The 214,229-nt window shown below is 44.8% G+C and overlaps 5 protein-coding genes and 1 pseudogene across 12 annotated transcripts; 3 read left to right on the plus strand and 3 right to left on the minus strand.

Moving 5' to 3' along the window:
• Window positions 1–19,512: 19,512 nt before the first annotated feature.
• On the minus strand, window positions 19,513–22,359 carry LCMT2 (leucine carboxyl methyltransferase 2). The gene has a single exon (XM_062205761.1). It carries the CDS (start codon window positions 22,231–22,233, stop codon window positions 20,176–20,178), a length of 2,058 nt encoding a protein of 685 aa, XP_062061745.1. The 5' UTR covers window positions 22,234–22,359; the 3' UTR covers window positions 19,513–20,175.
• Window positions 22,163–53,130, plus strand: ADAL (adenosine deaminase like). The gene is given in 12 exon segments (XM_062205762.1): window positions 22,163–22,610; window positions 29,747–29,977; window positions 30,197–30,327; window positions 31,139–31,199; window positions 35,298–35,385; window positions 38,694–38,775; window positions 41,421–41,547; window positions 42,844–42,924; window positions 46,400–46,538; window positions 48,273–48,373; window positions 48,908–49,090; window positions 49,093–53,130. Coding segments are annotated over 11 exon segments (1,095 nt in total). The 5' UTR covers window positions 22,163–22,610; window positions 29,747–29,911; the 3' UTR covers window positions 49,129–53,130.
• A 3,680-nt stretch (window positions 53,131–56,810) lies between these two features.
• Window positions 56,811–70,285, minus strand: ZSCAN29 (zinc finger and SCAN domain containing 29). Of its 3 annotated transcripts, none has more exons than XM_062205765.1 (6): window positions 69,936–70,285; window positions 68,926–69,361; window positions 68,326–68,530; window positions 65,821–66,519; window positions 63,016–63,486; window positions 56,811–59,905 (listed from the first exon to the last, which is right to left on the minus strand). In XM_062205765.1, exons 2-6 carry the CDS (start codon window positions 69,241–69,243, stop codon window positions 59,037–59,039), a joined length of 2,562 nt encoding a protein of 853 aa, XP_062061749.1. In that variant the 5' UTR covers window positions 69,244–69,361; window positions 69,936–70,285; the 3' UTR covers window positions 56,811–59,036. The 3 variants fall into 3 exon arrangements, with proteins under 3 accessions (XP_062061749.1, XP_062061748.1, XP_062061750.1); XM_062205764.1 differs by having other exon boundaries at window positions 69,853–70,285; XM_062205766.1 differs by lacking the exon at window positions 63,016–63,486 and having other exon boundaries at window positions 69,853–70,285.
• A 113-nt stretch (window positions 70,286–70,398) lies between these two features.
• Window positions 70,399–119,900, plus strand: TUBGCP4 (tubulin gamma complex component 4). Of its 3 annotated transcripts, XR_009867309.1 has the most exons (19): window positions 70,399–70,696; window positions 77,087–77,215; window positions 80,803–80,925; window positions 81,299–81,352; window positions 81,749–81,805; window positions 86,286–86,365; window positions 88,857–89,058; window positions 90,861–91,026; window positions 91,227–91,351; window positions 99,609–99,659; window positions 100,063–100,168; window positions 101,291–101,398; window positions 101,856–101,997; window positions 105,179–105,356; window positions 105,808–105,942; window positions 107,568–107,684; window positions 108,288–108,427; window positions 108,924–109,076; window positions 119,341–119,900. XR_009867309.1 is itself a non-coding variant. In XM_062205774.1 (18 exons), exons 1-18 carry the CDS (start codon window positions 70,619–70,621, stop codon window positions 108,934–108,936), a joined length of 2,004 nt encoding a protein of 667 aa, XP_062061758.1. In that variant the 5' UTR covers window positions 70,399–70,618; the 3' UTR covers window positions 108,937–110,254. The 3 variants fall into 3 exon arrangements, 2 of the variants coding, with proteins under 2 accessions (XP_062061758.1, XP_062061759.1); XM_062205774.1 differs by lacking the exon at window positions 119,341–119,900 and having other exon boundaries at window positions 108,924–110,254; XM_062205775.1 differs by lacking the exon at window positions 119,341–119,900 and having other exon boundaries at window positions 70,400–70,696; window positions 101,859–101,997; window positions 108,924–110,254.
• Window positions 110,453–205,177, minus strand: TP53BP1 (tumor protein p53 binding protein 1). Of its 4 annotated transcripts, XM_062205770.1 has the most exons (28): window positions 205,059–205,177; window positions 204,319–204,503; window positions 204,013–204,106; window positions 203,683–203,767; window positions 189,531–189,652; window positions 188,737–188,892; window positions 188,184–188,313; window positions 185,112–185,278; window positions 183,711–183,837; window positions 181,849–181,943; window positions 178,796–179,004; window positions 164,976–166,302; window positions 151,968–152,087; window positions 151,021–151,224; window positions 144,918–144,975; window positions 141,472–141,564; window positions 134,673–135,156; window positions 129,929–130,081; window positions 122,830–123,101; window positions 122,023–122,172; window positions 121,289–121,719; window positions 118,357–118,548; window positions 117,426–117,641; window positions 115,538–115,753; window positions 112,285–112,379; window positions 111,626–111,825; window positions 111,005–111,150; window positions 110,453–110,649 (listed from the first exon to the last, which is right to left on the minus strand). In XM_062205770.1, the coding sequence occupies exons 1-28, from the start codon at window positions 205,063–205,065 to the stop codon at window positions 110,462–110,464; spliced, it is 5,922 nt and encodes a 1,973-aa protein (XP_062061754.1). In that variant the 5' UTR covers window positions 205,066–205,177; the 3' UTR covers window positions 110,453–110,461. The 4 variants fall into 4 exon arrangements, with proteins under 4 accessions (XP_062061754.1, XP_062061756.1, XP_062061755.1 ...); XM_062205772.1 differs by lacking the exon at window positions 151,968–152,087; XM_062205771.1 differs by lacking the exon at window positions 141,472–141,564.
• Window positions 139,655–140,082, plus strand: LOC133769721 (ubiquitin-ribosomal protein eL40 fusion protein-like; annotated as a pseudogene).
• Window positions 205,178–214,229: the final 9,052 nt, after the last annotated feature.

Below are 214,229 nucleotides of genomic sequence, written 5' to 3' on the forward strand. Positions count from 1 at the left end.
CTACACACATCTGATGCCCGCATCTCGGTTTCCCTTGGCCCATCATTAACTCCAGCTGTTTCTGCAGCAGCTGGTGGGACCGACGCCACACCACCCCACAGGTGTGCCATGAAGGCCTGGGGCCCAGCTTGGTCAGGAATCTCTTGTGTTCTATCTCCTGGCATCTCTAACCTGCTGGACATTTACACACGTGCAAAGCTGGAAGGAGGGAAGGAAATTAATAGCACAAGGAAAAAACTTTGACAATTGGGGACCAGGATCTGGTAAGGAAGTCCTACCTTCTGCCCTTGCTCAGAGGAGACAATTTGGAGGTATTCTCCCCCTGGCTCCCAAGAAGGTCTTCTAAGTAGGACTGAGTCCAAGGAGCCCATGGCAATGACCAATGTGATAAATTTTTTTTCTAGTGTGCTAATATGTAGCATAAAACTTACTGTTTTAGCACCTTTATGTTTACATCAGTGGTATCTAGTACATTCACATTGTTGTATAACTCTCACCAATATCAAGTTCCAGAACATTTTCTTCACTCCCCATACCCATTAAGATGTCACTTCCTGGCCAGCGCTGTGGTGCAATGGGTTAACGCCCTTGCCTGAAGTGCCAGCATCCCATATGGGCGTCAGTTCTAGTCCTGGCTGCTCCTCTTCCAATCCAGCTCTCTGCTATGGCCTGGGAAAGCAGCAGAAGATGGCCCAAGTCCTTGAGCCCCTGCACCCACGTAGGAAACCCGGAAGAAGCTCCTGACTCCGGGCTTCAGATCGGCACACTCCGGTCATTGCAGCCAATTGAGAAGTGAACCAGCCGATGAAAGACCTCTCTCTCTCTCTCTCTCTGCCTCTCCTTCTCTCTCTGTGTAACTCTGACTTTCAAATAAATAAATCTTTAAAAAAAAAAAAAAAAGATGTCACTTCCCATCCTCCCTTCCTCAAACCACTGGAAACCACTAATCTCTCTTCTATGTCTATGAATTGACCTATCCTGGATATTACATATAAATGAAAAAATATAATATGTGCTCTTTTGTGACTGGATTATTTATTTATTTATTTGAGAAGCAGAGTTACAGGCAAAGAGAATGAGAGACAGAGAGAGGTCTTCCAACTGCTGGTTTACTCCCCAAATGGCCACAATGGCTGGAGTTGGGCTAAGCCAAAGCCAGGAACCATGAGTTTCTTCCCAGTCTCCCAGGTAGGTGCAGGGGCCCAAGCACTTGAGCCATCTTCCCCTACTTTCCCAGACCATTAGCAGGGAGCTAGATTAGAAGTGGAGCAGCTGGGACTTGAACCGGCATCCATAGGGGATGTCAGTGCCACAGGCAGAGGCTTAATCTACCACACCACAGCACTGGCTCCATGACAGGATTCTTTTACTTAGCATGATGTTTTCAAAGTTCATCCATGATGTAGTATGTCTCAGTACTCCATTCTTCTCCACGGCTGAATGATAGTCCATTGTATGGGCATGCCACATTTAGTTTGTTTATTCATTGGTTGAAGGATATTTGGATTGTCTCCACCTTTTGGCTATTGCAAATAGTTGTGCTATGAGTGCTGACATGTTGTTATATTGGCTTTTCCTTCTTCCCTGTCAGCATGGGAGATAGAATGGTGTGGGGAGAATGTGGAAGCTGCGTGGCCACTGCAGTAGTCTGAGTGAGAGGCTCCTTGGAGAGCTGCAAACTGAGGCAACAGATAGAAAGAAGATACTAGATTTGACAGACACGCAGAGTTTGAACCAACAGATTTGGTGACCATGAGAGAAACAGGAGCTGATGGCCAGGGCAGGGAAACGGGGATGATATTGGAATTTTAACTGAAAGACAATGTTTTTAATTTATTGCCATTTTGAAATTACAAATATTTGATCATTTTGACAGCTAGTATGGTAATAATGACTATGATAAAAAATAAAGCCCACATAAATCTAGCTAACTTTCCAGAAGCAGAACCACTCTTAGAGTTTGTAGGATCCCTACCTTGTAGGAGGGTCTTGCCTTTCCTAACCCCATGGAAACAGCACATACCATTTCTCCACAGTAGCGTGGCACCCTTTCTTTCTTTTAAGATTGATTGATTTATTTGAAAGGCAGAGTTACGGGGCGGGGGGTGGGGGGGGTGTCTTCCATTCTGCTGGTTCACTCTCCAAATAGCCGCGACAGCCAAGGCTGGGCAAGGCCAAAGGCAGGAGCCAGGAGCTTCTTCCTGGTCTCCCACATGGGTGCAGGGGCCCCAAGCACTTAGGCTATCTCCTGCTTGCTTTTCCAGGCGTGTTAGCAGGGAGTTGGATCAGAAGTGGAGCAGCTGGGACTTGAACCGGAGCCCGTATGAGATGCCAGCACTGCAGGCGGCAGCTTACCCTATGAAACAGTGCCAGCCCAACACACGGAATTTCTGAGGTGAGTTTTGCCCATGGCCCTGTGCCCCCTCTGGTCTCTTGACAGACAGAGGTAGGAAGCACCCTTCCCTGAGCTGCCTTCCAGGGTTCTATGTCCCCTGATTCCGTGTCACAGACTGTGAGACTCCACCTGAGCCCGATAGTTCCCTGCCTGTTGTTTCGGGAAGGTTCAGCAAGCAGGAGGAATGAACCCGAGCAACTCCCTGCACAACCTTTAGACAAGAGGAAAAGCCATTGAGCCAGGTGATGGAAAGTTTACTCAGAACTTGACCAAAAATCAGGTTGAGATCATTCTGCGTCAGCCTGTGGTGTTGTTAACGATTATTCTGGCATGGATTCTCTTCAGTTGGGACAGGCTTGGGGCAAAAATCATTAAAGTAAGGTGTGGCTGCTCTTCAACCTTGGCTGACAAAACCCTGCATCCAGGCAAGGAGCCAGGCTGGAGCTTCAGGACGGGCACAGGGCTAAGCCATGGCTTCAGCACTCTCACCAGAAGCCCTGAGTGAGGGCAATGGCTTCGTATCCTGAAAGGTGTTGGTTTGGAGTCAGGGAGTAGCTTCACAGCTTCACAGAGGTCTTGGTCTCCTTCCCTGGAGTCTCCTTGTCCCCTGACCCAGTGTCTATGACCCCGTAAATGACTACAGGTGAATCCATGGAATGGAGCTTCTGGGAAGGCAGAAAGCCAGGGTCTGCAACAGGGGAAGGGGATGGGAAGCCCCTTCCCTTGGAATCGCAGCATCCTGAAAGGGAACATCTGGACCATGGTTAGGAATGAGACAAGGCGTCCAGTGAGCCCTGTGGTTTCTGCAGCATCAAGGCTGGGGAGGCTGAGGTGCTGAGTGTAAGTGATACAGTGTAACTATGTAGCTAGTTTAGGTCTGAGTGACTTGGAAGTCCCTGCAAGCCCCAAAGTAATGTCATCCGCTTGTTAGTCAATCAAAATGCCCCCTTTCCCAGGATGCACCTGTTTTAGACAGGACCTAGAAGCGGCAGACACCATGAAACTATCATCACATTTAGGTAGCGTCACGTATGTAATGGCACCACCTCCTACCTCATAAAAGACCAGAGACAGGGGAGAGTCCTCTCTCGTGAAGCACCACAGTTGGGCTGCTACACAGGTTTGTCTCTCCTTCCTTTCCCCTACCCTGGCAACTATCTGGTCTGCTCATGATGGGTATTTCTCCTTATGGGGAGACCTGCACTCATGTGAACATATGTTTTCTCTCTCACCTTTAAATAAACTTTGGTCCTATTTGTGCACCTATGTAAATGTTTTCACTTAGAAATCTTATCTCTGGGGCCAGTGCTGTGGTGTAGTAGGTTAAGCTGCCACCTGCAGTGCCGGCATCCCATGTGGGCACCAGTTCAAGACCCGGCTGCTCCACTTCTGACCCAGCTCTCTGCTGTGGCCTGGGAAAGCAGTAGAAGATGCCCCAAGTTCTTGTGCCCCTGCACCCACGTGGGAGACCTGGAAGAAGCTCCTAGCTCGTGGCTTCGGATCGGCATAGCTCCAGCCGTTGCAGCCCACTGGGGAGTGAACCAGTGGATGGAAGACCTCTTTCTCTGTAACTCTAACTTTCAAATAAATAAATAAATCTTAAAAAAAAAAATCTTATCTCAGTGAGAGAAAAGAACCTGGAATAGAGATTACAATATACCCATGCACACAATATAACCCACCAAGCAGAGAGCTGAGATTCAAAACAGAATCTTGGCCGGTGCCGCAGCTCACTTGGCTAATGCTCCGCCTGCGGTGCCGGCACCCCGAGTTCAAGTCCCGGTTGCTCCTCTTCCAGTCTAACTCTCTGCTGTGGCCTGGGAGGGCAGTGGAGGCAGCATCCGCATGGGAGACCAGGAGGAAGCACCTGACTCCTGGCTTTGGCGCATAGCAGCCGTTTGGGGGGTGAACCAATGGAAGGAAGACCTTTCTGTCTCTCTCTCTCTCTCTCACTGTCTAACTCTGCCTGTCAAACAAACAAACAAACAAACAAAAACAGAATCAGTTTCCTCTTAACTCTAAGCTAGAGATTCACTCAATCTCCTTTGAAATGACACTTTCCCGTGGACTTGAGAAAGCCTCAGGACAGACGACACTTCTGCCAGGATCTGGAAGTTAGTGCTCACTCTTAACTTCTGACTCAATAGCCAGTGAGGTTATGGACAGGAAACTAGGAACTAAATGGAGTCTGGTTTCTTTCTTTCTTTTCTTTTTTTTCCAGATTTTACTTATCTATTTGAGAGAATTATGGACAGGGAGGGAGAGAGACAGAGAGAAAGGTCTTCCATCCTCTGATTCACTCCCCAAATGGCTGCAACAGCAGGAGCTGGGTCTATAAGAAGCAGGAGCCAGGAGCTTCTTCTGGGTCTCTCAACGTGGGTACAGGGGTCCAAGGACTTGGGCCATCTTTTACTGCTTTCCCAGGCCACAGCAGAGAGCTGGATCGGAAGAGGAGCAGCCTGGACATGAACCAGGATGCCAACACTGCAGGCAGAGGCTTAGCCTACTATGCCATAATACCTGGGCTCTGAAATCTGGCTTGTAAGCCGCTTGGAAGAGCAGTAGCAAAATTTCTGGATGAGAGAATGATTTCCAGGCCAACTCCCTCCCCAGCAGTTGTCCCAAAACTGTATTATCCCAGTTAGTTTTCAGGGTAATATAAGGACTGGGCACCTGCGGCAGTCACCCACAGTGCACCAGTCCCAGGAAATAGCATTCATTTCTGACATAGTTTCAAGCTTGGTTGGTTGTTCTGAATAAAAGGACAATGCTTCCCCTTAATGGCTTGTGTTCAGCTACCGTGACAGAAACCAGGGCCTTGATGATTGGATTTCAGTGTGGCGTGAAATCATGGGCTTGTAAAAGAAGCAGAGACACTCAAGGGTTATGTAAGGTTTAGTTCTCAAAGTCGACAGGAAGGAGTTTCAGGTTTCTGGGTAGGCAGCGTAGAGAAGGGAGTTTTGCCATTTCAGGGGCAGGGCTGCCGCCGCCTGCATGGCCAGTCTGACCAGCAGCGTGTTCCCAGAGGTAGTTCCCTCAAGTTCCAGCTTGATGCTCCCAGCTCGGACCTGGGAGATGTGGTGGTAGCTCTTCTTACACGGAAGATTAGTGTGTTTGGATTCTGCCCACACCTGGGAACTCAACGTTGAGTTACTACAGGATTCTCCATCCTGGGTTTGAATCCTGTCTGTCTGATTGGCCTGAGTCCATGAACACATGGCTTCCCTTCTCTAAGCCTCAGTTTCCTCGTCTTCGAAGGGGGCACAGGAGTAGGGCCTCTTTACAGGCCTGTGAGCGTCACAGGAGGCTGTACAAAAATGTACTTGGCTCGGTTCTGGGCAGCGTCAACTCTCAGTAAATACCAGTGATTTTGCCTATTTAAAAATCTATTATTTTGTAAGATGTATTTATTTATTTGAAAGTCTGAGTTACAGAAAGAGAGTGAGAGAGAGAATGATCTTCCATCCACTGATTCACTTCCCAGATCACTGCAGCAGCCAGGAGCTTTCTCAGGGTACCCCACATGGGTGGCAGGGGCCCAAATGCTTGGACTTTCCTCTGCTGCTTTCCCCAGGCACATTAGGAGGGAGTTGGATTGGAAGTGGAGCAGCCGGGACTCAAACCAGCACCCATATGGCATGCTGGCATCACAGGTGGCAGCTTTACTGCTATGTCACAACGCTGGCCCCATATTTAAAAAAAAAAAAAATTCTTATATCTGTCCTTCTCTGCTTGCCCTTCCTTATTTTCACCCAAGGAGCCCCTGGCTAGGACCACAGAAGTTGGCCAGTGGTAACATACTTCATTCTCCATTGTCCTATTCCAGTTCTGGAGAGTTCACCTCTGCCCTCAGGTAGTTACCTGTGGGCTTTTTGATAAGGAAGAAGACAGGAGTATGGCTTGTTTGCTTTGATAAGTTAGGTCTCATGAAGGTATTTGTTGTAATCACAAGCCTGGAAGCAGCATCTAGAAATAGTTGAGCTTTTCAAAAGATTCAAGTCACTAAGCAAGTTTCCTGCTACGGTAGGAAATTGGCCTAGTGGTTAAGGTGCCTGCATCCCATATCAGATTACCTGGGCTTGAGTCCTGACGCTGGCTTCCAATTCCATTTTCCCACTCATGCAGACCCTGGGAGACAGCACGTGATGGCTCAAGTTATTCAGTTCCTGGCCCAAATGAGAGACCTGCATTGAGTTCCTGGCTTCAGCCTGGCCCAGCCATAGCCTCTGCAAGCACTGGGGGAAAGAACAAACAAATGGGACCTCTCTGTCTGTCTGTCTGTCTCTCAGTCTCTCATTCTCTCTCAAATTTAAAAAAAGATAAAGTTCTCTGATGAATACAGAATAATAGTGATAGCTTACATACTGCTAAAGATTTCTAAATTTCCTTCTCACCTAAGTGTCCTTAATTTCATGGATAGAGTCTATATTACTTTTTTTTCTTATTTATAATTGTATTAATGCAATAGGGAAAATTCAGATTACCAAAAGTAATGCATGTCTTTAGATTTGAGGGTTGACTTTACTATTACCTCTGCATTAACTAATGGCTTAAATTTATAGACTGGGTTTAAAAAACTCACTGTGTCCTATTACATCCCATCTCAGTGCTCAGGAAATTGATCTGTGTTGGGATACTCAACATATTCCAAACTAAATTTGTTTTCTGTGCATGCATTTCCCTCTTAAACTACTGTGTGTGTTTTTTAAAGATTTATTTATTTATTTGAGAGGTAGAGTTACAGACAGTGAGAGGAAGAAACAGAGAAAGGTCTTCCATCCGTTGGTTCACTCCCCAAATGGCCACGGCAGCTGGAGCTGCACCGATCTGAAGCCAGGAGCCAGGTGCTTCTTCTCTGTCTCCCATGTGGGTGCAGGGGCCCAAGGACCTGGACCATATTCTAATGCTTTCCCAGGCCACAGCAGAGCGCTGGACTGGAAGAGGAGCAGCCGGGACTAGAACCAGCGCCCACACGGGATGTCAGTGCTGCAGCTGGAGGATTAACCTACTGCGCCATGGCATAGGCCCCTAAACTACCTGTTTTTCAACTACCCATTTCTTTTTTTTGCCAGGCAGAGTGGACAGTGAGAGAGAGACAGAGAGAAAGGTCTTCCTTTTACTGTTGGTTCACCCTCCAATGGCCACCGTGGCCGGTGCGCTGCAGCCGGCGCACCGTGCTGATCTGAAGCCAGGAGCCAGGTGCCTCTCCTGGTCTCCCATGCGGGTGCAGGGCCCATCCAGGTGCAGTGTAGTGGCTAAGGGCACAGGTTCTGGAGCTGCACTATCCACTACTTGTGTAACCTGAGGTAACTGTGTTCCTTTGAACCAACCAACCTCCCTCCCTCCCTCCCTCCCTTTCTCCTTCCTTTCTCTCTCCTTCCTTCCTTCCTTCCTTCCTTCCTTCCTTCCTTCCTTCCTTCCTTCCTTCCTTCCTTTCTTTCTTTCTTTCTAAGGCTTTATTTGAAAGCAAAATGACAGAGATGTGGTGAGACAGAAAGATTATCTTCCATCTACTGGTTCACTCCTCATATAGCCTCAATGGCTAGAGCTAGGCCAGGCCAAAGCCAGAAGCTCAGAACTCTGGGTCTCCCATGTAGGTGACAAGAGTCCAAGTACTTGGGCCATCTGCTGCTTTCCCAGGCACATTAGTAGGGAGTTGGATCAGAAGTGGAGCAGCTGGGATTCGAACCAGCACTCCTATATGGTATCCCAGCATTGCAGGTAGAGTCTTAATACACGGTGCCACAACACTGGCCCCTGCTTTTGATCATTTCAAAATTTAACTCCCTCTTCATGGTGTTTCTCCAGTCTCAAGACATTTCTCACCCTCTGCCTTCTTCCTAGAGTGGCTTCTGAGTGTAGAAGGAGTTTATGTGTCCTCAGGGGAGCAAAAACATAGACCTCTGGCTCCTTCCTGATCTGGGATGTCCTGTGGTCTGGTCTGGTCCTGCCATATTCTATGCTGGTCTCTGCCAAGGCCAGGTGGCCCCACCTTGTATCCTGGAGCTCATGTTCCGCCCTCTTTCCCCTGCTGAAGTCAGTGGTCCCACTTGCTGCTTCCCTCAGCCTGACTCCAGACCTCTGCTGGTCCACTGAGTGAGTCTGTATTTTTTGTTGTCTGATTAGATGTCACACACCGGCTATGGAACAATGTGGTGTTATTTCAGATCCTTACATCCTTACCAGTTCTAAATTTCCTCTGGGCTGGGATTCTGTCTCCCTGAAGTCAACTTTCTCTGGGCTTGTAAAAAATAATTATTTTTGGCCGGCGCCGCGGCTCACTAGGCTAATCCTCCGCCTGCGGCGCCGGCACACCGGGTTCTAGTCCCAGTTGGGGCGCCGGATGCTGTCCCGGTTGCCCCTCTTCCAGGCCAGCTCTCTGCTGTGGCCAGGGAGTGCAGTGGAGGATGGCCCAAGTGCTTGGGCCCTGCACCCCATGGGAGACCAGAAGAAGCACCTGGCTCCTGCCATCGGATCAGCGCGGTGCGCCGGCAGCAACACGCCTACCGCGGCGGCCATTGGAGGGTGAACCAACGGCAAAAAGGAAGACCTTTCTCTCTATCTCTCTCTCTCACTGTCCACTCTGCCTGTCAAAAAAAAATTTTAAAAAAATAATTATTTTATTCAGAGCTCATAAAAAGGCAAATGATGGGACCCCAAGATGGTCAGAAAGTCCTTGGAAATGTTTAAAAACAGTTGATCTTGCTTTTTATAATATGTCTACAATTGGAACAAGCAACTTACACAATAAATAGCAACAATAAATATTTTTTAAAAATTTTAAGACTTATTTATTTATTTGAAAATCAGGGTTATACACAGAGAGAAGAAGAGGCAGAGAGAGAGAGAATCTTCCATCTGCTGGTTCACTCCCCAGATGGCCACAGCGGCCAGAGCTGCGCTGATCTGAAGCCAGGAGCCAGGAGCTTCTATCTGGTCTCCAAAGTGGATGCAGGGGCCCAGGGATTTGGGCCGTCCTCCACTGCTTTCCCAGGCCATAGCAGAGAGCTGGATCAGAAGTGTAGCAGCCGGGATGTGAACCGGCGCCCATATGGGATGCTGGCCCTGCCGACCAGGGTTTTAACCTGCTGTGCCACAGCACCAGCAATAAATGTTTTTAAATGAACAATTGGTTAATACAGAGCAAGAGACAGAACTTTGAGCTGCTGTATGTTCTAGCTAAATCCATGTGGTTGAATTGACATCGGTATGAATCTAGGTGGTCAACTCAAATCAAAAGGAGCTACAGGGATAGGTCACCCAAGCTGCATAAAATCAAAGAAAACTGGGCTGGAAGCTAATTCGTAGATTCAAGCTACAATGAGGTGGATCTTCTTAGTAGCTGGAATGTGATGGATATACTGGTCTTCTACTAAAACAATGCAAAACTGTCTGCAGTTACTTATCTCTGTCACTACCCACCAGATGTCTGAGCAGGAAACAAAGGAAGTAGCAGAGCTAACAATGGGGCTCCTAAAAGCAGATGTGTGTGGTCACAGCTGTGTTCTAAAGGGCCTGACTCATTCTCTCTTAGTTTGTGACCAATGAACAGGCCTGCACAACAAAACCTTGTGTCATTTTTCTGTGGAGGGTGTCACTGTTGTTATTCTTCTCTGGCCTTCCCCAGGAAGCCAGTGACTTGAAATTTATCACAATAAAATGGTATGAGAGCCATCTGACTTAAGGAAATTAAGCATTCACAATGAGAGACCCTTGTTCAGTTCAAGTGTTTATGGAGTGACGAGAGTTACAGAGATAGGTAAGACAGTATCCTCATCCTCAAGGAACTGCAGTCCGAGTGAGAAGACAGAATAAAAAATAAATAAATAAATTGCAGGGCCAGAGCTATGGCACAGCGGGTTAAGGCCCTGGTCTGCAGTGCCGGCATCCCATATGGGCGCCAGTTCATGTCCTGGCTGCCCCACTTCTGATCCATTCTCTGTTGTGGCCTGGGAAAGCAGTAGAAGATGGCCCAAGTCCTTGGGCCCCTGCACCTGTGTGGAAGACCTGGAGGAGGCTCCTGGCTCCTGCCTTTGGATTGGCACTGCTCCGGCTGTTGCAGCCAACTGCGGAGTGAACCAGCGGAGGGAAGACTCCCCTTCCCCCGCCCACTTTCTGCCCTCTCCTCTCACTGTGTAACTCTGACTTTTGAGTAGATAAATACATCTTTAAAAAAAATAAATTGCAACACAATATAAGTTAAATATGAATGATATTTACAAGGTGCTATGGCAAGACAGAAGAAGGGTAACTTAGAATCAGGAAGCACCTTCCAAAAACATGCTTTGCAAACCAAGTAGGAGTTGTGTGAACAAGGTTGGGATGGCTGGGGTTTGGTAAGGAAAGAGAGGACTGAACATTCAGACAGGAAGATTCTAAAAAGGAAAGGAAAGGAAAGGGTATGAAGCAGCATTGCATGCCTTGGGAACTAGGTATGCTTCCATATAACTGGGATGCCCAGTGAAGCAAGGTGGTATGAGAAGGTGTCACAGGGGATAGCTCGTGAGAGGGAATATTCAACTCTGTCTTTCTGAAAATGCTGATAGTAAGGAATCATACAGTATGTCTGATAACCATTAGTACAAGAAGAAATGAAAATTAGAAATAACCAAGATGATGGTCTGAATGGAGCAGCCAGGCTCAGGCCATCACAAGAGGGTTTGCTCCTTCTGTTCCAAGGTTACAATTTGTATTTCCAATTCGGCCATTTTTATTTGCTAGTCCCATTCTGGTGTTTGCTATGGATATTTATAGAAGAAGGAAAAGGAAAAGGGGGGTGAACATGAAGGATGAGGATAGAAGCTAAAAAATAGCTGAGTGAGCAAGTGGATCTTCATTTGGACGTCACAAACGGCACCACATCCAATCTGGACTCCTCGTCTCCCCTCGCAAATCTGCACCTCAGGCAGCCTCCTCTGCCTCAGTTGACAGAAGTTCCAGCTTTCCAGTGGCTTAGGCTTGCAGTCTTGCAGCCCAGCCTCACTCCTCTCTATCATTCCCAACTCCAGTCCATTAGGAAATTGTTGGCTCTACCCCCAGAACATACTCCAAATCCCATCATTTCTCCCAACTCCAGCGAAATCCACACATCATTTCTCATCTTGATTACTGCGGTGATCTTCCAAAAGCCTCCTTACCTTTACTCCCACCGTCTGTTCTCACCAGAGGGGTCCTTTAAAAATGTTAACTTGAAGCAAAAGAAACCAATCTGAAAACGCTGTGTGATTCCAACTGTATAGCATCTTGGAAAAGTCAAAAGACAGTTTAAAAAACAAACCAGTGGTTTACAGGTGGCAGGGAAGGAGGAAGGAGGAATAGGAAGAGAGGATTTTTGGACATTGAAGCTATTCTATATGATACTATGATGGTGGATAGATTCCATTATGTATTTGTTCAAGTCCATACACTACACCACACCGAAAGTGAATCCTAAAGTAAACTACAGTCTTTGGTGTTAATATTGTATTAGTGTAGATGCCTCAGTTGTAACAAAGGTACTAGTGGGGGCAGGAGGTATATGGAAAATCTAAGTATCTTCCTCTCAAAACCTAAAACTTCCCTAAAATCATGATGTCAAATAGTCAAATATCACCCAAAACCCTGAACAACTCTATTCTTCATTCAACTTTTCTTTTTTTAAAGATTTATTTATTTATTTGAAAGTCAGAGTTGCAGAGAGAGAAGCAGTCAGAGAGGGATCTTTCACCTGCTGATTCATTCCCCAAATAGCCACAGTGGCCAGAGCTGGGCCAGGCTGAAGCCAGGGACCAGGAGCTTCCTCTGGGTCTCCCACATGGGTACAGGGGCCCAAGCACTTGAGCCATCCTCCACTGAATTCCCAGGTGCATTAGCAGGGAGCTAGATTGGAAGTGGAGCATCCAGGACTGGATCCAGTGCCCAATAAGTGATGCTAGTGTCACAGATGGTAACTTAAGCCACTGTGCCACAGGGCCAGCCCCTTCATTCAACTTTTAAAAGCAAAGTTCTTCTCATTTTTTAAAAAAGATTTTATTGGGGCTGGCATTGTGGCATAGCTGGTAAAACCACTGCCTGTGACTCTGGCATCCCATATGTGTGCTGGTTCATGTCCCAGCTACTCCATTTCTGATCAAGCTCCCTGCTAATGGCCTGGGGAAAAGCAGCAGCCCATGGCCAGTGCTTGGGCCACTGCATGCATGTGGGAGACCCAGATGAATCTCCTGGCTCCTGGCTTCAATCTGGCCCAGACCTGACCGTTGTAGCCATTTTGGGTGTGAATCAGTGGATGAAATAGCTCATGCTCTGTATCTCTCCCTCTCTCTGTGTGTAACTTGGACTTTCAAATAAATTAGCTTTAAAACAAAAAGCTTTTCTTTACTTGATAAAACAGAAGGAGTTTACTTACTTGAAAGGCAGAGTTACAGAGAGAAAAGGAGAAACCACAGAGTACTAGATCTCCCATTCACTGGTTCACTCCCCAGATGGCAACAGTGGCAACTCAGGTCTCCCACATGAGTGTCAGGGGCCCAAGCGCTTGGGCCATCTGCTGCTGTTTTACCAGGCACATAAGCAGGGAACTGGATAGAAAGTGGAGCAGCCAGGACTTGAACTGGTACCCATATGAGATGCTAGTGTTTCAGGTACCTTAACCTGCTATGCCACAACACCAGCCCCTTACTCAACTTTTTTTTTTTCTTTTAATTTTATTTTTGACAGGCAGAGTAGACAGTGAGAGAGAGAGAGACAGAGAGAAAGGTCTTCCTTTTGCCGTTGGTTCACCCTCCAATGGCCGCCACAGTAGGCGCGCTGCGGCCGGCGCACCGCGCTGATCCGATGGCAGGAGCCAGGTGCTTCTCCTGGTCTCCCATGGGGTGCAGGGCCCAAGCACTTGGGCCATCCTCCACTGCACTCCCTGGCCACAGCAGAGAGCTGGCCTGGAAGAGGGGCAACCGGGACAGGATCGGTGCCCCGACCGGGACTAGAACCCGGTGTGCTGGCGCCGCAAGGCTGAGGATTAGCCTAGTGAGCCGCGGCGCCGGCCCTTACTCAACTTTTAAAAGCCAAAGTTTGTAATGAAAAACTTTAGGAGCTTTGCTCTGATTATTCGGATGTCTGAAACTCTCTGTCCCAGTAATTTACTTATCTAAGACTCTCGCCTCAGGTCTTGCTAATAATTTACCCCTACCCTAGTCAGTATGATAACTCACTATCCCTTCCCCTATATATTCCAGATCTCCCTTACCCTACTTTACATTTTCTAAATCCTTATCAAATTTTTTTTTTTGACAGGCAGAGTGAACAGTGAGAGAGAGAGACAGAGAGAAAGATCTTCCTTTTTTCCGTTGGTTCACCCCGCAACGGCTGCTGCGGCCGGCATACCGTGCTGATCCGAAGCCAGGAGCCAGGTGCTTCTCCTGGCCTCCCATGCGGGTGCAGGGCCCAACCACTTGGGCCATCCTCCACTGCCCTCCTGGGCCATAGCAGAGAGCTGGACAGGAAGAGGGGCAACCCAGATAGAATCTGGTGCCCCGACCGGGACTGGAACCCGGTGTGCCAGCGCCGCAGGTGGAGAATTAGCCTATTAAGCCATGGCGCTGACCTAAATCCTTATCAATTCTAATATAAAATGTGTTTTTAAAATTTCTTGTCTTCCTACTAGGTTGAAATTCCATAAGGGATTATTTGGCTCACTGACAAATCTATTTAAAACATTTAGATGTTGAATGGATGAATGAATGAGTGAAGATCTTCAATTGAAAGCTCTACTTTCCATCATTCAAATTTCCCACTCTTCACAGGCATTTGGCCTCAGGGTTAAGATGCACCTGGCTCCTGGCTTCAGATCAGCGCAGTTCGGGCAGTTGGGGCCGTTGGGGCCGTTTGGGGAGTGAGCTAGCAGAAGGAAGACCTTTCCCTCTGTATCTCCTTCTCACTATCTGTAAGTCTACCTCTCAAATAAATAAAATAAAAAATCTAAAAAAAAGAAAAAAAGAAAAAATAAAAGAAAGCAAAAATCTCTCTAGGATCTGACCCTAGAGAGAGAAGAGATGCATTGCTGTGAGATATTCCTCTAAAGAAAAAAGCAATTCCAATCTAAAAGATTAATTGGCCACTAACATTTTAACATGTGAGTGCATTTTCTTGTTGTTCAAAAGTTTTAAATAGATATTTAAAGGTGTCAGGATTTTCTCTATGGATTTTGTATTTGTGTTCTTTAAGGTCTTTTCTACCCCTAAGATTGTAACCTTATTGTAACCTTATTCCTTTACACTGTTTTAATGCTCACTTAGAGCACTTAGAGTGTGTGTGTGAGTTTGATCTTTTTTTCTGCACTATTAACTTTATTGTTTATGTCACATATTCCAATGAATATAATAAGCTCTTCTTTAAAAAGTAAGGCACATGAAAAAGCTTCTGTGCTAGTTCTGGATCATTTTAAAGACCCGTTGGCTGATTCTTTCACTATAGAACTGGAGAATCTGGAAGTGTTCATGATGTGTTTTTGACACGTGGAATTCCTGATACATTATTAGAGTTGTATATTTTTACCTTTTGGTACAATTAAACAGTCAGCAAACCACATGTTTTGCATCATAATGATTATGTTAAAACTGCAAAAACATGAATCAGCTATCCACATACATACAACCAGGTCCCAGATGTTTATTATGTAAAATCTAACATCTGTGTTCCATTCCATTAAAGGCAAGAGACTTGGCATTTTCAGTCTTTCTTCTGTAGTCGCGTTGCTCTTCACAAATCTGATATTGCAGGATTCTGAAGAGCAGGAAAAGGTACTCTTCATGAGAGACAGGATCCAGCCACCCTGATCTGAGTCCAGCCATCAGTCTCTCAGGACCACGCGGCCCTGGCTGAAGGCTGCAATGAGATCTGTCCCTGTCCTTGTCCTGTCTGTCAGGCTTCCCAACGAGGTGTCACTGGAACTAGTCAGAGAGCTGGCGGCCAGAACCTGCGAGGGCCTGCTTGAGCTGGCTCTGGCGATCACCCTGGAGTTGCCGCTGTCCACAGGTGCGGAAGACGTGTGCCAGTCAGTGCTGTTACTTCCACACGCCAGCCTCGCTCTCCCCGTCATACTCAGGTATGAGTGCCCTGACAGTCTCCCGGTCACCCACCCCGACAGTCACCCAACAGAGCTGGGTACCGCTGGACGGCGCCCACTGCAGCCTGTTGTCCGACATCACCGGCTCCTGTCTTTGTCCACGTTCTGGAAGATGTTCCACAGGAAGCTCTGGTCCCGCAGCATGGCGTAGGAGTAGGTGGCTAGGGGCAGAAGAGCGACTGGGCTGAGGCGCTGGCGGCGACTGAGTCTAGTCTTTAATCTGTTTGGAATTTATACTTGTGATTGGTGAGAACTACGGAGCTAACATCATTTTTTCATCAGGCAAGGGATCCCAAACCATATACTATGTAGCCCAGTCTTTCCTCCCTGATTTGAACACCACTTCTCCACCAGCCTATTCCTGAACCCATTTGTCTATTCTGGCACCAATACTAACTTATTTTTAATTATCATGACTGTGTTTTGATTTTTCTGGTGGAGATCTGTGACCTTAACATTACAATTCAGTACTAATTTATTACTAATTTTAGCCTAACTCAACCATGTATTCATGAGGTGAATATTTTGGGGGCATCTATTATATATTATGCACTGGTAAGAAAAATATTGCTGACTGGACTCGATTGTCATTGCCATTACTGCTCTTTTAGTTGATATTTTTTGGTGGACAAGAAACGGAAGTGGTGGCTGAGAAAAGGAAATGGCGATCTTTTTTCTTAAATATTGTTTTGGTTAAGTTGCTGATGTAGCCATAAACAAGAAAGATCAGCTTAGCTCTTTCTGAAGTAATGTCTAAATATGAGGTTGGAGCTCCAATGGAAAGCCTAAAAATGTGACCAAAGCCTAAGGAATTAGCAAAAACAGAATATCATGTAAAATCCTGAGAATCATTCTTATTACAATTTATTTCCTAGCCTTAGCCTGCCAATTAGTTGGTGAATGACTTTTCACATAAAAATTAGGGCAAGGTCTTTTCTCTTCCTTTATGAAACTTACTTTGAGAGTTATACACCAGGTCATAACCAGGGAAGCATCACACCACCACAGGAAGATCCTATGTGTATGTGCTCAGAGGATATTTAATAGAATGTTCTTAGTCCCTCAGATTAGCCCTTTGGCAAAGTTAACTCATTTCATTTCCAAAGGATATGAGGTAACCAGGGAGCAAAAGAGAATGAGAATCAGCTAGAATTTGCAATCAGGGAGAAGGTTCAGGTTTATTCTGTAAAGCTAGGAACAACGCCAGGAAGTCTGTCATCTTTACTGAGGTCAAGGAAATTGATTTAAAAGGCTCTACAATAAGGCAGGTGTTTGGCCTGTTAAGACACTGGTTGGGATACCTGAATTCCATATCAGAGTCCTTGGGTTCATTTAAATAAGTGTAGAAAATTTTTAAAAACTCTTAAGCAGAGAGTCTTTGAAACTTTTTTTTAAAAGATTTATTTATTTACTTGAAAGTCTGAGTTACACACAGAGAGAAGGAGAGGCAGAGAGCATGAGAGGTCTCCCATCTGCTGGTTCACTCCCCAGTTGGCTGCAATGGCTGGAGCTGCGCCGATCCAAAGCCAGGAGCCAGGAGCCTCCCCCAGGTCCCTCACATGGGAGCAGGGGCCCAAGGACCTGGGCCGTCCTCCACTGCTTTCCCAGGTCATAGCAGAGAGCTGGATCAGAAGTGGAGCAGCCAGGACTTGAACTGGCGCCCATATGGAATCCAGCACTGCAGGTGGGGACTTTACCTGCTACGCCACAGTGCCGGCCCCAAGTCTTTGAAACTTTAATGGTTACCTACACATACAAGTAAGTATAGGAATTTTTGACATCTATTTGTGCATGGTAGGCATTATAGTCATATTCAGAGATAATCTATTTGAGTGCCAGTGTGAAATTCCACCCAGGAACTATTTAAGCAGCTACCATGCTTGAGATAGAGAAGTGAATCAGGCAGACACAATTCCTTCCCTCAGCCAAGGAACTTCCCCTTCCCGACCAAGTGTTCTCCATCAATGTCCAAAACAGTGATCCAGCACCAGTCAGTATTCAGAAAATATTCTCCAAAAGCACAGTATAAATGTTCCTGACACGACTTCTAAGGCTTTGGGCCGGTATTGTGGTGCATCGGGGTAAGCTGCTGTTTATGACACTGCTGTTGGTTCAAGGCCCACTGATCCACTTCCAACTCAGCTCCCTGCTAATGTGCCTGGGAAAGCAGCAAAAGATGGCCTACTCGGGCCATGAATACTTGGGCTCCTGCCACCCATGTAGGAGACCCAGATGGAGTTTCAGGCTTCTGCCTTCTGTCTGGCCCAGTCCTGGCTATTGCGGCCATTAGAGGGGTGAACCAGCAGAAGGAAAATCTCTGTCTCTGTCTCCTTCTCTTTGTAACTCTGCTTTTCAAATAAATAAAATAAGTCTCAGAACAGACAAAAACCTTCTAAGGCAGGGGTGGGGAAAATCATTTGGTCTGGCCCCGCCAAGGCAACAACTGGCAGGACTTGAAATTCAATACATCTATAGCAGGCTAATTTTTAAGTTGATAATTTTGTATGACCTGAGAATGATGTTATAAATGGCCCCGGGCAGAAAAAAAAGTTTCCCCACCCCTGCCTAATGAATAGAACTTGAAAGATGAATAATTCCTTAACTGAGCGTGATGCAAATCTAGAAAGGTAAAGGGCATACTTAATCTGGTAGTCACTCACAGAAAATGTGGGTTATATCTGTAGGGAGAACAAGCCCAGTTACTCATAAGATGCCATACTGGGCAGTGCTCAAGAGAACAGACACCACCATACGACTCATTTAGGTCTGGCACACATCCACATTCTCCTGATGCTCCCACTTTTCTCCTCACTTTTTTCCCCATTTCGCTGATCACACAAAGCTCACCAGGAAACAAACTGTTGAAAGGGGATAACTGAGGAGAACTTAAAGAAGACACCAATTTTAATGGGACAAGATAGGTGACAGGAAACCAAGTCAAGGTGCTCATGTACCTCAGCAGTGTCCAGTAAATCTGCAATAATGGAAATGTTACACATCTATGTCTATTTACAGTAGTCATAACCAACATTTGGCTATTGAGCACTTAAAATGTGGAATGACTAAATCACTTAATTCCAATTCCTAATTTTACTTAATTTTAATTATGTTGTTTCAACTTGTTGCGAATAGCTCCTATATTGGGCAGTGCAGCTCAGACCTAGCAAACAGCCATTACAACTCCTATACATGAAGAGGTTAAGGAAAAAGAACAATTAATTACAGACATCTGGAGTGACACAGAACTAGAGCTTTGTCTTATAGAAGGGGACTACATTGACAGGAGATGTAGCATTGGGTGGAATGTAGCCATTGCCAACCTGCAGTCTGGCAGAATATCCTGGCTCACTCTTCTTGCCCACACTCCTCTCTTGTGCCTGACTGGTGGACTCAACTAGAAACTAGAGGACACAGTACACTAATGTGGTCCATAAAAGTCAGCTTGTCGGGACAGAGTGTAATGAAGGGTGGAGAGTGGATCCAGAGTAAAACATACTATGAACGTAACACATCAAATGCTTGGTACACTGGCACAAATAATAAATATGGAACCAGCAGCAAAAAAAAAAAAAAAAAAAAAAAAGGTTTTGGTTTTTCACTGAGTCCTACAAATGTTTCTGGTAGTTAAAGCTATTGCAGACTTCTCTGTTGCACTAAAGAGCATGATGCTTTAACCAAACTCCAACTGTACTCATTCCAGGGTTCACATATGAAGAAAATTAGGTCAATACCATGTCCATTCAACTATATTCAACACTACACACACACACACACACACACTACCATGTCCATTCAACTATATTCAACACTATACACACACACACACACACACTACCATGTCCATTCAACTATATTCAACACTACACACACACACACACACACACACACTACCATGTCCATTCAACTATATTCAACACTACACACACACACACACACACACTACCATGTCTATTCAACTATATTCAACACTATACACACACACACACATCTTGTTTTTTTTTTTTTTCTTTTAGTTTTCCTTATTTTATTTGACAGGCAAAGACAATCTTCCATCTGCTGGTTCACTCGCCCAATACCTGCACCAGCCAGGCCTACGTAAGGCTGAAGCCAGGAGCCTGGTACACCACCGAGGTCTCCTATGTCAATTGCAGGGACCCAGGTATTTGAGCCATCTGCTGCCTTCCAGGGTGTTCATTAGCAGGATGCTACATCAGAAGCAGATTACATGGAACTCAAAAAAGGTACTCTGATATGGATGCCCCGAGTGACAACCACACACCTGTCTCAACTCTGTTCACATCAAATATCTGTATGAAGCTTTTTCCAAGGCACCTTCTCAAATCACAAGGCTCAGGCTTGGCACATTTTTTTCTTGACTTAGGTAAAAGGCCATTTTAACTCAATAAATGCTTTAACTTAGATTACCTAATTGGAGGAAGACCAACAAACAGAACATATGAATACAAAGGCCTGTATGGCCTCTGTATTCTAGCTAGATTTTACTTTTTTTACTATCCTAATGATTGTTATGTATTTTATAATCTTTTATGCTTTCTGTGCTGAATATAGTTAAGGAAAAAAAAAGGGGGGGGGATAGCAATACTTATAGCCAGAGTCAAGTCCTATTTATGGAAACCTTTATTATCTACTTTAGTGGGTCCTGAATATACCAGTCCAGTCCTTACTGCTCAGTGCTTAGAGATGACAGGTCTAATGTTACTGCATGGGGGTTGAAGTAAGTGCCAAAGGAAAAGCAGTTCCCACCGCCTCCAAGGAGCAAGAGCTGTTGCTCTTCAGGAAGGAGGATACTAGTATGGTTGTGTACCATTAAAGGCCAGGGCACAGATGTTGTGTCAATCTGGTACTCAGAGCTCAATCCTGTAGTCAAATTGATTACAGTCACTCCAGGAAACGAGGAGGAATTAATCCACACTCCTCCAACCAACAACAGCTTTCCATTGAGCACGTGAGCTGTGTGGGAATATCTTGGGGTAATGGGAGGCTGAATGTCTACTGATTCCCAGAGGAATCCGCAAGCAACTGGTTTCAGAAAGAATACAGAGTTCAATGGCTGCTCAGAAGCCCCCAGGCCTCCAGCAATAAGGGCTCCCCCTTGCCAACCGCAGGCGCTGTGGGAATGTCGAGCTTCAGGTGCAGCCCCCTCCACAGGGATCCTGACCCAGGCCATAGTCTCTAAATGGAGGAAATGCCAGTCACTTAATACGGGCTCCACCACGCTTCGACCCCCATACACAAACACGTATTTCTGATTCTGACAGGACACTTCTGTCGTTGAATGCCGCCAACATGACAAAGAGAAATCTTCTGGGTCAGTCTTCGTTATGGTCACGTTCACACCCTCACTGCTTTTATCTTCACTCTTAGGAAAATGAAGTTTGAGAACCTTCCAGGCTGGGTTTACTGGGGAAAGTCTCCCTCCCAGGATGAGAACCTGAGTATCCGAAAGTCTCGTCATTGTGTGATAAAGGCGTCCATCCCACTGAGCCCCCGTCTCCCAACTGCATATCTGGCTGCCTTTCCATTCAAAGGGGCAGTCTCTTGAGAGCAGGTGGAACTCGCTCACGCGGCAGTGCCGCCCATCCTGCTCTCCAAATCCTCCCGCAGTGAGAATGGTGCTTGGGCTCAAGAGGACGGAGGCATGGCCGTATCTCTTAAGGCCCGGACCCTGGATGTCCCTTGTGGCTACACTGGCAGGGAAGACTCCTGAAGGGGAAGCAGGATCTATCCGGGGAAACTGCTCTGAGGGTGGGAACACCAGAGTTTGGGAGAAAGCGTCTCCCCGAGAAGCTGCCAGAATGAAGTAGTGGGCGCACTTCAGATGCCACTCCTCAAACTCGTCAAAGGGTTCCAGATTTTCCATTCTCTGGCGTTCTTGTGCGGGGAGAAAGCGCTGGTAGAATTCATTCATGTCCACGGCACTGCAGGCAGTCCAGCCAGCGCGAAGGAAGCGGTCCCTCTGGGCCTCCACGTCAGGAAAGCGGTCCAGGCCATGGAGCGGCGAATTCAGCTGCCGAAAATGGTGCAGCATGAACTGGCCAAAGGCGTCTCCCGGCCTCATCTGCTCGTAGATCACGAAGAGGGCATCAGAGAACCGCTGGGCTGCCCAGGCGATGAGGGCCGCGGCATTATCTGGCTCGAGGTAGGTCAGCACGGCCTCTGCCAGGAGCAGAGTGGGCGAGTCCGCACCAAGGCCCGCTCCGGCCAGGGCCTCGTCCAGTCGCTGCAGCTGCCGCAGGTCCAGGCCCAGGATGCGGTAGTCCAAGCTCTCAAAGCACAGCGCCGACGCCAGGTCCCCCTTCCGGAAAGGGCCGGTTAACGCGCACAGTTCTGGCGTCTCTCCAATTCTCTCGGCTTTGCGCCGCGCCACCTCCGGGAAGTCCACCTCCCAGACAGCAGCCCCGGCGAGGCGGCCTGCAGTTTTGAGGCGGAAATACAGCGAGTCGGAGCCTGCACCCAAAGACAGGATCTGGGAACGACGCCCTGCGGGGTGCGCGCAAGCCCGCTCCAGGAAGGCGCGCACGCAGTGCCCCACGGCGCGTGCGCGGACGTAGTAGCCGCGGTGGATGAGCGGCGCGCGGCGCGCGGCTCCCGGGACCAGCAGCGCGGCGAAGGCGTCCTGCACGTACCCGCGCGCGGCCAGGGAGCTCTTGCTGAGGGCGCTGCTGTCGTTGGTGCTCTGCACTGCTCCCGCCCGACGCGCGCTGCTCCGCGGGCCCATGGCCAGGAGAGACTCAGGAACGGCGGCCCGCCACGGTCACGAGCCGCTCTTTGGGGCCTGTACTGCACACCTCACAGATTTCCGTACGGGGGTGGGGGGGGATTAAAAAAAGAAACCTTTCCTCTGGACTTCCTCTTCCGCGCACGCATGTGCGTCACTTCCGGGGAGAGCGCGCGGCGCCAATGAGCTCTGAGGCAGGGGTAGCTTGCGCTAAAATACGACGGCGATTGACCTTTTTTTTGGTTCTGCCGGGAAGACAGCCTGCTACCCCTGTGACACGTGTGTTAGCGGGGCGCCGCTTGTCATTTTTCTGTACCAGCTTTTCAGTCTGAGGAGAAAACATGTCTAGAGCCTCATAGTTGAGAAATCGCCAGGAGGTGAGTCTCTGGGGACTGAAGACCTGAGTCCTTGAATGGCGAAGGGTCAGCACCACGGACCTCTTGTGGGTGCTGATTAATAATGGTTGCTAATTGCGTTTTTGTTGTAGAAGGGGATACATTTAAACCTGAAGACAAGCCAGTGAGGCCAAGTGCAAAGTGAAGAAACCGACCTTAACAGCTAATTTACAGGCATTTACGGCCTCCCTCAGGCAACTTGATTCCCTTGTACCCCCAGCTCTGTGCTGGGCTGTTGCCCGTCTATAAAGCGACACTCCCCCTCCACTTCCAAAATGGTGTGATTCCGAGGCGATGTTGAAGGCATGCGAGGCAGGGGAGGTCCTGGGAGCGAGGTCGTTATTCCCTGTGATGTGTCTGAGCCTTGTTTTTCAGGAAGGAACCCAGGTTGGAGTCCGAAATAACCATAGGTTGGATGGCTGGGAGTCGTCAGTAGGAAACTGCTTCCAGAGATATTTAGGACATTTACAATTTATTGGTTAGGATTTGGTGACTTGACTGCAATGGAGAATGAAATCAGCTTGACTCTATGTTGTGGTTAACTGGAATTAGTATCACATAGTGGTTAAGAGCAGTTTGGGAATCCAGCCAGGACTTAGAACACTGGAGTCAAGAAAAAGTTGGGGTCAGGATAAAGATTTGTTCATTGAAAGATGTCATTTGGCTTTGGTGTTGAAGAGCTCGATAGGGAAAGCAGTTTGTGTGTAACATTCAGGACAGATCCATTTTTCAGTGAATGGGAGATTAGCTAATGGAGACATTCACTCTAAATTCCACTTTCCAGGTGCTTACTTAGCTCAAGAAGGAAAAGAGGACAATAGCTAATGAAGAATGTGGGATAAAGAAGAGTGTTTCCTTTGTTTTGTTTTCAGATGGAAGCAAATAAAGCATGTACCTGTTTGTCCCCGAGGGAAATCAGCCAGTGGGAAGGGAGGGGCTGAACTCACTGGAGGAGTAAGGACTTGTAGTAAGGTAATAGGCCTGGGGACAGAAGAGTGAACCTTTTTCCCCTTGATTCATGAGGGGAAAAAAGTGTGGGTAAAGATAAGGTTCATGTGAGATGAAGACAGAAATAGAAGGAAGTTGTGCCTGATGGCTCTGTTTCCTCTGTGAAGTTGGTGGCAGGGTTGTCAGTTTCAAGTAAAGCAGTTGGATGCAATGGAACACTGGAAGAGTTTGGAATTACCTCTGAGGGGCCTGGCTGGAGGGCTCCCCTGAGCTTCCTGGGTCTTTGGATCTTCTGTAAAGTGAGAGGACTAGTGCTGCTCTGTGAAGTGTCTCAGAATTGATTGAGAGCCAAATGGGGGAAAAGGAGTTGAAACACTTTGAAAAAAACAGAGCTCTGTAGAAATGGCTTTATTTAATAACAAGTTAGTAGGCTGAAGATGTTACGTTTAAAATATGAATGTCTTTTTTTTTTTTTTTTTTTTTTGCAAAGAGACTAAGAAAAGTGATTCAAGAGGAAAGAGAATAGGACAAAATGTATTTTGTGTCCTAGGATTTTGGTGTCCTAGGATCGTTTTTTTCCTTGTATTAAATATTTTTAAATATTTATTTTTTAAATATTTTCATTTGAAAGGCAGATTTTGGCTAGTATTGTTGTGCAGCAGATTAAACTGCTACCTGCAATGTTGGCATCCCATATGAACACTGGTTCAAGTCCTGGATGCTCCACTTTCGATTGAGCTCCCTGTCAATGTGCCTTGGAAAGGCCTGAGTGCTTGGATCCCTGCCACCCATGTGGGATACCAGTATGGAGTTCCTGGCTCCTGCTCAGCCCCTGCCATTGCAACAGCTTCGGGAATGAACTAGCAGATAGAAGATCTCTTTCTGTCTTCCCCTCTCTCTGTAACTCTGCCTTTCAAATAAATCAAGCAATAAAAAAAAAAAAAAAAAAAAAAAAAAAAAAGGAAAGAAAGGCAGAGACAGAGATGTTCCATCTGGTGATTCACTCCTCAAATATCCTCAACAGCCAAGGCTGGTCCAGGCTAAAACCAGCAGCAGGGAACTCTGTCCAGATCTCTCATATAAGTGGCAGGAACCCAACTACTTGGGGTATCACCTTTAGCCTCCCACAGTATGCGTTAGCAGGACGCTGCATCCCAAGCAGAGAAACTCCAAAATGGGGCACCTGTGTCTAAGTGGCATCTTAACACCTGTGTCAAAGACCCTTCCTGCCCACCCTGTTTTTTCCTTTTGTAATCTCAGTTTATTCTTATATAAAATGGGAGTAATAATACCTCATGAGTTGTAAGAATTTAATTAATCACTGAGGTTTAACTCAGTGTCTGGTTTATACTGTACAATAAGTAGTAGCAAATATTTTTATTATTTTGAGTGGTCAAAGAAGCATGAAAAAAGTTTCCTGGGAGACTGGAGACTTGGTTTGGGCCTTGTTGTAGCTTGTTGAAATATTATTAATGTAGAAAGATCTGAACCCAGTGTTTTTACCTTTCAGTCCCTTCCATCTCAGCTGCTTCTGATCCAGGCCAAAGTAGCTCAGGAAGGTTGGATTTGTCAGGGCATGCTTTCATGGGAAGCAACATCTTCTGCAAGGAATGGCATCTTTTTAAAAACGTGTAAAGATGATGCTTGTTTTGGTGGCTTTCAGATCTCCATAGGTTAACATAGTAGCCAGGGGGTCCATACATTTACTCCAGGGTAGTGAAAGATCAGTCTAGAGGATGGCTAAGCGAGGCACAAATTAGGTGAGGAGTCAGGAATAGAATCAAAAATGTATATGAAAAGCTAGCCACCCATGTCTTTTTTTTTTTTTAAGAATTATTTATTCATTTATTTGAAAGGCAGAGTTACAGAGAGGCAGAGGCCCAGAGAGAGAGAGAGAGAGAGAGAGAGAATCTATCTTCTGTCCGCTGGTTCACTCCCCAAACAGCTGCAACGGCCAGAGCTGAGCCAATCCTAAGCCAGGAACTGGAAGCCTCTTCTGGGCCTTCCACAGGGGTGCAGGGCCCAAGGGCCCGGGCCATCTTCTGCTGCTTCCCAGGCCACAGCAGAAAGCTGGATTGCAGGCGGCAGTCTTACCTGCTATGCCACAGTGCTGGCCCCACCACCCACCTTTTTTTTTTGACAGGCGAAGTGGACAGTGAGAGAGAGAGACAGAGAGAAAGGAGAAAGGTCTTCCTTTTTTTTTTTTTTTTCCGATTGTTCACCCCTCAATGGCCGCTGCGGCCGGCGCACTGTGCTGATCAGAAAGCCAGGAGCCAGGTGCTTTTCCTGGTCTCCCATGCAGGTGCAGGGCCCAAGCACTTGGGCCATCCTCCACGGCTTTCCCGGGCCACAGCAGAGAGCTGGACAGGAAGAGGGACAACCGGGATAGAATCCGGCGCCCCGACTGGGACTAGAACCTGGTGTGCCGGTGCTGCAGGTGGAGGATTAGCCTATTGAGCTGTGGCGCCGGCCCCCACCATCCATCTTAAATGCCATTGTAGGCTGTTAACTCTTTGTCTAAACATAAAATTTCTTCACCTTTTCTGTTTGTGATAATAAAGGTGTATTGTAAGCACCAGTTTTTAAATTTATCTTTAAGCATTTTTTTAAGTTATAAAAATAGTTTCAAATTGCAGTATAACTTTCAGACAGCAGAAAAGTATATAAGGTACCCAAAAGTAAAATTCTCTCTCCTAACCTTTCTTTCTTTTTTCTTTTTTAAGATTTATTTTATTGGAGCCGGCGCTGTGGCGCAATAGGTTAATCCTCAGCTGGTGGTGCCAGCATCCCATATGGGCACCAGTTCTAGTCCTGGCTGCTCCTATTCCCATCCAGCTCTCTGCTATGGCCTGGGAAAGCAATAGAAGATGGCCCTTGTCCTTGGGCCCTTGAACCCACATGGGAAACTCGGAGGAAGCTGCTGGCTCCTGGCTTCGGAACGGCACAGCTCCGGCCGTTGCAGCCATTTGAGAAGTGAACCAGCGGATGGAAGACCTCTCTCTGTATCTCCCTCTCACTGTCTGTAACTCTACCTCTCAAATAAATAAATAAAAAATCTTTTAAAAAAAGATTTATTTATTTGAAAAAGTTACAAAGACAGAAAGAGAGAGGTCTTCCATCTGCTAGTTCATGCCCCAAGTGGCCACAATGGCCAGAGCTGAGCTGCTCCAAAGTCAGGAGCCAGGAGCTTCTTCCAGGTCTCCCACGTGGGTGCAGGGGCCCAAGAAGTTGGGTCATCTTCAGTTGCTTTCCGAAGCACATTAGCAGGGAACTGGATTGGAAGTGGAGCAGCCGAGGCTCAAACTGGCACTTGTATGGGATGCCAGTACTGCAGGCTGGGGCTTTAATTCGCTGTGTGACAGCTCTGGTTGTCCCCTAACCTTTCCTACTTCTGACCCACTTTCTAATGTAACAGTTTTCTCTGTATCATTTCATATGTATTTTAGGCACAACAATATAAGTATATATGATATTTGTTTATGAGTCTATGCATAAATATACATACACATACATATATATTTTTGTTCAGGAATGCCATCTCTCTAAAGATACTACTTTTTGAAAGTGATGTAAGATCATAGAAATCTTTCCATATTGGCATAGATATTCAGTTGCACAGATATATAATTGATTAGTTACCCTATTGATTTGTATGTATCTTAAGAGATATAGGACATTGGCCGGCACCGTGGCTTAACAGGCTAATCCTCCGCCTTGCGGCGCCGGCACACCGGGTTCTAGTCCCGGTTGGGGAGCCGGATTCTATCCCGGTTGCCCCTCTTCCAGGCCAGCTCTCTGCTATGGCCCGGGAAGGCAGTGGAGGATGGCCCAAGTGCTTGGGCCCTGCACTCCATGGGAGACCAGGAGAAGCACCTGGCTCCTGGCTTCAGATCAGCACAATGCACCGGCCGCAGCGGCCACTGGAGGGTGAACCAACGGCAAAAAGGAAGACCTTTGTCTCTGTCTCTCTCTCTCTCTCACTATCCACTCTGCCTGTCAAAAAAAAAAAAGAGAGAGAGATAGGACAAATTTATGAAAGTATAATTATTAGGTCAAAAATATTTTCTTTTTTTAAAAATTGATAGATTTTTTAAAAATTTACTTTGTTTATTTGAAAGGCAGAGATAGAGAGATTGTCTATCCACTGGTTCACTCCCCAAATGGCTGCAATAGTTGGGGGTGGACCAGGTCAAAGCAAGGAACATGGAATTCTGTCCACGTCTCCCATATGGGTTCAGGGCCCAATAACTTGAGCTGTCTTCCACTGCTTTCCCAGGCACATCAGCAGGGAGCTGGTTTGGAAGTGGAACAGCCGGAATCAGAACCAGCACTCATGTGGAATGCTGATATCCTAAATGGTGGCTAAATCCATGGCACCACAACGCTGACCTTAAATTGATAGATATTGCCAAATTGTTTTCCAAAAATACCGTTTTCCAAAAAGACGGTTCCAAGTTCTACTCTCACCAGATCTTTTATTTATATTTTTGCCAATATATGATGTTCTACTGGGCTTTGGATTTTTTCCCCTGGATTTTTTTTTTAAAGATTTATTTATTTATTTGGAAGAGTTACAGAGAGAGAGAGAGAGAGAGGTCTTCCATCCACTGGTTCACTCCCCAATTGGCCGCAATGGCCAGAGCTGCACCAATCCGAAGCCAGGAGCCAGGAGCTTCTTCTAGGTCTCCCACATGGGTGCAAGGGCCAAAGCACTTGGGCCATCTTCCACTGCTTTCCCAGGCCATAGCAGAGAGCTGGATTGGAAGTGGAGCAGCCGGATCTCGAACCAACGCCCACACGGGATGCTGGCACTGCAGGCGGCGGCTTAACCTGTGATGCCACAGTGCTGGTCCCTTTCCTGGATATTTTTATAAGTCATCTAGGTGAACATTAAAATTTTAAGAAATAATTTTGGGAATATTTTGATTAACATTTACTTTATAAGTCAGTTTATGACAAATTGGCATTACCCATGGAAGAATGAAGTTTTAGAAAATTTTTATGAAGTCTTTCAGCAGATATTAAACACCATCAATTTAATAACCCATCAATTTTATTTGTCACTGCTAAGCACTTTCTAAGGCATTACAGTGAAATGCCACTTTTATCTAACCCTGAGTTTGCCTTTCTATAGATTACTGTGGTTCTGTTTAGTCTTATACAAACTACTTTCAGAAGTGAAGAATAATAAGGATTTATTTATTACTCACAATGTGCTAAACCCTGTGGTAGGTACTAGGGTGGTAAAATAAAAAATAATCCCCATTGAGATGCAGTCTAGTAAGAGAGAAGGACAAGAAGTCAGTGATTGAGATGTAAGGTGAGGTGATAAAGGTTCTGAGTTAAAAGTTGTCACCAGAGGGCCTGACACTGTGGTGTAGCAGCTAAAGCTACTGCCTGTAGTCCCAGCATCCCATATGGGTGCTAGTTTGAGTCCCGGCTGCTCCACTCCCAATCCAGCTCTCTGCTAATGGCCTGGGAAAGCAGTCGAAGATGGCTCAAGTGCTTGGGCCCCTGCACCTGTGTGGGAGACCCAGAAGTTCCAGGCTCCAGCTATTGCGGCCTTTTGGGCAGTGAACCAGTGGATGGAAGACCTCCATTTCTCTCTCTCTCCTTCTTTCTCCCTCTCTCCCTCTCTGCCTCTGTCTCTCTGTAACTCTGCCTTTCCAATAAATAAATAAATCTTTAAAAAAGAAAAGGTTGTCACCAGATTGTAGGTAACATAGAGGGAAATTTAAATTACCCTTCTAACCCTCACAACTACCCTGTGTCTTTACTCCATTTCTACAAATAAGGAAGTTGAAACTATGAGGATAAATGAGTTTAGGCCACTTCACTACTAAGCTGCAGACCTGGTAAAAAGATAAACCTAGGTCCATCTGACTCTTGATACTGCTGCTCTTCCTTTGTATATTAACAACTCAAAAATGTAAATTTTGGTTTTACACAAAATAGGCCTTTTAAAGTTTTTAACTTTTAAAGTAGGTTTATAGAAAGCATCAACAGGTAAGTAAGCCATTTCTGTTTCTAGTTCAGATTGTTTAGTGATCATTTCTCCACCCCAGACTTAAGTTAGCTGTGGAGAAGCTTTTGCCTTTGAAGAATTAATTGACAGAATTTCATTTGTTTGCTTTTATATCACCATCTGAAAGCACATTTGTTAAAAATAGGTGAAGCTGAGCCCAGACCTACCTAGTCAGCTCATCTCATCAAAATATGTGGAAGTAAAATAATCTGAAGAAAATTCAGGACCACAGAATTTACTGATTGACATACACTGTATTCTGCACACCAAGAGTAAGAGTGGAGAGGAACCATTTTTCCCTACTGAAATCATGGTGGAGGTGGAGGAACAGCAACAGTCATGGAAGAGAGACTTTTACTTGGAACTACCAAAAGTGGTGAGCATTCAACTGTGGAATTCTTGAGTGATTGCTAATTATAATGACTTTTACATTGTTTCTTTTCACAAAAAAAAAAAAAAAAGTAAATCTTAGGTAGATAAATCTAATATGTGATTTGCCTAGTATGGACTACAGATATCCAGTACTTGGGATAATGATATGAATTTGGGTGATACTTAATGATAAGTTTTCCCTGATTGTTTTCCCTTTTCTTAGGAACTTCATGCCCACTTGAATGGATCCATTAGTTCTAATACCATGAAGAAGTTAATAGCCAAGAAGCCAGACTTTAAAATCCACGATGAGATGACTATGATTGATAAAGGAAAGAAAAGAACTCTTGAAGAGTGAGTTTGGGGAGATTGTTGACATAGTTTTTTTCTGTAACAGTAATTTGAGATTATAAGTGAAATATAAGAATTTAGATTTTAGTAGTTAAATAATGTAGGCATCTGGCTCAGAGAATATAACCTTGATATACAGTATTTTTTCAGCTGTTAGAGTGTAAACAGTATTTTCAATGATTTGTGTTGTTTATGAAGTCATATAATAATGGAGTATTCTGTAGCCTTGAAAATATGGACATATTGATGTTTTCCCCCAGTTTGCAGCTACTAGGGACTAGGGTAGGGTTGGAGAGGGTAAACTAGTGTTTCTTTTTTAAAAGTATCAGTAAGGGCACTATGGCATAGCAGCTGAAGCCACCGGCCTGCAGTGCCAGCATTCCGTATGGGTGCTGGTTAGAGTCCCGGCTGCTCCACTTCCGATCCCACCCTCTCCTATGGCCTGGGAAAGCAGTAGAAGATGGCCCAAGTCTTTGGGCCCCTGCATCTGGATGGGAGACCCAGAAGAAGCTCCTGGCTTCTGGCTTTGGATTGGCACAGCTCTGGCCATTGCGGCCAATTGGGGAGTGAACCAGCGGATGGAAGTCCTCTCTCTCTCTCTACCTCTCCTCTCTCTCTGTAACTCTGACTTTCAAATAAATAAATAGATCTTTCAAGGTTAATATAATGTTTAAAAATTTTTTTCTGTAGTTCTGTGTAAGTATAAATATATATACTTACTATTAGCCTATAATCAATTAATTCAGATTACTGAGTTTCTCTTGAGAAGTTTTTGATGACTAGAATATGTTAAAATTTTTCATTCATGTTGCAGATGTTTCCAGATGTTTCAGATAATTCATCAGCTTACTACTAGTCCTGAAGATATTCTAATGGTAAGATATGAGGGAATTTTTAGAATAGTTTAAAATTTGTGTATTAAATTTATGTCCATCTGTTGTTTCATATGACCTTTTGCTCTTAAGGGTCTGATAAAAAATATTTTCTTCTTTATTCTGACAATTCTTCTCAAAACCAGTATAAGACAATTGTATAAGTTACAGTTAATGTAAAGAGACTGTGTTCATTATAAAAAAAATAGAAGAATCAAGTTCAGCATCTTCTATTGGAGAGGACAGAATGGAGGAGAAAATCTGATCCAGTTTTCTGCATAGAGTGTATCATATGAAGTACTTGACAACAGATGGGCATGTTCTTAATAAAGGTTTATCTGTACTACATAGGTGACCTTTTAACTGCTTGGATGGACATACTAGAGAATGAAGGCATTCATGAGGTGCTTAGAGATTGAGTGATGAATCCCTAGGGAAATCATGCCTTCCAGGTAGGGATGACGGACTAGAGGATACCACTGGGTTCTCTTATCTGAAGCTTTAACAGACTGGCTTTTGTATCATTGAACTGACCAGGATGGCATTTTAGTTGTTTTTTTAAAAAGATGTATTTATTTTATTTGAAAGATGGTATATCATAGGAAGAGAGAGGAAGAAACAGCAAGGGGAAGAGGGGAGAGATCTTCCATTTGCTGGTTCAGTCTCCAAATGCCTCCAAACAGATAGGGCTAAGCAACACTGAAGCCAGGAATCAAGAACTCTAACCAGGTCTTCCATTGTGGCAGGAACTTCCATTGTGGCGGCACTTAGGCCATCACCCTTTGCCTTCCAGGCACATTTCAGGAAGCTGGATTTGAAGTGCAGAGTAGCCCGGACTCGAACCAGGCACTCCAGTATAGGATGTGGGCATCCCAAGTGGTGGCTTAACCCATTGGGCCACAACACCCACCTTTAAGATGGCTTTTTAAATACTGTGTTCATAAATGGAAAGAAGCAAAATCTTGCCAGTGTTCTTAACCATTAGGGAAAATGCAAAGTAAGAAGCATAACCAGGGGCTAGTGCTGTGGCGTAGTGGGTGAGACCGCTGCCTGTGATGCCGGCATCCATATGGGCGCCAGTTCAAGTCCCAGCTGCTCCACTTCCAATCCAGCTCTCTGCTATAGCCTGGGAGAACAGTAGAGGATGGCCCAAGTCTGTGGGAGACTGGAAGGAGGCTCCTGGCTTTGGATCAGCACCCAGCTCTGTCTGTTGCAGCCATTAGGGAGTGAATTTCTCTCTCTCTCTGCCTCTACCTCTCTGTAACTCTTTCAAATAAATAAATAAAATCTTTTTTTAAAAAAAAAAAGCATAGCCTATGTTTCTGGAGAACTAACTTGACTGGTCAAGAAAAAGTTTCCTCCTCAGGGGCTCCCGGTGCCGTGGCTCACTTGGTTAATCCTCCGCCTGTGGCACAGGCATCCCATATGGGCACTGGTTCTAGTCCCAGTTGCTCCTCTTCCAGTCCAGCTCTCTGCTGTGGCCTGGGAAGGCACTGGAGGATGGCCCAGGTGCTTGGGCCCCTGCACCCGCATGGGAGACCAGGGGGAAGCACCTGGCTCCTGACTTTGGATTGGCGTAGCTTTGAATTGGCGTAGCTCCGGCTGTAGTGGCCATTTGGGGGGTGAAGTAATGGAAGGAAGACCTTTCTCTTTGTCTCTCTCACTGTCTAACTCTATCTGTCAAATAAATTTTTAAAAAAGTGAAAAAGTTTCCTCCTTTGTGGAGACTGATCATAGTGATAAGTAGTGAGTAAATTAATCACCTTTTAGAGGAGAGTTAACTCTGTAATAATTTAGTTCAACAAAAGTTGATCCAGTGCCCAAAATGTTCTGGGTACCGGGCCTTCTTGATCTAAAGAGCAAGAGACAATCCCTGCTTCTGAGGAATTTATAATCATGTTGCAGGGACAGCCCCATAAGCAGATAAATTCAACATAATGTGGTAAGTTCTATGTTAGAGACTTGCACAGGGATTTATGGGCACCCCAAGGGTGTTCTCTTACAGCCACTCTAACAGATCCATTGAGCCCTGCTAGGAATATCCACAACAGGGGCTTTGTTCTCACTATGTTGCTGGGTATTACCAAGGAAAATGATACAATTTTAGATTCTGAGAACTTAACTCCATGAGTATATAGAACCATATTCATCATTTCAAAATGAAAGTTAGTAAAAAGTTGTATTAGATGAGAAAGATTCTGTACATTTTTTTTAAGATTTATTTTTTATTTATTTGAAAGAGTTACAGAGAGGAGAGGTGGGGGGCGGGGTGTCTTCCTTCCGCTGGTTCACTCCCCAATTAGCCACAACGGCTGGAGCTGCACCGATCTGAAGCCAGGAGCTTCTCCTGGGTCTCCCATGCAGGTGCAGGGGCCCAAGGATTTGGGCCATCTTCTACTGCTTTCCCAGGCCATAGCAGAGAGCTGAATCGGAAGTGGTGCAGCCAGGACTTTAACCAGTGCCCATGTGGGATGCTGGCACTGCAGGCAGTGACTTTACCCACTATGCCACAGTGCCGGCCCTGGTTCTGTACATTTGATTTAGTACTGCTAAGATGACACTGAGATGTCCAATTTAACAAATGAAACATCTGTGAGACAAAGCTAAGAGATTTTTTAAAATTTTTTTAAGTATTCTTTTTTTTTTTTTTTTGACAGGCAGAGTGGATAGTGAGAGAGAGAGAGAGAGAGACAGAGACAAAGGTCTTCCTTTTTGCCGTTGGTTCACCCTTCAATGGCCGCTGTGGCCGGCGCATCACGCTGATCCGAAGCCAGGAGCCAGTTACTTCTCCTGGTATCCAATGCGGGTGCAGGGCCCAAGCACTTGGGCCATCCTCCACTGCCTTCCCGGGCCATAGCAGAGAGCTGGCCTGGAAGAGGGGCAACCGGGATAGAATCCGGCTCCCCAACCGGGACTAGAACCCAGTGTGCCAGCGCCACAAGGTAGAGGATTAGCCTGTTGAGCCACGGCGACGGCCTTCTTTCTTTTTTTTTAAAGATTTATTTATTTGAAAGAGTTACACAGAGAGAGGAGAGGCAGAGAGAGAGAGAGAGAGAGAGAGATATCTTCCATCCGCTGGTTCACTCCTCAGTTGGCCTCAATGGCAGGAGCTGTGCCGATCTGAAGCTAGGAGCCAGGAGCTTCTTCCAGGTCTGCCATGTGTGTGCAGGGGCCCAAGCACTTGGGTCATCTTCTGCTGCTTTCTCAGGCGGTAGCAGAGAGCTGGATCAGAAGTAGAGCAGCTGGGACTCGAACCAGCACCCATATGGGATGGTACTACAGGTACTGCTGGTACTGCAGGCGGCAGCTTTACCCACCACACCACAATAACGACCCCTGCTCCACTTCTGATCAAGCTCCTTGCTAATGTGCCTGGGGAAGCAACAAAGGATGGCCCAAGTACTTGGATACCTGCTGCCCACTTGGGAGACCTGGAAGAAGCTTCTGGCTCCTGGCTTTGGCTTGGCCCAGCTGCAGCTGTTGGGCAATGAACCAGAGGATGGATGATCTCTCTCTCTCTCTCTCTCTTTCTCTGTCTCTCTTTCTCTCCCTCTCTCTCTGTAACTTTGCCTTTCAAATAAATAAATATTTTAAAAAAATATATGAGAGGCAGGGAAAGCTCCCATCTGCAGGTTCATTCCCCATATGCCCACAATAGTTGAGGCTAAGCCCAGCTAAAACCAGTATCCAGGAACTCAATCTAGGTCTCCCACATGGGTGGGAGGGATCCAATTACTTGTGCTAACATTTCCTGCTTCCCACAGTGCACATTATTAGAAGTTGGATCAGGAGTGGAGCCAGGACTTAAACTCATGCACTCCAGTATGGAATACTGGCATCCCAGGTGGAGGCTTAACTGCTAGGCCAGATACTGCCCCCCAGATGTATGGGAATGAGGGGATGGGAGCTGTTAGGAAATGTGACAGGTTTGTTATAGAATGTGATCCATCATCAGGAATATGCTAGCTCATCACACCACCTGGGGAATTTCCAGTATCCCTTGAAAATTAAATTTTAGCGAGTAAAATAAAACTATAGAACTTGTGACTTTCATTGGGACCCTTACACTAACAATATTGTGTACATTGCCTTTATTGTCAGATCACAAAAGATGTCATTAAAGAATTTGCAGATGATGGTGTCAAATACCTGGAACTAAGGAGCACTCCCAGAAGAGAAAATGCTACTGGTAAAATTTAATTAGCTTCTCAGTGACAGTCCAGTTCTCTCCCATGTGCTTTGGTCACTGACATGTTTGTGAGCTGTAAATGTGAGGCTGTGCTGTTGTAATGCCCTCTGTTTTCTTAGGGACCTTCAGTCAACAGAGTTCAAATCACATGGTGAATGTTGTTAATGATCCTGAAGTAAAAATTGAACAGTTCTGTTTAAGAGAGGGAGAAATGCCTGTACAAATCTTTTGTTCTTCCTTGTTTAGTTTTTTTTTCATTGTGAGAAAAGGACACATGCTCCTTGCGTTGTCTCAAGCATAGGCTAATTCTTGGTCTCTGCATTGCTGGCAGTCTTGACACAATGCCACTGAATGGATGCAGAATCACATTTTGTGGCAGGCACTGAAATGTAGGTTATTCACTCACTGTTCAAGGACTGATAGTTCCTTAGGCTAGGAATACACTGTGATGTGGTAAAACTTTCCTGAGTTGAGGTGAGGGATCTTGTGGACTGAGGGAATTTTTGCATCCTATTCCATTCCAGCAATGTCAGGAGAGATTAGGTAATGTCATTGGGTCCCTCTTAGCACTTGTCTAAAACCTAAAGACACTTAGGTGTGTGTAACATTGTGCTGCGTGTGTGTAACCTGTGTTGTGGTGTGTGTAACCTTGCAGTCATTTAGAGATAAACTCTTTGGAACTATTATAATGAAGTAAATGTTAAGATATAGCAAGGAAGTATCTTTTTTTTTTTTTTTTGAAGATTTATTTGTTTATTTGAAAGGCAGAGTTAGAAGAAAAAGAGAGAGAGAGATCTTGCATCCGCTGGTTCACTCTCAGATGGTTGCAATGGCTTGGGCTGAGCTGTGGCTGGGGCAGGTCGAAACCAGGAGCCAGAACTTCTGGGTTTCCCATGTAGGTGCAGGGGCCTAAGCACTTGGGCCATCTTGCACTACTTTCCTAGACACGTTAGCAGGGAGCTGGATTAGAAGTGGAGCATCTCGGACTTGAACCAGCGCCCACAGGGGATGCCAGCACTGCAAGTGGAGGCTTAACCTTCCATGCCATAGTGCTGGCCCCTTGAGGGAGATTCTTACTTCACGTTTTGAAACTATAGAATCAGTTCCAAGCTGGTAAGGGTAGCAAAGGGAAAAAGAAAACTTGCCGATTGGTAGAGATTGCTCTTTAAAGGAGATTCAAAGGGAGGATTTTTTAAAAAGATTTATTTTATTTATTTAAAACAGGACACAGAGAAAGATCTTCAATCTACTGATTCATTGCTGAAATAGCTACAACAGCCTCTGCTAGGTTAGGCTGAAGCTAGGAGCCAGAAACTCCGTGTGGGTCTTGCTCGTGGTTGGCAGGACCCAAGCATTTGGGCCCTCTTCCACTGCCTTCCCAGGTGCTTGAGCAGGGAGCTTGATTGGAAGCAGAGCAGCCAGGACTCAAACTGTTGCTCTGATGTGGGATGGTGATGTCACAAGTGGTAGCTTAATCCACTTCACCACAATGCTGGCCCTGAAAGGGAGGATATTACCCTAAGTATGCAACAGTAGGAGAATGGCTAAATGAAACTTAATGGAATATTAAGCAGCCATTGAAAATATTTGCAAAGACACTCGAATGATGTAGGAAAGTACTCAGAGTACAATGTTTTTTGTTTTGTTTTGTTTGACAAGCAGAGTGGATAGTGAGAGAGAGACAGAGAGAAAGGTCTTCCTTTTTGCCGTTGGTTCACCCTCCAATGGCCGCTGCGGCCAGCGCATCTTGCTGATCCGAAGCCAGGAGCCAGGTGCTTCTCCTGGTCTCCCATGGGGTGCAGGGCCCAAGCACTTGGGCCATCCTCCACTGCCTTCCCGGGTCATAGCAGAGAGCTGGCCTGGAAGAGGGGCAACCGGGATAGAATCCGGCGCCCCAACCGGGACTAGAACCCGGTGTGCCGGCGCCACAAGGTGGAGGATTAGCCTGTTAAGCCACGGCGCCGGCCACAATGTTAAATGATTAACTGAGGTACATGGATGCCTACGAGTGACTAACCTATTTAAAACTGTATATGTGGGCTGGCGCCGTGGCTTAACAGGCTAATCCTCCGCCTTGCGGCGCCAGCACACCGGGTTCTAGTCCCGGTTGGGGCACCGATCCTGTCCCAGTTGCCCCTCTTCCAGGCCAGCTCTCTGCTGTGGCCAGGGAGTGCAGTGGAGGATGGCCCAGGTCCTTGGGTCCTGCACCCCATGGGAGACCAGGAGAAGTACCTGGCTCCTGCCATCGGAACAGCGCGGTGCGCCGGCCGCAGCGCGCCTACTGCGGCGGCCATTGGAGGGTGAACCAACGGCCAAAAGGAAGACCTTTCTCTCTGTCTCCCTCTACTGTCCACTCTGCCTGTCCAAAAAAAAAAAAAAAAAAAAAAAAAACTGTATATGTGTATATTTACACAAATACATTAATTATCTCTGGGTGGTGGGATTACAGGTGATTTTTTTTCTCCCTTACAATTTTCTGTATTTTACTAGATAGAGATCCTTCACTAACAGAAAGCATTTAATAGTCAAGGTAAGGGCATCTTAAAGGATGCCTTTCTGGGGAACAGTCTTGTAGAGCACACCAGAAGAGGACTTAAGCCTTCAGCTTTGGGAGAACATCTCTGTGGCCTGATGAGAAATGCTGAGCCTGAGCCGGACTGAGAGAAAAAGGACCCAAGTCAGGATTTTGCTTCTGGAACAGCAGAAAAAATGTCCTGCTGATAGAGAAAAATGTTCCTTCCTCCCTCCCTCCCTCCCTCTCTTCCTCCTTCCCTCCCTCCCTCTCTTCCTCCCCCCTCCCTCCATCCCTCCTTCCCTCCCTCCCTCCCTCCCTCTCTTCCTCCCTCCCTCCCTCTCTTCCTCCCTCCCTCCCTCTCTTCCTCCCTCCCTTCCTCTCCTCCTCCCCCCTCCCTCCATCCCTTTCCTTCCTTCCTTCCTTTCTTTTTTAAAGACAAGTCTTAGAAAAGGTCATATTGTTGTTTTGTTAGAATGAGCAGTTCAGATTGTTATAGCAATTTGTGAGATTAATTTCATGCTAACTGAATCTAACAATTTTTAAATAGGTTTGTATTTTATATATCCTTTTCACTTCATTTTCCTGGTACTTTTTTTGTTACTTTTTAAATTTTGTTAAAAGTACAGTGATTACTTACTAAAATGTGCCAAAAAGTACCACATTTTCACTAATCTTTAACTGCACCCTTGTCACAGCATAAAATGAAAATGTACCTGTTCATATAGGGATGCTAAAGTTGAGGATGAAATAGTTGATGATTTCTTTACATATGTTTTCTATGTGTCCATTCCAGGAATGACTAAAAAAAGTTATGTGGAATCTATACTTGAGGGTATAAAACAGTCCAAACAAGAAAACTTAGACATCGATGTTAGGTAAGAAGATTGTACTTTAGTAGTTACCTTTTAAAAACTAGAATGTGAAATTTTATTGTTTTGTTTATAGAAGTAATGGGTTTTTAAAAATCAACCATTACAGCCGGCGCTGCTGCTCACTAGGCTAATCCTCCACCTGTGGCACTGGCACACCGGGTTCTAGTCCCAGTCGGGGTGCTGGATTCTGTCCTGGTTGCTCCTCTTCCAGGCCAGCTCTCTGCTGTGGCCCGGGAAGGCAGTAGAGGATGGCCCAAGTGCTTGGGCTCTGCACCCTCATGGGAGACCAGGAGGAAGCACCTGGCTCCTAGCTTCTGATCGGTGCAGCACGCCAGCTGTAGCAGCCATTTGGGGGGTGAACCAAGAGAAGAAAGACCTTTCTCTCTGTCTCTCTCTCTCTCACTGTCTTAACTCTGCCTGTCAAAAAAAAAAAAAAAAAAAATCAACCATTACCTGACTTCTGACTGCAATAAAAACAAAAATAGAAGCAAGAGTCCTGTTGCTTAAAGTAAGAATACAGTTCTGAATTTATTCCCATGGCAATATAACTCTGGATGCTTTTGCTCAAGTGAAGTATGGCTCTCCGTTCTTGTTAGCTAAAGTGGACTTCTGTCAGATTGCTTTCTTCAGCAGCTCATCTAACTGTTCCTCATTTATTGTGCACTGCCTTGCTTTCTGTTCCAACAGTAGATAAAGTCTGTCCCACCTCAGCACTGTCGTACTTCCTGTTACTTTTACCTAAAACATACTTCCACCAACCATATCCTTGCACAGCTGGCTTCTTCTCATTCCTTATTCCAGTCTCAATGTAGCCATCATTTCCTCAGATGGCCCTTTGAGCCCTCTGTCTAAAGTATTCACCCCTTAGGGCAGGCATTCTCTGCCTATCTCTGCCTCTGCTGCTGCCCCTCTGCCTTTCAAATAAATAAGTCAATAAATCTTTACAAAAACAAAGTGCTCACCTCTAGGCCCAGCGTTGAAGCCTACAATGCTTGGGTTCTAGACCTTGCTCTGCTCCCAATTCTTGCTTCCTGTCAGTGCACTCCCTGGGAGGTAGCAGGTGATAGATCAAGTGGTTGTGTCCCTGCCACCGACATAGGAGACCTGAACTTCATTCCTGGCTTCTAACTTTGACTCAGCCCTGGCCATTATGGTCATTTGGGCAGTGAACTAGCAGATGGAAACTCTGTCTCTTCTTCTCAAATTAAAAAAAAAAAAAAAAAGTAGAACCCTCTACTGAAATCTTCCAATGAGTCATTTCTTTTATGACATTCATTTATGACAACAAGATAAAGAATCATCTTGTTATTTTTATGTACATGGAGTCTTCAGAAAATTCATGGGAAAATTACAAAAAATTGCATAGATTACAAAAAAACTTGTAACAAATTTTTTTTTACTGTTTATATACTCATTTTTATTTATTTGAAAGAGTGACAGAGAGAGAATGAGTTCTTCTGTCCACCAATTCACTCCCTGAAGGTCCACAACAGTCAGGACTGGGCCAGGCCAAAGCTGGGAGCCATCCATATCTCCCATGTGAGTGGCAAGAGCCCAAGCACTTGGACCATCACTTGGTGCCTCATAGGCACATTAACAGAAAGCTGGATCAGAAGATGGAGGTGGGATTTGGTTGGTTCCAAGTATTCCAATATGGGATGCAGGTATCCCAAGTGTAGCTTAACCTGCCATGCCACAACACCCTCTCTAGCTTATTTTTTGAATTCCATTTTTCCACAAACTTTTTGAAGTACCCATGTATATACCCACACTAGAGTGTTAGTTAAGGGAGGCCAGGGGCCTTGCCATTTGATTCACCACTGTTTCTGTAGTACTTAGAACAAAGCTGGCACAGAGTAGGTGCTCAGAAAGGCCTTGAATGAAGAAAGAAAGAAAACTTGCTGTATAGTTCAGGCTGTAAGAATCTCTAAAAATTAAACTTAACTAGACTAACACCCCAATTAAAAACAAAGTAAAGAGATATAGAAATGACTTATAAATGTATAGAAAACTATTAACCTCATTAATCAGATAATTTTAAAATGAGACATGAGTGCTATATTGTCTTCGTCTGCTGGTTCACACTCCAAATGGCCACAATGGCCATGGCTGAGCCAGACCAAAGCAAGGAGCCAGGAGCCCCAGCCCGGTCTTCCATGTGGGTGCAGGGTCCCAAGCACTTTGGCTGTCTTCTGCTGCTTTCCCAGCCACATAAGCAGGGAGCTGGATTGGAAGTGGAACAACCTCATTTCTTCAGCAAATAAATTGCAAGAAAAGAGGTGGAGTGAGGAAAGTAGGGAGGAAGTCATGGCTATGGATTAAAAGAGACTTAAGAGACACATTGACTAACACAAAGTGTGGACCTTATTTGGATCCTGAATCAAGCAAACTGTGAGAAAAACCAAACACATGAACAAAAAAATGAGACACTTGGAATCTTAAGCACTGACTAGATATTTGACTTTCTGTGGGAATTCAAGTCTCATTCTGTCTGGCAGAGTGAAATGTCATGTCTAGGTTGAGACAGGCTCTACTTTTCCTAGTAAACTGTGTTACATGCAGCCTGCTGTGCTTCTCTGACCACAGTCAGAGGTGTCTTTTTCATCTCCACTATACTAGTTTTCAACTTTGTTGTTCTTACATTAAAGGTATTTGATAGCAATCGACAGAAGAGGAGGCCCTTCAGTTGCCAAGGAGACTGTGAAACTTGCGGAGGAGTTCTTCCTTTCTACTGAGGATGTAGTTCTTGGCCTTGACCTTAGTGGAGACCCTACTGTAAGCTATTTTTCTGAAATACGTTTAGTGGGCGTAGGAATTATCTTGGAGCACCCTGCATTCTTCAGAGGGTCCAGCAGGCACCATGAAGGAAGCCCTGTCCTGCAGTGGAGGACTGGGGTGTCTGCAGCAACTGTTCTCACTCAGGGTTCTGTGAAATAATTAGGCACCACTTAAAAAACAAAAAATTTGCTAGATTCTATGACTAGCTTCTCCATTCTTCTAGAGGTAGTACAAGCTAATACCAATATGTATACACAGAGGAAAAGTTAGTTCATTACTCACAGTGGATGGATGGATGTGTAAAGGCATTGGGGCTTAATTATCTCATAGTGCTCCCAGTTAAGAAAGGTTGGCCTGAGGTTTGTGAATGTCAGATTCAAGCAGAAATGCTGACATTTTGGGACAGATAATTCTTTGTTGTGGGAGCTTCCCTGTTCACTGTGGTATGCCTGACTACATCCCTGGCTAGACAATCAGTAGCAACATCCTGATTGTGACTATCAAAAATTTCTCTAGACATTGCCAGATGTCTGTTTGGAGGGCAGGATTGCCCTGGTTGCAAACCACTGAATAAGAGAGTCCCATGAAACTTGTTTTTTTTTTTTTTCTTTTTTTCTTTTTTTAAGATTTATTTTACTTATTTGAAAGGCAGAGTTACGCAGAGAGAGGTAAAGATAGAGATCTTCTATCTGCTGGTTCACTTCCCAAATGGCCGCAATGGCCAGGGCTGAGCCAGACCAAAGCTAGGAGCCAGGAGCTTCTTCTGGGTTTCTCAGGCGCTTGTTCCATCCTCTGCTGCTTTTCCAGGCACATTATGAGGGTGGTGGATTGGAGGTGGAGCAGCTGGGACTCGAACCAGCGCCCACGTGAGATGCCGGTGCTACAGAAAATGGCTTGACCTGCTGACCCTGAGAAAGTCCCATGAAACTAGTTCTTATAGCTGTGTCTAAGCTTGGACTATTCTGCTTTTTTCATCTGTCCATTTCAGGAAAGTTACAGCACTGTATATCTAGGTATCCTTCGAGAAATAAAATTTGGTGACTGCTATATCCAACTTAGTTGATTGACCTCAGATTCACTGATAGGGATACTAGACTTCTCATGTGCAGAGACAGGGCCTTTGCCAGCTTAGTATTCCCCAGTGTGTCTAGCACGTTCTAGGTGCTTTGTAAACAAAAACTGCAAATAAATTCATCTGCCAGTATTTTTTTCCTTAGTTGATTGGGGCAGAGTATCCAATTCCTGTTTGCCCAGAATTTTCATGCATGCTCATTTTTAATTTTTGTCTTCAAGATAGGACGAGCAGAAGACTTCTTGGAACCTCTTTTAGAAGCTAAAAATGCAGGTCTGAAGTTGGCGTTGCATCTTTCAGAGGTAAATAATGTCTTAGGTTCAACAGAGTCGCTTAAAATAGAAAATAACAAAATCATTTATGAAAAAAAAAAACAAACCTTGTTTAGCAAAACATTTTTTAAAAAAGGAGAGTAAAAATACTTTAAAATGTAAGTTGAAATGATAAAGGCATGACTTCTTTTAGTCTTTTTTTTTTAAGATTTTGTTTATTTATTTGAGAGGTAGAGTCACGGACAGAAAGAGGGAAAGACAGAGAGAAAGTTCTTCCATCTGCTGTTTTACTCTCCAAATGGCTGCAATGGCTGGAGCTGGGCCATTCTGAAGCCAGGAGTCAAGAGCTTCTTCCTAGTCTCCCGTGTGGGTACAGGAGCCAAAGCACTTGGGTCATCTTCCACTGCTTTCTGAGGCCATTAGCAGTGAGCCGGATTGGAAGAGGGGCAGCCAGGACACAAACCAGTGCCTATTTGGGATGCCAGCGCTGCAGGCAGAAGCTCAGCCTACTACACTACAGCGCTGGCCCCTCTTTTAGTCTTCAGTGTTATTGTTTTTCTCTTTTTGTGGTTCCTGGCACGGTTGTTGACTCACATTGTGTTTGGGAAAATGCATGAATTTCCATCATTGACCCTGTCATTGGCAAGCTGAGCCTAAGGAAAGCACCAACCAGTTCATCTCACCTGCCCTCACAGTGGAAGGGACCTGAGTGTATTACATGCACTGGCAGTGGCTCATCATTTCCAGAGCTCCCTCACTGGCCCCCAACACCCTGGCAATGTTGGCGTAGAGATGGATTATGTACAAATAACATCAATTTTTTTTTTTTTTTGACAGGCAGAGTTAGACAGTGAGAGAGAGAGAGACAGAGAGAAAGGTCTTCCTTTTCCATTGGTTCACCCCCCAAGTGGCTGCTACGGCTGGTGTGTTGCAGCCGGCGCACTGCGCCGATCCAAAGCCAGGTACCAGGTGCTTCCTCCTGGTCTCCCATGCGGGTGCAGGACCCAAGGACCTGGGCCATCCTCCACTGCACTCCTGGGCCACAACAGAGAGCTGGACTGGAAGAGGAGCAACTGGGACAGAATCCGGTGCCCCAACCAGGACTATAACCCGGGGTGTCTGCGCTGCAGGTGGAGGATTAGCCTAGTGCACCAGCCCATCTTTTTCTTAAAACATGTCTCTGTGAACCAAACAAGGGAATCTGCTGCACTTCCCACCTGCCCCCATTTTGCTATGGATTTATTTTATTTTATTATTATTATTATTATTATTATTGACAGGCAGAGTGGATAGTGAAAGAAAGAGAGACAGAGAGAAAGGTCTTCCTTTTTGCCGTTGGTTCACCCTCCAATGGCCGCTGCGGCCGGCGCATCTCGCTGATCCGAAGCCAGGAGCCAGGTGCTTCTCCTGGTCTCCCATGCGGGTGCAGGGCCCAAGCACTTGGGCCATCCTCCACTGCCTTCCCGGGCCATAGCAGAGAGCTGGACTGGAAGAAGAGCAACCGGGACAGAATGCAGCGCCCCGACCAGGACTAGAACCCAGGGTGCCGGCGCCGCAAGCAGAGGATTAGCCTGTTAAGCCACGGCGCCAGCCCTATGGATTTATTTTCTATCTTATCACCTATTTATGTGTTTTTTTTTTTTTTAAACATAATGGTTTTTTCTTTTTTTTTTTTTTAAGATTTATTTATTTATTTATTTGAGAGGTTGAGTTACAGACAGTGAGAGGGAAAGACAGAGAGAAAGGTCTTCCTTCCATTGGTTCACTCCCCAAATGGCTTGCAATGGCTGGAGCTGCGCCAATCCAGAGCCAGGAGTCAGGTGCTTCTTCCTGGTCTCCCATGTGGGTGCAGGGGCCCAAGCACTTGGGCCATCTACTGCTTTCCCAGGCCACAGCAGAGGGCTGGATTGGAAGAGGAGCAGCCGGGACTAGAACCAGTGCCCATATGGGATTCCTGTGCCACAGGTGGAGGCCCCTATTTGTTTCTTTCATGCAGGAAATAATACTTAAGGAATCTGTAAAGATTGAATAACATCATAATTCAGAAATTAAAGAAAAAAATAGAACTTGTCACTGGTACTTCTTTTTTTTTTTTTATTTTTTTTTTTTATTTTTGACAGGCAGAGTGGACAGTGAGAGAGAGACAGAGAGAAAGGTCTTCCTTTTGCCGTTGGTTCACCCTCCAATGGCCGCCGCGGTAGGTGCGCTGCGGCCGGCGCACCGCGCTGTTCCGATGGCAGGAGCCAGGTGCTTCTCCTGGTCTCCCATGGGGTGCAGAGCCCAAACACTTGGGCCATCCTCCACTGCACTCCCTGGCCACAGCAGAGAGCTGGCCTGGAAGAGGGGCAACCGGGACAGGATCGGTGCCCCAACCGGGACTGCCGGCGCCGCAAGGCAGAGGATTAGCCTGTTGAGCCACGGCGCCGGCCTGTCACTGGTACTTCTGTCTCTGACTTCTACAGACCTCAGAGGGTCAGTAATCTGGTGGCAGAACTTAAAATCTAGAATCCTTGTTTCACTCCTAGGACTCCCTGTAACTGAACTGAGGCCCAGCAGAAGCCATTGATAAATACAATGGAACACCATGGGTTACTGGGACCCAGTATCTCTGGCCTGTGCATAACATCAGAACCTGCTCTTTAGTTACTGTGGCTCTTATTGGAGCCTTTGGATATAAAACTTTTCATGTCAAAATGTTCTGATTATTTGCTTTTTGGGCTATCTAGGAAATAAAAAGCAAAGCTAGACCTTTTTATGGTGACTGTGAGATATATGTAATTAGCCTGGTCAAAATAAAACCTAGGCATACTGAATGGTAGATCTAAGGGTGAATCCTGTCTAACTCCAGGGCCCACACACTTTTCATACATAGTATGAAGCTTTCTGGGCCAAGCCTGGTAGCAGGAACATGACTGCTGTCCACACTCAGTCATCCAGAGGCAAAGGGGCCCAGGAGAAGTAACTTATATGTACCTGAAGAAAATACAAGTGTGGGGAGTACAATGCAGAAGGAAAAAAATTAAAAATGAAAAGTCCCCTTCCTATTTCAGTTTGCTTTCCAAAGTTAAAACTGTTAATAGTTTTGTGTTTCTATTTTTCTGGGCCTTTTATTAATATATATGAACACACATATTCATATATAACACACATGTACAGAGTTAGAGTTTTATTTTTTGAAAATTATTTAATTTTTTGTTTTAATTTATCTTAACATTTTATAAGGTTTTTGTGAGGCCTTCCTTAAAGAATTTATGTAAAAAGGCACAAACTAGAACCAGTGGCACAAACTAGGCCTTATTAAGTGTATATTATCATTGAAATGAATCTAGGAAAATATTGAGGTATGAATGAGAAGATAAAAGGCAAAGAAGAGAGCTGGGAAGGTATAAGTAATTCAGCTTCCCGAATGTTTGCATTAATACTGGGACAGAATACCCAGTATAGAAAAAAAAAAATCCCTCAAGAACCACTGAACCTTGGCCCTCCTCTCTCCACTTTTCTTAAGATCCCAAATCAAGGAAAAGAAACCCAAATGCTCCTGGATCTACTTCCTGACAGAATTGGGCATGGAACTTTCCTCAACTCTTCTGAGGGAGGATCCCTGGATCTGGTGGACTTCGTGAGGCAACATCGGATACCTCTGGGTAAGGTTTAGGGTTTCAGGCTCCTCTCTGGCCCTTCTTCCCCCAGTTTCTAGGTTGCAACCTATAGGTGAAGGACTGTTCTAAAAATGCAAACATCATTTAGACATTAAAAGATGCACAATATGTGTACTTTCTGAGCTTTGTTTAAGTAACAAAGTTTCAATTCCCTTTAGAATATAAACTCTGTGAGCATGAGGCACTTGTCTTGTTCATTGCATCATTCTCTAGTGCTTAGAACTCACTAATTTTTCAAACATATGAATTTTCAAATGATTTTAACAAAATTAACCTGTGTTATGAAACTATAACACTTACTTAAAAAAATAAGAATTATGGAAAATTCCAAGTATATTTTACATATCTGCCATTGCACACTTGATTGTTAACTTGCTTATGAAGTATCTATTTTGTTGCAGTCACTGCTGTAATTACTGGTAATATAACTGTAAGCAAAGTAGATACAAAGGTTCTTTTTCAAGGAATTCATATTTTTTAGCAAAGGAAAGACAGTAAACAAATATGCAAGAAAATGTCACTTGTTAAGTTCTGTGAAGAAAACTAAGTGGCTGAAATTTAGTGATCAGCTGACCACTTTCATTTGGATGGTCAGGGAAGGCCTTTCAGCAGATGGAAAGAAGCAGTTGGCTGTAAACCATTTTATGGAATGATCAATTTGATAGATTTACCATTTAGAAAATGTGTGAGTGTTTTAACTATTTAGAATTGTCAGCAATTGATAATTTTTTTGTCTTTTTGCTGAAATTTTTAAACATGCACAAAAATAGAGAAAATGGAAGCCATTTGCATAGTTTTACTTGCTGGATTGGCCCAGCTCTGCTGCTAGCAGAGAGAGGGGCAGGTTGGGATTTGTGTTGAGGCTGCCTAATGCAAGGGAACAGATGCCATCAGTGACATCAGTGAAGTATTTTACTCTGGAAGGCAAGTACAGTGTTTCAAAGCAAGAATTTGTTTTTTGTTTTTTTTTAAAGATTTATTTATTTTTTACTTGAGAGTCAGAGTTACAGAGAGAGGAGAGGCAGAGAAAAAGAAAGAGAGGTCTTCCATCCGATGGTTCACTCTCCAATTGGCTGCAACGGCCGGAACTGGACCGATCCAAAGCCAGGAGCCAGGAATTTCTTCTGGGTCTTCCACACAGGTGCAGGGGCCCAAGTCCTTGGGCCATCTTCTACTGCTTTCCCAGGCCATAGCAGAGAGCTGGATGGGAAGTGGAGCAGCTGGGACTAGAACCAGCACCCATATGGGATGCGGGCACTTCAGGCCAAGGCGTTAACCCACTGTGCCACAGCGCCGGCCCCCATGCCTACTCTTAGCTCAGCACTAAGAGCTAAGTTTTCTTACCTATGTTTTGGCCTTTGTAAGAGTAGCAAGAATTGCAACAACCTTTCCAAAAATCCCTTGCCTTGTTCATCGTGACTGGTTTATACTATGCCTCTTGCCTCTCTCTTTCATGCAAGAAAGAATCACATAGCATTGAAAGGAATATTAATTCCTTGCCTGCTACATTAATGTCATAGTTGCAGTACATATTTTCTGCATAAATACACTAATTGAATTATAACTTCACATCACACATAAGGAAAGGCCAGTTTTTTAGAACAATAAACTATTGCAAATTAGCATAATTTGTAAAGATTTTTCATTGTCTACTTGGTAAACACAGGATGAATTCATGTACCTTCTTTTACTAAAAGCATTCTTTCTCCTTTGATCTAGAACTGTGTTTGACCTCAAACATCAAAAGTCAGACAGTTCCATCTTATGACCAGCATCATTTTGGATTCTGGTACAGCATTGCACATCCTTCTGTGATCTGTGTAAGGTGTTTTGTGTAAAGTATTTTCCGAGTTTCATTTGCATAATGTAATAGCTGAGTTTGATTAATTCCGATGAGCACAACCTAGATGACTGCCTTGCATGTCTGAGGAGTTAGAGGGACTGGTGCATGGGAAGCTGTAAAGGGTTGGGGGTGACTCTGGTCTGGCTCCATGACAAGTCCTGATTGGTACCTTGGGGAACTTAAACAAAGAAACAAAACAAAGCTGATGCCCAGCACCTATCCCATGAAATTCTGCTAATTTGATCTGGGATGAGTTCTGGCCATAGACGTGTTTTAAAAGCTCTCCCAGTGATTTAATATACAGCCGGGGTTGAAATACTCCTCTGTAATTTTTTTCCAAGTATCAACATACCTGTTTTGTTACAGGTATGCATAGGTGCATTTATAGGCCTTTTTTTAAACTCTTAAAAGAAGCATATGGTAAATATGAAAATAGACTCTCAACAAAAAAGTTGTGTTTTTTTAAAGCAATTCTTTGTTCATTTAAAAATGTTCTTGTTTATATTGGCAGACCGATGATAAAGGGGTTTTTGCAACATACCTTTCTCAAGAGTACCGGCTGGCAGCTGAAACATTTAATTTGACCCAGTCTCGGGTGTGGGATTTATCATACGAATCCATCAACTACATCTTTGCTTCTGATAGCACCAGATCTGAACTGAGGAAGAAGTGGAATCATCTGAAGCCCAGAGTGCTACAATTTTAAGCTATAATGAAGTCAACTACCTTTAGGTTAGTGATGCAACCAATCTTCTTGTTGTATCCCAGAAGCTGTCCACCACTGCCTTTGGGAAGCACAGCAGCCAAGTACCATGGGCTCCATTACTGAACCATGCCCATGACTGGTGCTCAGTTAATATGTCTTGAACTGACTAAGGCCTTGAGATGTAGCTTACTTCCCTGCTGCTTACTTGGAAAGACTTTAAGTGCTGTTGCTACCTAAGCTCCCTCTTCCACTAGTGATTTCTTTGATTTAGCAGTCCCTCCCCAGTAGCCACCATAAAACCAGAGGATTCAAAGTAATTTCTTATCAAGAAAAGTTTTGGAATGATAGCCTAAGGTAAATGAGAAAGGGGAAAACAAATTACCACCAAGACCCTTAATAAGCCTCCTAGATTGTGACAATATAGCCCTGTATTTTGTTGTGCTTACTTTAATCAGACTCCTTTCACTCGAACTCTATCACTGTAGTTTTTTTCTTTTTCTTTTTTTCACTGGAGCTGACAAGATTTCTACTACACTACTCATTTTCTTCATTTGCAAAGATCTCTCTAGTAGTGGCAAAACTGGAGTTAGTGGGGATCTGTGCATGACCAGTAACCACAGTACTGGTCACACTACCAGACTACTGGAGCAGGCCTACATAAACTCATACTTGTAACATGTCTACTTCAGATGAAGACAAGGGACAAACCAAGATCAGTTCTGAATGGTAAGAAAAAGAATTTATTATATAACAAAGTATACTTGAATTGCTTTGCTCCTTAGAATATATATCCTTGATATCAGAAAGTTGGGCTAATACTAATTTCAATTGCTAAGGGTTTCGGAAAAGCATTTGTTCTCTTTGGGAACAGGGTGAAGGAAGCTCTGAGGTTTCTGAAGTACTTAGATGTATGTTTGTAACCTTGTATAACATTATATTATTCTCTACTCCCATGAACTCATATAGAAATCACAAAGTAAAAAAGTAATGGTTTATCCATAAAACATGGATATTTTGCAGCCACTTAAAGTGTTTATGTATATATAGAAATTTAGTGATATGAGTGATTCTAGTTTATTAGCTTTATCATGAAATTCTTTTCACAATATGAAAGTCATACTAGTTTTAATTGGGAGTGGGAAGGTGAGGAGGGCATAGGTTTTCCTGTTTGAGGTTCCAGAATTCAAAATATGTGGACTGACTAATAAAGAACATTTATGAAGCTATGGCTAACATCAAAAACATTTGTTTGGAGATTTTTTTCTTTATTTGAAAGACAGAGAGAGGGAGAGACAGGGAAAAAGAGAGATCTTCCATCTGCTGGTTCACTCCCAAATGGCCACAACAGCCGGGGCTAGGTTAGGCCAAAGCCAGCAGCCAGGAATCCCATCTGGATTTCCCACGTGGGAAACAGGGACACAAGTCCTTGAGCCATCATCTGCTACTTCTCAGGAGCATTAGCAAGGAGCTGGATCAGAAGTGGAGTAGCCAGGACTCCAGCTGGCACTCCGACATGGGATACAGGCATCCCAATGCTAACTAAACTCATTAAGCCACAATGCCTGCCTGGTAACATCAAATTTAATGGTGAAATATTTAATGTTTTCACTTAAGATCAGTAACAAGTAAAGGACAGCTGCTCTAACCACTGCTCTGTGATACTGATCTAGAGGTCCTAGCCAATATAATAAGGCAAGCAAAAGAAATAAAAAGTAGAAGGATTAGAGAAAGAAAGAAGTAAAAAACCATTTCTATTTACAGATAACATGATTATTTACTTAGAAAATCCAAAGGAATCTACAAACAACTAAATGAATTCTACAAAATGAAGTAGCAGTCACAGGAAGAAATCAATATTCAAAAATCAGTTGAAGAAAAAGGTGAATGATTACAGTAGAAAAACACACAGTGGAAACACCTTACTGCACTAGAAAATAAGGGAGTGCAAAATGAACACAAGAGCTAATTTGAAGAGACTCCTATAGTCCACTCTGAGATCATTTTAGCATTAAAATATAGGATAGTAAGAGATTTAAAAAAAAATATTTATTTATTTATTTGAAAGTTAGAGACATCCTCCATCTGACAGTTCACTTTCCAGATGGCTAGAATGGCCAGGGATGGGCCAGGCCAAAACTAGGAGCCAGGAGCTTCAAATGGGTTTCCCATGTAGGTAGCAGGGGCCCAAACACTTGGATCATCTTCCACTGCTTTTTTCCAGGACATTACCGGGAAGTTGGATCAGAAGTGGAGCAACCAGGACAGGAACTGGCATCCAAATTATATGCTGGCATTGCAGGTGGTGGCTTCACCTGCAGTGCCACAGTGCTGACCTCAGGATAGTAATAGATTTTTAACTCATCAAAATAAAAAATTTGAGTTCATAGTAATAATAATATATGGAGGAAAAGGGAAAGTTTTTCCTTAAAGTAGCATGTCAGCTAATATACAGTCAGTCCTCTGTATCCATGGGCTCTGTATCTGTGAGTTCTGCATCCGTGGATTCAGCTAACTGCAGATTGAAAATATTCAGAAAAACAGTTGTGCCTACACAAGAATGTGTACAAACTTACTTACCATCATTTCCTAAACAGTAGTGTGACAACCATGTATATAGTGATTACATTGTAGTGATCTTGAGATGATTTAAAGTATGTGAAAGGATGTACATGGACTTGAGCATCTTTGGGAGGTCCTAGAATCAATTCTGCATGGATACTAGAGAGGACTATATAGGGAAAGAATGATGGAGTTAGAAAATGTAGTGAATGGAGGCCAGCATTTTGATGTAACGGGTTGAGCTGTCCCTGCCATGCCAGCATCCAATATGGGTGCCGGTTTGAGTCCTTGCTGCTCCACTTCCAATCCAGCCCCCTGCAAATGAGCCTGGGAAAGCAGTGGAAGATGATCCCAGTGCTGCGGCCCCTGAACCCACGTGGGAGACCTAGGTGAAGCTTCTGGCTTAGGCCTGGCCCAGCCCCAGCTGTTGCGGCTATTTGGATATGAACAAGCAGATGGAAGTTCTTTCTTTCCTCTCTTTCTGTAACTTTGCCTTTCAAATAAATAAATCTTTAAAAAAAAAAATAGTGAATGCTAAAACTGGTGGATGAAACAAAGTATTTAATGAGAAACATGGTCTCAAAGTATTCCTACATATTACTAATAACAATGGGGAAAATAGTAACTACAGTGAAGAAACCTAATAAACACACCATAGCCAAGGAACAAAGTTAATACCACCAGTATTGGGAGAAACTAAATCATGTGTTTCCTGATATAATGCACTCAAAAAGACATAACATTTCTTTTATGGTATTCTTTCCAAAAATGCACACTGTGAACCTAACCATGAGGAACCATCAATTAAACCTAAACTGAAGGTCATTCTAAAAAATAACTGACCTAATACTCTTCAAAAAGTGTGAAGGTCAAGAAAAATGAAGGGTGAGATTTAAAAGAGACTAAAAAGAAATGTCAGATGTAAAATATGATTCTGGAGATGGGCACACATCCTATATTGGAGTGCCAGTTTCAATAGTGGCTACTCCATTTGTGATCCAGCTCCCGCTAATGTGACTTTTGGGAAACAGCAGATGATGGCTCCAGTATTTGAGTCCCTGCCACCCATGTGGGAGAGCTGGATGGAATTTCTGGCTCCTGGCTTCAGCCAGGCCTAGCCCTGGCTGATAGCATTTGAGGAATGAACCAGCCACACATGGAAGATCTCTCCCTGTCTCTATTCTTCTCTGTCATTCTGTCTTTCAAATAAAGAAATCCTTACATAAAAACATGACACTGGATTGCATATTGGTTGAAGAAAAAAACCATTATAAGGAACACTCTAGTGGAGTGATTTTAAAAATGTGACTGAACAGTATTAATTTTAAATGTCCTGATGTTGATAATTATTCTGTGGTTATTTCAGAGAATGTCCTTGTTCTTAAGAAATACACAATATGAAATGTTTAGGGGTAAAGAGCCCTGTGTCTCCTAATTGCTATCAAGTGACTTTTTTTTTTTTTTTTTTTTTTTTTTTTTTTTTTTTTTTTGGTAAGACAGAGTTACAGAGAGGCAGAGGCAGAGAGAGAGAGGTCTTCCATCCACTGGTTCATTCCCCACATGGCCACAATGGCCAGAGCTGTGCTGATCTGAAGCCAGGAGCCAGGAGCTTCCTCTGGGTTTCCTACTAGGTGCAGGGGCCCAAGGACTTGGGCCATCTTCTGCTGCTTTCCCAGGCCACAGCAAAGAGCTGGATCGGAAGTAGAGCAGCTAGGACTTGAACCAGTGCCCATATAGGATGCCGACACTGCAGGCAGCGGCTTTACCCGCTACGTCACAGTGCCGGCCCCAATCAAGTGACTTTTAAAATGTGTACATAGGGGCCGGCGCCGCGGCTCAATAGGTTAATCCTCCGCCTGCGGCACCGGCACACCAGGTTCTAGTCCCGGTCAGGGCGCTGGATTCTGTCCCGGTTGCTCCTCTTCCAGTTCAGCTCTCTGCTGTGGCCCAGGAGTACAGTGGAGAATGGCCCAAGTCCTTGGGCCCTGCATCCACATGGGAGACCAGGAGGAAGCACCTGGCTCCGGGCTTCCGATCAGTGCGGTGTGCCGGCCACAGCGGCCATTGGGCGGTGAACCAATGGAAAAGGAAGACCTTTATCTCTGTCTCTGTCTCTCTCTCACTGTCCACTCTGTAAAAAAAAAAAAAAAAAAAGTACAAACAAACGTGTACCTAGGTATATGTCTATATATACAGAAAGAGAATCTAAAGCAAATTTGCAAAAAATTTAATTTGGTGAAATTAGATATACAGGAGTTTTTTTGAACTTTTTCTGTTAAGTTTGAAATTATGTCAAGAAAAAAATAACAAAAGTTACAAAAAAACTACATATATATAGATATGGAACAGGCCCTCTGGAACTTTATTTCCTTGACTTCTTTCGTGATCTGCTATTTTGAAAAACATGCCCAGTTTCTACTGATAATACCAATTCATCCTATGAGTACATTCTATTTTCATTTTCAGAGTTCCTTCCCAGACCTACCTGATCATCACAGTAGCTGCTGCTTCTGCCCTATTGCTAAAAACATACATTTTTGAAAAAGATTTATTTTACTTATTTGAAAGGCAGAGTTACAGAGAGAGAGAGAGGATAGAGACACACAGAGAGAGATCGTCCATCCATTGGTTCACTCCCCAGATGGCCACAACTACTGGGACTGGACCAGGCCAAAGCCAGGAGCCTGGAATTTCATTCAGGTCTCCTATGTGGGTGGCAGGGAACCAAGCACTTGGACTATCTTCTGTTGCCTTCCAAGAAGCATTAACAGGGAGCCAGATTGGAAGTGGAACAGCTAGGACTCAAACCTAGCACTCATATGGGATGCCAGTGTCACAGGCAGCAGCTTAATCCACTGTGCCAAAACAGTGGCCCCTTTAAGGGCGTATTCAGCTCATGGTTTATTATTCTGCTTACATGAGATCCACATCAAGACCAATACTAGAACTTGGCCCAGTCTCTTAAATGGTTGCTTCCTCGTTTATCTGTTAAAAATTGACAAATGCCAACTTTGGACAAACAGGGATTTGTGAAGCCTAAGAAATGTTCAGGTGCTTGGTGGCCACAGCATGAGGTATTGGAATATAGACCTCACTGTGTAAAATGACATAGTGTCCTTTGGTTTCTCTGCTGTTCAGGGAGGATGTCAATAAAATACTATTTTTAAACTGAATTCTGCTGAACTTGATGAGCTCATTATTTGTGGAAAGTTTTAAAATTGTTTTCCTAATTTATCTTTTAGATTTTTATGGATTGAATAGATCCCCTGGGAAGCCAGATTTTTTTTTTTTTTAAATGTACCTACCTTACCCTTTTCTACTTTGACCATAGTGGTACTATGCTAGCCAGGCACTTCTTGAGCTCTAGGATACTTCGGTTTCTATTTCTACGGTTTCTGTTTCTAGTCTAACCTGACTTCCAGTTGTTCCAAAGTTTTATTTCTGAAAGAGCCTTAATGGTGTGTATAACAGGAATGGCAGACTTTAAAATCCTAAAATTTATATATTTATACATTTATAATAAATTTTAATAATTATACAAACTTCATAAAAACATGTTACTTTAAGCATCATGGTTTCAGAGTGTAGTGGGTAACATTTTGTATGTCAAAACTTTGAGACATGCATGTCAGTAAGATCACTATTCGAGTATTATACATTTTTCACTTTAGGTTTTAAATTAAATAATGGAGAACCAACTGGCCCACCTTTATACTCCTCTTACTCCATCCTCCCTTCTGGAACTGGTCTTGATAAAACCCCAGTGCTTGGGGTCAGTGTTGTAGTGTAGCAGGTAAAGCCACCACCTGTGATACCTACTCCGGCATCCTGTATGCATGCCAGTTCAAGTCCCAGCTGCTCCACTTTCCATCCAGCTCCCTGCTAATGTGCTGGGAAAACAGTGGGAAATGGCCCAAGTGCATAGGCCCCTGCATCCACATTGGAGGCCAGAAAGAAGCTCCTGGCTTCAGTCTGACCCAGCCTTGGCCACTGAGGCCATTTGGGGAGTGAACCAGCAGATGGAGGATCTCTCTCTGTAACTCTACCTTTCAAATAAATAAATAAATCTTTTAAAAATATTTATTTATTTATTTATTTATTTGAAAGGTTGAGTTACAGGAGCAGAGGCAGAAATATCTTCCATCCACTGGTTTACTCCCCAAATGGCCACAATGGCTGGAGCTGGGGCGATCCGAAGCCAGGAACCAGGAGCTTCTTCTGCATCTCCCACATGGGTGCAGAGGCCCAAAGTCTTGGGCCTTCCTCCCCTGTTTTCCCAGGCACATTAGCAGGGAGCTGGATCAGAAGTGGAGCAGTCAGGACTCAAACTGGCACCCACATGGTATGCTGGCACTGCAGGTGGTGGCTCCTACCCACTACACCATAGCACTAGCCCCTAAATAAATCTTGAAAAACAAAAACAAAAAGTGATATAAAATTAACATATTCAGCCTCTACACTCAGTTTACAAGGGAAAAATGGCAGCAACACAGAGACTAAGTTCTATGGCACTGGCCATAGAGAACAAGCAATAAAATAAGCATGATGGAGAAAATAAAGAAAAAGCAGTAATTGTACTCAAAAACAACTGACAAGAACAGATGTAACCATTTTGCTTCCATTAATGCTCCTGTTTCTGTCTTCCTTTGCTGCACAAAGTGTCTCCTCCCAAAAGGGCTTTATGGATATTAAAAAGCTAGGGGTGAACAGATACTTTTGGTTTCCCAACACTGGCCTTGGTTTCTCTTTTTCAGAACGGTTGAAGACTTTTATTTCTTCTTCCATTCTCAGGAATGGCAGATTGGGTGGCATTTAATGGTTGTTAGGAATAAAGTGGGTCTTTACATGGTAAGGAGTTACTCTTTGCCCTATTCCTTCTGCAAGGGTGTTCCTTGTGGGTCTCTTAAAATAAGACTCACTCTCCATGCCCAGTTATCATGGGTTGCAATAGATTGTGGATACTGATACCAAGAAAGGATTTTCTTTCTAATTTTTTTTTTAACCATAGTCTCATTTGTCTCTCTGCCTGGCACAAATATTCAGACATTTCTAGTAACCCCATGCAGGGAGCCAAGAAAAGCAGATAAAGATTTATCAAAAAGTTGTTCATAATTTGCATATAGGCATAGAAACACCTGCAGACACCAGGTACTTTATAGATGTAATTTTTATTGACATGGTATCCCTGAGAGGCAGATTAGGTGTAAACATTATCCTGCTCTACAGAAAGGGAAATGGAGGCAGGATGACTTACAGGACATCTGGAACCACAATTCATATCTGTTGAAAGCCCAACCGATGCTTTTTCCACACAACTATACATTAATATACTAAAGACAATAATCTCTTTTAACATGATAGCATGCTTCCTAAACCATGCAGATCCTGAGTTATTGCTTTATACTGGTGTTTCCTGAACCTTCCTGTCTGTTTAGGCAGCAAAACTGAGATACCATCTTCCCTTAATTCTTAATAAATGTTGGGAGATTCTTTTTCCTCAGCAGTAGAACCCTAAGTAATCTCTCATCTAACACAGTAAGCTACGAATTACAGAATATCCTATCTCCCTACAGCTGTCCCAGATCTCACCCTAACCACAGAACTTTAATTTACTATGAATGTGAAACAGCTGCTTATCCTAGGCATGGCCATCTGGCTGTGTTCATCTTTCTTCTGACCTCCCCAACTGGCCTTTGTCTCCCATAGAAGCTAGTCCCCCAAAACTGCTCTCTCTCCCTGATGTCAGCCACTCTTTCCTTAGCAGTAAGTGTAGCATCGCACCTGTGATGATGAGTGTACCACCTTGTGGCTGCCTCTGACACGTCATATTTTGGCTAAGGTGATTCTTTTTCTTCCGCTGCACAACCCATGTTATACTCTTCCCAAGCTTTGAACTGCTCTAAACTTTAGCTAACCTTCCTTACAGTCTCTGTTCTACCAACCACTCCCCCATCTTTCCTATTCCTCACCCATCCAGCACTCAGTTTTGCAACTAGTTTTAGAAAGTTCATCCTACCCTAATTTACCCAATAACCTTCCCTGCTCTGGACACTTTCTGCTTCATTAAGGCTTCCTGAATAAAAGAGAATACCTTTTAAAATTTTATTGTAGCAAATTCTAATGATTAGCCATTAACATTTTTGCATAGAGGTACTACTTAGCTTTCTAGATTTCTCTGAAACTGTTGCCAGCTACACACGTGCTTATTGTGTCATTTGTTTTAGACTGTGTCTAACATGTTTTACAGTGCTTGTCATAGTACTGTGAACATATGGCCAACTCAGTTCTGATTATAAAGATTAGTAATTACACCTGTGTTTGAAGAGCTGCTTTTAACTGTACACAGTTGAGTGTGTTTGTGTGGACTGGTAGCTCCACTGACCAAAGATGATCCATCTTCCCTGCCATGAAACAGTTGTTGGCACAGAGTGGTCTGTTTTCCCAATACATGGGAATGTGGCAGTGGCTTCTGTTCTTTGCAGGTTAGTATTTAGTGCTGATGGGGTGCTAACTCTATACTAGGTGTTTGGAGTGTGTGGATATAGATGATTCCCTATTAGCAGCTTTAACTGCCTTCCCCAACACAACTAGCTAGCTTGCTCTTTGGGCCTCTGGACCACAAAGGGCAGATTAAATTCAGTTGATAGGACTGAAAGAAAATCAAACTAGATGCTGTGAATGTAGTAGTAGTCTATTCCAACCCTGCTAGGATTTGGAAAAAACTAAGAAATTCAGGGTTCACATTTTAATATTTATATAAAATTTATATTGTTTCCCCATAGAGAACACCTGGTTCTTGACAAGATGATTCTTACAGCAGAACCAAGAGGGACATTAAACTCTTCTTTGAGGTAAATGAAGAATATGCCTGACAGATATGTCATTCTGAGCCCTGGCTTACGTGAATAGGAAGATTCATTCTTTTTAGCATTTCCATTATTGTGTAAAGAAGACCTAGACCCACCTAATGAAGAATGTCTCACAACTTTTCCCGGAAATGCAGATGTGATGGGTTTTTAAATTTGAACTGCAGTTGAATGACAGGATGAGTAAAGATGCATATATCAAATTCACAGGCTCTGCTATCATGTCCTCTATTAAAGGAACAACATAGGCACTCAGAGGCAAAAGTTGTTACCTGTCTGTTCAAATGTAGGCAAGGAGAGGGACTGAAATATTCCTTTGGTTCTTAAAATGACTGCCTTGGGAATTTGACACTAGAACCAGGAGAAATATAAGGAACAAACAGTGGCATAAATCCTGGAGAGTCTTAAGCCAACTGGGCAAATAAATAGATGGATCTCACTCCTGGAAGACTTTCCAAACAATACTTATTGAGGCTCTTTCTTCTATATATATCCACATCCTCAGGGGCTTACTTAGGTGCTGACTGTGTCAGAAGCTTTTCTCGTGTATGGATTTCTCGGTGCTTGTTAAGGGCAGAGCTTTTACTAAAACACTTGCCGCAATCATGACACCCATAGGGCTTCTCTCCCGTGTGGGTTCTGTGATGCGCACGTAAGTCAGAACTCTTACTGAAACTCTTTCCACAGTCAGAACACACATGTGGTCTCTCTCCTGTGTGTATTCTTCGATGTGCACTAAAATGAGAACTGTTATTGAAGCTTTTTCCACACTCTTCACATTGATAGGGCTTTTCTCCTGTGTGAGTTCTCTGATGAATTATAAGGCTTGAGCTCTGATTAAAGCGTTTTCCACACTCACCACACTGATAAGGTTTCTCTCCTGTGTGGATTCTCCTATGGGTGATGAAATTTGAACTGTCTCGGAAACTTTTACCACAGTCAAGACACTTATACGGTTTCTCTCCAGTGTGGATTCGCCGATGTCTAATGAGGCGTGCACTTCTACTGAAGCTTTTCCCACAGTCAGCACATTTATATGGATTTTCTACCTGCTGAGATATCTGATGCATGAAAGAGGAGTTTGGGCTAAAGCTTTTGCCGTATCTGAGATACTTGGAGGGTTTCTCTCCCAAGCAAGGCCTCTGATGACTTATGACTTTACCTAAACTCTTCTCTGGAAGTTTCAGTTTTCCTGTTTTCTCCCCTGGGATTTTTTCCCACTCTCTTCCTGATCTACATTCATTCTCACTACCTTTACCTTGATTAAGATGATGGGCAATTTTCCTTTCAGACCTCGCAAGTAATGTCCTATGCAGTTGCACTTCCTCAGATATATCCCGTTTTGCATTCTCTTCATTCTCAAATCCAGCCTCAAAACCTGATATAAGAAAAGAATTAATGTTAGCCATTTCTTCAGTATATGTGCCAAGGCAAAGCAAACCTGGGAGGAACAAATGATACATTAAGTGATTAAAGAGGAAAATTAGAGTGCTTCTGATCCCAAATAAGTATTATTATTAAATTCCCAGTATTTTACTTCTCTATTTGGTCACCTATCACATACTTCTCATCTACCTACAGGTTAATTAATACATTTTTTTTTAAAACTCTTCTTGGATATTTAGGATCTTCAGAAAATCCTCTCTGGAGAGCAAGGAGAACTCACTGGATCTTGGGGAGATTATCACTATGAATGTATAGGAAAGATACTTTTTTTAAAAAAAAATTTATTTTATCTATTTGAAAAAGTTACAGAGATAGGCAGACACAGAGAGAGAGGTCTTCCATTTGCTGGTTCACTCCCCAGATGGCCGCAGTGGCCGGAGCTGTGCCGATCCGAAGCCAGGAACCAGGAGCTTCCTCTGGGTCTCCCACGTGGCTGCAGGGGCCCAAGGACTTTGGCCATCCTTCACTGCTTTCCCAGGCCATAGCAGAGAGCTGGATTGGAAGAGGAGCAGCCGGGACTAGAAGCAGCGCCCATATGGGATGCCAGTACTGCAGGTCAGGGCTTTAACACACTGCACTACAGGGCTGGCCCAGGGAAAGATACTTTCTTACAATGTTACTTTTGGTATATTTCAGGCCTGAAATTCCCAGGAGAACTTTCAGGGAAATATCTGTATCTAGACAGAGCTTCATGATTCCCCTTCTCCTTGTATTCCTATATAAATTGGAAATAAAAACAGGGTAGAGGGGCTGGCGCCATGGTTCACGGGGTTAATCCTCTGCCTATGGCACCGGCAATCCCATATGGGTACTGGTTCTAGTCCCGGCTGCTCCTCTTCCAGTCCAGCTCTCTGCTGTGGCCTGGGAAGGCAGTGGAGGATGGCCCAAGTGCTTGGGCCCTGCACCCGCATGGGAGACCAGGAAGAAGCACTTGGCTCCTGGCTTCAGATCGGCGCAGTTCTGGCCTTAACGGTCATTTGGGGGGTGAACCAACGGAAGGAAGACCTTTCTCTCTGTCTCTCTCTCACTGTCTATAACTCTGTCAAATTAAAAAAAAAAAAAAAATTTTTTTTAAAGAAAAAAACAGGGTAGAAAAATATTTATTGTAATCTTTCCTTGGAAATGTGTCTTTAAAACATTCTCTTTGCTCATGGAAAAATAATCACTAAATGCTCCAAAAGCATCTATTCTAATGCCCAAGTGTTCTGCTAAAGCAAGTTTTTAAATATTCTAAGAACCAATTCCAGGCTTCTTAGAGCACAGGTTGTGAGAATTAGCACTGTCAGATGTTTCAGGTAAACTCTGGATCCAAATTCCATGGACTAAATCTAAAAGCAAAACAATGTTTAGTGTAAGCCCATGCATGTACCCTGTAAAACATTATTCCCACCCACGAGCTTGTCTGATGAGGTTCTTCATAAAATAGACATTCATCGGGTTAAATGAAATCTTGGAACCTTAAATACAGAAATATGTATTGTGAGGGAATATTTAGCATTTCCAGAGCCATTTTTTCAGTAGAACATATTTGTATCTCATAGAATTATTGCTCCATGGACCATCAGCCTAAAGAATGCTTTTCTAAAGGACGTATAGAAATGGAAAATAATATTAATTAAATACCTACTTGTGGCCAGTCTGTAAAAGGTACTTTGCCGCAGTACCTCATTTACATCAATTCTATGCTGGTCTTAATATATAAGCAAACTTGGGAACCAAGTAACTTGCTGTAAGTCACTCAGCTATTAAACAATAGAGTCTAGATTCATATAAATATACATGAATGACTCCAAAATCAGAATTTTTTTTTGCCACAGGGAGAGAAGCCATATTAAAGTACTGCTTTCTCGCCGTGGCTCACTAGGCTAATCCTCCGCCTGCAGCGCCGGCACACTGGTTTCTAGTCCCGGTCGGGGTGCCGGATTCTGTCCCGGTTGTTCCTCTTCCAGTTCAGCTCTCTACTGTGGCCCAGGAAGGCAGTGGAGGATGGCCCAAGTGCTTGGGCCCTGCACCCGCATGGGAGACCAGGAGGAGAAGCACCTGGCTCCTGGCTTCAGATCAACGCAGTATGCCGGCCGCAGCAGCCACTTGGGGGGTGAACCAGCGGAAAAGGAAGACCTTTCTCTCTGTCTCTCTTTTTCTCTCACTGTCCACTCTGCCTGTCCAAAAAAAAAAAAAAATTTAAAGTACTGCTTTCTTAATTCTGACAGCAGCTAAGATTCAAAGGATTAGTTCCCTTAGAAATCTCTCACTTTGGCAAGAAGCACGTATTAAGAAAAGTGTTGGCTGGCGCTGCGGCTCAATAGGCTAATCCTCTGCCTGCGGCGCCGGCACACCGGGTTCTAGTCCCGGTCAGGGTGCCGGGATTCTGTCCCGGTTGCTCCTCTTCCTGTCCAGCTCTCTGCTGTGGCCTGGGAGTGCAGTGGAGGATGGCCCAAATCCTTGGGCCCAGCGCCCACATGGGAGACCAGGAGAAGCACCTGGCCCCTGGCTTTGGATCAGTGCATTGTGCTGGCCACAGCGGCCATTGTGGGGTGAACCAATGGAAAAAGGAAGACCTTTCTCTCTGTCTCTCTGTCTCACTGTCCACTCTGCCTGTCAAAAAAAAAAAAAAAAAGTGTTACTAGGTTTTCATATATGTAAATAAATAAGATATATAGGTGGCGTAAAAGCTGAAACTAGAAGAAAAACATGAGAATGAACTTATAAAATCAAGTTCATATCCTATAGGTAAATGACATGCTACTTGGGAAATACTAGCTTTTGGATTCTGCTAGCTAGACTGGCTGGAAATCTGCAGCTTAAACAGATGACAACAAATTTACAAAGTTTGCAATTATCTGTGATGCCACAATGTGAGGAGGCAAGTCACAAGAAAAATTTATATCCTCTAAGCTGCTTAATGGACAAGAAATAAAGAAGATAAGGTAGACAAAAAAAATCTTTGAAAGCTGGTGTAGAGACCATCTCAATATGATCTTTCTCCTGGATCTCATTGCCTCCCCTTTTCTATGTATACTGTAAGAAGTTAAAGAGTCTTACCACTGGGGCTTTGAAATAAGACTGGAGCACGGGTTCTGACAGCCTCTGGGGGAATCTCAATATCCTCCTCTTCCTCATCAGAATCTTCCTCTGTTGCCTCTTCTGCCTCTTCAGTTTGCTTCTCAGCTTGAGCCTCACTGGTCCCCTGGATGGGGCAAGAAGCTGGCTCCTCTTCCTGGCCATTGCTGGGAGGGGCAGCAACCCGTGCACTCACCAGAGCATCCATCTCTTCAAAGAAGGGACAAGTCTCTGGTGCCTGTCCATTCTTGACTTTGCGATAACTGGTCTGTAGGCTTTTAAACTTTGTCCGACACTGCTCTGGGGTCCTAAGGAAGCCATATTCCCATAACCTCTCAGCCACTGCTCCGTACAACTGGCTGTTGCGGTGACAGTTCTGAAGGGCTTCATAAAACTGAGTCTCACTAAGAATTGCAAGGTAAGTCTTGGTCTCTTCATAGCCCCAGTGTACACCTGCCACCAGAAGAGAAATTTGAGCACCACTTAATCCAGAGCTTTCAGCCTCATTTCCTCACTCCTACCATCTGCATCATGAAAAATCACCTAAGCTTGAGCTCCTAGATAAAGTAAAAATACTTCATGTTTCCAAAATTGATAAACTTATTATAGAATATTTTGCTTCTCTGTACCCGTTAGCAAGTTAGGACTTTATCCATAAATTCTGTTTAGCCATACAAAATAAGAGGCCTTTCATCAGGTAATCATTGTGTGCACAAGGAAGAGTACAGAATACATTTCCCCATCCTTCTACTAGTTTTTCTGGAATCTGATCCTAATTAGAAAATCACTGGCCAGGAGAAGACCCACAATTAACTGGTGTCAATCACAATTTGCCATCCCTAACCTCTCTAGACATTTTGTACCACTCCTATTTCCTAAGGCCTATTATGGCCCTTCTCCACTTGCCACAATCTCAACTAAGCAAGCCCAGCAATAGCAAGGACCTGAAGTATGCAAGATAAGGATTTATAGTCATGCACCTTACAAGGGTGAAGGACTGGCAGAAACCAAGATGAGAAAGGAAACAAGAGCAAACAGGATTTCCTGGACTGAACACATGCTAGTATGGTGGGCAGATCCCCCACTCAGGCAGTGTTTATAGGAAAGTTAACATCAGGGTGAGCGTAGCCTGCACCCTGACGGTTCTCAAAGTGGAGGGAAGACAGTTTTGGAGTCTTTCTCCCACCTGAGAACAAGCTGGAGGTTACATTTCTTCTGTTATCCTCCACCTGCTGTGAGTAGAGAAAAGAATCAGAAGACCACAAATGTAGTGAAAAGAGATGAACAGATAAGAATACAGCATTTAGCACGTGCCATGTTTGTGACTGAACTGCATTTATTTATGTCAGTGATAAGGACAAATAAGAAGAGAAAGGAAAAAAGAGGACAGGAGGGGTACAACAGAACTAAAGTAACAGCTTAAGAGATGCAGCCCTGCTGCCTTGCCCCACGTTACAGCTAGGAAGTGTTCGGGTAACAGTCTGAGGTTAGAATTCAAGCCTCCTGAATCATACTTTGCTGCTCTTCCATGACAACAGATTTGTATAAATTACATCAACAGCAACAGGCAATACTTTAAAAACAATTTCACAGGCAAAAAAAATTTCAACATAAAGTGTCAATGCAGGACGTCTTGGTCCTGTGAAAATGCCAATGTATGGTGCACATCTCAAAGGAGACATAAAAGGGCCGGTGCTGTGCTGCAGCCGGTTAATGCCCTGGCCTGAAGTGCTGGCATCCCGTATGGGCGCTGGGCTAGTCCTGGCTGCTCCTTTTCCAGTCCAGCTCTCTGCTATGGCCTGGGAAAGCAGTAGGAGATGGCCCAAGTCCTTGGGCCCCTGCACCCATGTGGGAGACCCTGGCTCCTGGCTTTGGATCGGCGCAGCTCCGGCCTTTGTGGCCTTTGTGGCCCTCTGGGGAGTGAACCATCAGACGGAAGACCGACCTCTCTCTCTCTCTCTTTCTCTCTGTCTCCTCTCTCTGTGTAACTCTGACTTTCAAATAAATAAATAAATCTTTAAAAAAAGAGACAAAATGTTGCCCAACTTTGAACAGTCCTTTGCTGTGCTACTCTAAGTAAAAATAAACAGAATAAACTTACACTGAGATTAGGGAGATTAAAAGATAAGACATGTAAAACACTTAGCTTATAGGCTGGCGCCCTGGCTTAACAGGCTTATCCTCCGCCTTGCGGCGCCGGCACACCGGGTTCTAGTCCCAGTTGGGGCACCGGATTCTATCCCGGTTGCCCCTCTTCCAGGCCAGCTCTCTGCTATGGCCCGGGAAGGCAGTGGAGGATGGCCCAAGTGCTTGGGCCCTGCACCCGCATGGGAGACCAGGAGAAGCACCTGGCTCCTGGCTTCGGATCAGCACGATGTGCCGGCCATAGTGGCCATTGGAGGGTAAACCAATAGCGAAAGGAAGACCTTCCTCTCTGTTTCTCACACTATCCACTCTGCCTGTCCAAAAAAAAAAAAAAAACCACTGAGCTTATATAAGGTGCTCAGTAAATACCTGTTCTTAAATATAGTGCCAGAGTTTTTGTCAGTGAGGTGGAAATCAGGAGAAAAAAAAAAATAAACGGAGGGAGTCCTATTCCTTTTCAGGGTCTCCTGAATATTCTGAGTATATTTATTTCAAATTTATTATCCAACAAGAGAATGAAATACAGAAATGCCTATTTGTTCCCTATTTAAGTGGCAAAGCTGGCAGGTGACAATAAATCAATCTACATGTAGTCTCATGCTCCCCAACTCTAATCCCAAAACTCCAAGAAAAGCTTCTTACCACTTGGGCTCCGGAACAGGACAGGTGCGGTTGTGTTGTTGGGGTCCTGAGGTGTGGCCTCCAAGTCTGCTTCATCACTATCAGACTCCTCTGCCATGGCTTCTTCTGCTCCCTTCTCTTGCTGCCAGCCCCCCTGCTGTGGCTCTTCAGTCTCAGTATCACTGCCCATTTGACCAGAAAGAGATACTGCTGCTTCTAGGCTATTACAGGGTAGGGCAATGACCTGGGCACTCATCAAGGCTTCCATCTCTTCAAAGAAGGGACAGGTCTCAGGTGGGTGGCCACTCTTGACTTTTCGATAGCTCTTCTGAAGACCCTTGAACTTCGTCCGACACTGCTCAAGGGTTCGAAGGAAGCCATACTCTCGGAGCCGCTCGGCCACGGCCCCATACACTTGGCTATTTCGATGACAGTTTCGGAGAGCCTCATAGAACTCGGTTTGGCTGAGAATTGCAAGTAGAGTTCTGGTCTCTTCATAGCCCCAGTGCACACCTGCTACCTTCTCATCCTCAAAACTCCAGTGGTCCTGCTCCACGTAGCTTCTCTCTCTCTTGGATAGCAACAGATCAGCATGTACTCTTCTATCTCCTGCGTGGCTGTCTCTTGGGAGTTCTTTATCTTTGGAGCCCAACGAAGCTAGGATCCATGGCTCTGCCTGCTCCAACCTGGAGGCCATGTCAGATTTAGGAAAAGGAAATCCTGCTTGCAGGGAAGCAAACAAAGGGTGTCACAGTTTGGACTGATCATAAAAAATATCTCTGAATTCAGTCCCACCTTTTTAATCCAAGGTATTCTAAAGTAAGTATCTAGGGAAATCTTTCAGAAAGTTCAGTAGTTTGAAGAAAGTGTGAAAAATATGGGAAACCTAAAAGATGGGAAATACCGTATTTTCCAAAGTAGGTTGCCAAGAGAGGTAAAGGTTTAGTTGTGTGTTCAGAGCAGATAATGTTACCCCAAGTTACTCCCTAGCCTTCCTGATGACTTGTTTGCAGGTCCTAGCACTGCAGGGAACAGTTACCTCTTTCACTAGGGGCTACAGAATTAAACAGTGATTTCAAGGAGGAAAGGGAGGGAGGGGAGACTGTCTTCAACTTGTCCGTTTCCTTCACACTTACTCACTGCATTCTAAAGATGTGCCCCTTAAATACCTTTCCTCTTCATTCCTACTGCCACCATCTAAATCCAAGCTGCTCATCTTCTCACACCTGGAAAACTGCAGCACTCCCCGTCCTAACTCCAGGCTTGCTCTTCCTCAGCCTGCATACTGTCCTGCTGAGCCTCACCTTAGTTTCTAGCATACACTGTCCATTCCCGTTGGACTTATGTACCACTCTGTGCCATTTCTTTAACTCTCTCCTTCTATGCAAATGCAAGAAACTGTGTTACCAGTGCCCCCAAGAGGCCTTTCTACAGCCTCCATCTTCAACTTTGCCAAATCTCTATAATATTAACACAGTAATACACAATTAAGCAACAAATTATTGACACTTTCAATACAGTTCAGTGCATACTTATAATTTGCTGTTGTGTTCTCAATCTCAGTAAGTTCTTTGGGGATAGGCACCTTTTCTTATTGCGGAGTTCCCTGCAAGGTGTTAAGACATAATAGGTGTCCAGAAACAATAATTCTGTAAGTGTGTGTGAGGTTGGGGGATTTCCTGTGGATGACTAAACAGAGACCATTACTAAATGGAGAAGGCTCTCTTCTTAGATGACAAACAGAATCTAAAATAACTACAACATGTTTAAATGAAATAAATCAAGAAAAAAAGCATAGAAAGTAGAATTCAATAGAAGAAAGAGAAGATAAATTATGTTCTATAAAATCAGGACCAAGTAAAAAAGCAAGGCAGTTGGCAAAGCTGAAAGTTCTGAGAGTTACTGGGTGAAAAAATGATATAATTCTAAACTGGACTGCACTGAAACAAGATATAGGAATACTTTGAAGTAAAATCCGTAGCCTCTAACATAACCTCACTAGGAATATGTAGGTAGGTATACGTGTGTGTGCGTGTGTGTGGAGAGAGAGAGAGACAGAGAGAGGTAGATAATAGATATAATTTAGTTCTCCACAATTAACCTATTTGGAAAACTTAAGGTTTTAAAGGAGAATAACAGAAACTAAGATCTAAAGAATGAAGCTTCTGGGAAGAAACTTTAAAAAAAGTTTAATTTGGAGAAGGAAAACAAAGAAAGATGTGCCTTCAAGTATGGAAAATAATTTTTACCTAGAAAATAGTGACATACTATCATCCTTACCAAGAAATAAAATAGTTCCAAATTCTGCTAAAAACTAGGGAGCCATTCTCTAGGAGAATTATCGAAAGAGGAAATGTAAGAGCACTCACTGCATCAGAGGCCTAACCTACGCGTCTTCAGGAGGGCCCCAAGAACCACGTATTCTACAATTTCCACTCATTCCTAAAATCCCTTTCCCACTCACTCTTCCCGACCCTGCTTCCCGATTAGAATGGCACTGTCTTCCCATATGAAGCTACTCCTCACCGCTCCTTTGAAAACGTCTGAGCTTCTCCTTTGGATTCATCTGCTCCTGTGGTCCCAGGTCTGGGCTTCTTGCCCTCTCTTTCTTGGGTACACCCCTGGGCTGGGGTGCCACTGACTCCTGCCGAACACTTAATAACTCTTGTGATGATTTCAGGGGTGTCATCTTCTCCAAGCGCACATCCTGCCCCTTCACAGAGACTGTGACCTAGAAACAACCCCCATTAATTGTCACTGCAGAGTCATAAGGAGGGGCATTCCCGGAGGATATAACAATATCCCAAAGAGATCATCCTTCTGGGACACAGCTAGGGTTGTAGGGGTGGGGAAAGTTATGGCAAACAAGAGCCTTCTTTCATAACCCTTAGCTTAGAGCAGTTGGAACTCCAGAGGAAAAGATCAAAATAGAAAACCCAACTACAGGCTGAAAAAAATAAATTAAAAACAGGAGACGCAACGGTACACCCAAGTAGCACCTCCAACAAGTGCTCTCTGTTCCAGAGCAGAAGTACAGGCATCACCGTGGGAGGCTGTGCCCCTCTTTAAGCCTGTCTGCCCCTCCCCAATCACTTCTGCACACGCCTCCCGCACCCCTCCTCTCACCGAACGTCCAGGTCTTCCAGGCTGGCTTTCTAGATCTTCCACCATTGTCACTGCCTCCTCTCCATTTTCTGGACACCGCTCCTGTACCCAGTTCTGGATCTCCCCAGGCAGGACAGTCAGGAATTGCTCTAGCACCAGCAATTCTACGATCTGCTCCTTGGTGCGCACTTCCGGCCTTAGCCACCGGCAGCAAAGTTCCCAGAGCTGGCTGAAAGCCTCCCGGGGCCCAGCCACCTCCTGGTAGTGGAATCTCCTGAAGCGCTGCCGAAAGGTCTCCGAGTTAGTGCCATTCCCTCTCGGGGCGGGGTTGGCCATCATTCCAGCAGAAAGCAGCGGCCCTCCACTTAGGGCGTGGGTTCCAGGGCTTACTCCTATCTTCCCATGTCCTTGGAGAATCACCTGCAGATAAGTCTCTGTCTGTGAGAGGAGTTTCTTTCTAGGGTAGAGAGAGAGAGAGGACACTATCAGAAGGAATATATTCATCTATCTAAAGCCTTGTTAGAGCTGGCCTGACTAAGTAAGTGCTCCAAGTAGCCGCGTGAGGCAGCGCCTTCAGGGCGATAAGCCGACACAGAGCATGAACGAGAAAGACCTTTCAAAAGCTGTATTTCTGGACAGCCCCAGGAGACAGAAAACAGCACTGCCTTGCTCCTTTCCCACCTCCCCCAGATCTGCTCCCATTTCATTCCCCCGATCGGTGTTGCACAGTGAGTTCCAGCCATATGGGAAGACAGGATCTAGAAGCGAGTCACACGGCTGAAGGCAACAACAAGCCTCTCTGTCCAGCGGGTAGCAGCTGATCTCCCCCAGGGCCTCCGCCCCGCCCCTCACACTCCACAACTACCAGTTCCCAGCGCCGACAGAAGCCAAGTCGGGAATATCGGGTCTTTGTTTTCCCTCCCCAGCAAGGGGTCGGGGGCTACTGACGGGAAACCTCGTGCATCGGGAGCAGCTGCTGTGGGTGGCTCCTGAAGCAGGCACCGGGTGGGCTGGGGGAGCGTCTCACTGACTTGGTGAGGAGCGGGGGTCCGAGGGGCAGCAGGAATGGGTCTCCTGAGGACGAGCTGGGTGCTGACTAGGGGCTCCAGGTGCTGCGGACTCGAACGCCGCTCAAGGATCAGCGGGTGCGCGGCTCCGGCCTCTTTGTCTTCGCTCCCTCCGGCCGGGTCACTCCTGCAGTTCCTCCTGAGGCCCCGGATAGGGTCAAGGCGCCCTGAGCGCACCCTGCGGTCCACGTCGAGGAGCGGCTGCCTCCGGGACTGTCTCTCCAGTCACTCGCATAGCTGACCCCCGCTCAGCCTCTCCCACTCCGAGATCGGCCCCCGCCAGGACTCTCGCACCACCCAGACCAGCTCCCAAACCGGAAGTCCGAGCGGGCACCTCGGGGGCGCCGAGGGCGCATGCGCCGGGGCCGCTGCGCAGACCGCGAGTCGGCGGCAGCGGGGCTGGAGCCGGCGGGAGCTGAGCGGAGGGCCGCGCGGAGGCCGGCGCACTTCCGGGGCCCGGCGCGCGGTCGCTCTCGCCGCCTCGCCTCCGCTCCTCCCGCGGCAGTGGTCGGGCGGGTGCAGTCAGAACGAGCCGCCGGAGCTAGGGGCGTGCGTGCACGTGGAAGGAGGTCCTCGCCCCCGTGGTCTCCGGAAAGGACGCCGGAGGAGAGGGTCACATCTCCAGAGACTCGACGTCCGCCGTGGGCATGATCCACGAGCTGCTCTTGGCTCTGAGCGGGTACCCGGGCTCCATTTTCACCTGGAACAAGCGGAGTGGCCTGCAGGTACCGTGCGGCTGAGAGCGCGGGAACGAGGGAGCAGACCTGAGCCACTGAGGGACCCGGAGGGCGGGACCTGCGGGGGCTGGGGCGGCATAGAGGGCAGCCCCCCACGGGCCTAAGGGTGAGGTAAATGCCAGCGTGAGAAACCGAGGACAGACACACACACACCCCCAACAGCCCTGCCTTGCCGCGGGGTGTGGGACAGGGCGCCAGGTGGCGGTGTCTGAATGACAGGTACAGGGGACCTGGTTATAAGTGAGGGAGGCACTTAATCCTATTCACTTCCACGCCAGCATTCTGGGCTTTGCATTCTGGTTCAGAAACACAGCGCCCAGCAAACTTGACTGAATGGAAGAAATTATTTCAAGAGCGTGTGGAGCGTTTCCCTCCTGACTCTCTTCCCAAAACATACCTGCACCAGGTGGAGAACTTGCTTGGGGGTCTTCGTGTTACCAGGAATGAGAAATGGATGAGGAGGAAGAGTCATGTGATATCCATAGATAGTTAGGGCGCAGGTGTGCTCCTTTAATCCACACGACCACTTGTACCCATTTTACAGATTAATTGAGGCACAGATCCATAAATATTCCCCTGTGTCACATACCTAATAATTATCTTAGTGGGTTTTTAAGATTTATTTATTTGAGAGGTAGAGTTACAGACAGTGAGAGGGAGAGACTGAGAGAAAGTCTTCCTTCTGCTAGTTCACTCCCCAAATGGCTGCAACGGCCGGAGCTGCACCAGACCGAATCCAGGAGCCAGGAGCTTCTTCCCGGTCTCCCCTGCAGGTGCAGGAGCCCTAGCACTTGGGCCATCTTCCACTGCTTTCCCAGACCATAGCAGGGAGTTGGATCGGAAGTGGAGCAGCGGGGACTCGAACCGGCATCCACATGGGATGCCGATGCCGCCAGTGGAGGCTTAGCCCAGTATGCCACAGCGCCAGCCCCTGAGCTAAGTTTTAAAGGCAAATCTGCCAGACCCCAGTATCTCAACTACTCTCTGACATTATTCAGTGCTGTCAAAAATTTACTCAGGTGTTGGTAGCCCAAGTCCACAGGTGAGCAAACTAAAGCTGAGAGCAGCTTAAGCTGGCGAGGCCTGGGAGTGGCCAGGCAAGAATCCAGGTTAGGTCTGTCTGACCTGTTCCTGGGAGAATGGGCAGTGGGCCGTGAAGAGCAGAAAATGTATATTCTGAACCTGTAGAATCTAGAAATCAGATTCCTCGTGTTATTTAAGAATGTGATTTTGTGGTTCAGAGTTTAGGTGAGTTTTTTGGGAAAAGAAATTGTATGATGGAGTTTGAATTGTTTCTCCGAAGACAGTCTTGAAGAATTTTACCGGTACGAGGCTTTGAAGACTGAGTTGGTGTCTCAGCTTTTCCTCTGCAGAATTTTACAAAATGCCAGGCATATAGGAGGAGAAAGTTCAGGAAGTCTTTGTGGGGGCTTGGCTGAAGGACAAAGAGATAACTACGTATTGGAAAGATAACTGGAGAAACTGAAGAGAGCCACAAGCAACTTATCTTCCCCATCCCTTATTTTAAAAAGCCTCAATTAGATATTTTTCTCCTTTCTACTGTAGCATTTTGGCTTTAATGTCACTTCCTCTGAAAAACTTCCTCTGACCACATCTTTGAGTATTCTTCCCTCATGCCATCATTCTCTGTCACGGCCACTTGTTTATTTCCCTTAAAGGACCTACTGCAATTCATAATTATTTATTGTAGTTACCTGTTCATAGTCTTCTCCCACATAGATTGTCCAGATAAGTGTGTTGTATAAAATGGTATTGGTAACTTTAAGGAATTGTTTGCTGTTCCTGCTCCAGTAATGTTACTCATAATTTTTTTTTTAACTTTTCTAAAACTCTGTCAACAGGAAATCTTATTGGCAGAGCTATCTTGGTGATCAAAAATTGCTTGTATGTTTTGAGCATCCAGGTCTCCCACATGGGTGCAGGGGTCCAAGCACTTGGGCCATTCTCTGCTGCTTTCCCAAGCACATTTTTCCCAAGCATATTTCTCCAATATGGGATGCCAGCATTGCACTCAGTGGCGCACCCTGCCACACCACACTGCTGGAATATGTATTATTCTGTTTTTTAATTAAACATTTATTTATCTTGAAGAGTGACAGAGAGGGAGAGACAGAACAAGGGATCTTCCATCCGTTGGGTCACTCTCCAAAATGCCGCCGGACACCAGGGCTGGGCCAGGCTGAAGTTCGGAGCTTGGAACTTCATCTGGGTCTCCCACAAGGTTAGCAAGAGCCCAAGTACTTAGACCATTTTCCACTGCTTTTGCAGGCACATTAACAATTCAATACTCACAATTATTGTCTCTATAAGAATCAAAACTGAGCACAGAGAGGTACAGTAACTTGGCTTAGCTGTGAAGCAAGTAGGAGGCAACTCACGGATTCAGACTAAAGTAGTCTTATTCCAGGGATCAGCTTCTTAAGCATTGTGTTACACCACTTCATAAACTATTGACTTGAAGATATAATTAGTAGTATGTCATTAAGATCTACATTAAATGAATTCCTAATTAGGTTATTGTGGACTCAGTAACAGAAAAATTGTCCTTTGCCTATTTATGACCACATTTACGGGCATATAAAGATGCATCAGGGGCCAGCACTATGGCGTAGCGGGTAAAGCTGCCACCTGCAGTGTGCACATCCCATATGGGCCCCAGTTCTAGTCCTGGCTGTTGCACTTCCAATCCAGCTCTTTGCTATGGTCTGGGAAAGCAGTGGAAGATGGCCCAAGTCCTTGTGCCCCTACACCCACGTGGGATACCCGGAGGAAGCTCCTGGCTTTGGATCAGCGCATTTCCGGCCATTGGAGCAAATTAGGGAGTGAGCCAGCGGATGGAAGACTTTCTCTCTCTCTCTCTCTCTCTCTCTCTCTCTCTCTCTCTCTCTGCCTTTCCTTCTCTCTCTGTGTAACTCTGACTTTCAAATAAATAAAATCTTAAAAAGAAAAAGATGGCATCAATCAAAGACAATAGTTACAATGTGAATATGTGATGTGTTATAAGTTGCTTTGGAATGGTAGCTTTATCTGATTTTGTATACTTTTTAAATCTCAGAATGTTAGCACAGTACTTGGGGTATAGTAGGTGTTCATTAAAAGTTAATTGATTTGGGGCTGGCGCTGTGGCAGAGCAGGTAAAGCTGCCACCTGCAGTGCCACCATCCTATATGGGCATGGGTTCTAGTCCAGGCTGCTTCGCTTCCAATCCAGCTCTCTGTTATGGCCTGGGGAAACAGAAGGAAGATGTCCCAAGTGCTTGGACCCTGGCACCCATGTGGGAGATCCAGAAGACACTCCAGGCTCTGGCTTCAGATAGGCCCAGCTCTGGCCACTGTAGCCATTTGGGGAGTGAACCAGGGGATGGAAGACCGACTCTCACTCTGTCTATATCTGTCTGTCTGTCTGTCTTTCTGTCTGTCCATCCATCCATCTCTGCCTCTCTGGGCCTATCTGCTGATTTTCCCAGGCCATTAGCAGGGAACTGGATCAGAACTGAAGAAGCCAGGGCCAGCACTGTGGTGCAGTGTGTTAAAGCCAGCCTGCAATGTTGGCATCCCATATGAGCGCCGGTGCAGGTCTCAGCTGCTCCTCTTCCAATCCAGCTCTCTGCTGTGGCCTGGGAAAGCAGTGGAAGGTGGCTCAACTCCTTAGCCCAACTGGACCCCTACATCTATGTGGGAGACCTGGAGGGGGCTCTTGGCTCCTGGCTTTGGATCAGCTCAGGTCTGGCCATTGTGGTCATTTGGGGAGTGAACCAGTAGAATGGAAGACCTCTCTCTGGCTCTGCCTCTCTCTGTAATTCTGTCTTTCAAATAAATAAAATAAATCTAAAAAAAAAAAAACCTGGAGCAGCTAGGACAGCAACCAGTGCCCATATGGGATGCCACAGGTGGCAGCTTTACCTGCTATGCCAGTGCTGGCACTGAATTTAATATTCTTGTGCATTGTTCATGGCACTATGAAATAATATCACAATTCCTCTAAAAATCGGACAAATAACATATGATCCAGCAATTCCAGCTTCTGGGTATATACCAAAAAGAAGTAAAGCAAGGACTCAAATGATATTTTTACATACTTTTTTTTCCCAAGATTTATTTATTTGAAAGGCAAAGTTGCAGAAGGAGAGAAAGAGAGAGGGAGGGAGGGAGAGAAAGGGAGGAAGATCTTCCATTCATTGATTGATTCCCCAAATGGCCACAATGGCCAGAGCTTGGATGATCTGAAGCTAGGAGCGAGGAACTTCTTCCGGGTCTCCCATGTTGGCACAGGAGTCAAGCACTTGGACCATCTTCTACTGCTTCCCAGGCCGTAGCAGTGAGCTGGATCAGAAGTGGAGCAACCAGGACTAGAACTGGCACCCATATGGGATGCCAGCACTACAGGTGGTAGCTTTACCTGCTACACCACAGTGCCAGCCCCTAAGCACATGTTTATAGAACATTATTCATAATAACCCAAAGGCAGTAGCAGGGCTGGAGCTATGGTATAGTAGGCTAAGCCTCTCTGCCTGCGGTGCAGGCATCCCATGTGGGCACTGGTCCAAGTCCTGGCTGCTCCACTTCCAATCCAGCTTTCTGCTGATGGCCTGGATGCTTGGGCCCCTGCACTCATGTGGGAGACCTGGAGGAGGCTTCTGGCTCCTGGATTTGGATTGGCCCAGCTCCAGCTGTTGCAGTGATTTGTGAACCAGTGGAGGGAAGACCCCTCCCTTCCTCCCTCCCTCCCTCCCTCTCTCTCTCCACTCCCCTCCCATAACTCTGCCTCTCAAATAAATCTTAAAAAAAAAGAAAAAGAGGCCGGCGCCGTGGCTCAACAGGCTAATCCTCCGCCTTGCGGCGCCAGCACCCCGGGTTCTAGTCCCGGTCGGGGCACCGATCCTGTCCCGGTTGCCCCTCTTCCAGGCCAGCTCTCTGCTGTGGCCAGGGAGTGCAGTGGAGGATGGCCCAAGTCCTTGGGCCCTGCACCCCATGGGAGACCAGGAGAAGCACCTGGCTCCTGCCATCGGATCAGCGCGGTGCGCCGGACGCAGCACGCCTACCGCGGCGGCCATTGGAGGGTGAACCAACGGCAAAAGGAAGACCTTTCTCTCTGTCTCTCTCTCACTGTCCACTCTGCCTGTCAAAAATAAAAATAAATAAATAAATAAAAAATAAAAATAAAAAAAAAAAGAAAAAAGAAAAAGAAACAAATGGTAGTAGCGACCAAAATGTCCACCTAGGGATAAAAGGATAAACAAAATGTGGAATATACAAATAATGGAATATTATTAACCTTAAAAAGGAAGGAAATTCTGGTACATGCTGTTAAAGTTGGCTGAACTTGAATACATTGTCCCAGACATTTTTTTCTAGTTGAGCTGCTATAAAACTTCTATGTAGCATATTAGGCTATCATTTCACCTTCATTTAAATTAAAAATAACAAATATAAATGAACTTATGGACAGTTATATAGTGATTTTTACAGATTGTAGACTGCTTATATTAATTTTAGATTTTTATTTAGATTTTTTTTATAAATCTTTTTTTTTTCTTTTTTTAAATTTTTTTGACAGGCAGTATTTAGATTTTTATTCTTATTGGGAGGGGGAAAATTTCTTATAAATCCTAAGGATATGTCTGAGAAACTACTGGAGTTTGCAGACCCCAATTTGAGCAGTATACTTAAAGTTTTTTGTAATCAAACAGATACCCTCATATGGTCCTAGGCCATCCCAGAAGATTGCATAAGAAGCAGGTAACAGTGGCTGTCTCTGGGAACGTGGACTTATTTTTAATGTATACCACTTAGTATTGTTTGAATTCTTTACCTGTGTCACCTATTTTAGTAATAAAATAACCAGTAATAAGGTTGGGGATGGAGAATGACACCTTTATAGTGGTTTGAAAATACCTTTGCCACCTAGAACTTGGCAACCTTAAGGAAAAGATAGGCCGGCACCGCGGCTCACTAGGCTAATCTTCCGTCTGTGGCACCAGCACCCCAGTTTCTAGTCCCGGGTGGGGAGCCGGTTCTGTCCCAGTTGCTCCTCTTCCAGTCTAGCTCTCTGCTGTGGCCCGGGAAGGCAGTGGAAGATGGCCCAAGTGCTTGGACCCTGCACCCCATGGGAGACCAGGAGGAAGCACCTGGCTCCTAGCTTCAGATTGGTGCAGCGCACTGGCCATAGAGGCTATTTGGGGGGTGAACCAACAGAAGGAAGACCTTTCTCTCTGTCTGTCTGTCTCTCTCTCTCTCTCACTGTCTAACTACTCTGCCTGTCAAAAAAAAAAAAAAAAAAAAGGAAAAGATAAATATTGTGAAGCAGCTGAGATGAGGAACAGTGCCTCAGTGTTTCTGCCCGTACCCTCCTCTGCAGGTGTCACAGGACTTCCCATTTCTCCACCCCAGTGAGACGAGCGTCCTGAATCGACTCTGCCGGCTTGGCACAGACTATATTCGCTTCACGGAGTTCATTGAACAGTACACCGGCCATGTGCAGCAGCAGGTAGGTTCCTGTTCTCTGGAAAATGGATGAGAGTACTTCAAAAAGTTCGTGGAAAATGCACATTATGAGAAAGTTTCATGGATGCACCAAAATGAACTTACCTTGTAATGCCATTCATTTCCCACAGATTGTTCAGAATTACGTATTTTTTAAAAAGATTTACTGGAGCTGGCGCTATGGTGTAGTGGGTTAAAGCCTCGGCCTGAAGTGCCAGCATCCCATTTGGGTGCTGTTCTAGTCCTGGCTGCTCTACTTCCGATCCAGCTCTGCTATGGCCTGGGATAGCAGTAGAAGATGGCCCAAGTGTTTGGGCCCCTGTACCCACATTGGAGACCTGGAAGAAGCTCCTGGCTCATGACTTCGGATTGGCACAGCTCTAGCCGTTGCAGCCATTTGGGGAGTGAACCAGCGGATGGAAGACCTCTCTCTCTGTCTACCTCTCTCTCTAACTTTGTCTTTCAAGTAAATAAATAAATAAAAAGATGTATTTATTTTACTAGAGAGGCAGAGGCAGAGAGAGATCTTCCATCTGCTGATTCATTCATTCCCCTAAATGGCTGCAACAGCCAGACCTGGGCCAGTTCGAAGCCAGGAGCTTCCTCTAGGTCTCCCATATGGGTGCAAGGGCCCAAGGACTTGGACTGCCTTCTCCTGCTTTCTCAGGCACATTAGCAAGCAGCTGGATTGGAAGTAGAGCAGCCAGGACTTGAACTGGCATCCATATGGGATGCTGGCACTGCAGGCAGCAGCTACGCCACAGCACTCACCCCTATTTATTTATTTATGTATTTATTGAGAGGCTAATAGAGCACTCCTTTCTGCTGGTTGACTCTCCAAATGCCTACAGTGGATAGGGCTGGACTGGGGCCCAAGCCAGGAGCTGGGAACTCAATCCAGGTGTCCCATGTGGATCACAGGGACCCAGTTATTAGAGCCATCACTACTGCCTCCCATGGTCTGCACCAGCAGGAAGCTGGAATCAGGAGCAGAGCTAGGACTTGACCCCAGGCACTCCAATGTGGGATGTGGATGTCTTGTTTTTTAGGATTTATTTGCTTATTTGAAAGCCAAAGTTACAGAGATAGAGGGAAAGGCAGAGATCTGATGTCTCACTGCCCAGACGGCCGTGATTGCCAGGGCTGGGCCAGGTTTAAGTCAGAAGCTTCATCTGGGTCTCCCCCATGGTGGCAGGAGCCCAAACAAGGGGGTCATCTTCTGCTAATTTCCCAGGCCATTAGTAGGAGCTGGATCAGAAGTGGAACAGCTGGGAAACCAACCAGCGCCCATATGGGACGCCAGCATCACAGATGCAGCTGTGCTCACTACGCCGCAGTACTGGTCCATAGTTGCAGTTGTCTTAACCCTTGTTGTGACTGTTAGGCCAGAAATGTGTCCCTCCATGAACTTCTTTGAAGTGTGCTTGTACACCTCTAGAGGGCATGAGCTGTGTCAAATTTTCAGTGAATTCCCTGGTAATTCATATGAAATAAGTTATGCATTTTGTGTCACTGGAAATATTCAAGTGATGGCAAGAGTCTAATTTTTTTAAATTTGTATTTTCATTTTATCTGAAAGAGACACAGAGAAAGATCTTCCATCTACTGGTTCACTCCCCAGATGCCTGCAATAGCCAAGGCTGGACCAGGTCAAAGCCAATAGCCCAGAACTCAGTCTGAGACTCCCATGTAAGGGATAGTACTTGAGTCACCTGCTGCTTTTTTTTTTTTTTTTTTTTTTTTTAAGATTTATTTGAAAGTCAGAGTTACACAGAGAGAAGAGACACACACAGAGAGAGAGAGAGAGAGAGAGAGAGAGGTCTTCCATCCAATGGTTCACTCCCCAATTGGCCGCAGTGGCTGGAGCTGTGCCAATCTGGAGCCAGGATCTTCTTCCGGGTCTCCCATGTGGGTGCAGGGGCCCAGGGACTTGGGCCATCTCGTACTGCTTTCCCAGGCCATAGCAAAGAGCTGGATGGGAAATGGAGTAGCTGGGTCTCGAACCGGCGCCAATATGGGATGCTGGCGCTTCAGGCAAGGGCATTAACCCACTGCACCACAGCGCTGGCCCACCTGCTGCTTTCTAAAATGTTCATTAATATGAAGCTGGAATTAGAGACTTAGCCAGAACTTGAACCCAGGCACTCTGATGTGGGATGTGAGCGTTCCAAGCAGTATCTTAACCAGTGTACCAAATGCTTGCCCTCTGTAATTACTTTTTATATGTAATACTTTAAAAGGGCATGTCCCCTATTCATATAACTGTGGATTTTTTTCTCACATGTGAATTCCTGCTTCCCCCAGTTCTAAAGATACCTATAGTACCTCTCTCTCTCTTTTTTTTTTTTTTTTAAGTTAAAAAAATACTCATTTTCTCTTTGATTTGATGATAAATTAAGGCATTCATTTCTCTGGCTGGTTGTAGCCCGTCTGTTCTGTCTGTTTCCCCTCCGTGTCACACAGTTTCTGAAGCTGTAAACGTTTATCTTCAGGAACTCCTAGTATCCCTTGCTTCAGAGTGCTTACTAACTCCTCACCCCAGGCTTCCTGCCACGTCTGTGGCTTAATTCTGCTGTTCTATCTATGACCACCAGAGCCTCTTCTCCCAAACCAGGTCATAGCCAGAGATACTAGTCGTCAGAGCCTCAAGTCCGCTGTTAACCACGTTACCCATACACAGCTACGTAAGAAGCTCCCACAGAAGCTTTCAGATATCCTGAAAGACGAGCTGTTGTGTAAAACCTCTTGCTGAGAGTCTCTTAGCTCCCCATGCTGCTGTCAGATTCAAGTTCTTGATGGATTCCCAAGCCACGCCTAGAAGGGGCATTAGAAGAATTGAGATCATTTTATTTGTTGAGTAAATAAGTAAAGGTTCCTCTGAGGGACTGTGCAGGAAGCTGAGCTATAGAGACGAGTGAAGTGTGGTTCATGCCTTCTGGAAGCTCTCGGTCTAGTGAGGGGCACATTTGAATAGAGGAACAACGCAAGCCCTAAGTGGAGCTGTTATGTAGGACAGCAAGGTGGAACTGTTCCCTTGGGAGAGTCAGAAGGGACTTTGTAGAGAAGCTGTGCTTGAGCTGGGTCCTTTGTTTGTTGCAAAGATGCGGTGCAGAGTTATAAGAACACAAGTCTAAATTCACAGGGGTTAGAGACAGAAGCAAGATGCATCTAATGAACTATGTGTATTCCAAAAGCAGTGAAAGATAATTTTTGAGAAATGAGTAAGGGCCAAAATGAGAAAGTCGTTATATGCCATGTCAAGGAGTAGAGATAGTTTTCTGGGGTGACAGGCATTAAAAGGTTTTTAGCTGAGAGTGTGAGGTTGGATTGGAGTTGTAGAAAAACCTCCACTGACATTAGAAAGTATCGCTTGGATGTTTTTAACAACATTTGGGTCTGCTTGGTAAATTAAAATACTATCACATTGGAAAACATCAGAGCTTGAAATCTTCCGTCAAATTTTCATCTCATTAAAGCACTGCTTTGATATGGAATTATCTAAGCAGAAATAGTACCACTAATAAAAAATAATGTCTTTATCAGGTTTCAGGACCTGAGCTGAAAAGTCAACTTCCTTGTGTTTGATTTCAGGATCACCACCCATCTCAACAAGGCCAAGGTGGGTTACATGGGATCTACCTGAGGGCCTTCTGCACAGGGCTGGATTCGGTTTTGCAGCCTTATCGCCAAGCACTGCTTGATTTGGAACAAGAGGTGAGAAAGAGGAGATACAGGAAACAGTACCTCTGGGGCAACAAATTAAGGCCAGTTCTTGAATGTGAAATGCCCTCTGATGAGTTCAGGTAGTTAAAAATGTGCAATTCTGTAAGGTATTCTTCTCTCTCTGATTGTAGCCGAAGCCATGATCAAAATGGTTTACAGATTGTACCCAAGGCTCCTGAATGAGTTTATAGGGGTCCTGGCTTTGGTTTCTTTATCACCGACAAGTAAGAATTAATAATCTATAAATTACCAATTCTCTGTAGCTTAAAACTAATAATAAACCCATTCTCAGGTTCTCTCCTAGCTGCATAGATCAAGTTGATTTATTTTGTGTGTCACCCTAATTACATGTTTCTTATTGCAGTTCCTGGCCGACCCTCATCTTTCCATATCACATGTCAATTATTCCTTGGATCAGGTATGCTGCCCAAATAATGCCCAAAAGGTCTTGGAATCTGTTGATACTTCTAGAATAACCTAACTTATAACTGTTAAAGGACTTTTTTCCTTCTGGATTCAGAGTCCAACATTTTATATTTTGTGCATTTTATATGCTTTACTAGATCAGAATTATTCAAACAATTCCAAATTTAGTTGACACTTAACGTCATGTGTAAATGCTCCACACTGACATCAGTATTGGTAGTGATGCCGGTCTCAGAGAGAGAAACTGCTTCCATCTGCCATCTAGTTCCTGTTCGCAGCCAAACCCCACGTCCACTTGCCTTAGATACTGGACCTTGACTGTGGTATTGGTGAGTTGATTTTTCCCCTTGCATTCGATTACACACCCTCCTCATTCTCTGTTTTGCAGTTCCAGCTCCTATTCCCCTCTGTGATGGTTGTAGTAGAGCAGATTAAAAGTCAAAAGGTGAGAATTTCCTCTTACTTTCGTAAGCACTGAGGAGTTGTCAGTAAAATTAATTTTGCTTAAATTCTTTTCAGAGAACCCTAGTTCTCAGTGGTTTTTACGTGTTAGTTCATTCATCTGAGATCTGCTTACAGATCATGCAGAGTGTCAGAAATATAAAAATAGCATATGACCCTGTTCTTAAGAAGTTCCTAGTTGAGAAGGCAGAGTGAGTGTTAATAGGTGCACCCAAAGATGTTGTTGGATAAGGAAAAAATGTTAGGAATATTTGGAGATGAGAACAAAGGGTTTTACAGAGGGTTTAGAAGTGTTGAGTAGGGACAGGCTTTGTGGCTTAGTGGGTAAAGCTGCTATCTGCAATACTGGCATCCCATATGGGTGCTGGTTCCAGTCCTGGCTGCTCCACTTCCAACCCAGCTCCCTACTAATGAGCCTGGGAAAAGAACAGAAGGTGGCCCAAGTACTTGAGTACCTGCATCCACATGGGAGACCCACATGAAGCTCCTGGCTCCTCTCTTCATCCAGACCCAGCCCTGGCTGTTGCAGCCGTTTAGAGAGTGAACCAGAAGATGGAAGTCTTCTCTCTGTAACTCTGCCTTTCAAATAAATAAAATCTTTAAGAATAAATAAGTATATGGAGCTGGCACTGTGGCATGGTGGATAAAGTCACTGCCTGCAGCACCAGAATCCATATGGGCTCCAGTTCGAGTCCCAGCTGCTCCACTTTTGATCCAACTCCCTGCTAATATCCTAGGAAAGCAGCAGAGAATGGCCCAAGTGCTTGGGCCTCTGCCACCCGTGTGGGAGACCCAGCGGAAACTCCTGGCTTTGGTCTGGCCCACGTGCTGACTGTTGTGGCCATCTGGGGAGTGAAACAGCAAATAGAAGATCTTTTTCACTGTCTCCCCCTCTCTCTTTTTTTGTTTTTTTTGTTTTTAAGATTTATTTATTTATTTGAAAAGCAGAGGCAGAGAGAAGGATCTTTTTTAAGTTTTTTTAATTATTATTATTTTGAAAGGCAGAGTTACACAGAGAGTGGAGAGGCAGAGAAAGAGAGGGAGAGGTCTTCCATACGATGGTTCACTCCCCAGTGACTGCGACAACCAGAGCTGTGCCGATCTGAAGCCAGGAGCTTCTTCCAGGTCACCCATGCGGGGGCAGGTTCCCGAGAACTTAGGCCATCTTCTGTTGCTTTCCCAAACCATAGCAGAGAGCTGGATGAGAAAGTGAGCAGATGGGACTCGAACTGGCGCCCATATGGGATGCCAGCACTGCAGGTGGCGGCTTTACCCGCTATGCCACAGTGCTGGCCCTCCCCTCTCTTTCTATAACTCTGACTTTCAAAAAAAAAAAAATCATAAAAAAAGTGTAGGGTATGGATCATGAGAAGCAGAATGTTAATTCTTAGAAAGTAATAGGTTTATATGGTTCATGGTAGTTTTCTGCGAATAATGACATCACTGGGTGAAACCCAGATGTTTATTGGTTAAATATGGCTATTTTTTAAAAAAGATTTATTTTATTTATTTGAAAGGCAGAGTTACAGAGAGTGAGGGAGAGACAGAAATCTTCCACTTGCTGGTTCACTCCCCCAAATGGCTGTAATGTCAGGGCTGGGCCAGGCTGAAGCCAGGAGCCAGGAGCTTCTTCTGGGTCTCCCACATGGGATTAGGGGCCCAACCACTTGGGCCATCCTCCGCTGCTTTCCTAGGCACATTGGCAGGAGGCTGGATTGGAAATGGAGCAGCCAGGACTTGAACTGTCACCCATATGGGATGCGGACATCAAAGGCAGCAGCTTTACTGCTATGCCACAACACCAGCCTCCCCTCCCCCCCCCCACTTTTTTTTTTTAAGTAAATATTCCTATTTTTAAAAGGATTTATTTATTTGAAAGACAGAGTGTGGCCGGCACCGCGGCTCAATAGGCTAATCCTCCACCTGCAGCGCCGACACACCGGGTTCTAGTCCCGGTCTGGGTGCTGGATTCTGTCCTGGTTGCCCCTCTTCCAGGCCAGCTCTCTGCTGTGGCCAGGAGTGCAGTGGAGGATGGCCCCCATGGGAGACCAGGAGAAGCACCTGGCTCCTGGCTTTGGATCAGTGCGGTGTGCCGGCCGCAGCGCACCAGCCGCGGCGGCCATTGGAGGGTGAACTAACGGCAAAGGAAGACCTTTCTCTCTGTCTCTCTCTCACTGTCCACTCTGCCTGTCAAAAAAAAAAAAAAAAAAGAGTGACAGGGAGACACAGAGAGATCTTCTTTATAGTTTACTCCCCAAATGGCTACAACAGCTAGGGCTGTGCCAAGCTGAAGCCAGGAGATCCATTCTAGTCTCCTTTGTGGGTGCCAGTGATGCAAGCACTTGGGCCTTGGACCATCATCCATTTCCTTCCCAGACACATTAGCAGGAAGCTGGATCTGAAGCAGTGCAGCTGGCACTTTGATATATAGGATGCAGGCATTTCCCACAATGCCTTCCACAAATGCACCTTTTTTTTTTTTTTTTTAAGATTTATTTATTTATTTGAAAGAGTTACATAGAGAGAGAAGGCGAGGCAGAGGGGGAGAGAGAGAGAGAGGTCTTCTATCCGCTGGTTCACTTCACAGCTGGCCGCAACGGCCAGAGCTGCACCAATCCAAAGCCAGGAACCACGAGCTGCTTCCAGGTTTCCCACATGGGGGCAGAGTCCCAAGGACTTTTTTGGGCCATCTTCTACTGCTTTCCCAGGCCATGACAGAAAGATGGATCAGAAGTGGAGCAGCTGGGACTCGAACCAGCACCCATATGAGCTGCCGACACTGTAGGCTGTGGCTTTACCCACTATGCCACAGCACCAGTATGTCTGTTCTTGTAACACGTTTTATCATAGTCATTGAAAAGTTACTCAGGATCAGGAAAATATCTTTTCTGGATTGAGTTAACAGGAATAAATCCTTCACGATTTAGCATTAGAAGAAGGCTCTGCTCTCCTATTGAATTTACTGAATGGACCAATGTATTAAACATGTTTAATTCAGTTCTGCATGGTTTTAGGCTCTTAGATTTGTGCTTTGCTTTTTGGGATGTTCACATTGATGAATATAATTACTTAATCAGTTAACTTGCCACATTGCTGCTTTATTTTTCTGCTGTATATGTATAGGTTTATTCATCCTATGCCAGCAGAACCAGCAGGGAGGTGCTTTTTGACCCTTCGAAGCTGATTGCCCTCATCAAAGACAACATCCAGGCACTGCGTGTGGTGCTTTATGTATATTATCACACTGAGTCCTTTAAAAGGTTCAGTAGGTTGAGGATACCGAGGGTCAGCCGTGAAGGTACAAGGTAGAGTAGGGATCTCTGTCAATCGTGGCATAAGGTTGCACGTCCCCATTTGACTTTTTACATCCATTGACTGCAGAGAAGGAGAGGGGAAACTGAATAGAGGAATTGCGGTAGGTGAGTGTTCTATTCTGGCAGAATAGAGGTAGAGAAACTAGCTTGCTAATGCTCCCCAGAGTTAAAAAACAAGGGGCAAAAGTATGGGCTGAAGATGATAATGAGGACTGATTGTAAACAGCCACACAGGTATGCTTTGGGTCATGTAAATATTACAAAACTGGATTATGGTGATGGTTGCACAAAGCTGTAAATTTATTATGGTTAAGATACTATGCTTAAAATGGGTGAGTTTTTAAATATGTAAATTATGCCTCAAAGTGGTAAAAATATAAATAAATAAAGGAACCTGAAGGACACAGGCCTCAGAATTGGAATATCAGTATATTCCATGTAAGCAGTCTGAATAAGGCCTTAGCTGGAAATGGGAGCTTTGGTATTCAGCCCAAATGATTCTGGTTTCCTTAGTGCATTGTTTCTCTTTTTTTTTTTTTTTTTTTGACAGGCAGAGTGGATAGTGAGAGAGAGAGACAGAGAAAGGTCTTCCTTTTTGCCATTGGTTCACCCTCCAATGGCCGCTGTGGCCAGCACATCGCGCTGATCCGAAGCCAGGAGCCAGGTGCTTCTCCTGGTCTCCCATGCGGGTTCAGGGCCCAAGGACTTGGGCCATCCTCCACTGCCTTCCCGGGCCACAGCAGAGAGCTGGCCTGGAAGAGGGGCAGCCGGGATAGAATCCGGCGCCCCAACCGGGACTAGAACCCGGTGTGCCGGCGCCGCAAGGCGGAGGATTAGCCTGTTAAGCTATGGCGCCGGCCTATTGCATCGTTTCTCAAGTTTCACTGCACTAGAATCTTCTGGAGGGTTTGTTCAGACGTATTGCTGGCCCCATTAAAGACTTTGCATTTCTAACAAGTCCCCTCATGAACAGATGATACTGAGTGGAGGAAGGGGGTCCGTCTTTTTGGAAACCACTGCAGATAACTGGTGTGAGGAAGTCTATCCCCATTCTTGTGGGGTTGTGCACTACTGAGTGAATAAGGAATATGAGTTTGTATTGCATGAACTGTTAAAACGGAATCCAGTTTGACAAGGCGTATTTTGCAGATTCATGGTTGTCAGATCCTGGAAACAGTCTACAAACACAGCTGTGGAGGGCTGCCTCCTGTTCGAAGTGCACTAGTAAAGTAAGTCATGGCTTATTTGGTGGTGGGAGGTGGTCGAGTGACTTGATTTGTCGCATGTTTCATTTTCAGGTCATTTCAGGTTTTGCTCAGGAAAGTTATGACCAGAGCAGAAAAAGCCCCATGAACAGAGGAGCCCCTGTAATCCTTAGGATACCTCAGACGTTGCAAAGACAGGGTTATAAAGTATCAAGTATCAAAGCCAGGAATTTGCTGCCCAGATGACCTTGTGACAATCCTTTTTAATTTTGGATTCCATTATCCTTGCAGGGTTTCCATTACATGTGTCAGATATAGCTTATGTCTAGACATCTCTGTTACTTGAGTGAAATTTTCAAATCAAGATACTTAAAAATATTCATGCTTTGTAATCATAATACTACTCTTAGGAATTTTATTCTAACAAAATTATTGAAAATTGGCACTGGGCCCCGAGGACCCATCAAGCATTTTCATAGTAATGTTTACTGTATCAGGAAATAGACCAGCAATGGAAGAAAAGCCAAATAAAGATATAGTGACTTTATAGACTATAAGGCTATTAAAATTATAAATACTGTAACACTTTACAAAAAGACTTTTTTGCATAGTATTAAAAAATGAGGGCTGATGTGGCACAGTGGATTAAACCAACATTTGTGACACCGGCATCTCATCTAGGAGTGCCAGTTCAAGTGCCAGCTACTCTGTTTCCAATCTAGCTACCTGCTAATGTACAGAAGATGACCCAAGTACAAGGGATATCTGGATGGAGTTCTTGGCTCCTGGCTTTTGCTTGACCCAACCCTGGCCATTGCAGGCATTTGGGGAGTGGACAAGCAAATGGAAGATGTCTCTCTGTGTGTCACTGTCTTTCAGATAAGTAAATAAATATTTTTAGAGATACCAAAAAATTATACAAAGTTGTATTTGTCTTACGGTTATGGGCACATACAAGTAAATGTACGATGTGCTCTAAAGCCACCCATCAGATCTTCCTGTTACCCTCATCCTCATTTTTAAGAAAGAGACCATGGCATTAACCACAAATTATAATAAATGTTCTCTGAGGCCCTTCACAGTTCTTTTTATTCTTTTTCCTTTTTTGAGAGACAGAAGACAAACAGAGTAAGTTCCCATCTGGTGGTTTACTCCTCAAATGCCTGAAATAGCTGAAGCTGCAGTCAAGGTCTCTCCCGTGGGTGGCAGTGACCCAGCCACTTGAGCCATCACCTGCTACCTCCCAGGGTCCGCACTGGCAGGAGTCTGGAGTTGGAAGCTGGAGCTGGGACTTGAACCCAGATACTATGATATCAGATACAAGTGGCCCAAGGCCAAATGCATCCCTCCTTCACAACTCTTAAACTTCACTATTACTGCTATACAGGTAAACCCTCAGCAGAGCAAGGAACTTTCCAGTACGTGCTTTAGAGACTTAATTTTCTATTATTCCTTTAAAACATAAGATAATGTTTAGATATATAATAAATATATATTTATAATTTTTTTTTGACAGGCAGAGTTAGAGAGACAGAGAGAAAGGTCTTCCTTCCGTTGGTTCACCCCCCAAATGGCCGCCACAGCTGGCATGCTGCACCGATTCGAAACCAGGAGCCAGGTGCTTCCTCCTGGTCTCCCATGCGGGTGCAGGGCCCAAGCACTTGGGCCATCCTCCACTGCCTTCTTGGGCCACAGCGGAGAGCTGGACTGGAAGAGGAGCAACCGGGACTAGAACCGGTGCCTCAACCGGGACTAGAACCTGGGGTACCAGCACCTCAGACGGAGGATTAGCCAAGTGAGCTAATAAGCCAGTTAATGCTATATTAGCCAAAAAGAGACTATTAAATCCACTTAATTATTTTCAAGATCCATCAATTTTTTTTGAAAGTTTTTTAAATTTATTTGAATGGTGGAGTTACACAGAGAGAAGACTTCCATCCACTGGTCCACTCCCCAAATGGCCACAATAGCCAGGGCTGGGCCAGGCCAAAGCCAGGAGCCACGAGCTTCCTCCGGGTCTCCCACATGGGTGCAGGGGCTCTAACACTTGGGCCATCCTCTGATGCCCTCCCGCATTAGCAGGGAGTTGGGCCGGAAGTGGGGCAGCTGAGACTCAAACCAGCACCCGTGTGGGAGGCTGGCACTGCAGGCAGCAGCCTGACCTGCTATGCCACAGCACTGGCCCCCAAGGACCCATCAATTTTTAAACTTACTTTACACAGAAAGAAAGAAAAATAGTGTACTTCTCCTCAAAGAATTATCTGAACATTTACTGAAATTTCAAACTTTAATATGTGGACTGCCCGAATGGAAATTGAATTGCTTAGTCCATCCATAAACATTTAAATTAAAATAGCACAATTATTTTTAACTTAATTGGTTATTTCCCTTATGACTCATCAAGCTCTCAGGCCTCTGTTTATCTGGTCGCAGTTGGAAGCATTTCCTCTGTGGCAGTGGTGGGGTTTAGTCTTTTGTAAATGGACTTTTAAGGCTCTTGCTTTCCTCTCCTCAGAATCCTGGCTGTGTGTCATGGGGTCATGTACAAACAACTCTCAGCCTGGATGTTACATGGACTCCTCCTAGACCAGTACGAAGAGTTCTTCATCAAACAGGGTCCATCTTCTGGTAACCTCAGTGCTCAGCCAGAGGAGGATGAGGAGGATCTAGGCATCGGGGGACTAACAGGAAAACAGCTGCGGGAACTCCAGGACTTGGTGAGAGTGCAGCAGAAGCCTAGCGTGCTCCTGCCAGGGGTCAGAGAAGTCGGTAGTCAGTGATCTTTTGCCTCCTCAGCTCATCCTGGCCTGGCAACCTTCCATCAGCTCTTGGAATGCAACATTGGACTTTATAGTACCTAATGTGAGACGACAGAATAGAAATGTTTGTCAGCTTCCTTCCATCTCCCTTTTTTCCGGGATGTGCAGTATGCCCATTAAGAGGTTAACACTATGTCTTGCCTTTGTGAACGATAGCTTCCCTGTAGCTTTTGAATAGTGTGGAGTTTTGATCAAACTTCTTAAAGTCCTCGTCGTTCATCCACCCATCTACACATTCACTCACTCCCCGTTACAGCATCTCATTGAATGCCTATATGCGCCAGGCTCTGTTAGTAGTCGTGGTTTAGTGGAAGGTAACAGGAAGTAAACAGTTATTAGTGTTCTGAATGCTCTGAAAGAGTAAGTGCGAGTGTTCTTGGGACATGATTTGGGGATAGGATCTTAGAATAACTAGAGAAGGCTTTTTCAGTGGAATTTATGTCTAAATTGCAGAGTTTGGAAGAAGAGGCCAAGAAATGTCCTGGCAGAGGGAAATGATGTACATAAAGGTACAGAGGTCCTAAGGACGTGGCTTATTTGGGGAACCATTAGTAATTCAATAGAAATGGTCAAGTAAAAGCTTGTAGTATTATGTGTACACTGAGGGATGAGGGAAGGAGAGAGACAAAGGAGGTGGCAAAAGGTGAGGCGATCAGGTTAGGCAGAGGCAAGATTGTAAAGGCCCCTGTCAACAATAGGAAGGAATTTAGACTCGAACCTGAAAAGAGCTTGGAGCCACTCCAGAATTTTAGGCAAGAGAGTAACACATTCAGACTTTATGACAGCTCGTGCCAGATGCTGTGTGGAGAATCATTTCTTTAAAATTAGGATTAGAGGTGTATCAACCAATAAAGAGAGTGTTGGGAATATTTAAGTGAAAGATAACAGTGCGCTAGACTAACGGAGGGAACTGTAACTGACTATGGAAAGAGAATGTGGAATCAGCAGTCCTCAGTGGTTTGTTGGAGATGAGTCTAGAAGGAAGTCACTGATACTAAAGTGTCTGCCTTCAGCAGCTAGGTGAGGTGAGGGGCTACGATACGGAATATGTATTGCTGGTGTTGAGGAAGGAAGATGGGTTCAGTGTGGGCTGTTGGGCTTGAGAACTTGCAGGAATGTCCAGGAGGCGGAGACTCAGTGGCAGCAGTGGCATCTGGGGTCCGTGAGTGGCTTCAGGAGGTTCTCTGAGATGTTTTACATGTGTACATTTGCTTTGAAAGTCCAGCGCTTTTATAAGTGCGCAGAAGCCGCTGATCTGAAAAGATTAAAGCTGTTAGGATGCTCCGCGAAGCCACAGAGATGAGTGGGTATCTAAGTAGAATGTGCAGGACAGGAGGAAGAAAGGGTCTAGGGAGCTCCAGCTTAGCAGATGTGTGTATGAGGCCTGAAAAGAATAAAGACCAGCTTTCTCATGTACGAGTAAGGAAACTGCTGGACTGCGCAGGTTTTTACTCAGTAGTAAAGGCAGAATGAGGGTTACAATTCCACTGTTAAAAGAGCTGTTACTTCCGCTGTGCCGCCCTCCTGTCTGGAAATGGAATAAATCTTTCCCACACCAGCAATTTAAGATTTGTACAACTTCAGGATTAAAATGCCCATTTCTAGAAAATAGAGGTCATGGGATGGCAGAGTTCCTAGATGTTTTCTTATTTCCCATTTCTTTGTCCTTCATCCCTGATCCGGGTTCTTTCCTTGACCAGCGCCTGATTGAGGAAGAGAACATGCTGGCACCATCTCTAAAGCAGTTTTCCCTGCGGGTGGAGATTCTGCCATCCTACATTCCAGTGAGGGTTGCTGAAAAAATCCTCTTTGTTGGAGAATCTGTCCAGATGTTTGAGAATCAAAATGTGAACCTGACTAGAAAAGGTAGGCATCTCCCCGCCCAGTCCACCACATCCCCAGAGGCGCCGTTGTGGCCCGGGAGTTTGTCTGGTCTGCGATAGTCGCGGACTGAGGGCAGCACAGTCACAACACGTTTGCCGGAGAAGCCTGCCAGGGAAAGCCCCGCCCAGAACACCCTGCCTCCCCTGTCTGGTCATCCTTTGACAGCGCCTCCTGTTTTGCAGGCTCCATTTTGAAAAACCAGGAGGACACCTTTGCGGCAGAGCTGCATCGTCTGAAGCAGCAGCCGCTCTTCAGCCTGGTGGATTTCGAGCAGGTGGTGGACCGCATCCGGAGCACTGTGGCTGAGGTTTGCCTTTCACCCGAACGTTTCGGGGGGAGAAAAGTGACTAGTTCCCCAGAAAGCGACTGCTTGACTTTATTCTTGAAACAGAGCTTGGCTTGGAGAGGATTGAGAGCTAAAGGGTAATAAGTGAAGAAGAAAATAGCATTCTGTTTTTTATAATAAAGGCAAAGCTGCCTTGATCTTTAATTAGTTAGTGGAATAAAAGGGAAATCTTAATTTTATTTCTTACCATCAGTATTTTGAGTCTTTCTATAAACTTAGCGGTAACTCCGAGGAATCAAGAGCTTAGTACTTTACTTATCTTTCAGAGTGGCTTTATAAATTTTGATCCAGAGGCAGCCATTGTGCCGCAGTGGGTTAAGCTGCCACTTAGGATGCCCGCATTTCATCTCAGTACTTGGGACTGAGTCCTGGCTACTCCACTTCCTATCCAGCTTCCTGCTGTCGTGTCTGGGAAGGCAGCAGATGATGGGCTAAGAACTTGAGTTCCTGCCACTCCTGTGAGAGATCTGAATGGAATTCCAGGCTTCTTGGCTTTGGCTTGTTGCAGGTGTTTGGGAAGTGAACCAGTAGATGGAACGTTGGTCGGTCTCTTTTTTCTCTCCTCCTTTATCTGTCTGCCTTTCAAATACATAAGCTCTTTAAAAAAATAAATCACGCTGGGCCGACACTGTGGTGCAGCAGGTTAATGCCCTGGCCTGAAGTGCCGACATGCCATGTGGGTGCCGGTTCCAGTCCTGGCTGCTCCTCTTCTGATGCAGCTCTCTGCTATGGCCTGGGGAAGCAGTAGAAGATGGGCCAAGTCCCACCTGGGAGACCCAGAAGAAGCTCCTGGCTCCTGGCACAGCTCCAGCTGTTGCAGCCATTTGGGGAGTGAACCAGCGGATGGAAGACCTCTCTCTCTGTCTCTACCTCTCTCTGTGACTGTCTTTTTTTTTTAAGGATTTATTTATTTATTTGAAAGAGCTACACAGAGAGAGGAGAGGCAAAGAGAGAGGTCTTCCATCCGATGGTTCACTCCCCAGTTAGCCGCAATGGCTGGAGCTGCGCCGATCCTAAGCTAGAAGCCAGGAGCTTCTTCCAGGTCCAAGTGCAGGGGCCCAAGCACTTGGGCCATCTTCTACTGCTTTCCCAGGCCATTGCAGAGAGCTGGACTGGAAGTGGAGCAGCTGGGTCTCAAACTGGTGCCCATGTGGGATGCCAGTGCTTTAGGCCAGGGTGTTAACCTGCTGTGCCACAGTGCCGGCCACGGTCTTTCAAATACAATAAAATAAATCTTAAAAAAAAAAAAAATCATGCTTCCACTTAAAGACTTGATATTTAAAAAAAAAAAATATTTGAAAGGCAGAGAGAGATCTTCAAGCCACTGATTCACTCTCCAGATGGCTGCAGTGGCCTGGACTGGGCCTCCATTTGGTTCTCCCATGTGGGTGTAGGGGCCCAAAGACTTGGCAGTCTGCTGCTGCTTTCCCAGTCATACTCGCAGGGAGCTGGATCCGAAGCAGAGCAGCCGGGACTCAACCCAGCACTTCGACATGGAGTGCCAGCATCATAGGCAGCAGCTTACCTGGCAGTGCCACAACACTGGCCCACATGGTAATTATTTTTTTCCCCAAAGAAACCTTTTATTTAATGAATACAAATTTCATCAGCACAACTTTAGGAATAATAGTGATTTTTATAATAGTGAACTTTAGGAAAATAGTGATTCTCGCTGCCATACCCACCTTCCCGCCCCCCACTTCCACCCCACCTCCTACTCTCTCTCCCATTCCCTGTCCCATTCTCCATTAAGATTCATTTTCAATTAACTTTATACACAGAAGACCAACTCTATACTAAGTAAATATTTTGACAATTTGCACACAAACACACACATACGAAAAAAAACTGAGAACAAGTTTTATAGTTAACTCTCATAATACAACTCTGCAGCTCTAGAAGGTAGATCATCATCCCTCCACCTTTCCTGGACTTTTGGGGCCAATGTAGTCCCATACAACACTTGCTTTATAAAAAACAAAAGGGGGGGAAGCTAGTTGGATTTCAGCAAACCAACCTGTCAGCCAACAGACAAACCCCTGCAGCTGATTTTGAAGCATAGGCCAGCCTAGAACGCAGCACGTTAGAGTTGGCTTCTGGAACTACCAAGAAGCTTTGCCAATTTCTGCAGGTTAGAAGCACAGTAATCTACCGCAAAGGCGGCTGCCTCTTCTGGTCACTATTGTAAAATCTGGTTGTGGGAGACAGAGCTTTGATGTAGACATCGACTATTAGATTTTAAATGACTTTGAAGTATCATAGTATTTGATTCTTTTTTTAAAAAGATTTATTTACTTGAAAGGTAGTTAGAGATTGAGTGATAAACAGAGATATTTCTACTATCCACTGGTTCGCTTCCCAAATGGCCACAATGGCCAGGTCTGGAACTGAAGCCAAGAGCTGAAAAAGAGGTTTTTTTTTTTTTTATTATTTTTAAGATTTACTTATTTATTTGAAAGGTGGAGTTACATAGAGGCAAAGGCAGAGAGACAGAGAGGTCTTCCATCTGCTGGTTCACTCCCTAAAAGGCCACAATGGCCAGAGCTGGGCCGATCCAAAGCCAGGAGCCAGGAGCTTGTTCCTGGTCTCCCACACGGTGCAAGAGCCCAAGGACTTGGACCGTTTTCCCAAGCTTTCCCTGGCGCATTAGCAGGGAGCTGGATCAGAATGAAGCAGCTGGGACTCAAACTGGCACCCATATGGGATGCCAGCACTACAGGCGGCGGCTTTACCCACTACGCTACAGCACCCCACCCATAAATAAACAAATCTTAAAAAAAAAGAGACCTCAGACTCCTCAAGGTGTCAGAATTGTAGCTAGTTGTCATTTTTGAATAGTATTATTGTAACAATGAGAATTTATAGTAATGAGAAGAAATAGAATGCCCAAAAGGAAAAGGGGGGAGGTGTCTGTCAAACATGTTCCCTCACTGATCTGGTGCTGGAAGTCAGGTTAGTATTTGCCTTTGAGTCAGTGGAAGGGGCATGAAGGGGCTTGTAGGGTGCTGCCCATGTTCAGTTGTTCCGTTTCTTGATAGGGGCACCGGTTGTAACAAGTGTTTTCTATTTCTGAAAGTTCCTCAAGCTATGATTTGTGTGCTTTTCTATATTTTAGTACTTCAATGAAAAGTTTTAAAAATTCTTAGAGTAATAGTTTTTCTTATTTTAACTATATATTTAGTTGGTTATTGTTCATATAGAGAAATAGTGGTGTTGACTTTTGTGGGTTAATTTTATACCTGGCATGGTGCTGAACTCTTTTAGTTTGAGTTTTTTTTTTCCAAATAGATCATATTTACAAATGAGAATTTCAAAACTTCCAATCCTTAAAGTTGTTCTCTCTTTCAATTTTTGGATAGGCTCTTTAATATCTCACTAAACAGCTGGGATGAAGTTTATATAAACTGTGTTAAACAGTAGAGGTGTTGATGGGCATCCTTGATTTGTTAGTTCATAGAGACAGTGCGTGTAGCAGCAAGTATTTGGCCTAGCAGTGAAGGTGCTGCATGGGATGCCCGCATTCCATGTCAGGTGCCTGGGTTCTAGTCCCAGCTCCACTGCTTGATAAGCTCCACTTATCAAGTTAAAGAAATTCTCTTCAGATTTGCTAAGAGTTTTTATCATTAGTAGATACTGAATTTTATCAACTGTTTTTTCTGTATTAACTAAGGTATAATTTCTTGCTCTGGATTCTTTATCTTTTTTAGTCTATTTATAGTCAGGCAGCCAATTCCTAGTCAGATATTCAGATGCTGACTTTGCCTGGAATAAATGCTACTTGGTTTTGATTTTTTTTTTTTTTAAGAATTTTATTTTATGTGAAAATCAGAGAAGAGGGAGACAAGATAGAGGGAGAGTGCTTCTCTCCACTGGTTCAATTCTCCAGATGGCCACAATGGCCAAGGCTGGGCCAGGCTGAAGCCAAGAGAGAGGAGCTTCATCCAGGTCTTCTGTATGGTTGCAGGGGGCCCAAACATTTGGACCATTTTCCACTGCTTTACCGAGGCCTTTAGCAGAGAGGTGGATTGGAAGTAGAACAGCTGAGACACAAACAAGCGGTGGCTTTACCTGGTACACAGCGCCAGCCCTGATGGTTTATTTTTTATTATATAGCTGGGTTTGGTTGGCCAAAGCATTATTTGGAGTTTTCGAATCTATGTTCACTAGTGAGACAAGGCTATGTTCTTCTCTTCCTGTGTTCTTATGAGCTTTGGAATAAAGATTATAGAAACCTTATAAAATGGGGTAGTTAGATTTTTTGGAAGGCAGAGAGGAGCCACATAGGCAGAGATCTTCCATCCACTGGGTCACTCCCCCAAAATACTGCAACAGCTAGGGTAGACCAGGTGGAAGACCCGGTTCACTCCCCAGTGGGAAGGATCCCAGAACTCCGTCTGAGTCTCCACGTGGGCGACAGGGACTGAACTACCTGAGCCCTCATCTGCTGCCTCCCAGGGCACTCGTGAGCAGGAAGCTGGATCAGAAGTGAAAGGACCAAGACTTGAACCGGCACTCCAATATGGTATGTGGGCATCCCAAACTGCTGCACCAGTACCTGCCCCTGTATCACATTTAAAGAGAAGCTTTGGGGGCCGGCATAGTAGATGAACCCTCCACCTGTAGCACTGACATCCCATATGGGTGCTGGTTCAAGTCCCAGCTGTTCCACTTCTGATCCAGCTCCCTGCTAATGGTCTGGGAAAGCAATGGAGGATGGTCCAGGTGCTTGGGCCCCTGCACCCACGTGGGAGACCCAGAAGAAGCTCCTGGCTGTGGATTAACCCAGCTCCTGCCATTTGTGACCATTTGGGGAGTGAATGAGCTGATGGAAGACCTACCTCTCCTCCCTTCCCCTTTTTCCCTCCCCCTCCCTCTACCCCTTCCTCTTCCCCCAATCCTGGCTGTAACTCTGCCTCTCAAATAAATAAATCTAACGAAAAAAAAAATAGCTTTGGGGTCGGGTGTTTGGTGCGGCAGTGAAGACTCCGCTTGAGATGCCCCCATCCCATATCAGGGTGCCTGGTGTGCGTCCTGGTTCCTCTGCTTCTGGCCCAGGTTCCTGTTAACACTCAGGCTGGCAGCAGTGTGGGTCCCTGCCACCTCTGTGGGAGAACTGGATTGAGGTCCAGGTGTTACATGCAGTTGGGGACTGAACCAGCAGATAGAAGACTGATGCCTCTCTGCCTTTCAAATAATTTTAAAAATAATGAGAAGTGGCTCTTGTGATCAAAGGCTTTTTTCCTGAAGACTTGTCTTGATGTGTTGCTTTCCTTGGTATTTTGACTTCAGTGGGATATTGTAGTTTAGTTATGTCTTCCATCGTAGTTGGTGCCAGGGCATGGGGTGTGGAGTGTTCTTCTCAGGAGTGTGTGGGTCATGTGGCCCACAGGCCAGGGCTAGGATCATGGGGCATCAGCCCTCAAGTGACAGTGGCTGCAGCTGGGGAAATGCCATCCCCGAGTCCTGAAGGGGTTGCTTGGATCCCTGTAGCTGCAGGAGTGTGGCCAGGGTCACAGGTGTACCAGCCTGAAGTTGAGTTGGGTGCAGGGAGCAGCCCAGGGTCTCTACAGCATCTTGTCACGTACTTCACTTTTGTTTCCTCAGACAGGCAATTACTCTTTCTGTGTTGTTTTGCCTGGAGCTGGGGGAGGAATGTGGTGATCAGAACTGTGGCCACCAACAGCAGCAGTAGATCACATCCAGAGCCCGCAGCCCAGCGAGACCAGCATAGCGTGGGATAGGGCCAGGGCGCCCATGGCCCTGGGCTTCCTGCTGCTCAGGTGGACTTGCAGCACGATGTCCTGCAGCCAGCTACAGGTGGTACTGGTCAGGGTATCTGCCCAATCCGTTGAGGCCACTGGTCTCCCCCAGAGTGGGTCCAGGGGCTCCATCTACAAGGATTGTTAGGGTCTGCCCAGTGTTGGGTTTGACCAGCCCAGCAGTGATTTCCAGGATGCCGTCCTGTGCTCACTTGGTGCTCCTCTCCCAGCACAACCTGGAGTCTTGTCTCTGGCTGTCAGCCCGAGGTGGGGGGAAGGATGGTGAAGGCAGTCTTTTGCTGGTTGTTGGCACTCCAGGAATTGTCCTTGGCTCAAGGGAGCTTCCTTACCCACGGTTCTGCTCCCTCCCTGAAAGCATTCCAGGCCCAATAACTGGTAGATGCAGGAGCAAAGTGGCCTAGCCCCCAGCCTCAATCTGGGACATGTCTGAAGGGTGACCCTGGCTTCAGTGACCTCCACTGGATTGGCTGAGGCTCCTGCTACAACCACATGGCGAGGTATCCTCTCAGCTCAGTTCTGCTTCCTTTACTTCTTTCAACTAAATCTTAGTCTCTGATCTGTTTTTGGAATGGGTGTTTGGCCTAGTGGCAAAACACTGGTTAAGATACCACATCTTGCATCAAAAAATGGTTTCATTCCTGGCTCCAGCTTCCGGTCAGTGCAGACCCTGGGAGGCGGTGATAATGGCTCAGATAACTGGGTTCCTGCCTCCCATGTGGGAGACCTGCCTGGGTTGAGTTCCCAGCTCCTGGTTTCAGCCTGGCCCGGCCTCAGCTATTGTAGGCACTTTGGGGAGTGAACCAGTGGATGGGACCTCTTGCACATGCACTCTTTCATATTCTCTCTCTGCCTCTCAAATAAAAAAAAAAAAACTTTTCCTGAGATGCCTGACACAGGCTGAGAACTTAAAATATTTTTTTTTTAAGAGGTATTTATTGATTTGAGAGGCAGAGTTACAGAGAGAGGAAGAGACATAGAAAAGAGGTCTTCCATCTGCTAGTTCACTCCCCAAACAGCTGGAGCTATGCCTGTCTGAAGCCTGGAGCTTCTTCCAGGTCTCCCACGCGGGTGCAGGGGCCCAAGCACTTGGGCCATCTTCCACTGTTTTCCCAGGCCATTAGCAGGGAACTGGGTCAGAAGTGGAACAACCAGGACTTGAACCAGTGTTCGTATGGGATGCCAGCACTACAGGTGGAGGCTTAATCTATGCCACAGTGCTGGCCCCTAAAATATTCTTGATAAATAGGCTTAAAAGAGAAGGATAATAGCAACACAAATATACAAAAAACAAGAAAAAAGCATGTTGCTTGAAAAAGTAGATATCCATATGCAAAAAATAATTAAAAACTTGGCCGGCGCCGTGGCTTAACAGGCTAATCCTCTGCCTTGCAGTGCCGGCACACCGGGTTCTAGTCCTGGTCGGGGCGCTGGATTCTATCCCGGTGGCCCCTCTTCCAGGCCAGCTCTCTGCTGTGGCCCGGGAGTGCAGTGGAGGATGGCCCAAGTGCTTGGGCCCTGCACCCACATGGGAGACCAGGAGAAGCACCTGGCTCCTGGCTTCGGATCAGCAAGATGCGCTGGCCGCAGCGGCCATTGGAGGGTGAACCAACGGCAAAAAGGAAGACCTTTCTCTCTGTATCTCTCTCTCACTATCCACTCTGCCTGTCAAAAAAAAAAAAAAAAAAATTTAAAACTTGATCTATATTTTGTACCACATAGAAAAATTAACTCAAAATGATCAAAGACCTAAATGTAATGGCTCAGCAGCTGGAGTAACGGTTAACTCGGTCTCCCAGGGGAGGTCTGGACAGCACACTGTGATGTCCACTTTCCTGTGCTGTAATTTCTGTTTCAGATAGTAATGTCTGGTGTACTGTGTTGTTTGTTCTTCACATGCCTCATGGTTCTGGCACATGAGCTTAAATACCCCTGGGGATGCCAGCTACTTTAATAATGCGTATTTGCCTGTTCCTAATCTGTGTCAGTTCCAGTGAGGTTAGAGAGAAGGGAAGATGAGCTCCAGGGTGAAGAAAGCTGGTATCCGGAATTCCTAAAGACCACTTCATTGAGAAAACCCTAGAGTCAGGATTTTACCTTTGATGCTGCTTACAGAGTGGCATTTATATATTAATCATCAGCCTTGCTGAATTCTCTTACTAGTCCAGTGATCTCTGTGTCAGTCCTCTTAGACTTTCTGTGCAGGCAGTGAGTGAGACCCTCTGTTAGTAACGACAGTCTCGGGGTGGACATTGGACCTAGCATGTAAGGTGCAGGTCGGGATGCCTGCAGTTAAAGTGTCCTTTGTTCCTTAGATTAACTCAACTTGGTAGTGGTCTGTGTTCTGTTTTCAATACAATGCTGGATTTGTTCAAAACCATTCTTCAGATGTTTTTCAGTGTAATGCATTTTTGTCTCTGTTTTGTTGGTTCTTTTCACAGCACCTCTGGAAGCTGATGGTAGAAGAGTCAGATTTACTTGGTCAGCTAAAGGTAATAACTCCCATTTAAAATGATGCTGGGAGCAAGGACTTAGATGCTCCAGCCTGTGCCGCGAGCCCTGGTCGTCTATACTCAGTCCTCCAGATTGGACTCATTTGTTTTCATCCAAGTGAGCAAACTATACCCAGTGCTACAAATCTACTGTAATATAAGACTCAGGAGTTTGCTTGCTTCTGGAAAAAAATATAATTATGGTGCCATGAAATAAGTGGTACCAGACACGCGCCAGCTGTCCTGAGTGGACTGAGTGTGCCTCTTTGAAATGCCAAATGCCTCTCTCCTTCTGTAGGTTGGGCTCGAACTGATGATGGAAATAAAGCGCATGTCTCCCTTAGGATGTTGGAGCCCTCCTGGTGCTCCTCTACTGAATGCTGACATTTGGTTCTTTCCTCAGATCATTAAAGACTTTTACCTCCTGGGACGGGGAGAACTGTTTCAGGCCTTCATTGACACAGCTCAACACATGTTAAAGACACCCCCGACGGCAGTAACGGAGCACGGTAATCCCCCGGTGCAAGTGGCAGGCCGTTTCTTGGCTGCTGTGCTTTGGGGCCTGCTCTTCAAAGGAGCAGTCTGGCGAATCACAGAGCAGTTTCCAAGGCTGGGAACCCTTCCGGGCAGGCTTCACGCTGTGGCTGTTAGGAACAGCTTCTTGGCCTGTGAGCCTTCCTGGAGGGTTGGTCAGGGCTTTGCACCAGGTATTTTGTTCTCGCCAGATTATAGCCATGTGTGCTTCGTGGAGCCGACTGGCACTGCTGTCACCTGTAGTGTTGCATTAGAGCCCTTTGGGTTGTGAATGATGGGAATCTAACCTGAGCTAACGTAGTGAGAAAAGGGGAATTTTACTCTTGTATCTAAAACTCCAGCAGGACGGGGTTATAGCTGGACCTCAGAAAATTGAAGCTAGGGACTCGGATCCTGTGCGGATTCTTGTCCTGTATCTTGTGTATCTCTTGTGCTCTTGGGGATCTTCCAGGCCCACCTGGAAACATGGCTGCCAGTGGCTCCCAGGAACGTGCCTCACAGTGTCCTCCAGGGAAAGACCCAAACTCAGTGTCTCTGGGAGCAGCTAGAGAATTCCAGTGAGAGGGTTCTGATTGGCTGGCTCACCCCAAATCCTGTGCCCGCCCCTGCATCAATGGAGTCAGACGCTAGGGCGTAGCCAGGAAAATGGCCTCGCTTTGACCAGCCTGTCGCCACTCCTGTTCAGGGGAGTTGGGGAGGGTCAGAGCCAGAACAAGAAAGGGGGTGGAGAGGCTGAAGCAGGCCGATCATCCTTCCAGCTCAGTGAATCAGTGATGTCCGCTGAACTCATACGGTATTTCTGTTGGTTGCAGATATTAGAAAATGTAATTCAAATTTACGTAAGCAAAGAATTTATAGATTCTGACACCTGAAAAGCTCAGACCTGCCTTGCCCTAGAGGCAGATCACCTACCCCGCTGGAAGTACAGGAGCCGTCCTGGGTGGGGATGATTCTCTGAGGAAAATCAGGGTGCTATTAGCAGCACAAAAGAGGAGGCGGAGTGAGTGAGCGGTGTCCAGCGCGCCCTGCTCTGAACGTAGGCAGGCTGGGGGAAGCGGGCCGCCAGGCATCCTTGCCAGCCATGTTCTGTCTTACAGATGTGAATGTAGCCTTTCAGCAGTCGGCACACAAGGTGCTGCTAGATGACGACAACCTGCTCCCTCTGCTGCACTTGACAATTGAGTATCACGGGAAGGAGCATAAAGGTGTGCGCCTCCCCCGCCCCCTGTGCTCCTGCTGCTCGCCATCCATGGCCCTTCCCTGCCCGCCCCCCCTCCCCCCACTGAAGCCGTGTCACTGGGCCTTAGAAGTCGTCCTGTGCAGACCCCTAATTTTACACAGGAGAAAGGGGAACTCCAAAGGAGGTGAAGTCATATGCTCAAGTCTTTTGGGGTTTTTGTCTTTTGGGGTTTCGTTGTCAGGCTGCTAGAGGGGCCCCTGTTTGTTTCTAGCCTCCAGACCTTAAAGCTGGAAAAAAGAAAAAATCAGAGACCTCCTGAGAGAACCCCACAGAAGGTTCTATGCCTTCTTCTGCCTGTGTCCCCTTTATGTGCAAACGCCACAGCCTCCAGGGAGCCCTCACGTCCCAGTGTCCTACCCCTTACCGAGTCTCTGGTTCTAGAATAACCCGGTTGTCTTTTTTCTTTACTTCCCTGATGACAGCAGATGCCGCTCAGGGAAGAGAAGGGCCGTCTCGGGAAGCTTCTCCCCGGGAAGCCCCTGCTTCTGGCTGGGCAGCCCTCGGCCTTTCCTACAAAGTCCAGTGGCCGCTACACATTCTCTTTACTCCAGCTGTCTTGGAAAAGTGAGTGTTTCTGAGTTTCCCACAGATAAATGTTACCCACCTTACTTTTTAAGATTTATTTATTTATTTGAAAGGTAAACTTTTACAGAGACATTGAGAGACAGAGATTGTCCATCTGCTGCTTCACTCCCCAAATGACCATAACTGCTGGGGCTGGCCCGGACTGAAGCCAGGAGCCTCATCTGGGCCTGCCACATGGGCGCAGGGGCCCAAACACTTGGGCCATCTTCCACTGCTTTCCCAGGCACATAAGCAAGGAGCTGGATTGAAAGTGGAGCAGCCAGGACTTGAACTGACCCATATGGGATGCTGGCACTGCTCCACAGTGCTCTCCCACCTTCTAAGGGAAGAAATTATCGGGAATAGAATTGGTGGGAGCAAGACTGCCAAGTAGTTTTTAATAGTCTGTTAATCAGTGGTTGCAAACTCAGGCCCTTAGGATGCTCATATTAATAGGTGAGGCTGTGGATGTGAGACAGCAGGGAGTGCTGGGCGCTGGAATGAGTGGGAGGGAACGGACCCACTTAAAACTATATTGTTTTAATGAGCCAAATAAGCAACTTCTAGACTGCCAGGTTGTGACCTCTGAAGGGTGGCATCTCGGGCAGCGCAGTGAGTCTAGCCTTTGATGATGCCATCGGACCCGACGAGTTTCTTCCCCAACTTCTGTCATTTGTAATTGGTATACTTGGAGAAGCCATCCAGCTTCATGTGCTGAAGAGGGAGATCACCTCCTTACTCCTAAGGAGAGGCAGTGGGGCAACCGAGCCTCCTGTTTTGAGAGAGAGAGACACTCAGACTGGGCGTCAGCGAGAAGAGGTGAGGCCGCCTCGGGCAGGTCCAGAGCCCGTGTCCAGCTGAGCCATCTGCGCCATCTGCAGGGCCCTTGTCCTTTCTTTATGTTTTATTGTGAGATTCTTTAAATACAAACAATAACAGACTGTCCTGCTTCCCATCAGCAACACTATGGTACTTCTTTTATTTTTTTTAAGAATTTATTTATTTATTTTTGACAGGCAGAGTTAGACAGTGAGAGAGAGAGAGACACAGACACAGACAAAAAGGTCTTCCTTCCATTGGTTCACCCCTCAAATGGCCGTATGGCCGGTGCTGCACCGATCCAAAGCCAGGAGCAAGGCGGTTCCTCCCATGCGGGTGCAGGGCCCAAGCACTTGGGCCATCTTCCACTGCCTTCCCAGGCCACAGCAGAGAGCTGGACTGGAAGAGGAGCAACTGGGACAGAACCGGTGCCCCAACCAGGATTAGAACCCGGAGTACCAGCGCCGCAGGCAGAAGATTAGCCTAGTGAGCTGTGGCACTGGCCATGATTTATTTATTTATTTATTTGAAAGAGTTACACAGAGAGAGAGAAGGAGAGGCAGAGAGAGAAAGAAGTCTTCCATCTGCTGGTTCATTTCCCAATTGTCCGCAACGGCCGAAGCTGCACTGATCTGAAGCCAAGAGCTTCTTCCAAGTCTCCCACATGGGTGCAGGGGCCCAAGGACTTGGGCCATCTTTTACTGCCTTCCCAGGCCATAGCAGAGAGTGGGATCGGAAGTGAAGCAGCCGGGTCTTGAACCAGCGCCCATATGGGATGCCAGCACTGCAGGCAGCAGGCGGCTTTACCCGCTACGCCACAGCGCCGGCGCCGCTATAGTACTTCTTTAATCTATTCCTCCTGCCCTTTTGTTTAGCTAGAGTTTTATAAAGCAACTTTTAGATGTCATTGCGCTCTCCCGGTATGCAATTCAAAAAGGCATATTTTCCAAATAGCTCCAATGCTGTTATCATACCCAGTAAAATTACCAGTAATCTCTCACCATCTAGTATTTCCAGTCCATACTGGAATTTCTCCAGTTATCGAAAGTTTTTGGGTTTGTTCACTCAGTATCCATCCGAGGTCTACCGTCTCAGTGATTCTTCCATCAGTAATAGTTAATTTTAAAAACCAAATGAAATTGAATTGTGTTCCTCAGACCTCCCTGGGAGCAAGTGCGTGCCGCTCTGCCAGGAGTGAGCTGCTCCTTCGTGCGTCCTGTGAACGCGGCTCAGCAGTAAGCAGTTAGCCTCTGCGCCTGCTGGGAGCCGCGCGTCTGTTCTCCCTGGGGGAAGCCATTTTTCCTGCTCTGGGCTTCAGGGACAGAGAATCAGATTCCTCCTCTGTCTTGGTTTACTGGTCCCCACAAGACCCTCATTCCTTCCTTGCTTCCTTCCCGCTCCACACAAAACCATTTCCCAGAGCGTCTGGCCCAGAGTCACGTGGGCTGGCCCTGCAAGGCAGCTGCGGGGGGCACCAGGAATTCAGTCATCTGTAGCAGGCTAGTTCTAAGTTGATCATTTCCTATCGCCTGCGAATGATGTTCTACATATCCACGTGACCCCTGGCAGAAAAAAGATTCCCCACCCGAGTCTACACCCTGGGCCCTGCCAACCCTGCCCCCTTGACTCTCCTAACCTAAGGTGACTACTGTCATAAATTCCAGGTTTTCTTTCCTTTTTCTATAGGTTTATAATACCTATCTGTATTCCCCAAAATATTTTTTAAGAATGATTTTAAAAAACTATTTGTACTCGTGACTTCCCTTTTTCATTCAAAATCCTATTGCTAAGAATCATTTTACAGCCAGCGCCGTGGCTCTCATGGCTAATCCTCCACCTGCAGCACCAGCACCCCGGGTTCTAGTCCCAGTCGGGGTGCCGGATTCTGTCCTGGTTGCCCCTCTTCCAGTCCAGCTCTCTGCTGTGGCCTGGGAAGGCAGTGGAGGATGGCCCAGGTGCTTGGGCCCTGCACCCCATGGGAGACCAGGAGGAAGCACCTGGCTTCGGATTGGCGCAGCACCGGCCGTAGTGGCCATCTGGGGGGTGAACCAACGGAAGGAAGACCTTTGCCCCTTTCTCTCTCTCTCTCTCTCTCTCTCTCTCTCTAACTCTGCCTGTCAAAAAAATAAAAATTTAAAAATTTAAAAAAATGATTTTACATGGTGTAGTTGAAGTTCACGCATTTCACCTGCTGTGTATTTCACTGTATAAATAAGCTAGAGTTTCCTGGCGCACATCTCGAGCCATTCTGTCCTTCCTGCATTTTGGGGGAGGGGTGGGTGGCACTAGTTCTGGGGTCTGTGACGTGGTAGGCGAGGTTGGGGTGAAGTCTTTCTGTTGAACAGCCTGGTTTTCTGTCCAGGTACAATGTTGTCTTCAAGTACTTGCTGAGTGTGCGTCGGGTGCAAGCCGAACTGCAGCACTGCTGGGCCCTGCAGATGCAGCGCAAGCACCTCAAGTCCAACCAGACAGACGCCGTCAAGTGGCGCCTAAGAAACCACATGGCGTTCCTGGTGGATAACCTGCAGTATTATCTCCAGGTCTGTGTGGAGGAGCAGCGGGAAGGGGGCTACGAGAAGTCCAGGAGGCCAGCAGGAGGTGGTTTGAGAAAACTTAGGAGTCATATCACTAGGCATGTATCTTAAGGGCACTGTAGTGGAAAGTGGGAATAACTGGATGAGAAGGCATAGGGAGTTATTTATTGTAGACCTGCCCCTTTTTATTGCTTGCTGTAACTTCTGGAATCCTATAGGACTTAACCCGGTCAGTGAGGTGAAAGGATGTGGCACGCGCAGATCAGGCTGGGGCCTGGGCGAGGGGCCGGCCAAGACGTGAGGATTCTGCAGGTGACTTCTGCAGGGCTAGGCGGCAGGAGGGTGCCTGTGGTCAGCCCTGGAGTGGCTGACTTACAAGATGAATGGGGGCACCTTAATGTCTCTGCGAGCTTAGAACATGCAAGGTGCTAAAGCTGGGTGTGGAACTCTCCACCAGGTGGATGTGCTGGAGTCTCAGTTCTCGCAGTTGCTGCATCAGATCAACTCCACCCGAGACTTTGAAAGCATCCGACTGGCTCACGACCACTTTCTGAGCAATTTGCTGGCACAGTCTTTTATCTTGCTGAAACCTGTAAGTAGGGCTGCTTGGTTTCCTTAGACGTTGCTTACGCTTACCGTTCCCTTAGGCACTTTGAGTTGGCAGTTTGTAAAAGTATCATCGAGCAATTGTTCACCTCCAGTTTTTAGTTTTATTTATTTGAAAGACAGAGTGACAGGGGAGAGCTTCCATCCACTAGTTCTCTTCCCAAATGCCTGCAACAGCCAGGGCTGGGCCAAGCCAAAGCCAGGAGCCGGGAACTCCATCTGGGTTTCCCACATGGGTGGCAGGAACCCATAGACTTTGGCTATCACCTACTGCCTTCCAGATACATTAGCAGGAAACTGGATCAGAGGCAGAGCAGCCAGGACTCAAACTGGCACGCTCACATGGGATGCGTGTGCGCCAAGCAGAGGCTCCACTCCATTTTTAACAACTTACAAAGTGAAACTAAAAGGGAATGTTAAAAGGGAAAGAAATGGCGTTGAATTTCTGAAACATTATAGAATGTGGTGAGCTGCTGCACATGAAGTTACGATGTGCTGAACTCCAGAAGGACAGACTTAAACAAAACTGAGCAATCTGACACTGTGCAAAAAACCACTGAAAAGCAGAAAAAGTTACTTTGCTAGAAATCTGTGGGACTGGGATCCACCTGTCATTTGAAATAAACATTCACAGACAGGTTGGGGGTAGTCGGTGTGTAACTCTTGTGTATATCTGGGAGTACACAGATATCTCCTTCAAGGCAGGTTTTCTCCAAACTCGGCTGCATCTGCAGCTGGGATCATCTGGGACCCAGGGCACTGCACTTAGAATCCCTGGAACGAGACCCAGGCAGCAGTGTTTTGTGAAGCTCACAAGGTGACTCCTCTCCTGGGAAGAAAGCAGGAGGATGTGGCTGATTCCCTGCCACCTCCAGGGTGCTGGTCCTGCTCTCCGCAGTGCCACACCCCAGATGCTTTAGAGCTCTTGTTTGTTCTGGTGTTTGTGGCTGTGCTGTGCTGAGGAATAATAATAGAGATGCCACCCTCAGCAGTTCTGTGAACTGAAAACCACCAAGAACCACGTGACCCTGGACGCCGTCCTTCTAAGGCCTGGGTGCGTCCTTGAGGGACAGCAGAACACCAGAGCAGGCCACCATCACTGTTGATTGAGTGCTTACTGTCTGCAAGGGCTGGGCATACAAACAGGAGTAAGCCACGGCTCTGCCCTTCCGGAGCTCACAGTCTAGTTCAGTGAACAGGACACGACACACACAAGATCAGTGGCAACACAGGCACCCGTACAGTGCCGAGGGAACAGGACAGATAACACAGGAGGGAGAGCCGCGGGCTCATGAAGGCCGCACGTCACTGAGAGTGGAACGTGAACTGGTGCTAGAGTGTCCCGGGTACAGGGAGCAGCGCTCAGAGCACGAACACACGCTGTGCCTGACGTGATGGCTGCTAGGCGAAGGTGGCTGGAGTAACAGGTGTGGGGCAGGGTGAGAACAGCGTCTCTGCTGGGAGGGATGGGCTGGTTTCACACATTGCACTGGTGGGCCTTGCAAGGGGCAGTGTCTGTCCTGGGAGGAGATCTGGGAGTCAGCTGTTAGACCATTTTCCCAAATCTTTTCTCTTCCTCCATTTCCTAATGCCAGCTCTGTTTCCTGGTAGGTATTTCACTGCCTGAATGAAATCCTAGACCTGTGTCACAGCTTTTGCTTGCTGGTCAGTCAGAACCTGGGCCCACTGGATGAGCGTGGAGCTGCCCAGCTGAGCGTTCTCGTCAAGGTGCGTCAGTCTGGCCCTGGCCAAAGGATACTTGTGGTTTGGCCAGTGGAGAATTCCTGCTGTGTCCTCTGAGCCAATAAAAATTTCCCCAATATATAACACAGAGAATAAACAAGATACAAAGATTAAAATGTTGGTATCAGCTGATGTTGAAGCAGATATTTAACGTGCTGCCTCACTGTCCAAAAATAGTTCAGCCTTGAATATTTATACGTCCACCAAATAGGCATTGGCTCTGTGCTCATTTTCTCACATCCTACCTCCTTCCTTCCTTCAGCTCGCCCTCCATCCACCGAGATGATGAAAGTATCTGCCTGTAACTTTAAAAATAGGTTCTCCCCAACTCCAGAACACGACAATATGTTAATTTGAAACCCGCTGCTAAAGTCCTGTGAGAATATATTTCCATAGAAGTCATGCATTTCACAGACATGGTACTAAGAAGCCATTTAAATTGCTGGAGATGGGAATGTGGGAAGGCCACAAAGCTGGGTAGAATTCCAAACAAGGCTTTTCCTAGGAACTCACCCTGCCCCTCCCCAGCAGACCCCACGTGGGGGTCGGCAGGGTGGGAGGAAGTGACAGCTTTGGTCCTTCTCCCAGGGCTTCAGCCGCCAGTCTTCACTGCTATTCAAGATTCTCTCCAGTGTTCGGAATCATCAGATCAATTCGGATTTGGCACAACTGCTGTTACGGCTGGATTACAACAAATACTACACCCAGGCTGGTGGAACTCTGGGCAGGTAGGAACAACCCTCGTCAGAGTCTTGTGATTTTTTTTTTTTAATGAGCTGCAGAATTTCAGAGCTGGAGGAAAACTTAAGCCATCATCAGATCCAAATATCCTGATTTATAACAAGGCCCAGGAATGCAGTGATGTGCAGCCTGAAACAGAGGGGTTTAAGGTCCTTTGCTAGGTTCTGAATTGCTTTGCTGAGGGACAGTGTGGCTCCCACGGCCAGTTCTGACACGAAGTCACCCTGCTTTGCTGCCCAGGGACCACCCCTTCTAACTCTCTTTAAAAACCTAACAGTGAGGTTGACTGGCAGTGAGCTTCTCAGAGGTCTCTCTTATTCCTTCATTGTCCTCCCTTCTCTTGCTAAGAGGTCCTCAGGCAGAATTTTCTCTGAGCAAACAAGTCAAAGAAATCCATCACAGGTTGCCCTGATTCCAGTCACTTTGAAGACAGTCCTGGGAAAAAGTGATATTTAATGAGACTTTTTTTTTTTTCTTTTGCAGTTTCGGGATGTGAAAATTTCTGCTTCATATACTGAGATAACAGTCAATCACATCATGTTTCCAAGCTCCCCTGTCACTCACCAAGTGTCTGCAACCTACTGAGGGCTCTGCCCTCTTCCCATCACTCCCAGGTGGAAGAAGCCTGCCCCTAAGGTGGGTTCTTATCTGACTTATCAGAGAGCATCTGTGGTGTCAGCTGTCACTCTGTTGACCATGCACAGGTTCTGATCCTTTCCGTTGTCCATGTTCCTTTATTTATCAATGACTTATGAATACCTGCCATGGGCCTCGGAACTGTTCCAGCTGGGGAAGATACAGCAGTAAATAATTATTAAATATCTTGTGGTTCAGATCTAAAAAAGGAATTATGCTTATAAATAGGCCAACTGCTGGAAATTATCACGAAGTAAGAAAGCCACACCTACGCCAGGCTTTCCCTCACAGCAAGTAATTTCTACCTAGACAGATCATCTTTCCTATTTCAGATTGAAAACCTCCCACCCCTTAAGGATCCTTAAAACTTTAAGACTGCTAAGAAAGCAACTCCAGCTAATAACAATAGGTTTAAAGTAGTTCCCCCCCCAAAAAAAGTTCTTAAAATAAAACATCAAGTCAAATTGTTAGGTTTTTAAATACTAAAATTGCAGGCATAATTATCCCATCCTTGATGAATCACAGGAGTTGAGGTTCTCGAATACGTGCCAAGCACCACCGGCAATCACTGATGTTCATATGAATGTGGACCAAAAATAAAGTCGTGAACAGCCCTCTCCAGTGTTCTGGCTCCCCTGTGCAGTTACCGAAGCCCATCGTCATCTCTGCCTCTCCCACTGTGTGCTGTGACACCCCATCCATTGCTGTTACCAACTGAAGACCATCCCTTCCACTGCTGCTTCCAGAGGAAGGGCCCTGCTTAAAGGAGGACATTAACAGGGATGATGTCCAGCAGCCATGTTGGCAGTAATAACATTGGATTTGACTGTAACCTAGAGCATTTAACATTTCCAAGTGTCTTCATGTTGATCTTACAGAGTCATCCTATCAAGCTTATCAGTGCTTGGTCCTTTTCCCTTGTAGCTCTGGAAGTGGGAGAGTATAGCCTATGTTAGCTTAGCTCTAGAGAGAGAGACATCCTTTTTCTAACTGTTGGGAAACTTCTAGCTGTCCCCAGTTCCATTCAATACTTGGCACAACTATTCATCTGAGCATTTAGGAAACAAAGCGTTTTAGACAGCCTGAGGTAATCTCTTGACAGTGATACCACAAAATACAGTTTACTCTTCTTATTTTCCTTGGCTACCCATCCTTGTGAGAAACCCCAGAGAAAGCACTGTTCTTCTAGTGATTTGTTGAGTTTAAGCTCAAAGAAAGATGAAAAGTTCCAGTTACTACAACCAAAGAGATTCAACATTTATTTTATCATAAAAGTCCAGCAAATAAAACTATATACAAGATCCATGCACACAAGACACATTAAAACCTGGTTAAAACACAATCTCCACAACAGCAGGGAACAGAACCGGTAAGACCAAGTATCTCTAGTGAGAAACATAATCATGTTTGTATTTTGGATGCTGCTTGAATCCAATTCTTTCCCCAACAATGAGGCACTGGATCACCCACTCTTGTGACACCACAGGCAGCTGCAATGCTTCGGCACACTTCAGCACCGAGGCTGGGCAGGAGGGGTCCGTCACCACCACGTCAAATACCCCTAAAGCAATATCTGAAGGAGCAGGGAAAGTGAAGGAGAAAAGGACACTTGAGTGAACCCTCTATTACAGAGACAGACGTGCTGTCTAGCCAGTAACAGCCAGCTCAGCCCAAATTAACATCTTAGGTCAAACACGGCACTACTGATGACCAAAAGGAAGTTACAATTACTGTACACGGACATAAGAAATGTTTACCAAATACACCACCGGGAAGCAGTGGAATACAATGACTTACCTCTTGAAGGTGGTGCCTTTCTGCTGATAAGGTCAACCTATCAGGAAAGTGAGACACGGCCCACAGGCCTAACAGCTATGGGTCTGAGGACATCCCTGAACAGTAACAACGCATACACACTTTCCAGGTACCTTTGTTATGGGCACTTGAATGATGCTGCTTCACAGAGGCTGCTCCACCAGTCATGAGGATCTCGGACCAGAGCTCCAGGAAGTTCTGCTGCTGGTCTGACACCAAGAGTACCTTCAGATTCTGGAAAGGGTTTTCACGAGGTTGCCTACGGAGGAGTCAGACACACGCACTTGGGAACTGGAAAGGACCTTAGGACAGAAAATATCCAACCAGTGGCCCTTCTGCAAAGGTACTCTGCTTTCACAACTAAGCTCTATGGTTAGGGTGCCCTCACCCTCGCCCTTTTTCTGTGAATGATGTGAACTCTCTGGGATCCTGGCCTTCTGCTTTCTCTGTTCATCCTGGGGCCAAGAATAATAGCAAAAAAACTGAATGCTTCATAACTTAGTTCCCTAACCTTAGGGGTTGAGGACAGTGACACATACTTTCAAAAGGTTCCTAGCCTATGGGAATGAAATGTTTTAGTAAATTGCTGAGGTCATTTCAAACCCACTCAACATTCTAAGTTACCCTGAAAATATTTCCATTTCTAGCAACATTGATTCTCTCCCCCAGATCTCCCTTCCAAAAGCTTCCCATCTTCTTGCTACACAACTTTGGCTGGGCCCTCAAATACTCACCAATCCAGGATTCTCTGTTCCTCAAGGCTGTACCCAGCTGGCAACAGGTAATTACGGTAGTTCTGGAGCTGGTTGGCATGGCAACTGTCATGGACCCAGACATGAGACACACAAGGAATCCCACTGGCAAGGCACAGGAAGTACTTCCGGGTTCGACAGTGTTGATCGGCAATTAGCAGACACTGGTAGGCTGTGTTACACTACAAGGAAAGTAACCAAGCCAATGGGTCTGGTGATTCCTATGGAAACTCCTGAGTAGCAGTCGTAATGAGAACAGACTGAAGCCTTCCAACTACTCCGCAAACTTCCCCAGATTCTCTGTGCCTTACCTGCAGCTTTCTGAGAGCCTGTATCCTTGTGGGACAACAAAAACCCATAGCTTGGCCTTTCAGGCTCGGAATCAGCAGCACCGGTGGGCATTTCCACCGAACACAAATTCCAAGCTGCTTTGGTCTCAGCACCAGAACCATAGCCATTAAGTAACCTAAGGTTCAAATTTCTCTTCCTTGTATACGGTAAGAATATTTCATGCAACATTTTGGCTGTTTCCTAGTCCCTAAAATCTCTGACCTCTCTGATCCTTCTGGGGCCTCTTTTCAGTACATCAAATGGGCTCTTACGATTGTCACTCTGGGAAGCCACACGAAGAAACTCCTCACCTGGGCTTCATTGAAATCTTCAAGGATATAGCCAGCTCCTGCTCGAAGCTGGGATTCTGTATACTGCTTGTTGAAAGGTGGAATTTCTAAAAATTCTATACAAAAAAAAAAGATAATCAAGGTAGTCACTAATGACCGCGTTGGTTGGTTTCCTATTTGTTACATTCCGCCTGCTGCTTCCCACCCCCTGTGTCACTCCCCAGCTATCGCCACAGCAGCGTGCCCCAAAGACGGGTCAAGGGCTTCCCACAGCTCAGAGACTGCTCCTGAGGCCTATTAAATGCTGCTAGAAGAAGGGACAAGAACGGAGGGAACAGAAAGATGAGGAATGGCGGTAGGTCCTAGACCTACAAACATCAAAGGTTCCTATACTAAACCTAAGTCACAGGACTGTTCCTAGGAATGGACCACCACTTCCCACAATGTCATACTCCAATATGAATAACCCTCACCATCAGGAAGTTCTTCTTATGTCTACCCTAAATCTCTCTTGCCTCAAATTAAACCCCTTTCCTCTACTTCTTTGGAAATGAAGAACAGCTGATGAATACTTGATAATAAAACCTTCAAATTCCCACTTTATCAGCATTTTCTTAACCCATTGTACACTGAAATTTTGATAAACCAGAATGCTCAAGGAAAGTAAGGTTTTTAAAATTTAACCCATAACTGAAGGTTAAATCCTGTTTCAACCTTTTTGTTGAAAACTATCCCCCTTTGATGATCTTGAAGTACCTCAGGGCATTGAACATCAATGGCTGCTCTGCAGTCTGGGGGTGAAGTAGAAGGTATGAGAGATGAGGCTGGAGCTGTAATGACCCTAGGCAATTAGAAATTGCTTCTTTTGACCAAATATCTAATATGAGCTTGTTTCCTTGTCATCTGCTCCTCTTATATATAACACATTAAAAAAAAAAAGCAAGACATTAGAGATTTTCATTACTTACAAGTCCTGGGAAATTAAATTCTAATTGAACTTTTATCACAAAAAACCCAATCCAATGCATAAGGTTCAGTACCAGGACCACTCTACTTTCCTCTTAGCTCCAGCGGTACTGGGAGAACAGGCCCCTTGCAAACATATCCAGGGCTGCTCCACTGTACTGATCCCCACCCCCATCTTTGTTTTGGTCTGACAGGACCCCTTCTTCACCTGTATCCTCTCTTCTTGAGTCTCCATTCGTCTCAAACTTGCCGAACTGGAGACTAAATGGCTGTTAGAATGTATCAAGCTCTTTGTCTTTGTCATAGCATTGTTTTGGTGTCACCATCTTTACCACTAAGAATCCTGCTCATGTGTCGTTCATTATCCTCAAGACTTCTATTTTATGTCTGCTTAATACAGGACTGTTTCCCATGCTGACTTATTTAGGATTTTAAGCCCCAATTATAATTACCCTGTCTATGCAGTTCATCTTGCTAATTTTTCTCCAATAATTGGGTTTAATTTTCTTCACTTTCAAGGTATGAGGGCCCTGCCAAATGGAGGTTAATTCTACCATTTAAACAGAGGAGGAAGGAACTAAATGAACTCAAATCCAGAGTCCATTCCTGTGTCTGACGAGTCCCCTGATGGTGTGCCATCTCACAAGACTGGCTACCATATTATTAGTAAATGTCTCATAAGGTGAATTTAATATTTTACTGCACTCTTGCTATAAACAGGCATCTAAGAGTTCTCATGTATCTTGTAACACCTATCAGTTTCTTGAGAACTAATTCTGCAAAGGACTGTTTTAGTGCAGATGTCTTCAGCCTTGAGATTGAGAAACCCCGAAGCATTCTCATACGCCAAAAATATTAAAGATTCTGGTGGTGCTGGGCCGGTGTCTGCAGATGAAGGAACCAACATAGAGCAGATGCATTCACCATGACCACAAACTTTCCAACAGAAACCAGGAGACCCCTTTACAAAAGGCTACCCGAATGCCTCACTTAATTTTTCTGAATTTATTAGGTCTCTCAAAAGCACAGATTTTAAAAGAATTCAACAGCCTGATTTGCATACCCAAGTCAGCCTAGTTGACTATGGGGTGCCAAGCAACAGTAAAACACGTGCAGAGCTGCCTGGTACAGGGAAGGGCTAGGACACAGTTGGCACAATATTGTGAAAGCAAGAAGAAACCAAGACCATGGTCACTGCCTCGGTGCCGTGACACACCTCTATACAGAACCCTCAAAGAATGCCTATTATTTATGATCAAACTAAGAATGTCTGGCTAGGAAATTCCTCACATGCCTCTTTATTTCTAAATGTACCTATCTGAATTCTGTTTGACAAGCCTTTGCATACACTTAACCTTGGATAGCCACAACACACCATGCCTACTCCCATAGCCCAACATCTCCACACCACAGCTTCTCTATAAGCACCTTCCAAATAGCACCAACTATCATTGCAATGCCGTAATCACCCCTCCTGTGTCCTTGTACTTCTCCTCCATATGGGTACAGTTGTAAAGACAGTTTTGATAAATTAGGTGTCATCCATACCTGAAATGCCTACCATCAGAGATCTATGACAACCACATTCCCTTAGATTCTTCCATCTAAGACTCAACAGTAGACATTCTATCTGGACCTTTAGCCTTGAGACACATTTGGATAGTCACTTGTAGTGAATACATTTGTGTTATGTCCTTTGTCCTAGACTGCATACTTTTCCGACTTACCTTTCCGCACTTCAGCCTTCACTCAAAAGCAGTAAAAACATAGAAATGCAATGTAAAGTAAGGTCAAAGACAGGAACAAGAGTTGAAAAGGCCTACAAGCGCCTTCTGATCACACTAGGCACCCCACATTCCCAGTCTTACACTCTCAAAACAATGAGCCTCACCTTCCATGGAGCTTTGCTCCACTAGTTGCCCCTAGAACACAAACGGAAGACAGCAGGGTCCTCAGAAACCTGACCTGGATAGCTGTAGTAGGGTAAAATGAACACTGGGTTCTACTCCCAAAGCTGTCACTATTGTGGATGCAAAACAACTAGTTAACCACTCCAAGCTCAACAGATCAAAGATCTATTTCTCATCTGCTTCAGAGGACTATTTTGAGGAACCACTGACTTGGGGGAATTTTACGAAAACTATAAACCAAGAAGCAGGGTACACATTAATTTTCACTTTTTAGACCAAGATCCCAGTTGCTATCTGCCCCAGCTCTACATATGGCAGGGAAACCACCAGCTCATAAAGTGAATGCAAATTAAGGAAGTAGGTATGTATCACAGCCCCAGGGCTTCCTTGGGCCTTACCCTCCTCTTCTTCACTGCTTCCTGTAGGCCCATCGGACAGCTTGGAGCGGCTGGCCAGCTTGTCACTGGTTGTGGCCATGGTGAGGAGAAAGGCATAGCCCAGAAACAAGGTCTTGTTGAGTGGTAAAGGACCCCTTTGCTCTTCCATGGTAGAGGGTTCAGTGGTGTGATCTCCACTTTCACAGGGGCTCACACACTCTCCTGCCCCCACTGCACCTGGTAAGGACAGAGGCACAGTTACAAGAGAAGACCATTGCCTGGGCAGAGGCCCTGGCCCAAGTATGACCTGAGGGACAGGCAATGTCCTGATGAACTTTTCTGAGCTAGGAACCAAAGACCATTCCTATGCCCAATATTATAAATGGCCAATAACCCAGGACTAAATTTATAATGAAGAGAAATTTACATATTTAAGTTTTATACATCCGTGACATTGTTTTCATAAATGAAAATTAACTAGTACTGTTTCTGTTTAGCCAACTAAGTATTTCTGAGATCATCTGAAGAAAGAAGTGGTTCTAATACAAAAAATAGGCAAACAATGCAAAGTGTCTGGGTATCTTCAGCCCACTTTCTCTGCCCCATTCTCTGATTCCCCATAGGCTATGGGCTATTTTGAAGAGCCTTAAAACACACACACACACATACACATACATCTTTATTACCAAGAAATGTCCCCAGCAGATCTTCCTATCCCATTTCTAACCCTCACCAGAATGGCACAAAGAATGCTTGGTAATAAAGTGTTTTTACAGATAGTTGGAGCCACATCAAAATAGCCTGCCTCCGCGTCCCAGTTTCCAACACCTGGTTAGGGAAGTGAACCAGCTAGTCCAGGACTCCCAGAACACCCATGCTAGAAGTGCCCCATAAGTCCTTGAAAAGGAAACAGGATACCTGGCCTGGAGAAGCTGAATCGTAGGTTCATTAGGAGGCTAAGATGACAGACAGGTCATGCATGCCTCCCTACAATAACCAGCAAAAGAACAGTCTCAGGAAAAAAAAAAAAACAGTCTCAGAGGCAAAATAACGTAATATGTACAATATGTCATGTACAAGGCTGGAGTTCAAAATTTGAATCAAAAGCCACCTTTCTGCGCCTCAGATTCTTCAATGGATAACAAATCCAGGCACCTATACTTCAAAGGATTTTACGTATATCAGATAAGACATATGACGTGGTTGGCTCCATGCCTCACAAGAATTCAAGTGGCTGTTTTTAAATATCACAATAGCAGTGGCAGGTGGAATAAGGAAATAACAAAATTCAAACACACAGGAAACACAGGAGCTCAGGTGCCAAGACGATGGACTCATTATCAGGTCACCAGCCTGCAGGAGTTCCACAGGACACAGACCAAATCACCTGCCCTCTGTCTCAGAACCCGGGCAGCTGGGTCTGAGCCAACAAGCAGCAGACAGATCCTACTCCAGTCTGAGTACTGAAAATGAGAGACTGGAAAGGGCTGGAATAGGAACAGGGGTAACCCAGGCTAAGCTACAATCTTCTCGTGGGAAATAGAAAGCCAAAGGGACCTGAGCACAAGGGAGAGGGGGCCGAGGCCAGGAAACAAGGATGGCACCGGGCCCAGGAAGAGGCCTAAGACAAATTCACGTAGTTTGAATCTGCCTCCAATTCTCCTCCCCTTCTGTGGTAACACTGGAGTCAACGAATGTCTGTGATCGAGGCCTGGCCTCTTATCCCCCGCTCTGCTCAAAGAACAGAGGGAGCAAGGTGCCTCTGAGCACCTGCTGTGGGCTTGGTAGCGCACAGGACTTTACAGCCAGGCCTGAGAGGCCACTGCCCTGTGTTAGGCTCCATCCTCCCAGCAGCTGACCCTGAGTGCTGCAGAGGTCAGGGCAGAACGAGGCAGAAAGAGGCACTCACCGGGCTTCACGGCAGCAGACTTGCGGCCTCGCTTGGCAGGGGACCGTTCCTCTTCAGAAGCAATAAGTTTTCTTTTGCCTGCGGGAACTCCCACAGAGGCCCGAGGACTTTCTGTGATCTTACGGGCAGGCGTTGTGCCGCTGCTGCTGGACGCAGTGGGGGTAGCTGGGGAGCTGATGTTACTGCGCCGTTTCCGCTTTCCTTCCACCAAATTGTCTACATTGGAACAAGCCAAAGGTTGGTCACATCCCATGGTCTGAAGCCCTGAACCCCAAGAAGCTGGGCGAAGCCTGATTTAGATACCACAGTGCCCTTTTCTCTGCCTCTCACAGGGGCAGGAAGGCTCTTTAAGGCTATCATTTTCTGTTCCAGTCTTTGCCATCCCTGAAATGTCTCTGTCCCCTGAAGAACTGAGAGGGGCCGGCACTGTGGCACATAGGGTTAACGCCCTGGCCTGAAGCGCCAGCATCCCATATGGGCGCCGGTTCAAGACCTGGCTGCTCCACTTCCAGTCCAGCTCTCTGATATGGCCTGGGAAAGCAGAAGATGGCCCCTGCACCCACATGGGAGACCCGGAAGAAGTTTCTGGCCCCTGGCTTCGGATTGGCGCAACTCTGGCCGTTGCAGTCAACTGGGGAGTGAACCAGCAGATGGAAGACCTCTCTCTCTGTGTAACTCTGATTTTCAAATAAACAAATCTTGAAAAAAAGAACTGCGGAAGCCAGAAAAACACTAAGGATGTACTCTTTGGTACGCAGAAGGAAACAGATAAAGCAACAGCTCTTGAAAGTGACAGCTTATCACCACCTGATAAGCCACACATGGGAAAAACAGGTGTGAGGGAAGCATCACTGATTGTTCCAGAAATAGCTCCTCCCACTCTGAACAGAGCAGGGCCCAAAGGCAGCTGTTCAGGAAGCAAAGGTCTTACCTAAGCTTATATCTGCTGCTTTTGTGAGAGGTGTTACTGCCTCGTATGGGCCAAGCCCATACTGTTCTCTCAGTCTGTTTCCTTGTTCCAAGGACAGGATGACAGCCATTCGCTTATACCACTTCCTTTGGCCTTCCTTCTCAATGCTGTAGTACAGCTCCCCGGACTCCTTCCTATGCCCTTTCACCACTCCTGAGAGGAAAAAGCAGAGAGAAACCTGCTGGTGGTCTCACAAGGGCTCGGCAAGGCCAGCGTGAGTTAGGAATTCGGAGAAAGCAACAGAGAACTCAAGCGAGGACCCAAAAGAATTCTAGCTATCAATCCAATAGTAACAACAGTCAGGGTATAAGTGGCTAGCACTCTGGCATTAGGATAAACACTGTTTCACAACAGAAAGTGACCTTAAATTATAAAATTTCCCCATGCCAGCCATTTTGCACTGTTAATGGTTCAGACGGTTCCCTCGAAGTGAATATGGCACATGGTTTCTGAATGACCCCATGGTAACTTACTGCTCCTTTCTGTAGTGGCTTCTCTGGAGGCTGAGTGATAAGTCAGGCTATAGGTGAAAGATGACAGCATTTTAAAAACAGCAGTGTGTTTCTGACACACAGCAAAGAAAGGGAGAAAAACCAAATCACGTCTCGCTTGCCTCACCTTTCCTACCATCTGCATGCCTGCCCTTTACACCTGGAATGTAATGGCTCTGGGCCAGAAGACACACAGTGTGGGGCACAAAAGGACACTGGGCTAGCATTCAGGAGTACTGAGCCAAGGACTAAATGTGCTGACAAGCTAGGTGACCTTGGGCAAGACCTGTTTCCGAACTGAGAGAACTCTCCTTCGCTGCTATCTAGGAATGAACACTTTATAGCATCTACACACACACACATTTACAATCCAAGAACAAGACATACCTTTGAATACCTGTATCGTTCCTATACACGGAAAGGTCAGTTTTGTTCTTTTGTTCTCTCCCAACAGCCTGTGCTTGACTAAAAAGAAAACCATCCCACCAAGGAAAAGAATACAGAGAAAAAGCAGGCCTCGGTTTCCTGTTTTTGCCACAGAATCACTCATTCCCTCTGCTGGTTGTTTCATCTACTTGCACCAAACTAAACCGCAAAGACCATCGCCAAAGCACAAAGAAGCCCAAGGCCAAGGATCCCATTCACACTAACGAAGAGCTGCCAGAACTAGAAGCAGTCTAGCGCTGACATTAGGAGACAGCGTTAATAAGTGCTACACAAAATCCCTATCCTTTGATGTCAGGATTCACTCTGGATACCAAGCTCTCTATCTTTGTCTTAAAAGGGCTAAGCGTGTACTTCTGAGAGTGGCACAGCAGATAAAGCCACTGCCTGCGACTCCCACATCCCATATGGGCACTGGTTCAAGTCTTAACTGCTCCACTTCCAATTCAGCTCCTGCAAATGGCCTGGGAAAAACAGCAGAGGATGGCCCAAGTGTTTGGGCCCCTGTCACCCATGTGGGAGACCTGTATGAAGCACCTGGCTTTGGCCTGGTTCAGCACTGGGTATTAGGGCCATTTGGGGAGTGAACCAGCAGATGGAAGCACAATCTTTCGGTCTCTCATTCTTGCTCTCTGACTTTCAAATAAATAAATCTTTAAAACAAACAAAAGAGCAAATGCATGTGACACACAAAACTATAGGTCACAGCCCGTAAGAGATCCCAATCCATGTGCTACTTCTAACAGAGCCATATCCAGCTAATAGTGTTACCAGAACTAGAAGGTGGAGGTGCCTATTTAACACTCGAAAGAAAGGGCCAACAGCAGCTACTCTAAGGATTCCAAGCACAAGAGAGCTGGAGAGACTTTAGTAGAAAGGCCTGTCTGCACGTTACCACAACTCATGTTCCAAACAAGTCCCAAAAAGGACATTTAAAAATGATAAACAATACAAATAGGAATCTTCAAGTAAGTTCATAGAAAGGAGGTAAGATTAGAACGTGGAACAGTAATGACAAACACAAACCCCTCACTATCACCAATACAGACTATTTAAAAATGAGAAAGCCACTGTTCTTTCAACCACACATTAAGTGGCGGATGTGCAGGTATACAAAGACAGCACGAACAACTTCCTCCTAAGCTAAAATGTCTCACTGTATCTGCCACACTCACCTACTGAGTTGCCATCAAAGAGTATGGTAAGTTTAAAGGTCAGCAGTGAGACAACAGAATACGGAAAGGGAAAAAACACCAACCTTAGAGAGAAATCTTAAAAATACCACCTTAACCAGTATAAAGATAAGCATCATGAGTAGTGTCATGCAGATGTCATTCTCTCTCCTGGCCACCATTTGCTACAGTGGAAAGGGTTCTTCATCTCGTGATGTACTTTTTAAAAACCCAAAACCACAGTCTAATGAGAAAGCAGACACACCCAGACGTAAGGACATTACACAAAATACCTGTCCAGTACTCCTCAAATCTGTCACGGTCATAGAAACAAAAGACTCAGAAACTGCCACAAGTCAAAGAAGACCAAAGGACACGTGATGACTAAATGCACTGTGGTACTCCGGACTGGGTCCTGAAACAGAAGGACTTTGAGATCCAAACAAAATCTGGAGTACAATTAACAGTAATGTAAAAAGACTGGTTTCTTAGTTTTGACAAATGTACCATATCAACGTGAGGCATGAATAATAGGGAAAGCTGGGTGGAAGCTTGGCAATTTTTTGTTAAACTAAATTATTCCAGAATAAGTTTATTACAAGGCAAGCAAACAACAAATGAACAAGAGAGCCAGTGGCAAGAGGAACCAGTGTTGTAGAAATGGACTTTCTGACATTAGAGAGTCCAGAAAAGCCCCTCAGGCTGGCGTGCATGTCTTGATAGAGAGAGAGAGAACAGAAGTAACAGAGAACACAGTAAGTCTCTAGAGACTGCTCTTTATATTACCTGCACTGAAATACTCATCTTCTGAAAGTGCTGTCACTTCTGTGTCCAGTGGGATGGGGTCGCACAAGAGAATGTCTTTGCCCAATACATCACACTCGTACCCATCATCAAAGAGCAATTTATACTTCCCAGCTCCAACATCTCGTGTGATTTTCCCAGAGTAAAAATAGCCATTGGATGACCATTTGGCTACGACACGAAGCCCTACAAAGCTGTTCCCTGGAGAGGAGGTATCTAAGCCATCAGAGGAGCCAGCAGCAGCCTGGAAAGGAATTTCTGGAGAGTCACTACGACGCAAAGCACCAGTGCCCACATCTGCTCGTCTGCTGGAGTCTGGCACTCGGGGCATGATTCGGGTGAAGGATTTATCATCCGGTGACATGCTGGGTGAAATGTCCTCTATGCCCAAGGGGCCAGGCACAGCTGTTTCTCTAAAGGGAGATAAGAGACAGGAGAAGGCAGTGAGAAGCAGCAGCTATAAGTACCTATCTACCAATTTCCCCACTCTACTGTCCATGGGACTCTTTAGCCCATTCTTGATTAACCCCATCACAGGCAAGAGCCTGGTCTCTCAGGCGCCTCACTCTGATCCCTGCCCACTCCCCAGTCAACTGGGCCCCTCTTCTCCCTCCTGACACCCCACATACTCTCTACTCCCATCTCTTCTTTCTACTCCCTTTTTTATTTTTTCTGAACAAGTCACAGACTAAGTGTATCTCACACTACCCGGGTACCTGGTTCCAGTGGTCCGAGAAGGCGGGCGGCCCCTTCGCCCGCGCCCACGAGGCGTGACTGGAGCCTTCCCTCCCTGTCTGATGCCAAGGCCTGCATCACCATCCTCCTCACACACTGGCGCCCCTGTCTGACTGACCCCTTTTCTAGGACTAGAGAATGAAGACAAGTTAGTCTGATAGCACCTGCCACTGGACCCCTTCTTCACAGTCTCCCCTTGGCCCTACCCTACATGTGCTGGGGATCCAGGGCAGCAGGGAGCTGGCTCATAAACCCACCACCAAAATCTCAGCCAGGGAGTGGGGAATATGGGATAGCAAGTAAAGGACATCCTCCTCTGTGACAGTCTGTTCCCTCCTCACAAAGCTTTCTACTGCTGCCCTCAAAAACAGCACACCCACTTCTGCCCTGCCTTCTCTACTTCAGGCTCTGGAAACCTGCAAAGATAACAAAAAGCAGGGGATGCATCAAGCTGGGGCCACGACCCCAAATGTCCTGTACTCCCAACTAAAACGTGTAGGCTGCACAATACCGGGGAGCCTGGAGCATGCACTCGGCATGCCCAGAGTCCCCTCACCTGTTTTTTTACATTTTCTCAGGGGCTTCCTTGCCAACCCCATCTTCCCACAGGGCCCCACCCTACCTCCCACGTGAACCCAAAATAGGAGAGGAGCAAACTGGGGAGGAAGAGGAGTTGATTTATCCTAGGTCAGTAATAAGGGATTTCCCATTACTCCCCTTTTCCTGTGATATTAAAATGTCAGCAACCCTGCCCCTGCTGTGGCTCTCTCTGGAGACCCTGTCTGCACCTCAGTTTTCCTGGGCCTCCTCGGGAGCTGGGTAAGGCAAAATCTGCGGGTTCTGTCCCGCTGGTTTTCCCTTTGAGTGGTCCGGCTCCTCTCCCTGAGCTGCCACTGCTGTGCATGGCTGAGAGACTCGTCCCACTTGACGTGCGGTGTAAGCTGGACGCCTTGGAGGAGAAGGAGCTGATATCCCCCAGGTCACCTGAGGAGCCCCCAGTCTGGGAAGGGGACACTTCAGTTTCACACTCCTGACACTCTACAATTGGCTCTTCAGTTTCCTGTAAGGAAGAAATGGATACAGCTTAAAAAAGCCACAATAACATAAAAGTAAGGTGATGGCTGGAAAACACTAGAGACAGCAAGAAATTTTACTACAGAAAGGTAGCAAACAGGAGGAAACGTTTTGCAATAATGGAAATGTTCTCTATCTGTTTTGAGTAATGGTTACATAAAATTGTCAAAAGTCACTGAGTGAACATTTAAGATCTGTTATACTAGGACATTGTATTTCAATAAAGATGGCACTCGACTGGGAAGAAAGAGAGCTAGGTTAATTATTTTTCTACGACAAGTTCACAACCTCTGGCCACCAAGAATATGCGAACCCAGAAACAGGTGAGCGGATAGGTGAGATAATGAGATCAAAGGAGAAAATGAGTGGTTTTCCACAGACTTCATTACTGGAACCTTTTTTTAATGTTATATTATTTTCCAGTACAGTAGACAATACTGTAAGATGCTTAAATGATTGCTTCTGACTTCTCCCTTCTTAAAAATATCTCCTCCTTTAAAATACTTAAAATCATTTTCTCTTCCTTTCACTCTACCATTTTGATTGCTGCTGTTCGTGCTTACTTTGGAATTACACTTAGCCTATTCCTTTAAGACTGGCACTTCCCAGGACTCTGCTCTCATGTCTTTTCTCACTTTTATCTGCATCCCGTCTGTCTACCAACAAAACAGTGCCTACTCAGGCCAAACTCCAAGATTCAAATGCCGACTGAACTCTTCCCCTTGGGTGTACCACAGACACCTGAAACTCAACACATCCCAAACTCAACCTACGATTCACTCTTATTTCCTTTCCCTCAAGGAGTGAATCCTTTTACTACATCTCCCATCCCCCTGCAGTTCTCTCTGGAAGAGATTGCTTTCTTTCCACCAAACCCTCAAAACCAACAGTTTTGCAGTGAGGATCTCCTTGAGGCCCAGTACCATTTACAGAGCATTTCTGTCTCCCCACCTCCTGCTGCTAACAAACCACTATTTTCCATCCTCTTAAACCATCTTCTCTGCTCTCCTTGTTGTCATCCACTAATACTCTTCCAATTGTTCTCTGATGCATCAAAATATTAACTCCTGATTCACAGGCCTCTCATTCCTGCTTCTGTCTTCATTCTTAGTGGCTCACATGCACCAGACGACTCATACAGCAACTTCCAAGTTTCCTAATCTAATCCCCACAACTTTCCTTTACTGCACCTTAGCCCCAGCTGTGTTCAGAGTCATTTCCCAGTAACTGCACCGCCTCCAAAATCTTGGTAACATTAACATGCCCTACCTAGCTGGATCCAAGTTACAAGTTAGCACAGTCTGCCATGGACAGCTGACCAAAGCACATCTCATAAGCCCAAAACTTGAGTCAGTTTTCTCTCACGGACATGAGAAGCATGCAAGGACAAGGCCTGCCTAGAAAACTGGGACTGCCTTTGGAACTGCCCAGCAGTCAAAGCTACTACTCTCATAATGAAAGCACACTCCAAGTTAGCTTGTGAAGATCTATTTGTTTACTTGTTTTCTTTCCTGTGTGTCTCCCCTAGAGGCCACACTGAAGACCTTAAACATCGTTCCTGGATATAGTCCCAAAATGTATCACAGGATCTGCCACAAACAAGGCCCTCAATGTTTATTGAAACAAAAGATCCTCCTCAAACCAGTGTCCTATTTATGGTCTCCAACTCAGTCCATGTATTATCTACTACCCAGCTGCCCAGTCCAACGCCCAGGAATATATTCAGATTCTTCCCTCTCCCTAAAACCCCATATTCAGGAATTCACCAGCACTATCAATTTTACCTTCTATATATTTCTTACATCGTTTTCTCTCCTGTCAGCCTCCACTGCCACCATCATAACCTGACCATCATTACCTCTTACCTGAACCAGCCCTCTAATCCCAAGCCACTATAATGCACTGTTGCCCTGCCGACTGACCTCTCCGACATGCACATCTAAGTATGTCACTTCTTCCCCAAACAATTCTTTGAAGGCTCCTCATCACACAGAGGACAAAAATCTGAACTCTTCTGTGGTATAGAAAGCCCTTTGTGCTCCAGGCCCTTACCAACCTTAACAGCCTCTTGTCACCATTCCTTACCCTGCCCCAGGCCTGTCTCCATGTCTCCTTTTCATTCTGCCTACAATATCCTCTCGGGCACCCCAGTGGTATGTGAGCACTGTATCTGCTGTGCGGTTTTTTAGCCTCCCTCAGGTAGGCGTTGAGGCTCATGCCTTCTTTGTAGCACTTCTTCCCACACCTCTGCTTCAGCAATCAACTCATTCTGGACCAACTACATGCCCACTGTAAACCACTAGAGAATAGGTACACTGTCCTTTTGGCTTCCTAGTACCAGTGTCTGCCATGGTGCTAGGAATGTAGTAAAAATCTAAAGAAGCTGCTGGTAAGGAAATGAATAAAATCTTTAAAAGTACTGCCCACCAACCAGACTGCTCTCTCCTGCATACTCTGTTTTCTGCCTCTCTGCCTTTGCTTACCGAGCCCTTATTCTTCAATTCTCAAAACTTAAAACCTTCAACATCCAACTCAAATCGTTCTTCTCTCTCATCTAAAAAGACTGCATCGAAATCCCCTACAAGGAAGACCTGGAAGAAGCTCGTGGCTCTTGGCTTCAGCCTGGCCCAGCCCTGGACATTGTAGCCATCTGGGGAGTAAACCAGAAGCTCTCTCTCTCTTACTCTCTTAACTCTATAATTCATTTTTAAATAAATCTTAAGTTTAGAGCCTGGCGCTGTGGCATAGCAGGCAAAGCCGCCACCGGCAGTGCCAGCATCCCATATGGGTGCCAGGAACTAACTGCTCCACTTCCAATCCAGCTCCAAGCCAATGCACATGGGAGAGCAGCAGAAGACTGCCAAGTACTTGGGCCTCTGCACCCACATGAGAGACTGGAAAGAAGCTCCTGGCTCCTGGCTTCAGCCTGGCCCAGCTTCAGGCATTGTGGCCATTGGGGAGTGAACCAGTAGATGGAAGATCTCTCTCTGTGTCTCTCCCCCTAACTCTTCCACATAAATAATAAATAAATCTTAAAAAAAAAAAGACTAAATGTTTTGAAAAAAAGTTTAATGGTCAAATAAGCTTGGAAAATGCTTAAACAGAAAAAAACAGATTATCTTTACAAGAACATTTCTGGTACCACTGAATGTGGTAATATGCGAATTTCCTCAGAGACGGCAGTGGGGTTAAACAGCATTTACTATTTCTCAAACTTTCAGGGGTCGGTGTTGTGGTTTAGCAGGTTAAAGCCACCACCTGTACCACTGGCATCCCACATGGGTGCTGGTTCAAGTTCTGGCTGCTCCACTTCTGATCCAGCTATGTGCTAATGTGCCTGGAAAAGCAGCAGAGGATGGCCAAGTGCTTGGGCCCCTGCATCCATACGGGAGACCCAAAAGAAGCTCCTGGCTTCAGATCAGCCCAGCTCCAGCCGTTGCGGCCATTTGAGGAGTGAACCAGCGGATGGAACCTCGTTCTCTCTGTTTCTGTAACTCTGAATTTTCAAATATATAAATAAATAATAATAAAATAAATCTTTAAAAAAAAGCTTTTTTCTCACCATGGAGCTTTTTTACACCTCACACTAGCTAAAAAGGACTGCTGATTCTAGAAAGATACTTTAAAAAACACCATAGGAAATATTAAATGAAGAATTATATCTAACACCTAAGAGAGGGGAGAGGGGGGAGAGGGGGGTCTCTACCTCTCTCTCAAATAAATAAAAATAAATCTTTAAAAAATTGTTTTTACATAAACACTAAAAAATGAAGATAAATTAGTATTTTAGAGTAAAGGCAGTTTTTCAAACTAATGTCAAATATTATGGGACATGGGGGCCACATAGCCTGAAGAACAAGAGTAAGGGCTGGCACTGTAGTGCAGCAGGTTAAGTTCCCATGAGAGCCAGTTCAAGTCCCAGTTGTTCCATTTCTGATCCAGTTCCCTGCTAATGTGCCTGTGAGGGCAGCACAGGATGGCCCAAGCATATGGGTCCCTGCACCCACATGGGAGAATCAGATGAAGTTCTGGGCCCAGCCCTGGCAACTGTGGCCATTTGGGAAGTCAATCAGCTGATGAATGATCTCTATCTCTTTCTCTCTCTCTCTCTCTCCCTCCCTCCTTCCCTTTTGTCCAGTAACTCTTTCAAATAAATAAGTAAATCTTTTTCTTTTTTTTTAATATTTATTTATTTGAAAGGCAGAGTTACAGAGGGGCAGAGAGAAAGAGGGAGGTCTTCTATCCACTGGTTCACTCCCCAAATGGCTGCAATGGCCAGAGCTGGGCCAATCTGAAGCCAAGAACTTCTTCCGGGTTTCTTGACGGGTGCAGGGGCCCAAGGACTTGGACCACCTTCCACTACTTTCCTAAGCCACAGCAGAAAGCTGGGTCAGGAGTGGAACTACAAGGATTTGAACTGGCACCCAAATGGAATGCCAACACTGCAGATGGCAGCTTTATCTGCCACACCACAGCACCGGCCTCTATTCCTATTGTTTAGGCTTTGTGGTCCTCATGTCCCATAATATTTGACATTAGCTTGAGAAATTGTCATTTATTCTTTATTGAATACCAAATCTCAGAAATATTTCTTTTAAAATATTATCTTTTTTACTGTTTATTTAAAAACATTTTGGCCGGCGCCGTAGCTTAACAGGCTAATCCTCCGCCTTGCGGCACCGGCACACCGGGTTCTAGTCCCGGTTGGGGCGCCGGATTCTATCCCAGATGCCCCTCTTCCAGGCCAGCTCTCTGCTATGGCCCGGGAAGGCAGTGGAGGATGGCCCAAGTCCTTGGGCCCTGCACCCGCATGGGAGACCAGAAGCACCTGGCTCCTGCCTTTGGATCAGCGCGATGAGCTGGCCGCAGTGGCCACTGGAGGGTGAACCAACGGCAAAAAGGAAGACCTTTCGCTCTCTCTCTCACTATCCACTCTGCCTGTCAAAAAATAAAAATAAAAAAATAAATAAAAATAAAAACATTTTTATGGCCGGCGCAGTGGCTTAACAGGCTAATCCTGCACCTTGCGGCGCCGGCACACCGGGTTCTAGTCCCGGTCAGGGCACTGGATTCTATCGCGGTTGCCCCTCTTCCAAACCAGCTCTCTACTATGGCCTGGGAAGGCAGTGGAGGATGGCCCAAGTGCTTGGGCCCTGCACCCGCATGGGAGACCAGGAGAAGCACCTGGCTCCTGGCTTCGGATCAGCGCGATGAGCCAGCCGCAGCGGCCTTTGGAGGGTGAACCAACGGCAAAAAGGAAGACCTTTCTCTCTGTCTCTCTCTCTCTCTCTCTCTCACTATCCACTCTGTCAAAAAAAAAAATTTTTTTTTATTTGTGGATTTTTTATTTTTACTAGTTTAGAAAAATTACAAAAACAGCTTTATGAGAAAACAATTTACCTTCATGAAAAACTTATATATATATATATATATATATATATATAAGATTTATGTATTTATTTGACAGGCAGAGTTATAGAGGAGAGGGAGAGATCCATGAAAAACTTTCGTAACTTTTATAATCCACTTTAAACTCTGGCAGGTGCATTATATTAAGTGTTGGATAAAATTCTTCATTTAATATTTCATATGGTGTTTTCTAAAGTATCTTTTTGGAATCAGCAGCCCTGTATAGCTAGTCTGAGAGGTAAAAAATCTCCATGGTGAGAAAAAAGCTTTTTTTTAAATATTTATTTTATTATTATTTATTTATATATTTGAAAGGCAGAGTTAGAGACAGAAAGAGACAGACAGACAGAGAGAACAAAGTTCCATCTGCTGGTTCACTTCCCACATGGCCTCAATGCTAGAGCCAGGCTGATCCGAAGCCAGGAGCTTCTTCTGGATCTCCCACGTGGGTGCATGGGCCCAAGCACTCAGGCTGTCCTCTGCTGCTTTCCCAGGTGCATTAGCAGGGAGCTGGATTGGAACCAGAGCAGCTGGGACTCAAACCTGCACGCACATGGGATGCCAGCACTGCAAGCAGTGGCTTTACTTGTTATCCCACAGCGCTGGCCCCCAAATAAATAAATATTTTTTAAAAAATGTTTTAAAAAGAATAAATTTGCTTCATTTAATAAAACTCTATACTGGAGTTTAATTCTCCCTATACTGCCAGCAGACAGGATTAAAGAAGAGTATTTAGGTAAAGGAAGGAAAAAAAGAAGGAAGAACAGCAGGAAGAAAATACTGACGCCTCTTATCAATTTATCAAATGGTTCCAAGGACTTAACATACATGATGTTTAATTTTAGAAAATATCGCTGAATCTCAGCAAGTATTATATCCAAAGAAAGCATATGATGCTGTCCAATTTAACCAATAGTTAACAAATGCCAGTAATACGATGACATTAGAAGTAGTCTACAATGAATCCCACCAAAAAATAAAGGTACATCTCTTACCAACAGGTCCATGACAAACACGGATGAAGACCAAGAAAGAACAAAATGAGTAGACATGAAAATACATTAAAAAAAAAAAAAAAAACACAATGAGGAAACATGCATCTAAACAGTGAGTTCTAAACTTCATTTGAGTTTTAAAGGATTTAAACTAATACGTAAATTTTTGTATTTATACGTGAGAAAGATTTATCAATTTGTTTTCAAGATGAGACTGGTTAAATAACTGACCAATGGTCAAACAGCAAACCCACGGTTTGGGAAGACAGAATGCAGGACCTCTCACTTTTAATCCGGTTCTTATATCTTTCTAATAAAAAGATGAAGGGGAAAAGTGTGTTAGCGCTAGTGGTACATGAAAGGGGAATGGGGCACAGAAGTTTGCACAGGGACCCCACATATCTACTACCTCAGTTACTTTTCTTTCTACTTCTGTTCCATCCACATAATACACATCTGTGATGACACGAGTGACGAGTGTGCGCACTTCACGGATTGTTCTCATGTGGCGATGCAAGACATGGCCATGTGGAGGCTGAGGCATTTCAAACTCTTCTTCTCCCTAGGACAGAAAATACAGACCATAAGCATGGGTCTCGCTGCTAACTGCCAGAATCACAAATCAGCTTTTCCATGAAAGGGCCAGCTCAGAGGTTCCATGTTCTATTGTGATGGAATTTTCCAAGCAGTCTTGTCTTCTATTCACCTCTACAAAAGAGCAGGGGCAGATCAACTGTATAGCCAGAAGCTACGAGAAGTCACTATTAGCAAGACCTAAAATGACCTATTTCTGTTTTAATCAAAATCACAGCACCTCATACTTATACGTTGAGATAATTAAGTGGACCTTTGACCTCTAAAATACATTATTTTTAGGCTGTAATCCTGATTCCGATGCTGACTTGTCAATTAGTATACAAGTTTACACTTCCAATAGCTTTTCAGTTTAAAAGGAAAGCATTCTTTAGTCCTTTACATAAAACCAGAATGATGTATCTGTTAAGTCTCAGTGCAGTCTGTTTTTCCTGCATTAGTAAGTGAAAACAACAACTTATTCCTGGAACAATGATTTCTCCTAGGGTTAAATATGAAATATTAAGTATATATTCTAAAGAATAAATTATACCTAGAAAGTTGAGTTGGTGTCCAGAAGCAGAAACATTAGCAAATTAAGATTTTGTGTCTAGTTCTATTATAAAGATTGTCACTTTAAATAAGACCTTATGTTCTTATGACAACTATTATATTATTTAGAAAAACTAGCCTATTTAATTCAAAAAACTTTAAATGACCATTTCCTGAAAATTATGGTTGCCTGGTACTATACTAAAAAAATACATGCTGGAAAATTCTGGACAAGTGCAACTAATTTAAATACTTCAGAAAAAATTCAAATGTATTGTCTCTAATTTACAGAAAAATAATAAATAAGATCACTATTCAAATGAACAATGAGATTGTTGCCCCAAGATCCATTATTTCTTATTCACAATTTTTTATTTATAGATGATCCCCAAGTTCATGCTTTATTCAGATCTGGGTAATTTTTATTAGCACATTAGATCTTCCTTTACATTTTTTTAAAAAGATTTATTTTTATTTATTTGAAAGACAGAGTTATATACAGAGAGAGACAGAACTAGAGGTCTTCCACCTGCTAGTTCACTCCCCAAATGGCCACAATGGCCTGAGCTGAGCCTGTTTGAAGCAGGAGCCAGGAACTTCTTCTGCATCTCCCACATGGGTGCAGGGGCCGAAGGACTTGGGCCATCCTCAGCTGCATTCCCAGGCATGTTAGCAGGGAGCTGGATCAGATGTGAAACAGCCAGGACTCAAACCAGCATCCATATGGGAAGCCAGGGGCACTAACCTGCTGTGCCACAGTGCCAGCCCCTAGCACATTAGATCTTAAAAGGCCTGTTTGGGGGCTGGTGCTGTGGCGTAGTGGGTAAAGCCACCGCCTGCATTGCTGGCATCCCGTATGGGCACTGGTTCGAGTCCCGGCTGCTCCACTTCTAATCCAGCTCTCCGCTATGGCCTGGGAAAGCAGTAGAAGATGGCCCAAGTCCTTGGGCCCCTGCATCTGCATGGAACTTCAGATCAGCTCTGCTTTGGCTACTGCAGCCAACTGGGGAGTGAACCGGCAGATGGAAGACTCTCTCTCTCTGCCTCTCTTTCTCTCTGTGTAACTCTTTCAAATAAATAAACAAATCTTAAAAAAAAAAAAAAAAGGCCCGTTTCCTACTTTTAATCATTAGCTTCTTTGAACCCACCAGTCTTATTACCTATCTATGGCCAATAACATGTGCTAGAATTTCAGTCTCGTGTTTCTCAATAACACCAGCATGTTTTTTCATAACATCAGCATCACATTTATCCACATCTTTGCTCTCTCCCTCACCCCTCAGGCTTGGAAACTTTTTAAAAAATTTTTGTTCTCTTAGTCTTGTTCTTTTTAAAGAGTAAAAGAGATCTTCCATTCAGTGGTTGACTCCCTTAATGCCCACCAACAGCCAGAGCTGAGCCAGGCAAAAGCCAGCAGCCAGGAATTTAATCTGCATCTCCCACGTGGGTGGGAGGGACCCAGCTACTTGAGTCATTACCTGCTGCTTCCTAGAGTATGCATTAGCAAGACGCTGGATGGGACGCAGAGGCAGGACTCGAGCCCAGGCACCCCGACACAGGGTTGCTGGTGTCCCAAGTGGCACCTAACCACCGCGCCACACGCCTGCCTTTGGCTTTGCAATTCTGAGGAGGAAACGCACTTTTGTCTTCCACCTTAATTTCCTCCCAGGTAAGCTGATTTCACTTTTATTATTCAGTGTTTAAAGAGAATTATATGTACCACCACAATGAAGGTAACTGCACTTTTCCTGACAATGTGGTAACATTTACCTAAATTTACCTAAAAGTTTTAATAACTTACCTGAATAATCCCCCCTCAAATTCCACTTTGGAGATGAAATATCTGCTAAAATAGAGACTGCCAATTAGGTGAGAGTGATTACAGTAACTGCAGTAGTGACAGTGATGATCAATGGGCGGTAGTAGCAGCAGTGGCCAGAGCTGAGCTGATCTGAAGTCCCACGCAGGTACAGGGGCCCAAGGACCTGGGCCATCTTCTACTGCTTTCCCAGGCCACAGCAGAGAGCTGGACCGGAAGTGGAGCAGCTGAGACTCGAACCAGCGCTCATATGGGATGCCAGCGATGCAGGCGGCGGCTTTACCCGCTACGCCACAGTGCCAGCCCCCAAATAGGCCTTTTAAGATCTAATGTGCTAGGGGCTGGCACTGTGGTGCAACAAGTTAATGCCTGGGAAAGCTGTGGAAGATGGCCTAAGTGCTTGGGCCCTTGCTACCCACATGGGAGACCTGGATGGAGTTCCAGGCTCCTGGTTTCAGCCTCACCTAGCCTTATTTGGGAAATGAACCAGTGGAAGGAAGCTATCTTTCTCTCTCCCTCTGTTTTTCTTTCAAGTAAGTAAATGTTTTTATAAATTAAATTAAATTAAAATAGCACATAGTGAAAAAAAAACCATAAAATTTTTATATTTTTATTTCAGAGGCAGAGAGAGAGAAAGTTCTCTTTCTTCCAATGGTTCACTCCTCAAATATCCACAATGGCTCTGGCTATACCAGGCTAAAGCCAGGAGCCTGGAACTGAATCCAGGTCTTCTACACAGGTGGAAAGGTCCTAAGTACTTGAGCCATCACCTACTTCCTCCAAGGCACTTTGATATGGGAAGACAGCATCCCAATTGGTATCTTAACCATTGCATCAAATGTCCACTCCAAGAATATCAATTCTGAAGTCAGATACACGGAGTTCAAACTGCACTTCTGCACCTACTAATGGGAAAATCTTGTCAAGTTACTTAACCTTTCCATAGTTGGTTTCTTAATCTATAAAATGGAAATAATAATATCAACCTCACAATGCTGACATATTGTAGGTATTCAATATATAGGAACTATATTTTATTTTTACTTATTTGAAAGGCAGAGTTACAGAGATTGGGAAGGGGAAGTGGGGAGAGAGAGAGAGACAAAGAGAACTTCAATCTGTTAGTTTACTCCCCAGATTACTAAAATGGCCCAGGGCTGGGCCATGCCCTAACTAGGAGCCAGAAGCTTCTTCCAGATCTCCCACATGGGTATAGGGGCCCAAGCACTTGGGCCATTCTCCACTGCTCTCCCAGGCACATTACCAGGGGGTTGGACTGGAAGTGGAGCAGCCGGGACTCAAAGGACTCAAACTGGTGTCCATTTGGGATGCCAGCGTTGCAGGCAGCAGCTTTACCTACTATGCCACAACACTATTACATTTTATTTTTACCAAACAAACTTGGACAACTGGAATGAGAGTCATTCTCTAGTAGAGAATTCCTAGGCAGATCCCAAAAGAAGATGATCTACCAGAGCAACTGAAAAGGCAGTTTTATCACTATTAATGACTTCAGAAATGATCCTGACTCGGATCCCACTGCCACCTGATGAAATCCTGAACTTTCACTTATTTGTTAATACATACATGTCTATCATACTTCCCTACTCTATTCCCAGGAATCTGTTCTTCCCCCAGCCTCACTTTCATCAGCACCAATTCTTTTCATGGAATTCTCTCATCTCTTTTCTGCATTTCCCAGTCACCTAGGGACTTTCCCCCATCTATAACTCCATTATTATTCTTTCAGTTCCAATACTGTAATATATAATCCTCTATGCTTTTCCTTACTCTTTTATTTTCTATGCTTTGAGGTCCTGGAAACCATAGAATAAGATTATTATGAACCACTTAGGGGAAAAGTTATTAGCAGTGATGGTCAGAAAGGAGGATGAAAAGTGGTGACAGAAGCAAAAGACTGAATTATAGAAGAATATTCTAGGACCCAAACTGTATGCCAAACTCTCCTTTCCAGTAAGACCTACCTCACAAACTCTACCACTATCGCATGTTCCCTAAAACCATTCACTGGCTAATCATAATTTCCACTACCTTATCTCTATCCCAGATAAACTGCTTTTGTCTTTTAGCCACTGTTCCATACAAAACTGTTAAGAGTTTGATTAAATTGGAAGTGCTACAATTGTGATTCTGTAAATATACAGAAAGTCAGAAGCAGAATGTCTGAAGCATGCGTATGTTCTCTCACCTGGCTGTGGAGCGACTCCGTGTCATCCCCAGGAGCACTGCCAGATTTCTCACCACTGCCCTTCTCGGTCTGAACCATGGCATCTTGTTTTTCAGAGTTGTGGTCCACTGTACTGGTCCCCTGCTCACACACATTCTTTACAGTCTGGGTTCCTGCTGAAACAGTTTCTGGGACCCACAGGGAACGCTCCATGGTCTGGATTCCTATGTTATTCTGGGTGGGCCTTTCAACCAAGGTCTTACTAGGCTTTTCCCGATCGGTGTTCTGTCTTCCTCTCTGGCCTTCTAGCACATCTGTCTCCATTGCTTCTCCTTGAGGACTAGATGGCCTCTGTGTGGCCACCTGCTGGGACAGGGGAGAAGCAGGGTCCCTGTCAGGACTGATGGGCTTCACAGACTGTTCACTCTGCCTGATCCTTTGGTCATCTTCCAATTTTTCCTTCTCCTCTTCTGCTTGAGTACTTGGAAAATGGAGCAAGTTCCCTCTGAAAATGAAGCATATAGAGAAAACATGTGCTATGTTTTTAATGTAGTTTGTTCCTTCCAAAATTCATGTTAAAAATCTACTGCCCACTGTGATGTATTAGAAGTTGAAAACTATACCAACTATGGTATTTAGAGATTGGGCTTTGGGAGGTAATTAAGATTAAATAAGGTCATCAGGCTGGGGCACCAATGACTGAATCCTGGTAGCTTTATAAGAGACCAAAACTGGCCGGTGCCACGGCTCACTTGGCTAATCCTCCACCTGCGGCGCCGGCACCCCAGGTTCTAGTCCCAGTTGGGGTGCTGGATTCTGTCCTGGTTGCTCCTCTTCCAGTCCAGCTCTCTGCTGTGGCCTGGGAGGGCAGTGGAGGATGGTCCAAGTGCTTGGGCCCTGCACCCACGTGGGAGACAGGAGGAAGCACCTGGCTCCTGGATTCATTCAGATCGGCGAAGTGCGCCGGCTGCAGCGCGCCAGCTGTGGTGGCCCTTTGGGGGTGAACCAACGGAAAAGGAAGACCTTTCTCCCTGTCTCTTTCTCTCTATCTAACTCTGGCTGTCAAAAAAAATAATAATCATAATCATAAAATAAGAGACCAAAACTAACACATGTGCTTTCTCTCACGGCATTTATGCCCTGTACTGCCTGGGGACTTTGCCAGCATGAAGCTCATCACTACATGCAGCCTGTCAACTCTGGGACACACCAGGAGCCAAAATAAACCTCTTTTCTTTAACTTGTCTGTTGTAATAGATTATTACTGAAAGAGAGGAGACACCTTGTCAAGTAACCAGAAATACTATGTGTGGAGTCCAGGCTGCTCCACTTCTGATCCACCTCCCTAATGCACCTGGGAAAGCAGCAGAAGATGGCCCAACTCCTTGGACCCCTGCAACCACATGGGAGACCCAGAAGAAGCTCCTGGTTCTTAGCTTCGGCCTGGCCCAGCCCAGGCTGTTGCAGCTATTTGGGGAGTTGAACCAGCAGATGGAAGCTCTCTCTTTCTCTCTCTCTGTAACTCTGCCTTTCAAATAAATAAATAAATCTTTAGAGAGTTATAATATTTTTCCCATCACTGGCTATGAGCTCTGAAATCTGACACAAGAAAATGAAGTAAACAAGAAGCTGTAAAGTCATTATTAAAGTCATAGACAACAAAAGGCAGCTTTTGAAAGGAATCAATTAGGTCAAGAAGAAGTCTCATTTGGCTTTATGAATGGTTCCAACATTCCTTAACTGAGTCCTTTCATTCATTCTACATACTATTTGTCCTCGCCCGAGTCTATACTTTCAGAAGAAATCCAATCTGTGAAAGATAAAACTGCAGACAGGATTCTGGTTTTGTCAGCTATACTGGTATATTTACATCTAACCATTTCAGAACAACCTGATTTTTCAAAGACAGTTCATGATACAGAACCCATTTCTTTTCACTAGCCTTCCTATTTGGGTATTAGTCATTTGCTTATTTATTCCATAAACATTTATTCAATGTCTCCTATAAGCCAGCTACCACAGTTTCTGAGGTCAATATCCTTCATAATTTTCTAGAATAATAAGGTCCAGATTAATTTCAACCAGCAGGGTTACACAGAAACTTGCCTTCTTCATCTTTATAGTTCAAATACAAGGGCCAGTGCTGTGGCGTAATGGTGAGGCTGCTGCCTACAGTGTCAGCATCCCATATGGGCACTGTATGTGGGCAGCTCCACTTCTGATCTAGCTTCCTGCTACTGTACCTGGGAAACCAGTAGAAGATGGCCCAGGTCCTTGGGCCCTTGCACCCACATGGGGGACCTAGAGGTAGCTCCTGGCTTTAGGTCAGCCCAGCTCCAGCTGTTGTGGCCATTTGGAGAGTGAACCAGTAGGTGGAGGAGATCTCTCTCTCTCTCTCTCTCCTTCTCCCCCACTCTCTCTCTTCCTGCTTCTGCCTCTCTGCAACTTTGCTTTCCAAATAAACAAATCTTAAAAAAACAAACAAACAAACAAACAAACAAAAACACCAGGTATAGGCATAGTGGTACAAAGTGGGGTAAGCCACCGCTGGGAAAACCTGAATCCCATGCTATTTGAGTCCTGGCGCCCTGACCTCTGGCCCAGCATTCCTGCTAATGTAGCTGGGAATATAGTGGATGATGCTTTCAGTACTTGGATCCCTGCCACCCAGATGGGAGACCCAAATAGAGTTCTAGGTTTTGGCATGGCCCAACCTTGACTATTGATGTCACTTGGGAAGTGAACCAGCAGATAGAAGATTTCTCATCTCTCTGCCTCTCCCTCCCTCTATCACTCTTCCATTTAAATAAGTAAATAAATCTTTTCAAACACACACAGTTATTGGCCGGCACCACGGCTCAACAGGCTAATTCTCCGCCTGCGGCGCCGACACACCGGATTCTAGTCCCAGTCGGGGCGCCGGATTCTGTCCCGGTTGCCCCTCTTCCAGGCCAGCTCTCTGCTGTGGCCCAGGAGTGCAATGGAGGATGGCCCAAGCGCTTGGGCCCTGCACCTGCATGGGAGACCAGGAGAAGCACCTGGCTCCCAGCTTCAGATCACCGCGGTGTGCCGGCCACAGGGGCATTGTGGGGTGAACCAACAGAAAAGGAAGACCTTTCTGTCTCTCTCACTGTCCACTCTGCCTGTCAAACACACACACACACACACACACACCCCTATTAACACAGGATTTAATAAAATAGGTGTTTAATATATGTGCTTTGTTCTCTGGAACAATAAACTGTAAAAATCTACTCATAGATAAAGTAAAAACAATCCAATGCATTTTAGGGCTACACTATAGCTACAGAGAGCCAGAATAAAGATAAAAGGAAGGCAGGAACTTTACAAAGCAGTTAAGATAGTATCAGAGTGCCTGGGTTAAAGTCCCAGCATCACTGATTCTAGCTTCTCGATAATGCAAATCCTGGAAGACAGCAGGTAATGGCGCAAGCACTTGGATCCTGCCACTCATGTGGGAAACCTGGATCGAGTTCTGGACTCCTTTCAGCCTGGCCCAGCCTCAGCTGTTGTGGGCATTCTGAGGAGTACACTAGCAGTTGGAAGATGTCTCTGTCTCCATCTTTCAAATAAAATGAAAATTTTAAAAAAATTTAAAAATTTTAAATACTAAGACCACTTATGAATTTCCATTTTGGTTTTGGGTATCACATTTTACAGGCATAAACTTAAACATACCAAGAAGACAAAACCAAGGGCATTATGGGCCTATAAAGATGACTCAGGTTGCTTTAAGAATATGGTAGCGTCACCGGCGCTGTGGCGCAGCGGGTTAATGCCCTGGCCTGAAGTGCCAGCATCCCATATGGGTGTCCCAGCTGCTCCACTTCTGATCCAGCTCTCTGCTTTGGCCTGGGAAAGCAGTAGAAGATGGCCCAAGTCCTTGGGCCCCTGCACTCGCGTGGGAGACCCAGGAGAAGCTCTTGGCTCCTGGCTTTGAATTGGCCCAGCTCTGGCCGTTGCGGCCAATTGGGGAGTAAACCAGCGGATGGAAGACCTCCCCCCAGCCCCGCCTCTTCTCTCTTTCAAATAAATAAATAAATCTTTAAAAAAAAAAATAATATGGTGGAGGGGCTGGCACTGTGGTGCAGCATGTTAAGCTACTGTCTGAAGTGCTGGCACCAGTTCGAGTCCCAGCTTCTCCACTTCTGATCTAGCTCCCTGCTAATGCACCTGGGAAAACAGCAGAAGATGGGACAAGTGTATGGGCCCCTGCATCCGCATAGGAAGCATGTTAAGCTACTGTCTGAAGTGCTGGGCGCCAGTTCGAGTCCCAGCTTCTCTACTTCTGATCTAGCTCCCTGCTAATGCACCTGGGAAAACAGCAGAAGATGGGACAAGTGTATGGGCCCCTGCATCCGCATAGGAAACAAGGAAAAAGCTCCAGATTCCTGGCTACAGCCTAGCCCAGAACCAGCTATTGTGGCCATCTGAGGAGGAGTGAACCAGTGGATCCAAGATTTCTGTTTCTCCTCTAACTTCAACTTTCAAATAAATAAATAAATCCTTTTTTAAAAACAAGGAATCTGGTGGAGGTGCTGGCAGTGTGGCATAGCAGGTAAAGCTGCCACCTGCAGCACCAGCGTCCCATATGGGCACTGGTTCAAGTTCCAGCTGCTCTGCTTCCCATCCAGCTCCCTGCTGGTACACCTGAGAAGGCTGTGGAGAATGGCACAGATGCTTGGGCCCCTGCACCCATGTGAGAGGCCTGGAGGAGGCTCCTGGCTCCTGGCTTCAGACCAGTCAGGCTCCAGCCACTGCGGCCATTTGGGAAGTGGGCCAGCAGATAGAAGTTCTCTTTCTCTCTCTCTCCACCTCACTCTGTGTAACTCTGCTTTTCAAATAAACAAATAAATCTTACAAAAAAAAAAAAAAAAAAGGCAGAGTGAGCATTTAGCAAAACAAACAGGAAATGAAAGATTAGATGTAGCTCACTGGGACCAGGTAACAACATCTGACTCATAGGTCCCTGAAAGGACTGAATGGGATATGCTGCCTTCAAAGCAGCCTGGGGGTCCGCCACCCTCTTTCTCTTCAACGACGCCACGATGCAGATCTCTGTGAAGACCATCACCCTTGAGGTCGAGCCCAGTGACACCATTGAGAATGTCAAAGCCAAAATCCAAGACAAGGCAGGCATCCCGCCTGACCAGCAGCGTCCAATTTTTGCGGGCAAACAGCTGGAGGACAGCCACACTGTTGGACTACAACATCCAGAAAGAGTCCACCATGCACCTGGTGCTCCGCCTGTGAGGCGGCATCAGAGCCCTCCCTCCGCCAGCTGGTGCAGAAGTACAACTGCAACAAGATGATCTGCCGGAAGTGCTACACGCGCCTGCACCCCCGCACCGTGAGCTGCCGCAAGAAGTCCGGCCACACCAACAACCTGCGCCCCAAGAAGGTCAAATAAGGCCCCACCTGGCGGCCCCCACAGCCTCAATAAAGCTTCCCCTTCGTTGATTGGAGCATAAAAAAAAGCAGCTTGTTACAGAGACTTTTAATAAGAAAAAAAAATGGCAGGAGAAAGCAGGGGTCATCTCCTACTTGGGAAGAGCTGACCTTGCCTAGATAGACAAAGTAAACAAAGCATGAAGAGCTCTTTAGGGCCTGCTCTGCTGAAAGAGAAAAGGGGAAGGTTCTGAGGTTTCTGTATTGTTTAGTTCAGCCTATCAGAACAAGAGATCAAAGAGGAATGTGAAATAGAGTTCTAACTAAGAGAAACTTAGTAAATATTTGACTGCTGCAGCTGGTGTCATCTCAGGAACCCTAACTGAATTGAAAATATGTGGTCATGGTCCAGGGAAGAGCTAAGGACAGGAGCACCAGGAGACCCATGAGCAGCACCTACCTCCTATGAGATGTCTAAGTGAGCACACACATAAAATACTGAGCATAGCAGATGTTCAATCAACAGAAACTGCTGGAGAAAAGCAATCAAAAAGATTCAAATCACTTTCTATATGAACTGAAAATTCATGCCTGAATCTTTAAGATATCGAACATATCAACAGCCAAGCAACAATGAAAGTGAGTCACAAGCCAGATCAATTCAAAATCAATCACCATTGTTTCCCAGTATTAAACAAGCTTATACATGTCAACTCATGCTGCAGTCTCAAAGTGTGCCCACCCAAAATCCCTAACCTGAATCATAGCCTCCAACGATGGCATTAGGACGAGGGGACTTTGGAGACAAGGGCTCTGCCCTTACAAAACAGACCTCAGAGAGCTCCCTCACTTCATCCACCTCATAAGGACAGCTGTTTCTGAACCAGGAAGCAACCTCACAAGATCCCAAATATTTAATAACATGTGTCATGATATTTCAATTATGAATCCTTCCAGAACATGTCCCTCAAATTAAAAATTAAGCTCAAGCTCACAAAGTAATAGCAATACATATTAGATTCTGGAAAAAAAAAATTCATAAATTAATGTACCCCAAAAGAGGTTACAAAAACCAGGCTCAGGGCCAGCGTTGTGGTGCAGCAGATTAAGCGACAACCTACAATGCCAGTATCCCATATGGGTGCCAGTTCAAGTCCTGCATGCTCCACCTCAATAAAGCTCCCTGCTAATGTGCCCGGTAATACAGCAGATGATGGGCCCCTGCATCCACGTGAGAGATCTGGACGAAATGCCTGGCTCCTGGATTGGGCCTGGCCTATCCCTGGCAAATACGGCCATTTGGATAGTGAACCAGCGGATGGAAGATCTCTCTCTCTCTCTCTCTGTCACACTCCCTCTCTTTAGCTCTGCCTTTCAAATAAATAAATAAATAACTTAAAACCATGCTTACTGGGTGGGTGCAGAAGGGGGATCTTCACTTCGCACCTCATCCTCTTGCCGGGCTTCACAGATGCAGCTAAACACAGTCATGGTCTTCTGGGGACTAAGATAATAAATGAAAGGATTGTGCCATGTTAGTTTTCAAAGAGAAGCACCTCTACAGATTATCTTTCTAGGCAGCAAGGAAGTAAAATGCTCTGCATACAAAATTCCAAGTCATCACACCAAAACACTGAATATTCCTATTTTTTCATATTAGCACAATAAAAAATTTTCAAGGAAGATTCACAGAAAACAGAAGATGGACAGAGGACTATATTAAATTCCAACGATGAAAGCAGCAAAATCCAGAATATAGAAAACTACAGGACAATAATAGAGTTCTTTCCAGGGATAATTTGCAAGGGGGAAGAAAGGAAGGATGGGGGACTTTATAGATTTTTTTTTTTTTTTTTTTTTTTTTTGACAGGCAGAGTGGACAGTGAGAGAGAGACAGAGAGAAAGGTCTTCCTTTTGCCGTTGGTTCACCCTCCAATGGCTGCCGCGGTAGCGCGCTGCGGCCGGCGCACCGCGCTGTTCCGATGGCAGGAGCCAGGTGCTTCTCCTGGTCTCCCATGGGGTGCAGGACCCAAGGACTTGGGCCATCCTCCACTGCACTCCCTAGCCACAGCAGAGAGCTGGCCTGGAAGAGGGGCAACCGGGACAGGATCGGTGCCCCGACCGGGACTAGAACCCGGTGTGCCGGCGCCGCAAGGCGGAGGATTAGCCTGTTGAGCCACGGCGCCGGCCAGACTTTATAGATTTTAAAAGACTTAGGAGACATTAAGAGACATATCAGTCCAACACAATATATGAGCCTTATTTAGGTCTTGATGTAGTCGCAGAAATCTGAACACTGAATATTTGATAACAAGAAGAAATGTCAATTTCTTAAAAATATGTTAACAGTAAGGTGGTTAAATTTAAAATAAGAATCCTTGGGGCCGCTGTTGTGTGGCTAAGCCACCACCCATGACACTGGCATCCCATATAAGCACCAGTCCTAGCTTCTGCCTGATCCCATGCTGAACATTGCAGCCATTTAGGTAGTAAACCAGCAGATGGATGCACGCGCTCTCACTCTACTTCTCCCCTCCTTCTCTCTAATGCTGGCTTTCAAATAAACAAATCAATCTTAAAAAAAAAAAAAAGAAAAAAAAAAAATCCTTGGGTCCAGTGCTATGGCGTAGCGGATAAAGCCGCTGCCTGCGGTGCCAGCATCCCATATGGGTGCCGGTTCATATCCTGGCTGCTCTACTTCCGATCCAGCTTTCTGCTGTGGCCTGGGAAGGCAGCAGAAGATGGCCAAGTCCTTGGGCTCCTGTACCCACGTGGGAGTCCCAAAGGAAGCTCCTGGCTCCTGGCTTTGAATTGGCCCATCTCCAGCCGTTGCAGCCAACTGGGGAGTGAACCAGCAGATGGAAGACCCCTCTCCCTCTCTCTCTCTCTCTCTCTCTCTCTCTGCCTCTCCTCTCTCTGTGTAACACTTTCAAATAAATAAATAAATCTTTAAAAAAATTCTTATTTTAGAGATAGCATTTAAGTATTTACAGATAAAATGATATAATGCTGGAACTATCTTTAAAATAATACCATAGGGAGGGGAGTGCTGGAGTATTTATAAATGAATGAAGACTGGCCATGAGTTGGTCATTTTTGAAACATGGAGGTACTCTGTACTTCAAACTTTCCATAAATTAACTGAGAAATAAGGCAACTGCAATTAATCTAAACAGAGTTCAGACAATACTTAAAAGCCTCAGCAAAATGCACTGTCAGTGATTTCCTATGGTGGACCCAATAGTAAAATGAATCGTCAAAACATTTAAATCTAGATTCCCATATACAAAGTCTTCTTCACAACACTGCCAATGAACATCCTGTTACCCCGTGATCCATCGTCCCCACGGTCTCTTCAAGTTTTCACTTACTTTTTCCTCCTACAGTCACCCCTATGGCCTGAAGAAGCTTTAGCACCACATGCTGTACTCTCTTAATGTGCCTGGGACAGACTCACAACAAGCTGTGCCTGCCAGACAATTTTGTTGAAGTCAGAGAGTTCAGACACAAACTCTACTCTTTTCAACTTGTGAGACTGCAAGATCCTTAAAGTGTCTTCCACTGAGTTAAGGACCCTTGAGTACTTCTCTTCCAGTTTAAATGTGCAAATGAGACCAATTAAACTAAAACATAGCTAAGAATAGCTCAAAGGGTTCTGAGGGGGCTCAGAAATCTGTAAGTCGGCATCACAGTTAGCCCATCAAGTTTTATTTAAAATTTTCTTTAAAAAATCTAAATTTCTCTTTAAAAATGTAAAGATATAGCAACCTATGTCTGCATTCTCGAAAGATAACCACTGGCTGGAGCTGCACAGGAGCACACCCTTCATATTTTTTTTTTTTTCTCTTTTTGACAGGTAGAGTTACAGACAGTGAGAGAGAGAGACAGAGAGAAAGGTCTTCCTTCCATTGGGTCAGCCCCCAAATGGCCGCCACAGCCGGCATGCTGCGCCGATCCAAAGCCAGGAGCCAGGTGCTTCCTCCTGGTCTCCCACGCGGGTGCAGGAGCCCAAGCACCTAGGCCATCCTCCACTGCCCTCCCGTGCCACAGCAGAGAGCTGGTCTGGAAGAAGAGCAGCCGGGACTAGAACCCGGCACCTATAAGGGATGCCAGCACTGCAGGCGGAGGATTAACCCGATGAGCCACGGCGCCAGCCCAGGAGCACACCCTTCAAATGGGGCACACAGTAAGCTGGCTGTCCTCCTCAACACTCCAGCAGTCTTGCAACTGCGCCTTCTATACTTATTCATGTACCTGCTTACTTACGAGCCTCTGATTCAAGAATCCTTGCCTGTATTTCAGTGTTGATAGTGTTTTCATATTGGATTCTCATGCCAAAAGCAAATGAAACAATTCCCTAACAGCCACCAGATGGCAAAGCTGCACCACCAAAACCTCTCAGGATGAGGCTATACTCTTCCCGAAAGCATTATGGCATTCATGACAAAGCAGAAATAGTGGCTCAACATAACAGTTTATCTGGCAGGCAGAGGATAAATGGCTTGAGTCTGTGCTGCCTAGGCCCTCCAAAGAACAGCAGCTATAGCACTCTCTTGTAAATCCTTTATTACCCCACCAAGCACAACAACAATCTCAGTCTTGCAAAAGAAAAAGAGGGGGGGAAAAAAGCACTCTCAGATGAACAAGAGGAAAGATCTCTTAATGTCTTAGTTCTAAGTATAACAAAAGCCTCAGTGGACTTAGAAGCATTAATAAGAAAGCCTATGATGAATTCAACACAAAACTAAATCCTTTATGCTGGAGTTTCAAGTTTTTTCATTTGTTGATAAATAACCTTCCCCTCCACTACCAGTAGCTTTATATTAAATTCCTCTAAACAGCAACTGCTCCGGTTACCTGGCAACAGTTTCAGCAACAGCAGTAGATCCATTTTTTCTTTCACTAGTTGCAGGCTCTGAATAAAAACAAAAGCAAGAATAGAAAGGAAAGAGAAACAGAGTTCAGTTAGCACCACATCTAAAAACCACTATCCTGCTCTATTATTTTTTACAACAAATAACAAAAAGAAAAAAAAAAGTAAGATCAATAGGTGAACGTAAGATTTCTTGTAATTTAATGGCCCAAGTTTCTCTCACTTCTACCAACCATCTTTCAAAATTCTTTTTTTTTTTTTTTTTTTTTTGACAGGCAGAGTGGATAGTGAGAGAGAGAGAGAGAGAGAGAGAGATAGGGAGAAAGCAGGGAGAAAGGTCTTCCTTTTTGCCGTTGGTTCACCCTCCAATGGCCGCCGCGGCCAGCGCACTGCAGCTGGCACATCACGCTGATCCGAAGCCAGGAGCCAGGTGCTTCTCCTGGTCTCCCATGCGGGTGCAGGGCCCAAGCACTTGGGCCATCCTCCACTGCACTCCTGGGGCATAGCAAAGAGCTGGCCTGGAAGAGGGGCAACCGGGACAGAATCCAGCACCCCAACCGGGACTAGAACGCGGTGTGCCGGTGCCACAAGGTGGAGGATTAGCCTGTTGAGCCACAGCGCCAGCCAGCATCTTTCAAAATTCTTAAAGAATATGAATGAAAAACATTATGAGTTTACTGAGCAGCACACTTTAAAATGAAAAATTTCTACTGAGTCACAATTCAACTCTTCTTGTACAAGAAGCAAAAAATATACGAAATAAATACAAAATAAAATTTTTTTTTAAAGATTTTTTTTTTTTTTTTTGACAGGTAGAGTGGACAGTGAGAGAGAGAGAGAGACAGAGAGAAAGGTCTTCCTTTGCCGTTGGTTCACCCTCTAATGGCCGCCGCGGTAGCGCGCTGCGGCCGGCGCACCGCGCTGTTCCGATGGCAGGAGCCAGGTGCTTCTCCTGGTCTCCCATGGGGTGCAGAGCCCAAACACTTGGGCCATCCTCCACTGCACTCCCTGGCCACAGCAGAGAGCTGGCCTGGAAGAGGGGCAACCGGGACAGGATCGGTGCCCCGACCGGGACTAGAACCCGGTGTGCCGGCACCGCAAGGCGGAGGATTAGCCTGTTGAGCCACGGCGCCGGCCCAAAATAAAATTTTTATATTTCAAAATCTAACATCATAAAAATTTTAAAAGCCAATTAAAAATTAAAACTCCTGGCCGGCACCACAGCTCAACAGGCTAATCCTCCACCTTGTGGCGCCGGCACACCGGGTTCTAGTCCCGGTCGGGACGCCGGATTCTATCCCGGTTGCCCCTCTTTCAGGCCAGCTCTCTGCTATGGCCCGGGAAGGCAGTGGAGGATGGCCCCAGTCCTTGGGCTCTGCACCGCATGGGAGACCAGGAGAAGCACCTGGCTCCTGGCCTCGGATCAGCGCGGTGTGCCAGCTGCAGTGGCCATTGGAGGGTGAACCAACGGCAAAAAGGAAGACCTTTCTCTCTGTCTCTCTCTCACTGTCCACTCTGCCTGTCAAAAAAGAAAAGAAAAGAAAACTCCTACTAAAATATGTAATAAAATATTTTAGGTTGACGCACAACTTCTTAACAAAGTGCTTCAGAACAGATGTTTGAAAAGTACAAATTTTCAAAAAAGAATCTGCAACAAAGAATTAAGAGTAATACTGAAAAGAGTACCATATTCTCACGTCACTATTATCAAGAGATTAAAATTTTTCATTAGCAATTTATTCCAGCCCTAGAAAAAATAATTTAAGATTTTTTATTTATTTGAAAGAGTTACAGAGAGAGAGAGAGAGTGATCTTCCATCAGCTGGTTCGCTCCCCAGATGGCCACGATGGCTGGAGCTGGACCAGGCAGAAGCCAGGAACTTCTTTTAGGTCTCCCTTGTGCATGCAGGAGCCCAAGCACTTGGACCGTTTCTGCTGCTTTCCCAGGCACATTAGCAGGGAGCTGCATTGGAGGTGAAGCAGCTGGGAGCAGGAGGGTTACAAACTGGCATTCATATGGAATGTTGGCATCACAGGAGGAGAGGCTTAACCTGCTACATCACAATGCCAGAAAATAATTCTTAACTATCCTTAAATGTGTCTACAATTTCATGACCCCGTAGAATCTAAATAGTCCACCAAGGAAGGAGACAGTTTAAAGTTCAGTAGCTAAAAACGCTGGCTCTGAAACAGAAACCTTAGTTCAAGCTAAGTGTAAATTACTTTGTCATTGTTTCCTCACCAAAAGAAAGAGATGGGGTATGGATTTGGCCTAGTGGTTAATTAGCATGCCTGTTAACAGACTCCTGTGTCACTTATCAGACACCTCTGGCTCCTGACTCCAGCTTCCTGCTAATGCAGACCCCAAGAAGCAGCAGCTCAAAGTGACTGGTTTCCTGCCACCCATGTGGGAGACTTGGGTTGAATTCCTGGCTTTGACCCAGAGGCATTGGAAGGCAGTTGCAGGCATCTGGGGAGTGGACTGGTGGATGGAATTTCTCTTTCTGTTTCTCTTTGTCACTGTGCTGCTCAAAAACAGAAAGATAAAACAGGACCAATCTCACAGGTTTACTGTTAAGCTGAAATGATACATGTAAAACTGTGAATACAGTGCCTAATACTGTGCTCCTGCTATTAAGAAAGATAGTAAGATTTACTGATGTGATCATCCTAAACATTTACCTCTGTTTAAGGTCTTCCCAATTTTAATTTCAGATCTGAAAGTAAAGATTGGAGGTTATCATATTCTCATTCTCTCTCTCTCTCTCTCTCTCTCTCTCTCTCTCTCAATAAGCCCTTACTTTATTTTGGGGAAGATGACTATAAGGATGGAAACATGTAATACTTTCATTTCTACTAATGATATAAAATTCAAATCAGTAAGTACTAAGAAGCAGAACAGTGTCCTACTACTGGACCCAGTAGCTTGATCTGAATACAGACCATTTACGAAGCCATATGGCTCCAGGGAAGGTGCTCAACCTTCCTGAGCCTCAGTTTTCTCATCTGCCTTACAAGGACAATAACAGGGTACACTACACACGTTTGGTATACATGGGGAGTATACACGGGGGCTGTACATGTGGGCTGATACTGTGGCATAAAAGGTTAAGCCACAGCTTACAATGCTGGCATCCCACACGGGTGCCAGTTTGAGTCTCAGCTGCCCCACTTCCGGCCCAACTCCCTGCTAATATGGGAGGGCAGCGGAGGATGGCCCAAGTGTTGGAGCATCTGCACCCATGTGGGAGACCCAGAAGAAGCTCCTAGTTCCTGGCTTCAGCCTGGCCCAGCTCTGGCCATTGTGGCCATTTGGGGAGTGAACCAGCAGATGGATGATGGATCGATCAATCTCTCTCTGCCTTTCAAATAAATATTTTTGAAAACATACATGTATAGTGCCAGTCATATCATAAGAGCTTAAAATATAGTCACTAAAATTACTTTTCTTTGGTTTCAAAGAATGAGAAGTGACTCTTATTCAAGTCTACCCATTCTATGTAGTCTTTGAAAGCTTGAGCCTTCCTTTCAGTCTACAAACTTGCTCAGGCCTCTCCCAGCCTAAAAATGACAACTGCTCCTTCAATCCTGCATATCCCTGAAACTTGCTATATTTTCTTTCTCAAATAAACTTCTCAAAAGCAGAAAGTACACTTGCTGCCCCTTCATACCTTCTCCATTCCTCTTCAATTCCCTTTGGTATAGCTCCCACCCAAACCATCAAACTGAAATGGTGCTTGCTATAGTCACCAAGTGGGTCCTAACTGCCACATCCAATGTACATTTTCAGACATGTCTTACTAGATCCTGTTCCTATGTCTAACATCTTATCTCCCTGTATCTCTTCTCCCCATAGGCATCCATGTCTTCATACTGCTCTCCCAGTTCTCTTTCTCTCTGAATATTCCTGAGTGAGATGTCTGCTATTTCCTTCATAAGAATTCTTACTTTTCCAATTCCCTTAAACAACATTTACAAATCACCTAATGGTAAAATTAAAAGTTTTGAGTTAGATATGACTCACATTCCACTCTATCTCTTACCAAATATTGTGACTTTCAGCACGTAACTTGAAAGTCACTCTCAGTTTATTTTCTCATCAATAAAATGATGTGGCACAAAGGGTTAAGCTGATGCCTGTGATGCCAGCATTCCATATGAGCACTGGTTTGAATCCTGGATGCTCTGCTTCTGATCCAGCTCCCTACCAAAGCTCCCGGGAAAGCAGAAGATAGTCCAAGTATCTGTGCCTCTGCCACTCACATGGAAGATGCAGATGGAGTTTCAGGCTCCTGGCTTAACTTGGGCCAGTCCTGGCAGTTGCAACCATTTGGAGAGTGAACCAGAGATGGAGGATCTCTATCTCTCTCTTCTGCCTCCCTCCCTCTTTATAACTTTCAAATAAATAAAAATAAATCTTAAAAAATAAATAAATAAAGTGGAAATACAAGATACCTACTTTGGAGCACCACCATAATAATGAAATGATAAAGTATTTATCACAAGTTATCCTGCTGGGATGATGCTGTGGCTCAGCGGGTTATAGCCGCAGCACTGGCATCCCATATGGGTGCCAGTTCAAGTGTCAGCTGCTCCACTTCTGATCTAGCTCCCTGATGATATGCATGGGAAGGCAGCAGAAAATGGTCCAAGTGCTTGGGTCCCTGCACCCTCATGGGAGACCCAAAGGAAGCTCCTAGCTTCTGGCTTCATCCTGGCCCAGCCCTGATTGTTGCAGTGATTTGGGGAGTGAACCAGCGGATGGAAGATCTCTCTCTCTCTCTCTCTGGGCTCTGTATTTCAAACAAATACATAAATCTTTAAAAAAGAGAGAGATGTCCTAGCATCTCTATTTAAAAACAAAAGTTATCCTGGGACAGTATCATGGCTCAAATGATTAAGCTATCATTTGGGATGTCAGCACCCCATATCAGAGTGCTGGTGATTCTGCTTCCTATCTCAATTTCTTTGGCCCCTATCAACCATGTTAGAGAAAAGGATGGAGTTCCTGGCTCCTGGCTTTGACCTGGCCCAGCCCTAGCTGTTTGGTAGGCTTTTGGGGAATGAACCAGCATATCGAAGATCTCTCTCTCTCTCTCTTGCTCTCCTTCTCTGTCACTCTGCCTCTCAAAGAAAGAAATCTTTTTTAAAAACTCATGCTATATGATTTTCCCCTCCCTTACTTTCATATTCAGCTGGCCCTATGGTTTTGTCCATTCCATTCATCTCTCAAATTCACTCCCTCATCTCAATCCCCAACACCAGTTACCCCAGTTCCTGGTTAAAGCCTGGGTAGGAGTTTGCCAGGCAGGAGAACAGGATGTAAGCAATGCAAGGAAAGGCACAAAGTTTTGAAATACTCACCTGACGCTTTTTTTTTGTTTAATGACTTATTTATTTATTTGAAAGGCAGAGTTACAGAGAGGCAGAGGCAGAGGCCACAACAGCTGGAGCTGGGCCAATCTGAAGCCAGGAGCCAGCACCCATATTGGTGCAGGGGCCCAAGGACTTGGACCGTATTTTGCTGCTTTCCCAGGCACTTGAACTGGGAAGTGGAGCAGTCGGGGCTTGAACCAGCACTGCAGGCAGTGGCTTTGCGGCTTTACTGGCTATGCCACAGCACCAGCTCCACCTGATCCTTTTAAGAGAGCAAATCTGATTGTATTACTCCCATGCCTAAAATTCTTCAGCTTCTTAGATATAAAAGGCCTATCAGAATCTGGTCCCTAGTTTGCAGTCAATCCCTTTTACCTTTTCTACATTTTAGTTATAACAAACCAAACAACCTGTTATTTATGCAGGAAAGAGTCAATATAAATCTACAATTCAGTTCACAATCGTAAATTTCCTACCCTCTTTATATAGACATAGGTTTAATCCAGAGATACAGAGAGACTATAAAATGGAGCATTTTCAATAGCATGACAGGGACTCGCTGAAAGCATAAGATTAAATATATGAGAATAAGACTTTATAAATATATCTATAACTAAAAAAGTATCACTCTTTATAACTAGAAGATAATTAATACTTCCCAGATGACCTGGAGCTACAAATTACCCAAGAGTAATATAAAATAAAACTTACTTTCCAGGCTAAACTGCAAAGACTCTTCACTTGCCTCAGTTTCAGGACTGACCAGTTTCATTCTTAGACACAATTTATCATCCATTTCTGGGGCAGCCCCAGAATCCCTCTTTCCACTCTCAAGTAGAGGATCATTGGTCTCCACCATGCTTTCAGACATGACATCACTGGTTGCTATGGTGCTTTCTGGATAGTTGCTAATGCCTGAAAAAAGGGGGGCAAGGAGGAAGCAAGAAAGAACACTAAAACACAAACATGAAAAGCTGCATTTCAAAATAATTAATTTGCCTGTTTGGCTCCACAGCTCTGCAGGACTGAAGGGGGTTCCTAGGATAGATCCTGTTACAAGTATCAACAACTACGAACTAGTATTGACACCTGGTCTTAGGAAGAGCAACAGGATTCAGTTCCACTTCTGCATCTGGACAAAGGATGCTGCATGAGCCCTCAGCCAACCCACATCTGCCAGCATCAGGCATAGGTAGCAGGAGACTCCAGACGGCATGACTGTTACCTCCCAGCACTGACTAGAGAAAACAAACAGGTTAATGTAGGAGACTACTAGCTGCTTCAGGGAAGGAAGCCCCATCAAGCAGCAGCACACCAATTAGCCAGGATACTAAATACATAGTACTTCCACCCTACATCCTCTTATTCTCATAAAACAGCCCTGTATCACTGCTTAGCACTCAGATTCCACTGCTTTACAAGTAATGCGAGAAAATCCTTATATTCACCCTCTTCTGTCCCTCCACCCTTTCTTTCCTTCCTCTCATCACCTCTCATCGCCTAGGAACAAAATCACACCACAGCCCTGTTCTTCCCAAATCAAAAATCAACCTTATCAGTTGGGCCCAACTTCTCAGATCTAAAAATACCACTTGTGTAAAAAATGATTAACTCTCAAAATCTGCCTTAAATATCACTAACTTCTTTAATTCACTCACCAATAGGAGTACTGTGTCTCTTGGGCTCCAATTTTAGGTGCCCAATAAGAGGTGGGGTTGCACCAGCCAGTGGTGGGATAATATCACCTTCTTTAGGCAAAGTGAAATGAAATGGGGTTTCTGGAAAAAAAAATAAAATAAACAACAACAACCAAAAAGCAATGATAAACAAAAAGCAACCAAATCATAAGCATAAAATTTAAAAAAATGAGAACTAAAACAAATAGTGGTAATGAATTTGCTCTCAAATTCACTCCCACCACCCTCACCAGGCCTCCCAATCAATTCCCTATTACCATTTCCGCTCTCTCATTAGCCAGCAACAAAAGGACTGACACAACATAGTCAACCAAAGGACAGACAAATGGAGGATGCCCAAAGTTTGGGGGACCTAAGGAATATGGGATCAAAAGGAACTTGAGGAAACCAGAGCTCCAAAACAGTACATGTGGGGATACTTAGCTATACAAATTTCAAAGTCTAAACAAATGCTGTGCAATGCTTACCCACAAAATCCTACATTAAGTCATTTAATAAGCTGTGGCAATCTGTAGGATCCCCCAAAAGACAAATCTGATGTGAATACTTAAAATGTACAGTCTACTCAAGGAGATAACATGGGATTTCATGGGCCAAAGGACTTCAAAGCACTCACTGGCTCTGACAAATCCAAGTGTTTCACGGTTCACCAATGCTAACCAGCATTCTCATTCTAGACCACAGGAGTAAAGTTCATACCTAAATCCCTGAACAATAGTAAGTCCCCAAATACATGAGCATAACACTTTGATTCGTTATGAAGTTATTACAAACACAAAACATTGGTCAAGACATAAAACTACTTATTAATAAGGTTCCAGTTCCAAATTTATGCTAATCAGAATTAGCAAACTGTCAAAAATCACATTTTCTTATTTATAATTGCGTATCCCTTTTAGAAAAATGGTCACATTTGAGAGAAAAAATTATACCAGACTGCTCTCTTCTATCCTAATTATAAAACTTTGTTCTTACTTTTCCTTGAATAGCTCAAAATAACTATGATCTGGCATACCCAATCACTACCACTCCTGAAGACAGTCTGCCTCTTTCATCTTTTTCCACTACGCTTCCATCCTTTATTATTTGTTGATACATTTTTCCTTCAAAATCATAAACAACAACAAACCTCTTACAAGTAAACTGTAATTCAAAGGAAAGAAAAGAAAAAAACGAAATGATCTTTAGAATTTAAAATATGAGGGGGAAAAGGGTGGGCATTTGGCCCAACAGATATGACACTGAGTTAAGACATTTGTTCCATATCAAAATGCCTGAGCTGAACAACTTTCCAGCTGCTGACTCCAGCTTCCTACTAACGCACACCTTGGGAGGGAGCAGAGGTAGCTCAAATAACTGGGTTCCTGTCAACCAAATGGGAGAATTGAATAGGGTTTGCTGTGGGCATTTGATGACTCTCCTGGTAGATGAGAGCTCCTGTTTTAAAATTTATTTATTTATTTGAAAGAGTTACACAGAGAAGAAAAGGCAGAGAAAGAGAGATCTTCCATCTGCTGGTTTACTCCCCAGTTGGCTGCAATAACCAGAGCTGTGCCAATCCAAAGGCAGGAGCTTCTTCTGGGTCTCCCACACAGGTGCAGGGACCCAAGGACTTGGGCCATCTTCAGCTGCTTTCCCAGACCACAGCAGAGAGCTAGATTGGAAGTACAGTGCTGGGACTTGAACCAGTGCCCATATGGGATGCCAAAACTGCAGGCGGCAGCTTTACCCATTACAACACAGCACCGGACCTGAGAGCTCATTCTATCAGGTTCTCTCTCTTAAATAAACAAATGAATACATTTTAAAAGCAATAAAGGATGAAAATACATATTCTAAGGGCCAGTGCTATGATATAGCAGGTAAAGCTGCCGCCTGCAGTGCCGGCATCACATATGGGCATCAGTTCAAGTCCCAGCTACTCTTTCCAGTCCAGCTCTCTGCTATGGTTTGGGAAAGCAGTACAAGATGGCCCAAATCCTTGAGCCCCTACACCCCATGTGGGACACCCGGAAGAAGCTCCTGGCTTCGAATCAGCACAGCTCCCGCCGCTGCAGTCAACTGGGGAGTGAACCAGTGGATGGAAGACCTACCTCTCCCTCTCCCTTTCTCCCTCTCCCCCTCTCTCCCTCTCTCTGTGTGTAACTCTTGACTTTTAAATAAATAAATAAATCTTTTTTTTTAAAAAAGGTAAGATAAAATATGTGGGTTTTTTTTTTTTTTTTTTTTTTTTTTTTGGACAGGCAGAGTGGATAGTGAGAGAGAGACAGAGAGAAAGGTCTTCCTTTTTGCCGCTGGTTCACTCTCCAATGGCCGCTGTGGCCGGCGCATCTCGCTGATCCGAAGCCAGGAGCCAGGTGCTTCTCCTGGTCTCCCATGCGGGTGCAGGGCCCAAGCACTTGGGCCATCCTCCACTGCCTTCCCAGGCCATAGCAGAGAGCTGGCCTGGAAGAGGGGCATCCGGGATAGAATCCGGCGCCCCAACCGGGACTAGAACCTGGTGTGCCGGCGCTGCTAGGCGGAGGATTAGCCTGTTAAGCCACGGCGCCGGCCAAAATATGTTTTCAACTAAGGAAACTGTAAAGCATGTAAGTAGAGAATCTCAATATCGTAACTAACTGGTCAAGACCTCTGTCACAGATAGAGAAAGAACAGAAATGGATGAGGTAAACAAGCATTCATTTTCTGGTTGCTATGTATAAAGCGGGTTTTTCAGGTTAATAAAGGCCTTAGAAAACATATAGAAATTAAGGGCCAGCAGTATGGTACAGGGGGTTAAGCTACCACTTGCAGTGCCACTAAACCATATTGAGTACTGGTTAAAGTCGTGGCTACTCCACTTCCAATGCAGTTCCTCTGCTGATGTACCTAGGATGGCAGCAGATGGCACAAGTGTCACCCTGTGGGAAACCAGGATGGAGTACCTGGCTCTTAGCTTTGCAGAGTGAATGAGCAGATGGAAGACCTCTCTATCTCTCTCCTGCCACTTCACCTTACAAATAAGTAAAAGTTTTTTAAAGATTTATTTATTTTATTTGAAAGGCAGAGTTACAGAGAGGCAGAGGCAGAGGCAGAGAGAGAGAGAGGTCTTCAATCCATGGGTTCACTTTCCAGTTGTGCCGACACGAAGCCAGGCCAGGTCTCCCACGTGGGTTCAAGGGCCCAAGGACTTGGGCCATTTTGTACTGCCTTCCCAGGCCATAGCAGAGAGCTGGATTGGAAGTGAAGCAGCTGGGACTCAAGCCAGCGCCCATATGGGATGCTGGCACTGCAGGCAGTGGCTCTACCTGCTATGCAACAGCACTGGTCCAGTAAAACTTTATTTTAAAAACACAGAAATTATACAAAACACCTCAGAAAGACTAGTATATTCCAAAGATTTATTTTACAGAAATTTAATTCCTGAAACAAAAAATGAAAGGCCAAGGCATGTTTTGCCCAGCAATTAAGATGATAGTTAAAGATAGACAGAACCATATACAGCAGTTGGTTTAAAATAACTGGAATTGAAAAATTTGCCTATCTACACAAAACTGGGATCAGCAGTGCAAGCGGCTATTTGGTTAGAAAATGGATTTCTAGCAAATCAGACATAAACATACCAAGAAGTTAAGACACCAGAGAGGTATGTTTTTTTACATAAAATGTAGTTTCCTTCCCTCTGAAAGGATTATATATATTACATTAACATAAATGCACATGAAATTCAGGTTTAGAAATTTACATTGCTGTTTCACTCCAAATTTTACCATATATTTTTTTCTATAAGAAAAAAAATGCCAGTTAAAGGGCTAGTGATGTGGAGCAGTGAGTTAAAGCCACAGCCTGCAGCACTGGTATCCCATACAGGCACTGGTTTGAGTCCTGGCTGCTCCACTTTCAATCCAGTACCCTACTAATGCACCTAGGAAAGCAGCAGAGGACTGCCCAAGTGGCTGGGCCCCTATACCCACGTGGGAGATCTCGAAGTAGCTCCTAGCTCCTGGCTGAAGCCTGGCTCAGCCCTGGCCAGTGTGACCATTTGAGAATGAACCAGCAGATGAAAGATCTGTCTCTCCTCCTCTCTGTGTAACTCTACCTTTCAAATGAATAGATTAAAAAAAAAAAAAAAAAAGATGCCTCAGTTCAACTACCAACTCTGGCTTCCAATTCCAGTTTCCTTCCAATGGGAAGTTGCACCCTGGGTCCTAGCTAGCAACAGGTCCTAGCTAAAGTAGTTGGGTCCCTATCACCAATGTGGGGGACCTAGTTTGAGTTCCTGGCTACTTGCTTTGACCTGGCCTAGCCCAGGCCATTATAGGCATCTCAGGAGTGATCAGAAGTTCTGTCTGTCTCTTTCTCTGCCTCTCAAAGAAAAAGAGAGAGAAAGAGAAGAAAAGGAAGAGAATGAGTAAAGAAAAGAAAAAGAAAGACTACCTGCATTGCTCTGTTGTCAGGAATCATCCCTCATGTTATGACTGATCATCCAGACTTCTGAAAACTCTGTAGTGAATGAACTCTTTTAGCAGATCCTTCTATGTGAATTACTATAATATGCAAATACAGTAATATGCAAGCATAAATACTGAAAGTTATTTTTTCTTTTTAAAGATTTATTTGAAAGGCAAGCTATATAGAGAAAAGGAGACAGAGAGAGAAAGAGAGAGAGAGAGAGAGTTATCTTCCACCCACTGATTCACTCCCCAAATGGCCATAACAGCCAGCACTGGGACCAGTCAAAGCCAGGAGCTTCATCTGGGTCTCCTCTGTGAATGCTGGGGACCAAGCATTTGCACCACATTTTGCTACTTTCCCAGGCACATTAGCAGGGGGCTGAATCAGAACTGGAGCAGCCAGGACTTAAACCAGTACCCAAAGGGGATGCTGGCATTGCAGGTAGCAGCTTAACCCGGTGTGACACAATCCTGGCCCTGAAAATTATTTTTTATGACAGTTTCCTTTGCACAGTTCTAGACAAAGCTTAGGAAAAGTCATGCTTATACTATTTATTCACATTCCTATAACCTAAAGGAAAATGGAGACTCTTTCAGGCATTAAGGGCAGCAATGCCACCACACTCATCCTGTCTTCAATGCCTCATTCCCATATTAGTTACCTATCTATCATTTTCTCTGAAGTATCCCTCTTTCCCCTATCCCCAAATCTCTCTGCACACTGCAACTAAAGCAGCCTTCCTATAAAATACAGCTTTGAACATGTTGGCTCCCAGTCAAAAAACTTCAAGGTTTCCACTAGAAGATAAATTCCTAACTCTTTAGTCAGCATCCAATTAACTAGTAGCAGCATCCATTTAGTCTTTAATTATTCATGTTCATAAAGCCTCTATTCAATGTCTTTCAAATGCCTTCCCATTCCTCTGCTTTGGTTCACTCATCTGAAAAATGCCACTAATCCAGTCAAATTATCTACCTCCAGCACATATTTACAGGCATATTGTACCCTTTTAAATTTACTGGATTTTCCCACGCATTCAGTTCTTTTATTATTTAAATTATCATATCCCTTCCTGCTCTCCCAGAATATCATGGGCTATCCTACGGTATGCCAGCACATCAACCAATGAAAATTACAAGGATATGAAAGCTACGCATGAAGAAAAAAAACTTAATATCAATCTTCAAACCACCTGAATGGGAAGTATAACATTGTTAGTAAGGAGGATAGAGAATTCATTAGTCCAAAGCAGTATTCAAAACTAGAAAGTCAGAGTTACACAGAGAGAGAAGGAGAAGGAGAAGGAGAGAGAGAGAGAAAGAAGAGATCTTCCATCCGCTGGTTCACTCCCCAGTTGGCTGCAACGACTGGAGCTGCGTCGATCCAAAGCCAGGGGCCAGGAGCTTCTTCCAGGTCTCCCACGTGGGTGCAGGGGCCCAAGGACTTGGGCCATCTTTTTTTTTTTTTTTTTGGACAGGCAGAGTGGACAGTGAGAGAGAGACAGAGAGAAAGGTCTTCCTTTTGCCGTTGGTTCACCCTCCAATGGCCGCCGTGGTAGGCGCACTGCGGCCGGCGCGCTGCGGCCGGCGCACTGCGCTGATCCGATGGCAGGAGCCAGGTGCTTCTCCTGGTCTCCCATGGGGTGCAGGGCCCAAGCACTTGGGCCATCCTCCACTGCACTCCCTGGCCACAGCAGAGAGCTGGCCTGGAAGAGGGGCAGCCGGGACAGGATCGGTGCCCCGACCGGGACTAGAACCCGGTGTGCCGGCGCCTCAAGGCGGAGGATTAGCCTAGTGAGCCGCGGCGCCGGCCTTGGGCCATCTTGTACTGCTTTCCCAGGCCATAGCAGAGAGCTGGATGGGAAGTGGAGCAGCCGGGACTAGAACCGGCGCCCATATGGGATACTGGCACTGCAGGCAGCAGCTTGACCTGCTCTGCCACAGAGCCAGCCCCTCAAAACTTTCTGTTAGAGAGTTTTAAGCTCATTTTCTCTTTTATTCATATAAGAACTGATCACTTCTTATAACTGACTAAATACTATCTAATTAAAAACAGAAACATTTCTATATTGGGTGACATCATTTATGGACAGTCTTTTCCAGGAGTCTGCCTTTGACATTCCCAGGCATTTCAGGTGACATTCTACCAGGTATGAGAACAGAAATTTTAGCAAGAGCCCAAGACATACCTTGCTTCCTGTTAACTATTAACCTATTGTAGACCTTCACTAGTAGATTTAACGACTTACTGAAGGTGTTACACTTTTTCACATCAATCCACCATGAAGCGTCTGATTTCCATACCATCTTTCTAAATTTGCTTTTTTCAGACTTAGGAGGCATTCTTAGGAGGTCTCCAAACTGTTAATGTAATATGTTATGTAGAAATGGAAGCATTTAGGGGCCAGCACTGTGGCACAGTGGGTAAAGCCACCAGCTGCAGTGCCAGCATCCCATACGGATGCCAGTTTGAGTCCCGGCTGCTCCACTTTCAATCCAGCTCTCTGCTATGGCCTGGGAAAGCAGCAGAGAATGCCTTAAGTCCTTGGACCCTTGCACCTACATAGGAGACCCAGAAGAAGCTTCTGGCTTCAGATTGGCCCAGCTCCAGCCTTTGCAGCCATCTCGGTAGTGAACTAGTGGAATGGAGACTTCCCTCCCTCCCTTCCTCCCTCCCTGCGTCTGCCTTTCTAATTCTGCCTTTCAAATAAATAAATCTTAAAAAAAAAAAAAAAAAAAAAAAAAAAAAAAAGAGAGAGAAAGAAAAGAGAGGGAGAGAGGGAGAGAGAGAGGGAGGGAGGGAGGGAGGGAGGGAGGGAAGCATTTGGAGTGATTCTTCCTGTCTCAACTTGCTCTCTCCCAATTCCTTCAATCTCATCTTCCCATCTCCCTTTATATTGAACATTTTTTATAATTAATGAATAAAAAATAAAACAAAAAATAAAAAGGTCCTTCCAACTTTAGCATACAGAAATCTAATGAGCATACCTGGGACTCAAAATTCACACTTGTCATTCTAGACTGAAAAACTATACACTTCTTATGTTATTCTCATTTAAATTAGTGTTTAAGGTTTAGCAACTAAACTATATTTTAGGTACATAACAATTGTTTTCTGTTCTTGTTGTGATACCTTTCTGAACAATTTATTTTTTTCATTTGACAGGCAGAGTTAATGAGAGAGAGAGAGAAAGGTCTTCCTTCTGTTGGTTCACCCCTCAAATGGCCGCTATGGCCAGCGTTGCACCGATCCAAAGCCAGGAGCCCAATGCTTCCTCCTGGTCTCCCACGCAGGCACAGGGGTCCAAGCACTTGGGCCATCCTCCACTGCCTTCCCAGGCCACAGCAGAGAGCTGGACTGGAAGAGGAGCAACCGGGACTAGAACCCGGGACCTATATGGGATACTGGTGCCACAGGCAGAGGATTAACCAAGTGGGCCATGGTGCCGGCCCCATGAACAATTTACTTTAGATTAATTCTCTAAGTCAAAAACTATCATTCTCCCTTCATATTGTGATTTCTAGCTAAAACTAATTTTCCTCATAAATAATATTTTTCCAACCACTGTTTTCCATGTTTCTTATTGTCTGCTCAAGAACTATTTTTTTTTTTTTTTTGACAGGCAGAGTGGACAGTGAGAGAGAGACAGAGAGAAAGGTCTTCCTTTTTGCCGTTGGTTCACCCTCCAATGGCCGCCGCGGTAGGCGCACTGCGGCCGGCGCACCGCGCTGATCCGAGGCCAGGAGCCAGGTGCTTCTCCTGGTCTCCCATGGGGTGCAGGGCCCAAGCACTTGGGCCATCCTCCACTGCACTCCCTGGCCACAGCAGAGAGCTGGCCTGGAAGAGGGGCAACCAGGACAGGATCGGTGCCCCGACCGGGACTAGAACCCGGTGTGCCGGCGCCGCAAGGCGGAGGATTAGCCTAATGAGCCGCGGCGCAGGCCTCAAGAACTAGTCTTAAAGCAAGCAGAAAAAGCAGTTATCAGCATTTCAATAATCTGGATAAATGCTAGTGAAATAACAAATTTTATTAGGGCAGTCTTTATGACAAGTGAGCTGTCTCTACTAATCAGTAGAGTAAGCAAGAATTCAGGAAGAATACATAATAAAACTAATATCTCAATGCATTAGAAACTTCTTTTGCAGGGCTGGCACTGTGGCATAGTAGGTTAAGCCTCTGCCTGCAGGGGAATCCCAAATGGATGCTGGTTCACATCCAGCTGCTCCACTTCCCATCTAGCTCCCTGCTACTGGTCTGAGAAAGCTACAGAAGATGGCCCAAGTGCTTGGGTCCTTGCACACACCTGGGAGGTCCTTGCAAACACCTTAAGTTCCTGGCTCCAGATCAGGCCATTGCACCCATTTTGGGAGTGAAACCAACGGATGGAAAATCTCTCTGTCTCTCCCTCTCTCTGCATTAACTCCACCTCTCAATAAGTGTAGGTGGCGGTTTTACCTGCTATGCCACAGTGCCAGCCCCAACAAATCAATCTTAAAAAAAATACTTTTAGGCCAGCGCCGCGGCTCAACAGGCTAATCCTCCACCTTGCCGCGCCGGCACACCGGGTTCTAGTCCCGGTCAGGGCACCACATTCTGTCCCGGTTGCCCCTCTTCCAGGCCAGCTCTCTGCTGTGGCCCGGCAGTGCAGTGGAGGATGGCCCAAGTGCTTGGGCCCTGCACCCCATGGGAGACCAGGAGAAGCACCTGGCTCCTGCCTTCAGATCAGCGCAATGCGCTGGCTGCAGCACGCTGGCCGCAGCGGCCATTGAAGGATGAACCAACAGCAAAGGAAGACCTTTCTTTCTGTCTGTCTCTCACTGTCCACTCTGCCTGTCAAAAATTAAAAATACTTTTGCATGTAAGATATTAAATAATGCTAACTATATTACAGTATACTAAAGCCATTAAAAATATTAAAACAATCTACAAGCACCAATACTTTCTTAGCCTTGGTTAAGACTAGATTTAAATTTAATGATTTTTTAAAAATATTTATTTATTTATTTGAAAGGCAGAGTTACAAAAAGGCAGAGGCAGAGAGAGAGATCTTCCATCTACTGGTTTACTCTCCAAATGGCTGCAACGGCTGAAGTGGGCTGATCTGAAGCCAGAAGTCAGGAGTTTCTTCTGGGTCTCCCACGAGGGTGCAGAGGCCCAAGCACTTGCACCATCTTCTACTGCTTCTCCAGGCCATAGCAGAGAGCTGGATCAGAAGTGGAGCACCTGGAACTCAAACCGGCGCCCATACAGGATGCTAGCCCTGAAGGCGGAGGCTTAGCCCACTGCCCACTACGCCACAGCATCGGGCCCTAAATTTAATGAATCTTATTTAAAAGTTTTATTTATGTATTTCAAAGGCAGAAGAAGAGGCAGAGAGAATGATCAATTTATTTATTTGAAAGAGTTATGGTAGGGGGAGACAGAGAGAGAGACGGAGGGAGGAAGGGAGGAAGGGAGGGAGAGAGAGATAGAATCATCCATCCACTGATTCACTCCTCAGATGGCCCCAACGGCCAGTGCTAGGTCAGGCAGAAGCCAAGAGCTAGGAACTTCATCCTCCTCTCGCATGTGGATGGCAGGGGCCCAACCACTTAGGCCATCTTTTGCTGCTTTTCCCAGGCCATTAGCAGGAACTAGATTAGAAGTGGAGCAGCTAAGACACAAACCAGTGGCCATATGCAATGCTGGCACTGCAAGTGGTGGCTTTACCCATTATATCATAGTGCTGGTCCCAAATTTAATATTATAAAAATATCAAATAATACAGATTTTTACATCATTCAGATAGTTCTTTACCATGACTGTTCAGAGACAGAGAAACTGTATTATACAGTTTTATAGGAGGAAAAAGTGCAGACTTGGAAATCAGGAGACCTAAGTTTTAGTTCTATCTCAATCACTAACTAGCCATATAACTATTTATTTATTTATTAAAGATTTATTGATTTGCAAGTCAGAGTTACACAGAGAGGCATAGAGAGAGGTCTTCCATCTGCTGGTTCACTCCCCAAATGGCTGCAATGGGCGGAGCTTCACTGATCCAAAGCCAAGAGCCAGGAGCTTCTTCTGAGTCTCCCACACTAGTGCAGCAGCCCAAGGATTTGGGCCATCTTCTACTGCTTTCCTAGGCCATAGCAGAAAGCTGGATTGGAAGCGAAGCTGTCGGAACTCGAACCAGCGTGCATATGGGATGTTGGCACTGTAGGCAGCGGCTTTACCTGCCACACCATAGCACTGGCCCCTGCCATATGAATTTAGGAAGAGACTAAACCAGACAAATAACCTCTAACCTCCTTTTTAGCTCTAAAATTACTTTGTTTTGAAGGGGAAAAAATCCTAAATGTAAAATTTAATCAATATGAGTAATTTTGAAACAAAAAATTCTACTAATAATCACACTGAGACAACAGGTATAAACTACTATTCCAGGCATATATAAAAGCATGGTCACCTACCACAACAGATATAGTGGTGCCTACTTACTGTTTTCTCATTTCTTGCATCCCTTAGAAGCTTTCAAGTTAGCATATTTGTTTTTATTTATTTATTTTTGCTTTTGGGTTGGTTTTATTCTTATATTATACTAACTCTAGGCTTTTTTTTTTTTTTTTTTTTTTTTTGGACAGGCAGAGTGGATAGTGAGAGAGAGAGAGAGAGAGAGAGAGAAAGGTTTTCCTTTTTGCCGTTGGTTCACCCTCCAATGGCCGCTGCAGCCAGCGCATCTCGCTGAGCCGAAGCCAGGAGCCAGGTGCTTCTCCTGGTCTCCCATGCGGGTGCAGGGCCCAAGGACTTGGGCCATCCTCCACTGCACTCCCGGGCCACAGCAGAGAGCTGGCCTGGAAGAGGGGCAGCCGGGATAGAATCCGGCACCCCAACCGGGACTAGAACCCGGTGTGCCAGCACCGCAAGGTGGAGGATTAGCCTGTTAAGCCACGGGGCCGGCCAACTCTAGGCATTTAGAATGCTTCAGTTTTTCTCAGTCATTAAGAATTCTCTATATGTATTTTAGTAAGTAATCTATGTTCTCACACTGGCTTTAATAAAAATACATAAAGAAGAAAAACACATATCTTTTCCAGTATAAGATATAAGATGTAACTATGTTGAACTGAATTTGGGAACTTGATGACTATGAAGAGTAACAACCAGTAACAGCATACTCATTAGCAGAATTCAGAATGTTATTTTAGGGGCTAGCACTGTAGCACAGCAGGTTAACCCGTGGCCTGCAGCACCGGCATCCCAAATGGCCACCAGTTTGAGTCCTGGCTGCTCCACTTCGATACATCCATCTCCCTGCTAATGTGCCTGGGTAAGCATTGGAAGATGGCCAAGACCCTGTGTCCCTGTACCTACATGGGAGATCCAGAAGAAGATCTTGGCTCCTGGCTTTGGTCTGGCCAAACCCTGGTCATTCTAATCATCTGGGGAGTGAACTAGCAGATGGAAGATCTGTTTCTCCTCTCTCACTGTAACTCTGCCTATTAAATAAGTAAATAAATCCTCAAAACAAAAAAAAAAAAATACTTAACTTTATAGGATAATCAAAAAGGATCCTGTACACTTCAAGGCAACTGTCAAAATACAAAAATATAGGGGCAGACATTGTGGTGCAGCAAGTTAAGCTACCACTTAGAAAGCACACATCCCATATTGGAGTACCAATTCAATACTACTCTGCTTCTGATCCAGCTTCCTGCTGAGGCATCCGTAGAGGCAACAGATGATGGTTCAAGTGCTAGGCCACTGCCACCCACATGAAGACTCAAGCTGGAGTTCCATGCTCCTGGCTTCAGCTTGGCCCAGCCCTGGCTGGGCATATGGGGAGTGAACCAGAGCATGGAACACATATGTAAGCATATCTGTAGCTCTGCATACAGGCAGATGAAAATAAATAAATTTTAAAAATAAAAACATACAGCAAGGTTAGAACCTAAGAAAGCCAGGTTGGTATAATTTCTTAATATTCACATTAAGTACTCTTAAGCTATAAAGCTCATATTCCTCAGATGATCTTTGATCCCACAAATAATTATATTTATAAAAGAAAAACTCAGGCCAGCATTGTGGTGCAGTGGGGTCAAGCTGTCACTTGCGATGCCAGAATCCCATATTAGAAGACCAGTTCAAATCCTGGCTACCTTGCTCCCAATCCAGTTTCCTCCTAAAGTGCCTGGGAAAGCAGAAGATGGCCCAGGTTATTGGGCCCTGCCACCCATGTGGCAGCTATTAGTTGGAGCTATTAGTTCCTGGCTTCAGCCTGGCCCAGATCTGGCTATTGTGGCCATTTGGGAAGTGAACCAGTAAATGGAAGATTCCTTTCTCTATTGCTCTACCTTTCAAAAAATAAGTACCTAAGTCTTAGAAAATAGAAATATAACCCCAAATCCTTAATTTCCCAATTATCATTTGGGGGTCCCTAACATAAACCAAAGTTAATGGTCAGCTCCAACACAAGCATGCTGTTCTCTCCTACATCCCATTCCAAACTATCATTTGGTTGGAGACTCAGAAAAGTCTAGAACCATACTCACCACTCGAACTTTCACAGAAGCTTTGTGAGGCATGGGCAGAGGCCTTCACCAGCTGCTGGGCCTCTCTGCCTGAGTCCAGTTGCTTTGCATTAGCCATTTTTGAGACTTCTGTTAATACATGATCCGTTTTCTCTCGAGGTTGAGGCTCTTGCTTCTCCTGGTCGGGTCGTGGAGGCTCATCTCTTGCCTCTAAAGGCAAAGGAGGTTGTGCAGAGTCTTCCCCTACAGGTTCCTTTTCTGCAGGCACTGCTTTCACCTCTTCTCTGTATTTTATGTTCTTTTCTTCCTGGGCATCTAGTCTAGTCTCAGCACACGGTTCTATTTCTGGAGCAACATCTTCCCATGACTGGGAATCTGAGCATTTCTCCACTCCCTCCAAAGGTTCACAAGAAACATCAACTCTGGGAGATGGCTCCTTCACATCTACAATGACAACACTCGAGTCCTCTGAAGTAGCTTCTTCCCATGCTTCCTGATCCTTATGTTCCAGTTCTTGGTCAATCACTGGTAGTTTTGGGGGAGAATCAACACTAATCACGCTCGTTTCAACTTCCATAGCTTCTGAACATTCTTGTTTTGGGACTTCCTTTTGAAGACACAATCCTTGGGACTGAGTTTCTGTCAGTGAAAGGTGCAACTGGACATTCTCCACATTTTCTTCTTTGGGCTCCTCTCCTTGACTTTCACACGGAGTCTCGGGAATTTCTTCCACCTCAGACCCAGAAGATCCCTCCTCTGGATGGTGCTCTTTAATTTCCATAGCTTCCTCCTGATCCAGTACACTGGAGAGTGCCTCAGATCGAGTAGCTGGTGAAGGAACTGCCTGACTCCCTGAATCACAAGTGAGATCAATACAAACATCCTCTGCCACAGTTTCTTCTCTGCCTTTGCAGCCAGTAGCTAAAACACTAATGTCATCTCTGCTCTCTGTGTCTTCTCCCTTTGTTTTCTCATCATTGTGACTCAGTTCTACTTGACCATCCTGTGCTGGATTCAACAAAATACTATCATTTTCAGCAGCAACAAGTTTAGAATTGAGAACTGGAGACATGGGCTCAGTATCCTCAATCTGTGTGTTTTCTCCATCTTCATCAATCCTTTGAGAACCTAAGCTCTCCATCTTTGGGGACTGACTATACTCACTTGTAGAAAGCATCAACTTGCAAGAATCCCCTGTCAAAGAGAGGCCAAGATCCTCAGTGGAATTCTTTGGTTCAGTCTCTGAGGTTTTAGAACACTCAACGGTCAAAGATGAGCTATTCAAATCTCCACCTTTCTTCCCGTCATTTGAATGGTCTTCCAAACTTGGTGATGGAATGAAAATGTCCTAAGGAAGAATACAAAGAGACAAATCCTAACTGTTCGTAATCATATTTCTTTAATATCAAATCCATGGAATCCTCTAAAATTTATAAAGCAATTATTCGAGAATTAAAGAACTCTAGGATCACAATCTCAGAAATACAAAGCCCATAATTACACTCTATTTAGTGCTTTTCTTATGTTATCACTGATCTAGAATAAGCATAACCCAAAAAACAAAACCTAAAAGTACTAAAGACACTTAAATTTAACTGTAAATCATCAAGCTACTAAAATCATGATACATATATATATGATGGGCTCTTATCTTTTGTAATTTTTAACATTAATACACCGTTCATTTCAGATACCACAAAGAGGGGGATATTATTCATTTTACTTCCTACTATTTCAAGATAAGCTAGCATTCATAAAGCAGATATTAAAAAGTTTAAAGTATCACTTATCAATAAAGAAATGCTCACTAAAACCACAGTGGAATACCACTACATAACTCAAGAATGGCTAAGGTTAAAAAGACACAAAACCAAGTATTGGTGAGGATATGAAATAACTTCAATTCTCACTCACTGCTAGGAGGAATGCAAAAAGATATAGCCACACTGGAAAAGTATGGCAGTACCTTATCAAGTCAAACATACAGCACCATATGACCTAGAAATTCTACTAATAGAGAAACAAAAACATATCCACACAATGATATGTATGTAAATGTTCGCAGCAGTATTAGTTGCAATAGCTAAGCACTGGAAGCAACCCAAGTGTCTATCAACCGGTAAATGAATACACAGACTGGGGATATCCATACTATAGGATAATACTCAACAATGAAAATGGAATAAACATTAATATATGTTAACAATATGAACAAATCAAAAATACACCCAGTGAAAGAACATAAATACAAAAGACCACACATACTTCATAATTCCAATTATATGAATTCTCAAAAAAATTATGCCAGAATGCAGATGCCTAGCACATGAGAGGGGAGCAGTAGGAAAGTCAACCGCAGTAGCTTATGAGAGAACTTTGTAGGGTGAGGGAATTGTTCTATACTTTAATGGTAGTGATGATCGTTATATTTAGAATACAATTACCAAAATTCATCAAACTACACATTGAAAATGGTAATTCTATTTTGTTTAAGAACAGAAAATAATTTAAAGATTAAATACATATTTTTACATAATATATTACTGTGTTAGTCTAATATTACAAAATCATAGACATAGCTGCTGAGGCATTCATTTCTTATGATTAAAGGAATAAGGAATCAAAATGGGTAGCCAAACATTACATATACTCCATAACATCTGGTATTTCAATGTGTGCTATTATTATTTATTCCTGTCAGATTATAATAACGATCTTAAATTTGAGATTTTCATATACTCGCATACGTTACTGAAAATAAACTGGTTGGTGCTCGCCTCAGCAGCACATATACTAAAATTGGAATGAAAATAAACTGGTTCAACATTTTTTTTTTTAAGATTTATTTGAAAGGCAGAAATACAGAGAAAAAGAGGGAGAGACAGAAAGAGACAGGTATTGCATCCAATGGTTCACTCCTCAAATGGCCTCAACAGCTGGAGCCAGGCTGGTCTGAAACCAGGAGGCAGGAGTTTCTTCCAAGTCTCCCAAGTGGGCAGGTACCCAAGCACTTGGGCCATCCTCTGCTGCTTTCCCAGGCACATTAGCACGGAGCTGGGTCAAAAGTGGAGCAGCCAGGACTCAAACCAGTGCCCATATGGATGTCGGCATAAGAGGTGGGGGCTTTACCTACTATGCCACAACACCAGCCCCTGGTTCAACAATTTCAAAAGGCAATTTGGCAAAACACAGAACCCTTGAAATTCTGTATACCCATTAACCCAATGATTCCATTTCTGAAAAATTAGTCAATAGAAGTAAACTGAGATTTACCAACAACACAGTGTGCTGCTATATTATTTTTATTTATAATAAACAATATAAAATATCTAAATATTAATAAGAGCATCACTTAAAACTATAAAATTTTTTAATTAAACTCATGTAATATGAAATTAATCCATTTTAAAATGAACAATTCAGTGGCATTCACTTCTAATTCCAAAACATTTTCATTACCCAAGAGCTAGTCACATATGTAATAAGCATATACTTAACACTGTAAATACATTTTAAGTGTTATCTAGGTAAATACTAATATAATTTTTTAAAAACCAAAACTTTATAATATAAATAGAATTTCAAAGAAATATTTTAGTTAACCAGCCTATTAACAAAAAGTTAACATTCCTAAAAGCTACCTGCATCTAGACATATGCTTAATGGTCCCTAATCATCCACAGCACTGAAGTTCCCTAAATAACTGAACGGGCACAGTGAGTTAAACTATCACTTGGGACACTGGCATCCTGTATCAGACTGCTAGTTCCAGTCCCAACTGCTCTTCTTCCCATCCCCTGGGAGAGCACCAGAGGATGGCCCAAACACTTGGTGGCCCTGCCATCCACACAGGAAACTGGACACAGTTCTGGGCTCCTGGCATCTGTGGGTAGTTGGAGCCATCTAGGGAGTGAACTAGCAGCTGGAAGATCTCTGTCTATGTCACTCTGCCTTTCAAATAAATAAAGCTTAAAAAATAGATAAACAGGGGCAGGCGTTGTGGTGTATCAGGTTAAGCCTCCACCTGCAATATCAGCATTCCAGTTTTAGGGCGCCGGTTTTAGAACCAGCTGCTCCACTTCCCATCCAGCCCCCTGCTTGGTCTCCTGCACCCATATGGGAGACCCAGAAGCAGCTCCAGGCTCCTGGCTTCAGCCTGGCTCAGCCCTGGCCATTGTAGCCATTTGGGGAGTGAACCAGCAAATGTATATGTTTCTCTCTCCTCTCTTTCTCCCTCCTCCTCTCTCTAAAACAAATAAAAAGACCTAGATTGAGTTCCCACTTCTGGATTTGGCCTGGCCATCAAAGCCATTTGGTGGACTGAACCAACAGATCGAAGATCTCTATTGAACTATCTCTGTCATTCTGCCTTTCAAACAAATACATACATAAAAATCTCCTTAAAAATATTTTAGGTGGGGGCCGGCGCTGTGGTATAGTGGGTAAAGCCGCCGCCTGCAGTACCAGCATCCCATATGGGCGTCGGTTCGAGTCCTGGCTGCTCCACTTCCAATCATGGCCTAGCAAAGCAGAAGATAGCCCAAGTCCTTGGGCACCTGCACGGAACATCTGGGAGAAGCTCCAGGCTCCTAGCTTAGGATCGGCGTAGCTCCGGCCATTGCAGCCATTTAAGGAGTGAAACAACGGATGGAAGACCCCTCTCTCTCTCTCTCTGCCTCTCTTCTCTCCGTGTAACTCTGACTTTCAAATAAATAAATCTTTAAAAAAATTTTGTTTTTAGGGGATGGCATTGTGGCATAGCAGGTAAAGCCACTGCCTGCAACACCAGCATCCCATATGGGCACCAGCTCTAATACTAGCTGCTTCACTTCCAATCCAGCTTCCTGCTAATGCGCCTGGGAAAGCAGCAGAAGATGATCCAAAGACTTGGGTCCCTGCTACCCATATGGGAGACCCAAATGAAGCTCCTGTCTTTGGTGTGGCCCAGTCCTGGCCACTGTGGCCATTTGGAGAGTGAATTAGTGGATAAAAGATATTTTTGTCTGCCTCTCCTTCTCTCTAACTCTGGCTTTCAAATAAATAAATCTTTAAAAAAAAATTCTTTTTAAACCTGGAGTCACATGTATAGAGTTAAGAACCACTCATGGGGCGGGCATTGTGGTGCAGTGGGTAAAGCCACCAGCAATACCAGCATCCCATATGGGTATCAGTTCATGTCCCACTGGCTCCAGTTCTGATCCAATTCTCTGCTAATGGCCTGGGAAAAGAAGCAGAAGATGGCCCAAGTTCTTGGGCCCCTGCACCCACATGGGAGACCCAGAAGAAGCTCCTGATTCCAGCTGGTTGTTGCAGCCTTCTGGGGAATGAACCAGCCAACAGAAGATCTCTCTCTCTCTATTTCTGTCTCTTCCTCTGTCACTCTCTCAAATTAAAAAAAAATCACTAATTTAATCATCTATATACGGACATCATCTCCAAAATTAACATGTATTCCAAGAATGAGAAAAGTGTTAAATATCAAACTACATCCTACTAATTCTCTCCCCATCCCTCACATCTTGTTGAAGGGTCAAAGAAGCGATGAAATTAACAAATACTAATGTATTTGAGAAGAAAGAAAAATTTTCTAAATAACGTTTACCCTTTTTATTTGTAATCATCTTTATGCAAATATTTAAAGATTACAACATTAAAATTAGGTTAATCTGGACTACAATAACCAAAGCACAAAAGTAGTAACAGGTGGCAGTGGTTGCTCGTTAAGAATAATGCACATGACTCTGAAATACAGTGAAAAAAATAGGTACTTTTCAAATAAAAATAGTGAATTAAATACACAAATCTACTTTAACTGCTTTCTGAAACCCCTGCTAAGTAATGATAAGAAGATTTTTTTAAAGCATAAGTTTTCAGGAAGAGAAGAACAGAGGAAAAGGTGACTGCAGAAATATTTTGAAGGAGTAATCGCTTTAGCAGCCAAGTGAAGCTGAATCCCTCAGCCAGCACTCGAGAAAACCCAGAAACAACACAGTACACCACAGGATCACCCTGAGCCCCCAAAAGATCCAAGACTCAGCAGCAGTACCAGATAATTCTTGAAGTGGTGGTGAGGGTGTTGCTAAAAACATGAAGACTGGTTGGAAATCGATTTAAGAAGCAGTTTAGCTACCATGTCCTCTCCCCTTCTCACCTGTGCCCTGGAAAGGAAGTATCCCTGAATGAAGGACAAGAGGCACAATATCAAGAAGTACAGCTGGCGCCGTGGCTTAACAGGCTAATCCTCCGCCTTGTGGCGCCAGCACACCAGGTTCTAGTCCCGGTTGGGGCGCCGGACTCTATCCCGGTTGCCCCTCTTCCAGGCCAGCTCTCTGCTATGGCCCGGGAAGGCAGTGGAGGATGGCCCAAGTCCTTGGGCCCTGCACCCGCATGGGACACCAGGAGAAGCACCTGGCTCCTGGCTGGGATCAGCGAGATGCGCCGTCTGCAGCAGCCATTGGAGGGTGAACCAGCGGCAAAAAAGGAAGACCTTTCTCTCTGTCTCTCTCTCTCACTATCCACTCTGCCTGTCAAAAAAAAAAAAAAAAAAGAAGTACTTTACTGAAAACAAGATACATTTTTAAAAATATTATTTATTTGTAAGGCAGAGTTACAGAGAGAGGGAGAAAGGGAGAGGTCTTCCATTCACTGGTTCACTCCCCAGAAGGCTGCAAAGACCTGGGCTGGGCCCATGCAAAGCCAGGAGCGTCCTCTGGGTCTCCCATGTGGGTCCAAGGGCCAAAGCACCTGGGCTGCCCTCTGCTGCCTTCCCAGGCACATTAGCAGGCAGCTGGATGGGAAGTGGAGCATCAGAGAGAGTCAGGCTGGTGCCCCTATGGGATACCAGAATAGCAGAGGCAGCTTCACCCACTATGACACAGCATCAGCCCCTAAAAGCTACATAATGAATGGAACCTGGACCTGTCTCCCAATGCATCCCCACCATGTTCTCCTGCATTAATAGACATCTAACACAGTGGCAGCCTATAGCCAGCAAACATGAAATTAGACATTTTCCTGGGTTACCTGACCAGCAGCAAGACAGCCAAGATACTAAAATTATAGCACTAACAAAATGTCCCAGCAGATCATACTACAGTGAATCCCAGAAACAAGCCCAAAACACTAGTTCAGAACTACTAAACATCTTTCTGCTATTTTACTCTTAAATATCGGCAAATAATCAAGGATCACTAGACACCTGAGGAAAGCCTCTAATAAGAGACATCAAAACAAACAAAACTGAAACATATTTGGAAAAAACAGTAAGAATTCCAGGGAAGGGGGCCGACACTATAGCACAGTGGGTTAAGTCACTGCCTGCAGTGCCAGCATCCCAAATGGGCACCAGTTCAAGTCCTAGCTGTTTCACCTCCTATCCATCTCCCTGCTAATATGCCTGGGAAAGCAGCAGAAAAAGACTGAAGTGCTTGGGCCCCTGCACCAACATGGGAGACTCAGATGAAGCTCCTGGCTCCTAGCTTATGCTTGTCCCATCCCTGCTTGTTTCAGCCATTTGAGAAGTGAACCAGCGGATGGAAATCTCTCTATATATATAACTCTGCCTTTCAAATAAATAAACCTTAAAAAAAAATTCCAGGAAGGAGAAAACTTCCCTCTAAAATCTAAGAAATTACTGTTAATACCTTCAGAGAAATATAATAGTATATAATACAGTATGTTACTTTTTTTAAAAAAAGAACATTCAGAGAAAAGTGTTTAAATTAGTAACTCAGAGAAGGGTTGAAAGATGGTTGAAGGAGCCAGTATTCTGGTGCAGCAGGTTGAGATGCTGTCCTCAGCTGATCTGCTTCCAATCCAGCTCCCTGCTAATGCTCCTGGGAAAGCACTGGAAGATACCCAAGTATTTGGGTTTCTGCCAGCCACATGGGAGACCCAGATGGAATTCCTGGCTCATGACTTCAGCCTGGCCCAGCCCCAGGCTTTGTGAACAGTTGGGAGTGAGATAATGAATGGACGATCTCTCCCTCTCAGTCACTCCATCTTTAAACAAGTAAATTAATTAATTTAAAAGAGATGGTTGAGGCCAGCGCCGTGGCTAAATAGGCTAATCCTCCGCCTTGCGGCGCCGGCACACCAGGTTCTAGTCCCGGTCGGGGCGCCGGATTCTATCCCGGTTGCCCCTCTTCCAGGCCAGCTCTCTGCTATGGCCCGGGAGTGCAGTGGAGGATGGCCCAAGTGCTTGGGCCCTGCACCCCATGGGAGACCAGGAGAAGCACCTGGCTTCGGATCAGCGCGGTGCGCCGGCTGCAGCACACCGGCCACGGCGGCCATCGGAAGATGAACCAACGGCAAAGGAAGACCTTTCTGTCTCTCTCTCTCACTGTCCACTCTGCCTGTCAAAAATATAAATAAAAAATTTTAAAAAAGAGAGATGGTTGAATCCAGCTACTGCACTCACTGGTCTATTTAACAGAAATAAAACCATGTCCACACAGAAAATTGTGCATGAATGTACACAGCAGCAGTATTCACAATAGCTAGAAAGGAGAAATAGTCAAAATGCTTATCAACTGATGGATGGATGACAGTAAATGTGGGATATACATGCTATGGTATTACTTCGCAACAAAAGGAAATGAAATTCTTATACATATTACAACATGGATGGACTCTGAAAACATTATACTAAATGAAAGTCAGTTACAAAAGACTGTAATATTGAGAATACTTCAGAAAGTTCATGGAAAATGCCTATTACAAAAAAACTACACATAGTAATAAACTCATCTTTTAGTTCCATTTTCCATGGACTTTTGAAGTGCCCTTTTGTATAATTCCATTTATATGAGATGCCCAGATTAGGCAAATCTATATAGACAGAAACTGGATTAGTGGTTGGGGTAAATAGTAGTAACTGCTAATGAACATGAGATTGTAGTGGGGTACAGTGTGATGAAGATGTTCTAAAACTAGGATGTTAGTAACGGTTACACAATTTTGTGAATATAATGAGAGCTGCTGGATTGTACCTTTCAAATGGGTGAACTTTATGGTATGTGAATTATATATCAATACAGCCATCTAAAAAAAAAAAAAAAAAAAAAAGGTAGTTGAAGAAATCACCCAAAATGTCAAACAAAGAGACAGAGATGGAAAGTAGGAGACAAAGTAAGAAAAACTGGAGCCTACTCTACATTTTCAACATGCACACAATTAGAATTCTATTTTAATAGAAAGAACAGAGAAAATAATGGGGTGGGGGCAGTTAGAGAAATAATTAAATTTCCCTAAAATGAAGGACTTAAGTTTCTAAACTGAAAGGGCCTATCAAGTGTCCAATAAAGTGCATAAAAATAGACCCAAGCTGAAAGTCAGGAAATTTCCAAACACTGGGAACAAAGTGAACTTCCTATAGACTCCAGGAAGGATAAAGATAGGTCACATTTTTTTTAAGATTTATTTATTTATTTATTTATTTATTTATTTATTTATTTGAAAGGCAGAGTTACAGAGAGGCAAAAACAGAGAGAGAGAGGTCTTCCATCCACTGGTTCATTCCCCCAATGGCCTCAACAGGAGCTGAGCTGATCGGATACCAGGATCCTGGAGCTTCTTCCAGGTCTCCCATAGGGGTGCTGGGGCCTGAGGACTTGGGTCATCTTCCATTGCTTTCCCAGGCCATAGCAGAGAGCTGAATTGGAAGTGGATCAGCCAAGACTTGATCCGGTGCCCATATGGGATGCCAGCACTGCAGGTGGTGGCTTTACTTTACCCACTACACCAAAGCACTGGCCCTGGTCACTTTTTTTAATCCATTTGTAGTTTCTTCATAACACACAGTTCCTATGAACTTATTAAAATTTATTTTTGTTGATTGTACAGAGACAGAGATCTTTCATCTGTTGGTTCACTCACCAACTGCCTACAACAGCCTAGGCTGCTGAAGTAGGCCAAAGCCAAGAGCCTAGAACTCAACTCAGGTCTCCTACATGGATGGCAGGGACTCAACTACTTCAACCATCACCTGCTAGGTACACATTAGCAGGAAGCTAGAATCAGAAGCAGTGCTAGGGGCTGGCACTGTGGCACAGCTGGTTAAAGCCCCTGCCTGCAGAGCCAGCATCCCATATGGGCACCAGTTCAAGTCCCGACTGCTCTACTTCTGATCCAGGTCCCTGCTAATGCGTCTGAGAAAGCAGCAAAGGATGGCCAACTCCTTGGGCCCCTGCACCTGAGTGGCAGACCAGGAAGAAACTCCTGGCTCCTGGCTTCAGATTGGCACAGCTGCACCTGTTGTAGCCATTTGGGAAAGTAAACTAGTGGATGGAAGATCTCTCACTCTGTTTCTCTCTCTGTAACTCCGTTTTTCAAATAATAAAATAAATCTTAAAAAAAAAAAAAAAAGGAGCAGTGCCAGGACCCAAACCTAGAAACTCTGAGAGGGAACTCAAGTGTCCCAAGTGATAACTGCTACACCAAAAAGAAAGAAACAGACTGGTATCACGCTTCTCAACAGCAGTATTGGGCATTCAAAAACTGAGCAATGCCTTCAAAAACTTTAAAGAAAAAGTATTAACAATCTAGAATTCTATACTCCTAAAAACCACAAATCAAGGATGAGAATGGAATAAAAGCTACTAGAAAATGTAATCCAAAATGAGAACATAAATTAAGCAAGAAAGCATGGAGCTCAAGAGCTATCTACCCACACAAAGGCAAGCAAAGACAATCTTCAAGGGCAACAGGCCAACAGACGTATCAATTACCAAGAAAAGAAGGCACCAGTACAGATTAGAAACCAGGAAAGAGGGCAGGGCATTTGGATTAATGGTTAAGGTTCCCAACTTTGTTCCTGATTCCAAATTCCTGTTAATGTAGGTCCTGGGAAGCAGTAAGCCTCAAGTAGTTAGCTAGCTCAAGTAGTCAGTTCCCTACCATCCACATGGGAGACTTGGATTGAGTTTCTGGTTCCCAGTTTCAACACCACCTAGCCTGGGTCACTGTGGGCATTTAGGGAATGAAGCAGGAGAGCAAAGTTTGCTTTCTCTGTCAAATTAAAAAATAATAATTAAAAATAATAAATAAATCAGGAGGCCCAAATGAGTTTTCTCCAAAAAAATAAAAAATAAAGTCTGAGCCATCTGAATATTCTGAATGGAGATTCTGACAACTGGTGGAAAGTCGGGTTAAGCAAGGAGTCAAAAAAACAAAACAAATTAAGAAAATTAACAACTGGGGCCAGTGTTGTAGTGCAGCAGGTTAAGCCACTGCATTCAATGCCAGCATCCCATGAGCAAAAGTTCAAGTCCCAGCTGCTCCACCTTCATCTAGCTCCCTGCTAATGTGCCTGGGAAAGTTGCCAAGAAGATGCCCTGAGTACTTGGGCCCTGCCACCCACATCAAAGACCCAGATGGAGTTCTAGGCTACTGGCTTCAGCCTGGCCCAGCCCCAGCCATTATGGTCATTTGAGGAGTGAACCAGCAGATGGAAGATATCTCTTTCTCCCTCTTTCTCTCTGTCTCTCTTTCTTTCTTGTTATCTTATCTTTCTAATAAATAACTAAATCTTATGGTTCAAAAGTAAATAAAAATAGAAAAGAAACAATTGCATTAAAATTTTTTTAAAGTGTGCAAACATGGAAAAATAATGTTCCACAGGGTATGCTGTGAATGGTATTTATTTATTTTTTTAATACTTATTTATTTGAAAGCCAGAGTTACAGAAAGAGAGAGAAAGACAGAGAGAGAGAGAGGGGGAAAGGGGAAGAGGGGGCAGGGCTAAGCCAGGCCAAAGCCAGGACCTTATTCCAGATCTCCTACATGGGTAGCAGAGGCCCAAATGCCTGAGCCATATTCCGTTGCTTTTCCCAGGCCATTAGCAGAGTTGGATCATAAGTGTAACAGGGGCCGGTGCTGTGGCATAATGGGTAAAGCCGCCGCCTACAGTGCCGGCATCCCATATGGGCGCTGGTTCTAGTCCCAGCAGCTCCTCTTCCAATCCAGCTCTCTGCTATGGCCTGGGAAAGCAGAAGATGGGCAAAGTCCTTGAGTCCCTGCACCCACCTGGGAAACCTGGAGGAAGCTCCAGGATCCTGGCTTCAGATCAGTGCAGCTCCAGCTGTTGCAGCCATCTGGGAAGTGAACCAGCGGGTGGAAGACCTCCCTCTTTCTCTGCCTCTGCCTCTCTGTAGCTCTGCTTTTCAAATAAATCTTTTTTTTTTTTTTTTTTTTTGACAGAGTGGACAGTGAGAGAGAAACAGAGAGAAAGGTCTTCCTTTTTCCATTGGTTCACCCCACAATGGCCGCTGCAGCTGGCGCACCGCGCTGATCCAAAGCCAAGATCCAGGTGCTTTTCCTGGTCTCCCATGTAGGTGCAGGACCCAAGGACTTGGGCCATCCTCCACTGCACTCCCAGGCCACAGCAGAGAGCTGGCCTGGAAGAGGAGCGACCGGGACAGAATCCGGTGCCCTGACCGGGACTAGAACCTGGGGTGCCAGCACCGCAGGCGGAGGATTAGCCTATTGAGCTTCGGCGCCAGCCATAAATAAATCTTTAAAAAAAAAAAAAAAAAGTGGAACAGCCAGGACTCAAACCGGCATCCATATGAATGCCAATGTTGCAGGTGGTGACTATACCCACTGCACCACATCAGCCCCTCTGACCACTGTGTAAATGACCATAATATTAACTCATAATAATAAACTAAAGATTTTACATAACTATTTGGAAAATAGAAAGTGACTAAAATTTTTTCTAAAGTAGAATTTGTGAAAATTTAACTGTTCCATCTATAATTATGAAGAAATATTAAAAAAGAAAATTGAAAGAACTGACAAGGGTTACCTCAGAGCAGAAGTGCAAAGAGGTCTTGTTTTAACTGCTTATAAATAAAGTAAAATCAAGCCCTTAACTTAAAGTGATATACTATAAAGGAACTCTTGAGACATTATTCAGCAGGCATGGCCTGCAGTGGTTGAGGCATCTTAAAAAGTGAGCCCAAAGAAATTTGACTAGTCCTCTTGAGTTCCAGCAATCTTAGATTGGTTCAGAATCATGCCTTTGTCTCAAATTTTCATTGCTAGTTTTATAGCTGTTTCTGACGGTCTGTAGTAAATGTTGAAGGTACAGCAATTTCTTCAAAAGAGATTGTTCATCCAAAAGTCAGATCTTTCTTTGTGGCTCGGCATCATTTTCCCCCACTGCTAGGGATACCTTTGCAAAGACATTCGTTCCCATGAAAGTCATGGATAAACATCTGTAACTTTAATATCAGCTATATTTTCTGTAAAATTTTTATCAGTGTTCTGTGTCAGTGCTTATAGTTTATCCTTTAACTACACATGTTCACATATAACTTGGAAAAAAAAGCTTAAAAAAAAAAAGTGCTGTATGGTGGGGGAAAGCATTGTGGCTACCGAGAGTTAAGCTGTAGCTTGGGAATTTGACTCCTTTTAAGTTGCAGCTACTCCACTTCCAATTGTGCTCCCTGCTAACACATCTGGGAAGAAGCAGATAATGGCTCAAGTACTTGAGTTACAGCCATCCACACCGGAGGCCTGGACTGTTTTCCAGGCTTTTGACTTCAACCCAGCACAGCTTTGGCTACTGGGGTATCTGAGGAGTAAACCAGCAGATGGATATTCTCTTTCTGTCACACTCTCCTCTGCCTTTCAAATAAATGAAAATAAATAATTTTTAAGTGTATTGAGATGCTAGATAACTGAAATGTTCTAAAACTGATTTGTAATGACAGCTGCACAACTCTTCAGTGATACTGCAGAAAATTTACACCGTACAGATAAAATGGGTCTATTTTATGGTTTGTGAAGTATATCTAAATAAAGTTGTTTGGAGGAAAAATTCTACCTACAATACTCACATGAGAAAACTCAGGCTGGGATGGGATAGGAAGTGATCCAGGAGTGAAGACTGGTGTACTCTGAGATACTGGTGTTGAGGCTTGTGGTGACACGGCAGGCTTAGGTGGGAGAGGTGGGTTTTCTATTTCCATTGGTTCATCATCCTGGAGTTGCTTCTGAAATGGAGCACCTCCCTCTTCAGCTAGCACTGACATATCCATTGGCTCATCTGGTTTAAGACAGAAAAGACAAAGAAATAATCACTCACTATTACTACTCATGTTCCAGCATTACCACCAACAATTACATTACAAATTAATTTTCAGAAAAGCTGACAGAATAATAACAAACTGTATCCCAGCAATACTTCCTTCCCTTAGGGGTGGGGCAGCCCCAATTATTAGAGTTCATCTGGGGATAGCCACACCTTCTATAAGAAATGGTAGATTAGCTCCTCTAAACTCCTTTCCTGACTATAGCTCAGTTTTTCACATTTTGTGTAGGAATGGTCAGATTAATGTCATTAGTTTTTTGTTTTGTTTTGTTTTTTATTTGACATAGTTATAGATAGAGAGAGAGACAGAGAGAAAGGTCTTCCTTCTGTTGGTTCACTCCCCAAATGCCCACAACAGCCGGTGCTGGACCGATCCAAAGCCAGGAGTCAGGTGCTTCTTCCTGGTCTCCCATGCGGGTGCAGGAGCCCAAGCACTTGGGCCATCCTCCACTGAATGTCCGACCCACAGCAGAGAGCTGGACTGGAAAAGGAGCAACCAGGACTAGAACCCGGGGCACATATGGGATGCCGGTGCCACAGGCAGAGGATTAACCAAGTGAGGCACAGCACTGGCCCCCTAATGTCATTAGTTTAACAACTATATATTCTGCCACAAATTTTGAAAAGTAGCAAACTTGTTCACTACTCTAATATTTTAACATATTTATGAATTCATTTTATTTGCATTAATAATTGCTAAGTGCAGAGAAATGCCAGTACAAATACAAAGGAAGAAAAAAATTTGTTGATGCCAACCAGCACTAATTTAAATCAAAGAACTAAGAGGATGCTGGTTCTGACACAAACTGCCCAGGAGGAAACACGTACAAAATACAAAACACTGTTTCCTCATGGTATATTACCTACTTGTAGATAAACAGGGTGTTCCTTGGAACCTGTCTTGCTAGATAGGTATTCAATTCATCAAGCTGTTTCCTCTATCTTACAACTTGACTCGAGCGCAGCTTCCTCTAGACCACGCACAAACTACTTGTGCCACTTAGTTTTCCTAAGAATCTACTTTCATTATACTGGCTACCCACACTTCCAACCTCAATAGCTACTCTTGCTGTTTAGTGTGGCCATCACCTTCCACATCACTCTAACACTAGTTTGAAATCAGATGTGCTAGAGGCCTTTAATCCACTACCACAGCTGTGTTCAGTAATTTCACTGTACCTTTTGACCTTTCTTGCCATGACAAAGCACATTAACAGCCCTTTGTTTTAGCCACTACATGTAAAAATGCTTTTGACTGTTAACCTAAGATAGACAGCAAAAAAAAAAAATTATATATATATTATATACATATATATATATAAAGCATGTAGAGGCTGGCGTTATGGTATAGCAGGTAAAGCTGCCACCTGCAGGTAGTGGTTTAACTTGCTGTACCACAATGCCAGCCCAGTGAAAACATTTTTAATACCATTATTTTTCTTTTTTCCCATATTCATACTACAGGTGGAAAAAACTGGCCCTCTGCCATCCATGAGAGAGAATGGATGAAACTCCTGGATCCTGGCTTCAGCCTGGCCCAGCCCTGGTCATTGCAACCATCTGGGGAGTGAACCAGCAGATGCAAGATATCCCTCTCTATTTCTGTCTGTGTCTCTCCTTCTTTCTCTGTAACTCTTCCAAAATAAATAAACCAATCTTTAATTTAAAAAATTAGCCAGTTTTTTTTTTCCTCAGGATGTCACCAATGTTATGCTTAAAATGGTATTAGTCTTCCAGAAATCTATAACCAATTTCAAAAGAAAATAGCCAGAGACCAAATTTGTAGGAAGAGGATATCTAGGACAAATTTGTCATGGATAAATTACACTTGGAAAATAGTTAAATGTATTTATTTACATCACTCAAGAGCAGAGACAGTAGGATATCATACAGGATAAAAACACGACAAAAAGAGCACGGGCTCTGGAGGCACTGCTTCAATTCAAATCCTGCCTCTATACCTTTTTAGCTGTGAAATCCCTGTGCTTCCGTTTCTTCACCTACTTCTTAGGATTATTCTGAGTATGCAATGAAGAAAAACACAAACACATACACATACACAAAGAGAGAAACAGCTAGAACTCAAGAAAATTTCAATCCCTGGTTGGCACATACTAAGTGCTCAATAATATAAGTTGTTGAACCACACTGTTGTTATATAAAAGAATGAAAAAGGGAAAATCATAGAATTCATTGAAAAGGCTTCACAGAAATAATAACTTAGAAATTACTTTACATGACTGGACAAGAGACCAGGGCAGAGAAAAAGTTAGGTTTAGGCAATGAGACAAAGTAGGTGAGAAGGAAAGCTTTCTAGTCAATTAATATAAAATTAAACCCTCAAAGGAGCAAATGAGTAAATTAAAATTTTTATCACCTGCTCCTAGCTACTCATTAGCTACAACTATTGTAGTAATGGCCAAAATAACCTACAAACAGCATAAGAAACACCTGTTAGTTCCCTCTCACCAGAAACACGCTAACATATTGCTGGAAACTACTAGGCCATGAGTAGTAACTAATTCTTCAACATACTATTTCACTGAAGTTCAATTTTAAAAACATAAAAATTTTCCTTAAGGAACATTTTATTTGTGTCAACAATACAAAAATCTCAGAAGAATCCACGCTAAAAAAAAATCACGAACCAACGGAGCACTTTACACTAGCCCATGTCCCTGAAGGTTAGACAAACACTGAGTTCTACAGAACAGAGAATGTCACGCTGTTCTCAAGTACAAAGCAGAAGCAGTGCTGCCCCCTCCTCTAATCTGAGATTGACAGAACAAGAGAGCTCACCTTTTCTCCCTTCTTGCTCTGTGGGACTGCTAGGAACGATAAAAGGGGTAGACCGGAAAGCATCAGGGGAAGGAGCAACAAGATCTGAGGAATTCCTTTATATAAAAAGAGAACCACAGGTTATTTCTTACCATAGCCATAGTTTCTGTACTGGTTTTTACTTAAAAGCAAAAATATATAATCATTTAGATAAATATTTACCATTTCTCCCAAACAGCCCCCTGAGGCTGCAACTGTTTCCCACATCTGACATTTCTAAAATATAAATTTTTAAAAATCATAAAGGCAAGGTGAATGATCAGATGCAAGGACAACATAAATGACAAGCACTACGAGTAAGTGCTAAAAAATTCATTTGCAAATTTGAGATATAAAAAATTATTCCGGGCTGGTGTCGCGGCTCACTAGGCTAATCCTCCACCTGCAGCGCCGGCACACCGGGTTCTAGTCCTGGTTGGGGCGCCGGATTCTGTCCCGGTTGCTCCTCTTCCAGTCCAGCTCTCTGCTATGGCCCTGGAGTGCAGTGGAAGATGGCCCAAGTGCTTGGGCCCTGCACCCGCATGGGAGACCAGGAGGAAGCACCTGGCTCCTGGCTTCAGATCAGCGCAGCGCGCCAGCCATTTGGGGGGTGAACCAACAGAAAAGTAAGACCTTTCTCTCTGTCTCTAACTCTGCCTGTCAAAAAAAAAAAAAAATATTCCATTTTTGCCTAATAAGAAAACTCAGGCCGGCGCCGTGGCTTAACAGGCTAATCCTCTGCCTTGCGGCGCCGGCACACCGGGTTCTAGTCCCGGTTGGAGCGCCGGATTCTGTCCCGGTTGCCCCTCTTCCAGGCCAGCTCTCTGCTATGGCCCGGGAAGGCAGTGGAGGATGGCCCAAGTCCTTGGGCCCTGCACCCACATGGGAGACCAGGAGAAACACCTGGCTCCTGGCTTTGGATCAGCGAGATGTGCCGGCCGCAGCAGCCATTGGAGGGTGAACCAACGGCAAAAGGAAGACCTTTGTCTCTGTCTCTCTCTCACTATCCACTCTGCCTGTCAAGAAAAAAAAAAAAAAGAAAGAAAAAGAAAACTCAGAGGGCTGGTGTTACAATATAGCAGGTAAACCCACTGCTTGTGACACTGCCATCCCATATGGGTGCCATTTTGTGTCCTGGCTGCTCCACTTCCAATCCAGCTTTCTGCTGGTGGCCTGGGAAAAGCAGCAAAAGATGGTCCAAGTGCCTGGACCCCTGCTACCAACAATGGAAACCCTGATGAATCTCCTGGCTCCTGGCTTTGGCCTGGACCGGCCCAGTCCCAGCTGTTGCAGCCATTTGGGGAATGAACCAGCAGAAGGAAGATCAATCTGTCTTCCGCCCGCCCTCCCTTCCTCTCTCTCTTTCTCCCCTCTCTCCCTCTCTTAAATATGATTTTCAAAATAAATAAAGCTAAAAAAAGACTCTGCACATTTTTATTTAAAACAAAAACAAAAAAAGCAAACCCCTTTGCCCTGACACTGAGATAAAGAAATACAAGTACTATCAACTGTAACAACCTACTCCCCACTTTATACTGTTAAATGGGAAAAATTGTTAGAAAAATGAAGGAGCAGAGGCTTGTTTCGGATGTATAACATTTTCTTAAAAATCAGGTATTTTCATCTCTAGAAAAACTTCTGGCCTAAAACCATAAAACTTCCAAATGGGAAAACAAATCTGCCTTCAATAAACCCACTAAGCTCCCCTCCCAAAAACCCTAAAGCCTGGGTTCTACCTTTTGGTTTCAAAAAGAATTCTGGACTAGCAGGCAACTTTCACTCAACCTTAGCCTAAGACCCTCATGCACATGTTGCCTGACCCAAGTTACTATAGGTTTACTTACGTGGAAAGACTCTCCTGAACAAGAGACCTCTGACCAGACAGCTGCAGGAGTTGCAGAGTGGTTGCAGGTGTGGAAGCCAGAGAACACCCACCTTCCCCTCTTGTAGGAGTGCAGCAATCATTAGAAGCTAGTGAAGAATGAAGAAAATCTGGCTGCATTTTACTCCTCAGATTGACACTATTGAATTACCAAAGATAACCACTCATCACTACAAAGAGAATTTCCAACCATATTCCAAGAGAGTAGAAATTGTTTCCTAACTGGAGTATAATTAATGGAATGCCACAATACTACACATCTTGAGTGAACATTAACTCTCTCCCAAATCATGGGTTTATTAAAGAATTCATTAAAAAAGTTCCTTGGTCCTTTCTGTCATGATATAAGCTTGGAGATTAAAAACCAGAATCTTTATACCTCTGCTTGGTTACTTTTCTTTCTTATGATGCTTTTATTATAAAACAGCAAGTGAGCCTTTTATTCAGGTCTACCAAGTGAAGCAAATCTCATGCCATGAAGCAGATGGGAAGTCAAAACAATGCACATGACACCTGATGATATGAATGCAGCAATTTTCATAATTAGAACCTGGGCCTTCTCAAAGGAGGCAGAAAATACTAATGCATTAATTAGTAAAAGGATCTATAAGCAACCATTACTTAGGTACATTGTGAAGACTCCCACTGCTCCCTTTTTAGCAATAGATGGAGTAATCAACTACATTAATCCCAAAAGTAAAGAAGTTTCTTAAATACAACCTTATAGCTTTAATAAGAATAAAAAAGGTTTCTTGGTGACCCTCTGAATGTCATGAACAGCAACCTACATCATAGTAAACAAAATCTTCCCTTCCCATTTTATAAGCAACACATTACACTGTGTGGGTCATTACTGATGCTTTCTAAAATTCTCCAAGGTTGTGGAATGGGAGCTTTGTGGGGATTTAAGAAGTGGGAAGCAAATCACATTCTAGTATTCTAAGTTTTCTGTCTTTTCTGCTAGACATGAATTTCCTATTGGTAATAGATGAATAACAAAAAGATGGGTAAGCAGACTGCTACCAAGGTGAATTTGAAAAACCTAAACTTTACTATCATACTTAAGATTTAAAGACTGAGTAAACAATTCGTAACAGAAGAAATGGCTATTTTGTCCGTAATGCTAGGTTTACAATATTAACTACGTCTCCATTTCAAAAAGAGAGGAAATTATATTAAAATGTTAAATGATAATTATTCCCAAGAACTTTCCTCACTGATTAGCTAGAAATACATCTTCATTACATAGCACCAGTGCGTCTGCAAACCTATACAGTGCTTTCTCACTTAAACAGTAGCCTTAGAACTAAAATGAGTCTAGACCCAGTCTAGAGGAGCTATAGCAACTAATCACTCTTTGTACCTGTTTTATTGCTCTGGTCAAACAAATCTTCCTGAGTTGACAAAATCTCAGGCTCCAGTGACTTCTCAATCTGCAGTCCACCTTCCAGAAGTTCTTGAGCAGACATTTGTTCTTTTGCTTCCATAGCAGCAAGACATACTTTGGGACTAGAAGTTATGTCCTCTGACCTAGGAGATTCATATCACCAGGAGAAAAAGTTGCTAAATTTAAGTAGCTTTCCCTGGTTAGTGTGTTTTTCTTTAATAATTCCAAAAATTTCAGTAGCTCTAATCAACACAGTTATCTACTGAAAGTGAAATAAAGTTAGTTTATTACAAAGTCCTCAGCCCATTTCAAGTACTGTTTGACACACTGCGATACCTGTCCTTTTTAAGATTTTTTTTTTTTTTTTGTAATGACTTATTTTTTTCACGTGAGAGGCATAGTCACAGAGAGAGGAAGCCAGTGCCGTGGCTTAACAGGCTAATCCTCCACCTTGCGGCGCCAGCACACCGGGTTCTAGTCCCGGTCGGGGCGCCGGATTCTATCCCGGTTGCCCCTCTTCCAGGCCAGCTCTCTGCTATGGCCCAGGAAGGCAGTGGAGGATGGCCCAAGTCCTTGGGCCCTGCACCCCATGGGAGACCAGGAGAAGTACCTGGCTCCTGGCTTCGGATCAGCGCAATGCGCCGGCCGTGGCGGCCAATGGAGGGTGAACCAACGGCAAAAAGGAAAACCTTTCTCTCTGTCTCTCTCTCTCTCACTATCCACTCTGCCTGTCAAAAAAAAAAAAGAGAGACAGAGAGGTCTTCCATCTGCTGGTTCACTCCCCAGATGGCTGCAACGGCTGGGGCTGGGCTGTATCTGAAGCCAGGAGCTTCCTCAGGGTTTCCCATGTGGGTGCAGGGGCCTAAGCACTTGGGCCATCTGCTGCTGCTTTCCCAGGCCATCAGCAGGGAACTGGATCAGAGGTAGAACAGCCACGACTCAAACCAGCACCTCTATGAGATGCCAGCACTGCAGACATATGCTTAATTCACTATGCCACAGCACCAGTGTCAAAGATTTATTATTCATTTATTTATTTTTATTGAAAGAGTTAGAGAGAGAGAGAGGAAGAGACAGAGGAAGAGATCCTCCAGAGGCCGGTGTGGTGGCGTGGCAGCAGGTTAAGTCACCGCCTGCAATGCCAACATCCCATATTGGTGCTGGTTTGAGAGCCACCTGCTCCACTTCCAATCTAGCACCCTGCTCTCTCTCTCTGGTCTGTCTCTATCTCTCCCTCTCTCTCTTTCCCCTCTCTGTATAACTCAGATTTTCAAATAAATAAATGTCTTTAAAAAAAAAAGGAGAGAGAGAGAGATTTTCCATCTGTTGTCTCACTCTCCAAATGGCCGCAACAGCCGAGGCAGGGCCAAGCTGAAACCTGGAGCTTCTTCCAGGTCTCCCACATGACTACAGGGGCCCAAGCACTTGGGTCATCTTCTGCTGATTTCCCAGGCTCATTAGCTGGGAGCTGGATTGGAAGTGGAGCAGCTGGGACTCGACTGGGTGCCCATACTGGATGCTGGATGCCATACAGGCAGCTGCTTAATCCAGTACCTTACAACGCTGACCCCAGCAGTACTTTCAATACTGCTCACTGCTGTGTTGTATGCTTTCCATAATTTCTGATGAGTGTCTTGAGGATTTTTGTTACATATTTTATTATCTAGATTTGTACAAGGGAATCTGATCCAGACTACCACAGTGGAAGTAAAAATAGCAGCACCAGGGGGCTGGCACCGCGGCATAGCCGGTAAAGCCACCATCTGCAGTGCAGGCATCCCAAATAGGTGCAGGTTCAAGTCCCGGCTGCTCCACTTCTGATCTAGCTCTCTGCTGTGGCCTGGGAAAGTAGTAAAAGATGGCCCAAGTCCTTAGGCCCCTGCACCCGCGTGGGAGACCCAGAAGAAGCTCCTGATTCCTGGCTTTGGATTGGTGCAGCTCCGGCAGTTGCAGCCAACTAGGGAGTGAACCAGCGATGAAAGACTCTCTGACTCTCTCTCTCTCTCTCTCTCTCTCTCTCTCTGCCTCTCCTTCTCTCTATGTAACTCTTTCAAATAAAAATAAATAAATTAAAAAAAAAAGCAGTACCAACAAAGCGCTTTGTGTACTATCCTCTGTGCTGATGACGTTACCTTCTGCTTTTTTTTTCCATTTGATCTCCACAACCCAAACTCCAAACCAAGACTCCTTCACACCAATACTACTTACACATGTGAGACGCTCACTACTGGCCCCTTCCCAGACACTTACAAGAGCCACCTGTTTTCCCACTCCCCATGGTAAAAAAGACAGCAAAATTAGCTGAACCCTAACTTCCTAAAGAAAAGCCTAAAACGTTAGCCACTGTTAAGCTAAGCGTTTCACATTAGAAAAACAATTTCTCCTGACACTCAACCTTGTTCTACTCCCCACTGTCTACAAAAGAATAAACAAAATACTAAAGGTCTATTCATCCCCTTTCCAAACTGGAACCATCCCAGTTTTCCACCACCACATCCAAACTTCAGTTGTTGGCCAGAAGCAATGTGGTTCTGAATACAATCATCACCACAGACAGATCAGAGGTATGCTTCTGATTCCTATCAAATTAAGAACCTACACGACCTGGGAAACTTCCTGTACCTATAAGCCACCAGATGTAGGATAACTCAGGACATACAACAATCTGGGTGCTCCTCTAGTACAGAAATAGTATGCTCTCAAACATAATATTCATGTGACTCCTCATAACAGAAATTACAAAGACCTCCCACAGAGAAACTCTGTAGATGAAAATTGCAAAGAACAAATGGCAAGAATAAAAAGCCATGTCTATAGTTACAGCAGTAATGAAACAGCTTTGTAGAATGCCTAACTTAAGATGAAAATACAATGAGGCATCATAAATGATCAATGTTATTATGTAATCAGTGCTTTCTATTAGACCAGAAATATGCCCAATGTAAGGGAAAAAATATTTTAGAAACTATTCCCACCTGGCAAAAGGAAATCCGTATAACCCGAAAGCAAAAAGCCATAAATGCCTGTTAGAAAGATCATGGTTTTTACCTTGCAGGTGGCGGATTTTGCTCTTCTACCACATGTACATCCTTACTGGGCTGTGCTGTCTCAAGAGTGTCTTTACTGGACTGTTCTGCCACAGGGATATCTTCATTAGATTGTTCTTCATGTTTAATTGCTGGAAGTTTCAGAAAACAGAGAACAGAGCTCTAATTTTTCAAAGTACTAGAAGCAATTACAAATTAACAGAAGTTAAGTCTAATTAAAAAATATATTCAGGCATCATTCCAAAAAGGAATTAACCAATTACCTATTTACAGAAACCTCAATTGGCAAGTCATCAATTGACAAGTATTTATGAGTCTCTGCAACTTAACTACATTAGATTACATTAACTTAGATAGTTATTTAACTTCGTCTATGGCCATACCACCCTGAATGTGCCAGATCTCATATTATCTCAAAAGCTAAGCATGGTCAGGCCTGGTTAGTACTTGCATAGGAGATAGTTATGTCACTTATTGAGGAAAAAATAACAAGTTCTAGCACGGGAGGAAAACACTTACAAACAACCCCACACACCAGAAAACATGTTTCATACCAGTATTCGCATCCACATCAGATAATCTGGTGTAAGAGTTGGTGGTCACCGACTGCAGATGTTCTCTGTCCACTTCACATGGCACAGGAAGTTCTTCAACATCCTGGCTTTGGGAAAGCTCCAGAACCCCAAAGCCCAACTGTGATGAGGCAGGTTCTAGGAACAAAACTCTAAGCAATTAGCTACCATCCCACAATACTATCAATAAGTAAGTTGCAGGCCCTCTACAAAAGCCTTATGTTAAATAAACCTTTCCTATCAAAGCCCTGCCTGCCAAATTCCACCCCCCAAAAAAACTAAGAATAAATATGTTTAAAATGAATGGGGGGGGGGGGGGGTGGGAGACAGGTGTTTAGCCTAGTGGTTAAGACTCTTATGTTCCACATTAGAGTACCTGAGTTCAATTTTCAGCTCTAGCTCCTGACTCAGCTTCCTACAATACAGACACCCTGACAGAGGTGATGACTCAAATAATGAGATTCCTGCCACTCACAAACTGCACCTCTAACAATTCAGATTATACTTCCATCCCATAAAACACACATTTCAAACATATTTGGAAGTCAAATAAAAAGGAGCACAAGTTGATATACAGAGTGGGCTACCCAATAAGCTACAAATTCCTAAACATCAAATTACACAGAAAACCTTAAATTATAAATAAATTTCTTGTAACTCTCAATTTAATTATGAAAAGTCTATACCATGATAAATCAGATAAATTTAGACAAGTTCATGCTCATGTTAAAGAAATGCAGAGCAATCTACTATAAAAGGCCTTCAAGATACAATACCTTCAGCACCAAAGGAGTGTACATCATCAGGAGAATCTTCTTTCTCCCCTTTCTCCTCTTCCAGATCTTCTTCTTTTTCTTCCCCCATAGTAGGAGCAGATCCCACTGGTATTCCCAGAATACTGCAGGGCAAAAGGACACATTCATGTGTTCCCAGATAGGTTAGGACCTTTGTTCAAAGCACTGTCAATTTTATAGTAACTCTCCACCGACACCAACTATTTCTTAGCCAAATTTGAAAGAGCAAAAAATATCGCCTTTAAGGTACTTGTTTCTAGATAAAAACACTTGTTTCTAGATAAGGTTAATCTCCATTAAATATAAAAATCATACAAAGAACTCTAAGATACAAATTATCCATGACAGGACAACTTATAAAAAATGAAATACAGGTATCTTAAACAAGTAACAAAATCAGAGAAACCATGTGTTGCCAACAAACTCAGGGAAAAAAAAGTTTTAACAAATACAATACTACTACTTTATTTTAAAAGTTTTTTTTAAGCCAGCGCCGCGGCTCACTAGGCTAATCCTCCGCCTTGCGGCGCCGGCACCCCAGGTTCTAGTCCCGGTCAGGGCGCCGGATTCTGTCCCGGTTGCCCCTCTTCCAGGCCAGCTCTCTGCTGTGGCCCGGCAGTGCAGTGGAGGATGGCCCAAGTGCTTGGGCCCTGCACCCCATGGGAGACCAGGAGAAGCACCTGGCTCCTGCCATCGGATCAGCGCGGTGCGCCGGTCACAGCGCAACGGCTACGGCAGCCATTGGAGGGTGAACCAAAAGGCAAAGGAAGACCTTTCTCTCTGTCTCTCTCTCTCACTGTCCACTCTGCCTGTCAAAAAAATAAATAAATTAAATTAAATAAATTAATTTAAAAAGAAGTTTTTTTTTTATTTATTTGAGAGGCAGAACCCCAGTCAAATAGAGGGAGAGACAGAGAGTAAGGTCTTCCATCCACTGGTTCACTCCCCAAATAGACGCGATGACTAGAGCCAGACCGACCTGAAGCCAAAAGCCTCCTCCGGGTCTCCCGTGTGAGTGCTGGGGCCCAAGTTCTTGAATCATCTGCTTTCCCAGACCATAAGCAGAGAGCTGGATCAGAAGAGGAGCAGCCAGGACACGAACAGCTGTCCATACGGGAAGCTGGCACCACAGGCAGAGGACTAGTCTACTATGCCACAGAGCCAGTCCCTTAGAGCCACCCAAAGTTAGGTAAGATAGCATCATTACAAAATGTTCATGGAAATATAAATAAATGGATCTATTCTAAAGAACAAAATGCATCAAGCACTTTATTTAAAAAAATGTATAGGCAATAGTTCTAACAATTCCAATTCTAAGAAATAATTCGGGGCTGATGCTGTGGCTCTTTGTGTTAAACTGCCACCTGCAGTGCTGGCATCCCATATAGGCACCAGTTTGAGTCCCAGCTGAGCCACTTCCAATCCAGGTCCCTGCCAATGCACCTGGGAAATCTGCAGAGGATGGCCCATGTGCTTGGGCCCCTGCATCTACATAGGAGACCCCAAATAAAGCTCTTGGCTCCTGACTTCAGTATGGCCCAGCCCTGGCGTTGTGGCCATATGGGTAGTAAATCAACAGACAGAAGATCTCTCTCTCTCTCTCTCTCTGGCCTGGCCATATGGGTAGTAAATCAACAGACAGAAGATATCTCTCTCTCTCTCTCTCTCTCTCTCTCTCTCCTTCTCTCTAACTCTTTCAAATAAGTATAGAAATCTTTTAAAAATAAAAAACAGGATGAGGTCAGTGCTGCGGAGTAAAAGGTTAAGCCTCCACATGCAGTGCCAGCATCCCATATGTATGCCAATTCAAGTCCCAGTTGCCCCACTTCTGATCCAGCTCCCTGCTAATGTGCCTGGGAAAGCAGCAGAAGATGGCCCAAGTACTTGGGCCCCTGAACCTGTGTGGGAGACCTAGGACCCATCCTAGCTCCTGGCTTCAGATGAGCACAGCTCAGCCGTTGTGTCCAACTGGAGAGTGAACCAGAGGATGGACAACCCCTCCCTATCTCTCTCTCTCTCTCTGTGTAAGTCTTTCAAATAATAAATAAATCTTTTTAAAAAAAAGAAGAATTCCTGGCTCCTGGCTCCAGTCCAGACTAGTCCCAGCCTTTCTAGGCATCTGGGGAGTCAATTAGTGGACAGCAGCCAGCATACATGCTCATTCTAGCAAGAGCTAGCTTGCTCCCATGCTCTCTTCTCTCCCTGCCTCACAAAACTACTAATAAAAAGAGTCAACTAAGGGGTCGGCAATGTTGTGCAGTGGGTTAAAGCTCCACCCTGCAATGCTGCCAGCATCCCATATGGGCACTGGTTCAAGATCCAACTGCTCCACTTTAAAAAAAAATTTATTTATTTGAAAGGCGGAGTTACAAAGAGGCACAGGCAGAGAGAGAGGTCTTCCATCTGCTGGTTTACTCCCCAGATGACCACAACAGCCAGAGCTGCACCGATCCAAAGTCAGGGGCCAGGAGCTTCTTCCGGGACTCCCACTCGGGATCAGCAGCCCAAGGACTTGGGCCATCTTCCATTCCTTTCCCAGGCCATAGCAGAGAGCTGGATCGAAAGTGGAGCATCCGGGACTTGAACCAGCGCCTACATGGGATGCTGGCACTGCAGACAGTGACTTTATCCGCTATGCCAGGGCACCGGCCCCTGCTCTACTTCTGATCTAGCTCCTTGCTAATATACCTGATAAAGCAGCGGAGGATGGTTCAAGTGCTAGGGTCCCTGCACCCACATGGGAAACTCAGGAGAAGCTCCTGGGTCCTGGTTTTGTCCTGGCCCAGCCCTGGTCATTGTGGCCATTTGGGGGTTAACTAGTGGATGGAAGACCTCTCCCCCTCTCTTTTTATGTTTGTTTGTTTGTTTGTTTGTTTGTTTTTGACAGGTAGAGTGGACAGTGAGAGAGAGAGAGGGACAGAGAGAAAGGTCTTCCTTTGCTGTTGGTTCACCCCACAATGGCCGCTCCGGCTGGTGCACTGCGGCCGGCGCACCGCGCTGATCCGAAGGCAGGAGCCAGGTGCTTCTCCTGGTCTTCCATGGGGTGCAGGGCCCAAGCACTTGGGCCATCCTCCACTGCACTCCCGGGCCATAGCAGAGAGCTGGCCTGGAAGAGGGGCAACCGGGAGAGAATCCGGCGCCCCGACCGGGACTAGAACCTGGGGTGCTGGCGCCGCTAGGCAGAGGATTAGCCTGTTGAGCCACGGCACCGGCCTCCCTCTGTCTCTACCTCTCTCTGTAACTCTGCCTTTCAAATAAATAAATCTTAAAAAAGGAAAAAAAGAAAACGTATGAAAAAGACATCTTTGATACAATTGGGAAAGTCTGAATACAAACTATTATTAGATATTATCATAGTTGTGTTAATGGAATTATACTTGTATAGGATAATGTATTCATTCTTAAGAAATGAATGCTGGGGCCCAGTGCTGTGGCACAGCAGGTAAAGCCACTGCCTGCAGTGCCAGCATCCCATATGGGTGCCTATTTGAGTCCTGGCTACTCCACTTGCTATCCAACTCTCTGTTATGGCCTGGGAAAGCAGCAGTCAAAGGAAAAATGCTCATGTTAATTTAAAAAGTCAGAAAACATACAAACTTTTTCCTTCCATATGATAGCTATGTAAACCAAACGCAGAAGAAAAAAGGGAAAATATGTCAGAATGTTTATGGCAATTAGCCTCTGGGTGGCAGGATTACAGATGACATTCTTTTGCTTCCTTACAGCTTTCTATTCACTTAATATTCTCTATAAAGAACAACAAAGCATAACTCTAATAAGCATAAAAAGAAGCAGATTTAGTAAGCTCTGGGACTATGATCCAGGGGAAAGGACTAAATAAAGATCTGCACACAAATAAGACAGAACATTATCTCTAGAACTGAGAGGACCAGATGCATGACCTTGGGAAACACAAGAAAAGAATATTCAAGAGCAAATATGGCAAAATGTACAAGAGAAGCAACAAAAAAACACAAAGCCAAACATCTTGCATCGTCCTGTCTCTGACTCTAAACACTGGCAGTCTCGGTGAGGCTCGGGACCTCTTCTCCAGCTCCACTCATCCAGCTTTGTACAGACTCACAGTTTTGAATAGCACTCATGCGTCTGACTCTGCAATTTAAATCTCCAGGCTACATCTTTTCCCTAAGCTCCAGACTTGCATACCCAACTGCCTCCTCCACATCTCTAACGGTTTACTGAAAAGGCAGCAGCTCAATGTTTAACATGTCTACATCTGAACCTTGCCTCCTGTCATCTGATCTATCTCAATTAACAGCCACCCATTTCTTCAAGTTGCACAAACTAAAAACCTGGAATCCGTGTTACCTCCTCCCTAGCTCTCATACTTCACACTTGATCAATTTGTATTTTCAAATATTCAAATTCTTACTACTCCTCTTCTCCTTCTAACTTGATCCAGTCACTTCTGTAATTTGTCTAAATTATTTCAATAGACTCCTAGTTGGCCTTACTGTCTCTGCTCTTGTTCAATGTCTAGTCTTTTTTTTTTTTTTTTTTTTTTTTTTTTTTTTTTTTTTTAGGATTTATTTATTATTTGAAAGGCAGAGTCACAGAGAGGCAGAGAGAGAGGTCTTCCATCTGCTGGTTCACTCCTCAAATGGCCACAATGGCCAGGGCTGGGCCGATCCAAAGCCAGGAGCCAGGAGCTTCTTCCTGGTCTCCCACACAGGTGCAGGGGCCCGAGGACTTGCACCATCCTCTACTGCTTCCCCAGGCCATAGCAGAGAGCTGGATCAGAAATGGAACAGCTAGTTCTTAAACTGGCAGAGCACCCACATGGGATAGCGGCACTGCAGGCAGAGGCTTTACCACTATCCCACAGCACCAGCCCCCCTCCATATCTATTCTTGAGCCAGAATGCTCTTATAAAAAAAACCTCAGTCAGATCATGTCATTTCTCTGCTCAAAATCTTTAAATGCCCTCCCATCTCACCATGACTAGGAACCAAGTTCCTCACTATGACCCACACAGATGTACAGAATTCAGTTACCCTTTTACTTCTCCCATTTCTCTCAGTCACTGCACTCTTGCCACACTATCTTGCCATTTCTCTAACATTCCAACCACCCTCATGTCTCAGGGACTTAGTACTTGTTATTCTCTATGCATGGACTGCACTTATTATCCCAGGAAACAGCAGAGATCACGTGCTCACTTTGGATATTTAATCAAAGGTCACATCAGTGAAACATTCTAGCTATTAAACTTCCCTAGCTATATTAACTTGTAACCACTCCCATGCTTCCTATCCCCTTACCTGCTTTACTTTTCTCTTCAGTCCACATCAGTATTTAACAGACTATGTATTTATGAAAATGATGAAAAGACAATCTACAGAATGGGTGAAAATATCTGCAAATCACATGTATTGCTACAAGGATACCTTAAAAAACTTATGGAATAATGGAATTGAAAGGTAAGTTTACTGAGGCATGAGTTTGGCCTAGAGGTTAAGATGCCAGTTAAGACACCCGCATCACTCACGGGAATGCCTGGGTTCACTCCCCAGCTCCACCTCTTGACTACGCCTTTCTGCTAATGCAGAATTTGGGAGACACACGTTGATGGCTCAAATAGTTGGGATCCTGCCACCAAATGGGAGTCCTGGATTGAGTTATCAGCTCCTACTTCAGCACCATCACCATTCTCTGCAACCATTTGAGGAGTAAACCAGAAAGCAGGAGCTCTGTCTCTCAAATAAATAATTTTAAAATAAAAAAGATATGTTGATTTTGATACACAAAAATTTTGGAATCCATGTAGTTTTTCCACAATATGTCTTCCACTAGTTTTTTGAAGACCAATGGTAGGCATGGATTTCAATTTTTTTGCATCAAAATATCTTTTAATTCCATTTGTCTGCAAAATGTCTGAAGTACCCTCACATAACCCACACAAGAATGTAAGTTACATCAAGGTCTATCATTTTTTTCCTCCTGATCACTTTGTATTCTCAAAACCCAAGAGTAGGGTCTGATGTTGTAGTACAGCAAGTTAAGCCTCTGCCTGCAAAGCCAGCATCCCATAGTCAGTGTCCACATCTGTTTATTTCTTAAGATTTATTTATTTATTTGAAAGAGTTACAGAGATGCAGTGCATAAAGGGTGTAGGGGGTCTTCCATCTATTGGTTCACTCTCCAATGGCCGCAACAGCCAGAGCTGGGATGATCCAAAGCTAGGAGCCAGGGACTTCTTCCAGGTCTCCCATGCGGGTGCAGGGGCCCAAGGACTTGGGCCATCTTCCACTGCTTCCCCAGGCCATAGCAGAGAGCTGGATCAGAAGTAGAGCAGCCAGGTCTCGAACCAGCACCCATATGGGATGCTGGCACTGCAGGTGGCAGCTTCACCTGCTATGCCATAGCACCGGCCCCCAGCATCCAGATCTGAGTGCTGGTTCGAGTCTGGCCTGCTCAGCTTCAGATCCAGCTCCCTGCTAATGTTCCTGGGAAAGCAGCAGAAGATGGCCCATTGCTTGGGCTCTTGCCATCCATGTGGGAAACATGGATGGATTTCTGGCTTCTGGCTTCAGCTTGGCCCAGCCCAGACAATCATGGCCATTTGGTAATACAAAGGGAACCAACAGATAGATTTTTCTCTGTCACTTTGTCCCTCAGCTAAATAAAATAAATCTTTAAAAAAAAATCCAAGAAGGTTTGGTATATAGGAAGTACTCAATAAATATTATGGAACAATTAGGTGAACCATTTGAAAAGGCTTGAAATAAATCAGATTAAAGACAAAAAAAAATCAGTATCCATGCTAAACTTTACTGTCTAAACACAGTGGGAGGGGCCGGCACTGTGGCACATCGGGTAAAACCACCACCTGCAGTGCTGACACCCCATATGGACACCGGTTTGAGTCCCAGCTGTTCCACTTCCGATCCAGCTCTCTGCTACAGCCTGGGAAGGCAGTGGTAGATGGCCCAAGTCCTTGGGCACCTGACCTGTGTAGGAGACCAGGAAGAAACTCCTGGCTTCTCTCTGTCTCTGCCTCTGCCTCTCCTTCTCTCTGTGTAACTCTTACTTTTAATTAAATAAATAAATCTTAAAAAAAAAAAAAAAAAAAAACATGGTAGGAAAAGGAAGGTTCAAGTACATTATTCAGAGGTATAAAAATAGCCAACAGAAGAACTAAAATAATTACTCTCAAGAACTGGGAGCACAGGGATATGAGTTAAACCTCTATCTTTTATTACTACAACTCAACTGTCTTAATCTGACAAAATAAGAAATAGCAATCTAGTAGTATTATTTTATTTATAAAACACATATAGGGGACTGGTGCTGTGGAGTAATAGGTAAAGCCGCCGCCTACAGTGCCAACATCCCATATGGGCGCCTGTTCAAGTCCGTTCCTCCACTTCTAATCCAGCTCTCTGCTATGGCGTGGGAAAGCAGTGGAAGATGGCCCAAGTCCTTGGGCCCCTACACCTGCGTGGGGGACCCACAAGCTCCAGGCTCTTGGCTTCAGATCAGCACAGCTCCGGCCATTGCGCCATTTGGGGAGTGAACCAGAGGATGAAAGACCTCTCTCTCTCTCTCTCCCTCTCGGCCATTTGGGGAGTGACCAGAGGATGAAAGACACCTCTCTCTCTCTTTCTTCCTCTGCCTCTCTGTAACGTGGTCTTTCAAATAAAATAAATAAATCTTTAAAATAAATAAATAGTTGAGACAGAGACCATATGGTATATAGTGTTTCAGATTTAAAAAATAAAAATAAAAACACATATAGTTTTACAACCATATTAGAACTAGGAAAACAACCTCCCAAAGAAGTAGAAATACAAACAATTTAACCTGGTTAGACAAAGGGTGGGAAAGAATGTTTATTTTTTTGTAAGCCCTTTTTAAAAAAAACTACATATTTATTCTGATAAAAATATTTAATACATCTCATCAAAATTCACAACTTGCTGTGAGAAACTCTCTGAAAAGGACAATAAGAAAAGCTACAGAGTAGGAGAAAATATTTGCAAACCACATATCCTATAAAGTGCTAATATCTAGAACAATACGGTAAACGTCTGGCCTGAGGGCCATATAAGGCCTATGAAATCATTTGGTCTGACCCTGCCAAGGCAACCACAGGCAAGACTTGAGATGTAGCAGGCTAATTTTTAAGTTAATAATTTTGTATGGCCTGCAAACAATATTATAAATATCCAAATGGTCCTTGGCAGAAAAAAGGTTCCCCACCCCTAGAAGATACAAAGAAAACCCTCAAAACACAGCAGTAAAAAAAACTAAACAATCCTTTCAGGAAATGGGCAAAAAACATGAACAGACATTTCCCTGAAAAGGATGACAGATGGCAAATAAGCACATGAAAAGATGCTCAACATCATTAGCCACTGGGAAAATGCAAATTAAAACCACAATGAGCTATCACTACAAACTCATCAGATGGCTACCTCAAAAAGTACCAAAACCATAAAACAAACAAACAAAAAAAAAAACTGCACAGACCACCTGAAAAAAAAATAGCAAAAACACCTAATGCTAGTAAGGATACAGAGATATTACATCATTCATATATTGCAGATGTACCTATAAAATGGTACAGTCACTCTCGAAAACTGTCAGAGTTTCTTAAAAAACTAAATATGCAACTACCACACAACCCGGAGAACTGAAGAGTTACATTCACACAAAAACATGTACACAAATGTTGACAGACAAAAACAGGAAACAACCAGATGACTTTCAACAGGTGGAGAGGGAAACAAATCATGGTATCTCCATACCATGGAAGAATAGTCAACAAGAAGTAACTATTGAAACACACCAAAACTTGGATGGATCTCCTGAGAGTTATTTTTACTGAAAAAAAAAAAAATCCATATATACCATTTATATAACATTTTCAAATAAGCGAATTCTACAAATGGAGAATGGATTTGTGGTTGCCCCAGGGGTTCAGGTGTAGAAAAGGGAAGGTAGATGTGGCTATACAGGGGTAACACTGTGATATTTTAACTGTTCAGTATCTTGAATGTAGTGGCAGACAGACAAACCTACACTAGTGACAAACTATATAAAACTACACATATATACACAAGTACAAGTAAAACAAAATCTGAATAAATTTGGTGATTTTTATCAATATCAATATCCTTGCTGGGATATGATAGCTTTGCAAAACATCACCACTGGGGGAAATCTGACAAAGTGTACAAGCATTTAACACTCTGTATTATTTCTTATGACAGCATGTGAATCTACTATTACCTTAATTTTTAATATGTATGATGAAAAAACAAAAGTATCTATATTTCTTCAGTATTATATTTTAGAACACTCTACATTTAGGACCATCAGCTTACATCAACAGGACACCAGATAAAACAGGATGATTTTTAAAAATTTTATAACATAAGCCGGCACCGCAGCTCAGTAGGCTAATCCTCCGCCTTGCGGCGCCGGCACACCGGGTTCTAGTCCCGGTCGGGGCACCGATCCTGTCCCGGTTGCCCCTCTCCAAGGCCAGCTCTCTGCTGTGGCCAGGGAGTGCAGTGGAGGATGGCCCAAGTGCTTGGGCCCTGCACCCCATGGGAGACCAGGATAAGCACCTGGCTCCTGCCATCGGAACGGCGCGGTGCGCCGGCCATAGCGCGCCTACTGCGGCGGCCATTGGAGGGTGAACCAACGGCAAAAACGAAGACCTTTCTCTCTGTCTCCCTCTACTGTCCACTCTGCCTGTCAAAAATTAAAAAAAAAAAAAATTTATAACATAGTACAAAAGTTCTCCCATGCAGGATTTTTTTCCAAAATAATAAACACAGATGACATAAGTGATAAATATATATATATATACCTATATATATATATATAGGTATATGCATGTATATGTGTGTGTATCTGTGTGTGTGTGTGTGTGTGTGTTCTGGGACCAGTGCTGTGGTGCAATAGAGCAAAGCACTGGTTTGAGTCCTGGCTGATCTGCTTCCAATCCAGATCTCTGCTAACGTGCCTGGGAAAGCAGCAGAAGGTAGACCAGGTCCTTGAGTCCATGCACCCACATGGGAGACCCAGAGTTCAAGGAAACTGACTTTGTCCTGGCCCAGCCTGGGTTGTTGTGGCCATTTGGGGAGTGAACTAGCAGATGGAAGATCTGTATGTGTGTGTGTGTGTGTGTGTATAGCCCTCTAAGTCTGCCTTTCAGCTAAATTAATATTTTATAATAATAAAGTGTGTGTGTATATACTCTAAATAGCTTCCATTTTTTCAGAATCAACCCCAAATTATTTCCAGTTGAGAAGTCTTCACACATCAAACTATCTGAAAAGCTCCTCCTCTCAAAGTGCACGCTCCTTGCAGCCCTTCAACTATGCCCAGTAAATTTATACATGTTGTTCAGACTGCATTCCTCAAAGAAGCATCACCTTATCTCCCAGATTAGACTACATACATTTTATTCTCCTCTATGTAATGATCACAATTGTAACTAAATAGCTACTGATATAATGACTTGTTTAATAGCTGTCTCCTCTATTAAATTGGAAGCTCCATGATGGCAAAGCCCCTTTATTTTTTATTTATTTATTTATTTATTTATTTTGACAGGCAGAGTTATAGACAGTGAGAGAGAGTCAGAGAGAAAGGTCTTCCTTCATTGATTCACTCCCCAAATGGCCGCTATGGTTGGCACACTGTGCCAATCCGAAGCCAGAAGCCAGGTGCTTCCTCCTGGTCTCCCATGCGGGTACAGGGCCCAAGCATTTGGGCCATCCTCCACTGACTTCCCAAGCCACAGAAGAGAGCTGGACTGGAAGAAGAGCAACCGGGACAGAACCGGCATCCCAACCGGGACTAGAACCCAGTGTGCTGGCGTTGCAGGCGGAGGATTAGCCAAGTGAGCCGCAGCGCCGGCCAATGGCAAAGCCCCTTTAAAGCACATGCCACAGAGCCTGAACGTTCAATGAACAAAGGCATTCAATCTGTTTTCAGAGAAAGGAAAATACTGATGCCAAAAAGGAAAATTAGCATGGAATGTCTCAAACAGCATTGTTTTACTCATAATAAGGGGTATGCATTCTTCCTGTCCTCCTAGTTCAATGAGGACATTGAGCCACAAAAACCATAGATAAGCCTGGCACATTTTTCTAAAGAAGTACCACTACAGAAGCAAAGAAAACATAGGTGAGTAGAGCAGCTGAGTCTAAGAACAAAAGCATAAGCAGTAAGATAAATGATAGAAGAGAGCCTGGGCTCAGTTTGCAAATATAATAGTGAGTTTGTAGGGACTCTGGAAAAACACAGCACTCACACGCCATCTAAGAGGCTGGCTGCCACCCACAGCTCCAGCCAATGAGGACTAGTAACGTTAGAAGGCGGAAATTCAGATTTTATGAGAAATATCTTCATTTCTAAATTCTGTCAATTAACTGAAATATACGAGGGCACTTCAAAAACTTCATGGAAAATGGAATTAAAGAATATAGTTTGGGGCTGGCATTGTGGTTGAGTAAAGCCTCCTCCTGTGACACCAGCATCCTGTACGGGTGCCAGTTCATGTCCCAACTGCTCCACTTCCAATCCAGCTCCCAGTTAATGGCCTGGGAAAAGCAGAGGAAGATGGCCCAACTGTTTGGGCCCCTGTCACCCATATACAAGACCTGGATGAAGCTCCTGGCTCTCAGCTTCGGCCTGCTACAATGCTGGCCACTGTGATCACCTGGGAGTAAACCAGCAGATAGAAGATCTCTTTGTGTCTCTCCCTCTCTCTCTGTTATTCTTTCAAATAAATAAATAAACACTTTAAAAAAATTAAGTTTACTGTGATACTATAGTAACTTTGAAAGATACACATAATTTATCGTAAAATGTATTTTTTCATGATCTTTTTGCATATCCTTCGCATGAACAATTTCAAAATTTGCACCAAAATGAACCTATCTTAATTCCATTCTTGCACAAACTTTCTGAAGCACCCTCATATTTTGTCACCTGTATGAGACTAATCCATCTTGCAGGCCAAAATGAGCCCACTGGTTTCAGGATTATTGTAAAACATCAAATTTTATTTGATAATTTAGGGAGTAAAACTTACAAACAAATGCAGAATATAAAATAAAACGCAATCCAAAAAAGCATTTAGAAACCAGGTATTCAGTCTCACACTGGAATAAGTGGGTTCAATTCCCAGTTTCAGCTCCTGACTCCAGCTTCCTACTAATGCATACTCTGGGAGGCAGCAAGGATAACTAAAATAATTGAGTTCTTCTCACCCACTTGGGAGACCTGGATTGCCTTCCAGTTCTTGGAATTTGGGGAGTGAATTAATAGGTGAGAGCTCGTTCTATCTTTATCTCTCTATGAAATTAATTAATTTTTAAAATTGTAAAGCATTTTTTATAAGATTTACTTATTTATTTGAAAGACAAAACAACACGGATCCTGGTTCACTTCCCAAATGGTCACAACATCCCAGGCTGGGCCAGGCCAAGGCCAGGAGCTTCACCAGGTCTGCCACGTGGGTGGCAGGGGCCCAAGTACTTGGGACATTCTCCACTGCTTTCCCAGGTGCATTAGCAATGAGCTATATTGGAAGCAGAACAGCTGGAACTTTAACCCACACTAGGATGTACTGCAGGCAACTTAACCTGCTATACCACAGTATGACCCCAGCATTTATTTTTAAGATAAAACAATAGTCTTTAACCCATCTCAAGCTACCACTCTCTCTGACTAGTTCTACTTTATACCTCAATACCCCAAGACTCCTGAAGTTGTCTATGTTCTTCTTTCACTTTAATTGAAGAATTGAAGAAGAATATTGAGAAACATTGAATAGTTAAAAACAAGAGAGTCCTTTATGTCAGAAGGACCAGATTCAAAACCCAATTCTGTCACTTATCAGTATTCCACAGCAAGTTATTTAACTTCTTTGCCCATAAGCTCCATTTCTATATAACAGAATTAATGTCTTCATTATACAGTTGCTTTAAGTACAGAAATTAATGAGACTGTATGTGAAATGTCCAATACAGGGCCTAACACAGAGGATGGACTCAGAAGGCATATACCATAAAGATATACGTAAGAAACAGCAGGGGCCGGCACTGTGGCATAACAGGTAAAGCCTCTACCTGCAGTGCAAGCATCCCATATGGGTGCCAGTTTGAGACCCAGCTGCTCCACTTCCGATCCAACTCTCTGCTATGGCCTGGGAAAGCAGCAGAAGATGGCCAAAGTCCTTGAGCCCCTGCACCCACGTGCGAGACCCCGAGGAAGCTCCTGGCTTTGGATCGGTGCAGCTCTGGCCTTTGAGACCATCTGGGGAGTGAACCAGTGGATGGAAACACCCCCTCTGCCTCCACTCTTTCAAGTAAACAAATAAAATCTTTAAAAAATAAATAAAAACTCAAAGTTGCCCAGAGTATGAACTGAACATTCTGGATCTAAAATTGGTGAGGCGCCAGTGCTATGGCGTAGCAGGTCAAGCCACCACCTGCAGTGCCAGCATCCCATATGGGCACCGGTTCGAGTCCCAGCTGCTCCATTTCCGATCCAGCTCTCTGCTATGGCCTAGGAAAGCAATAGAAGATGGCCCAAGTCCTTGGGCCTCTGCACCCACGTGGGAGACCTGGAAGAAGCTCCAGGCTTCTGGCTTCAGATCCGGGCAGCTCCAGCCGTTGCAGCCAACTGGGGAGTGAACCAGTGGATGGAAGACCTCTTTCTCTCTGCCTCTCCTTCTCTCTGTGTGTAACTCTGACTTTCAAATAAAGAAATAAATCTTCAAAAAAAATAAAACTGGTGAGGTGTTCTGGCTGGCAGTTGGAAAGCACACCCAATAGTTCTTGATATTACACCTAAATCTTTTGGATAATATTTTCTAATTTTTATATCTATACTAAGAATAGGAATGTTTATTCTGCTTCACTTGCATAAGATAGACCAGAGTTTAATAATGTAATTATAAAACAATGACACCACTCTCACAAAACAGTTTCTAACTAATAATACTAATATAATACTATCTAATACCATCCTCAAGACCCATTCCCTAATCCACAAAAAGAAGATTCATCCCTTGGGTTAAGGCAGCAGGTACACATAAGAAAACTGATCCCTTAATAAATTTAAATTCCTTAAAACATTAGTATACCTGCTTGTCCTGTTGGGCTGAGGTAACTGCTCAATGACCTGACTGATGGAACCACATGTGTCCAAATGAGGAGAATCTGTAGAGTCTAGAAAAAAAAAAAAAAAAAATCAAAGGCATTTACTACCAAACTTAATAAAAATTCAGGAATAAAGATATTACCAACCCAACCTACTACATTACAACATTAATTTTTGAGCTGCTAGAATGACTAGATGTACCTCCTTACTAGATTTCCTTACATGGGTTCACAACAACCACAGGTTTAAATCCACCGGGCTCAAACAACAGTGCCTAAAAACGCAAAGGGGACTTACAGCTTTATCACCTCACCTGCAACCTTGTTTTCCTTCAAATGTCCAGTGAACCCACTGTTAGCGTCTCTTGGTTCTTCTCCAGCTGTCTGTTCGGGATTGGATACTACATCCTAGAGAATACAGGTACACATTATGCCCACCACATATAAAATACTCCATAATAATAAAGCAAACTTTTTTCGCAAAAAGTATGATTGATTTCATTTTTCTAACCAACTTGACCCAAAAGATAGTGACATCGAAAATACATGTGCTGTTCTACACTAGAAAACAAAACAAACAAACAAACTGCTCAATCATTTTCAAACAAGGTACCACTCACCAACACAGGGTTCTCTTTGTGCGTCTGCAGGTTAGGAAGGTGTCTAGACAGCATACTGAAGTGAGAACCAGAATCATCTTCCAGAACCTGGCTTTCGGGCTGAGAATCTTCAATTATCAGGCAAGGAGTATCTTGCTGAGAGAAATCTGAATCCAACTGACTTCCAGTAGGGTCCATCTGCTCCCCTGGAATGGAATAACAAAAGATCAGTTCTGTGTAACCCACTAGCCTTCCTCACGCAGTCTGAGCCTAAGAATGGGGCGGAAGTACAAGAGCTGGAAAAGGGTTCGGGGGCAGGTCTAATCGCCGCGAGCGTTCTCCCATCTTCGCCCCCAGACCGCCGCTTCCTGGTTATTTACAATAAGCCCACCTGTCCCCTCGCTCGCTCTTTCATCACCTTCCCGTAGACACCCTTACGCCTCCTTCCTAACCTCTCCTCTCCCCGCCCCTTTTGCCATCCCCCCCACAACTCTCCCCACGTCCTCCCGGCGCCTCTGCTACCCACCAAGAAGCTGCTTTGTAATCTCCGCTCGCCAGAACCCCCACCGCCCTTCGCGCTTCCTCACGACCACCGGGCCTTCCTCGCTACTGCTTCCCCACCCCCTCCTCAGGGCCCTCCAGCCCCTTCCCCGTCACCGCCGCCATGCTTGCCACCCCGCCCCCTCCGGTCAGCCATCCCCTCAGACCCGAAACCCGAGCCTGTAGAGCCAGCTGCGACCCCATTTTTCTCCAAGCAATACCAGGCATCCCGGCGGGAGAGCCCCTGCGCTCGAGCTAGAGGTCTCTGCACGCTCCCCAGGTCCCTCCAGCTCGATCCCCAGGTCGCCGCTGTCTCCACCGCCGCCACCGGCCGCGAACTCCCCCTTTTCCCGTCGCGTCACGCAGTGTCGGGCCGCCCATTCGCTGCTGCTGGCCGCCACTCAGGAAATCCTGCGGATGATAGGTGGCTGAGACGGAGTGCCCCGCCCCACGTAAGAAAAAGGAACACGGCGGCGCGTTTCCATGGCAGCACGGACGGTGCAGGCCCTCCCCCTAGTGCCGCCGGAGAATGACAGTATCCTTGAACCGAAGGGACCTTGAGAGGGCGTGAAAAATATTCCCCTCCCTCCGAGACGGTTGTATTTGCCACAGCTCAGACGTTGGAGAATCTCTACCTGCTTTCTCTCGTTCAGTCACCTTCGAGCCTCTTCCGTCCCCTCTTCTGTGGAAAAGGAGCGTTTCCCGGCTTTCTGATAAAAGGGCACAGGCGAACCCGAGTGAGGGTGCCTAGTGCTTCCGAGCCGGTGACGCGGAGCGGGAAGAGAAGACTCTCAGGGAGTTGCCTGCGTCAACCAGGGTTCCTCTTGTGACTCTGCACCTGAATCCAGGGGCCTCACCTTGCAACCCTGCTAGTTCGTCCGTTCTTCTTCTCCCCCACCCCCACATTGTCTAAGGGCCCCCAGTAAGCCATATTCCCTTCCCCTTGCCCTTTCCCACCCTGTAACGTATTGCAAGCTTCACGTTTGTTTATCGTTGCCCTTGTCTTTTAGGGAATTGAAGGCTGTGGAGACGACAGCCCCAGACACGTTCTTTGCACCTCCCGTGGAGAGAACGGAGCGCTGTGCTTCTCCAACTCTGCCGTGGAGAGAACAGCTGCCGCCCCTTCTAACTTGATGACCTCAAAGCCCTGGGATTCAATTATCCTCATTGTGATGCCAGGGTCTTGTAGAGAGTAGAGCAGCTGGGGCAAGGATTAATGAACTATGCCCGTGAGGCATACATGTTTGGGTTTTTGTTGTTGTTTGTGGGTTTTTGTTTTGTTTTGTTCTTTCCTTAACTGGAAGCTCAATCTGTAACAGAATTCTAGCTAGAGCAGCTGTCAGGGAAACCACCTAGCAAAATGCCAAGTATATAACATAGTAGGCATTCAATAGGAGGAAGTTTTCTCCCTCTACCTCAGGCTAAAAATTACGTAGGCACAGCCCAACGGTAATTCTCCATTTCTGTAAATGCCCCCATAAAGCACTTGAAACAGGCTACCCTGAAGTGGCACTTCCAACCAACTAATTTTCTCTGCTGCTATAAATCACAGTGATCCTATTTTTCTAACCAAAAGTTAAAGCATGTTGTCTGAAGATGTGTTACTTAAAGGAACAAAACGACTGACTCTGAAATGAAATTGTTCTGAAAAACCTAGAATCTATTACTGTCATAGCTAGAATGTAATTAGGGTCCCTAGAAAGCTTTATTAGCAGAGCAAAAATGAAGTAAACCACACAGAGACACATCTCACTTCTTAATCTTAAAATCGTTTCTAATTGATTCTTCTCTTTCTTCAATGCTAATGGTACAGAACAGCAGTAACCAAGTAAATGTAATCCCAAAAGGATGAGGTCACATCCACGTTGACTACACTGGGGACACAACGTGAGCTCAGTTCCAGAGGGCACACCCAGGCCTGTTGTGGGGCAAATTGTGACCTTGAGTCCCAGAAAAATCCCTCCAAAGTCACTGTTGTTTTGCTCTTCTTCTCCAAGCTGCTGTCAGATTTCTACCTCTCCAAGGAAAACATAAACAGGTCTTCTTGGCTACTTGACACATAATTGTATGTGTTTGTCAAAACTCCTAAAACTAAAAAGGGCGAATTAAACCTCAATAAACATGACTAAAAATAAATCAATGAACATGAGCCATTTCCATTACTAAATAAAACAACTGGGAAGAAACACTGTAAATTCCTTGTTAGGCAGTGTGATGATTAAAATAATCATTAAATCATACGGAAAGATCAGAAAATGTGGCAGAAAAGTCACCCACTGAGGCTGTGACTGATTGGGGTGAGGTGAGCCAATGACTTTTACTGACTGCTAGACTGCATAGGACCAAAAGGACTATCAGTACATCTACCTATCACAGGTATATCTTGGTCTAAGCCACCTCACAGAGATATCTAATTTACCTCGAAAATGTCAGAGAAGAAAATCCTGTAGGACCCTATGTTAATCTGCTTTAAAGTTTTAACACACCTCATTGTCAGAAATTTTTCTTCTAATCATTTAATCTAAATCCTTTATTTTACAGCTCAAAGCCATTTCCTCTCCTATTGTTTTTAACTGATATCTTTAAAACCTAGATAAGTTCTCATTAACTTGGGATTATTTCTTTTGGTCCTATAATTCCATAACAAATTTCAATTGATCAAACAACAAAGTACTACTTAATTACTACTTCACAAAATGTTACTCCATTTGTCTGTCTTTCTCTGAAGTCTGATCATAAACTTTTCTCTGAACAAATGAACCCCAGCCAGTTTACTCCTCCCTCACAGCTACTATTCAGCAACCCTTAAATTTATTCATGATTTTTCTCCGGAAACTCAGTTTTGGATTTCAGTGGTAAAGAATCCTAACTGAGGATCTAACAAGTGCTGAATTCAAGGATAGGAAAATAATTATATACCACTTTTAAGAAGGAATATTAACATATTATGTGCTGCCTTATAATCTAGTTGATTCTGACCCCATTGCTGCCTTCAGTTGCTCTTGGACCTATATAATCATATTCAGGCATATAGCGATGATAAAATTAATAAGGTGTATTACATTTTAACCATGCGGTAGGTACCGTGCTGTTTTATATTCATTGACTCATCGTATAGCCTTCTAAGTCTGTGAGGCCTCAGAGGAACAAACTAAGGCGTAGAGAGATGAAACAATCTGCACAAAGACTCAGCTAATAAGAAAGAGTCATAGGCCGGCGCCATGGCTCAACAGGCTAATCCTCTGCCATGCGGCACCAGCACACCAGGTTCTAGTCCCGGTTGGGGCGCCGCATTCTGTCCCGGTTGCCCCTCTTCCAGGCCAGCTCTCTGCTGTGCCCAGGGAGTGCAGTGGAGGATGGCCCAAGTCCTTGGGCCCTGCACCCGCATGGGAGACCAGGATAAGCACCCAGCTCCTGCCTTTGGAGCAGCGCAGTGTGCCGGCCGTGGCGGCCATTAGAGGGTGAACCAGCGGCAAAAAAGAAGACCTTTCTCTCTGTCTCTCTCTCTCTCTCTCTCTCTCACTGTCCACTCTGCCTGTCAAAAAAAAAAAAAAGAGTCGAAGTTTGAACGCTGCTGAGGTTTCATGCGGACTCGATGGAAAAAAAGCAATGGTAAACTGCAAAAAAATTGTTTAAAAGCTTTTTTTTTTTTTTCATTTATTTGAAAGAGCTATGGAAAGAGGGTTGAGGCAGATAGAGAGAGATCTTCCATCTGCTGGTTCACTCCCCATATGGCCTTGATAGCTGGAGCTGGGCCGATCTGAAGCTAGGTGGCAAGAGTTTCTTCCTGGTCTCTCACATGGGTGCAGGGGCCCAAGCACTTGAGCCATCTTCCACTGTTTTCCCAGGTGCATTAGAGGGTGCTAGATTGGAAGTAGAGCAGCTGGTACTTGGGACTTGAACTGGAACCCATATGGAATGCGGAGCTGCAAGCAGCGGTTTAACCCACTGCACCACAGCGCCAGCCCTAAAAGGTTTTTTTGTTTTTTTTTTGTTTTGTTTTGTTTTGTTTTGTTTTCATTTTAGAATGTATTTCTATTGAAATCCTGAATGTGGGTATTCCTATTGGTTCTGAAATGCACCATAGTTAAGATAATGTGTCTGTTTCCAGTGGCAGGGTCTAGGGAAAGGAGAGAGAGCACCATGTCCAGCCACATTGTGGCAAGAGGTCCCTGACACAGCACAAGAAACAGACTAAGGAGATAGATGAGGAAGAGAAAGCTTTCAAGCAAAAACAAAAGGAGCAACAGAAAGAAAAAAAAATTCAAGGAGTTAAAATCCAAGGCTGCAAGGAAGGGTCTCCAGCAAAAATAGGGTGAGTGGTATAGCTGTTTGAGTCACCACCTGCAATCCCATGTGGTATCCAGTTCAAGTCCTGTCTGCTCCATTTCTGATCCAGCTCCCTGCTAATGCACTTGGGGAAGCAACAGAAGATGGCCCAAGTGCTTGGGCCCCCACCACCCACATGGGAGTTCCAGATGGTGTTCCAGGCCTCCTGCCTTTGGCCTGGCCCAGTCCTGGTCATTGTAGCTATTTGGAGATGGACCAGTGGGTGAAAGATCTCTTTCTCTCTCCCTCTCTCTCTGTAACTCTGCCTTTCAAATAAATAAATAAATCTTTAAAAAAATAAAAAAGAAAGGGGGATAATGTGACTAAAACAGAAAAGTTGTCAACTCCACATCCTTATGAAGGACTTAACAAAGATATGATAAATGTGAAAGCAAAATTGCCTAAGGTGGTCAGTAGTTGCCTGTGATGTAGTGACCCGCTAAAGCTCTAGACGGATGCACCTGTGGACACCTGCGACCCCTGCAGCGGGAGCAGTCCCGCCCAACTGGTGTCTACAGAACTTCCTCCTGTCAATTAAATCAGCTTGTTATTTTGAAAAGATTTCAGAGCAACAGAAAAGTTGCAAAAACTATGATAATGATCTCATAAACCCTCCACCTAGCTTCACATATTGTTCACATTTTGCCACACGGCTCCAATAATTTTTCTATTGTGGTAAAATATAGATACAGAAAATTTATCATTTTAAACATGTTTAAGGGTACAGTTAAGTGGCTATTAAGTGCATTCACACTGCTGTGCAACCATCACCATCACCCATCTCCAGAACATTTTCATCATCCCAAACTAAAACTATTTCCATCAAACACTAACTCAGCCTCCTCCTCGCCACCTCCACACCAGCCCCTGGAAACCAATATTCTACTTTCTTTGTGAATTTGCCTGCTCTAGGTACCTCAGGAAAGTGGAATCTGCCTGGCTTATTGCCCTTAACACAACACCATACTGTAGTATGTATCAGAATTTCCTTCCTAGGGGTGGGCATTTGGCATAGTGCTTAAGATGCTGCTTGGGACACCCACATCCAACATCGGAGTGCCTGGGTTCAAGTCGCAGCTCCCATGCACACCCTGTACTAATGCACACCCTGTGAGGCAGCAGGTGATGGTTCAAGTACTTGTGGGAGACTATTGTGTAGTTCTGGACTCCTGGCTTCAGCCTGGCCCAGCCCTAGCTCGCTCGCTCTTGCTCTTGCTCTCTCTCTCTCTCTCCCTTTCAAATAAAATGAAAATAAATAATATTTTTTTTGGACAGGCAGAGTTAGACAGTGAGAGAGATAGAGAGAGAGACAGAGAGAAAGATCTTCCTTTCGTTGGTTCACCCCCCCCCAAGTGGCTGCTCCATCTGGCGCGCTGCGCCGATCCGAAGCCAGGAGCCAGGTGCTTCTTCCTGGTCTCCCATGCGGGTGCAGGGCCCAAGCACTTGGGCCATCCTTCACTGCACTCCCGGGCCACAGCAGAGAGCTGGACTGGAAGAAGAGCAACCGGGACAGAACCGGCGCCCCAACCAGGACTAGAACCCGGGATACTGGTGCCGCAGGCAGAGGATTAGCCTAGTGAGCAGAGCCGTGGCGCTGTCCTAAATAATAATTTTTAAAAGAAATATTGAAAAGATTTTAAAGATAGGAACATCATTAATACACTAAAAAATATGATGATAATTTCCTTTTTTATTATTACTATTTAATAAGAAGAGAAAGAGAAGGCTCCCAGTGGTTCACTCCCCAGACGCCCACAACAACACTCAGCAAGTGAAAGCTAGGAGCCAGGAACTCAGTCCAAGTCTCCATATGAGTGGCAGGAGCTCAACAACTTCAGCCACCACCGCTGCCTTGACATTCAAACCCCGGGACTCCAGTGTAGAATGTGGGATTCTTAACTGCTAGATGAAATGCCCACTCCAGTCTTATAATTTATTTTTTTTTCTTAAAGATTTATTTATTTGAAAGAGTTATACAGAGAGAGAAGGAGAGGCAGAGAAAGAGAGAGAGGTCTTCCATCACTGGTTCACTCCCCAGATGGCCAAACAGCCAGAGCTGGGCTGATCTGAAGCCAGGAGCCAGGAGCTTCCTCCAGGTCTCCCATACAGGTGCAGGGACCCAAGGACTTGGACCATCTTCTACTGCTTTCCCAAGCCATAGCAGAGAGCTGGATTGGAAGTGGAGCAGCCAGCACTTGAACTGGCGCCCATAAGGTATGCCAGCACTGCAGGCGGCGGCTTTACCCTCTATGCCACAGCGCTGACCCCGGTATTGGGTACTTTCTATTGCAGCTGATCAGCTGACACATACATCTGGCTGAGTGTATTTTTATTTTGTTAAAATGGACTAATAGGTTCAAATGTTGCCACCTTTTTAACTTGATAGTATAGTCACGGATAATTATTACTTAGATGCATTATTTCAGTAGGACCTGCAGAATGGTGATATTATGATTTTAACCTACTATCTTCATTTATTAGCTGAGATTCAATGAAGAATAGTCTCATCAAATACTTGATGATCTAAAGAAAGGCGGGACGAATGCTTGCTTCTTAGCCTTTATTTACCAGTTTTTAAAATAATGAGTTGGTTCTCTAGCATAGTCCAGATGACCAATAACATTTTTGTGTGTAGTGTAATTATGAACTCATAGATTTTGACACAGGTGCTGTATTTCAACCTGAACATGTGAGTTATTTGTTCTTGTTCATGTTCTGGTAGTTACTGAAGTTACCGTTTGTTTTGAAATGCATGCTGTTCAATCTTGGGACCATGGGAGTCCCTTCAGATTAGCTCTAGAGTCCTTTTGACATGATTGTAGTAATCTTTGGTAGTTTCCTTTCTTTCTGGTCTATAATAAGAAATTCTAGGTTCATCTTCTGTATTTCCTGCCCTAGACCTGAAATCTAATGTTTTTTATGAGGGGGCGTTGGTCCATTTTAGTAGAAAATGGTCCCTTCTGGGCCGGCGCCGTGGCTCAACAGGCTAATCCTCCACCTTGCGGCGCCGGCACACCGGGTTCTAGTCCCGGTTGGGGCGCCAGATTCTATCCCGGTTGCCCCTCTTCCAGGCCAGCTCTCTGCTATGGCCCGGGAAGGCAGTGGAGGATGGCCCAAGTGCTTGGGCCCTGCACCCGCATGGGAGACCCTCCTGGCTTCAGATCAGCGCGATGAGCCGGCCGCAGCAGCCATTGGAGGGTGAACCAACGGCAAAAGGAAGACCTTTCTCTCTGTCTCTCTCTCTCTCACTATCCACTCTGCCTGTCAAAAAAAAAAAAAAAAAAAATAGTCCCTTCTGGTCACTCCTACTCCCCAAGAGAATCATATTACAATTTCAATTGCCTAGATTAGTTTTGCTATCCTACAATTTGATATAAATATAATTATGCAGAATACAGTCTTTTGTGACCTGCTTCTTTTGATCAACATAACATTTTGCAACAGCAAGCTTCAGTAGTTCACTCTATTTTACTGTTCATAGTCTATCGTAGATATGTGCCACCACTTGTTTTATCAGTTCTCCTCTGGCTGGATATTTGGGTTATTTTGGACTGTTATAAATAGGGCTGCTGTGAACATTCATGAACAATTCTTTTAGTGAACTTATTTTTTCATCTCTCTTGGGTAGATAACTAGAAGTAGAACTGCTGAATCATAGGAGAGTGTTTGTTCCACTTTGTAAGAGACTTCCAAACAGTGTTCTAAGATAGCTGTATAATTTTATACTGCCAGTAGCAATATGTGAGTGTCTCATGTACATCTCAGGCTAGTGTCTCACTAACATTTGATATTTTCAGTGTGAAGTAATCTCATTATTTTTTGGGGAGGTCAACTTTATATTATGACAATAAAATATGCCCATTTTAAGTGTAGAGTTTGATGAGTTCAACAAATGTGTGTAGCTACTTTCTATCAAATCTAGGACATTTTCATCATCCAAAAAAAGTTCCCCCGTGCCCCTTTGCAATCTATTCTCAGCCCCAGGCAACTATTTATTTGCTTTCTGTCACTGTAGATTAGTTTTGCCCATTCTAGAATCTCATATAAACCTATTCATGCAGCATGAAAATGTACCAATAAAAAGGTGATCTCATAGAATAGTGACCACCAGACCATGGGCAAGGTGAGTGGAGAATCAAGGATGGTTAATGAATATAGAGGTACGATTGGATAGGAGGAACAATTCTCGATATTCTATAGCATGGCAGGATAACTATGGTTGACAAAAATTAATTCAATAGTGCAAAGAGCTAGTAGAAAGGATCTTGAATATTCCAACACAACAAAAGGAGGCATCAGGTAATGGCTCAAGTACCTGGATCCCCACCAATAATGTAGAAGACCCAGATTGAGTTCTGGGCTCTTGGCTTCAGCCTGGTCCAGTCCCATTTATTGTGGGAATTTGGAGAGTGAACCGGCAGATAGATCTCTCTCTCTCCCTCCCTCTCTCTCTCTCTCTGTCTTCCTCCCTCACTTTCTCTCTCCCTCTCTCGTTCTCCCTCTTTCAAATGAAAATTAAAATGAATAAATAAAAATTTAATATCTATATCTATTTTAAATAATTATTTTTATTTGAAATGCAGAAAGTGACAGAGAGAGAAATCTTCCATCTCTCCCCAAATGCCTTCAACAGTCAGGTGAAGCCAGACCAAAACCAGGAACTCCAGCCAAGTCTCCCACATGGGTGGCGAGAACCCAAGTTCTTGGGCCATCATCCATTGTCTCCCAGGTGCATTAGCAGAAGGCTGGACCAGAAGAGCAGAGTTGCCAGGATTGGAACCAGGCACTCTGAAATGGGATGTGGTCATCCCAAGCAGCAGCTTAATCCAGGTGCCACAACACCCACCTGTCTCTCTCGCCCCTGCCCTGTGTATTTGATGGCCCCACCTGCTGCCTCTCTACATCTACTGTCACACATGCACCAAAGCCACTCTTCCCACAGGCTGATCACAGCCAATGCCTGAGCACAGTCAGGCTACAAAGGCAGCCCATTCCTGCAAGATGAGGAAAATATTCTTCCAACAGGGGCCTTTGGCTTGAGGACTTGTCATCAGCCTGGCCAA

The sequence above is a fragment of the Lepus europaeus genome, chromosome 11, assembly GCF_033115175.1.
Source record: "Lepus europaeus isolate LE1 chromosome 11, mLepTim1.pri, whole genome shotgun sequence".
In the NCBI taxonomy this organism is placed as follows: Eukaryota; Metazoa; Chordata; class Mammalia; order Lagomorpha; family Leporidae; genus Lepus; species Lepus europaeus.

Coding starts and splice junctions, on each gene's coding strand:
- LCMT2 (XM_062205761.1), bottom strand. CDS start 22,233: ATGGGCCCGCGGAGCAGCGCGCGTCGGGCGGGAGCAGTGCAGAGCACC.
- ZSCAN29 (XM_062205765.1), bottom strand. CDS start 69,243: ATGATGGCCAACCCCGCCCCGAGAGGGAATGGCACTAACTCGGAGACC. Junction 68,531..68,925: donor CTGGAAGACCTGGACGTTCG/GTGAGAGGAGGG, acceptor GGTTGTTTCTAG/GTCACAGTCTCTGTGAAGGG. Junction 63,487..65,820: donor CCTGTTCCGGAGCCCAAGTG/GTAAGAAGCTTT, acceptor TTCTGGTGGCAG/GTGTACACTGGGGCTATGAA.
- TUBGCP4 (XM_062205774.1), top strand. CDS start 70,619: ATGATCCACGAGCTGCTCTTGGCTCTGAGCGGGTACCCGGGCTCCATT. Junction 89,059..90,860: donor TGCGGGAACTCCAGGACTTG/GTGAGAGTGCAG, acceptor TTCCTTGACCAG/CGCCTGATTGAGGAAGAGAA. Junction 107,685..108,287: donor AGCTGAGCGTTCTCGTCAAG/GTGCGTCAGTCT, acceptor TCCTTCTCCCAG/GGCTTCAGCCGCCAGTCTTC.
- TP53BP1 (XM_062205770.1), bottom strand. Junction 188,314..188,736: donor TGATGTGGATGCGAATACTG/GTATGAAACATG, acceptor TGAAACTTCCAG/CAATTAAACATGAAGAACAA. Junction 166,303..178,795: donor CCCAGCCTGAGTTTTCTCAT/GTGAGTATTGTA, acceptor ATTCTTCCTTAG/GACATTTTCATTCCATCACC.